This window comes from Cyrtonyx montezumae, unplaced genomic scaffold (assembly GCF_038088225.1).
Source record: "Cyrtonyx montezumae isolate F1298 unplaced genomic scaffold, pur_monq_1.0 scaffold_3, whole genome shotgun sequence".
Lineage (NCBI taxonomy): Eukaryota > Metazoa > Chordata > Aves > Galliformes > Odontophoridae > Cyrtonyx > Cyrtonyx montezumae.
The window spans coordinates 160,706,837-160,942,353 of NW_027072034.1; the positions used below are offsets into that span (position 1 = coordinate 160,706,837).

The following is a 235,517-nucleotide window of genomic DNA, read 5'->3' on the forward strand; positions in this document are numbered from 1 at the left end:
TTCCTTTTTCTTTACAAAAATAGTTCAAAGAACCAAAGCTTCGCTCGGGGTTGGTGCACCCAGATGGCAAAGGCGATGCCGGGATCTGGAAAGGCACTTTGGGATCCCCGCAGCGCAGCCCGATGTGGGGCCGCTGCCTCACCCCACACGGGGGCCGCCACGTCCCGGTGCGTTACAGAGAACAAAGGGAAGAAAACCTGATGATAAAAAACGGTTAACAACCAAAACAAACCTCTTGGGAAGCTCTACGTACCATCTAGCTGCGGGGTGGTCCGTGCGTGGGGGGCAGAGCAGACCTGAAACCCACAGCCTCAGTCACCTCTCGCCGGGTGGGCGCCAGGGACGGTCCCCCCCACAGCCCTAAATCCTCCACTGTTTCTCTCCTCGCAGTGAGCACCCCGAAATCCCCCGCTGTCGGGCCTGGCCCCGGTGTTGGGTGGGATCCGGCGTCCCCTCGGGGCACCTCTGTCCCTCAGTGTCCTGCGGGGCTCAGAAGTCCGAGTCGGCGTCCAGCAGCTCCGCGTTCACCAGGTTGGTCCGGGAGTGGATGGGAGCCAAGCCGGCGCGTCGGCCCCGAGTCCTCGTCGCCCCATTGGCAACAGGAAGGGGTTCAGGGGGCCACCGGGGGCCCCCGTTTTGCTGCCGGTGCCCGACGCTGGGGCCGGGGCTTTCTTCGTCCTCCGGGGAGCCGCTCTCGGGGCAGAAGGGGTTGGTGATGAGGTGGGGGACGTGGGCTCGGCGCCGGCCGTCCCACAGTCCCCCAGCACCATTGGGGAACCCCGGGAGGACGGTGGGGATGAAGGTGTCCCCTCTCCGTCGGGGGACGGCCACCAAGCAGGGATGTTGGGGCAGCTGGGGCAGACGAGGCACAGAGCTGGGGGCCGGGGGGGCCACGGGGAGCCCGGCACGGCGCTCAGGACACACCTCCTCTTTCTTCTTCTTCCTCCTCTTCTTCTTGCGGCCGCGCTTCTGCAGCTCTGGAGAGGCGTCGGCCTCCATCACCCACAGATTGCTCCGCTCCTCCGGTGGCACTGTGGGACACGGGGATGGTGAGAGTGACCACAGCTCGGCTCACGTTGTTTCAGAATCATAAGGATCTGAGGGGAATATCCAGCCCAACCCATCACGTTCCCTAGGGCAGGCAGCCCTCTGCTGGACTCTCTCCAGCAATTCCCTGTCTGCCTCCAATCGGGGTGCCCAGAACCGGACACGCTGCTCCAGCTGTGGTCTCCCCAGCGCAGAGCAGAGGGGAGGAAGAAGAAAGGAAGAAATGAAGCAGTGCTCGACTGCTTGTCATCTACTGATCAACCACGACCCCCACCTGGTCCTTCCCCTCAGAGCTCTATTCCAGAAGCTCAGCCCCAAGTCCGTGTTCCTCCCCAGCTGCAGAACCCTACACTAGCCCTTGGGAAACCTCATCAAGTTGCTCTCCACCCAACTCTTCCCTCTTCACATCCCCGGGGACTTGCCAGGTGTCGCCACCGGCGTGACAGAGACGTCCTGGGGAAGGATAGCCCCTCTCCTGGCCACCATCTTGGTGACGTGCTGAGCCCACGCGGAGGACACATCGGCTGACGGCTCGTTGATGTCGAACGCCAAACCGGCTGCCGAGACAAAGGGGGAGATCCATCCAAAAGGTGGGGGAGAAATCCACCCCAAACGTGGATAGGAAGTGGGCCCGTCCCTCCCCATCACCACACGTACCCACGGGGCCGTCGTGCGAGACGGTGTGCATACTGAAGGACAGCTCCCGGCCCGGGTTGCGCAGCAGCTCCTTGCGCTTGGAGAAGGCTTTGGCAATCATCTTGCTCTTCTTGATCCTCTTGGGTTGGTCATCGCTCTGCCCTGTCAGCCTGGGGACAAGGTGAGGCACAGTGGGGACCTCCCCCATCTGCAAGGGGTGCGCCAGGGGCTGGGGACTGCGCTGGATGGGTGTCCTGTGGGGATGGATGTGCCCTACAACCACAGTAAGCCACCCCGTTCCCCATCCTGCTGTGACCCCACAACTCATCGACCCAATGGCCAAAAACACCTCCCGACGCTGGAGCTGTGCTGACATCCCCAGGGGAAGTTGAATGGGGCACAGAGCTGGGGTGATAACCCCACGGGACACGGGGTGGCCATTGGGGTGACATCCCGGGGTCCCACCTGCACCAGGTGCGCTTCCAGATGAGCAGGGTGGCCTTAGTCCAGACCCAGGTGCTCATGGAGATGCCTGTGCCGAACATGGCAAAGAGGTTGATCTTCTCCACCAGCAGATTCGGACGGTTCTTGATCATGCACTCCGGGATGGGTTTGTTGGTCTGCGTGGCGATGGTCACGTTGGCCTCGCACCTGTGAGGACAGATGTGAGGGAAGGGGGACACCCAGAACTCTGAGCAGGGGACGCGGTGAAGACTCTCAGGGTTCACAACATGTCACTTAACGTGGCCCCTGCCCACTGTCCCCGTCCCACTCACAGGACGTAATCCCGAAAGCTTCTCTCCCACTCCGCTTGGTTGAAGAAGTCGTAGAAGTGACAGCCAAAAGTGATGAAGACAAAGCCAAAGGCCAAGAACCCGAAGATGCCTGGAAGAGAAGTCGGACGTTCCTGGCTGAGTCGGACTCCAACGATGCCATCAACAACACAGCTTTGCTTGCTGGTGCCGAGATGTGGGACAGGGATGTCTGCAACCTCAGGACAAACATCCCCGTTCCCACCCCAACTCCCACAGAGCGCCCTCACCCAGCCGCAGCATGGTCTCATTGATCTTGCTGGCCGCCTTCTCGCTCAGCAGCCCGGGGTGGTTGCTCTTGATGGAGAAGAGCGTCATAACCCCTGTGGTGTAGGGACACATTGATCAGGGGGTGAGGGCACTTGAAGTGTCCCCGTCCCCACAAGTGAGGCCACACCTACCCCGGATGAGGAAATAGCCCCCAACGAGGAGGACTAGCCCGATGGGTGCCAGGACGAAGCCGGCGCGGTAGCGATAGTTCTTGTAACCCACAAAGCAGATGCCACTGACAGAGTCACCATCCACCTGGTGAGACAGGGATGTCAGCTGGCCGTGTTCGCAGTGTCACAGCAGGGATCGGGGGGGCAGGTGGGCTCACAGCCCTGTTACCTGTGCCACAGCCAGGATGGCCACGGTGAGCACAAAAGGGATGGACCAGGTGATGAGGTGGAAGTAGGAGGTCTTGCCCAGCAGCGGTTGGTAGGTGGTGCCCAGTGCCTTGAAGGATGTGTGCCAGGCATAGGTCAGCATGACAAACCAGATGACGCCTGACATCAGCGAGTAGTAGACGATGACAAAGATGATGACGCAGGAGAGCGTCTCGTTGGAGCTACGAGGAGACAGGGGTGTCACTGGCCACTGGGAGGGGACATGGGGGCTCTCCTGTCCTACAAGTGGAGCATCCCCATGTTCCAAGAGCCCCGCAGTTCCCCAGAGCACTGAGGACCTTCCTTGCTCCTGGGGACACCTCTTGCCCTGATGCCCCAAGAACTCTTCCTGCTCCTGGAAACATCTCCTGCCCTGGAGCCTTCAGAACCCTCCTGCAGACACTCCTTGTCCCAGTGGTGGAAGAACCTTCCTAGTTCCTGAAAACAACTCCAGTTCCCAAACCCCAAGACTCCTCCTAGGAACACCTCTGACCCTGGGGACACCTCCTGTCCCCGAGCCCAAAAATATCCCTTGGTGCTAGGGACACATTGTGCCCTAGAACCCCTCCAGACCCAGGGGACACCTCTCAATCCAGAACCCCAAGAACCCTCCCAAGGACACCTCCTGGGTTGGGGACGATGGTGACACGTACGTGGGCTCCCCCAGCCGCATGGTGCCATCGGCACGACACACGATCTCATCACGGGCACCGTCCATGAACTGTGCCAGCCAGCCGATGCTGCCCACGAAGAAGCAGGCGTTGATGTAGAAGAGGATGACAGCAGGGTAGCGGTTGGAGTTCCTCCAGTCAGCAACGAAGGTGGCCTAGGGCGAGGGGGGACAGGGACATCGGTGACCGCTCTCCTTTTGGGGCCGGCCACATGTGGTGTCTCCCAGCAGCACGGCTCACCAGGGTGAAGAAGGTGCAGAAGATGGTGACGGAGCTGAAGGCGGCGATGTAGACGTGCATCTCACGGTGCTCCATCTCGGTGAAGAGCGGATTCTGGCACTGGATTCCGCAGCCCTCCACGTCCTCGTACCAGCTCTTGGGGTTGTCCGTGCGCACCAGCGGCGCTTCGCATTGCCCTGAGCTGTTGAACTTGATGTTCTGCACCTCGTTCTGCAGGGAGAGGGGAAGTCAGGGGGAGAGAAAGGGGAAGGGAAGGAGATGAGGAGGGGAGAGAAGGAGGGAGAAGGAGGGGGGAGGGAGAGGAGAGGCGAGGGAGAGGGCAGGGAGAAGGAGGGGGGAGGGAGAAGGAGGGGGGAGGGAGAAGGGAAGGAGAGGGAGAAGGAAGGGGGAGGGAGAAGGGAAGGGGGAGGGAGAAGGGAAGGAGAGGAAGAAGGGAAGGAGAGGGAGAATGAGGGGGGAGGGAGAAGGAGGGGGGAGGGAGAAGGAGGGGGAGGGAGAAGGAGGGGGAGGGAGAAGGAGGGGGAGGGAGAAGGGAAGGAGAGGGAGAAGGGAAGGAGAGGGAGAATGAGGGAGGAGTGAGAAGGAGGGGGGAGGGAGAAGGAGGGGGAGGGAGAAGGAGGGGGAGGGAGAAGGGAAGGAGAGGGAGAAGGGAAGGAGAGGGAGAAGGGAAGGAGAGGGAGAAGGGAAGGAGAGGGAGAAGGGAAGGAGAGGGAGAAGGGAAGGAGAGGGAGAAGGGAAGGAGAGGGAGAAGGGAAGGAGAGGGAGAAGGGAAGGAGAGGGAGAAGGGAAGGAGAGGGAGAAGGGAAGGAGAGGGAGAAGGGAAGGAGAGGGAGAAGGGAAGGAGAGGGAGAAGGGAAGGAGAGGGAGAAGGGAAGGAGAGGGAGAAGGGAAGGAGAGGGAGAAGGGAAGGAGAGGGAGAAGGGAAGGAGAGGGAGAAGGAGGGGGCAGGGAGAAGGAGGGGGAGGGAGAAGGAGGGGGGAGGGAGAAGGAGGGGGGAGGGAGAAGGAGGGGGGAGGGAGAAGGAGGGGGGAGGGAGAAGGAGGGGGGAGGGAGAAGGAGGGGGGAGGGAGAAGGAGGGGGGAGGGAGAAGGAGGGGGGAGGGAGAAGAAAGGAAGAAATGGAGAAGGAAAAGGAGAAGAGGAAAGACTGAATAAAGAAAAGAGAAAAAGGAGGAGGAAAAGGAGGAAAGAGAGAGGAGAGAGGAGGAATAGGAAAAAAGAGGGGATGGAAAAGGAGAAGCAAGAGGAAGAGGGAGAAGAAGGGGACGAAGGGCTGTAAGAAGAGAGGAGGAAGAGAAGAAAAGGAAAGAAAAAGAGGGGGAAATGAAAGAGACAGGAGGAAGAGAAAATGAAGAGGAAGAAAAGGAGAAAAGAAGGAGGAAGAGGAGCAGGCGAGGCTCCAATGCCAAACCACCAGGATGGACAATGGTCCTGTGGGACAGCCAGATTCTCCCCATCCCTGGGGATGTGCAGGTGTGGCAGCAGGATGCTGATGCCCAGCGTGTCCCTGCCACATCCCCACTGTGCCCCATGTCCTCAATGCGTCCCCAAAGCGTCCCCGTACCGGGCAGCCCTCAGGGAAGCGGTCGAGAGTGCACTTGAGGAAGTCAGGCCAGCCACGCTCACGCTCCACAATGGTGCAGGGCGCACGTGTGGCCTGGCACAGGGTCTGACTGGGCAGCTCCACCTGCCCATCCTCACACTTAGGCATGTAGACGGCACACAGCAGTGGCTGAATCACATCCCAGCAGCGCGGCGCATTGCGCAGGCCTGGGGAGGGATGGTGGGGGCATGGGGCATCCATGAGTGCCAAGCTTGTCCCAGTGACCTTACAGTGATACCCATTCCCATAGCCCCCCATCATCCCACAGCCCTCCATTACCCCATTACCCCCCATCAACCCCATTACTCCTTACTGGACTAGCTTGCTGTGTTGTGACCCTATATTACCCCTAGCCCCCTGTCATCCCATAATACTCAATTACTCACACTTCCACAACACCCCTCACCACCCATTACCCCCTACAGGCCTGTACGGGACCACAGCAGCAGCTCAACATGTCGTGATCCCCAGTATCACCCCCCACCACCCCACCAACCCCCCAGCCCCGTAACTGGACCACAGCAGTAACTCACCATGCAATGACCCCAAATTACACCCACCACCCCATCATGACACTACCCCCCATCATCCCCCTCACCCCCACCCACTCCAGTACTCCCCATCACCATTAACACTCACCACTGACCCATAACCCCTTATCCCCCATCACCCCAACCACCTCATCATCCCCATTACCCCCAGCATCCCATTACCCCCATAATTCCCCACCATCTCATCACCCCTTTAGCCCCCATCATCTCCATCAGCCTCACCACCCTGTTATCCCACATCACCTCACTACCTCCACCACCCCATCACCCTCACCACCTCATTACCCCCCAACCACCCTATTACACCCCATCACCTCCCATCATCCTCATCACCCCATTACTCTCCATCACCCCATCACCCTCCATCATCCCTATCACCTCCACTACTCTATCATCCAATCAACCCCCACACTCCTCATCACCCCTATCATTCCCATCATCCCCATCAACCCCATTACTCCCCACCACCCCATCATCCCCGTTACCCCTCATCACCTCATTACTCCCCATCACCTCCCATCATCCTCATCACCCCATTACCCCACACCACCCTATTACCCCCACCTCCTCATCACCCCCATTAGCCCCAATACCCCATTACCCCCACCATTCCCATCATCCCCTTAACCCCTTACCTCCCATCACCCCATTACTCCCATCACCTCCCATCATCCTCATCACCCAATTACTCCCTACCACCCCATCACACCCCACCACCCCATCACCCCCCACTTCCCCATTACCTCCACCTCCTCATCACCCCCATTAGCCCCAATACCCCATTACCCCCACCATTCCCATCATCCCCTTAACCCCTTACCTCCCATCACCCCATTACTCCCATCACCTCCCATCATCCTCATCACCCAATTACTCCCTACCACCCCATCACACCCCACCACCCCATCACCCCCCACTTCCCCATTACCCCCACCTCCTCATCACCCCCATTAGCCCCAGTACCCCATTACCCCCACCATTCCCATCATCCCCTTAACCCCTTACCTCCCATCACCCCATTACCCCCATCACCTCCCATCATCCTCATCACCCAATTAATTACTCCCTACCACCCCATCACACCCCACCACCCCCCACTTCCCCATTACCCCCACCTCCTCATCACCCCCATTAGCCCCAATACCCCATTACCCCCACCATTCCCATCATCCCCTTAACCCCTTACCTCCCATCACCCCATTACCCCCATCACCTCCCATCATCCTCATCACCCAATTAATTACTCCCTACCACCCCATCACACCCCACCACCCCCCACTTCCCCATTACCCCCACCTCCTCATCACCCCCATTAGCCCCAGTACCCCATTACCCCCACCATTCCCATCATCCCCTTAACCCCTTACCTCCCATCATCCTCATCACCCCATTAACCCACACCATCCCATCACCCCATTGACCCCCACTACCTCCGAACCACCCCATCCCACACACCCCCTTCTCCCCTCCCCGTACCGGACCACAGCAGCAGCTTGCCGTGCGCCTCCTCCTGCGATCCCGAGTCCGCCGCCAGCAGCGTGGAGGTGTGAGCGTAGGGCAGCGCGGAACCCAAGCAGGAGCCGAAGCGCAGCCGCTCGCAGGCCGCGGGCCGCCGGCAGCGCTCGGGAGGAGCGGCCGAAGCGTTGAGCGGCGCCGCGGGGCAGCGACGGGGACCCAGCGCCAGGCCCAGAGCCAGCGCCCACAGCCAGCACGGGCCGCCCCCGCCCCACGGCCCGCACGGAGCCCCCGCGCCCGGCGGAGCGGCCCCGGGGCCCGCCATGGCCCGGCCTGTTGGGGGGGGGGGGGGGTGGGCTGGGGTGGGACGGGGCGGGAATGGAAGGGAGGAGAGAGGCGGGAGAGGGAGGGGAGGAGGGGAGGGAAAGTTTAGCGACGGGAAAGTTGGGAAGGGAAGGATGAAAGTGAGGTTTGGGAGAGGGAAAAAAGTGGATTTTGAGAGGGGGAAAGTTGTGTTCGCGAGGGGAAGAGCGGGTTTTGTGTGGGAAAAGTTGCGCTTGAGAGGGAAAAAGTTAGTTGTGTGAGGGAAGCGTTGGATTTTGAGGAGAAAAAGTGAGGTTTGGGAAAGGAAGGTGGGTTTTGTGAGGAGAAAAAGTTACTTCTGTGAGGGGAAAGTTGGATTTGTGAGGGAAAAAGGTTACTTTTGTGAGGGAAACGTTGGATTTTGAGGAGAAAAAGTGAGATTTATGAAGGGAAAGTTGGTTTTGTGAGAGAGAAAGTTGGAAGTAAAAGTTTTTTGTGAAGGAGAAGTTGGGTTTTGTGAGGGAGAAGTGGATTTTGTGAGGGGAAATTTGGGTTTGAGAGGAGAGAAGTTCGGGTTGAGAGGGAAAAGTGGGGTTTCTGAGTGGAAAAAAGTGAATTTTGTGTGGGAAAAGATGAGATTGTGAGGGGAAAGTGGGTTTTGTGAGAGGAAAGTTGTGTTAGAGAGGGAAAAAGTGGATTTTGTGAGGGGGAAAGTGGGTTTGTTAGAAGAATGTGTTTGTTGTGAGTGTAAAGTTGGGTTTGGGAGGAGAAAAGTGGGTTTTGTGAGGCAAGAAGTGAGATTTAGGGAGGATAAGTGGGTTTTGTGAGGAGAAAAGTTACTTTTATGGGGGAAATGTTGGATTTTGAGGAGAAAAATTTAAGATTTAGGAAGGGAAAGTAGGTTTTGCGAGAGAGAAAGTGGGTTTGTTGGAAGTAAAAGTTTTTTGTGAAGGAGAAGTTGGGTTTTGTGAGGGAGAAGTGGATTTTGTGAGGGGAAATTTGGGTTTGGGAGGAGAGAAGTTCAGGTTGAGAGGGAAAAGTGGGTTTTTGTGGGGGAAATTTGGGTTTGGAGGAGAAAAAGTGAGATTTAGGGAGAATAAGTGGGTTTTGTGAGGGGAAAATTGGGTTTTGTGAGAGAAATGTTGTATTTTGGGGTTAAAAGGTGAGATTTAGTGAGGAAAAGTGGGTTTTGTGAGGAGAAAAAGTTACTTTTGTGAGGGGAAAGTTGGGTCTCGTGAGGGGAAATTTAGATTTGGGAAGAAACAGTAGGTTTTAAAAGAAAGAAGTGGATTTTGTGAGGGGAAAGATGGGGTCTGTGAGGGGAAAGTTGGCTTTTAAGGAGAAAAAAGTGAGATTTAGGAAGTGGAAGTGTGCTTTGTGAGGGAGAAAGTTGGGTTTGTGAGGGACGTGTCAAATTTTGAGGAGAAAGAGTGAAATTTGGGGAGGGAAAGAGGGTTTGAGAAACTGTGAGGGAAAAGTTGGGTTTGAGTTGGAGAAAAGTTTTGTTTGTGAGGTAAATTTTGGATTTTGTAGAGAAAAAGTGAGATTTAGGAAGGAAAAGTTGAGTTTATGAGGGAAAAGTCAGGTTTGGAGGAGAAAAAGTGAATTTTGAGAGGAAGAGATGCTTTTCTGAGGAAAAGAAGTTGGTATTTTGAGGAGAAAAAGTTAATTTCAGGCAGTGAAAGTTGCTTTTTTTGGCAATAAAAGGTTTTTTTGAGGGGAAAAATAGATTGGAGAACTGGATTGTCTTTTTCAGGAAAAAAAATGGCCGTTTTTGAATGGAAAGTTGTTTTGGGGTCCCCAAATGTACGTCATGTATCGTGTTGTTCCCGAGTGTTCCCAGCCTCCCCAATTGTCCCACATTGTCCCCAACATCCTCAAGTGCCTCTGGCTGAAGCAGAGTGGCTCCAGGGCCAGCACCGTGTCACTGTCACCACAAGACCACCATGGGGACATCTGGGTGGCTCCCAGCCCACCACCCGCTCCATGGGGCTGCCACCAAGGTGCCACCCAGCCCCCCAGTACCAATGGACAGCACTGGTATCCCCACCCACGAGCTCCAAGTGTCCCATATGGTGACCCATCACCTCCGCATGTGCCTCATCACACCCACAGGGCCACAGATGAGGATGTGGGCAGGGACAGGAATGGGGTCACCAATGGGAATGGAACAGCGAAAGGGACAGCGGCCGTAATCGGGGCCACGTGCTGTGGAATGTGGGGGGCGGAGCCTGTGCTCAAAGGGCGTGTCCTAAAGGGGGCGTGGTCTGGAGCATGCCTTGAGCGCATTGGCTGCTGGGTGGGGGCGGGGAAGTGGGCGTGGCTTGGGGTGGAGGCGTGTCCGCGGGGTCCGAGATGGATGCAGGCGGTGACAGCAGCGGAGCTTTATTCTTTTGATGGGGACACGCGCAAGGCTCCCGCGGGGCTTAGGCTCCAGGGCTCTTCGGGGCGTCCATGGGCACCACCACACTGCTCTTGCTCCCCTCCAATGCTGCAGGGTCCCGGGCTGTAACCGCAGGGAGATGGAGTCTGCACCACACAGCACCTTTATCCCCATCTCCCCCCATACCCCCACCCCCCCCATCCCAATCCCACCCCATCTCCACTCCACCCTGTCCCCGTGTCCCCACCTGTTCTCTCGCAGCACTGCTTCCAACACCGACACACCACCACTACCACGATGGCCATGGCCACGAAGGCAGCGGTGAAGGCGCACACCAACACTGTGTCCGACACTGACGGTTCAGGGACTCCTACAATATGACTCCAAATGAGGGGGACCTTGTGACCACGTCCCAGCCCTGGGACACCCCAAAGGTGCCCAAGAACCCATAGGAGCCCCATAGCATCCTGGTGGGGACATGGAGGAGGGGATGGGGACACAGCAATGTGACATGGCAGGGGATGGGGATACCCCAAGGATGGGACATGGAGCAGGGGATGGGGACACCCCGAGGATGGGATATGAGGAAGGGATGGGGACACCCCATGAACAGGTGGCGGAGACACCCCAAGGATGGGACATGGTGGATGGGAGGACCCTCATTAGATCCCGGTGGATAATTAATGGTGTCGGGGACCTCGTGACATGGGGACACTCACGTGGCACCGCTGTTGTCACCCCAGAGCCCATGGGGAACACGGAGAAGTTGGTGGCCATGGTGATGAGTGGGGTCAGTGCCCGCAGGGTGCTGTAACGAGGACCGGTGTGGTCCTGCTCTGTGTCTGGGCCGCACAGGGATATCACTGTCCCCAGCCCTGCCCCTACCCTGTCCCCACTGCTGTCCCTGAGCCCCATTGGTGTCACATCGGTGTCCCCAGGGTGGGCTGTGTGGGTGGGTGGGGAGGTGGAATGGGGGGCTGGGGCCAACTATAGGGCAGAATGTGTGAGGTGGCTATAGAGCAAAGGTCCATGGCAACTATGGACAGCTATAGGGTGTGTGTAGGGTGGCTACAGGGGATGCGTAGGGCAGCTATAGGATGGAGCAGAGGGCATCTATAGGACATGCTACAGAGCAGCTATAGGGCAGGAGTCCGCATTGGTTATGGGGCATACTATAGAGCCGCTATAGGGCAGGCTATGGGGCAGGAGGTGCCCAGCGCATCAGAAGCAGCCCGCTCTCCCCAGACCAACCCCCCCCACCCCCACGCCCCTTTGCCGGGCAGCACGAGGTTCCGCCCCCCCCCCCCCTTTGTCCCTATCCCACCCCCTCCCCTCAACCCGGGGGTCCCCGCGTTCCTCACCGTAATGTCGCGGTCGCCGCTCGGAGCAGCGGAACCGCTCCGGCACCGCCCGTTTGGCGCCGGTCCCGGTGATGCCACTGCTGCACCGGGCGGGGCCGTAGAGCGAAGCGGCGCTGCCAGGACCTGCCAGGACCTGCCCCGCCCAGATGTGCCCCGCCCCTCCCTCCGTGCCCCGTCCAGATGTGGCTCACACAGCTGTGCCCGTCCGGATCGGGATGGGGGAAGGGGGGTGTGGGGGGGTGTACACGCAGCGCCCGGCTGGGGGTTGGGGTTGGGGGGCTTTGGTGTCCCCCCCCAGTCCAACCATTCTGTGCTTCTGTCGTCTTCTAGGACCCTTTCAACGCAACGGTTCTTTGAAATTTAAGGACCCTCCCACCCCAACCCAACCATTCAATGGTTCTGTGACCTTTAAGGACCTTCCCAACCCAACCATCCCATACTACTGTCACCTTTAAGGACCCTTCCAACCCAACCCATTAGCAAATGGGATCCCATTGGGATAACGGGATTCAGTTGCGGATAACGGGATCCTCCTGGGTCCAACAGGATCCAAGTGGGATAACAGGATCCCAGTAGGGTCAACAGGATCCCACTTACATAGTGAGATCCCATTGTGTATAATGAGATCACGCTGGAGATAATGGGATCCAACAAGGGATAATCGCGTCACAGTGGAGTTAATGGGATCCAACTTAATGGGATCTCAGCGTGGTTACGGGGTCCCGCTGGGATAATGAGATCCCAGCACGGCTAATGCGATCACAACGAGACAATGAAATCCCCGGGCACAACTGAGCCAACGCTCTACTTCCGGTCCCCGCCACTTCCGGTCCCCGCTCCCGCCGCTCCTCGCCTCGCCCCTCCCCTCGGCCCCGCCTCCGCCTCCCCTCCCCCTTGAGAATCCCAATTTGGGCGCCTCAGAAACCGGGAAAGTCCCTTCGGGCGCGGGGCGGAACCTTTTTGCTCAGCGTTTTTGTGGGGACCGCTTATCGCATCGCACCTTTGAGGCGGAACGTTGTTTCCGGGGGGGGAAGGGGGCGCTATTCGCAACGCACCGCCGAATCGGAAGTCGGCGCGGAACGCATTTCCGAGCGGGGTGGAACTTCCCGTTTCGGAGTTTCCGGGGGGACCGCATTCCGCAACGCACCGCCGCGCTCCGGTACCGGCGCGGAGGCCCTGAAGATGGCGGCGGGCGGTGGAGGGCGGCGTTGAGCGCGGCGGCGCGGCCATGGAGGGCGGCGGGGCCCAGCCCAGCCTGCAGCTGGTGTACCAGGCTGTGCAGGCCCTCTACCACGACCCCGACCCCAGCGGCAAGGAGCGGGCCAGCTGCTGGCTGGGCGAGCTGCAGCGCTCGGTGCGGACCGCGGTGGGGCGGGGGGAGCACGTGGCGGGGGGCGGGGAGTTAGGGCTGGGGAGGCGGCGGTTTTCGAAGGCGAGAGGGGTGGGGTGGGATGGGGAGTGGCTCCGAGACGGTTCCGGTGCACCCCCAGGAATGTCCCGATACCCTCCTAGGAGAGGCTCAGTGCTCTCAGGAGTGTCCCGGAGCTTCCCTACACGTCCCTGGTGTCCCCCAGGAGATCCTCTATACTCCTGGCGTTGCTCTGGTTCTCATCGGAGGCGTCCTAGTGGCCTCCAGTAGTGGCTCGGTGTCCCCTAGGACTTCCCTCATTCTCCTCAGGAGATTTCTGAAGCTCTTGGTACAGCTCTGATGCTCTGAGGAGTATCCAGGTGCCCCCCAAGAGGTCCCATTACCCCCTAAGAGATCCCCAGTGCTCCTGGTATGGTCTTAGTGCTTCCATGGTGTCCCCCAGGAATGTGGTGATCCCAGGAGGTCCCCTGAGCTCCTGGTAGAGCCTCTGTGCCCCCAGGAGAACCCTGATGTTGCTGAAATGGCCCTGGTAGCCCCCAGGATATTCTTGGTTCCCTTCAGTGCCCCCCAAGACACCCCCTCTGCTTTGGGTGTCACCCTGGAGCCTCCCAGGAGTGTCCTGGTGCTCCTGGAACAGCCGCAGTGCCCTCTGGAGGTCTGTGACATACCTGGTGCTTCTGATGTGAACTCTATGCCCCCCATAGCTTCCTCTAGGAGTGACCCAGTGACCCCAGAAGTTCCAGGGACGTTCCAGGAGTACCCCCAGGTGCTCCTGGAATGGCCATAGTATCCCCACAGGGTCAGGTGGCTTTGTCACAGCAAATCCTGGGAGATGTTGTGAAATGCCATCACGAAGGTCTTGTCCTTTTGTTCTCTGTGGGATGAGCAGGGTGCTCAGGTGCACAAGGGCTGGTGGAAATCATGGAGTCAAATCCTTCTGGGTTCGGGTTCTCCTATAAGTGTGTTGCTGTGTGAAATCCACCACACGTTGTTGCATGGAAATAAGACCCATGAACTTTGGGGAGGAGATGGAAAACCTAAATGCCTTTGCTGTTTTCCTGCTCCCTGCTCTATGGACATCCCATGGATGTCACCAAGCTCCAAGCGAGCATTTTGTGGCTGCTGCTGTGTGTAGAGCAGCTATCATGGTTGTTTTTTAGTGATGGTTTGGTGCAGCATGGTTGTGCTTTGAGGTGGATTTTTGGCTTGGTAAGAGATGGGAGCCAGGCATTGCTCATGTCGACAGCTCATTCTGATACAGTGTTCCTTGGCTCTGTTCCTAAAGTTAATTAAATAAGAATAGTGTGGAAGTGGAGGGTAGAAGGTACCTTAAAAAAACCCAGATCTGCCAATCAAAGCATGCTGGAAATAACATCTGGGTACTTCCCCAAGGAGCAGCTGCATCAGATGGCTGTGTTTGGCACTGTGACACAGATCACCCCCGTGGCAAAACCCATCAGGTGCACGGTGATGTGGAGCTGTGCCACCGTGGCGTGGAGCACCATGGGCTGAGCTCCTGCCTGAAACAGGGATACAAAATCATGGGACCATTAAGGTTCTTCTTTAAAGCACGCTTTCAGCTCTGGTATTGGGATTCATCTCTGAAAGTTGGGCACACCAAGATGAACCTCACAGAGCGGTGGTCCTCTTTGTTACGCTGGTAGTCTTCTTGGAGTTGGTGTTCAATTGGCCTTTGGCAGTTGTCTTCATTTTGCAGTGGTCTTTGTTAGGGTAGTGATCTCTGTTGGGTCCTTGGTCTTTGTTGGGACGCCCATCTTCTTTGTTGGGATGTTTGTTGTCACCTTCAACACCCATCTTCAGTGCCATAGTTGGCATTTCAGTTTACACTCCTCTTGCTGTTCAGGTTTTGCAGCCCAAAGTCATTTTTGAGGCCCTGTGTGGGATTGGGAAGTGGAAGAAATCCTCACATAGGTTCCAGGATGAAACGGATCCATGATGGAGTGAAGTCTGGGGAAAGGGAGGAGTGAGCCTTCATTTTCAAGATGGAGTTAGGATTTTAGGGTTAGTGTTAGAGTTAGCATGTTAGGATTGGCACTGGGAGGGTTTGGAGCAACATGGGCTGAAGTCCCCTTCGACCTCAAACCATTGTGGGGCTGTGGGGTTCCCTCCACTCCAAACCATTCCCCAGTTCTCACCACCCTCCAGTCCTGCTTCCCATCAACCAAACCCTTTGTGGCTTTGTCTAATGCCTGCAGCAATGGGAAGTGTGATCCGGGGAACTGTTGGGGCTGAGGGAAACATGGATTTCAAGCTCTTCAGCGAAACAAAAATTAATTTTTAAGCCATTTTACCAAAATGAAAACTGGCACTCCTGTTGGGTGCCACCATCGCCCTCAAGCCGCCATCATCCGGTGTTTGGTAGCCCAATATTCATTGACAAGGTGCTAACGGTGTCGGTGCAGGGGGTGAGGGGGTGTGCTTGTATCTTCAGGAATCCCCCTTTGCCCTCAGGTTCACGCGTGGGAGATCTCAGATCAGCTCCTGCAGATCCGTCAGGATGTGGAGTCGTGCTACTTCGCAGCGCAGACGATGAAGATGAAGATCCAGACCTCGTTCTACGAGCTCCCCACTGACTCGCACGCCTCACTGCGCGACTCGTTGCTGTCCCACATCCAGAACTTGAAGGACCTCTCACCAGTCATCGTCACCCAGGTAGGAGGAGGATCTGGGATTGATTCCAGCGGGTTTAGGGCTTCCCCAAGAGTGGGTGCTGCTGATTTCTCCACCAAACCCCTTTCTGAGGTCTCCTTGGCTGCTTTTCCTCCATCACGGAGCAAGAAGAGTGGAGAACACTGATGCCATGCTGCCAAGCACTATTCTCTGTCTCCATTTGATAACTGTTTAAAGCCAATCAATGCTTTATCCCCGTTCATTTGATTTCTTTATCCCCTGTGGACACTGATGCGTTCTGGGAAACCCCTCCCATCCCATTATCTCAAATCTCCTTGGTGGCACTACACGACCCAGCCAAGGCTTTAAATAACCGAGCATGGGGCACCGAGCCTGCACCAGCCACACGGCCAGGCAATCAGGATGCCAAACCTGAGCTCATTTTTCCCCCAATACTATTGGAACACAGACAGCAAGTGGAAGGAAGGGAGCCCCTAGAGCTCCTCCTGCTGGCTGCCTGGGAATGCCCCTCCAGAGCTGGGATGGAGGTGCTCTGTGGGATGGGACAGCTGGGGAGCGGAGGGGATGTTGGTGTTGCAGCTTTGCCACAAGCACCCCAAAACGAGGGACATTTGAGGGTTTTGCTCCCCCGCTCCAAGCTGTGTTTTCTCTCCTCTGCAGCTCGCTTTAGCAATAGCAGACCTCGCCCTGCAGATGGCTTCTTGGAAGGGCTGCGTGCAGACGTTGGTTGAAAAGTAAGTGGTTTCTGTCTGTTGGTGGGCAGATCTGTGCGGTCCAACAACACACGTGGCAGTGAGTGGGGCAACAGTGGAAGTGTTTGTCACTCACTCAATAATCTGAGGAGCTTCTCAGATCGCCTTCGAGGAGAGATAGAATTCCCATCTGTCTCCCTGCGTGTGACAGCATTTAGGATTCCCATGTTTGCTTTTCTACCCCCTGCCCACACGCTGCCCACGCTTCTCTTGCTTCCAGGTATAGCAATGATGTCACCTCACTGCCCTTCCTGCTGGAAATCCTCACGGTGCTGCCCGAGGAGGTGCACAGCCGCTCGCTGCGCATCGGGGCCAACCGCCGCACGGAGATCATCGAAGACTTGGCCTACTACTCCAGCACTGTTGTCTCCCTGCTGGTGAGGGCGTGCACAATTCTAGTTAGTCCGTGCTCTCCACTGGGTCTCCTCCTGGTGCAGTTTTCCTTCCACCCCAAACAGTTCTGGGATTGGAGGTCCCTTCCACCCCCAACCATTCTAGGATGGAAGGTCCCCTTCACCCTAAACCATTGTGGGATTGAAGGTCCCAAACCATTCCATGATTTGTCTTCTGGCTCTCGGTATTTAAGTATAGATAAACGTCCTTAATCTCGTGGTTGTGGGTCCAGTGATGGGCTGAGCTGAAGTGCAAAATCTGCCTTTGGAATTTATGAGCACAGTGAGGATCTCTGGAAAACCAGCTGTGTCTTTTGGGTGCCTTAGGATCCTAGAGTCGTCAAGCCATAGAATATCCCAAGTTGCAAGGGATCCATGAGGATCTTCAAGTCCAGCCCCCGGCTCTGCAGGGCACCACCCAAAACCCAAACCCTGTGTCCCTTGGGGGAAGTTAAGGTCACCCTGCAGAGACTCCAGGATGGATGTCTATCCTGACCTCATTTTCCCAAATCACAGTTCTCATTCTGCCATAGATGACGTGTGTGGAGAAAGCGGGCAACGATGAGAAGATGCTCATCAAAATCTTCCGGTGCCTGGGGAGCTGGTTCAACCTGGGGGTCCTGGACAGCACCTTCATGGCCAACAGCAAGCTGCTGTCACTCCTTTTTGAGGTGCTGGTGAGTACCCCTGATGCTGCAGTGCTTTTAAATCCATCTGATGCTGCTTCTCTGCCTACAGAAGGTGTGCTGCAGCCCCTGCATTGGGTAGGAACCCTCTGGGCTTTTGTTTTATGGTGATAGCAGCAGCCAGGGGGTGGTGTGGATGAGGAATGGCACTTCCAGCCTGCCTAGGAGGTACCACCATGGCCAAGTCTGCATCTTGGTCATCAGTTTGCCATCATGGGTTGAAGTTTCATGAGTTTTTATGATTTTAGGAGTTGTCCATATTCCTTGGGGAGGGGGGGGGGGGGAGAAGAGATTTTCTTTGTCTGCATTCCTCTTTGAACAAACTACATTTGCTTAGCACTGAAATCAATGCTGAAAATCTTCCAAGTTTTCAGCAGAAGATTTAATTCCTTTGCTGATGCTTTTATCGTTTTGCTCCAAAGGGGTTTTTGCCCTTTTATGCACATGACAGAGCACTGTCAGCAAACAGATTCTGGCGTTTTCTGGAGCTGCAGCCCCACGTTGTGTCACTTCCTCCCCTTGTTAACAGGAAACACATTTACGTCTGTACCGTGGTGCAAATTAAACAGACGACAAATGCAAATGAGAGCTTCTGTTCAGCAGGAGGAGGAGCAGACAACACTTATGTCACAGAAAGCCATGTCCCACAGTGGGCTGCCCTGATTGCCAATGCAACTTACAGATCTGTCTCTTTTTTTTCCTCCTCCTCCTGACAGCAACAAGACAAGACCTCCTCCAACCTGCACGAGGCTGCCTCGGACTGTGTCTGCTCGGCGCTCTACGCCATTGAGAACGTGGAGACCAACCTGCCCCTGGCCCTGCAGCTCTTCCAGGGGGTCCTCACCCTCGAGAGTGCCTACCACATGGCAGTGGCACGGGAGGACCTGGACAAGTGAGTGGTCATGGCTGGAGCAGCAGGAGTTGGCTGCTGCATTCTCTGATGTGGTTATTTGGGGGATTTGTTGAATTTGGGTCATTTCCTCCTTTTTCACCTTTGTGTTCTTCTCGTGGTTCTGTGGTTCCAAAAATTCTTATCCCTCTGAGCTGAGTTCCCATTTGTTAAGATGTTTCTCCAAAACAAGAAGCACCCAAAGCTGCTGGGGATCCCAAACCCACTGGGGATCCCAGTGTAACAAAGAGATCCCAAATCCACTGGGGATCTGAACACAACAAGAAGATCCCAAATTCAATGGGGATTCCAAAGCAATGATAAGCACTCAAAGCTGTTGAGGATCCCAAACTCACTGAGGATCCCAGTGCAATGAGAGGCACTCAGAGCCCCTGGGGAATCCCAAACCAAATGGGATCCCAGCACAACAAGATTATCCCAAACCCATTGGGGATCTCAACCCCATTGGGAGCCCAGTGCAGCAAGAAGCTGTTTGGGATCTGAATACAATGAGAAGCACTTGAAGCCATTGGGGTTCCCAAGCTCATCAGGTATCCCAACACAAGAAGACCCCAAATTCATTGGGGTCCCAACACTGTGAGAGAACAACAAACAATGTGGGGATCCCAGTCCAAGGAGAAGATCCCAAAACCATCAGGGATTCCAACACAACAAGAAGATACCAACCCTTTTTTCTTTTCTTTTTTTTTTTCCTACTCCTTTTTCTCACCTTTCTTTTTTTATCATGGTCCCACGGTTTCCAAACATCACCTCTGGATGTTTTGGGCTCAAAACAGCTCAGCAGGGACAGAGCCAGGTTGCAAAACCAAAATCTCATTCGTAGACTGGTTTGGGGTGGAAGGGAGCTTTCATCTCTGAGTGTCAGGGATTGTGCATTTATGTTTTTTGTCTTTGGGATTGTCGCTCCTTCCTGGGGTATATTGGGTTGATTTGTCGAGGGTTGTGTGGTTATGTTGGGGATGATTACTCCTTCCCCGGGCATTTTTCTTTGGAATCATGGTATACTTTGGGTTGATTTGAGTCTGTAGCTCCTTCCCTGGGCACTTTGGGTTGATTTGTCCATGGGATTATGGAGGATTTGGGATTTTGGGGTCCATTACTCCTTCCTGGTGTACATTGTGTTGGTTGAGTCGAAGGGACGCTCAAACAGTTGGCAGCGTCCCATGATCTGGGATGAGTTCTAGGACATATTGCCCACACAACCCACGCCATGCTCCCCTCAGTTCATCCCCCTGACCCACACCTCACTTTCCCTCCCCAGGGTGCTCAACTACTGCCGTGTGTTCACCGAGCTATGCGAGACCTTCCTGGACAAGATTGTCTGCACGCCGGGCCAGGGGCTGGGTGACCTGCGGACACTGGAGCTGCTGCTGATCTGTGCAGGGCACCCGCAGTATGAGGTGGGCACAGAGTCATCTCCTTGTCCCTCATCTTCCCTGTGGTTGTACTTGTGAGGAGAGCTTCATTCTCCTCGTGGCCACTCTTTAAGTTCTGGAGATGCTGTGATGAACTCACTGAGTCTTGTGAGGATGATAAGACCCAACTCCTTCCATCCTTCCTTAGAGGGTAGATTCATCCTGGCCTTCCTTTTAGGGCAGGTCATTCAGCTTATCCCATCCTTCTTATAGGGCAGGTCACTCCTTCCATCTCATCCTAACCTTCTTGTAGGGCAGGTCACTCCTTCCATCTCATCCTAACCTTCTTGTAGGGTAGGTCACTCCTCCCATCCCATCCAATCTTTCTTGTAGGGGACAAATTTTAGATGACCTCTGGGTTTAAAATCCTTTTTTAATTCACAAGGAGATTGACAAAGCTGCAGGTACCACTCCATGTTTTACTGTGGGTGGAAGAAGCAGTGGTGCCTGATGGACATCCACAACTCTATAAAACCTCAGAGACCCAGTATGGGAAGCCATGCAGGCAGTGTGGACATCAAACCTGGAATTTCTCTCCTTCCTCCCCATCCAGGTGGTTGAAATCTCCTTTAACTTCTGGTACCGCCTGGGGGAGCACCTGTACAAGACAGAGGATGCTGTCATCCATGGTATCTTCAAAGCCTACATCCAACGCCTGCTGCACGCGCTGGCCCGGCACTGCCAGCTCGACTCAGATCATGTAAGGCCACTTTTTTTTGTGGCATTTTCTGTCTTCCTTCTCCTCACTGCATTTCCTGTGGACCCCCTCCCACTCCCCCACAGCATTTCCCAAAATGAGACGCACTCTGTTATGTCCTCCCAGAGGTATTTTTGCTGGGACATGCCTTCTTTGGAAGCTGGCGGCTTTTCCTCCTTTCCCACCCTTCTCCCTCCCCCCATTTTGTTCTTCTCATCCCTTCTATCCCAGGAGGGTGTCCCAGAGGAGACAGATGACTTCGGTGAGTTCCGGATGCGCGTCTCAGACCTGGTCAAGGACCTCATTTTCCTGGTGGGCTCAGTGGAGTGCTTCGCACAGGTGGGACCACGTTACCTCCCTGTGCCCTAAAACATGCAGGCACAGACACAGGGTCCCGAACTCAGTGTAGATGCTGCTGTTTTGGGGTGAGATTGATGATTCTGGGGCTTTTTTATTGACTTGTTTTCTCCCTCTTGCAGCTCTATGCGACGCTGAAGGATGGCAATCCACCCTGGGAGGTGACAGAGGCCGTCCTCTTCATCATGGCCTCCATTGCCAAGAGTGTTGACCAGTGAGTGGCACTGGGGGTCTTTGTAGAGTTCAGCGGTGCTATTTCCAAACTGAAGATCCTCTGTGAGCCCGCTTCTGAAACTTGGAATGTTCTGTAATTCCATTTCCAAACTGGGGAATGTTTTGTGATCCCATTTCCAAAATGGGGATTGTTCTGTAATTCTGTTTCCATTTTGGAGGTTCCGTTTCCAACTCAAGGTGCTCTGTGATTCTGATATTCTGCAATCCTATTCCAAATCCAGGATATATTATTGTGTCATTCCCAAACTGATTCCCTTCCCAAGCTGGGGTGTTCTTTGACTTCCTTCCCAACATAGGCTGCCATGTGATTGTATTCCCACCAGAGATGCTCCACATTTTGATGCCAACTCTGGCTGCCATGTGCAGGCAGATTTTTGTGGAGTCAGGAGGTTGGGACCCTGCTAAAAATCTCTCTGTCTCATCTTAGTCCCACTGCCCCTTCCTAATCCACCCACTTCATCCTGCAGGGAGAACAACCCAACACTGGTGGAGGTGCTGGAGGGAGTGGTGAGGCTCCCTGAGTCGGTGCACACGGCTGTGCGCTACACCAGCATCGAGCTGGTGGGCGAGATGAGCGAGGTGGTGGACAGGAACCCTCAGTTCCTGGGTGAGTCCCTCTCAGAGACCCCCTTCCTTGCTCCCTGCCCCACTCCCTGCACTCACCCTGTTTATTTCACACCTCTCCAGACCCTGTGCTGGGCTACCTGATGAAGGGGCTGTGTGACCGTCGGTTGGCTTCGGCCGCAGCCAAGGCCATCCACAACATCTGCTCGGTGTGCCGTGACCACATGGCACAGCACTTTACTGGGCTGCTGGAGATTGCCCGCTCCCTCGACTCCTTCGCGCTGTCCCCAGAGGCTGCAGTCGGGCTCCTCAAGGGTGAGTGGGGTGGGCCTCAACTGGGGTCTGGATGGGCTGTGTCCAGTTGATCAATGTGGCTGTATTGGGTGGTGCTCAATGGGGCTGTGTCTTGTTGATCAGCGGGGCCACGTTGGGTCGTGGTGAAGGGGGCAGTGTCCTGATGGTTAACGGGGACGTGTTGGGTGGTGGTCAATGGGACTCTGTCCAGTTGGTCAATGGGATCACACTGAGTGGTGGTCAGCTGGGCCATATTGAGTACTGGTCAATGGGGCTGCGTTAGGTGGTGGTCAACAGGTTTGTGTCCAGTTTGTCAACGGGGTTGTGTTGGGTGGTGGTCAATGGCACTTCATCCAGTTGGTCTACACTCGATGGTGGTCAGTGGGGCCACGTTGGGTGGAGTTCAACAGGGTTCTGTTCTGTCGATCAGTGGGACCGTACCCAGTTGGTCACTGGGACCACGTTTGGTGGCAGTCAATGTGGCCACATCCAGTTGGTCAATGGGAATGTGTTGGGTGGTGGTCAATGGGGCTGCATCCAATTGGTTGCGTCCCTCTCCTCCCAAGATGTGAGGGATGGGACATGAGGAAATGACCTCAGGTTGTGCCAAGGGAGGGGTAGGTTGGGTGTATGAAAAAATTCCTTCTCTGGGAGGGTTGTGAAGCACTGGGATGGCAGCCCAGGGCAGGAGCTGAGTCCCCATCCCTGGAGGGACTGAAGGTAATCGTGGACATGGTGCATGGGGATGTGGCCTGGTATTTGGCTGGGCAGTGCCAGGTGAGCAGTGGGATGTGATGTCCTTCAAGGTCTCTTCCAACCCATGTGATCCCACAGTACTGTGGTCTGTAGGAGGTGTCTGTCCAGGTGCCTGGACAGAGGGAGATGTCTGAGAGGAGTGTGTGGCTAAAGAGGCAAAATGGTGCTTTTCTGCTAGTTAGCACTCATATAGCAATACAAACAGTGTTGGCTTTGCTGCCCCACCCCAAAACACTATCCCCTTCCTCATGAGGCTGTTTTAGGGTCAGACCCGTGCCTTTGCCTTGCAGGGACAGCGTTGGTCCTTGCCAGGCTGCCCCTGGAGAAGATTGCTGAGTGCCTGAGTGAGCTGTGCGCTGTGCAAGTGCTCGCCCTGAAGAAGGTACGGCTGTGGCACCAGGCTGGGATCTGTCCCCAAATGGCAGTGACGTTTCTGTGTGGATGTCCTCCCACGTGGGGATGATGCCACTGATCCCCCCCATCCCCCTGTGTCCCCTTTTTGCAGCTGCTCTCACAAGAGCCAAGCAATGGGCTCTCCTCCGACCCCACCGTGCCCCTGGATCGCCTTGCTGTCATCTTCAGGTCCGAGCCGTTGTCATCCCAGTTGTGCCACCATTCTGTTCCTGCTGTGTCCCAGTTGTGTCACAATTGTGTCCCCATTTCATCCTGGTCACGTTTCCATTATGTCCCAGTTGTATCTTGAACGTGTCCCAGTCATGTCCCTGTCTTGTCTCGTTCATGACCCAGTCTTGTCCACATTCTATCCTGGCTATGTCCCTGTCCTGTCCCCATTCCATCCTGATCGTGTTCCCTTCCTGTCCTATCCTGTCCTCATCCTTTCCTATCCTGTTCATATCTCGTCCCCATTCCATCCCAGTTGTGTCCCTGTGTTGTCCCCCTCCTGTCCTCATTGTGTCACCATTCTGTCCCTGTCTTGTCCCCGTCCTGATCTGGTCGTCTCACTATCATGTCCCCATTCTGTCTCACTTGTGTCCTGATCATGTCCTCATGCTATACCCATCCTCTTCCCCATCCATCTCTGTCCTGTCCCCATCATGTCCCCTTCCTATTCCCATTCCATCCCATTTCCTCTCCCATCACACCCCCACTGCTCTGTAGCACTTACCCCACTCTGCTCCTGCAGGCATACAAACCCCATTGTGGAGAACGGGCAGATCCACCCGTGCCAAAAAGTCATCCAGGAGGTGAGCATGGGACAGGACCTGGCAGCACCCCCTGCCACAGTGTGGGGCGGTGGGGGTCACCCTGACCCTCTGCCCCCAGATCTGGCCCGTGCTATCTGAGACCCTGAACAAGCACAGTGCTGATATCCGCATCGTGGAGCGCTGCTGCCGCTGCCTGCGCTTCGCTGTGCGCTGCGTGGGGAAGGGCTCTGCCGCACTGCTGCAGCCCCTGGTCACACAGGTATGGGGAGCAGGGGGAGCAGGGGGGTGTGTGGGACTGCAGCTGGGGCTGGGGTGGGAGGGGTTTGAACTGGGACTGGGGAGGGAGGGGAGAAGCCGATGGGATTGGGATTGGGGAGGGAGGGGTAGAAAATAAGGGGATTGGGAGGGATGGGTGGGAACTGGTATGGGGATTGGGAAGGGATAGGGGAAGCCAGATGGGGTTGGGGAGGGTTGGGCTGGGGGAGGAATGGGGAAAACCTGATGGAATTGGATCGGGATGCATGGAATTGCGTATGGGATGGGAAAAGGATGTGGGAAGATGCAGCTGGGAGTGGGAAGGGATGGGGGAAACCTCAGCTGGGGTTGGGAAGGGATGGGGGAAACCATCTGGGATTGGAAAGGAGCTGCAGCGGTGTGTGCCCCACAGATGGTGAGCGTGTACCGGGCGCACCAGCACTCGTGCTTCCTATACCTGGGCAGCATCCTGGTGGATGAGTACGGGATGGAGGAGGGCTGCCGGCAGGGGCTGCTTGACATGCTGCAGGTGGGGCTTTCCTCGGCCCCCTCCTGCAGTTCCTGAACCCCAATCCCTACCCCAAACCTACAATTCAAGAACCCCAACCTAACCCCACCCCAGTCCTACAATCCCAGCCCCAATCCTACAATCCCAGCCCAAGTCCTGTGAGCCTGTGGCTGGGGGGAGATCAAGAGACCAGCTTTGGGTTGGGGTGACCAGATGACCTAATTGACCAGGACCCCTAACTACCAAGGATGCCCAATTAATTGCCAAGGAGCCTTAATGACTGGTGTACCCCCCCAGGCTCTCTGCATCCCCACCTTCCAGCTCCTCGAGCAGCCCAGTGGCCTCCAGAACCATCCCGACACCGTGGATGACCTCTTCCGCCTTGCAGCCAGGTACCTGCATCCCCCCCGTGTCCCCACATCCCCATGTCCCCATAAACCTGTGTCTTCCGTGTCCCTGAATCCTCACGTCTCCATGTCCTCCATACCTCCATGTCCTCCACATCTGTGTCACCAAGTCCTCCATGTCCCTCTGTCCCTGCATGCCCATGTCCCTAAGTCCTCTGTGTCCCCATGTCCCCAATTGTTCTATGTCCCTCTGTCCCTGCATCTCCTTGTCCTCTCTGTCCCTGTGTACACCTCTCCCTGCTTGCCCATGTCCCCAAGTCCTCTCTGTCTCCGTGTCCCTGCATCCCTATGCCCCCTGTTTCCTGCACCTGTGTCCCCCAGTCCTCCTTGTCCCCATTTGATATCCCCATAACACGCTGTCACCACAATCCCGTCCTCATGTCATATTATATCTCCCTATCCTTGTCCCCAGAACCCATTGTCTCCTGTCCCTATGTACCCGTATCCACCTGTCCTCATTCCTCTGTCCCCACATCATATCCCCCTATCCCCTTGTACCCATATCCCCCATTCCCCTTCTCCCCACATCAGATCCCTCTGTCCCCATGCTCCCCCCATCCTCACACTCCATCCCCATCTCATATCCGCACGTCCCCCCACTCTCCCCATCCCATACCCCCTGCCTCCCCATCCCAATGCCCCCCTGTCCCCCCGCCCCTGTGGCACTGTCTCTGTCCCAGGTTCATCCAGCGCAGCCCAGTGACGCTGCTGCGCAGCCAGGTGATGATCCCCATCCTGCAATGGGCCATTGCTGCCACCACGCTGGACCACCGTGATGCCAACTGCAGCGTCATGAAGTTCCTGCGTGACCTCGTGCACACTGGGGTGGCCAATGATGTGAGTGGGGTGGGATGGGGGGGAAGGAGGCAGGGTGCTGAGATTTAGGGTCGGAGAGAGGGGTGGGATTGAAGGAGAATGTGCGGGAGGACGTGGAGTTGGGAGAGGATCTAGGGTTGGGGTGGTAGGGCTGGGCTGGAAGAGGATGTAGGGTTGGGTTTGGTTGGGAGGGAATGTGGGGTTTGGTTGGGAGAGGATGTAGTGTTGGAAGACAGTATGGGGTTGGGAGAGGATACGGAGTTGAGTTGGAAGAGAGCACGAGGATGGATTGGAAGAGGATGTGGGGTTGGATAAGGATATGGGATGGAGTTGTGGGAGGACGTGGGGTTGGGAGAAAGACAAGGGGTTGAAAGAGAATGTAGGACTGGGAGAGGATGTGAGGTTGGGTGGGGATATAGGGTTGTAGGGTTTGGGTTGCGATGTAGGACTGGGGTCAGAGAGGAATTTGGGGTTGGAAGTGATGCAGGTTGGGGTTAGAATGTTGGAGATTTGGGGTTGGGGTGATGCGGGGATGATGGTGGGTTGGGGTTGGAGATGATGTGGGGATGGAGATCTAGGGCTAGAAATGGGGTGGAGGTTTGGAGTCACAGTTTTAGTGTTAGGGTTAGAATTGTAGGACTGGGCTTATTTTTTCAGGGTCGGCATTAGGGTTTTAGGGTTAAGATAAAGATTTTAGGGTCAGGGTTGGGATTAGGGTTTTATGATTAGGGTTTTAAGGTTACAATTTTGGTGTTAGGGTTAGGATTAGGGTTTTAGGGCCAGGGTTAGAATCGTAGAGTTTGAGTGAGGGATTTAGGGCGAAGCTGACCCTCCACCCCCCCCCTGCAGCACGAGGAGGACTTTGAGCTGCGCACAGAGCTGATCTCGCAGGTGCTGCGGCAGTTGGGGCAGCAGCTTGTCTCACAGCTCCTGCACACCTGCTGCTTCTGCCTGCCACCCTATACACTGCCCGACGTGGCTGAGGTGCTCTGGGAGATCATGCAGAGCGACCGTGCGGTGAGCAGCTGTCATTGTGTCCTCTCAGCCCCCTCACCCCTCCATCCCCTCTGTCCCTACAGCCTCATGTCCCCTCTGTCTTCATGTTCCCAGAGTCCCTGCTTCCCCATGCTCCTTTCTCCCTGTATCACCCACATCTCCATGTTCTCACGTCTTCCGTTTCCTCGTATCTCTCTGTTCCCATCTCCCTATACCTCTAGGTCCTCAGTGTCCCCACACCCCCATGTCCTTGAGATCTCCATGTCCCCATGTGACTATATCCCAATGTTCCCCATATCCTCACATTCTCCCCATCTCGATGACCCTGCAGCCCCATGTCCCCATATCCCCATAGCCCTGTGTCACCTATCCCTGTGCCTCCCTATCTTCCATGTCCTTAACATCCCCATGTCCCCCACATCTCCATGTCCTTGCTTTCCTGTGTCCCTATATCCCTGCTTTCCTATGTCCCTACATTTCTGCTTGTCCGTGTCCTCATCTCCCACATCTGTGTCCCCGCCTCCCTGTGTCCCTACATCACCGTGTCACCCATGTCCCTGTGACGTCCCCATGTCCCCCCCTCACACAGAGTAACCCGGGGGGAGCACAGCACCCACCTCCTGCCCTCTCCCCTCCCCGCAGACCTTCTGTCGATGGCTGGAGAACTCCCTGAAGGCACTGCCAAAGGAGACGTCAGGGGGGGCCATCCAGGTGACACACAAACAGCTGACGGATTTCCACAAGCAGGTGACGAGGTGAGAGCCCAGAGACCCCCAATTAGTGCTGGGAGCCCCAGCCTCAATTAGCAACTGGAGCCCTGTCCTCAATATCTGATGGGATCCCAAATCCCAATTTGTGATCAAAGCCCAGACCCCAATATCTGATGGGACTCCAGACCTCAATTTGGGATCAGAACCCACACCCCAATATCTCATGGCACCCCAGCTCCTGTTGTGTCCCTGTGGACCCCCAGTGAGAGTACACGGGGACATCTGCCCAACCCACACTCCTACCAATCCCCAAATGGGATTTTCCTCTCTGGCACCATTGATGTGCCAAAGCCATCCATGAGTCCCCAGCAGGTCCATCTGTCCCCAGAGCGTCTGTTTGTCCCGTGGTTCTATCTGTCCCCACAGATTAGTGTGTTCCCAATGGATCTGTCTGTTCCAAATCAGTCCGTGTGTCCCAGTGGGTCAGTACATCCCCAACGTCTCCATCCCTCTGTCCCCAAGTGTGGGACAGATCACTGTGTCCCCAAGGGATCCATCCATCCCTAACTGCATTATCCATCCCCAGAGGGTCTGTGTGTCACCTAGGAGTCCATCTGTCCCAAACCACTCGGTGCATCCCTAACCCCTCTGTCCCTCTCCACCTTTCTGTGTGTCCCCCCCACTCCTGTAACACCCCCATCCCCTTGCAGCGCGGAGGAATGTAAGCAGGTCTGCTGGGCTCTGCGGGACTTCACCCGCCTGTTCCGATAGCCTGCGCCCTGCACCCAGCATGGCACCTGCCTCCCAGGTAAGGCACAGGGGTCTGGGGGCCACCGTGGGGGCAGTAGAACCCTCGAGGGCTTTGCCGGGGCTGGGGACATCAAATTATGTTGAGGACATGACACTCTGATGGGTTGGGGGACATTAGGTTCAGCTGGGGACATCGCGTTGGGTTGGGATCGTGGTGCTGGGCTGGGGACATCATGTTGAGTTGGATTGGTGACGTGCTGGGTTGGGCTAGGGACGTTGTGCTGGGTTGTGGACATCACATCAGACTGGGGACATAGTGCTGGGTTGGGGGCATGGCACTGGACTGGGGATGTGATACTGGGTTGGGGACATTGTGCTTTATTGGGGACATTGTTCTGGGTTCAGCTGGGGACATCATGTTGGGTTAGAACTGTTGGGTTGGGGACATTACGTGTTGGGCTGGGGACATGGGGTGGGATTGGGGACATAGTGCTGGGTTTAACTGGAGACATGGTGTTGGGTTGGTCTGGGGACGTGGGGTTGGGTTGGGGACATAGTGCTGGGTTTAACTGGGGACATGGGGTTGGGTTGGTCTGGGGACGTTGGGTTGGGGACATAGTGCTGGGTTTAACTGGGGACATAGTGCTGGGTTGGGGACATAGTGCTGGGTTTAACTGGGGACATGGGGTTGGGTTGGTCTGGGGACGTTGGGTTGGGGACATAGTGCTGGGTTTAACTGAGGACACGGGGTGGGATTGGGGACATAGTGCTGGGTTGGGGGCATGGCACTGGGTTGGGTTGGGGGACATGGGGTTGGATTTTAACACGACGCTGTGCTTGGGCCACGTTGTGGGGTTGAGGACATCGGGTTGGGTTTGTTGGGGACACAACCCCCCCTACAGCCCACCCCTCCCCAGAACATCCATTAATTAACAGAAGACAGAAACGAAGCCACCACGACTTGTCCCACAGCAGCAGCGACCGCTGGGGGCTGCACTCAGTGCCAGAGGAGCGTGCATCCCAACATTACGACCCCCCCCCCCAAAAAAAAACCAACAAAACCAACCCCCCCACACCGGGACTGTGCCCTCAACGAGCGCCGAAAAGTACCAAGAAATAGCACCAAAAGAACCCAGGGAAGAGCTCTGGGGAGGGGGGGGGGCATCTGAGGGGGGGGTCCACGCTCCCGGGGTTGGTGGGGGGGTGGGGACGCGGACTCGGCGCGGGGACGCGGCCGCGTGGGTCGAACTGCTTAAAAATATATATTATATTTTTTTTCTTTTTTTCTTTTTTTTCCAAAATTTGGTTTGTTTTATTGGTTTGGGTTTGGTTTTTTTTTTTTTGTTTTATTTTTTAATCGTTTTGATTTTTTTTTTTTTTGGAGGGGGAGAGCGCAGGGTTTTGGGGTGGGGGGTGGGGGGAGGGGGGGGGGTTGGGAGGTTGGGGGGGTGGGTTTCAGCTGTGTGAGTGCAGGGATGGGGCCGGGGCCGGGCGTGTGGTTCCGTCTGGTGTTGTAGCCATCTCGAGAACAATAAAAGAAAAAGAGAAAACAACAACAACAACAAAAAGCAAAAATGGTAAAAAAAAACCAAAAAATTTAAAACAAAAAATCGGTTATAAAAAAAAAAAAAAAACAAAAAAAAACACAACAAAAAAAAATACCAGCCTGAGGTGGTCCTGTCTGCTTTTTTATTTTGGGAAGGGGAAGGGGCTGGGGGGGGGGGGGGGCTCCGGGTGTTGTGTTCCAGATGTGTCACTCCAGGAGCAGCTGCAGTCCCGGTGTGACGATGTCCTACGGATGGTGGGGTTCCAGATGTGCTCCAGATGTGTTTGTTGTTGATGTCCTCCGGGAGCAGTGAAGGTGCAGGTATGGAGGCGTTCTGGTGCTGCTCCAGATGTGTTCCAGCTGCGCTCCCTGAGCAGCAACAGATCAGGTATGGCCACGTGCTGGGTCAGGTGGTGCTCCAGATGTGTTCCAGATGTGCTCCAGGAGCAGCCATGCTCTGGGCATCGCCATGTACTAGGTCAGGTGGTGCTCCAGATGTGCTCCAGGAGCAGCCGTGGCAGTGTTCTGGGTATGGTGATGCTCCAGGTGTGTTCCAGATGTTCTCTAGGAGCAGCTGTGCTCTGGATATGGCAATGTTTTAGGTCTGGCCGCGCTCCAGATGTGTCCCAGGAGCAGCCATGGCAATGTCCTAGGCATGGTGGTGCTCCAGGTGTCTTCCAGATGTGCTCCAGGAGCAGCCACGCCCTGGGTATGGCCATGTTCTGGGTCAGGTGGTGCTCCAGCTGTCATTCTCCAGTAGCTGCAACATCCCCACATAGTGCTGCCCCTCGGGAAGGACCACAAACCCTATTTCCCCCCCCCCCTTCTCCCTCCCCATGCCGGGGAGGGGTTTCCATCCCTGTATCACAGCGTGGGCTGCGTGCCGACTTCGGGGTGCTGCTGCTGCTGCTGCCAGAGGCGGTGCAGCTCCTTGAACTGCTCCACCAGTGCATCCTTCAGGTCGGGCTGGGAGATCTGCAGCGGCACGCTGTCCGCCGACCACGACAGCTCCCCCGAGAACAGCTCCAGCAGCAGCCGTGCTGCCACCGGCACCACCTGGGAGGAGCATGTGTCACAGGTGTCCCCAACGCGGCCGTGTCCCCATCCCAACCCCCCCCCCCCCACAGAGCATCCCCAATGCGTTCCCCTCGTGTCCCCAGCTCATCCTCGTGGCATCCCCAACGTGTCCCCCCACCTGCACGGTGACGAGCTTCTTCTCCCTGGGTCTGTGGTCGGGCCACTCCTCCCCGAAGCACAGGAAGACCTCGAAGGGTGGTGGTGTTGGGCTCTGCCCCTTCTGGAACAGGATGAGCCCTGGGGGGGGGACATTAGCGTGTTACCTGATGTCACCTCCCCCCCACCACAGTGCTGACCAGTGTCCTCCCATGCTACTCAATGCCCCTAGGAGTGTCCCTCTGTGCTGGCTGATGTTCCCAGTGCCCCCTGCTGGCTCCCTGGTGTCCCCCAATGCCATTTGATGTCACCACATGTCACCAGCTGTCCCCATGGACTCCCTGGTGTCCCCCAATGCCACCTGACATCCTCACGGACTCACTGATATCCCCCAATGCCAGCTGATGTCCCTATTGACTTCTTGATGTTCCCGATGCCACCTGATGTCCCCATGGACTTCTCGATGTCCCCCAGTACCACCTGACATCCCTTCTTGGTGTCCCTCAGTGCCACCTGATGTCCCTTCTTAATGTCCCTCAGTGCCACCTGATGTCCCTATTGACTTCTTGATGTCCCCAGTGCCACCAGATGTCCCCCTGGACATCTCGCTGTCCCCAGTGCCACCTGATGATGTCCCCATGGACTCCCCGGTGTCCCCCAGTGCCACCTGACATCCCCACACACTCCCAGCCCTCTCCCAGTGCCACTCACCATCAAGGAACCTCTGGAGGCTGAACACTTGGACCCTCCTCTCCCTCTCCATGGGGTTGGGCCGAGGCTCGAGGTTTGGGTCCTGGGGTGGGGCACAGGGCCCATCCCAAAACACTTTGCAGCGACAGAGGCGGGTGGCATACAGGTCCTGCCCCCCCAGCTCCAGGAGGAGCCCCCGCTCCATCGCCCCCAGCAGCGTGCGGGTGTAGCGGCGCTGCTTGTCATGCGGGATCCCTTCGGGGTCAGGGAAGGGGACCTGCTGGAGCTCGGGGTGTCCCAGAAGGTCAGGGTGCTGTGGGGTCGGGGGCAGGGACCCCCCGTGGGACAGGCGGCAGCCCAGGGGGTGGCTGACAGTCAGGGCGCTCACCCGCCGCCCGCGGTACTGGAAGCGCAGCTCCAGGTCCGTCACTGCGGGGTCAGTTATGGGATTGGTTATGGGGTTGGTTATATCCCCCTGACCCCATACACCCACCCACCCCATGTCCACGTTCAGCCACCTCTGCCCGTCCACCCCGTGACCATCCCATTCCCTCATCCAACCACCCCATCCCACGGCCACCCCACACCCATGTCCAACCACCCCATATCCATGGCCACCCCATATCCACATTCACCCACCCCACAGCCACCCCCCCCCTCCTGTCCCACTCCGGTGCTTACGAGGCAGCAGGTGGGGGCTGGCCAGCAGGTTGGGGACGCCATGCTCCACGAGTGCTGGGGGGGCCGGGATGGGCAGCTGTGGGGTCAGCTGCGGAGTCAGCTGTGGGGTCAGCTCGGGTGGCAGCTCAGGGGGCACAAAGGGCGCTGTGGGGTCAGTGCCACCAAACAGGGGGTGCTCCTCAGGCCAGGGGGGAACCGTGTCCCTTCCACAGTCTGGGGTACAGTGAGGTGAGGGGGCAGCCAGAGGAGCCCCCATAGGGCATCACCTCCCAGGTCGTCCCCCCCCCCCCCCACTTCTCCTCATAGGGTGCCCCAATCCCATTGTCCCCCATGAGGCATTCCCACCCCACTGACCTCTGTAGGATGCTCCCACCCCATTATTCCCCCACAGGCTGCCCCATATCTCCACTGACCATCAATGCTCAGAGACATCAGTTTCTGCAGCTGCAGGGAGAGAGCAGGCAGTTACAAAGTGCGGGACCCCCAAATGTGGGGCAGGAGACCCCCAAGTGTGGAGTGGGGGACCCCCATGCATGTGGCAGGGGGCAGTACCTCGCCGACATCCTCCTCCTCCTCCTCTTCCTCCCCACCGCAGCTGAAGTCATCCCCAGTCACTGTGTCTGTGAGGAAAGATGGGGGTCCCATGGGACGCTGAGACCCCATAGCGACTTGTGGGGCGCCAGGTCCTTACAGGGTGATGGGACATTGCAGGGTGCTAAGCCCACAGACCCCATGTCCTGACACCGGGCCTCCCTCTACCCCCCCAGCCCCATACCTGCTCCGTCAGCCCCACAGACTTCATACACCTTATAGGGCCGGGGTGGCACGGCACGGGTGCCATCATAGTGCAGGCGAAACTCGCGGCTCTTGTTGAGGGCACAGCGCAGTGTTGCCTTCCACTTGGCAGGATCTGGCTCGTCCCGCCCCGCACGGAACTTCCCCGTCTCTGCTGCCCACGCCTGTGGGGTCACCAGAGTCATTGGGGTCAGTGGTGTCAGAGTTACTGGGGTGGGGTTATTGGTGTCATCAGGTTGGGGTCAGTGGGCTGGGATTCTTGGTATTGGAATCATTGGGTTAGAGTTAGTGAGGTTGGATAGGGGTCATTGGGGTGGGGTCATGATGGTTGGGTTGGAGTCACTGGAGTGGGGTCGTCAGGGTTGGGGTTCGTTGGTGTTGAGGTCACCGTGGTTGGGTTGGGGTCAGTGGTGTCAAGGGCAGTGGGTTAGTGGATTGGGATTACTGGTGTTGGGGTCATTGTGTTATGGCTAGTGGGGTTGCGGTCACCATGGCTGGATAGGGGTCGTTGGGTTGGGATCATCAGGGTTGGGGTCATCAGGGTGAGTTTATTGGGGTCATCAGGGTTGGGTTGGGGTCAGTGGTATCAGGGTCAGAGGGTTAATGGGTTGGGATTACTGGTGTTGGGGTCATTGTGTTGTAGCTAATGGGGTTGTAGTCATCATGGCTGGATAGGGGTCATTGGGTTGGGGTCATGATGGTTGGGATCAGTGAGTTGCAGTTACTGAGGTGCAGTTATTGGGGTTGGGTCATCATGGATGGCACATTTGAGGCATCAGAGTTGGGGTCATTGGGTTGGGGTCAGTGCTATCAGGGTCATTGGGGTGAAGTCACTGGAGTCATCGGGTTGGTGTCAGTGGGGTCATTAGGTTTGGGCCACTAGAGCTGACTAAGGGCCAGTAGGACTGGAGTTTGGGCCACTAGATTTGGGGTTAGGGTCACTAGGGTTGGGATTTGGTTACTAGGGTTGGGTTAGGGACATTAGATTTGAGGTTTGGGTCATTAGGCTTGTGGTTATGGCCACTAGGATTGGGGTTTGGGTTATTCATTTTAGGGTTTGGATCATTAGGATTGGGTTTGCGTCACTAGGGTTGGGTAATGGACAGCAGAATTGGGGATTTGGCCACCAGAGTTGTGTCAGGCTCACTAGGATTAGGATTTGGGCCACTAGGTTAGGCTCAGGGTCACTAGGGTTGAGGTTTGTACCACTAGGGTTGAGTAAGGGCCAGCAGGGTTGGAGATTAGGGCCACTAAGGTTGTTCTAGGGTCATTAGGATTGGGATCTGGGCCACTAGGGTTGGGTTTAGGGTCACCAGGGCTGAGGTTAGGATCTTTACGGTTGAGGTTTGGGCCACCAGGGTTCAGGTTCAGGTCATTCCAACCATTGGGTCATTGGGGATCACCTTGAAGACGGTGTCATCATCGCCGCCGTGCGCTGGGAGATGCCGCGTGGCGTGGTGCCACGGGACCACAAAGAACCGGCGCCGCGCGTCCACCCAACGCAGCCCTGGGAAACGCCCACTGTCCACCTGGGCCACCAACCATGGGCGCAGGCGCACGCGGCGTGGCACCGGGGACGCCATCGAGGACAGGAAGGGACACCGGGAGAGGCGGTGCGGTGACGGGGAGGTGACGCACGCAGGGAACTGTGTGACGCGGTGGTGGAGATGCTGTGGTTAACGATGGGTATTTGTGGTCATCCAACAGGTGCTGTCACCCCCGGTCACCCATCATTCAAGGTCATCTGTCACCTCTGATCACCCACGGTCACTTGTGGTCATCCATCACTTCTGGTCACCCATCGTTCAAGGTTATCTGTCACTTGAGGTCACCTCTGATTCACCCATGGTCACTTGCGGTCGCCCATCACCTCTGTTCACCCAACACTCATGGTCACCTGTCACTTAAAGTCACTCGTGGCCACTTCTGGTCACCTTTGGACACCCATTGCTCATGGTCACCTGTTGACCACGATCACATGTCACCCACAGCCACCAGTGGTCACCCATGGTCATTTGTCACCTATCGTCACCCATGGTCACCTCTGGTCACCCATATCCCATGGTCACCTGTCACTTAGGGTCACCTATTGTCACCCATGGTCACCCACGTCCCATGGTCACCTGTCACTTAGGGTCACCCATGGTCACCTCTGGTCACCTGTGGCCACCATGGGTGACCCATACTCACCTGTCACTTGTGGTCACCCCTGTGGTCGCTCCCATGACAATTTATGGTCACTCTGTCACTGCTGGAGTCCCACCCCCTCTGGAGACCTGTCACCTTTGTTCACCACTGATGTCCCACCCCACCCGGCCACCTCTGCTCACCCCTCACACCCCGTCATCCCATCACATGGTCATATGGTGACATTGGCCATCCCTGGGGACATGGGGTGGAGATGATGACAAAAACGGGGAACGAAAGAGGAACCGGTCCCTGTGCCCCATGGAAAGGAGAAGTGACACTATGGGGTGGGGTGGGGGGCTGGAGGGGGAGGGGAGACATGAGGCCACTGTGTGGTCATCATGAAGACCCCATAAAGCCATCGAGATGCCACCTGGAAGCTCCCACAATCCCACTGTGAAGCCCCCCAAGATGCCACCACCGTGTCACCATGGAGCCCTCCAAGATGTCACCACGAACCCACCACGAAGACCCCCAGATGCTACCACGAACCCACCATGAAGACCCCTAGATGCCACCAAGAAGCCACCATGACCCCGCCACAAAGCCACCCCCAAGAACACTCCATGAAGACGCTTTGAGGTCACCATGAAGCCCCCAGAGATGCCACCACGAAGCCCTCCAGATGCCAGAACCCCACCACGAAGCCCCCCAGACAACCCACCATGAAGACTCCATCACCCACCCCCCCCTCAGCCCCAAAGACCCCCTCGGGAACCCCTCCCCCCACTCTCACCACTCTCCAGAACCGTTCGCTGTTTCTCTCCAAGTACTCTTCCTCCCTCATTAGCATATCATTTGCATACCGCGCACCACGCCCCCGTCCCATGACGAGAAGGGGTGGGGGGGAGCCTTGCCGCTTTAAGGTGGGCCACACCAGCGTGGCCGCTTTAAGAACCGCTCCTCCCGCCCCCTCCCCGCAGCGATTGGCTGTTCTCTCCTCACTCCCGCGCGCCATTGGTTGAGCACAGCGCGGGGGCGGGCTCTTCCTCTGTCAATCGGGTGGCCCGACAACGCGTGCTGATCGATTAGCGCTTAATATCACTTTTATTGCCACCGCTATCATTACTATGAACATTTGTTCCCCTTTTTTAAAGGTCCCATTTGAAGTTCCTCTTTTTGGGGTCCCCTCCTTCAGGTGTTCCATTTGGGGCTCCCCCCTTCGGCAGCCTCTTTCTTTATCCTCCCCCACTTCCGGTCCTCCATTCGGGGCTGTCCCCTCTATCCTACCGCACTCTATGTTCGCCGCTCCCTCCCATCCCTCCCCACTCTATGGTCGGGGCGGTGCTGGGGGAGGAGGGGGGGCGGTGCTTCATCTCTAGCCCCACCTCTTCCGGTGACCCTCCTCCTCCTCCCCGCTGCCCCCCGCCATGGCGCTGCTTCCCGCCCGCTGCCTGCGCCGTTTTCCCGTCCGCCCCCCCCCGCTCCCCCCCCCATCCCGCGGTCTGTCCGGTCCCCGGGGGGGTCCGTCCCCAGCGCTGCCCCTGAGCCGACGCGTGGCCGTGGTGGCGGCGGTGGGGGGCGCGGCGTGCGGGGCCTGGCTGTATCTGCGCTCCCGCAAAGAGCGGGAGCTGCGGGAGCGACGGCAGCGGGAGCTGCGGGCGTTGGCGTTGGGACAGGGCAACTTCCAGCTCGTGGATCACCGCGGGCGGCCCCGCCGCAAAGCCGACTTCCGCGGGCAGTGGGTGCTGCTCTACTTCGGCTTCACTCATTGCCCCGACGTCTGCCCGGATGAGCTGGAGAAGCTGAGCCGGGCGGTGGAGCTGCTGGACAGCGACGCGGCTCTGCCGAAGGTGCAGCCGCTTTTTATCACCGTGGACCCGGAGCGCGACGATGTGGATGCGGTGGCACGCTACGTGCGGGATTTCCACCCGCGGCTGTTGGGGCTCACGGGGAGTCCGGAGCAGGTGCGGGAGGTGAGCAGAGCCTACCGCGTGTACGCCAGCGCCGGGCCGAAGGATGAGGACGGCGATTACATCGTGGATCACACCATCATCATTTACCTGCTGGGACCCGACGGGCTCTTCTTGGATTACTACAACCGCAGCAAAACGGCCGCCAAGATCGCCGAGAGCGTGCGGCGCCACATGGAGACCTACAAGCCCCTCCTCGACTGAGCCCCGCGGGGGTAAACTGGGATGGAGGAGGGGGGCAGCCCCCAGAGGGACTCTCTGCCCCCCATGGGGGACACTTGGTTAACGTTGCCAAAAAAACGAGGCCAGCCTTTACTGAGGTCGGGAGGTTTATTGTTGGGGACAGAGCCCTGGCGCTGCGGGGAGCGTAGGGGAGGGGGGCTGTACAGAGTGGAGTTGGTGGGGGGGAGGGGGGGGTTGTGTAGGGGATGAGGGGCTCATTCGCAGGCTGAGGGGGCCTTGTAAGTGCGGAAGCGCTCGTGTGCTCGCTCCCATGTCAGCAGCCGCAGCCGTACTGTGTCCACTGCCTCCTCCAGCCCCGGGTCCTGTGTCACCTCCACGGTGTAATCATTGGCCTGGGGAGCAGAGAGGAGAAAAGAAGAGAAGGGGCTGGGGGGTACGGCAGTGCCCCTCCCCCCCCCCCCCCATAGTTTTCCCCCAGGCCCCCACACTCACGAGCTGCAGCGAGGCCAGCATGTAGCGGCACACCTCGAAGGGCGGCAGGCCGGCCACCAGGCTGGCAAAGGACTGCCACTCCCCCAGGCTGCCGAAGCGGGCGGCCAGCCTGTCCCCGTAGCTGTGGATGTCGAAGGCCGTGCGCTCCTCCTGCAGGACAGCGGGGGGCAGCAGTGAGCTTCTGCTTCTTCCCCCCAACCCCCCCCAGCCCTCATCGGCAGCGCGGCTGCCCCTCCGCCAGCAGCGTACCTGCTCCTGCAGCGCCGGCCCCATCTTCTCCTCCCAGAGGCGGATGTGCTGCGAGAGCTCCGTCTCCTGTACGTACCTCTGGGAACTGGCGATGAAAAGCTCCTGCAAATATAAAGGGACTCGGGGAGCACGGGGACAGGGACAACACGGGGACGAGGGACGCCCACGGCACTCGTGTTTGTCCCCCTGCCCTGAGCTCGGGCACGGCACCTACCACGTTCTTCCTCACCAGCTCTTCATAGCTCAGCGCGTCCACATCGCAGGGGGCTGGGAGAGGGGAGGAGCGTCACCAGCTTGGCGTGGGGAAAAAGCTGTGTGCCTGACCCTGTGCCACCAGCTGAGGACATTTGTGCCCCACGGGTGGGACAACACACAGCCACGACCCCACAGCTGCTCAGGATGCACTGAAGGGGGGAGATTACCCTCCTCACAGCTCCCCCAGGGCCTCACCCATGGCTCTCTCGACCAGATTCTCCATATCCTCCTCCTGGATGTCCTCGTGCTCCACAAAGTCATCTGCAGGAAGGGCAGACCGAGCTCAGAACCCCCCCTGACCCTCACAGGCTCAGCCCTGGGGGTTCCCAGCAGTACCTGCTGCTTCCCTGCCCTCCTCGTCGCCCCGCTCCTCCTCCAGTGCATCCAGCTCTTCCTCTTCACGCTCTGGTGATAACAACCAGGGCAGCCCCTGGGGGGAAAGCAGCACTGAGCCCCCCCACCCAACAATGGCTCCTCCCACCATCCTCCAACCCCATCTGGCTGCTCACCGTCCTGCTCTGCAGCTTCCTCTGTGTCGCGAGCCGTTCCTTCAGCTGCTTCCAGTACAGCACCTCCAGATCTGCACAGACACAAGCACTGCATCGTGAACATAAACCACAACAAATCCTCTCATCCACGGTCGGCTGCAGGACTGCTTGTTCCTCCCACCTCCCTTCACCCAACCTCACCACAGCGACGTTGCAGCCCGCAGGGTGCCCCCTTCTCCTGGGTGTTATTCTCTGTTTCACCTCCCAGTCACCCCAGTGAGGATTACTGCCTCTTCCCAGTGCAAATCCAACCCCACAAGGGCTTCGCAGTACGGCTGCAGCACGTGGAGCCCCCACACCCCAGCTCACCCCACCCTGCCCCCCTCTCACCAGCGAACGTCGGCCCTTTCCTCCTGGTTTTCCTGCAGTCAGCACCGTTGTTGTCTGAGGAGAACAGGATTGCAGTTAGAAACCCCTACAGGTGCAGCCCAGCGAGGAGAGCAGGTGGGAAGCAGCCCGGCCACAACACTCACAGGCTGCAGAAAACCATTTCAAGAAATCCTGAAGCTTTCTCGGTCCCTTCCTTTTCCTCTTGCTACCAACCACATCATCCAGGCCGCGTGGCACCAGGTAGGGCCTCCCTGCAGGGAGGAAGGAGACAGGGTGCAGGAAAACCCCATCCCACCCCTTGGAGGCCTGCAGCCCTGAGGAAGAGGAGCAGACACTCTTCCAACCTCAAATACCTTTCCTGAAGGGCTTGTCCTCGGAGTCACCAAAGGGATCAAGGCTTTGCCACGGATCCAGCATCTCCTGGTGGAGGAAGGGAGTGTCTATGAGCACCGGCAGAGCACTGTGGGGCACACTGGAGCCGTACAGCTCTGCAAATCCTCCCATGGGCAGTGGGAAATCCTCCCTGCAGTGTCCAGGCTTTAAAAGGACGAGAGGTGAGGACCTTGTGTTGCACCAGAGGAGGGTCGGGGGGGGGGCATCAGGGAAAATAATCCTCCAAATGAGTGGACAGGCACCAGAGTGGGCTGCAACGCTTGGGGACATGATTTATTGTGCACTGTGATGATAGGTTGACAGCTGGACTCATCCTTGAGATCTTCACTTTGCTCTTATAGGATCTGCTTTTGCCCACCCCAGCTCGGCTCCGTGCTTCCCCCTGTACCTTGATGTGGGGCTGCAGGTCCTCAGCAGGAGCTCGCTGCCGCAGCACGTAACCCTTCACCTGGGTCACACTCTAGCAGACACAGAAGGAGCTGTCAGGCAGCAGAGCTGCAGGGCAGCCAGGCTCCAGAGCCCTACCAAGCCCTGCCTGCCCTACCCGCTGTGCCTCAACGTGCTCAGTGGCGGCTGGAGACACTTCCATGTTGTCCTCGGGGTCCACAGGCACGTCATCCCCTCTGTCACAGTCATCATCTGGTCCTGCAGCACCTAGCAGGGCAAGCAAATGGTCAGCAGCTAGGAGATCATCAAGGATCTCCTTTTACCACTCCGCCCAATGAGAGGGGGGAGGTTTCACTTCTCAAACGGGCCAGGCAGGGTCAGGGGACGCAGCAGGAGCACCCCACCCAGCAGCAGCAGCTGCCTGAAGACACAGCCCAGCCCAGCAGCACGGAAGGACAGACCCCTCTGATCCCACACGTCTCACCTCCATCATCAGAGAAGTTCAGTGCCTGGACAGGCATCGCTCCGCTGCTCACACACGGGGATTCCCTCCCAGTGTTGAGGACAGAGGACTGCACTCCTGCCAAGGGACAGAGGTGCAGTCACTGTGCTCTGCCCGCGGGGGTCTCAGCTGCCAGCACAGAGCAGACGTAGTGCTGCTCCTTCCCTCCTCAGTACAGCCCAGGGCACAAACCCCATTCAAGGGGTCAGGGATCTTTGGCTGAAGGAAGGTTGGCAGAGGAAAGGCAGTACCACATCTCCTGTGCCCAAGGAGCAGGGCTGTTCCCATCGTTCTTGATCACATCCCTGCTCTGTGCTGCCCACAGCCCACCCCCTCAAGCTGGGGGGAAACCCAGGTCTTTGCCCCAGCACCGTACCTACTGCTCCACAGGGGTTGTTCTCCTCACGATGCTGGCCCTGCATACACACTGGGGAGAGCCCTGACAGCTCCAGCATAAAGGCTCCACTGTGGTGAGGGGTGCACGTGTTCATCCGAAAATCCTTCCTGCTGGCCAGGATCTCCCCCTTCCGGCTGCACACAAAGGGGGCTGTCAGGACAGGGCTCTGTGCTCCCCCCAGGACAAAGGGAGCAGAGCAGAGACGTTCCCGGGACAAGAGGAATGCAAACTGCCTCCACTCACCACTCTCTGGCTTCCCCAGCCACGCAAAGCCCTACCCACCCACCCCAGAGCAGCCCCTGCTTTGTCACTCCCTCCGTGCCCCAGTGCCCCACACCGGGGTCCAGCTGAAGGCTGGGGAGGGGCTTGCACCTGAACAGAGGGTTGTTTATCTTCTCAGCCTCTTCCAGGGGAACCAAAGACATCGGAGTCAAGGGAACAATGTTCACAGCCTGCAAGAGAACACGAGTGATGGGGCTCAGCTGGGCAGGCAGCAGGGGGGTCAGCGAGGAGAGCCTGACACACAGGGAGGGGAGGACCAGCAGGACGACCACAGCTTCCCTTACACTGGGCTGATGGTCCTTCTTCAAGTCCACGTTGGGCTGGCTGGTGTCACCAATGTCATCCAGAGAGAGGAACTGCAGAGAGAAGATGGTGAGCAACCAGCAGTGGGGACAGGGCTCCCTCCAGCAGTTCCCAGTCTGCCTGGAACCTCACAGTGGCAGAGCAGAGGGGAGCAGCACCTCCCTGCCTTGTTGGCCGTGCTCTGTGCAATGCACCCCAGGGTCCCATTGACCTTCTGGGCCACCAGGGCACACTGCTGGCTCAGGTTCAGGCTGTTTGCTACCAAGTCCTTCCCTGCAGCAGAGCTCCTTTCCAGCTCTTCAGCCCCAACCCCTGTGGTTGTTCCTCCCCAGGCACAGGACTCTACATCGGGTTCATCTCTGCCCAACTCTCAGCCCACCCAGGTCAAAGGAGGGCTGAGGCTCAGGGTGGAAGGGATCTCTAAGTGAAGCAGAGGGAATAAACTCTTCCCAAGCAGGGCTGCAGGGCAGCAGGTCCCTTCCTGAGGTGGCCAGCACGACAGGATTTCACAATAGGAACCTCCCAAAGTGCTCCTGGCCTCGCCTGGGTGCAGGAGCAGGCAGATACAGGGCTGAACACACACAGAGCACATCCACCACGCCCTCACCTCTTCCTTCTCCATGCCAAAGGTTGCATCTGCATCCCTGCCATCTGGTGCCACGGAGCAGGGCTGCCTTTCCCTCCTGAATAAAGAGCAAAAGCACAGCCAGAGCCCAGCAGGGCCCAGTCAGAGCTCAGCAGGGCCCAGTCAGAGCTCAGCAGGGCCCAGTCAGAGCTCAGCAGCAGCAGGTTTCCTCCAGCTGCACTGCACACAGCAAGCAAGCAGCTTCCAGCATCAGCTCACTTCTTTATTATTACTCACTTCTTGTTGGAGATGCAGTCGAGTGCCTGGTAGACCAGTGAGTACAGGTATTCCACCTGCAAAACAGGAGCCAGATTTGGAGGCAGAGAAAACCCCCTCCAGCTGATGGCCACAGCTCTCCTCTTATCCTCAGAGGGCTAGAGCTCAGTTTCTTGATAACAGCTTTATTCCTTTCCCATCCAAGCCATTTTGGAACACGTTTGGACAGCTCCCCAGAGCAGCCCCTGCACAGGGCTACGATGTGGCAGTGCCCTCAGTGCTCACCTTCTTGCTGTAGATGCAGGCAGAGCCCTGGATTAACAGAGCTGCCTCTGTGAAATTCATGGTAGTTTTGCCACCATCAAAGGAAATGCAAATTTGGTCCAGCTGTAAAACACAGGGAAAGGGAAAAAAAAAAGGGAAGAAAATGAAGTGCTGATCTCCAGAATTGATTTGAGAGCAGCACAACGAAATGAAGCCAAGACATTAGCAGTGCACCTAATGTGAAGATCCAGGGACCAGAACTGATAAGGGAATGCAGAATGGGAATGCATCCTGTTCACAGAACCCCAGAGCTGTGGGGGTGGGAAAGGACCTCTGCAGCTCCCCCAGTGCAATCTCCCCCTCCCCCCAGCAGTTCCCTGCAGCAGCTGCACACAGAGCATCCAGGCAGGTTTGGATCTCTGCAGAGAAGACTCCCCCGTCCCTCTGTGCAGCTCTGCCAGGGCTCTGCCATCCTCACAACACACAGTTCTTCCTCACAGTCAGACAAAGCTCCCTGGGCTCCAATCTGTCCCTACTGCCACTTGTCCCAGTGCTGGGCACCACCAAACAGAGCCTGGCCCCCTCCTCCTGACCCCCACCCTTCAGATACTGATCAGTATTCATCCCATCCCCTGCAGCACAAGGAGCTTCTCCACAGCCACGCTGCGTGGAGCACATCCCCAGCACCCTCTGAAAGCACAGAACATTCAGAAGGGACACATGTGTGTGGTTGTGAAACCTAGCAGCATCTCACATCTGCAAAGCAGTGACCAGGCAGCCCTGAGGCAGTCAGGAGCTGTGCTGAGGTGTGAGCAGCAGCCACAGAAATTCCCCTTATGTTCACAGCGTTGCCAAGCTCTCACCTCCTCCAGGTACTCCCCGAGCTGGGCAGCCACATCCACCTCCCAGTTCTTGGTGAGGTCACGGATGGGCTGCAGCAGGTGAGTGAAGCGTGACTCCACATCCTCCATGGTGACAACTGCGGGTTGGGCACAGCCAGGTACCATGAGCAGACTGCCACACTCCCACCACGTCCCAGCTCTCTCAGGCCAGCACCTTTCAGCAGCTAGCTGTTATGGTACCATAGAATCACTCAGGTTTGGAAAAGACCCCAAGTTAGACGGCAAACCCCCCCCCCCCCAACCACATTGCTGAGCCACATCCCCAGTGCTGCCCCGTTGTTTGGCATCCTGTGTGCCACCCCCACCCCCACAATGCCAGCTGCCACCAGTACCAAGCCATCCCAGCCCTGTCAGCCACACAGCTCGCTGCCTCCACAGATCCACTCAGGCTGAAGAAGACCTCTAAGTCCCCGAGTCCAACCACGTCCCAAACACCACACCTGCACGCTTCCAAAGGCGAAAAAGAGGCAGCAGAAGCCTTCAACCCCACAAAAATAAAGGCCTTAAGTAAGCACACCCCACAGAAAACAAACAACTGAGCACAACGACGCAAAAGGTTGGGAGGGACAACCACAGGGTTCGGGCCCTGGGATCGGGGCTCACCGTGAGCACAAAGGCCGCGGTGACACTCACTCACCGAGCAGCGGAAAAACACCACGGGACGGAATAAAGCGGAGCGGAATAAAACGGAGCAGAAGAAAACGGAGCAGAAGAAAATGGAATAAAACGGAGCAGAAGAAAATGGAATAAAACGGAGCAGAACAAAACGCTCCTTCAGCCCCGCCCGGAAATCGGCACTTTTCGTGCCGCCATTTTGTGTTTCCCGCCCAACGCGACGTAGCGTGACGTCAGGCGTGACGCGACGCGGGGCGTGCGTGCTGACGTCACGGGCGGCGCGCGAGGGGACGTGTCGGTGCCGCCGTTCCCGCTATGGGGGAACCGCCGCGGCGGCCGCGGGAGCTGTTCCTGGCCGGGCTGGCTGCGGTCTACCTCGCCGCCTTCGTCTCTCTCTATCTCCAGATCCCCGGTACGGAGCTCCGCGGCGCGGCGGCGGCGGCGGCTGCTGCTGCTGGAGCCTGACCCGCGGGCTCCTCTTTCCCCGTTGCTTGGGGGGACTCTGAGGGGGCCGCGGTTCCCGGCGGGCTGTGGGCGGCTGGGCGGGGGGTGGCAGCGCCTGGGGGGCGGGGATGCTTCTTAAGAGATGTGGAGGGGGCCCCTTCTTGAGGGGGGGTGGAGATGTGGAGGGGGCCCCTTCTTGGGGGGGGGAGTGGAGATGTGGAGGGGGCCTCTTCTTAAGGTTAAGGGGCATGAGGGGCTATGGGGGTCAGTTTTCTTGATCCCATGGGGGTTTTGGTGGGCCTGGTGTCCTCTCTGGGGGTTTGCTCGAGGCCGGTGGCAGAGGGATAGCTGAGGTCCCCAGGGGCTTGGGGCTAGCGTCATACTGGATGAGGTTTGACAAAAGCAAGTGTAGAGTCTTGCATCTGAGGAGGAATAATTGCATGCACCAGTACAGGCTGGAGAGGAGCTCTGCAGAGGGAGCTGGGTGTCCTGCTTGATGACAGTTGGCCATGAGCAGTGTGCCCTCGTGGCCAAGAGGACCAATGGGATCCTGGGGTGCATTAAAAAGAACGTGGCCAGCAGGTCAAGGGAGGTGATCCTCCTCTTCTATTCTGCCCTGGTGAGGCCTCATCTGGAGTACTGTGTCCAGTTCTGGACTCCCCAGTACAAAACAGACAGGGATCTCTTGGAAAGAGTCCAATGCAGGGCCACAAAGATGGTGTAGGGCCTGGAGGATCTCCCCTATGAAGAAAGGCTGAGTGAACTGGGTCTGTTTAGCCTTGAGAAAAGAAGACTGAGAGGGGACCTGATCCAGGTTGACAAATATCTGAGGTGTGGGGGGCAAAGTGGTGAGGCCAGACTCTTTTCAGCAGTGTATGGAGACAGGACAAGGGGAAGCAGCCAGAAACTGCAGCATAGGAAGCTCCTCACGAATGTGCACAGGTACTTCTTTACAGTGAGGGTGATGGAGCACTGGCACAGGCTGCCCAGGGGTGTTGTGTTGTGGGGTCTCTTTCTCAGGAGATATTCAAGACCCACCTGGAAGCCAACCTGTGCTACGTGGTGTAGGGAATCTGCTTTGGCAGGGGAGTTGGACTCGATGATCTCTAGAGATCCCTTCCAACCCCTACGATTCTGTGATCACAGAGGGCTGTTAGCAGCTGCTCAGAGGGCTGGGCTGCACGAAGGACCTGAGGGTTCCTGAAGGGCTCAGGGATAACAGCGGGCAGAGATGGAGCCCCAGAGCTTGGAGGGGTAGTGGGTCCCGACTCCCTCAGCTTCATCCCATGGGGAGCTGCCCCCTGAACCACTCCTTCCTCGCATCCCTTAGGGCTGTACGGGCGCGATGGGATCCTGCCAGCCCGCCGGGTGCTGCGTCTGAGCGGGAAGGGGCTGTGGGAACAGCTGCACGATGTCCCCACGCTGCTGTGGCTCGGCCCACACCTGGGGCTGGACACGGAGCAGGGCATGGAGCTGCTCTGCCTGCTGGGTGCCGTCGCCTCGCTGGGTGCCCTGCTTTGCTCCCCGCTGCGTGACTGCCTGCTCTTCGCCGTCCTGCGGGTGTTCTACCTCTCGCTCTACCAGGTATGAGTGCACGCAGTGAGGATTGGGGGGGACTGACTGAGAGCCTGAGCTCTGTGCCTGCGGTTTTGGTTGGAGGAGTTGGCATGAGTCAGAGCGGTTGTGGCAGGAGGGGGTTCCTCTTTCATTGTGCACAGCCGCAGCCCAACTCTGCCGTGGGTAGCATCAACAGAAGGAGGGAGGGTGGCAAAGCAGGGAGAGGTTTATCCCCCTCTGTTTCCCTCTTGGGAGGGCCCGTGTGGGGCACTGGGTCCAGGTCAGGGCCCACGGTGCAGAGATGTGGGGCTGTGGGATCAGGGCCTGAGGGCACAGGGGTGGTTGCGGGCTGCCAGCACCTCTGTGTGGGGAAAGGCTGAGGGAGGGGTGTGCAGCCTGGGGAAGGGACAGCTGCGGGGTGACCTCACTGTAGCCTTGGTGCCTGAAGGGGCTGGTGCACAGGAGAGCAGCTCTGTATGCGGGAGAGAGCAATAGGAAAAGGGGGAATGACTTTAAACCGAAAGAAGAGAGGCTGAGGTCAGATGCTGGGGAGAAATCCTTCACCCAGAGGTGATGCAGCCCTGGCACTGCTGCCCAGAGATGTGGGTGCCCATGAAAATAGTTGGGGCCCTGGGCAGCCTGAGCTGTGGGGACACCCAGTCTGCAGCGAGGGTGTTGGAACCAGATAGGATTTAAGATCCTTTCCAACCTAAGCTGCTGTATGATTTCCCTCTGAAACCGGGGAATGGGAGAGGAAGCTGCCTGCGTGGGAACTGCTCCTGGTGTGCAGCTGTCTGCACCGAGCCAAAACGGGAGGGGAAGTGTCACAGGGGGCTGCGTGGGGCTGGGACTCCCTGCTTTCCGGAGCCGCCTCTTCCCAGCCCCTGCGTGCCAGGCCCTCATCCTTCCCTTTTAAGGTGATGCTGGAAAGAAATCCATCTCCCTCCTCCCCTCCACGCTGCTTGCAAGCAGGGCTGTTGTGCTGCCGCTCGCCGGCCACGTGGCTGTGCCTGGAGCTCTGGAGCCACTCCTGAGCTGCGGTTCCTCGCAGCGTGGTTCTTGCCAGCACATCTGGCCTGGGAGCATCCTCCTCCCTCCTCCGTCCTGTGCCCTGGGCAGCACTGCCTCGCCTGCTGGGTTTGGCAGAGTACTCAGGGTGGGGGGGCTCTCCGTGGGCTGGGAGTCAGAAAGGAAACCCCCTGCAGCACAGAGCCCCCTTCCCACTGACCGCTGGCTCTCCCCACAGGTGGGACAGGTTTTCCTCTACTTCCAGTGGTAAGTCAGCCCTCGTGCCCCCTCCCCCCTCCCTGGCACTGCAGGGCTCTGCCTGGAGACTCCGTGCCCCCATCCCCCGCTTCCTAAGGGGCTCTGTCCCCCCCTTGTTGTCACCGGGGGGGGGTGGTGACATTCCCCAGGGACAGCCTCCTGCTGGAAGCAGGCTTCCTGGCCGTGCTGGTGGCCCCTCTGCGCCTGCTCAAGTGGCGTTCCCCGGCCTGGCGCCCGCACGACAGCGTCACCTTCTGGCTGCTGCGTTGGCTGCTCTTCCGCCTCATGTTTGCCTCTGGCGTGGTGAAGCTGACCAGCCGCTGCCCCACCTGGTGGGGGCTCACAGGTGAGGGGTGGCACGGGCCTCGAGTCGTGCCCTGGGGGACCTCTGGGGGCTCTTTGCACCTCTCCCTTTGTGAACACGACACCCGTGGCACAGCTGTGTCTGTACCCATCCCCAACTGCCCGGCCCTCTGCTGTCCTCCCAGCTCTCACCTATCACTACGAGACGCAGTGCATCCCCACGCCAGCTGCCTGGTATGCCCACCAGCTGCCCGTGTGGTTCCAGAAGTTCAGTGTGGTGGCCACCTACGTCATCGAGATCGCCGTCCCGCTGCTGTTCTTCATGCCCATCCGCCGCCTCCGGCTCTTCTCCTTCTACTGCCAGGTGAGTGGGGACGCTGCGTGGCTGGCAGCGGGGTGCCCCTCAGGCTCTGTGATGCCCCCCAACCCCACCTCTGCTCATGCTCAGGTCCTGCTGCAGATCCTCATCATCCTCACGGGCAACTACAACTTCTTTAATGCGCTCACCATCGTCCTGGCCTTCTCCCTGCTGGATGAGGAGCACGTGGGGCGCTGGCCAGGGCGCAGCAAGAGGAAGCATGCCAGCTGTGAGTCTCTGTGCTCGTGCACTGTTTTTGGGGGCTGCAGTCCCCTCTGCTGTGTTTGAGGTGGGGAAGGGACGGGCCACTGTCACTGTCTGACCCTGGGAGAAGTTGTTCTGGCCACTGCTGGGCCAGTGTGGTGGGAGCTGGTGCCCCTGAGGTGCTGAGGCTGGGATGCAGTGCATGGGCTCTGGCACTGAGCTCTGCCTTCCCTGCGTGTGGGCTCTCAGTCCCAGGTCCCACCCTGTGCCGTGGGTTGGTCTTGCCAAGCCCTGTGCTCACCGATGCTGAGCTACCCCCCCCTTCCTCCAGCAGCCTGGCCTCCTACCCTCCTCTCCTTCCTCTCCACCCTGCTGGAGCTGGCCACCTACGCCTTGCTGCTCTACTGGAGCGTCCACTACTTCAGCCTGGAGATCGACTGGGAGAAGAAGCTGCTGGAGTCCAAAGTGGGTACGTCACAGGGTCCCTGCAGCCCTGCTGCCCCCTTGGGCACGGCATCTGGCCCTGATGTGCTGTCCCCCCACCCCCAGCCTTCACCTACCACGAGTTCACGCAGTGGCTGCGAGCGGTGACGCTGCCTCTGGTGGGGCTGGGCTTCCTCTCACTCTCCTGGGAAATCCTCTCTGCCATGTACAGGTGAGTGGGGTGGGGGCTGTGCCGTGCAGGGCTGTGGTTTGGTGAGTGAGGGAGCACCAGGGTCCAGCTGGCACCGTGGGCACGGGATGGGGGTGGCTCAGGGAGAAGTTTGCTTTGTTAAAACAGGGCACAACCAGGGTGTCTGGAGCTGCTCCCAGCCCCCATCCACTCCAGAACCTGTGTCTCCATGCTTCCAGCCAGGGGCTGCCCCCCCCCTCCAGGCGGATGCAGCCTGCAGGGCCGTGCAGCTCTGATTTCCCACCACCCTTGCAGGTGTGCCTGCATCCGTGGCTGCTTCTGGAAGCTGTGGGCCACGCTGCAGTGGGCCGTCTTCGCCACAGCTACGGTGGGGATGTTCGCCATCAGCTTGGTGAGCGTGTGGGGGTCCCAGCTGGGGCTGGGGGGGGCTTGCTGTCAAGCAGCAGTGCTCTGGGGACGGAGCACAGCCCCAGCCTCTCTGTCTCCTCTCCCCAGGTGCCCTTCACCTACATCGACTACGAGTCCAACGGCAAGCTGTGGCCTGGCATCCATCAGATGTTCAGCGCGGTCGAGCGCTTCCAGGTGGTGAACTCCTATGGGCTCTTCCGCAGGATGACGGGCGTCGGGGGGCGGCCTGAGGTGGTGCTGGAGGGCAGCTATGACAAGCAGAGCTGGACGGTGAGAGCACCCTGCTTTGTGGCTTCAGGCCCTGCTGGGACACCTGGCCATCCATGTATGGCGTGGGGCTTTGTTCTGTAGCTGGGGTTGGGGGGAGAAGGGCAGAGCAGTGGGGCTGTGGGCCTATCTAAGCCCAGGGCTCCATATCTGCCTTCCAACCCTCAGGAGATTGAGTTCATGTACAAACCAGGGAACCTCAGTGCAGCCCCCGCTGTGGTGGCCCCCCACCAGCCCCGCCTCGACTGGCAGATGTGGTTTGCAGCCCTGGCACACCACAGCAGCAGCCCCTGGTTTGCCAGCTTCGTCTACCGCCTGCTGCAGGGCAAGGAGGATGGTGAGCACGGGTGGGGTGGCCCTGTAGGGATGGGGTGGCCCCCTCCCCTGCCCCCTTTTTACCCCACCCCTGTTCTCCCACGCAGTGATCCGCCTGGTGCAGGTTGATGAGGACAGGTACCCCTTCAGCTCCCAACCACCCGTCTACCTCCGTGCACAGCTCTACAAGTATTGGTTCACTCACAGCACCGAGAGCGGGTGAGCAGTGGGGAGGGGCTGTGGGGCATCGAAGGGGGAGGGGCCGTGGGAATGGAGGGAATGGGATGGGGCTCTGAGCAGCCAGTGGAGCTGCAGGGGTCCCTGCTCACTGCTGGGAGCGAGACCAGGCGGCCTTTCCAGCCACAAACCGTTCTCTGATCCTATGAGGGCACCTTCCAACCCAAATGATTTCGTGATCCTATGAGGGTCCCTTTCAGCCCAAATGATTCTCTGATCCTTTTGAAGGTCCATTTGAACCAGACCCCATTCTCTGATCCCATGAGGGTCCCCCCCTCCCCAACCGATTCCATTCTCTCTGCCATTCAGTTCTCTTGCTGCACTGCTGCCTGTGTTGGGGTTGGGACAGCTCTGGAGATGGGCTCAGAAGCTCTGTGTCCCTATGTTTGGGGGTGTGTGGGGGGGGGTGGTTTGTGGGTTTCCTTGCAGTGCTGCAGGGGTCCTATCCCTGCCCCCCGTCCTGCAGGGCGGGAGCTATGCGGTGGTGGCGGCGGCAGCACGTCCAGGAGTTCTTCCCCACTGTGTCCCTGGGGGATCCCACGCTGGATGCTCTGCTCAACCAGCACGGGCTGAAGGTAGGACCCACTCCCCACACCACACCGAGCCCCGTGGGGCACAGCTCACCGCCCCCCCCCCCCCCCCCCCCCCATATCCCTCCCCCAGGACAAGCTGCCCCTCAAGCGCCCCACAGACGCGTTCCTGCCCCGGCTCCTGAGCTCCGTGCGCCGGCTCAGCCGCCCCTTCTCCCCCCACGTGGTGCTGTGGACCCTCTACCTGGTGGCTGCCACCACCTTCCTGCTGCGTGCAGTACCCCGCCGGCCCCGGGGGGGTGCACCCCCCGCCCGCCACAAAGCCCCCAAACAGCAGCGGGGGGACCCGGGGGAGAAGAACGGGCAGCTGCGCAGGAAGGAGGGCAGGGAGGCGGAGGAGAAGGGCGAGGGTCCCCGTGGCACCAAGAGGAGGAAGTAGCAGCACCGGGTACCCCATCTTCCACGCACTGACTGCTGCCACTGGCCCCCCCCAACCCTGCCCCGGGACCCCAAGCCTTTGCCCCCCTCCCCCCACCCCCTTCCTGGCTCCATCCCTGTGGGGGGGCTTCTGGGGCCCTCTGCAGCCCCAGGGCTGGTGTGCTGTGGTGCCTTCATGCACAGCCGGGTGTCAGCGCGGTGTGGGGCTGCTTCTGTGCCCCCCATCCCCCAGCTGGGGCTGCCCCTGTGCCCACCCCCCCCCTGAGTTGGCTGTACTGGGGGGTGGGGGTGTGCTGGGGGGGGGTGGGGGCCCTGCCCTCATCGCGCTTCCCCTCAGCTCAGTGGCTGGCACAGAGGTTTCCTATAATTTTCTAAATAAAGCCTTCGACATTCCAGCCCCACATCTCTCCCTCAAGCTTGGGGGGAGGGGAGGAAGCGGGGGTCCGCATTGCCCCCCACCCTGGGCACAACTAGTACGTTGGCTGCATGGCAAGCAGGTTTATTGAAGCATGGAGGAGGTGAACAACACAGTGGGGGGAGTGCTGAGTGCTGGAGAAGGGGGGGGGGGGTTATAGCTGGAAAGTCGTGGGGGGGGGGTCCCAGCTCACCAGCAGAGCTCCCCTGGGCAGTACTTATCAATCAGGGCCTGGTAGTACCCCCGCAGCTCCCTCACGTTGGGCAGCTCCTCCTGCTTGGTGTACAGATCAAACTTGCTGTTGGGAGCACAGAGGGGGGGGAGATGATGGGAGGATGGGGGGGGGGGGGGGGGCACTGAGCTTTTCCCCCCCTCCCCATCCCCCCCTCACGCACTTGAGCTCTTTGACCCAGGGCAGCATGCGCAGGTCTTCCTCGTTGCACAGGTGCTTGTAGTCCCCATGAGCGTGCCAGGGGTAGAAGGAGTGGAAGCGGATCATGTAGAAAGCCTGGAGGGGGGGGGGGAGGTGGTATTCAGCTTTTTTGGGGTGCCCCCCCCCCCCATCCTCCTTAGAGCAGCCCTGCCCTTCCCTTACCTCCTTGGGCAAGGCGAAGTTGTTGAACTTCATCACTCTGTACATGTACTCTGCGGAGAAAGCAGGGGGTGGGGGCTGGGCTGCTGCCCCCCCACCCCAATGCTCCGTGTGTGGTGGGGAAGGGGGCTATGGGGGGGGGGGGGGACACTCACCATCGTGTCCCCAGGACATGAGCACGTTCTCCAGGCCGCAGTGGGGTTGGTACATCCCACACTCGGTGCTGTGGGGGGGGGGGAGGGGGTCAGAGTCACACCACGGTGCCCACTCCCCATTGATGGGGGGGGAGGTTGGAGGGGGGGGGGGGTCCACACTCACTTGTACCGGGGGTCCCAGGTGTCAGGGTTGTCATGGAAGGTGGAGTCACTGAAGACCACTGACTTCTGCACTTTACAGCCCACTGGGAAGGTGTCCCCTACCACTGCCCACTGCAGGGGGGGGGGGAGGGGGTGTGACAAACACCCCAAGTGTCCCCATGGGTCCCCCCTGGAGGAGGTGGGGGTCCTGTGGCTGTGCCCCCAAACCCAACCTCACCTGGGGCTCTCCAAACAGCACCAGCACCTTGCCCAGGTCGTGCAGCAGCCCCACGAGGTGGAACCAATCTGGGGAGTGGGTAAGCGTTAGGCCATCACCCCCCCCACCCCCAATCCAAAGCCCAAGGAAGGGAAGGGGGATGGGGAGGGGGGGGGGGGGGGGGTTTCAGGCAGCTGGTCCCCCATCCCCTTCCCCCTCACCACCCCACCTTTGTCGGGGTGGGCGCGCCGGATGCCCTCGGCGGTCTGATAAGCGTGGAAGGAGTTGGGGAAATCGACGTCCGGGTCGGATTCGTCCACCAGTTGGTCCAGTAACTCCAGTGCCTGCATGGCACTCATCCTGCGCAGCGAGCAGCCCCCGTACTCAGCGCTCTGTGGATGTGGGGGTGGTCAGCACCGGCCCTGAGAGACCCCCCCCGTCCCCCCCCACCCCCTTGGGATACACACCTTCCTACGCACGAACTCGACCGTCTGGTGGGTGTGCATCTGCAGGTACGTGTTGTAGACACGGTCCAGCAGCTTCCCCTCCTGCAGTAAAGGGTTGGGGCTGGGGGGGGGAGGTTGGGGGGGGTTTGGCCCCTATAGCCCCAAAGGATCCCCTCCAGCCCTGTGGACCCCCCCCCCAGCCTTATGGGTTCCCTCTAAGCCCACAGACTTCTCTGCCCTATGGACCCCTTCCAGCCCTACAGGACCCTTTCCAGCCCCACGGACCCCTCAGCCCTATGGATCCCCTCTAGTAGCCCCACAGGCCCCCTTCCAGCCCTATGGATCCCCTTCCAGCCCCATGGACCCCCTTCCTGCCTCACAGGCCCCTCAGCCCTATGGATTCCCTCTAGGAGCCCCACAGGACCCTTTCCAGCCCTATGGATTCCCTCTAGGAGCCCCACAGGCCCCCTTCCAGCCCTATGGATCCCCTTCCAGCCCCACAGGGATTCCTTCCAGCCCTGTGGAGTCTGTGAGCCCCACAGACATCTCAGCCTTCTGGACCCCCTTCCAGCCCCATGGACTCCCTCCAGCCCTATGGATTCCCTCTAGTATCCCCACAGGACCTCCTTCCAGCCCCACAGGACCCCCTCTGGCCCCACGGATCCCTCTGGTCTCTCCCCAGCCCCATAGCCACCCCTCACCTTGTAGTTGCGCAGCTCAGCCTTGTCCTTGCCGGGCTGTGGCTCCATGGGGTTGGGGTCCTGGTGGGAGGTTCCAGGTGAGCGTCGGGGGCCAACCCTTAACCCCCCCTCCCCACGGAGCAGAGTGAAGGTTTGGGGACATTATGTTCCCCAAAGGAAACCCCCCCCCCACCCCACAACGTTGGGCAGTGCTACACAGTCAGACCCACATCTTGGGAGTCAGATCCGTGGGGCTTGGACCCACTTGGGGTGGTGTCCCTGAAACCCTGAGACCCCCCCCCCACACACACACACACTGCACAGAGGACATCACAGAGGGTCCCAGAGGGCTTTCCTGCCCTCCCCCCACAGGTGCAGATGCTCTACACCACCCCAAGCTGTGGGGTGGGCTTCCTTGGGGGGGGGGGGGGGGGGGTTGGGGTGGGCTACTCACCGCCTGCAGGACCTTCATTGCTGTCTGGGATTGGGGGCACACGGGCAGGATGGGACCCCCACCTTTATCCCCAGGCACCGGGGCAATTGGTCACCAGTTAACCGGTAACCAGTTACAATCGCTAACCAGTCCTCCGGTTAATGTTTGAGCCCACGGTCCTCTCCCCCCAAGGTGCTGCAGTCACCACTAAAAGGGGGTCCTGAGCGCGCCCCCCCCCCCCCCCCACCCCAAGCTGGGCTGCCCCACACTGCAGCCCGGAGGTGAGGATCTGCCCCTCCCCCCCCCATCCCCACTGCTGAGGGCAGATGGGACCCTCAGGGAGTTGGAAGTGGGGCGGGGGGGGGGGGAGGGGTTGAAGTCTGACCACACTGCTCCTTGCTCAGGGCAAAGGGACGTGGGGGGGCAACAGGGGCACATGGGAGGCACCGGGTGTGGGGGGGGGTCCCTGGTTCTGCTGCTTCCCCCAGTGTGGGAGGGGACATGGGGACCCTGCGGGGGGGAGGGGGAACAGGAGGACCCCGACCCCCATACATACACTGAAAGTGGTTTGTTGTGCAGCCAATCGGGGCGGGGGGGGTGGGGGGGGAACCTGGGGGCCAGATCCTGCACTGCAATGGGGGAGATGGGATGGGGGCACAGATGGATGGAAGGGGGGGGGCTGCCAGGTTGGGTCGGTGGATGGATGGATGGAGGGATGGATATGTGGATGGATGGGATGGAGACCCGGACGGACGGATGGATGGATGGACGGACACACGGATGGAGAAGTGGATGTACGGACAGATGGACAGCCGGGCAGGAAGTCGGACGCAGGGATGGAGTGGACGGACGGAACAACGCGGCCACCAGGCGGCACTGCGGGGCCGCGATCCCCCGGGGTCAGCGCCCACGGGGTTGGTCCCGCGGCCGCACACAGTTGGGCTAAAATCGTGGCGTTTCGCCCCGGAACGTCTTGTTGGGGCCGGGACCCAATGGGGACAGGGGGTGTCCCATGTCCCGGGGGTGTCCCATGTAGCCGCGCATCCCAGGGTTGGCACAGGAAAGGGGCACGTGGACCTCCGACTGTGGGGCAGGCACACTGTTGTGGGGCTGCGGATGTAGGGCCGGCACGCTGCTATGGGGCAGGCACGCTGCTGCCCCACTGGGAGCGCTGCTCGGTTGGACCCACGGTCCATAATCCCACGTAGCCGCGCTCCGTCCTCCCCATCTCACCCCATCCCCTCCATGGGGACGTCCCTGCGGGAGGGGAAGGGGGGATTCCCCGCCACCCCACTGCCCCTTCCCCACGCGGGGGGTCCCGCAGAAAGGCGCACAGGAGCCCGCAGCCGCTGGAAGTCCTTTAGTGTCAGCTCCTACCCGACCCCACGCAGTCCTGAGGAGGATGGGGGGGGGGGTTGGGGGGAAGGATGCTCCTTCACCCATAGCTGTGGGGGCTGTTGGGGTTCACGGGGGACGAGTCCTGGCGGCCCGAGCGGCCCATCAGCTGCCACAGGCGGTGGCTGAGGTTCTGCACCTGGCACGTACCCAGCACGCAGCCCACCCGCAAACGACGCCCGAGGTGACGCCGGCCCCGCCCACCCGAGGAGTGTCGGGGTCTGTGCCGTGGGGTCGGCTCGGGGCCGTGCCATAGGGTTGGGGGACGACGGATGAGCTCTCTGCGTCGGGGGAAGACGTTGGGACGCAGCCCTCGGGGGTCTCCGAGGGGCAGAGGTGGGTGATAGTGGGGTACGTGCAGCACGGCAGGGGGGGGTCTCCGATCCGGGCGTTCCCTGCAAGAGAGCAGCATAGGGGGTAACGGGACGGGGGCAGTGGGATGGGGTGGGCTGCGGACCATCGTACCTCACACCATACCCTCCCCCACCCCCCCCAGGCTGCTCTCCCTTAACCCTCTCCCCCTTCCAGCACTCTGTCCTGATCCTGCACTGGTTCACTGCCCCCGGGAATCCACAGAGGGTGTGTGTGTGGGGTGGGGGGGCCGGGGGGGGGGGGGGTTGTGCACTGGGAATACTGGGCAGAGAGCCGTCCCTGGGACATGACAGCACTGGCAGCCACCCCTTCTGCCCCCCCCCCCCCCCCCCCCCCCCCCCCGCAGCCCCACCTCCCAGCAGGTGTGAGCATGGGGTGACCCCACACACGCAGACACATTCCCCCTTCACCCACCCGTAACCCCTGACCCACAGTGCACACCCGTGTGCCACAGCACGTGCAGCCACGCACGCACACCATCACCCCACGCACACAACCACGCGCGTGTCCGGGCATGTGCACCACCTGACACGCGTGTCCCCGCGTGCAAAGCCATCCCCGCACCTGCATGTGGTGGACGCGGATGGGCGCTGTTCACTCCTGCCCTGTGCTGTATTCTGTGCATTAACCCTATCCCTGTTCCCCATCCCCTATCTCACATTCCCCACATCCCCCATCCTCTGCCCCCATTCCACCCTATCCCTGGTCCCATTCCCCAACTCTGATTATCACCCTTAATCCATTTCCCTATCCCCCATCTCCCATTCCACCCCATCCCCCAGTCCCCATCCCGCCCTATCCCTATTTCCATTCCCCATATCTACATTCCTATCCCCATTCCACTCCATTCCCTGTTCCTATCCCCTACATCTCCCATTCCCCATCTCACCCCATCCCCATTTCTCAGCCCCATTCCCTATCTCTCATTCCTATTTTCTTTCCCCATATCCCCAACCCTATCCCCATTCTCCATTCCACTCCATTCCCTGTTCCTATCCCGTCTCCCATTCTCCAGCCCTCCCCAACCCCATTTCCCAGCCCCATTCCCATTTTCCATTCCACCCCATTCCCTGGTCCCATCCCATCTCCCATTTCCCATCCCATCCCTGTTCCCCATCCCCATTCCTTGTTCCCAGCCCATTTCCCATCCCCCTACCCCCCATTAGATATCTTCTATTCCCCATTTCCCATTCTCCCCTATTTCCCAATCCCCATATCCCCATCCATATTCCCATTCCCCATCCCTATCTACCCTTCCTTTCCCCACCTCATTTCCCATTCCCCACCCCCTATTTCCCACCCCCCATATCCGATTCTCATCCCTATCCCCATCTTTCATTCCCCATTTCACCCAATCCCCATCCTCCCCCCCTGTGCCCCATTCCCTGGTCCCATCCCCTATCTCTACCCCATTCCCCATCGAATATATCCTATTCCCCACCTCCCACTCCCCTCTATTTCCCATTCCCCATATCCCCATCCTTGTCCCCATTCCCCATCCCACTCCCTATCTCCCACCCATCTCCCCACCCCACACCCCCACCCCCCAATTCCCATTCCCCACCCCACTCCGGGACTCCCGCAGCACTTCAGGACCTCCACAGAAGAACCCGGGGGAAACCCCCCCACCCCCACTCCACGCACCCCCGGGGCCGACCCCGCTGCGGAGAGCCCCACGGGGCCTCGTCCGCGGTGCGGGACCACCTCACCTGCGCTTGGGAGCGCTGCCGTGGGGCAGGGCTCGTCCGTGGGTCAGCTGCAGCGCGCACAGCGCGAGGGTGATGCAACCCAGAGCGGCTCTCATGACGGGACCGGGACGGCTGCTGCGGGGAGCAGCTGGGCACGGCACGGCACGGCACGGCACGGCTCGGCTCTACACGGATGGACGTGGCTCGGTTCGGCTCAGCGCTCCGTCCGCCAGCAGCTCCGGGGGGTCCCAGCTCCGGAGCTGCGCTGACAGCAGCGCTGATGTCCCCCACGCTGATGTCCCCCACGCTGATGTCCCCCACCCACCCCGGACCGCCCCTTCCTCACGCTCCCCGTCGGGGCTGCCCGTACCTGCCCGCGGGGCCGCCCGGTACCGGCTCCACTCGGGACCGCTCACTCTGCGCACTGCCGATCCTAAACCGGCCCAGGTTAAATATCGCCGGGCGGGAGGAGCAGCGGGAGGAGCCACGGGGAGCGGGGCGGCACGGCTCTTCGGGATTTGGCACGGCTCGGTTCGGTTCGGCTCCTGTGGGGCTTGGTACGGTTCGGCCCGGCTCGGCCGGGAGCGGGTTTTGGGGTCGCCTCTAACTCGGGGAGCTGTGTTGAGCTGTGCCAAGTCAAACTGAGCCGTGCCGAGCCGTGCCACGTCACGGTGGGGAAGGAATGGAGGTCCCCGTGCCAGGGTCGTGGTGGGGGGCACCCCGTGGCACCCCGTGTCCCCCCGCCTCGGCCCCAAGTGCCGGGAGGTAGAGGTGCCTGCACGAGCCCGGATGGGTCAGCAAGGCTTTGGCTATTTTAGGCTAATTAATGTCTGTCTAATTGCAAAGGGAGGGGGGGCAGCCCCCTCCCTTTGAGAACCGGGGCTGCTGGGAGCAGCCGGGGCAGAGAGGAGCCCCGTCCTCTATTTGGGGCCGGAACGTGGTTTGGGGGCGACGCATATGGGGAGGAGGGGGGCGGGCTCTGTGCTGGGGATGGGGTGAGGATGGGGATGTGGCTGAGGATGAGGATTGGGGTGGGACGGATGGGATGGAGGTGAAGATAGAAGTGGGGATGGGATGGGATTGGGGATGGAAGGAGGCAGGGCAGCGTGGTGTTACGGCAGGCAGGCAGCAACGGAGCCAGGAGCCCAGATCAGCCCTGTACCACCACACGCAGATCTCAGTGGGGTTACAACCTGTGCCACAGCTTCGCTGCTGAGCCCCCCCCCCCTCCATCACAGCTGAGCCCCCCGCATGGTGCCCCTATCACTTCTCAGCTCTCACTGTCCATCCGGGGCAGGGCAGGACCAAGGTAGGAGGACTTCCCAAAACTCTGTCTGGGTGGTTCATCCTGAGGGAGGGTCCTAAACCATAATGAGGTTCGGATGAACTGCCGGGGGGTGGGGAGTGAGGAGGCACGGCGACGCTGCTGGGGGAGCGTCGGGTGGGAGAGCACTAAAACGCTGCACTGTCAGTCACCACCAGGTGAGCTGAAGGGAAAAACTGAGCTATAAGGGGAAAATGTGTCCCTAGCACCCCCAGCATCCTCAGCGTCCTGTGTCCCCGACATTCCCAGTGTTCCCAGTGCCGCCAGTGTTCCCAGCATCCTCAGGGTTCTCACTGCTTCCCCAGCATCTCCAGTATCCTCCTAGTGACCCCGGTGTCCTCGGCATCCCCAGTGTCCCCTGCATCTTTGGTATCTCCAGGGGATCGCAGGGACATAGGGAAATCACAGGGACATGAGGACACAGGGATGCGGGCACATCACAGAGACACGCGGACACAGGGATGCAGTGACGTGGGAACGTGGAGACATAGGGACACACGTGGGGATGTGGCACGTGGTACCCTGCCCGGAACATCCCTGAGCTGTGACACCATCACCAGCTCTGCGGAGTCCTGGGGCACGCCCTGGGGGTGCCAGCCCGGGGGGGCTCCAACCCATGACCCCATACGGGACCACCCCAAAACCCCCTCCTTCCAGCGGGGACCGCTCACTGGCACCGGACCTGATGGACGCGCCTCGCTCCTCAAACCACGCCCATTCACCGCAGACCACGCCCACTCCCACACAAACCACGCCCACCACTCTACATCCACCTCCCCGCTCACACAGAAGCCACGCCCCCTTCCCCCTTAAACCCCGCCCCCCTTCCCGCCCTTCCCCCTTTACCTCAATGGCTGTCCCGTGACCACGCCCCTCCCCTCTGTTTCCGCGCAGGCGCAGTGCGGCCGGGCCGGGCCGGGCGGCGCGCGGGGCCAAGATGGCGGCGGCGGGGGCGGTGCGCGGGCGGGCGGGCAGCGCGGCGGCGGCGGTGGCGGCGGCGGACGGGCGGTGATCGCGGCCCTGCCCGGCCCGGCCCGGCCCGCCGCCATGGCCCGCCTCGCCGACTACTTCGTGCTGGTGGGCTACGACGCGGAGAAGCGCGGTGAGCGGGTTGTGGGGGGGTGCGCAGGCCGCGCCCCACAGACGTGGCGGGGAGGGCCGACGGGTTGCTTGGGGCTGAGGGGCAGCGGGGCCTTCCTCAGTGTGGGGCGAAGGGGTGGGCATGGGGGCGGATCCGGGTGCTGGGACTGGGCCGAGGGCTGCGGGGAGGGGCTCTGGAGGCCCTTGGGGGCTGCAGCCTCTGGGCTGCGGTGGGGAGCGGGGCTGAGGCCTGGCGGCTCCTGACCCCCATCCCTCGTCCTAACCCTGACCCGTATCCCTGACCCTGTCCCGCTGAGCTCGGCTGTCCCCGATGACGTTCAGAATTGCGATGGTATCACCGTCGTGAAGTTTCTCTTAAATAAGGGAATCCTCGCCTAGGGAGCGTTGCTCCTCAAAACTGCACATTCACGGGGCAGGAGGCGGCTGTGGGGTTTGTGGTGGGCCCGCAGTTCTCGTGGGGGAAGGGTACAGCCCCCCAGGTCAGTGCTTGCAGCGAGGGGGAGCTTGACATCGCTGCCCTGGGGAGGACACAGCTGCAGCACTGCACCCAGTGTGGGGCTTCCCAGTTCCAGGCAGACTGGGATCTTCTGGGGAGAGCCCGGCGCAGGGTGCAGGGATGGTGAGGGCCTGGAGCACCAACTGATGGGGACAGGATGAGAGCTCCAGGGCTGTGCACCTGGAGGAGAGACAGCTGAAAGGATTTTGATCAATGCTTGTCAATATATAGTGGGAGGGGGCTGGGCTCTGTTTGGTGGTGCCCAGCGCCAGGACAAGGGACAGCAGGCCCAGACTGGATCCCGGGGAGCTCCATCTGACCATGAGGAAGAACTGTGTGCTGTGAGTGTGGCAGAGCCCTGGTACAGCTGCCCAGAGGGGTGGGGGAAGTCTCCTTCTCTGCAAAGTCCCAAACCTGCTGGGATGCTCTGTGTGCAGCTGCGGGGGGGAGGTGCATGGGGGGATTGCACTGGAGGTCCCTTCTAGCCCTCATAGTTCTGTCACCTGAGTGCTGGTGTTTGTGGTGCTCAGTGCTGTCACGCTGTGGGATCCCCCTGCTAGTTTCAGTCCTGCAATCCCAGCAAGTAAGTAGCAGGAGCTCTGGCTGCACTGCATGGTGCTGCCCCACAGCTCTACTGGACCCAGAACAGAGCATCAGCAAAGCCTTTGGGTTGCAGAGCAAAGGCTGTCCAGGAACCACAGCATCTTCTGAATGACGGTGCGGTGAATTTTGTTGTTGTCTCCCCGGTTCTCTCAACACTGCAGCCTGGGTGAGGATCTGAGGAGCGTGGCCCTGGTGCCCTCAGGCTGTTCCCAGGCTGCAGGTGGGATCCACACTGAACTCTGTCTGCTGGGGCACAGCTGCTCAGTTCTTGATTCCTTTATGTGCTGCCTCGGAGCGCTTTGGATGTTAGGAAATGTTTCCTCTAGGGAAAAAGCAGTCAGGTGCTGGAGCTGGCTGCCCAGGGAAGTGGGGGAGTCCCCATTCCTGGAGATGCTCCTGGATCTCAGAGGTGTGGCACGTGGGGACACAGTAGGATGTGGTTGGGTTTGATGATGTTAGAGATCTTTTCCAATCCGGATGTTGGTTCTGCCCTGGAGTAACAGCTCGTGCAGGCAGCAGTGGCTGTCAGTGACCCTGTGGGACAGGTCCCGAAGCTTCCCCTCCTGTCCTGTCCTTGCCCCAAGTTCTGGACACCCAGAAGGGAAAGAGGAGTGCCGTGATCCTCATAGCATCATTCAGGACACATCTGCAGTGAAGGCATTAACGTTGGAGGGACGTTATAAAGGAGGCCTCACAAGGAATGAGCTGTGTGTTCTGGCTTCAAGGTTTGTGTTTTAAATAGGAAATTTCATCTGGAGGGGACAGAACTGCACGGTGCTCACCTGTGTTTGCTGTAGTTTGGATCTGGGCACAACACCCAGCCCCGACCTGGAGGTCTTGAGCAGGTTTTGGCGGTGTAAGAGGCCGCAAACCCAGAGGTGCAGGTGCTGTGCTATTAGCACAGAGCCATCAGGCTCTGGTCAGATTTTAATTAGTGCCACAGAGCCGCTAGTGCAACGGAGCTGGAGGTGCACAGGGTCTGTGCAGTGTTTGGTTGCATCCTGGGGACAGACTGACAGCTGAACGTGGCAAAGCCGAGGAGCTGCTGCTGCAGAGCCTCCCTGAGCATCCGTCTGCTGCAGAGTGCACACTGTGTGTGCTATCAGACATCGGGGGGGGGGTGGGGTGGGGGGTGTCAGCCCCCATCCTGCACCCTGTCTCCTTTTAGATAATGTTGGGAGGAAGGGTGTGCTGCTCCCCCTCCGCCTCTGACTAATTGCTGTACAGGTTGGGTTGGTCTCAGGGCCACACCTCCCTGCCCTGCATGGCACAACGCTCCTGGGAGGGAGCTGCCCTCCAGCCCTCCCCAGGCAGGGCTGGGAATGGGTTCTGTGTGCTATAGGGTCAGGGAGGGTGCCATCACAGAAACCGAAAGCACCGGAGCTGCTGCAAGGCCACAGAGGGGCAGGAAAGGAAACAGAGTGCATGGGAACCCAGCACACCTTTGATGCCCCACAGGGGGCTGTGGGGCTCTGTGTACCCAGCACCCTATGGATATTTGTCCCATGGAGCCATGGTGGCTCATGGTGTTCTGACAGCAGTTGAGTTTCTCGGTTCCTGTGGTTCTGTCTTCCTGCTGTGGCCAGGGGGCTCCTCTGTTCCCCGTGGAGAGGAGCAGTGTAGGTTGAGAACGTATCCAGCATTACCCAAGAACTCATCGTTGGGTTTCTGTATGGAGCCACGGGGTGATTTCTGGCACTAAAACTTTTGTGGGAGTGGGAGGTGGGAGATGCACATCTCTGAGCAAACCTTTGGGATCGTGCTGCTGCTTCCAGCTGCGTCCAGATCTGCAGCTGTGCTCCTGAGCCTGCTGCCCTTGTGCCCTCCGTGTGCAGCTCTTCTCATCACGTCGCTCCGTGCCTTGTTGTGCTCAGAGCATCAGCAGCCACAGTTTGAAGGCGAAGTTCTGCTTGTGGGGCCTGACAGCGGTGTGGGGGTGGGGGAGGGGGACATCCTCATTTAATTAAATAAGGCTCCGTGCTGGGTGGAGTTGGTAGACAACACACACTTGGTCTTGTCTGTCCTAAGAATTTTTTCATGGTACTCTGAAGCAGCATTAAATCTTTCTTGCACCTCAGACCTGCAGCTCCATCCCAATAAAAGTGCCCCCGGAGTTGGGTGAACGAAGGGATGGGGATGGGGTCAGGTGGGCTCACACTGAGCTGAAGTTGGTATGATGGCAAGTGGGGACCAGGGGGTTGATCCTGTCCCTGCCACGCTGTGGGGCTGCTGCAGCAGCACTGGGATGGCTGTGGGGCTGCTGCAGCAGCACTGGGATGGCTGTGGGGCTGCTGCAGCAGCACTGGGATGGCTGTGGGGCTGCTGCTGTTGTAGGTCAGTGCTGGCAGTGGGATCTCTCTGCGTGCTGCCGTGCTCCAAGTGAGTCATCATTTGACTCAGACGCAGCGGCCGCTCCACGCGCGTGTGGAAGCCCCCATCCATTGAACCACCTCCAGTGGTTGCTGACACCAAAGCTGCATTTGCCACATCCACATTTGGGGAGAGGATGGCTCCGTGTGCGCGCCGTGCCACCCATCTGACTGCAGCTCCTTCATCCCACGCGTTGTGAGCTCTCCCTTCTGCTGTGGTCGGGGTGATGGGGCTGTTGGGTGATGCCCGATACCAGGACCCCAAAACCCACTCCGTCCTGTGGTTCTGTTCCCCTCTCCCCACCCCCAGGGGCCGGGCTGGAGCTGTGTGCTGCCTTCCACGTGTGTCACTGTTTCAGCAGAGTGGGTGAACGTGAGAAGGAAGCACCAATACGAACCATATGTTGTAACCGAATTCCTTCACTGTTAGTAATATTTCATTTTGCAGCCAGTGAGAATGTTGGAGCTTTATTTATTTATTTGTTTTGAATTTTTTTTTCTCTCACTTTCAGCTTGCGTTTTTTTTCCCAGTTGAGGAGGGATCTGCAGATTCAGTTCCCAGTGAGTTTTGTTTTGCAGCGCTGCATGCGATGCTGGCTGGGAAGAAGCAGCTGTGGTGCTGGAAGAGCAAACAAACACAAACAAAGGAGGCTCAGCCCGCATCTGGGACGTGCCCTGCTGGTGTCGTGATGGGAAGGGCTGCAGTTGTGAGGGGTCTGCAGCACAGGGCTGAGGGAGAGGGGTGTGGGCAGCGTGGAGCAGAGGGGGCTCAGGGAGAGCTCAGTGCTCAACCTCCACTGAAAGGAGGTTGGTGGTGATGGGAGAGGTCGGCCTTGCTCCCAGGGGGCAGCGATGAGATGAAGAGGGGATAGCCTCACATTGTGCTGGAGAGGATCAGCTTGGAAACTGGGAGCAGTTTCTTTAAAGAGCAAGTCAGCACTGGCACGGGCTGCCCGTGGTGGTGGGGATTGCCCATCCCTTGAGTTGTACGAAGAGCCACAGGGATGTGGCACTCGAGGACACGTGGGCACGGTGGAGTCGGGCGTGCTGAGGTCTGCATTGCTCATCTGAGAGCTGCAGCCCCCAAGGTGTGCTGGGCACTGCCACAGAGCAAAGGCCCTCTCCTTGTGGGGGTTCCAGTCCCCTTTTGTTTGTGGTGTGGCTCAGAAGCGGCCACGTGTCAGCTTGCAGGGAACAGCCCGCTGCTGGTGCCTTGTATCTGAGATTGGGACAGCAATGCACTTTTGGTTTTATTATGATTATTATTTTTTTTCCAGGATGGTTTTGATCGAAACGATGCAGCGGGGACTTTTGGAGGGGGAGAAAATGGAGCGTGTCGGTTTGTTAGAAGCATCTGTGCTGTGGGTAGCTGTAGGAAGTGGAGCAGAAAACAAGCCGGGCTGCCCACCCCTCTTCGCTACGTCACCTTCCTGCTGATGGCCCAGATAAGCTCTCCTTCTGCTTGTGGTGCACAGAAGGTGCCCTGCCCCAACCTGGGCAGCTCTGAGCTCAGCACCCAGCCCGGGGCATCCGGGAAAGACCTCTGAGATCATGACATTATTCCAAGGAAGGGGCTCATAGGGATCATTGAGTCCAACCCCAGCCCACCCCACACCGTGTCCCCGAGTCCCATGTCTCCATGCTCTTTGAACACCTCTGTAGATGGGGACTGCCCCACTTCTTTGGGCAGCCTGTGCCAGTGCCTGATAGCTCTTTTAGGGAAGAAATTGATCTTATTATCCAATCTTTTAAGGGTAGGAGAAGATTTCTGGTGTCCTCAAGGTCCTGACCTAATGCTGCTTGGTTTAGATACCTGCAGCCAAACATCTAATGTTGAAGAATGGAGATGAGTGTCTGTTAATTGAAACCGTGGGAAGTAAACTGCATGCAGGACTTGGTCAGGGCTTTGGGGGCCCTGAACTTGAACCAGGCTGGGCAGCACATTGCTTGGGGTCAGGACACGGTAGGAGGTCCTGCAGTGTGAGTGCATCCTGCCTCGTGCCACTGCAGGACAGTGGTGTGCCACATCAGTGCTCCTCAGCTCAGTGTCTGTTGGATGTGGGGCAGTTGGAGCAGGACCTGAGGAGGACACAGGGATGGTCAGGGGCTGCAGCAACTCTGTGTAGGGAAAGGCTGAGGGAGGGGTGTGCAGCGTGGAGAAGGGATGGCTGCAGGGAGACCTTAAAGGGGCTGATGCACGGGAGAATGGCTCTGTATGTGGGCAGAGAGTGATGGGGCACAGGGGAATGGTTTCCAGTGGAAAGAGGGGAGTTTGAGGTCAGATGTTGGGGAAAATCCTTCACCCAGGGCGGTGTGACCCTGGCACTGCTGCTCACCCTGGAGGTGCCCAAGGCAATGGATGAGGCCCTGAGCTGGGTGGGCACACAGCTCACAGCAGGAGCGAGGCTGAGGAGTCCCTTCCAACCCAACCATTCTGTGATCTTTCAGATCCCTCCCAACCATTCTGTGCTTCCATGCATCTGTGAACCTCCCCAGGGCAAGCAGGACCCCTAGAAAGGCAGCATCTCACCAACCTTGGCCATTCCCCATCCTGCCCATGCACTGCAGGGATGGGCAGTGGGGACACAGCTGCGGGCAGCGAGCTGACACTCACCCACAGACACAGCATCTCTGTTTAGTGCAGAGCAGGAACACAATCGTTGGCTTCAGCTCCTCCTGGAGCTGGGGTATGGCGAGGGGTTGTGTCATCACATTGATTTAGAAGCGAGAGACACACATGGGGTGGATGTGGGTTGGGACACCACGTTTGGCAGGGCTGGATTCTGTCAGGCAGCCTGGCAGGGTTCCTGCAGGAGAGATAAGCTCCTGGGTGAGTGCAGTGTGAACTTAGCAGACCTATAGGGGAAGGAGGTCGGGCAGCAGCGTGATGTGCTGGGGGTGGGCTGCTCCGGTGCCCGTTGGCAGCACGGTGACATGGAGGGCTGCGTGGGTGCTTTGCAGGTTGGCTCTGGGCTCAGTGTGATGGCTCCTGGGAGTGACGTCTGTCTGAGATGTCAGATGGGATGAGCAAAGCTTGGTCACATTCCTCGGGAGCTGCGGTGCTCTTGGATGCTCTTGGAGCCTGGATTAGCGAGTGGCACGGGAGTGATAACGGAGTCTGCCCTGGGCTCTGTGCACACGTCAGCCTTGATTTTTTTTCCCCTAAAAGACTCCAAGTGATCCCGCAGCCTTCGTGCAGCTGCACGGCTACGGAGACCATCAGGGCCTGGAGCATCTTGACTTTGAACTCCTCAACTTCGCCGTGGCAGAGCCCTGGTGGTGCTGCCCAGAGAGGTGGGAGAGTTTCCTTCTCTGCAGAGACCTAAACCCTCCTGGATGCTCTGTGTGGAGCTGCAGCCCTTCCAGCCCCCACAGCTTGCGATCCTTTGACCTTTGGCAGTGCCCTGTGGGGATTTCTGCTTTGGGGAATCACTCTTCTACTTCTATCCCCTCTGAACTTCAGGCTCACCAAGTTCCTCTGAGCCACGTTCTGTGTTTGTGCATTTTATTCTCCTCGTTGTTGGGTTGGTTTTCAGCCGTTGGAAGGTTCCTTTGCTCGTTTCTCATGGTTATCTGTGTCCTTACACTTTTAACTTGACCTTCATCTCTCACATCCCCAAGTGCTGGTGATTGAGGTCGCTTGCACGGCCCTCAGCGCACAGAAGGAAGCTGATATGTTTCTCCTGCCCTCGGGTTTTGTTGGCCACCATAGATCTGCCTCCCCAAAATGTTAAACCTCTGGGAAGTCCCTCACCTTGAGGATGTCAGCACGAACGTGTCAGATGATTTTTGGTACACTGATGTGAGTACTTGAGGTTTGTCCAGTGCTGTAGGTTTGTGTCTCTTCAGAAGGAGCTGTTCCAGGGAAGGGCTCAGGCTGTGGCTGTGTCTGCCTGTGGCAGAGCTCACACTCAGGCAATTCCTTGGGATGGAAGGGTCCTTACAGATCACAGAATGGTTGGGTTGGAATGTTCCTGGTTGGGACAGCACTGGGTGTCCCAATTATTGGGGCTGTCAGTGGCTTTGGCCCAGTGAGTGTTGCTCAGGGACAGTTCCCTTGTGCAGTTGTTTTCAAAAACAAACAGAAAACCCCAAACCAAGAAACACAGCCCTCCTTCCCCCTGCTGTCACAGCTTTGCCCTGATTTTGTCACCCCCCTCAGGAAGGAGACGTATCCTTGGCTTCATGGGGTAACGATGAGGTTGGGATAGTGGGAGTGCGATGACCTGGAGACCTCCTTCAGACTGAGGATTGGTGTTGGAGAGTTCCCATGTATTGCTCTGTCCTTATGGATGTCTGACAGTGTTCTGTCCTTCGCTCTGTCCTCTTGGTTCCTGACCTCGTGCCCTTCCTTGGGATATTCTCTGTCTCCACGCTGCGTCCAGAGGAGGGCCACAAAAAGAGGCTGAGCTGCTTTTAAGGAGCAATGCGGAGAATGACCTGGGTGTCCTGGTGGCCAACATGTTGACCGTGAGCCAGCAGCGTGCCCTGGTGTCCAAGAAAACCAATGGGACCCTGGGGTGTGTTGCACCGAGCAGGGTAGGCCAGCACACAGTTCTTCCTCACGATGAGAAGGAGCTCCCTGGGCCCTGGTCTGTACCAACACAGTGAGCTCGTGGTGCTTGGAGCAGCAGGACCAGCACAGGTCAGGGCTGCGTGCACAGCTTTGGGATTTGCAGAGCTTCCAGATGGAGTGGCTGCTGGGAGTCCATGTAAATCCTGGGATTTGCTGTTGTTTTCCTGGTGCTGTGCTCAGCAACCTCTTACCAAGCACTCAGTCCCAGTGTGCCATGCAGAGGGCTCAGGAGCCTCTCCAGGTCCAACCCAGGGTGTGCTCCAAAGCTCTGTGCCTTTGGGCTTCCAGGAGGGCAGAGGGGTTGGTGTGGCAGCTGGAGGTGAGGGCATCAGGGACCCCTCATTGCCAGGTCTGTGCTCGTGGTGGTTTTCTCAGGAGCAGAGTGGGTTTTGTTCTGAGCATTTTGCACTGCCGTGGCTTCCTGTGGGTCGTACCCATAGCATCTTCTCCTGCTCCAGCACAGAGCTTTCACAAGCAAAAGGGATGCTTCTGAACAAGGTCCAGTTAGCATCTCTCCTGTGAGGAGGCAGTGAGCTGAGTTGTTTGAATTTCCTGAAGTACAACAAGTTGAGGACGATGGCACTGCATTCTTCTGATGTGGGGAACTGCAGAGCCCAAGCTCATGGGTGCACTGTACCAGCTTGGCTCCTCACGGTGCTAACCCACATCACGTTCCTGGCATTGTTTGCTATTGTCACTCTTCAATAATAAAAAGAAAAAAAAAAGCACGTGGGTTGAAGGGGAGTGAACAGGAAGCTGAGGTTTTCTGCACAGCACGTCTGCTTTCGGCTCTCTGCCCTAATATAGAGGCAGCCCCTGCGTACCTGGGTGGGGTGGGAGGGGTGCTGGGACCACTGGGGGTGAACCCATGGTTCCTCCTGGCCCTGCCCTGCTGCCTGCCTGTGGGGGGAAGCTGTGGGGCTTGTAGAGTCACAGAACCCCAGAATGGTTGGGTTGGAAAGGACCTTGTAGATCACATAGTGATACTGTGGGTGGGTTGGAAGGGTCCTTGACTATCACAGTCATAGGATGGCTTGGGTTGGGTTGGAAGGGACCTTATAGATCCTTATAGATCACAGAGCCGTAGAGTGATTGGGTTGGAAGGGCACCCCACTGCACTCTGCTCTCCTGCAGGGTGGAGATCTTTCTTTGTTACCTCCAGTGCTTATGGATGTGGACATACAGAAGAGCTGTGCTCAAAAGCCTTCAGGTGCATCAGAGGAAGAGGCCAAAGCTTGCTCAATTTATTCCTGGTCAGATGAGTTGTTTCTGTGCTTGTGATGAGATGGGATGAAGGCAACTCAGGGCAGGACAGGTGTGTGTGGTCCAGGAGCTGCTCTCCCTTTGTCATGTGGAGAATTTCCAGCCCCTTCCTCTGAGATCCAGGATGTAGTTTCATTGAATCATAAAACAGTTGGGTTCCAAGGGTCCTTGAAGATCCCAGAACCGTGGAAGGGTTTGGATTGGAAGGGTCCTTGAAGAGCATAGAACTATAGAATGGCTTGGCTTACCTTCCTGGTAAAAGATTCCCCTCCCACCTCCCCCCCCCCATCTCCTCTCTCATTTTAAAACCATTCTCCCTTGTCCTGTCAGGGTCCATTCAGGGATTACAAACCCAGAGGGGAGATCCCACTGTAGGTGAGGGCAGGGATGGACAGCATCGACTTGTGCCTACCTGGTCCATGGGCCTGATGATCATCTGGGGGAAGAAGAGGAAGATTTAGTTTCCTGCTCACAAGAGTGATGTCAAACAGCATTTGTGTGCCTTATCAGTCCCACAGTGCCCGTTGGGTGACCAATGTGCTTTGGCTGGCCTGCAGTTTCCCTCCTAGGGCTGGGTAACATCACTGGCTGCTAGGCAGAGCTCCACGTGGGGCAGTGATCCCCATCCCCTACCTCAGTGTGTAGTGCCACCCGTCCTTCCTCTGAGCTCTGGTGATCACAGGAGACAGCTCTGCCTCTGAAGAGCTTTCTGAATAATCCCTTTGGTGTGGGGGAGGAGGTTGGGCATGTAAGGGCAGAGGAGTCTGAGGGCCCGGCTGAGCCTTATTGCTGCTGTAGTGGGGTCAGGAGTGGGACATAGCAGAGCTTGGTCCCTGGATGCTGCTCTGTTGTGTCTCAGTTTTAGGGCACTGTACAGGAGTGAAGGGTGGGGCTGGAGGGGATCTGAGCAGTGCTGATGGGTATCTGAAGGACATGGGTCAGGAGGAGGGGGCCAATTGTGCCTCTGACAACAAGTCCTGGCTTGTGAGGTGCTGCCCATGTGTGAGCTGACTGGGGATGAGGGTCAGTCCTCTGTCTGCGGCGCTCTCAGTTCCTATGAGCAGCAGCAGCAACCCCTTCCTCCTGCAGCTGTGGCTGCACAGCTCCTTTGGGGATGTTTCTGCAGAGCTGCTCTGCTTCAGTTCCCTCTGTGCCCCTTCTGCTGCTCCTTCTGCTCAGCAGTGGTGGGTCCTCACATGGCATTGGGCCCGAGAGTCTGCAGGGAATCACAGAAGTGCAGAACAGTTGGATGGGATGGGATGAAATGGGAGATGAAATGGGAGTCCAACCAACCCCAAAGCTCTGCTCTGATGAGTGATGGGACCGAGGGGCTGTGGTTTGCAGGGGTGGCAGTGGTTGGTGCTGTGTGACACCTGCGTGCCTCACTGCCAGCACCCTGGGTTTCTGCATGACGTAGCTTTCAGAAATTGCTGGTGGAATGGAATAAAGCAATGAAAGCAGATTTGTTTTCAAATACAAATAACACCAAGAACAAACTAATGACACACCCCATGCTCACGTTGTGCCCAGTGTTTGCACTGCTGTGTCGGAGCTGCCTGCTCCTTGCAATGAGTTTTCCTTCCTGGCAGCTGTGGGCACTGCTCCAGCACTGGGCTGTTCAGTACACTGAGCTGCACAAGTGGGGGCAGCCAACCCACGACCGGGGTTGAATCTGGGTAGGCTGAAAAGTCCCTCCCACCCCATATCATTATGGGATTCTGTGGCTCTATGATCTATAAGATACCTTCCAACCCAACCTAAACCATCCTGTGGCTCTGTGATCTTTAAGGACCCTTCCAACCCAAGCCATCCTATGACTCTATGATATTCAATAACCCCTCTAACCCAAAGTTTGTATTGCTATGTGATCTTTAAGGTCCCTTCCAACCCAACCACTCTATAGCTCTGTGATCTCCATGGACCCTTCCAACCCAAGCTATCCTATGGCTCAGCAGTCTTTAAGGACTCTTCCAACACAACTCAAGCTATCCTATGACTTTGTGATCTTTGAGGACCCCTCCTATACAACCCAAGCCAACCCGTGTCTCTGTTATCTTTAAGGACCCTTCCAACCCAACCCAAGCTATCCTATGGCTCAACAGGCTTTAAGGACCCTTCCAACCCAACCCAAGCTATCCTATGGCTCAACAGGCTTTAAGGACCCTTCCAACCCAACCCAAGCTATCCTATGGCTCAGCAGGCTTTAAGGACCCTTCCAACCCAACCCAAGCTATCCTATGGCTCAACAGGCTTTAAGGACCCTTCCAACCCAACCCAAGCTATCCTATGGCTCAACAGACTTTAAGGACCCTTCCAACCCAACCCAAGCTATCCTATGGCTCAACAGACTTTAAGGACCCTTCTAAAGCAACCCAACCCATCCTACACCTCTGTTATCTTTCAGGACCCTTCCAACCCAACCATTCTCTCTGTGATCCATAAGGTCTCTTCCAATACAACCACTCTATAGCTCTCTGATCTATACAATCCCTTCCAGCCCAACCATTCTGGGCCTCTGTGATTCCTGCCGTGTTGGTGTCCGTGCCTTGGGGCTTTGGTGCTCAGTGAAGCACATGCTGTCCATGGTGCCCAAAACAAGGGGTACTGTGCATGTATGCATTGTGATGCTATTCCTCTGCATGATCCAGGTGCTGAGCCTTCATGAGACCCTTGCAACTTGGGATATCCTTTGGGTTGCCCTTTGAGGAGTAGGCATTGAACTCAGTGATCCTTGAGGGTCACTTGCAACTCTCTGTACTTAATGGTCTTGGGGGGTGTTTTCCAGCTGGGATGGTTTAGTGGTTCTGTGTCCCACAGGTGCCCCACACCCCGTGCTGCAGGCATTGGTGCCTGGCAGGTCCGTGCTGTGTGCTGTCACCAGACTGAGGACTGCTGGCACTGTTTTTAGGCACTGGGTAAACACTGGTGGTGCAGCCCTGTAATTGTCAGGACAGGACCCATTGGAGCTGGCTCGTGGTTCCCTTGGGAAGTGACTGGAATTTGGCATTGGATAAAAATAGAGCAAGCCCCTCCCCAAAGGTTTTTCAGTGGCTTTCCCCGTGCTCTTTGCTCAGTGCCTGCATGCGATGGGCTGGGATTGCCACTTGCTCAGAGCGAGCTTCAGTCTCCGTGCTCCCTCTGTTCAGATCAGAAAGCAGTGCAGCCCTGGCACTGCTGCCCAGAGCTGTGGGCTCCCCATCCTGGACGTGCCTGAGGCTGTGGATTGGGCCCTGGGCAGCTTGGGCTGGGGGTGGGGGACATCTGGGGGGGGCTTTGAGGTTCCCATTCTGTGCTTCTATGCTATGATTCCATGACAAAGTGTCACTTTGCTTGCAGGAAGTCTGAGTGCTGGGGCTGATGCTAACCTGCCTCATGCAATGCCGTGAGAATACGGCCCCACGGACAGCATCCTGAACTCCTTTCTTAGGAAAGGAAACCTAAAGAAGCCACGAAGGGTTTCTTCTGAAAAACCTCCATTAACTGTGGGAGCGTCAGATAGCACTTCAGACCGGGGGTTTCATAAAGCATGCACTGCTATAAATGTGGAAGTGCAGAATTAGGCTGCACGGACTCTTGCTATGACCCAGTACCAGTGAGCATCTGTGTGCACAGGAACTGTGCGTGCGTGCACGGTTGACGACCATTTACACTTCCAGCCTGAAAAGGTTCTCTTTGCTCAGTCTGAATTGGATAGCAGGTCGTACAGAGATTATATTACAGCCAGGTCACCCTGGGCTGCAGCTGTGTCCCCTCCCAACGTCAGCATGCTGCTGAACAGCCCCTCGCTGCCTGTTTTGACTCACACTGCTCCTGTATTACAGCTTAATGGTGATGGCTTCCGCCACCGAGGTGTGGCCTGATAGCACTGACCGTTGTGCAATGGATTGGGTGGAGAGGAACCTGATGGGGTTCACCGAGGGCAAGTGTGGGGAGTCCTGAGCCCCTGAACCTTCTGTAGGGAGTCCTGAGCCCCTGAACCTTCTGTAGGGAGTCCTGAGCCTGGGGAGGAATGCATCGGTGCAGGTTGGGGCTGAGCTGATGGGAAGGAGCTCTGTGGAGGAAGACCTGGGGGTCCTGGTGGATAGTGGATGACCAGCAGTTGACCATGAGCCAGCAGCGTGCCTTGGTGGCCCAGAAGGACAGTGGGAGCCTGGGGTGCACTGCACAGAGCGTGGCCAGCAGGGCAGGGAGGTGCTCCTGCCCTCTGCTCTGCCCTGGGGGAGGGCACAGCTGCAGCACTGCTCCCAGTGCTGGGCTCCCCAGTTCCAGGTAGACTGGAAACTACTGGAGAGAGCCCAGCGGAGGGTGCAGAGATGTTGAGGGTCTGGAGCACCTCCTGATGGGAACAGGCTGAGAGCCGTGGGTCTGGAGAGAGAAGGAGCTGGAGGAGAGAAGGGTGAGGGGGATCTGAGCAGTGCTGGAGGATATCTGAAGGGTGGGGGTCAGGAGGAGGGAGCTGGGCTCTCTTCAGTGGTGCCCAGCACCAGGACAAGGGGCAGCGGGCACAGACTGGAGCCCAGGGAGCCCTGTTGGATCATGAGGAAGAGCAGGTGTTGCTGCACTGTGTGTACTGCAGGGCCTTTGGTGGAGAGCACAGCTCTGTCGAGAGGTATCCCAAATGTTGGCTGCTCCACACTGGGAATCCCTATGATGGTAAATATTTGCAGAAGATAACCTTGTCTCTCTCACAGTGCCTGCCCTCATCTCTCTATGGCCCTGGCTTCTGGAGAGCTGTGAGAAAGGAATCCTGCATGGCTCTGCCCCTCAGCACTGCCTTCCTCGAGGACTCCTCTGCAGCTTCTGGGGGTCCCACTGTTCTCTTGGGTTTTTTGGGGGGGGGTCCTGCCATTCCCTGCAGGCAGCTGTGCATGGGTCGGGGCTGTTTGGGGAGGATTTCCCCTTCCCACGGCTGTGGAGTGTTTCCAGCAGCGGCGGGCAGCTGGGAAACACTTATCTCTGTGGCTGCCAGTAACCCCGTGGGCCCCGAGCAGCACTTCCCTGGGACGAGCCCTTGGAAACAGACGGATGATTTATTTTTTAATTACTTCCTCTTCTGCTTTAAATGTTTCTAAAGACAAATACGACTCTCCTCTTGGCGCGCGCTCAAGGAACAGCGAGGGCAAATCTTTGCGACAGAGCTGAGCTCGGCTTGCGTTGGCAACAGGAGCAGGAGGTGATGGTCCTGGCACTGGTGGGCTGCTCTCTCCCATTCCTCAAAGGAGCTTGTGGGGGAGGGGGGGGACGGCCTCCTGGTGCTCTGGAGGGGCTCAGGTTGAAGATTGGGAACCATCTCTTCTCCAAAGAGCAATCAGCACTGACACAGGCTGCCCAGGGCAGTGGGGAGTCCCCATCCCTGGTGGTGTTCAAGGACCACGGGGATGTGGCACTTGGGGACGTGGTTGGTGGGGATGGTTTGGGATTGGACTGGTGATCTTAGAGATCCAAACACACCAGGGTTCACATTGTGTGTGAATGCTGCAGGGAGCTGCTGTGGGGGGTTGCACTGGGGGAGCTGCTGGGGCTTTCCCAGCGACGAGGAGCTCACTGAGAGCAGTTGGTCCACTGGTCCCATCCTGAACTGTTTATCCTTCTGATCGTTATCGTCCTGTGTTTATGAAGAGTCCAAGTCCTCAGACATAACTATGGCAAACTTTAAACATTGAAACTCATTCATTTTTTCCGTATGTTTTGTTTCAGAGGGGGAATACACCCAGGGCATGAGTTGTTATTTTGGGGCACAGTTTTGGTTCGTTCTACAACGTTATGCTTTAAACACCATAAAAATGGGATGAGAGCTGACTGCGACTGTCCTGCTCTCATCCTTCAGGTTTGCAGCTGGGTTGTGCACTGTTGGTGCTGGGTCAGAACCACCTTGAGTTTGGGGCTGTTTGCAGGAAAGGACTGAGCTTTGTGTTTTCCCAGGTTCCCAGCCCCATGAAACCGCAGTGGAACGTGAAGCAAAGAAGAAAACATGGGTTATTTGTACAGTCATAGAATGGGTTGAGTTGGAAGGGAACTTCTTGGGATCATAGGATGGGTTGAGTTGGAAGGGAGCTTCATAGGATCATAGGATGGGTTGAGTTGGAAGGGAACTTCTTGGGATCATAGAATGGGTTGAGTTGGAAGGGAGCTTCATAGGATCATAAAATAGATTGAATTGGAAGGGAACTTCTTGGGATCATAGAATGGGTTGAGTTGGAAGGGAGCTTCATGGGATCACAGAATGGGTTGAGTTGGAAGGGAACTTCTTGGGATCATAGAATGGGTTGAGTTGGAAGGGAGCTTCATAGGATCATAGAATAGGTTGAGTTGGAAGGGAGCTTCATGGGATCATAGAATAGGTTGAGTTGGAAGGGAGCTTCATGGGATCATAGAATAGGTTGAGTTGGAAGGGAGCTTCATAGGATCATAAAATAGATTGAGTTGGAAGGGAACTTCTTGGGATCATAGAATGGGTTGAGTTGGAAGGGAGCTTCATGGGATCACAGAATGGGTTGAGTTGGAAGGGAGCTTCATAGGATCATAGGATGGGTTGAGTTGGAAGGGACCGTCATAGGATCATAGAATGGGTTGAATTGGAAGGGAGCTACTTCTGTAGAACCATAGAATGGTTTGGGCTGGAAGGGCCCTCTGAAGGCTGTCTGGTCTCAGTGCCTGCACTGAGCAGGGACCCCCACAGCTCCATCAGGTGCTCAGGGCCCCATCCCCTGAGCGTGGCTGTCTGTAGGGATGGGGCAGCACCACCTCTCTCGGCAACCTGTGCAGTGCCTCACAGCTCTCAGTCTGAAGGCTTTGCTCCTTGCATCCAGTCTCAGTCCCCCCTCTTTCCATTCCTGGGCCCTGACTTGTGGACCCTCCTCTGAACGTGCTCCACCAGACAGACAGGACAGCAGCTCAGGACAGCACAGGTCCAGCTGCTGGCCACAGCAGCAAGTAGTTGGCTGGTGGAGCACCGTGCTTGGGGACGTGCCGGGGATGTGGGGCGCGGGCGGGCTTCCCCCCGAGGGGCAGGGCACAGCGGGCAGCTCCAGCACGGCACACAACCCTTTTGTGCTCCCCCATAGAAAAGCCATTCTTCGTGTTTGTGTCATAAATATGTAAGGAGGGAACAGTGGTGCCATTGTCTCGGAGCAGACACTCGCCGTGTTGTCCCAGCACGGCCGTGCCCCGCGGCGCGGTGGCTTTGACAAGGCCGGGTGCATGCTGCCCACGGAGGCCATGGTTGTGATGGGGGGCACAGAGCTCACCCCAGGGACATCCGCTGTGCTGGGACATCCACTGCCAAGTGGGAGGGACAGCAGCGTGTTGCAAAGCTCAGGGTGTGCAGGGTTGGATATCAGGGGTGATTTCATCTCTGAATGTGCGGTCGGACTCTGACATGGGCTGACCAGGATGAGGTGTCTCCAGCCCTGGTGATGTTCAGGAACCGTGGGGATGTGGCATTTGGGGACATGGTTAGTGGGCATAGTGGGGTTGGACTGGTGATCTGAGAGGCCTTCTCCAACCTGAACAAGATTCCATCTTGTTACTGTCCCTCAACAGCTCCTGGCAGCTGGGTGAGCAGGCACTGAGGAAAGAGCAGGGCTTGGGGCAGGATTTGTAAGTCAGAAATAGGATCTTTGAGCTCACTGTCCTACCTGAGCCCACCTCGGACATGATGCTGAGCTGTGCATCCCTGCTCTCTGCCCCATTCTCTTTCTCTCTACAAATCTCCCTGAGCTATTCCCTGCTCTCCTGGAAGGAGGAGCAGACATCCATGGGTCACAACACCCCGTCTGCCTGGTGTGCTGACCCCAGTGAGCCACAGTGCCCATCCCCATCCCGCCCCATCCACCTGGTGTGACAAATTGCCTGTTCTTGTGGGAAACTTGTGAACACCACAACCTGCACATGAAGATTGTGTGACTGGGACAGACCTCAGAGGTGCTTCGTGCTGAAAGGCAGAAATGAGAAGGATGGGGCCAGGGGGAGGTTGTCTGTCTGCAGAACTGCTCCTTTGGGTTGAGGCATGACAGCAAAGCAGGGGAAATGAGAGCCAGTGCTGGCTTGGCACGTGATGGCAGAAAGTAAAAGCAAAATGGCAGCTGTAGGTGGGGGCTGTGCAGTGACGAAGGTATTGTATGCCTTCAGGTCCTGGTGGGTGAGAAGCTAGATGTGAACCATGGGATTCCTTAGTCCTGTGATCTTGAAGAACCTTTCCAACCCAGCCATTCCACAGCCCTGTGATGGGAGCTGTGCTGCTGTGCCATCTGTGCTATGCATGGGTTGAGCTTTGTGCTTTTGCAGCCTTGTGCCGCTTTCCTTCCTGTGCGTGCCCCACCAGCAGGAGCTGGGGAGCTTCTTGCTGCCTCTGTCTCATGGTGGGCTCACGTGTAGCTCAGCTCAGGGTTGTGCCATTCCCTGCAGCACTGCCATGTCCTCTGCTCTTTGCATCATTCCTAACTTCATCACTGCAGCTCAGTGTTGTGGGCTTTTAATCCCAGCCACCTTGTGCACTCTGTTACCAGCTGGCATTAAACGGTCTGCTCTGAGGAGCACCCAGTGCCAGTGGGCAGCACCAGGCTGAGCTGTCCTGGCATTTGACTGCAGCCTCAGTTGATGCAATCACTCACAGTGCTTGCAGGGCGGCTGCCCAAATGCTGCTTACACGGCCCCACGAGGATCTGAGGTCACTGGGAGCAGCACAGAGGGCTCACAGGAGGTGTTGGGTGTGAGCAGTGAGCTCTGTGCACAAGCTCCAGGTCCCTTTCCAGGTTGTCCCAGGGCTTTGTGTCACAGGGGTTAATGATGTGCAGGAAACCACCCACGTAACCGTGCTCAGTGCTGTTGTGAAGTACTCTGTGGTGCTTTCAGACAGCTGAACTTATGGCAGCTCTGAAGTGTGGGGAGCTCCTTGATTCCTGTAATCACCAATCGTAGAGTCATGGGTTGAAGGGGACCTTAAGATCACAGAACTGCAGAGTAATTGCGTTGGAAGGGTCCTTAAAGATCACAGAAGTATAGAATGGTTGGGTTGGGAGAGTCCTTAAAGATCATGGGAATGGTTGGGTTGAATGGGACTTTGAAGGTCACAGAACCATAGGATGTCTTGGGTTGGAAAAGTCCTGGAAGGTGATAGAACCATGGGATTATTGGGCTGGAAGGGTCCTCAAAGATCACCCAGCCACAGAATGGCAGCAGATCCACAGCTCCTCGCCTGCTGCCTTCACCCTGCCCAGCTCCTCTGTCTCCTCTCTGTTGGTTTAAAGCCAATCCCCACATCCCATCACTCTCCTCCTGTGTGTCAGCACCTTCAGGCACTGGGAGCCTCAGTGAGGTCTCCCCAAGTGCTCCCACTTCCCCAGGCAGCACTGTCCCCACTGTCCCTGGTTGTCCCCACTGTCCCCAGCGTGCCAGCACTGCCTGCCTGGGGGGTTAAGGTCACTGCTTGTGGTGCGTCAGCCGAATGTTTTAACTTTTTGCTTATTTAGAGTTTCCTGTACTGTGATAAGATCTCATTGACTTTCCCAATATAGCCTGCCATTAACCCCGGGCTGCCCCGGCCTTGGTGACCAGGTGTCACCATCCATCCCACCGAGGGGCAGGAAGGAAGGAGCAGAGCACACAGAGGGGGGGACGTGCTGGTGGGGCAGCCCCTTAAGAGCAGCAACGCAGTGGGAAGTGGGCACAGAGGTTTCTAAGTAATGAGGCCGAGCTGCTGGAAAGGAGCTCTGCAAAAAAAGCCCTGGTGGCCCAGAAGGACAATGGGACCCTGGGTGCACTGCACAGAGCGTGGCCAGCTGGGCAGGGAGGTGTTTCTGCCCTCTGCTCTGCCCTGGGGTGACACATCTGAAGCACTGCTCCCAGTGTGGGGCTCCCCAGTTCCAGACTGGGAACTGCTGGAGAGAGCCCAGCGGAGGGTGCAGGGATGGTGAGGGCCTGGAGCACCTCCTGAGGGGGACAGGATGAGAGCCCTGGGGCTGTGTACCTGGAGGAGAGAAGGCTGAGGGGGAATCTGAGCGGTGCTGATGGATGTCTGAAGGGTGGGGGTCAAGAGGAGGGGGCCAGGCTCTGGTGGTGCCCAGCACCAGGACAGGGGGCAGCAGGGACAGACTGGAGCCCAGGGAGCTCTGTCTGACCGTGAGGAAGAACGTTATGTTGTGATGGGATGAGAGGGGATGGCTTCGTGTTGTGCTGGGGAGGGTCAGGTTGGAGATTGGGAACAATTTCTTTTCCAAAACGCAGTCAGCAGTGGCACAGGTTGCCCAGGGTAAGTGGGGGGAGGGTCCCTGTCCTTGGGGGTGTTCAAGGACTGGCACCTGGGGACGTGGTCAGTGGGCACGGTGGGAATGAGCTGGGGTTGGACTCGATGCTCTCAGAGGTCTTTTCCAACCTGACTGATGCTGTGATTCTGTGTTCAACAGCAAGCAGACACAGAGCACCTTTCCCCATTGCACTGTGTCCTGGCATTGGCACACGTTCTCCGGGCTCCCTGCATGGCCACTGGAGCTGCCTCTGAGCCCAGGGTTCGACTGACGTGATTCTCAGCGCCGTTTTCCTCCTAATTTGGCACTGACCTTTCCATTTTGGTCCTTTTGGACTAAAAGTGGCATCCCTCCCAATGCTGCATCCTGCTAAATTCAGCTGTGGCCGCCCGGTGGTGAGTGGGGCGGCAGAGCTGGGCCTGGGTGCCCAAAAATATCCAGTCTGTGGCACGCACCCCCCCCACCAGGCTCCTCCTGCAGAGGTTGGGGATGTCCTTACCCCCAGGACAGGGCCTTGCAGCAGTGCACACTCCCTGGCTGCAGCCGTCCCCTCTGCAGGGGGTTGTGCAGGAGGGGTTCTCGTTGCAGGGGCTCTGTACTGCAGCAGTGTGACTTTTAGTTCCATAGCAGAGAGGTCGTGGCCAGCACCCAGTCACTTTGTTGACCTTACAACCAAACCCCCATGAGCACAGTGTGAGTTTACAGGGTTCTCTGCGAGGTTTTGCTGCCCCAGGAGCCACCAGCAGCACTGCTTTTGTCCTCAGCATCCCCATCTCTGTGCCTGAGGGCAGCGTGGACTGGGAGTGATTTGGGGGCAGCTCACTTTGCTGAGGTTTGGCCCAGCCAGGGGAAATGGTGGGCAGTGCCCTTTGGCAGCAGTGTGGGTTTCAGGATGTGAAGCCATGGGGCAGCTGCAAGCCCCAGGGGAGCTCAAAAAATACACCAGGCAGCTTGGTTCCATTGTTCAGCAAAATGTCAAGGGCTAAGCTGGAGATAAGGAGCAGGAGGAAGGAAACTTTCACATTACACTTGGCCAGAGCACTGCCACACTTCTGCTTTGCTGGCTGGGACACCTGCTGAGAGCAAGCGTGCGAGCTGCGTGCTCACTCCATCGCTGTGCCAGGGCGAGTGCATGGGGACGGGGTCAGTCCTGCTGCACACTCTCCAGCCCCTAATGCCCTTCTTGTTCCTACAGGGAGCGGGGATGGCCAGGGACAGATCCTGCAGCGCTTCCCTGAGAAGGACTGGGAGGACAACCCCTTTCCTCAAGGCATCGAGCTGGTGAGTCTTCCCCCCCTGGGGACCCCTGGCTGTGAGCAGGGGGGGTGGGGACCCCCTCGTGCCCACCACAGCCCCCTCTGCAGCTGCATCTCCCCTATGGGGGCTTTCCCTGCTGCAGGCCTGGGTGTGCTTTGCTCACACCTGCATGCTGAGTTGGGGTGGCATCCTTTCCCCACCCTCCAGCCGTATCCTCCTGCTGCTGTACGGCCCTTTGAGGCTGTGCAGAAGGCGACACACCCAGCTCGATTTGGCACTGCACGGGTTCTTTGCAAACCAGCTTTTAACTAATCAAGGATAAGAGGATTGTTCTTCGTTTCTAAGTTTGAACAGAAGTTCTTGGAAAATCTTTCCCTGCTGCATTTCTCCCCGCTCTGGAGGACAGCAGTGTGGGCTCCAACCTGGCGAGCCTCCACACTTCTCTTCCCCTTTGCAGACTTTCCCTGTTTCTGACTGAAACACGGCACAGAATATGAAGACAAGTGGGGTTTCAGAGAGCCTTGTGCTGCCTTATGACCCTGGTAATCCTGGGGCCCATCTGCTTTGTGGTTCCCCTCACTCTGCTCCTCCTGCTTCCAGGGGGACCCATTCCTGCAGCCAACCCTGTGCTGCAGTGCTGGGGGGTGGTGCTGCCACCCCCATGTGGGTTGTCAGTATCTCCAGCAAGGAGACTCCCCCACCTCTCTGGGCAGCTGTGCCAGGGCTCTGCCACCCTCGCAGCACACAGTTCTTGCTCGTGGTCAGATGGGACTCCCTGGGCTCCAGTCTGTGCCTGCTGCCTGTTGTCCTGGAGCTGGGCACCACCAAACAGAGCCCAGCCCCTTCCTCCTGACCCTCTGTGTCAGCCTGACTTCTGTCCTTGGCCACCTTCAACCTTTCATGGCATCCTTGAGAGCTGGCTGCCATCTCCATCGTCTCAGGTGCTGGATTACCTCCACGCTGGCTGTGACAGTGTGAAGCTGACAGGACACCCCATGCGTGCCCTTCAGAGCTCCTGGAATCATAGAACTGTGGAATCATCCAGGTTGGAAAGGACCTGCAAGATGATCCAACCATTGGCCCATCCCACCATGCCCATTGACCATATGTCCCCAAGTGCCACATTCCTTGAAAACCCCCAGGGATGTGGACTCCCCACTGCTCTGGGCACCCCGTGCCAGTGCTGACCTCTGTTTTGGAGAAGAAATGCTTCCTAATATCCAGCCTGACCCTCCCCAGCACATCTTGAGGCCATCACCTCTCCTCCTGCTTACCTGGGAACCACTAGACACTGCTGGCATTTGCAAGAGACAGCTGCCAGCAAGCTCCTGCCAGGAGCAAGCAGCTCCATGAGCAGAATACATCAGAGCTGGACATTTCTCCTGGTCCCTGTCCTCATCCCCTGCCTCATCCGGATGCCGTGTGGCTGCTGCACTGTGTCACACCCAGCGGTGAGCGTGACACACCATCAGAGCAGCAGTGGTGAACCCTTCTGTCTCACACTCACCACAATTCCAGCACAGTTCTGGACTTTGCTATTTACTTTGAGGCAAAAAATAGATATTATTTTTCTGCTTCGTGCTTCCTTGTTGTCTGTAGGGCACTCAGGAACCGTTCCAAGGAAGAGGAAAGCTGTGCTTTTTTTCCCAAGGGTCGAATGGTCCAGCCAAAAAATCCCTGGAATCTGAACAACGGCAGTGTTGTCCCGCTGGGAGCTGCTGGGTGGCTCCAAGGCATTTCTCAGTTGTCAGAGCTGCTTCTGGCTTTGGGAGCATCACTCCTGCCCAGCAGCTGAATACGGCCATCCCTAATCCAGGATGGTGCCAGGGTGTCAGTAAAGCTTTGGGCTGGGACTGAGAATGTTTGCTACTCCCAGAGCTGCACCCAGCGAGGTGTGTGTTGCAGCAACGGGTGCTTCCTCCTGCTCCAGTGTGTGTGTTGGTGCAGTCCCTCTGCTGCCTGTAGCCCTCGTCCTGCAGCAGGATCACGCAGCTCTGCCTTGAACAGTGAGGGGCTCCCCATGTGTGCTCCCTCTCCTGGATGGCTGCTGTGCCCCACTGACCAACACTGGGCACATCCCTACCTCAGGAATGCCAGCATTGCAGCCGGGAAGCCATAGGATCACGGAATGGTTTGGGTTGGAAGGAACCTTCACGGGATCACAGAACGGTTTGAGTTGGTAGGGATCTTCATAGGAACACAAAATGTGTTGAGTTCAAAGGGTCCTTTATAGGATCGTGGGATGGGTTGAGTTGGAAGGGACCTTCATGGAATCACAGAATGGTTTGGGTTGGAAAGGACCTTCATAAAGTCACTGAATGTGACTCAATGGGTTCTGTGAATGCTGCTCTTATCTTCCACAGAGCTGTGCCCATCTTTCAGGAAGGGCACTGAATCATTGTTTATCCTTCCTGAAGTCATGGAGTTGTGTCAGGGGAGGGCCAGGTTGGGGTTAGGGAAAGGTTCAACACCAGGGAGCAGTGGGAACGAAACAGGCTCCCCAGCGCTGTGGGCATGGCCCCAAGATGACAGAGCTCAGGGGGCATTTGGAAAGTGCTTTCAAACATAGGTTTTGGGTTTTGGTTGCTCTCTATGGAGCAAGGAGTTGGACTCAGCAATTCCTGTGTGTCCCTTCCAACTCCAGGGACTCTGTGATGATTTGGCAGAAGGGTCTGGATCGGTGGGATCAATCTGTAGCACTCGATGCCAAATGAAGGCTGTGACATTTGGGCCATAACAACCCCACGCAGTGCTTGCAGGCTTGGTTGCAGAGGGGCTGCCCCGTGCTGCGTGGGAGAGGAGCTTGGGTGTGTGTCCTGGAGCGCATCCACGCACACAGAGCGTGGTTATGGGGCACAGAGAGCGGCCAAAGATTGCAGGACTGCAGTAGCTTGGAAGCTGTTTCACTCAGTTAGGGCTGGAGCTGGCGCTGGGGCTGGCCCGTCCCTGCTGCCCCGTTGTCCCTTGTGCTGAAGTCACCCTGCACTCAGAAACCACTGTGTTTTTCTGCTCTTTTCACGGAGCCCCAAGAATATCGGGGAATTTTCCAGCGCTCTTCAGCCCAGTACGGATGCTGAGAAGGGGAAGGGCAGGAAAATCCCTTGAGGTTTGGAAACCACGTGTGGAGCTCTGGGGCTGCAACTACCCAGAGGCACTCGGGAAGTCCCCAGGAAGCAGTGAAGCACTGCAGGGCCGCGTTGGCAACGCGAGGAGTGCCACCTCCCGGAGCATCGTGCCCTGCTTTGGGCTGCCTTAACTCCACTTCCCGAGGCTGATGTGGGGCTGTGCTTGGGATTGAAGAGAAACAGCATTGCTAACGCACCGATGCTTTAGCCCCCAAAGCCCCCAGCCCCACATTTCTTGCAGCGATGAGGGTGTGCTCAGCCTCGGCCTCACTGCTGACCCCATCCCCTGCCCTGTCTCACAGTTCTGCCAGCCCAGTGGTTGGCAGCTGTTCACCGAGAGGAACCCCCCCACCTTCTTCGTGGCTGTGCTGACTGACATCAACTCAGAGAGGCACTACTGCGCCTGCTTCACCTTCTGGGAGGCCGTGGAGAGCACGCAGGTACAGCGGGCGTGGGGCTGGGGAGGGGCTGGGGGCTGCTCTACGTGTCCCCTTGGTGGAAGAGCCTGGGATTTGGGATTGGGGAGGGTGTCTGTCCCTGAGCTGGGGCTGATCTCTGTGTCTCCACAGCCTCAAAGCCACCCCAGGAATGGAGAGGAGGAGGAAGAGGAGTCGGCATCTCCTGTCCAACCGGCGCAGCTCTTTGCTCCCAAGAGCCTGGTGCTGGTGTCACGGCTGGACCACGCTGAGGTGTTCAGGGTGAGTGCGTGGGGCCAGGGGAGGCAGAGAGCAGCCCCAGCACGGAGCTGGCAGTGCTGGGAGCCCAGCACGGAGCCAACTCTGTGCCCAACACCGCAGAACGGCACCGCCACCCGATTCTGTGAATGCAGCACCCGTGAAGAACAGCCCGTTCCTTTGGGGACCTTTATCTCCACCTCCTTTGTTTTCTTCAAACTCGCTGTGTTATGTGGTTGGGACAGGTGTGGGAGGGCACGGGCTGCTCACAGGTGGCACCAGCTGCCTTGCACCGCTGCTTGCAGTCTGAGGGATCCAAAGGAGGAGTCCGTCTGGCACGTACAGCGGGCTCGCTGCTAACAGCATGTGGAGGAGGACATCTCCATCACTCTTCTCCCCATCCTCCTTGTTTCCCTCCCTCTGTGGGATATTGCTTTCTGGGCTTGGAGCTCTTGCTGTCCTCCTGCCCCAGAATGGGGTGCTCCCTCAGGGTGTTCAGGCACCACTGGGATTGAGAATGACTGTCAGGGAGTAATGTCACCCCATTCTTCATCCTAGAGCTGTTACCAACAAGCAGCAGGCTTTGCAGAATGCCCCAGACTTCAGCCTAAAGCTGCAAACTTTAGGCTTTACAGAATGCCAAGGGGACATCCCATGGGGGGTGAGGGGGCTGCTCCTACCCCAGCTCAGGCACAGGACAGCTGGAGCAGGGGGCCAAGGACCACCTCCAGGTGGGGGTTGGAGATCAGAGAATTGTAGAACCATTCAGGTTGGAAAAGTGCTTCGAGATCACCAAGTCCAACCCCAACCCACCTCCACCGTGCCCACTGACCACGTTCCTAAGTGCCACATCTGCACATTCCTTGATTATCCCCAAGGATGGGGACTCCCTCACTGCCCTGGGAACCCTGTGCCAGTCCCTGACTGCTCTTCTGGGAAGAAATGTTCCCAATACCCGAACTGACCTCCAGGGATGGAGGCTGCTCAGCCTCTGGGCAGCCTGTGCCAGTGCTCCAGCATTGCGTGTGTAGGTGGGATCACAGAATCACAGAACAGTTTGGGTTGGGAGGGCCCTCTGAAGGCCACCAGGTCCCACTGCCTGCACTGAGCAGGGACTCTCACAGCTCCCTCAGGTGCTCAGGGCCCCTGAGCATGGCTCTCTGCAGGACTGTGTTTCATCCTTCTATCCCCCAGCTCATACTGATGGTGGGGGTAACTGGGAGGTGCCTGAGCACGAGTTGGCTCCATGTTGGCTGATAGATGGTTGCAAAGCAGCAAGTGAGAGCAGTGAGATCGACAACAGAACACGTGAGCAGCAGGGAGCACAGGGCACTGTGGGTCAGTGGGCACGGTGGAGGTGGGTTGGGGTCAGACTGGGGGTTCTCAGTGCTTTTTTCAAACCTGAATGGTGTTATGATTCTGTTGTGCTGCTGGGGGCTGGGAGGCAGCTGCTTCCTGCAGCGCTGCTCATCCATATTGTGCTTCCTTCTGCAGAACAGCCTGGGCTTGATCTACACCATCTACGTGGACGGGCTGAGCGTGTCCCTGGAAAATGTCATTGGGAACCTGCTGACGTGCACCATCCCCATCACTGGTGGAGCACAGGTGGGTGCCCCACAACCTCCCGACGCTGTCTTGTCCCCAGCCCTGTGGCATGGGGCAGGGCCCTGCTGCGTGGCTGCATTCTGCTCCTGCCTTCCTGACCCATCTGCAGGCAGCAGCTCGTTGCACAAGCTGCTTTGGGGGCTGCTGGAGGCTCTGCTGCCGGCAGGGCCTGGCTCATGCAGGCAGCACCTTCCTGAGTGCTGCAGAGCAGAACAATGCAGCTCCATCAGCTGGAACAGCTCAGCCCCTGGGGTGGCTGAGAGCACCTCACCGTGGGTCAGCAGCTTTGTCCCGGCCCCCCAGGAGCTGCATAGATCAGTTCATGCTGTGCAAACCCCTGCTGTGGTCTCCCTGTGTCAGAGGGCTGCTCTGCTCAGACCCATCCGAGCACACAGAGCACTGCTCTGGGTTGGCAGGCCCAGGCTGTGTGTGCCAGCTCCAGGGACATGGGACAAGCAGAGCCCATGCTCGTTGATCAGAGAGCTTGCCTGGCCCCCCAGCTCCTGCCAGCTGATATCCCTGTAACAGAGAAATGTAATGGTGTGAAATAGTCCTGAGTAATCTGTGGCTTACGCAGGTTTGTTATCAGTGTTTAAGTAAACCATCTCCTCCGGCGATTGATATTGCTAATTGATCTGAAATTGTGATAAACCTGGTATCTATCCAGCTCCCTTTTGCAAACTAAGTTGAGATCTGAAACCATTCCAAGAGACATAATCAGAACACAGTAGCTTAAAGAGGAGAAATAGTAAATCCACTTCTTGCTTTTGTACAGCAATTCCAAGCATGTCCTAGCTACCTCTTAGGATTTTGCCACTGTTCTGACAGAACCACAGAGTTCTTGAGGTTGGAGAAGACCTCTAAGATCATCTCCTGATCACCAGCCCATCTCTACCGTGCCCCCTGACTGTGTCCCTTTGGAAAACAACACAGAAGTAGAATGCTGACGCTGTAGCTGGGTTCACATCACTCCCCCCAGATCTCAGTGCTCTTTTAAAGCAAATAATGGCAGTTCTGTTCTTCCTCTTATGCCTGTGGTCCTGAGGTTTGAGCACAGTCTTGGATTGGAAGGACACTGGAGCACAGGTAAATGGATGAAACATCGGCCGTGTCTTCTGAGCACTTGAAACCAACGGCGTGTGTTTCAGTGTAGTCCTGAAACAGAGGAGCAGAACCGAGTGAGCTCCCATCCATTATGCTCTTTCACACCCCTCTGTTCAAACTTCCCAAGCTTTCTGAGCATTAAACACTTAAAGCAGCACAGCAGACAAGTTCCCACTTAGATATCAAACCTGGCTCTTGGAAAATAAGGGACGACATGAGGTTGGTAGCTTCTGGTTCTGCTAAGGAAGGTGCTCCCACTCCAGGAGGGTGAGTGATGGAGATGGGAGAAGTGGGCAGCACCCAGGGAGACCCTCTCTCAGGAGATATTTGAAGGCAGCGGCACAGCTTCCCAGAGCTGTTCTACCTCGCTGACACTTGGAAAGCAGCTGCAGATGTGGCACGTGTCCCTGCACTCAGCTAAAGGCAGCACCCAATTCCCCAGCACCTGGGGGAACCTGAGCCCGTGGCCATGCCAGGCTGAGTGCAGGCACCCGACAGCATCCCAGCCCATCTGGTTCCTCCCTGCTGGAGCCCTCCTGCAGCAGGAGGAAGGCAGTGAGCTGTGCTTTGGGCACTGCCATTTGTCACGTCCCCGTTCTGGCAGGATCCTTCTGTGCCCTGGGGACACAGAGCACGCTGAGGACGATGTGTCAGTGGCACTCCCCTCCCTGTGCTTTCCCTCTGCTCCCCCTGTGTCCAAACGCTCTTTCTCAGTGTGGTGGTGGCTGCTTTGTTTTGTCTGTGTGCACCTCTCCTCCTCCGAGAGCGCTGCTCCCCGCTTTGTGCCGTTGTCTCCCCTCGTCCGGCTGCGTTTGTGCCTTTCTAACCGACTGTGCTATCTTTGTCTGTCTCTATCTCAGCCTGACGTGGACGACGAAGCAGTGGTACGCACACCTTTTCTTTCTGGGGTCTGTGTCCTCATTAGCCACCTCTCTTCCTCCTGTCAGAGGGTTCTGCAAGCAGCTCTGGTGCTGCTGCATCCATGGGGCTGGTTCCTGCCCCACGCCATTGCCTCCCCATGGTTAGGAGACCCTGCTTGCTGCTCAGCTGCAGCTCAGGGTGCTGGCTCTGCCTGGCCAGAAGCCTTTTTTTGGGAGCAGCCCTCTGGACCCGAGGGGCTGAGCAGGGAGACGGGGCACGTGGCCAAACCTACTTCAGAGCAGCACAGCCCTGGAAGAGCTCTCATTGAGCCTGTGCTGCCCTCGTGTCTCTGGAGAGAGGCCGGGGACCTGCAGGCATCCCAGTGCTGCAGTTTGGAACAAAAATGCCCTGGAGAAGAAGAGATGAGGCTGTGCCCACTGTGCCCTGTCCCGGGGGCACGCAACAGCTCTTGCTGCACAGGGCTGCTCCTCGGGCACCTGGGTCCATCAGGGCTCATGGTGGCCCCTCTCTGAGTGCCACCCCGTCACCTCCCACATTCTCTTGCAGCGGACGATCTCTCTGGGTGCAGGGGACAGGCAGGTGATCCAGACACCCATCAATGACTCGCTTCCCGTCAGCAGCTGCAGCGTGGCTCTGCTCTTCCGACAGCTCGGTGAGGATTTCTCCCCACGTCTCCTTCCCAACGGGTCCGGTGCCAAAAGCAGCCCAGGGCTGTCAGCTCTGGGCTCAGATCCAACTGCACAGCATTGGAGAGAGCTCCCCTGGCTCTGCCCTCGTGTACGGGGTGGGATGGGAGCAGCAGTGCACCAGCAGTGGTCGTAGAATCACTGAAAGGTTGCAGGGGACGTTATATTGAGTCATGAAATGGTTGGGTTGGAAGGCACCCCTCAGCTGTACCCCTGCCATGGGCTGGGTGTCCTCTGCCCCACAGCTCAGGCTGCCCAGGGCCCCATCCATGGCCTCAAGCACCTCCAGGAATGGGGCAACCCACAGCTCTGGGCAGCACTGCCAGGGCTGCACCGCTGTTGGGTGAAGGAGTGGGCTGGGAGGGTCTGTGCTGGAGCATGGGAGGGGAGCCCCCTTTCTGAATGCTGCTCTCTCCCTTCTCCCCAGGCATCACCAACGTGCTGTATCTCTTCTGCGCAGCTCTCACTGAGCACAAGATCCTGTTTCTCTCCAGCAGCTACCAGCGGCTCACCGATGCCTGCCGGGCTCTCCTTGCACTTATGTTTCCCCTCAAGTACAGGTGAGAGAAGAGCCTCAAGCCCCAGACTGAGCTCTGGAGCACTACTGGGTTGTCTATCACCCCTTTCTCCATAGTTAGCTAGACAGTAATTGTCTGTGCTGTACACTTTGCTGGTGCAGGGCAGTCTCAACAATGTGGGAGCTGTGGAGGGTGTGTGTGGCTGCTTTCAGAGCTCCTTCCCTGGAACCCTTGCTGTGTGCCACTGCACATCTTGCAGAATCATTGAGCTGTAGAGTGGTTGGGTTGGAAGAGACATTATAGATCATAGAGTCACTGAGTGATAGCATGGTTAGGTTGGAAGGATCCTGGAAGAGCACAGAACCGTTGAGTTAGAATTGGTTGGGTTGGAGGGGCGCGTTGGTGACTGTGGGAGCACTGTGGGCACAGTGCTGGGCTGTGCTCCCCCAGGAGGGCAGGGGACAGAGGCTCGGTGCCTGGCAGGGCTCTGCTGGTTGCAGTGATGCTCTTCTCTGGTTGCAGTTTCACATACGTACCCATCCTGCCTGCGCAGCTCCTGGAGGTGCTGAGCACACCGACACCCTTCATTATTGGAGTCCACTCCATCTTCCAGTCGGAGACACAGGAGCTGGTGAGACCCCATGAGCCATACCTTGTGTGCTGGCAGCAGGGGAAGCAGTGGGATCACAGAACCCAGATCTGTGGTGGCTGAAAGGAACCTCTGCAGTTCCCCCAGTGCAGTTCCCCCCCAGCAGTTCCCCGCAGCAGCTGCACACAGAGCATCCAGGCAGGTCTGGATCTCAGCAGAGAAGGAGACTCCCCCACTTCACTGGGAAGCTCTGCCAGAGCTCTGGCACCATCACAGCACACAGTTCTTCCTCACGGTCAGACAGAGCTCCCTGGGCTCCAGTCTGTCCCTGCTGCCCCTTGTCCTGGTGCTGGGCACCACCAAACAGAGCCTGGCCCCCTCTTCCTGACCCCCGCCCTTAAGATATCTGTCAGCATTGCTCAGATTCCCCCTCAGCCTTCTCTCCTCCAGGTGCACAGCCCCAGGGCTCTCATCCTGTCCCCATCAGGAGGTGCTCCAGGCCCTCATCATCCCTGCACCCTTCGCTGGGCTCTCTCCAGCAGTTCCCAGTCTGCCTGAACTGGGGAGCCCCACACTGGGAGCAGTGCTGCAGCTGTGCCCTCCCCAGGGCAGAGCAGAGGGCAGGAGCACCTCCCTGCCCTGCTGCCCACGCTCTGTGCGGTGCACCCAGGGTCCCATTGTCCTTCTGGGCCAACAGGACACACTGCTGGCTCATGGTCAGCCTGCTGGCCACCAGGACCCCCAGGTTTTTCCCTGCAACAGCTCAGCCCCAAGCCTTCCCTGATGTGAGCAGCCACATCCCAAGCCCTGCTTGAGGCAGCAGCCAGGTGCTTGGCTCATGCTCATGGTGCTGTGCTGGCTGCCAACTTGGGCTGTGGTCCAGGAAGCCGCGTGGGGCTGGCTGAGGCCGCTCTGCCTGGGTCAGGTCTCTGTTCTACACCACAGCAGCTGGGTTAACTGAGGATTTGATTTTGAAGCTGAGCTGGCAGCGTCAGTCCAAGAGGCTGTGTTGGCACTTCAGCCTGACAGACTTCAGCCTAGAAAGGGGATGAAATCAAAACATAATGAGCCTGATCTAAACTGAAGCAAGCTTTTGTGCAGCCTTCTGAGCAAAGCGAACAGTGCCGTTCTGCTGAAGCAGGAAGGCGTCTGTGCTGGGGCTGGTGTCAGTGTGTTCCCAGTGAGAGCTCACCCAGCTTGTGGTCTCCACCGCAGGCAGTGATGGGAACCCCTTACCGTTTACGTATTGCAAGTGTTTGTGTTCTTAATGGATAAGTGAAAATAGCTGCTGAGGGCTGGAGCGCTTGAGCTTGCAGTGGGCAGAGACAAACTGGTGTTTCCCCCACGTTCCCCTCTCCTTGGCTGGGTTATTTCCCTGTTAGCTCACCGTAGACACCAGGAGGTGGTGGGCCATGTCTTGGCCTTGTCTCACAGCTGTCTCACCCCTTCCAGCTGGACGTGGTTATCGCAGACCTGGATGGGGGCACAGTGAACGTCCCTGAGTGTGTGCACATCTCCCTGCTCCCTGAGCCTCTCCTACAGCAGACCCGTGAAGCCCTCTCCATGGTAAGTGCCGCATCTGGGCTCTCCCAGCAGTTCCCTGTCTGTGTTGAACTGGGAAGCTCAGCACTGCCCTCCCCAGGGCACAGCAGAAGGGAGGAGCACCTCCCTTCCCTGCTGTCCATGTTCTTTGCAATGCACCCCAGGGTCCCATTGGCCTTCTTGGCTACCAGGGCACACTGCTGACTCATGGTCAACCATTGGTCAACTGTTGGCTACCAGGACACTCAAGTCCTCCACAGAGCTCCTTTTAACCATCTCTCAGTAGCATACTCCAGGGTCCCATTGGCCTTCTTGACCACCAGGGCACAGTACTGGCTCATGGTCAGCTTTTGGTCAACCACTGATCAGCTTTTGGTCAAGTGTTGTTCAACCATGATGCCATTGGCCTTCCTGGCCACCAGGGCATAGTGCTGGCTCACGGTCACCCTGTTGGCCATGATGGTCTCTGGTGTACAGCTGTGCTGTAGGGTTCATCTGCCAAAGGTTTCTGGGAATCAGGTGGCTGGATTCCAGCCCTCAGGCAGGAAGCAGCTGCAGCCCATTCCCAGGCTGCTGGTCCTGCAGAGCGGGTGCTTGGGCAGTGTGGCCAAACAGCAGCTGATGAGAATCAGAATCATAGAATGGTTGGGTGGGAAGGGACTGCAAAGCCCCCCCAGCCTTGGCGTGGGCTGGGTGGCCCCCATCAGTTCAGGCTGCCCAGGGCCCCATCCATGGCCTCAGGCACCTCCAGGGGTCAGGCACCCACGCTGCTCTCAGGGCAGGCTGTGTCAGGGCCTCAGCACACTGTGCCTGGCCGTGCACAGCCACTGGCATGGCAGAAGTCTTTCCCATAGCTACTGATTTCTTTAACGTGTCCCTGGGCCCCTCAGAACTCATCTGTGGGACCTGCTGAGCTTCTGGGGAAGGCAGCTTTGAGTTTCCTCACTGTGAGTGCAGGGCCTGAATGTGCTTTGTGCCTGTCTGCAGGTCTTGGACCCGGAGCTGGAGGTGGCAGATCTGGCGTTCCCCCCTTCTACGATTTCTGCTTCGTCCCTCAAAATGCAGGTGGGTGAAATGGGAGCACACAGGGCCTTGAGGAGCAGAGAGCCTGGGCACGAGGCTGCCATCCCTGCTCTGGGGGCTCCACAAGTGGCTGCAGGGCTACAAGAGCTCCTTCCTGCATGCAGTCTCAGGGATGCTGGGAAGGGGAGAGCACTGGGGATCTATCTCCCACCTCCTCTGTTCCGTGAAAGCTCCCTGTGTTTCCTGCCCTGCTCAGACACGTGATTGTGATCCCTTTGCCCCGTGAGCCCTTTGTCCTCCTGACCACACTGTCCATCCCTTTGTGCAGGACAAGGAGATCCGGGCTGTCTTCCTCCGCTTGTTTGCACAGCTGCTGCAGGGCTATCGTTGGTGTCTGCACATCATTCGCATCCATCCTGAGCCAGTCATCCGCTTCCACAAGGTATGTCGTGGGCACAGGCCTGGCCCTGCTCCCAGCTGTGGTGCTGAGCAGAGGGAGGGGGCCAGCACAGAGCAGGGACACACTCCTGCAGCTTCTCTGCCCCTAGGCCTCGTGGCCACACTGCAGAACAGCTCCTTGTGGCCGTGGGGTGACTCTTTTTGAAGTGGGTCACACTGAGGTCGGGGAGAGTTAATGCATGGAAAAGGTCACACAGATATAGCTGTGTCTGGAAGTAGAGCACTCTGCTTCCAGCAGGTGACTTCTGCACCACTGCCAGGTCCACCTGCATCCCTTGTTTGTCCTCGAGTGTCCCAAGGTCCTGTGGGTCAGATGCCATTTCCCTGTTTATGCCGGAGCACAGCTCAGCTGGGACTGTGTTCCTCCCAGACTGAGCCTTGGCTTTTCCCCATGCCTGGGGACAGGAAACAAGACCCGGGGAGAGGAAGCAGCAGCACCTTGGGGCTGTTGGCAAAGCCAAGGCAGGAGAGGAGCAAAACATGGGAAATGTTGGGGTTCCGTGGAGGAAACCTAATGCAGCAGAAGGCAATGGGAGCTGAGGGACGCGAGCTCAGCACAGCCACAGCATCAGCACTGATGGTGATGCTTCCTTCTTGCAGGCAGCCTTCCTTGGGCAGAGGGGGCTGACAGAGGATGACTTCCTCACCAAGGTGCTGGAGGGCATGGCCTTCGCTGGCTTCGTGACCGAGCGGGGTGCCCCGTACCGGTCCATCGACCTGTTTGATGAGGTGAGTGCTCCTCTGGGGCTGGGGACGAGGCTGGGGGCTGCTGGGGTAGGAGCCAGGGAATCATAGGGTGCTGGATCCCCCCCAGCAAGCAGCTGCTCCTCTCATCCATCTCTTCTTCCAGCTTGTTGCTTATGAAGTGAAGCGCATGCGTGCAGAAGAGGGGAACAAGCAGAAGATATTACGGCACATCAAGGAGCTGGCAGAGAAACTTTACAAAAATGTGAGCGCAGGAGGGGAACCTGCTCGTGTGGGAGGGCTGGGAGAACCTGGCTGAGTGCCCACATCCATCTGTCCTTCCTCCATTCACGTTACCGTAACGAGGTGTTGGAAGCAATCCCACAGTGCTCAGTGCACTGCTGCTGGACCCCGGGGTGTCTGCCAGGCCTCAGCCTTTCCCGTGCTTCCTGAACGGAGCTGTTCCTGATTTTGGTGGTCTGGGCATCAGGCGTTTCCTTCCCTTAGTTCTGAAGCAGCTACTGCTCAGGGTGGGTCATTTGGGGCCTGAGAGCTGAGTAGTGCCTGCCGTGCCCTTATCCATCCCAGCCCTGAGCTCCTGAGGGCTCTTTTCTCTTTGCTGTGCTCTCAGCGTGCTGTCCTTGGGGCTCCTGAGAGCAGAGTGCGACAGTACTGTGAGCGGACAGCCTGTCCTCAGCTCTGCAAGGTTCTGGGGGCTGCAGTGTGCTGCTGGGAGAGGAGAGGAGTAGAGGGAGGACGCGTGACTTCCACGTGGCTGAAAAGAAACTGCCTTTGCTGTGCCAGGAGAACCCTTACCCCGCCGTGACCATGCACAAGGTGCAGAAGCCCACGGAAGGCTGTCACCTGCGGCTGCACCAGAAACCCTTCCCCCGTTTGGATGAGGGAACGGTGCAGTGGATCATCGACCAGGCCACAGCCAAGCTGCAGACAGCCCCTCCAGCTGTGAAGGCGGAGAAGAAGTGCATGGTGCCCTCGGGTCCCCCCATCGGTACGTGTGCGTGGTGCCCTGAGGAGCCCAGCGTGTGCAGGTGGAGCTTTGCTGCAGCATTCCCAGCATCCTGTTCCCATCGGGAGGTGCTCCAGTCTCCCACCATCCCTGCACCCTCTGCTGGGCTATCTCCAGCAGTTCCCAGTCTACCTGGAACTGGGGAGCCCCACAATGGGAGCAGCACTCCAGATGTACCCTCTTCAAGGCAGAACAGAGGGCAGGAGCACCTCCCTGCCCTGCTGCCCACGCTCTGTGCGGTGCACCCCAGGCTCCCATTGTCCTTCTGGGCCACCAGGGCACACTGCTGGCTCATGGTCACCATGTGGTTGACCATTGGTCAGCCTTGTACTTGTGGGTAGTGTCATCATCACAGCAGCGCTGTCCCCATTAACCTCTCCCCTTTCTGGCTGCTCAGAGCTCCGTCAGCCAGCACGAGGGGACAGCTCAAGTCCCTTCAGTGTCCTCCCACTGTGCTGCCCGTGGAGAGCTTTGGGGCACCCATTCCTCAACCCCTGCCCTGCCTGAACCTCGCTTCTCTCTCCAGCTGCCATCATGGAGCGTAATGGCAACGCCCTGGCCAACAGCGCCCGCCGCCTGGAGGTGGTTCGGAACTGCATCTCCTATGTCTTTGAGAACAAGATGTTAGAAGCCAAAAAGGTGAGGAGGGCTCCCAAGAAGCTGACAGCCTCCTGGCTGTGAGGCTTCTCTGCTTCTCCTCCGTGGCATTCCCCACCTGCAGCCAGATCTCTGCCAGGCAGCTCTGTTCCTATGCCCACGTGTTCTCCGAGCGCTGTTGCTCCTTGAGTCCCTGGGCTTGTGGCTGCTCACCCCACTGCAGCAGCATCATCCGTGGGGTCTGTGCTGTAGAGGTGGCTGAGCCCAGAGCTCAGGGGCTGTGCTACATCTGCCCAGATGCTGTGGGACTGTTCTGTGTCTGTTTTTGACAGCACAGTGTCAGCCAATGCAGTGTGCCCCTCCTGCACCTCTCCTTGGGGGCTGACCCCGACTTGAGGTGCTCATCATTCCCTGCAGTTATTCCCTGCTGTGCTGCGTGCCATGAAAGGCCGAGCTGCCCGACACTGCCTGACCCAGGAGCTGAACCTGCACGTGCAGCAGAACCGTGCTGTGCTGGACCACCAGCAGTTCGACTTCATCGTCCGCATGATGAACTGCTGCTTGCAGGTAGGGAAGGAGAGCGTCACCCAGTGTGAGAGACAGCGTGGAGTGGGGGTGGGAGCAGACCTGGACATCCTGTGGTGGATCCTCCTGTAAGCTCTGCTCTTCTCCCCAGGACTGCACGGCCATGGACGAGCATGGGATTGCAGCCGCGCTGCTGCCGCTGGTCACTGCTTTCTGCCGAGTGAGTATCTGCAGTGCCCCGGTGCCTGCTGTGGCCCTTGCAGCCTCAGAACTCCTCGGAGGCCCTTGGGACTGAATTAGGGCTACATTGTCCCCTTGGTGATTCTTGGAGCTTGGAATCCTTCCCAGTATCTTCCAGCCACGCACGAGCTTGGCTGAGCTGAAACAGAGCAGAACAGAACCGGGGATGTGCTCATGTCACAGGTCACCAAGCTGACCTACCAAGTCCTGTCACAAAACCGTGCCCCTTAGTGCCACATCTGCACCTCCCTTAAGTGTCTGCAGGGATGGGGACTCCACTGCAGCCCCGAGCAGCCCATTGCAGTGCTTGATAAGATTCTGCTTCCTAAAAAGCATCTGTAGCATTAGGCCCAGGGTAGGTGCTGAGCAAACCTGAGAAGTGTTTCCAGGGATTGCTTGGAGGAGCTCTGGTGCTGGTGTCCCTCCTGCCAGCAGCAGGAGAGAGCAAGGGTGAGCTGGAGAGGCCAGCACAACAGATACAACTCTTCTTTCTTCTTCTGCTTCCTCAGAAACTGAGCCCAGGCATCACGCAGTTTGCCTACAGCTGCGTGCAGGAGCACGTGGTGTGGACCAACATCCAGTTTTGGGAAGCCATGTTCTACAGCGACGTGCAGAACCACATCCGAGCCTTGTACCTGGACAGCAGTGAGGAGAACCACGCGGACGAGGTGAGGGTGGTGGCAACGGGGTTCCTGCAGAGCAGCTCTCCCCTTAGCTCCGTGGGATGGGTGGGATTTGGGAGGCAGCCCAAGGGACTGCGTCCTGGTATTGGGAGAGCCCTGTGGGAGCAGGATGTGGAGGCTGGCAGCTCTCCTGTCCGTGCAGACCTCTGATATTCCTTCCAACTCCTTCAGGAGAGCACGGAGGAGCCCCAGGAAGCCAGGTCTGCCCTCGAGATAGCATCAGAGCAGCTGAGGTTGTGGCCCACCATGAGCCGAGAGAAGCAGCAGGAGCTGATCCAAAAGGAGGAGAGCACGGTTTTCAGCCAAGCCATACACTACGCCAACCGCATGAGCTACCTGCTGCTGCCTCTTGACACCAGCAAGAACCGCCTGCTGCGCAGCTCCGGGCTGGGGGATGTGGAGAGTGTCAGCAACAGCTTTGTCACCAACAGGTCAGGGGGGGCTGCAGGGGGAGCAGGGCGGCCCGATGTGGGGACGGGGGCTCCTTGGAGCATCCAGATTATTTGGCCTCCAGTCAGGATTGGTGAAGGTTGCACTGCCCGGGGCAGCGAAGAGGAGCACTCTGAATTAACGACTCTCTCTCGCATGGCAGCATTGCAGGCAGCGTGGCTGAGAGCTACGACACGGAGAGTGGATTTGAGGACGCTGAGAGCTCTGATGTGGCCAACTACGTGGTGCGGTTCATCAACCGCTTCGTGGACAAAGTCTGCACGGAGAGCGGCGTCACCAACGAGCACCTCAAGGGGCTGCACGTCATGATCCCCGGTAATGAACCCCGCAGTGGGTGGGGGGGCTGTCCAGGAGGGGTTCTGAAAGAGGCAGTGGGGATGCCAAGAGGTGGAGCCCGGGTGATTTGTGGGGCAGCTCGTGGTCTCTGACTGCATGTTTGTCCACAGACATCGTGCAGATGCACATAGAGACACTGGATGCCGTGCACAGGGAGAGCAAGAGGCTTCCTCCCATCCAGAAGGTACTGAGCTGACGTGCAGTGCGTTGGGGGAAGGTTCTGGTGCTGTTCTTCCAGTCTGCAGGGTTCAAAACTCCTCACTTTACACCCCTGTAGCCAAAGCTGCTGCGCCCCAACCTGTTGGTGGGTGAGGAGTGCGTGATGGAGGGGCTGCGTGTGTACCTCATGCCCGACGGGCGGGAGGAGGCCGCCGGGGGCAGTATTGGTGGTCCACCCCTTCTCCCCGCGGAAGGAGCCATCTTCCTCACCACGTACCGCATCATCTTCAAAGGCACTCCCACAGACCCCCTGGGTAAGGATCGTGCGTGCACCGCATCCTCTGTCTTCATGGGCTGGTGGTGTCCAGGGAGGAGGTGGCCAAAGCTGTCCTGGAGCAGTGGCTGCAGCTCACCTTGCTGCAGGAGTCACCTCTGAGGGCCTTGGGAGTGAGACCATGGCACAGGCTGGGAGCTTTGGGATCCCTTCCAACCCAACCATCCTATGGTTCAGTGATCTGTAAGGTCCCTTCCAACCCAACCATTCTATGGCTCTGTCACCTATAAGGACCCAACCCAACCCAACCCAACCTTTCTGTCATTCTGTGATCTTCGAAGACTCTTCCAGCCCAACCCAGCCCAACCCAACCCAACCCAACCCAACCCAACCCAACCCAACCCAACCCAGCCCAACCATTCTATGGCTCTGTCATCTACAAGGACCCATCCAACCCAACCATTCTGTCATTCTGTGATCTTCAAGGATTCTTCCAACCCAACCCAACCCAACCCAACCCAACCCAACCCAGCCCAACCATTCTATGGCTCTGTCATCTACAAGGACCCATCCAACCCAACCATTCTGTCATTCTGTGATCTTCAAGGATTCTTCCAACTCAACCCAACCATTCTATGGCTCTGTCATCTATAAGGACCCATCCAACCCAACCATTCTGTGATCTTCAAGGATTCTTCCAACCCAACCCAACCCAACCCAACCCAACTCTTCTATGGTTCAGTGATCTGTAAGGTCCCTTCCAACACAAGCATCTCTACCATTCACTGGCTCTAATGATTGATCCAAGCCATTCTTTGATTCTATGATTTTTAAGAACCCTTCCCCCTTCCAATCTAAGCAGTTCTGTTTCTCTGTAGATGATACATTCCTCATGCCCATCACTGTAGATGATACGTTCCTCGTGCCCATCATAGGTAGCATCTCCAGGTCTCCATGGCCTGACTGTAGTGCCTCTAACCTGATTCTGACCCTCTCATCCTATGGGAATGTCTGATGGAGGTGGCTCAGAGTGTCAGTGGTGTGTGACTAACCTGTTCCCATTCTTGTACCCAGTGGGGGAGCAGGTGGTGATCCGATCCTTCCCCATCTCCTCGCTGACCAAAGAGAAGAAGATCAACATCCAGGCCCAGGTGGATCAGTTCATCCAGGAGGGCCTGCAGCTGCGCTCGTGCACATTCCAGGTGAGACCGTCTGGGGTGGTGGAGCTGCTTTTGGGGAGCACATTGATGGTAGGACCCAGCAGGTACGCTTCCACCATCCTTTGGGACAGGTCACTCCCAGCCCAGGCTGGAGTGGTTGGGGGTCATACTGTGGGCTGAGCCCAAAGGCAGCCACAGAGGCAGGTAGGTAAAGGAGCCCAAGGGCCCATTGCAAAGGAGGGCTGCAGAGCTGTTGCAGGACCAGCTGCAGTCCTCTGGTAGTAGGAGCAGCATCTTGCTGCTTAGCTGGGAGCTGCTGTACCCTAGGAACATCACGGCAGCAGCGTGTGGGTGCTGAGTGCTCAGCAGGGACACAGTGTGCTCCTGGGGGACAGTGGGGCAGCCTTCCAACCTGCCCTCTTCCTTTATCCATCACCTCTGGCCAGGATCCGAGCTGCGCCCATTGGGAAGAACTGGAGGAGGATGCTCTGTGTGTTCTCTCGAGCCTGCTCTCTGCTTGTCCCCACAGCTGCTGAAGATTGCCTTCGATGAGGAGGTGGCTTCGGACAGCGCCGAGGTCTTCAGGAAGCACCTGCACAAGCTGCGCTACCCCCAGCATGTGCACGGCACCTTCGCCTTCACCGTGGGCCAGTCTCCCAAGCAAGCCATGCAGCCCAAGGTCAAGGAGAAGAACCCCTCACTCAGGTACACGTGCAGCAGAGAGGGGAGAGTAGCTCATAGGATGTGCTCAGCCCTCGCAGGTGCTGCTGGGATTCTCCTCTCCCTCCTCCAGCAGGGAGGAAGGAGCGAGGGCTCCCAGAGCTTGCATGGGATCCCTGCTCACCTTCAGGTCTTCCCACAGAGGGGAACGTGCTGCACGTTGGGCAGCACTCAGGCTTGGGAAGCATGCTCTGTGCTGCAGCAGCGCTCCCTGCACAGCTGCCTGGGCTGAATCAAAAGGAGGGAGAGAAACTCCAGCAGGCACAGTGTGGTCCCTGCTCTGCCAGAGGACAGGGAGTGCTGCAGGGCCGTGGAAGAGCTCTGTGCGTGGTGCTGCCGTGGGGTCACATCCCGCTCTCGGTGGCCTGGGGATCTGAACTGCTGCTGTGGTGCTGAGCTCTGGGTGCTGCGGTGCTGGCGCTTGGTGTGCCCGCAGTCTGAGCTTCTCTCCGTGTGTTTGTGACTCAGCTCCCAGCAGGTGACCGATATGTTCCAGGGCCTGACAGTGGGGGTCATGTCCCTCGGGCACCTTGGCCATTCGACCACGTAAGATGCTTTCACCTCTGGGCACGAACTTGCCAGGTGGCATTGGCTCAGGCTGTGGCCTTCACTGCAGCTGGGGTTTCTTCTCACCTGCTCTGCATGCTGCCTGGGCTGCGGGTTGGTCACGCCAGGAATGCCTTTCTTCAGGTTGCACGTGTGGTGTCGCAGCACCACAGCCTCAAGGAGCAGCCATCCTCGTGCCTCAGGACGTGCTCAGGGAGCTGTGCTTCTTCCCACTAACCTCTAGAGACCACCAGAGCTGCAAGGCCCAGCTCCTGGCCTGGGCATAGCCCTAGATCTCACTATCAGCTCCATCACCACCCCAGGGTCTACTTCCAGCTGCGCCCCACGCTGGCTGCAGGACTTGTTCCTCTGGTTGCAAAGCACTGCTGTTTGAAACCTGCCTCTGTATGTGGCCATTTGTTCTCAGAACAGCATTACTCCTCAGTCCCAAAGCTTTTCTCCCCTTGATAAGTTTAGGGAGCAGTTGGATTTCTCATGATCTGCTTTGCAAAGCAAAGGAGGACGCCTGCTAGTCTCACTTCAGCCCTGTTTCTATGAGGTGAATCACTGGAGATCTGAGCACCAGCTCAGCTGTTACCGTGGGCTGGAGGTGGCCATTCCTCAGTTGATTTTCTGCTTCTCCTTCACTTGTTCTTCTTGGAGCTCCCTGAGATGATGATGATGTGCCCAAGGTCCTGCACGCACACAGATCATTCTTACCTTTAGGGGGATGTGTTCAGGAGCTCTGTTCCAGCCATGCAGCCTAAGCACCTGCGTGGTTTTGAAGATTTCCCTGCATGCCTTCTGTGTTCTGCCCCTGGCAGACAGAGGGGTTCCCAAGGGCTGAGCCCACCTTGGAATGAAGAAATTCTCCATGTTGGAGGTGATGAGGCACCAGAGCAGGGCGCCCAGGGAAGTTGGGGATACTCCATTGCTAGAAGTGTTGGAGTTGATTGGAAGGGGATACTTTGTCACTGGAAGCATTTGAGTTGGGTTGGAAGGGGATACCCCATAGTTGGAAGTTACAGAATTGAGATGGAAGTGTTAGGATTAGGGTTGAAAGGGAATACTTCATCTCTGGAAGCATTTGAGTTGGGTTGGAAGGGGACACCCCATTGCTGGAAGTATTGGAGTTGGGTTGGATGGGCCTTTAGGCAACCTGGTCTAGAGGCACATGGGCTGGACTGGAGGATCTTTGAAGTCCCTTCCAACACAAACAATGCTGTGGATCTCTGATTCTCTGGGGCAGAGAGATAGGGGTGTTTGAGAGCTCAGACATGGTTGCAGGCATTGGAGTCCAGGATGCTGCTGGGTCCATGGGAGGCTGCTGTGGGCACAGCCCAGCCTGGCTGCCACCATACTCAGCTTTATCTGGGGTTCAGATCCCCATGGAATACACTCCCCTCGTGCCAGGACCTGCAGGTGACATCTCCCCTCTGGTGGCACTGACTGTGGCTGCAGATGGTGGTCGGGGCTCTCCCATCTCTGCTTCGCTCTGGGTGTCACCGCGGGTGTTTCTCTAACCCACCAGGACCTGCTGCAGTGTGTGGGTGTCAGTGGGAGTCAGCTGGCCTCAACCTCTTCTCCTGTTCCAGGACGCTCTCCAAAAACCTGGTGAAAAATGCCAAGAAGACCATCGGCCGCCAATATGTGACACGCAAGAAATACACGCCGCCGGCCTGGGAGCAGCGCAGCAGCCAGCACTTCCCAGAGGACAACGAGGATGAGATCTCAGGTTGGGAGGGAGTGGGTGGGTGGGTGCTGGAGCAGGGAGAGCTCTTGGAGGGAACAGGGGTCAGGACTGGGAGCATCCCTGTGCGGAGCATTGCTGCTGTGGAATAAGGAGGGGTGACTGATGTCACCTGCCTGGAGTTGTGCGAAGCCTTTGAAGTGGTCCCACGCCACTTGTTGGAACAGATGGCCTTTAAAGGTCCCATCCAACTCAAACCATTCTATGATTCTGTGATCATCTGTGCCTGGGCTGACTTAAACCCCTCCCCTCCCCCTGCCCTGATATCTCCGTAGTGTCCGAGGAGATGGATAGGAGCACTTTGACCCCCACCACAACCATCAGACCCTCGGAGAAGATGACCATCAACCACCTGGTGGAGCGTGCCTGCTGCCGTGACTACCAGCGCCTGGGACTGGGCACGCTCAGCAGCAGCCTCACACGATCCAAGAATGAACCCTTCCGCATCTCAACGGTGAACCGCATGTACGCCATTTGTCGGAGGTAAGCCTGACCAGGAGCCAGGAGCATCTGCTGGTGGCCAAGAGGGCCAGCGGTGTCCTGGTTTACCAGCAGTTGACCAAAAGTTGACCAGGAGCCAGCTGTGTGCCCTTGTGGCTGAGAATTCCTGTGGTGTCCTAGTTGACCAACAGTTGACCAACGGTTGACCAAAAGTTGACCAGTAGCTGACTGTGTGCCCTGGTGTCTCGCTTGACCAGTGGTTGACATAAAGTTGACGAGGAGCCAGCTGTGTGCCCTGGTAGCCAAGAAGACCAGTGATGTCCTGGTTGACCAACAGTTGACCAAAAGTTGACCAAGAGTCAGTTGTGTGACCTGGTGGCCAAGAAGGCCAATGCGACCTTGGGGTGCATTGCAAAGAGCTGTTTGGAAGGAGCTCTGTAGAGGACTTAGGTGTCCTGCTGGCTAACAGTTGTCCAATGGTTGACCACACGTTGACCACGAGCCAGCAGTGTACCCTGGTAACTCAGAAGGCCAATGGGACCCCAGGCTGTGCTGCACAGAGCATAGCCAGCAGAGCGAGGAGGTGCTCCTGCCCTCTACTCTGTCCCGGGGAGGGCACAGGTGGGCTCAGCACCATGTCCTTCAGCTCATCTCTCTCCCACAGTTACCCCGGGCTGCTCATCGTGCCACAGAGCATCCAGGACAACACCATCCAGCGCATCTCCCGCTGTTACCGCCAGAACCGCTTCCCCGTGGTGTGCTGGCGCAACTCCCGCACCAAGGCCGTGCTGCTGCGCTCAGGGGGGCTGCACGGGAAGGGCGTCGTGGGCCTCTTCAAATCACAGAACGCTCCCACTGCAGGTACCCGTCCCCTCCCCCCCAGCCCAGAGCTGTGCCCCCATCCCTTCCCGCTGCCCTGGCAGTGCGGTGACGCTGCCTGCTCTCCTTCAGGCCCCTCGCAGACAGACTCCACCAGTCTGGAGCAGGAGAAGTACCTTCAGGCTGTCATCAACTCCATGCCCCACTACGCCGACGCCGGTGGGCGCAACACGCTCAGCGGCTTCACGTCGGCACACATGAGCAGTGCAGGTGAGTGGGGCTGGCTCAGGGGCTGTGGGAGAATCCTGCCCAGGGACCCCCGGGGTCCAGCACGTCCTGGAGCCGCCAGGTCCCACACCCATGGAAGCAGCTCTTGCAGAGCTCCTTAAAGCAGGAGGTGGGGATGGGGTTTGGAGAAGCCAGCGGCCCTACACCTGGGAGCTCCAGGTTGAATCCTGATCCAGGGGGGTGGGCTGGGATGAGGCAGACCCCGAAGCCAAGCTCTTGCACCCAAGCAGCAGCGTGGGGTCTGGCGCAGGATGCTGCGGTAAGTTTGTGTCCTGTGCTGTCTGAGTGGCTCTGGCCAAGCTCCATTGTCATCCATCGCCTGTCCATGCCATCCCACCCCATCACTGCTGCACTGAAGCCAAAGGGATCGTGGGAGCACCCATCCAGGGGCTCCCTGCTGCAGGAAGGAAGGGAATTGCATTCACAGAGGGATGATGCTGGGCTCTGGAGGAGCTCCGGGTGGTGCACTTGGTCCAAAGTGCCCTCACAGTGCTGGAGGCAGAGCTGCTGGTGCCGTGGGCTCTGGGTGCCGTTGTGCTGTGGCTCCTGCTTGATGACCCCTGGCGCAGCCCCGCACTGTCTTGCTTGCTTCTTGCTTCTTTCCGTGCCCCTTCCCCTCCGAACCGAGGGGGAGGCACAGCGGGGAGGGTCCCGCAGCAGCCAGGCTGGGAGCTGACATTCTGTTGGTGCTGCAGATTTCTCCGACAAGAGGCAGCCTAAGCTGGGATCGCTCATGAAGCAGGTGATGGGAGGGAAGGACGAAGGGCCCGGGACTATTAGCCGTGGAGGTGAGGACGTGCGGGCGAGCGCTGCCTTGCAGGCAGCAGCTGTAGAGTAGACACTCTCCCCAAGTGCTCCCCCAGAGCTCTGGGGTGTGGGTCAGCTGCAGGGCGGGCGGGAGGGACCGTCCGCAGCCCCCGTTGGCCATCTCCGTCTTGTTCCTCTGTGCCATCTCCATCCCACCACCCCATTTCACACCCACCCAGCGAGGGAGCGCCGGTCCCGCTCCGCTCCGCCCTCGCTGAGCCCGCTTTCATCCTGTGCCCCCAGGGCTGGGTCACAGAGCCAGGGTCATCACCCTGTCCACCCCCAAGTGCGTGTCACCGAAGGGCCGTGAGACGCCCCGAGGTAGGGTCCCGCCGGGCTCTAACCCCACCGGCCACTAACCCACCCACTGACCCCCACCCCCCCAAACACACACCACTAACACCCAGTAACACCATAACCTCACCTCCGCACCACCGCGGTGCCGCCGGTAAGTACCGCGCCGTCCCACACCGCACGTCTGCTGCAGGCTCTGCGTGCTCCTGCTGGCACTTGGGGTGGCGGTGGGCAGCGGGTGGCTGCAGTGCATGGCAGCATCCAGAGGGGAGAAAGCAAACCTGGACCCTGGCATGTGTTGCATGGGTGCTGGTGTGAGATCAGAGCGCTCCGCCGTTGCGGCCCTGACCCCATCGTGTGACAGCAGCTGTCCTGCAGGCAAATGGGGCAGTATCCGTGCCAGCGGGCGCATGAGCAGCTATGCCCTGAACGTGGAGATCGGCTCACGCCTGGCAGGGAAGGACCTGCTGGGTGCCCAGCACAACGGCACGCCCGCCGAGGCCAGCTTCCTGCGGCAGCACCGCGCCTCGCTCTACATCATCGGGGACAAGTCGCAGCTGAAGGTAGCTGTAGGGTGAACGGCCTGGATGAGTAGCACCCGCGTAACATAAGGGAGAGGGGCAGTGTGGTTTTGGATTGGATTGGTGGAGCCAGACTCCACCCCTTCGGGTCACACGGGTGCATCGCCTTCACCTGTGCTCCCATGGCTGACTCAGTGCTGGCCTCAGGTGCCTCATCAGTGCCCTCAGCAGCGGTTCAGGCCGTGATTACGGTTCCCGTACAGTAGCACAGGGCCAGGTGGAATGGCTGGGGGTGCTCGGGGATGAATGTGGGCCAGGAGGGTGCCCCACGTGGCTGCGAAGGGCAGCAAGGCTGCAGGGTCTGCAGCACGGTGATGTGGGGAGCGGCTGAGGGAGTGGGATGGGGCAGTGTGGGGTGGAGGGGCTCAATGCTTTCTCCCACTCCTGAATGGAGGTTGTGGTGAAGGGGGGGTTGGCCTCTGCTCCCAGGGAGCAGCGATGGGACGAAGGGGGATGGCCTCACAGTACACTGGGGAGGATCAGGTTGGAGATTGGGAACAGTCTCTTCTCCAAAGAGCAATCAGCACTGGCACAGGCTGCCCATGGCAGCAGGGAGTCCCCATCCCTGGGTGTGTTTGAGGACTGTGGGGATGCAGCACTTAGGGTCATGGTCAGTGGACGTGGTGAGGGTGGGTTGGGGTTGGTCGTGGTGATCTTAGAGGTCTTCTCTGACCGTAACAATTCCATGATGCTCTGCACCCACAGGGGGTGAAGCCCGACCCACTGCAGCACTGGGAGGTGGTGCCCATCGAGGTGTTCGACGTGCGGCAGGTGAAGGCCAGCTTCAAGAAGCTGATGAAGGCCTGCGTGCCCGGCTGCCCCTCCACCGACCCCAGCGTTGCCTACCTGCGCTCCCTGGAGGAGTCTGAGTGGCTCTCACAGGTCAGTGGCTCCTGAGGGTTGTGGAGATCCCGATCTGTGCTCAGGGTCAGGGGCTTTTGAACTCCCTTTCAACCTGACCATCCATAGTTCTATGATTTTTACAGATCCTTCCAACCAACCATTCTATAGGTGTGTGGTCTTTAAGGTCCCTTCCAACCCAACCATCCAATGGTCTTTGACCTATAAGGTCCCTTCCAACCCAACCATCCAATGGTCTTTGACCTATAAGGTCCCTTCCAACCCAACCATCCAATGGTCTTTGACTTTTAAGGTCCCTTCCAACCCAACCATTCTATGATCCTATGATCTCTAAAGGCCCTTTCAATCCAACTACTCTATGGCTCTATGATGTATAAGGTCCCTTTCAACTCAACTGCTCCTGTGGGTCTGTGATCTTTAAGGACCCTTCCCACCCAACTAGTTAATGGGTCTTTGACCTTTAAGAACCCTTCCAACCCAACCATTCTATGGCTCTGATGTATAAGGTCCTTTCCAACGCAAACCATCCTGTGGTTCTGCATCTCTGTGATCTTTAAGGACCTTTCCAACCCAACCATTCTGTGATTCTGTGAAGCAAAGGGTGAGAGCAGAGTCTGGGTGTTCCCTGTGGCATCGCTCGGCCCATGGTGAGGGGACACAAAGAGAGCAGGGCCACCAAGAAGAACGAGGATGAAGTGGCCCAGAAAGTGTGTGCGCCAGCAGCTGCTTCAGAACTCTGTTCAGCTTCAGAGCTGGGGGGAGCTCCTTTGCCTCGCATCCAGCAGTTTCCTGCTCCTGAGGAGCTCCTGGTTTTCATCTTGGCAGATCCATAAGATCCTGCAGATTTCAGTGCTGGTGGTGGAGCTTCTGGACACGGGTTCCTCTGTGCTCGTCAGCTTGGAGGATGGCTGGGACATCACCACGCAGGTAGGAGCCCTGCAGCTGCTGGACACCACTGCTGTCCATTTTAAGCTAAAAGAGGGGAGAGTGAGGTCAGATTTTAGGGGGAATTCTTCACCACGAGGGCAGTGAGGCCCTGGCACTGCTGCTCAGAGCTGTGGATGCCCATCACTGGAAGTGCCCGAGGCCGTGGATGGGGCCCTGGGCAACCTGAGCTGGGGGGGCACCAGTTCATGGCAGGGGTGGGGCTGGGGGGGTCACTTCCAACCCAACCATTCTGTGATTCTGTGGCTCTGTGATCCGTAAGATCCCTTCCAACCAAACCATAACGGGATTCTATGGCTCTGTGATCCATAAGATCTCTTCCAACCCAACAATAATGGGATTCAATGGCTCTGTGATCCATGAAGTCCCTTCCAACCCAACTATAATGGGATTCTATGGCTCTGTGATCCATAAGGTCCCTTCTAACCCAACAATAATGGGATTCAATGGCTCTGTGATCCATAAGGTCCCTTCCAACCCAACCATAATGGGATTCTATGGCTCTGTGATCCATAATGTCCCTTCTAACCCAACTATAATGGGATTTTATGGCTCTGTGATCCATAAGATCCCTTCCAACACAACCATTCTGTGATTCTATGGCTCTGTGGTCTGTAAGGACCCTTCCAACCCACACCTGTGACCTGAAGCCCCCCTGTCCCTGCAGGTGGTCTCCTTGGTGCAGCTCCTGTCGGATCCCTACTACCGGACTCTGGAGGGCTTCCGCCTCCTGGTGGAGAAGGAGTGGTTGTCCTTCGGGCACCGTTTCAGCCACCGTGGGGCCCAGACACTGGCTGGCCAGAGCAGTGGCTTTGCTCCCATCTTCCTGCAGTTCCTGGACTGCGTGCACCAGGTGAGCTCTGATCTCAGCTCCCAGCTGTGCCCGATCTCCCCGCTGTCCGGGATCTGAGCCATGCTTCTCCTTGCAGATCCACCTGCAGTTCCCCATGGAGTTCGAGTTCAGCCTGTACTACCTGAAGTTCCTCAGCTACCACTACATCTCCAATCGGTTCCGGACCTTCCTGCTGGACTCCGACTACGAGCGCATCGAGCTGGGTGAGGGCAGCGTGCGGGTTGTGCAGGATGTCATCCTGGAGCCCTGCCCCACGTAATGTCCCCCCCCACGTAATGTCCCCCCCCCCTTGCTCTGCCTCCCCCACCCCCCCAGGCCTCCTGTACGAGGAGAAGGGGGAGCGCAAGTGCCAGCAGGTCTACAAATCCATCTGGGATTACATCGAGCGGCTGAACAAGAAAGCTCCTGTCTTCTTCAACTACATGTATGCCCCCGAGGACGGGGAGGTGAGAGCTCTGCCTGGCCTGGCTGTGGGCTTGGGGTGCATCAGGGCACTGCCAGGAGCCTCGGGCTGGGGAGGGGGGACACCTCTGGGCCCTGTGCTGGCAGCAGCTCTGGCTGCTCTGCTGACAACCTACAGCCCCAGTGGCTCTCGATCACTCAGTGGCCCCCAGTAGCTCTTGGTGGCTCTCTATTGCTCCCAATGGGCTCTTGGTGGCTCTCAGTGCCCTCCCATAGCTCTCAGTGGCTCTCAGTGGACCCCAGTGGTTCCCAGTGGCTCTCAATTGCTCCCAGTGGCTCTCAGTGGCTCCATGATGGCTCTTGGTGGCTCTCAGTGGCTCCGTAATGGCTCTTGATGGCTCTCAGTTGCTCTCAGTGGCTCCCAGTGCCCTCCCATAGCTCTCAGTGGCTCTCCGTGGACCCCAGTGGCTGTCAGTGGTTCCCAGTGGCTCCGTAATGGCTCTTGGTGGCTCTCATTTGCTCTCAGTGGCTGTCAGTGGTTCCTGATGGCTCTTGGTGGCTTTCAGTTGCTCTCAGTGTTTTCCAGTGGTGCCCTGTAGCTGTCAGAGGCTCTCACTGACTTTCAGTAGCTTCCAGTGGCTCTCCATTGCTCTCAGTGTCTTCCAGTGGCTCCCAGTGGCCCTCACTGACTCCCAGTGGCCCACCAAAGCATTCAGTGCCTCTCAGTAGCTTTAGCTGCTGGGGGAATCTTCACATTCAGGGATGAAATTCCAACACTGGGCCGAGAAGTCCAGCGCTGGGAGGGAAAACCACCACCATTAACGCTGGCTGTCCCCTAGGTGCTGCGGCCCTACAGCAACATCTCCAACCTGAAGGTGTGGGACTACTACACGGAGGAGACCCTCTCCGAGGGCCCCTCCTACGACTGGGAGCTGGTGCAGGGGCAGCCCGAGCACGTGGAGGAGGCAGACAGGCAGGACACCAGCGCGCCGCAGACCAAGCGCAAAATCATCTGGCCCTGCTACGACAACCGCAGCCGCATGGAGCCCGACGCCATCTCCAAGCTGCTGGAGGTGAGCTGGGACCCGATGGGCTGAGGGGAGAGGGCTCTGGGGGGGGGGGAGCAACCCCACGGTGACGGTGGGGGCTTGGGAGGAGGCTTTGAGGTCCCTCCCAGATCGTTTTGGGATTCTGTGGCTCTGTGATCTGTGAGGACCCTTCCAACCCAATGTTCTATGGCTCTGTGGTCTTTGAGGACCCTTCCAACCCAATGTTGTATGGCTCTGTGATCTTTGAGGACCCTTCCAACCCAACGTTCTATGGCTCTGTGATCTGTGAGGACCCTTCCAACCCAATGTTCTATGGCTCTGTGATCTTTGAGGACCCTTCCAACCCAACGTTCTATAGCTCTGTGATCTTTGAGGACCCTTCCAACCCAATGTTCTATGGCTCTGTGATCTTTGAGGACCCTTCCAACCCAACGTTCTATGGCTCTGTGATCTTTGAGGACCCTTCCAACCCAATGTTCTATGGCTCTGTGGTCTTTGAGGACCCTTCCAACCCAATGTTCTATGGCTCTGTGGTCTTTGAGGACCCTTCCAACCCAATGTTCTATGGCTCTGTGATCTTTGAGGACCCTTCCAACCCAACGTTCTATAGCTCTGTGATCTTTGAGGACCCTTCCAACCCAATGTTCTATGGCTCTGTGATCTTTGAGGACCCTTCCAACCCAACGTTCTATGGCTCTGTGATCTTTGAGGACCCTTCCAACCCAATGTTCTATGGCTCTGTGATCTTTGAGGACCCTTCCAACCCAATATTCTATGGCTCTGTGATCTTTGAGGACCCTTCCAACCCAATGTTCTATGGCTCTGTGGTCTTTGAGGACCCTTCCAACCCAATGTTCTATGGCTCTGTGATCTTTGAGGACCCTTCCAACCCAATGTCCTATGGCTCTGTGGTCTTTGAGGACCCTTCCAACCCAATGTTCTATGGCTCTGTGGCCTTTGAGGACCCTTCCAACCCAACCTTCTGTGGCTCTGTGATCTGTAAGGACTCTTCCAACCCATCATTCTATGGCTCTGTGACTTCCACCCCCCCATTCTATGGCTCTGTGATCTGTAAGGACCCTTCCAACCCGACCCAAGCCATGCCATGATCTTTAAGGACCTTACCAACCCCATCGTTCTGCGGTTCCATAATTCAGTGGCTCCGTGATGCCCCCTGGCTTGGGTCATGCCCTCCAGGATGATGACAACCTATACTGATGCCTGACTTTTCCCCCTTGCAGGACCTGCACAACCTGGAGATGGAGCTGGGGCAGGTCCCGGAGCGCTGGAAGGACACGTGGGACAAAATCAAAGCCTCCCAGCGCACCGAGGCTCGGCAGGAGGGCAGCCGGGTAGGGGCCACGCTGGGGCTGCTGGAAGGGTGGGGTGGGATGTGGGTGGGAGCTGATGCTGGGTGCACCCCGCACCCCTCCCCCCCCTCTCATTTCTGTGTCCACAGACCCCCAGCTCCCTGCTGATGTCCTCCGGGCTGTCCCACCACCGCCGCTCGCTGGGGGTGTACCTGCAGGAGAGCGGCGTGGGCTCCACCCTCAACCTCAGCCTGGACAGTGACACCAGCAGCACGTCCACCCCGTCCAGCGGGAAGCAGGGAGGCCGCAGGAGCACCAGCACTCTGTACAGCCAGTTCCAGATGTCAGAGAGCGAGAACAGGCAGGCGTGGGGCACTGGGGGGGGTGGGGGTGGGTGTGGGGGATGGAGGAGGGGGGTGGGGGGGGTGCGTGGTGGTGGTGCTGAGGCACTGCTTGGCCCCACAGGTCCTACGAGGGATCGCTGTACAAGAAGGGAGCCTTCATGAAGCCCTGGAAGCCACGCTGGTTTGTGCTGGATAAAACCAAGCATCAGGTACTGATGGAAAAAGGGGAGGGGGGGGTGGGGGGGGATGATGGCCCTGGGGTCCTCCATCCCCGGATGCTGAGCGCTGGTGGTGGTGGTGGGGGGGGGGGGGGGGCTCTCCCCAGCTGCGGTACTACGACAGCCGGATGGACACGGAGTGCAAAGGCGTCATTGACCTGGCCGAGGTGGAGTCCATCACGCCCGGTACCCCCACCATGGGGGCCCCGAAAACGGTGGACGAGAAAGCCTTCTTCGACGTGAGTGTGCCACGGGGTGGGGGAGGGGAAAAGGGAGGGGAGGTAGGGGGGGGGGGGGGGGGGGAGGGGCTCAGCATCGCCCACCGGGCCCGCTCACCTCTCCTCCTCCTCCTCCTCCTCCTCAGCTGAAGACGACGAAACGCGTTTACAATTTCTGCGCCCAGGACGTGCAGTTGGCCCAGCAGTGGATCGACCGCATCCAGAGCTGTTTGTCGGACGCCTGAGGAGCGGCTCAGGGAGCCCCGATCCACACCCCCCCCCCCACACACACCCCCCCCTCCCCCCCCCCCACGCACGCACTCAGTGGTGTCATCATCACCCGCGCCCCCGCGCGACGACACGAGGAGCAGCGCTCGGCCCGGAGCCGTGGGCTGCGGCTGCAGAGGAGGAGGAGGAGGAGGATGAGGAGGAGGAGGAGGAGGAAGAGGAGGAGGAGGAGGAGGAGGAGATGGACCCTCCCCACACAGCACGGCTGTGGTAGTGGCGAACTGTGCCGCGTTGAAGCTGCGGGCTGCGGGGGGCCCGGCCCCGCTCTGCCCGGCTGAGCCCAGTGCTTACCCCCCCCCCCCCCCCTCACCCCATCCCCCACCACCCACCCCATCCCCCCCCCCCTCCCCATCCCCCACCCCATCCCCCACCCCATCCGTTCTCCCAGCGGTGCTGCCCGGCTGCCGTCCCCACGCCTGCATGAGCATCCATCGCAGCGTCGGCCCTCCCCCAACTCCTTCCCTGCCCCCTCCCCACCACCCGGGGGTTGTAAGGGGGGATGGGGGGGGGGGGGGGGATCCGGCCGAGCTGCGGCGGTGTCGGGCGATGACGCAGAGAGGGAGAGAGCGGCACCGCGGGGGTCCCGTCCCCGAGCTCCCCCCCCTCCCCCTCCCCCCCCCCCCCATACATACGCACCCCACACCCCACGGGGGCTGTGCTCAGGTCGTGGCCCCGCAGCGCTGGGGAAAGGTGGGATGGGGGAGGGGGGGTCCCGGCCTCCAGTTTGTGCCCCAGCGCTGCGGGTGCCCCCCCCACCCCCCCCCAGTGTCAGTGCACGGGGGGGGGGGGGGGGGGGGTTCTCGGTACAAAACCCTGCAGCACCTCACCCCCCCCCCCCACACCCACAGCATAAGCGTGGTGGGGATGGACTGGGGGAAGGGAAGGGGGGGGGGTGAGGTCAGCTCATCCCCCCCCCCCAGGGCCGCCCCCCACCCCCCCCGCAGCTCGGCCGCCTCCTCCACCCTTCTCGTTTTTAAGAGTACAATGTTTTATTTCAGTGCAGAGCTCTTTGTACAGTCTTAACCCCCCCCCTCCCCCCCCATGCCCGGGTCTCCCCCCCCTTCCCCTCCCCCCAACTCGGCTCCCATCCCCCGGCGCCCCCCCCAGCCCCTTTTTCCCTTTGTTTTCTCGTCCCACGATGGCCGTGGGGGGCGGGGGGGGGTGGGGGTGGGGGGGGGTGGGGGAGGGGTGGTAGCTGGTGGTGTCACACACACGGAGGTTTTGTAACGTACCGGAGCAGTTGTAGATTATTGAAGTTTCTGTACATTGTGTCAAACTGATACAGAGTCCTTGTATTGTATTTGTGCCTAGAGGAAAAAAAGGTTATTCTATAAAAGAGAAAAAAAAAAAAAGAAAAAAAAAAAAGACTAACGGAGTTTAATAAAAAAGGAAAGAAAAAAGAAATCATCATCAGAAATAACGTCGGTGAGCGCCCAGTGGGGATAAAGGGGGGGGGGAGGGGAGGTGGGGGGGGGGGGGGGGTTGAGCTGAGCCCCCACTGCGCCCATTGGAGGGAGAAAAGGCGGTCGGTGGTGTAACGTGGGAAAAAGGCTCCTCTATGTCCTCGACCCCTCCCCCACTGTGGGGGAGGGGGGGGTGGGGGACACTCGGCCAACCCCCCCTCCTCCCCTCCCCTCCCCCCCCCCACCTCAGGACTCCCTCTGGGCAGTGATTATTGCTGTGCAGAGTGCACCTCCTTTCGGTTTGAGGAGAGGAGGAGGAAGGTGAAGGGAGGTTGGGGTCCTCGGGGAGCTCCGCTGGGACACCACGACCCCTGTGGGGTCAACAATGGGACCGATATAGGGCCAACACCATCGCTGCCCCGGGAGGAGCAGCTGTGGCCCCGTGCCCCATGGGGTCGGCAGTCCCAGGTTCCCTCGGGCGATCCTTTGGGGTCACTCTGAGTGAATGCAGCAATTCGGGTCCTGGCAGGGAGATGGCTGCGGGTGGAGCTCCCTCACACACACACGCACACACACACACACACACACACACACGCACACACACATTGGGATTCCAGATGCTGCCCAAACCCGGATCGGGTACAAAAGGTGAAGACAGAAACAGAAAAACAGCGCTGAGGTGAAGGAAGTCAGAATTTATATCCGTATCCACAGTCCCTGTGTGCACAGCTGGGTGATTGGGGGGAGGGGGAGCTAAGAGACACAGAAGCATTTGGGCACCTCCCACCCCACACGTGAACATGGCCATGAGTGACCCCCCAGCACCACCATCCCCATTCCTGCATCTCCATGCACAGCACTGAGCTACAGCCCAGCATGGCTCCATTCCATCCCAGTACAGCTCCATCCCATCCCAGTATGGCTCTGATCCATCCCAGCACGGCTCCATCCCATCCCAGTACAGCTCCATCCCATCCCAGTATGGCTCTGATCCATCCCAGTACAGCTCCATCCCATCCCAGTATGGCTCCATCCCATCCCAGTACAGCTCCATCCCATCCCAGTATGGCTCCATCCCATCCCAGCACGGCTCCATCCCATCCCAGTACAGCCCCATCCCATCCCAGTATGGCTCTCATCCATCCCAGCACGGCTCCATCCCATCCCAGTACAGCTCCATCCCATCCCAGTACAGCTCCATCCCATCCCAGTATGGCTCTGATCCATCCCAGCATGGCTCCATCCCATCCCAGTACAGCTCCATCCCATCCCAGCCCAGCACAGCTCCATCCCATCCCAGCACAGCTCCATCCCACCCCAGTATGGCTCTGATCCATCCCAGCATGGCTCCATCCCATCCCAGTACGGCTCCATCCCATCCCAGTACAGCTCCATCCCATCCCATCCCAGCACAGCTCCATCCCATCCCATCCCAGCACAGCTCCATCCCATCCCAGTACGGCTCCATCCCACCCCAGTATGGTTCTGATCCATCCCAGCACAGTTCTCTCCCATCTCAGCCCTATCCCATCCCAGTATGGCTCTGTCCCATCCTAGTTCTACCCCAGTACAGAGCACCTCACGGAGCTCCATCCCAGTACAGCCCTATCCCAGTACAGAGCCTCATCCCAGTACAGAGCTCCATCCCAGCACAGCTCCATCCCAGTACAGAGCTCCTCTCCATCCCAGTACAGAGCTCCTCTCCATCCCAGTACAGAGCTCCTCTCCATCCCAGTCCCGTCCCATCATGGAGCTCCATCCCAGCACAGCCGAGCTCTGCTGGCCCCCGGGAGATGGGATCTCAGTGCCCATCACCTCCACGGGGGGCACAGAGTGGGGCAACGTGGGGCACGGGGACGGGGTGAGCGCCCCAGAACGGGTGATGGGGTGAACATCCTGGGGACATGGGGGTGATGTGAGCACCCCAAGGACATGGGGATGGGGTGACTGCTGGGGAGGGAGGCAGAGAAGAGCACGATGAACCCCAGTACCTCCTGCTGGACTCGGGGCAGCTGTAAGGCACTGGGAACTGCAATTTGTTGATGTAAAAGGATCCCGTGAGGTAATTAATGGTTTTCTGTCACCCGCTTTGGGAACAAGGGTGAGGGATTCCCAGCGCTGCTCCGTCAGTGCACCTTAAGGCAAATGGAGCAACATCAGCACTGTCAGCAGCGTGCCAGCTCTGTGAGGACTGGCCCTATGTCACTGGGAGCCACTGGGAGCCACCGAGAGCTATTGGGGGGCCACTGGGAGCCACTGAGAGCCCCTGAGAGCCACCAAGAGCCACCAGGAGCCACCGAGAGTCACTGAGAGCCACCAAGAGCCACCAAGAGCCACCAGGAGCCACTGAGAGCCACCAGGAGCCACCAGGAGCCACTGAGAGTCACTGAGAGCAATTGAGAGTCACTGGAGCCATCAAGAGCTGCAGGGGACCACTGGAAGCCACTGGGAGCAACTGGGAACAATCAAGAGCCACCAGGAGCCACCGAGAGCAACTGAGAGTCACTGAGAGCTACTGAGAGCAATTGAGAGCTACTGAGAGCCACTGGAAGCCACTGAGAGAAACTGAGAGTCACTGAGTGCTATGGGGTGGCCTTGGGAGCCACTGAGAGCAATTGAGAGCCACCAAGATCCATCAGGAGCCACTGAGAGCAAGTGAGAGCCATTGGGGGCCACAGAGCAATTGAGAACCTCTACGGGCCTCTGGAAGACACTGGGAGCAACTGAGAGTCACTGAGAGTCATCAAGAGCTACAGGGGACCACTGGAAGCCACTGAGAGTGAGTGAGAGCCACTGAGAGCAATAGAGAGCCACCAAGAGCCACTGACAGCTATGGAGCAGCAATGGGAGCCACTGGAGCAGCTGAGAGCCAAAAAGAGCCATAGGGAACCACTGAGAGCCATGGGAGCAATTGAGAGCCACTCAGAACCACTGAGAGCCACCAAGAGCTATTGGGGGCTACTGAGAGCAACTGAGAGCCACCAAGAGCCATCAGGAGCCACTGAGAGCAAATGAGAGCCACTGAGAGCCACTGAGAGCCACCAAGAGCCATCAGGAGCCACTGAGAGCAAATGAGAGCCACTGAGAGCCATTGGGAACCACTGAGAGCCACCAAGAGCTATTGGAGGCCACTGAGAGCCACCAAGAGCCATCAGGAGCCACTGAGAACAAATGAGAGCCACTGAGAGCCATTGGAAACCACTGAGAGCAACTGAGAACCACTAAGAGCTATTGGGGGCCACTGAGAGCCACCAAGAGCTATTGGGGGCCACTGAGAGCCACCAAGAGCCATCAGGAGCCACTGAGAGCAAATGAGAGCCACTGAGAGCCATTGAGAGCCACCAAGAGCTACTGGGGGCCACTGGGCGCGACTGGGAGCCACTAGGAGCCACCAAGGGCTCCAGGGAAGCAGTGTGGCTCCACCTGGGATATCCCACCCCACGTCTGACGTAATGCCCTTCCAGTAGCGAGCTCAGTGGGCTCTGGGTGAGATAAGCAAACACGTCGGGGCCCAGCTGCTTATTTTCCCTGCTTCCATCTGTCAGGTTTCTAGGAATGCAGTACGTAGCAAATGCTGCTCCTGGGGCCGTGCCATCAGATGCCACGGAGGGGATCCATCACTCCGAGGTCGCCTTCTCACTCCCTGCCACCAGAAAACTTGAGCCACGTCGGAATGGACAAGGACCGAAAATTGTGTCTTGTGCGTTTCTGGAGGTGCTCACGAAACGGCGCACGACTCTCAGAGCTGAGCTAAGGCACTGCCTGACATCAGCTAACCTACAGCTCAAGAAAAGAAGCGGGACGTTCAACGTCTCCGTAGGAAAACGGCGACGGGAGATGGGTGAAGCCAAGCGCAACCACACGCCTCCACCTTGCTTCATGGACCATCCCACCTGGGCTCTCAATCCAGATTCACACACTCCTGCCGGGTGCAGTTTGAGAGGGACAGATTCCTCTCGTAGAGGAGGAAGGGCAGGGCTGAGCGTTTCCTGACCAAGCAGAGCAGGTGGGGAGGCTTTTCTCATGGGCTCAGCCGGTCCTCACGGTGCCTGGTTTAGCTCCAACATCAGCTGAGCCAGGGGAGGGGATGCTGTCCACCTCTGGGTCTATGAGGAGGACCGTCCTCTGGGAGCAGTGAGAAATCACTCACGAAATGCCCCCCAAAATGCCCCAATGTGGGACAGCCAGGGCTGCTCTGCACCCGAACACGGCCCCGCAGCAGAGCACGCAGGGACAATGGGGCAGAGCTGTGATGTCAGAACCACTGTCGGTGCCTGGAGGTTATGGGACCGAGCCCCACTGCAGGGAGCAGCTTTGACCGACGACGTCCCACAGGATCGTTTTTGGGGGTTCAAAAACGCCCCAGCTTGGTTTTCAGAAAATCTCCAGCACCAATCGTCTGGGAATTGAGACTTCATGAAACACGCTGCCAACGAGGGACCCCAAAGCGGTCATCACTTCTGAAAATCCCAGCGAGGAGTGGGACGGGTCTCGTAAGGAGCAAGCAGGGGAACAAAGCACAGCTCTCCTTCGAGCACAAAGCATCTTCATATTCTCTCTCTTCATTTACGAGGAGGGAAGGGGGAGAGCTCCAGAACAACAGCACTGTGCCACTGCAGCTGCGAGGAGCCCCAGCCATCAGCAGCACACAACCCGAGCTCTCCTCCACTTCATCATCATCATCATCATCATCATCTCCAGCTCTGTAACCGAACCCTCAGAGAGCAAAAATGGAAAGGAGTGACCCGTGGGCACATGACAGCCTCGTGATGGGGGACCCCGACCCAGCAGAGCACAGTGCTCCTCTCCCCCTCCCCCAACACCCACACCCACCTCTCCACACGGTGCCAGAAATCTCATGTGCACGACATACGGATCACAGTTAAAAATAAGAGGTTTTTCGTTCCTCCTGGGAGCCTGGAATCCGGCTTGGATGCCTTTGCTCGTAACCGATCAGAGCGAGGTGCTTGTCATACTCACAGGGTCAAAGTCTCTCGTTATGCACGAGCGAGAACACATCGGGAAAGAAGTGATGCGGCTACCTACACGTGGAGCTTCATGCTCTTTTTTTTTTTTTGTTTTGTTTTTTTTTATTCCAAAGTGAATCATTTTCCCAGCTTAGATCTCGGATTACTGAAAGGAAGCGGCGTCGGGCGCTGACGGGTGGCTTTCAGCACACAGCTTACACACGAGGCAGGCCTGGGGGACTCAGCACGGAGCTGGGCTGGTCCTTAAGAGGAGGGGGTCCTTGTGCCTGCGTGGCGGGTGCTGTGTTTCAGGGGCAAGCACTTGGCTTGAAGTGGCCTTGCTCCCAGGCAGGGCGAGGTGCAGTCCGGTGCTCCGCTCTGTTCTGCACGATTTCCCCCTCCCCAGAGCTCACCACGACCACCTGCCCCTTGGATTTGGGGAGGGGGGGGGGGGGGGGGGAGAAACAGCAGGAGTCCTGGGCCATTTCATCCTCCAACGTTGTCACTAGGTACAAAGTGCAAAAGTGTTGCTGTTCCTGCATCCATTAAAAACTCTTTTTAAAAAAAAAAAAAAAAAAGGAAAAAAAAAAAAGATTTTTCATAATAATCATTTGAAAATACATTAAGTCTCCCCGAAAAAAAAAAAAACCAACAAAGCCAGCCAACACCCGATGAGCTGCTTTGTGCCACTCCCTCGGTCCTGCACGGCAGCAGCACGGCGCATCCTTCTCCTCTTGGCCAGCCGACTCAGAGCTGCTTTTTCTCTGCGCACTCCACGCGGTTCGGGCAGCAGAGAGCAAACTGCTGGCGAGCAGAGGTCCTGCAGTGAAGCGGCCAGCCTCCCCTGGACACAGCATGGAGCAGTTCACCAGGCCTGGCTGCTTCTCCGGACAGTTCAGCGCGGCAGGAGGTGAGCCACCTGGCCTCTGGCTTGGGACGACGTCAACGATTTCCCCCTCCCATCCCACGAAAAAGAAAAAAAAAAGTGAACTAAAATCCCTCCCTGCCTCGTCCCGTTTGAAGTGTTTGCATCTTTTCCTCCTGTGAAATGTTTCTGGTAAGGCTTTATTGCTATACAAAAGCGGTGCAAATGCTGCCCCAAGGACAGCTCCATCGGGAACTTTGGTCACACGACGGTGGGACTCCTGTGCCTTGTCCAAGTCCCAACGTTAGACCTGCTACCTTTCTGAAGAGAAGCTGAATACTGTGTGCAATAACACTAAGAAAATAGGTCTGAACCCCAAATACAAAACAAAACAACAAAAAAAAAAACCAAGGGAGAGAGGGGAAGGGGACAGGAACTGAAATTAGGCAGAAGGCTTGCTTGGGAAGACCCCCATCTTTCCTGTGACGACTCACTGAGCAATGCTACATGTAGACAATGCAAAGTGTCTTTCTTTCAACAGATTGTTGGTGTCGAAACTCCGTGTCTGGTCCTGAACGCCAGCTCTCTCATCAATGCAGCATTTATTAAAAAATAAAATTAAAATTGGAAAAAAAAAAAAAAAGGAAAAAAAAAAAAAACCCCAAAAAATGGACAAATTGCATCACCAGGTAGCAGCCTGGCCTGGATCACACACGTCCCATTGCATCTGTGTCATCAAGCAGGGCCATTTAATGTGGCTTCAGCACAAGGCAAGGCTTCTTCTTTCCTAAGGACAAACCCAAAGAGAGATTGATCAGAGAAACGCAGCCCTGGGTCCTCCTGCTCCTTTCCTAAGGACGAACCCAAAGAGAGGTGTCAGAGAAACGCAGCCCTGGGTCCTCTTGCTCTTAAAGCTTACTTTCTGCATACTCTCCCCTACAGCAGCACCTGAGCCAACCCCCCCCCGCTCCTACTTCTGCTTCTTCAACCTGCTATGGGCTCTCCAAGTCAGAACCTCTCCCAAACCCTTCACGAAACCCTGCAGCAGCACTGCTGATACCCAGGGCAGATGTGAAAGGAGAGGACTTCAGAGGACCGGTGGCACAAAGCTCAGAGCACCGGCCCAAACTCCCTCCTCACACCACGAGCACCAGCAGGAGGTGCAGTAGGGCAGCCCAGCTGCCTGGCTTTGTCACTGGGGCTGTGTGATGTGGGGCCCAGCTGCCTGGCTTTGTCACTGGGGCTGTGTGATGTGGGGCTCTGGCTTTGCCAGCTCACCTGTCTTTCGTGGCCGTTTCCGTGACCGGCGCCGTGTTCTGGTGCTCCTCTGGGTGCTGGGCCAAGTTGTTGAGTGGTTTGGATGCTTTGGTCGTCCCCATGTCCGTGATGGTCAGCTTATCAATAACCATGCAGCCTGCATCGCTGTGTGGGGAGAAGCCAAGGTCACGTTAAAGAGTCAATGAATGGGGCTTAAATTCCACCAGGGAGGAAGGTGCGTTCCTCCTCCTCCTCTCCTGGAGCAGAACTGCCATAAAGAAGTAAAAATAAAGCAGGATTAGAAAGCAGTGTGTGTATACTGGAGGAGGAACTTCCCAAGAAAGGCTCTCTCCGCGTCCTGCAGCAAAATCAGTCCCGTGTGTTCTCACTGCATCCCCATCACGTTTTAACACCCTCTGCAGCTAACTCTGCTGCACTCTCCCAAAGCAGGGCAGAGAAAATGAGCTGCAGAAAGGATGCACGCACAAAGCCACGGCTTGGCAAGGTCGGAGCAGTCAGAAAATCTAAGTTTAGCACTGGGAGAAATAAGCCAACAGCTGCTAGAACGAAACGTTCGTGTCGAAGAGGTTCATATCTCTGATGGGAGAAGTCATTTCTGTGAGCATCACTGCCAGTACAAACTGGGGGATGAAAGGATGGAGGGCAACCCTGAGGAAAAGGATCTGGGGAGCACTGGTGGGTGGGAGGATGGACCGTGCCCTCACAGCTCAGAAATCCATCCGTATCCTGGGCTGCATCAATCTCATCACATCAGGGTGAGGGAGGGGATCTGCCCCTCTCTGCTCTGTGCTGGGAGACCTCACCTGGAGCACCGTGTCCACGTGGGGAGGGCTCAGCACAGCAGGGATGTACACCTGGTGGAGCACATCCAGAGGAGGGCCAGAAAAATGATCCCAGGGGTGGAGCAGCTCTCCTACGGGGGCAGGATGAGAGCTGGGGCTGTGCAGCCTGCAGAGGGGAAGGCTGCAGGGTGACCTGAGAGCTGCCACCGGTATCTAAAGGGGAAAGGAGGGGACAGAGCCTTCAGCGGGGTGTGTGGTGGTAGAAGGAGGATCCCAGTCAGATCCCTGCTGCTCCTGTCCCACCTTCCAGCAGCAGATCCGTGTCTCTTCTCACGAAGGACATGCTCTCTGCTCAGGAGTGCCACCTACAGCCGTGCCCACTGTGTGCCCCAACACTTCTCCTTTCTGCTCACCGAGCTTAACATCGTGCCCAGACAGCAAACCAACCACGCTTGTACACACATCACTGCCTGGGGGTCACCTGTAACAGAACCCCCCCCCCATCTGCACACACTGCAATGCTGCTCACTCTGAGTCAGGGGATCGTATAAGGAGAGCACCAGGGAAGAAATCCCATCTCCCACGCTGCTCCTGAGGCCACGTGCAATGCTTATCATCACCGAGGGACCCGTAAGGGATTCAGGCTGCAATCAGCCACTGCAAAGGCCAATGTGTCTGCAGGAAAGATCCCATCCATGCCCATGGGCACGGATGTTCATCTCTGCTTGGCAACGTTTCCCGGTGAAGTGGGACCTCGGATAAAGTCGCTGCACTTTCACTCTTCTCTCCCAACAGAAGCTCACCGACGTTTCACTGCAGCCATGCTTCATGCCCAGCATGCTCATCCCGCTCCACCCCAGCAGCAAAAGGAGCTGCCAGCAGACAGCTGCACCCCGTGCATGTCATGCACACAGCGTGCAGGACGGGCAGGCAGCAGAGCATGCACCAAGGAAAACACATCCCAGGTGGGAGAGCTCAAAACATCCACTGTGAGCACGTAGCTCGGCTCGCAAGGTCAGCTTGCACTGCTGTGGGAGGGGGTTTCACCCCAGAACTGTGTGTGATCAGAAGCAAGAGGTGATTTTGAGCAGTTTTCCTGTTCCCAGGAGGCTGCAGTGCTCACTGCCCCTGAAGCTGAGCAATGGGGGCTGGCGTGGCACAGACACAAAGGAAGCCTCTGGTTTAACAGACACCATCCAGGTGGAAGTGCAGCCTCCTCTCCCAGCTGGGCCGCTCACCAAAGCCACGCATTCAGCCATTTGCCAACAGAGAACAAGAAAATTAGAAAGGATCAACCAGAAAATCAGCACGAGCAGTTCAGCTGGGGTTACTCAACGGCATGAGAAATGGGAAGTGCGAAGGGATTTGATTTAGTAGTAGTTGGGTAGGGATAGTGATAGGAGGATGGTTGGACTAGATGATCTTGTAGGTCCTTTCCAACCTTAGGAACCTATGAACCTATAAGTGACGCACGCCCACAACGCGCAGCACACTCTGGGCTTTTCTGTTCCCCTTCTTTTGAGGGGCAGCTCATCTTCTAAGGGACAGCTCAGCTGCGAAGCACTCTGGAAGCACCAAATGCAACAGCTGCCCCTCATCTCCACCACTAAGAGCACGCACACACCTGCATCAAGGAGCAGAGCACGGGAGCCAGCCCTTGGGATGCTCGACAGCTTACAGAAGAGCCCCCAAAATGCCCCCAGTTTGTTCCAGTGTTAATCATCGTGTCAGTAAATGTAATAAGCACGGGACAACGTTTTTAAAGCGTTGCGTTTCTCAGAGTTTTGCAAAGCTGCAGCTTCTGGGGGTGGAGGTGATGCTGAGCTGCTGCCCTGAGGGGTCAGCTCCTGCTCAGCACCACCTCTCCTTTCCAGGCACGACAGTGCAGCATTTTCCTCAACTGTGCTCTTCAAGAGAACAGCCTCGAGCAAGAGCTTCCCTCTGCAACAGCACAGCACATTTCCTCTTTGCAGGAAGAGCCTGGAGGGGAGGAATGGCAGAAGCTGGAGGACACGAGCGAGTTAGCAGGCAGGATGGCTGTGAGCACACACAGCACACACATCCTCGTGCTCAGGGCTTGGAAGCACTCTTTCTAGGATCTGTTTGAAGTGATTGGGAAAAGCTGAGGTCTCCCTGTGGTCCTGCAGCTCTGCCTCTGGCCCAGCACGGGGAGGGAAGAGCTACGTGTAACGGTGGATGTTTGTAACCCTGAGCCAGACCACGCCATACGTACCCTCTGCCTGCAGGTCTAAACACTCTGAGCAATGCCCACCACGAGAGAGAGGCGGCGAGAGGCAGGACAGGGAGAGAGGGGAGGAAAGGAGAAAAAGAACGGTGAAGATGGCTGAAAAAACAGACAGAAGAGTTAACTTTGCAATCCTCATCCCGGGAGAACGGGCAGGAATGTCCTGAAGGGTTTCAGAGAGCACACTGCCTCCGAACGCTGCAGTTCCCACACCGTGTTCAGATCCACATCCAAAAAAGCAGAAGACTCAGTACCCCACAGGGAGCATCCTTCTCACGCCTGGCACACAAGCACCTCAGTTATCAGAGATCTGGCAGCACGGGAAGCTCTCTGGTCAGAGAACTTCTGCATGCTAGCTATGTCTGAAATGCTTTCTTTGCCACGTGGTTTTTAAGCTACTGCTACAAACGTCAGCTGCCTTAAGCAGAACTGCCACTGAGCTGCGAAGGGAGATGTAATGGGGTGCCTGGAGTGTAGGGTTTGGGCAGGGAGAGTGCACCAGCAGGTAGCACTGTGGTTGTGCCAAAGTCAAAGCAGGGTCTGAGAAAGCTGTGACAGCACGAGACCACCACGACACGGACCCGTGGTTGGAATTTTGCCTCTAGAAAGCCATCAAGAACCGCATATTCAATCCAGAATATTCTTCAGCTTTTAGCATAGCTCATTGAATTTGGAATCAGCAAGGAGCGTGGTGAGAAAGAAGCATGTCCTCCACTGGCCTCACCCATTGGGGTGCAGCACATCTGCTGCATGGAAAGGCCGACTGGTGTGGGACAGCAGAGGCCACGGGGAGCTTCCACTGCCACCTCCGGACTACAGCAGTTCAGACACCACGAGAAACTCAGCAGAGCTGGAGCAGCTGAAATCACAAGCTGCGCAACGGGTCCTGTCCTCCCACAGCTTCCACTTCTGGTTTTTGGCTGCGGTTACAACGGGGGAAGGTTACAGACACCTTTCAAGTGGAGACTGTGGTTATTCCAGGACGTCATTTCTTTGCCAAAACAGAATTCACTTTTGCAGAACTGCAATCGTGCAAAAGCAGGCAGGTTCTGGATGCCTCACACTTAGTGACAGTGCAGTTCTTTAGAGAGAAAAGCTTTCCAACCGATGCAGGTGCAGCCTGCAGCAGCCGGAACAGAAACAACCATCCCTGCTCCTGCTAGGAAAGAAACCAGAGACCTAAGAACGTGCCAAGTAAAATTCACAGCTACTGTGAATCGAGACAGGGAGCTCTGTGCTAACACAGCTCCAGAGCACCGTGCGGTGAGAGGAGCAACATCTGGAGTGTGGTTTGTTTTAGATACCCGTGCCAACGGGCTTAATTAGGTATAATACAGACTGAAAACTGGGAAAGCAGAGGCTGCTTTTACAAGAGCAGGCAGCACTCTGCTTCTCCTCATCTTCCATTCCTCGTGCTTGGCGGTCATCCCTCAACAAAACAACTCCACTTATCAAAACAGCTGCGATTGCTGTGAGCACAGACATCTCTGCAATCTCACTCGTTTCAAGGACAAAGAATAAAGGCAGACTGAAGCAGAGAACAAAAATTAAAAACGGTGTAATTATTAAGAATGAAATTCAGAGTTGCTTCAGCCTTTGGCTTACTTCCTCCTCCAGAATAGTTCTGCAATCCCACTTCTTCCCTGTGCCACACCCCAGTGCACTGTGACAGGGCCAAGCAGGAGCTGACATATCTTCTGGAGGCACTGCTCATCTTTTATTGTTTATAATATACCACCTTGAAAATGAGGGAACGACAGCTTGAGGCATCTCAACACCCTCCTGCACAACAGCACGCTGATTCCACGTTAGACTCTGCACCAACTCAGCCCTTCCATGGCTCTATGGTCTATAAGGTCCCATCCAACCCAACCACTCTATGGTCTATAAGGTCCCTTCCAATCCAACCACTCTATGGTCTATAAGGTCCCATCCAACCCAACCACTCTATGGTCTATAAGGTCCCTTCCAACCCAACCACTCTATGGTCTATAAGGTCCCATCCAACCCAACCACTCTGTGGTCTATAAGGTGCCTTCCAACGCAACTGTTCTACAGTTCTATGGTCTAGAAGGTCTCATCCAACCCAACCATTCTGTGGCTCTATAAGATCCCTTCCAACCCAATCATTCTATGGCTCTATGGTCTATAAAGTCCCTTTCAACTCAACCCCTCAACAGACTGTAAGGTGCCATCCAACCCAACTGTTCTGTGACTCCGTGGTCTATAAGGACCCTTCCAACCCAACTACTCTGTGGTCTCTAAGGCCCCATGCAACCCAACCATTCTGTAGCTCTATGATCCATAAGGTCCCTTCCAACCCAACCACTCTACAGTCTATAAGGTCTCATCCAAGCCAACCATTCTGTGGCTCTGTGATCCATAAGGTCCCTTCCAACCCAATCAGTCCATAGTGTATGGTCTATAAGGTGCCTTCCAACGCAACCATTCTACAGTTCTATGGTCTATAAGGTCCCTTCCAACCCAATCATTCTACAGCTCTATGGTCTGTAAGGTCCCATCCAGCCCAACCATTCTGAGACTCTGTGGTCTATAAGGACCCTTCCAACCCAACTGCTCTACGGTCTATAAGATCCCATGCAACGCAACCACCCTGCGACTCTGTGGTCTATAAGGACCCTTCCAACCCAACTGCTCTACGGTCTATAAGATCCCATGCAACGCAACCACCCTGCGACTCTGTGGTCTATAAGGACCCTTCCAACCCAACTGCTCTACGGTCTATAAGATCCCATGCAACGCAACCACCCTGTGACTCTGTGGTCTATAAGGTCCCATCCAATGCAACCATTCTATGGCTCTATGATCTATAACATCCTTTCCAACTCCACCATTCTGCGATGCTATGATCCTCACCACCAGCACAGACCTGGAACTCCTTTCTTTCAGGACAGAGGGGTGACATGGGCTATAACGAGCCATGCACATTTCTCACAATAAACCTGTAATAAATATTTTATTAAAGCGGAACCCCCACGACAAGGAAACTGTGAGACATCCTCATTCAGGACATCTGGGCTCTACGAAGAAGACGGCACCAATCCCCACCAACACAAGGGGTTAAGAGTGTGCTGAGCTTCCCCGGGGTGACTCCATTCCCACCTGGTGAAAACGGCCTTCTCGTTCTTCGCATCCATCGTCAGCTTGACGGTCTCCTGGCCCGCACCCGTGCTGATGGTCTCCGTGACGACGTCGCCCTTCTCATCCTCATCCTCGCTGTCTGAGCCGCCCGAGGAGCTGCTGTCTGAGGCCACCAGCGGTGCTTTCCGTGTGACACAGACGTTCCAGACGCAGGGAGAGGCCGTGGTGACTGCAGGGAGCAAACGGGGCACTGTGCAGAACCAAGAGACCCCCAGAACGACCCCCAGGTACGGCCTTGAGGACGCAGAGGGATGCAAAAATGCAGTGTGTGCAGTTACTGAGGTGGTGGATTCTGTGCAGAACCCACGCTGAGAAGGCACACAGTATTAATTTTAAAGGGAAAAATGGAAAGAACAAGCCAGTGTTTTCCATTGAGAAAGTTTTGCCACCTCACGTCTGTATTCAGCACAGGCAGCAGAGTGTTCTTCATTTGGAGTTTGCTTAAAGCACAAAGCTGGGAGGAGTGGCTGCCTTTCAGTGAGAGATGGGCACGCTGAGAGGGGGGCAGAGAGGAACCTGATGGGGTTCAGTGAGGGCACTGTGGGGTCCTGCACCTGGGGAGGAGCAGCTTCAGCACTGGGACAGGCTGGGGGCTGAGCTGCTGCAAAGGAGCTCTGCAGAGAAAGACCTGGAGGTCCTGGTGGCCAGCAGGCTGACCATGAGCCAGCAGTGTGCCCTGGTGGCCCAGAAGGACAATGGGACACTGGGTGCACTGCACAGAGCGTGGCCAGCAGGGCAGGGAGGTGCTCCTGCCCTCTGCTCTGCCCTGGGGAGGGCACAGCTGCAGCACTGCTCCCAGTGTGGGGCTCCCCAGTTCCAGGCAGACTGGGAACTGCTGGAGAGAGCCCAGTGAAGGGTGCAGGGATGGTGAGGGCCTGGAGCACCTCCTGATGGGGACAGGATGAAAGCTCTGGGGCTGTGCACCTGCAGGAGAGAAGGTTGAGGGGGGGGGGGGATCTGAGCAGTGCTGGTGAATATCTGAAGGGTGAGGGTCAGGAGGAGAGGGCCGAGCTCTGTATGGTAGTGCCCAGCACCAGGACAAGGGGCAGCAGGGACAGACTGGAGCCCAGGGAGCTCTGTCTGACCATGAGGAAGAACTGTGTGCTGTGATGGTGGCAGAGCTGCCCAGAGAGGTGTGGAGTCTCCTTCTCTGCAGAGGTCCAAACCTGCCTGGATGCTGTGTGCAGCTGCTGCAGGAAATGTGCTGTGCTATGCACTGCAGTCCCATCCACCAACCACAGACCAAGCTCAGCTCGGTTCCATCAAGGTCTTTCTTTACATTTTATTCCAACTTACTCAGGAAGCAGGAGGGAAGGCAGTCAGGCTGAAGTCAACCAACGGACGTGGCACAACTACTGATAAGTGATGGCATCCTTTCAATTTCTGCTAATTTTACAATTAAAAATAGTTTTCTGTGTTTTTTTGGTTTTTTTGGGGGGGAATCGTTCACTAATAAACCATCTCTGTGCTATGTCAACTCAAAGCTCACCCTCTGCTTGCTGAATCCCAATAAACACTCAGGATTTCTGAGTTACTCTTATCCCTGATTGAAAAAGAGCCTTTGAGTAAGGGAAGGCAGACGGTGTGGGTGAGAAGCTCTCCCCTGGAGGCTCAGCGTGCCACGCCGTGTTTCAAACAGCACAAATAATGCATCTCCTTGGCCCTGCCACATTCTCACTTACGGTTCTTGTCCTGACTCTGCTTCGGGCTGCTGTCCGAATTGCTGCTTGCCGTGTCTGCAGGAGAACTGCATCGTGGGCCGGATTCTGAGCTGAGTGAGGAATGGAAAGGGAAAAAAAACACCCTGAGAATGAAGCAGAGAGACCCTGGAAAAGGCTTTAGGGAGCTGCTCTTTCCTGACATCTTTATAACTGTTAAGAGATTATTAAATTTAATTTTAGCAGCAGTTATGTGTGCTACTCCTGTGCCACAAGGCACGCGTGCTACCCCCCAGTTAGAAGCCAGGAAGATAAAGGAGAAGCACGATCACAGAACACAGGAATACAAAAACAGGGAGGGGAAAGGGAAGGAGAAAAGATTACAATCACCGTAACTTATCTGAGGCATTTTTTCATTCTGAGGTTAAAAAGAAAAGGGAAGAACGGATTCCTCCTTTACCAACAGAAGGGCTGGAAGTCCGTGAACTTGGCCCACCCCTTCTCCTCTGGTGTGGCATTCTCTGGGGCCGCCGAATCCCACACGCTCGACCCAACGTCCATGGCCACGCAGGGGGTGGGGGGTTTGGAGTTGACAGGCTCAAACACTGCGGTCCACCCGGAGCCTGTGGGCACAGAACAGCGCACTGAGGCCGCGTCACCCCAAAATGCATCCCAGAGACTTTATGGGTTTCTTGGTCCTTCGTTTTTCAGCCGAAATCTGCCTCGGTTTCTCGTCAAAACCTCAGCGGTGAGATTCCCAACCATTTCCATCACTCATGGTTCAAGTCTGGCAAGCACAGGTAGGGAACCGATGCAACCTTTAGCATCACAGAAGAGATCTCAAGTAAAATTAGGTACAAAATGTGTTTTGTAAGATCCGGGTCTGCTCTCTGTTCATCAGGCTGCCTTTTATTCCTGCCTTTCATTCCTGTAAAGGCCAGGATGAGGGGAAATGGCTTTAAACTGGAAGAGGGGAGATTTCGAGTAGGTATCAGGAAGAAACAGTTACTGTGAGGGTGGTGAAATGCTGGAACAGGTTGCCCAGAGGGGCTGTGGATGCTCCCACCCTGGAGGTGTTCAAGGCCAGGCTGGATGGGGTTGTGAGCAAGCTGGGCTGGTGGGAGGTGTCCCTGCCTGTAGCAGGGAGCTGGAACGAGATGATCTCAAAGGACCCTTCCCATTCTGTAATCCATTTTCTCAAAAGCATTTTTTCATCCTCTTTTCTCAAGAAAAAAGGAGTGCAGAGGTCTGGATACAAAGCCATGTGCATGGAGCAAAACTCAGAGTGGGAAAGATTCATCAGACCTACGCTCAGACCCAGTGTTTGAACCAAAGCCTCTAAGAGGGAAGCTACACTGATGCACACGAGCCACTGGGCTGCCATTTGTGTCGCTGATATTTGCTCTCCTTGGGAAGAACTGGAAACACCTGACAGCACTGAACGGCCACAGAGAGCTGATTACAAGAGCAAATACTCAGCGTGCTCACCGTCACAGAGATATCACCTAGAAAAAGAAACTTGTTTTTACAGCAGGTGTAAAAGACTGATGGGAAAACATTTCTGTCCCTTCGTTCCCGTTGGCTGGGTTTCTTCTGCTGGTACAGTGTCTCATGAACTTACACAGCACCACATGCATCGTGGTATGGGAAACACTTTTTATTTTCAGCCTTCTGCCAGGCATCCCACACTGGGGCAACAGAGGCAAAAAACCAAAGACTGAATTACATTCTTCTCATCTGCCCAGGTGGAATTAAAGGAGCAGCCACAGAAACCAAGTGATCTGCAAGCTGCCGTCCAGCAGAGATGGTTACAGACGTCACTTCAAATGGGGTGATGCTGTTTTAAACTCTTTACCTTCAGAAGAGTCGGACTCTTTCTGCTCAGCAGCACTGCTCTTGTTGCTGTTGGCTGAGGAAGAAGGCACCTGCTGTTCTGTTTCCTCCTCTGAGTCCACGCTGCCATCGTGATCTCCATTCTCGAGATCACTTTTGGACGAACTCTCTGAGGCCTGAGATGCTCCAAACCTAAATTGCAGAACTCAGAGTCAGTAAAACCCTGGCAGCTCATCCCTCCCCGCCCCAGGGAGAAAGCAGAAGCTTCCTGCTGACCAAGAGAGGCTCAATCCCTTCTACAGAGCTCATTTCCCAAAAAGATGGAAGGCTCAGCTGGGCACTTCTCAGGATATTTCCTCTGAGGGCCCCGAGTGCTTTGCTTGTCAAAACCTGTCTGCAGGGTTGTAAGGGGAAATAAGCTGCAGTGATGTATTGGACTGGAGAGTGATGTGAGCAGAAAAATGGCAAATGAGAGGAGCAGCAGTTTGGGATCATTTGTGTACGTCATCAAGACAATCTGATTTTTAATGCTAGGCAACTGAACATCAGCCTTGACCATTTGTCCTGGCTCATTTGATCATATTTTTGGACGTATGGTTATAGAAGTGACTTCAACTGACTGCAGCAAAGGGATGAGAAACTGTCAGTGACATGCAGTGCCACGGGACGTCGCTCATTCTCATGCAAAACACAGTTTTTCCTCTTTTGACACTTGGAACAAGAATATTCTGCCTGTTTTCCTCAGTCTTACAATGCTTCCCATCTCCTGCTGCCCCAGTATGAGGAAAGGGTTCAGTTCTAAGGACTTCAAACCGAGTGGTTGGTGATTGTGTTTTGTTCTTAACCTTAGATAACAGACTCAGCGATCAGCCACATTCCCTCAGGTTTTATCTTTTCCCATCCGAGACAAACCACTGCCTCTACTTGCAGAAGTGGAGACAAAAAAGGTGAACATGCCCTTAACAGCTTTTAGAGGAAAAAAATAAGATCTCTGGATTTCACTTTACCTCGTCCTTGATTTAACTTGCGTTGCATAGGTTATCTCCTTTTCTTCCCAGATATCTTCTTCTTCCTCGTTGTCATCAAACTGCTGGATCCGTTCATTGCAGCAGGCTTCGAAGAGGGAAGCATTGGGCTGAAACAGTATCATAAACAGATCACATTCCCTTCAGTCTTCAGAGACAGAAACAAGAACTCTAATGATAACCAAGTTTGCACACAAGTAACAGCAATGTCTGCTGTGTGTATTTCACTGTACATCCCATGCTGTGCTGGAATTTCACCATGCACACAACTGCCTTCTCAGGAGCTACAGGCAGCTCCTCGTGGCTGCAGGCGTGGCTGGAAGTGCTGCCAAGAAATCAGATTTTCTGTGCCTATAGAGCAATGCCTATGGCAGCCAGAGGGAGGAGGAACACCTGTGTTACGCATAAGTGAAAAAGGAAGATGAGGACACCTAAGAATTAGCACTGACCAAAACAAGGCTCATCCAGGTGAGCCTGGAAACACCCCTGGAAGCCACTCTCCAGGTTCTGAGGGTATGTAGGCCAATAAAACAGAAGAGGCAAAACACAGCACGGCAATAATGAGACCTATTACAACCCCAACCCTCTATGTGTGATGCTTCCTCATCGTGTATGGAAAAATGACCAAAGTGAGAACTGGGACAGCAGATTCACACTGCAGAGAGAGAGAGAGAGAGTATGATTCTTCCAATATAAAGAGGACTGGTTTCGAAGATCCACACCAAGGCAATAAACCAGAGGGAAATCCTAGGAGGGCATATTTCAAGCCCTGAGATCCTTAACCAAATGCAGCCACCAGGGCCCCTTCCCACTTCCCACAGATGCTTTGAATATCAAAACGCCAATGGCTGATTCAAAGGCGACCTGACTCAACAGAAGGCATCCCCTGAAACAAACATCCCAAAATAGCCACTTACGCTGTCATCGTCTGCATCTATGTTGAAGTTTATCTCGGCGATCCTGTCAAAAGGAGCACTGCAAAAAGAAAGGAAAGAGCCTTCAGAGATGGCAGGGAGCGACCAGCAGCACTGCTGCAGCCCCAGCAGGAGCAAGTGGAAAAGAGGAAACTCGGAGAACCTGAGTGGTTCTGCACCCCTGAGGCATTACTGGGACACATACACGGCCAAAAAACCATCACATAACCCCATTTCCCACTAGGACCTAAGAGTGTCTGCCGTGACAACAGCAGGGGGTGCTGCAGGTCAAGGAACTCCACGCTGCTGTCACAGTGTGAGCCCACACAGTCCTTCTCTGCTATATCTCTATGCTCACACAGTGCTGTTTTCCCTTAAAGACTGCTCAGCAAAAATCCTCGTCACGCACAGGGCCAGGACAGCGAAGCTTGATCCTCAGGCTCTGAAAATATGCAAGTTTGTATCTGACAAAGCACTGTACTGCTGGAATGCAGAGGGTGTGGAGCATCAGCATCCTAAGGCTCTTTGGACAGCAGACCCTAGAGGCTGCAGGCCTGCGAGTATCAACTCTGTATCCCTCTGGAGCACTCCTCTGTCAGTAAATGTAATAGCTTCTGACCCACTGTGGGCAAACAGGACAGCTGCAGTCCCAGTAAATTCCTCTGCACGAGTTTTAAGGTGAGAAAACAACGCTGCAGTTTCAACCACGCTGCAGCAGTTCTTCCTTGAAAGCAGCTCCACCTCTGAGCACTCAATTCAGCAGCCACGGAACATTAAATTCAACCCGATCTGCCCTCTTTGAGCTGTGATTTGCTCCCAGCTTATCTCCGTTTCCTTATTCATATGAGAATAAATGGCTAATTTTCTCCGTGGCTATCATTAGAACACCATTCCTCTACTCCCAGTTTCAATAAGGATTTAATGCCACTGGAGAATCTCTATGTAATTGCCTGGAGTCAGCTCTATCGCTTTGCTTTTTGTACAATTAAATTGATTCCAGAACGTGGCTGGGTAATAGCTACATGTTTTATTCAGAAGATTTCTCTTCAACATGAAGGAGTGCTTCTCCTTGGTCCTACAACCATCGCTGGGTGACTCCTTTTCAAAAGGAACACCATGAAAAAGGCGTTGGGTATTTCCCAAATCACTGATCACGCTCCTGCAGGCGTGAGGCGTAAAGCCAGCTTCATTTTAAAACCAGAAGAGGGAAGAAAGATGAGATGCAGAGAGGTGCAAACACTAGACACAAGCCTCCTGAAAGCTGTATGCACTTACTTGATGTTATCATCCTGGTCAGCAAACTCCTCATCGTTGAAGCCAAACTGATCCACGAAGTTCGCTGTCATCTGCTGGATCTGGTACTCGGAGAAGGCCTGAGTGACAGAACCCAGACAAGCTGCATGAAAGCACTTACTCCAAGAAAACCAACGAGGATCCCAACCATAGCAGCACTCTGTCACGACCCCACGTGGGTGGGGAAGGTTATCTGCAATAGCAGTGCAGCCAGCAGGAGTTATCCGCACACGTAACAGCAAACTGCTTTCATTCCCACTAAATAGGCTGAAACTTCTATTTTCTATCAACACGTCCTTAATGTCAAAAGGGGTGGGGAGGAGCCTGCCTGTGTTCTTCAGCCAGGAAAGCTGCTTCCAAATATTTGCTGGCCCTTCATCAGACTTTGAGGAAGCCGAGGTCTTTGCCAAATGGAAGTGAGCCTTCAATTTCCCCCCATTTCTTCTTAATGCAAGGCTCTTCATTGCTCTTACTGCTCTTTTCTCACATCTTAATATGGCTCTTCCAATTTTTAACAGACATCTTTATACAGCTCAAGAGGAAGCAGAAACCCTCTCCCAGCTCCAGTTCCACTGCAGCCAGGTGACACAAGCCACCTTGCTGGCTGGGAACTACAGCAATGAGCTGCAGCTCATCTACAGCATCTGGACCACTCAACCCACCACTGTACAGAGAACCAGGAAAAGAGAAAGAAATACCCAATGTCTGACAGGGACTAGGGAGACGTCCTGTTTCTGGGACTTGGATGCAGCCTGAGCCAAGTTTATTCCTGGCTGGAGTCTAGATTGAAGTCTGCCTTTTAAGTAACCTTAAAGGAAAGATGCTGAATGGCTGAACACACAGACAGCGGAGCAAATGAAGCTGCTCCATAATAGGAAAGATGAAGGGAGAAGTGGAGAAGCAAGCTCCCCAGGAGCAGTGAGGAATGCATTGTCAGCTCACCTGTTGGAGAGAAAGTTCATTGGGAAAAGCACTCTCAATGTCTTCATCCTCACTGGAAGAGTGCAGATGGTGAGTGCTCACCTGAAAGAAACAGAACAAGCGTAAGGGAGAGCTCAGAAAGCTCAAGGACTTCCATGCAAAAACACAGAAAGACAAATCTCCCCAGAGGGCAGAAAGTGTCCCAGTGATTAACACAGAAACACGGATTAGAGTCTGCCAACACATGTGACAGCTGCTGCATTACTGCAGAACACGTATGTTCAGACACACTGCTTTGGTGAGCCTGCTTCGTAGAGTTAAAGAGGAGAAGAAAACTGGCAGTATCGCCCCGTTTTTTTCCTAAAGACCATCCAGAAGACAGCAGGCCTCTCTGAAATGTGCATCACTGCTCTCACCAAATCCACCGTGTTCCTCCTGTTCGTTTCTGTCAGCGTCTCTTCTACGAAGCTCTCCCACCTCCCTCTGCAGTCCTCGGGCAGCTCTGGGAAACAAAGCCAGCGTAAAGATTACCACAACTCAGTGCCAAAGGCCACAGCATGCACAGCTCTGACCCAGCTGTGGTCGCTTCCTCCTGTGTCCCCCCTCCTCCTGGACAGGAGTACCAACGGGGAGGTGCACAGACAGCACGCCAAGCATCATCCTAGAGCACAGTACAGAAGCATTTGCAGAAGGCACCGATGAACCCAGATGGAAAACAGCACCTTCCCAGAATTAAAGGCACCAAGCCTTTTCCCAGAGGATGACTCCATCCAGGAAGAACCAGGAGAACAGAGAAAGGAGGATGCACCTTTGATGAATTCACTGATCTGGGTGTGCATGGGGCCCTTCTCCATGTTCTGCACCACGGCGTTGGCGATGCGGGTGAGGTGGCCCATGTTGCCTCGCCTCATTCCCCCTTCTGCCCTGCAGAGAGAAGCACAAAGGTAACAACAGACCCCGAGCAGCACGGCCCAGCAGTGCTGAGCTCCTCCTGGCTGTGCTCAGGGTAAAGAAGCAGGTGAGTAGCACAAGGTGAGTGTACCCAGAGCAAATCTGTGTGTTTTCACACGCAGAGAGGGAAGAGATCTTTCACCCCGCTCTGAATGCACGAGGTGCTCTATCACTGGCTTGAATGTTAAGGAAATGCAGTGTTTTGAGTCACTGAGAGACCAGTGCCGTTTCCAGCAAGGAAAACACAGCAGTAAGGGTTCACATTGCAACCACAAATAACACTGAGAGGTGGGAATCAAAGCATAGGAACACAAAGCCCTCACGAGCAGCTTCCAGCTCTCACTGCTATGGCTCCAGCTTAAAGCAAAGCCTTCCTAGCTGTTAACACAGCACAGAACATTTCCATTTTTCCTCAGACACTAACGAGATGGGAATTAATTGTGAGCTCACTGAAGTCCTGTCCTTGCTCTGAGCTCTGCGTGCAGCAGCCAGAGCTAAAGGAAGAGCAAAGCCAAAATAAGGGTCACTGTAACTGCAGTGAGGGACAGCCCTCTAGCACACACGCCAAATTCAGAGAGCAGAACTATTCAAATAAAATTCACACCTGGAAATGAGTTTCCAGAGTGAAGCCACAGCTTTTTGGATGTGGACCTGTGGTTCCACACCCCAAGCCAGCAGACAGCAGCCCCGAGCCCTTGCAGGAACAGCAGCACTCTCCTATTCCTCCGTATAGAAACACACCCTTGCTCAGCAAACCTGCAAAGCTCGACTTTCTCAGAAGTGCACGATGATAAAAGCACTCTCCAGCAATGCTCTGCCTGTCTCCTTCGGTTGCACACTCTGGACCAACAGAGTACTCGTTTCTGAGTTGAGCAGCTCTTAAGAGTGCTGCTGGCAGGTGGGCAGCAACCGCGCAGAGCGAGCTTTTATTTCAACAGTCATCAACATCTATCAGCTGGACCACGCTTGGTGGTTCCTGCACCTCCAGGAACACGAAGGCAGACAAAGATCTGCTGCTTCCTACCCGTGCTGATGAGCAGACCTCACTCATTTCACATTCTGCTTCCCAGAGGACCCACAGAGAGCGTGGAGCAACTACATTGGGACCGCAGCGCACCCTGAAGCTCTCAGAGCTCAAAACAGGGAGGGGAGGACCTCATCTTTCAGATGGGCAAAGAAATGGGAGCCTGGGGAACGCGCTCACTTCAATCTGTGCTGGTTCTGATGTTGTGCTAAAAATTCTTCAGCTCTTCCAGCAATCAGCCCGAGCTCCAGGATTCTGTGCAGTTGGAATATTAAACGTGCCATCTGGGGCGAGGCTGCTGCCTGCTGGCCTATTTCTACACAGTTTCTCACTCTGGGGAAATATAACTGTGCATTTAACAGAGGGAAAAAGAAACCAAGTTAAAAGGCTGGGTAATACTTCTGAGAAAGAAGCGTGCTGTCTATTTGGGCTGAGCTGCTTCCAATAATAAAAGAAACCCACTCGTGCCTTCCCATGCTGCCTATCTGATGGGTTTGTTTCTCAACATGTGAAGAACCCCAATGCCAAGTGATAAACCAAATCCAAATCCGGGCAGCACTGCATTTTAGATAACTGAAATAATGTTTTGTGGGTCTACTCAACGCCTGCAGCCTTAGGACACGGCCTCCTGAGCCCCAAACCCATCACTCACTGTATTTTGTCATTGGCTTCCCAGGCATCCAGTATCCTTTGCACTAGGCAGCACTTCTGGAACAACTGGAGAAAAAAAACCCATAAAGAGATAAGAGTTCAGAAGTTTGCCAAAGAAAGACTCAATGCCTTCAGCAGTTTGTACTGAACTGTAATGACTTCTGTCCACCCCTTTGCTCTGATGGAGCAAGAACTTAAAGTTCAGCACTTATCGTTCTCAAGAGCTCAAGTTTCTTCTTTCTCCCTATTTTTTTTTTTATTCAGAGGATCCAAGGAAAACAGCAAAACCTACCAACAGCTTCAGCCTGTTCTGTTTGAAGAACACTGCTGTCATCTCACCAACACAACAAAAGGTCTTTGTCATTAGGACCACAAGAGATAAATTAAAATGTGGTTAGCTAGCTCGTTACCGTAATATTTTATGCGTGTGTGCAAATTTTATTAAGAGCCTTTAACAAAAAAAGGATTCCAAGCCCACTCTGAGGGATGGGTGGCATGTTTATTCTGTAACTTATGCTAAAAGGCATTCGCAAAAGTAAATGCAGCTCCCACCAGAACTAAAGGATGTCTCAACACTTCTCAACGAAGCCTGTGCAGATCACTGTAAACATTTCCTTCTCAATGCACATTCAGTCTGACATGCCCAGGTGAAGTGATCTGACTCACATGAGTAACCATGATATTCTCAGTGTTGTTTTCTGGAGCTTCTTGGTTCTCTGTGGTCACGTTTCCATTCAGCACCTCTTCTCTGCTTTCTAGGTCATTGGCAGTAGTTCTTCCCTCTTGCACAGAGTGTGAGAGAATAGCTGCTATGGACAATTCCACTTGGAAATGCAAAAAGTTATTCCACGTGTATTTAAAAAATAAGTCCTGGAACAAAATGAGAAACAAACAAACAAACAAAAATCACTCCGGGCACATCTTCCCACTTTTGGCAATCAAATGATGCCAATTACTGCCTCAGTCACTGCTTGGTCACGTTCCTTCTTTCAGCAGGTTGGGGAAACAAACCACCTCGTGCTGAACAGATGAAAGGGAAAGCAAAAACACTCTCAGCCTGAAGCCATTCCCCCCCCCCACCACCACTTTGAGCACCACGCTGCGTTACTCACAAGTAATAAATCCATGGTACTGAGTCTGCATAGTTCCTGATTAATACTGGGAGTGTTTGTGTGGAGCAGAGCAGCGATCAGGCGAGATCCGTGAAGACGAGCGTTCCCCAGTGGCTCCTCCAAGACACCAATTGTAGTCAGGATTGCTGTTTTCTATCAGAGAAACATAGATGGAGAACCTCACTGAAGGTCAAACGCTTCCCCCAGTGCAGATGCACAGCTGTTTGACTACAGCTGCCTCATCTTCTTACATCAATACTCCCTGCAGGCAAACCTACAGCATCTTCCCACCCAGGGAACAGCATCCTGGGAGCACTGTGAGGTCTGCACTTCCCAAACAGAAAACACCCATTGATTCCCAGTTCCCTTCTCTGTGCCACCTCCACGGATTCATTGGTCACATCCCTCTGCTTCTGGCTTCACTCGGATGCACTGCACTGCCTTCCAAATCCCACTGCCTACTTCCTAAGCACCCCGATTTACAAACCTGAAGCCTGAATCCTTCTTGAAAAGATTTAAGGCAGAGTTTGCTTGGACAGCACGTGGTGCTTTCTGAAAACACCCACGAAGCCCACGAGTAAGGAAGAGGAAACCCCCACGTCCAACCAGCAGCTGTTTGCTCCTGAGGAAGGCTGAGCCACGTTACCTTGGGAGGGCTGAGCAGCAGCTGGTGGAAATCTTTTAGCCTCGGTTCAATACCATGTAAGATGCTGCTATTGACAGTGTAAGACCTTTCAAATCCCTGAGTGTATGAGTCCATCAGTCCTTCCACCCTGTAACAAACAAAAAGTCAAGGTTTGATCTGCTCACACCATCCACGTTGGCTATCTTCTCTTGAAAAATAACTCTGAATGTGAAGAATAATAACTGACAGACACTAAAGATAAGCGTGTAATTGTATTATATATGTTATTTGCAAGATGATATTCACATAATCAAAATTGTGAATGAGATGAGTGGGAAGCCAGAGGAGAAGCTGACAAATTACTGCAGTGCTTCCCCGGTTTCTCAAACTTCACAGAGGAGCAAATTGCACCAGTGAGTGTTTCTAAACATTTGTTAAGAAGAGTAACAAGCGTTCCAGAAGTGTGCTGCAGGACACTGACCAACCAGTTAGGTCCACACCTCTGCTGGTAAGCAGGACATCGTGACCATCAGTAGTCCCTTCCAAGAGTTGGGATAAGAGAAATGCTTTCATTTTGGCAGTGCACCGACGTGGGCACCCCTACGTCTGCAACTCCCCAACCCTCAGATATGCAGAGCACAAGACAGAGGAGAAGCAGCATCAACCAGAGCGGGTTGAAAAGGACCTCAAAGATCAGTTTCAACCCTCCTGCAGCAGGTGGGGTTGCCAACCACGAGAGCAGGCTGCCCTATTTCTCCCCCCTACCTCCATGAAAAGAAAGAAGAAGAGGACACCGTGCCAACTCACCCAGAGCGCCTTGTTTCCAGCAACGTTAGAAGAACCTGTGTTCCGTTCACTATGCAATTTTCGGTCTGCTCTCCATCAAACATATTCTTCAGGAGTTGCTCCACACATTCCTGCCTGTTGGTCAGCACAGACACGTTGGCAGTGTTAGTACAATTCACTGTTGAAAATAAGTTTGCACTTAGGAAAGACAAGAACGGTTTAGGAACTCGCTTCGCCATTGCTAAGGCAAGAGCTCCTTAGAGACACTGAGACACCGACCCAAAATACATTACTGACAAAGCAAATCTCTTCTTATGCACTGGAAGACAAGCCAAGCAGGAAGTTTGCTCGTTTAATTTATGAAGGACAATGTGAAGCTATTAGCTCATGGTCTAAAATCATCCACCAGAATCCTAGGAGAAGAGCAAAAACCACTGGGAGCTGACCTGTGTCGTGTGCCACTGGCACAGTGGGATCCGGGACCTGGCAGCAGAGGCCAACAAAAGCAAACTGTAAATAATTTGCTTATTTTTATCAGTCTTAGCTGCTACCCCCCTCAAAATATTCAAAGCCATTCACCGTCTTTTTGAGCCTCTAAAGCAAGGTAAGGCTTCCCAAACCCTGAAAGTGTACAGGACAGGTGAGGGGGAGGACCCCCCACACAGTTGGGAGTCAGAGTGAATGACATCAGTGGACTTTTCCAGCATTTAAATGTGATTTTGACACTGAAAGATCACCTCAGAATTAAAAAACAAGCAGCACAGGGTAACAGCCCACTTTTCTCTCTGCTACCTGCTGCATTCTGGGAAGAGCATGACCTGGACGTGGTTCCTGGTGGTCTTAAGTGATGGTTAATTCACATAGACCAGAAAGGACACTGGTAATGCTCCCTGGGAGGAGGTGTGAGCCACGTGAGAGCCAGGGCTCACGTGCAGGTGTGAGTGGTGCAAAAAGTCACTTCTGCTCAGCATGTTTTTCCTTCGAAATAACGGTGCGGCGTAACGACTTTCAGAAACGCTCTTTGAAAGTGTAAAACCATTTCTCTTTATCTCGTGGAAATGCAGGTGGTGTGTGAAAACGTGACAGCAACAGAAAAAACCACAGGAGAGGGCGACTGGAAGGGAGATGAAGCAGCTGCTGAAGATGCTCTGAGCGCAGGATGACCCAAACCTCTGCAACCCTTGTGCAGCCCAGGACTTCTGATGAGGTTCTACCCCAGAAGCTCTCACCATGGGCAGCAGTGTCCTGCCTCAAGCATAGCTCTGCGTCCACTACTGAGAAAGGAGGTCTAGATGTGAAAGGAGGAGGCCCAGAAGTGAAAGGAGGAGGCCCAGAGCGTGTGCACCACGGCACGCGGTGCAGCCCTGAACTGTCTGTGAACAACCCAGCAGAGAAAGGCTCAGCCCACAGCTGAAGGGGCTCTGAAGCAGTTCAGTCCTGATGAGGTTCAGTCCATGCTGAGGATTTCCAGGATTGGAGATATGTAATTGTGATGGATGGAGCTCAGTCCAGCTGGCAATGGTCACAAATGGTGCTCTCCAGGTGTCGGTCCTGGGACTGACCCCGTTTCGTATCTTCATTGATGGTTTGGATGAGGGGATTGAGAGGACCCTCAGTAAGTTTGCAGATGGCACAGAGTTACCTGGAAGGTGCTACAGAGGGTTTGGACAGATGGGATCGCTGGGCTGAGGCCAATGGGATGAGCTCCAACAGGAGCAAGTGCCAGGTCCTGCACTTCAGTCACACCAACCCCATGCAGTGCTGCAGGAGTGGGGCAGAGGGGCTGAAAGCTGGAAGGAACAGGACCTGGGGGTGCTGGTCAGCAGCTGAACATGAGCCAGCAGCGTGCCCCGGTAGCCAATGGCATCCTGGCTTGTATCAGCAACAGTGTGGGCAGCAGGAGCAGGAGGTGACCGCCCCTCTGTGCTGGCACCAGTGGAGCTGCTGCTCACTGCCACAGAGATACTGAGGCCCTGGAGTGTGTCCAGAGAGGGGAAAGTTTTGTGGGGGTCTGCAGCACAGTGCTGCGGGGAGCAGCTGAGGGAGAGGGATGGGGCAGTGTGGTGAAGAGGGGCTCCCAGGGAGCAGCAATAGGATGTGAGGGGACAGCCTCGCAGCGCTCTGGAGAGGGTCAGCTTTCACCTTGTTCCTGTACCAAGGTGATAACCTTCAGGCCTAAAGGAACCTTGTTCAACGCCACGTTAACGTTCATCTTTAAAACAGCCCCCACTCACCAACAGCTTCCAAATGATCCACTGGATTTCACCCCCACGATCACTGTGCCGACCCATTACCTCCACGTGATTCACACGAGACGACGGTGCAAACGTGCCAAAGCAGCTCACTCACCAAAACAGCTTTTCTGCTTTTTCCTGTCAAACTACCAGGCCTCCACAGAGATGGTATCTCTATTCACAAATCCTGACTGCGAATCAGAAGCCAGGAAATGATGAAGCCAATTATGCATCTCCCCCGTGACACGCCTTCGTTAATTACAGCGGTGCAGGACGCTTCTGAGAGGTGATGGCAGCCCCTGGAGGTCACTGGTGGAGGACTTGGGGGAAGGCAACAACGCCTCTGATGGCTCGAGGTACTCACTGGGATTTTCTGAATGATCAGAGATGTTTTCCAAGTGTGCAGGTTTATTTCCTTCAGGGTTCAACCATACGTGGAGAATAAAAAGAGATGCAGACGGTCTTTGGTGAGGAGTGTCACGCAGCACCTCAGCAGCACTGCACCTCTGTGGGAGGGCATTCAATCCAAAGTCTTTATAGGTGAAGAAATCCCTGGGTGGTGTTTGGTTCAGCAGCAACAGCTCACGTGCCAGAGGGCATCTGGAGTGCGCGAGCTGGCTGACCTCAGAAAGGCTCAGAAGGCAAGCAGACAATGCCCCATACGAAACAATGTGCCAAGAGATAGTGCTACACTGAGAGAACTCTTCCTGCTGTCGCAGTATTTTCTTCCCCATTTTGAAGACCAGCTCTTGGATGAGCTGAAACCTGTCTGTATGGCACAACACGTTTAAGGACAAGGGGAAGCCACTGTCTGGCCAAACGTGACCGAAGCCCTTTGTGTCAAGTCACACCCGAGTGACACCCCAGTGCAGAAGCAACATGTAATGCTTGGGATTAATGTCAGGAGTCAAGCAAAGGCTGGTGGCTACTCCCTGCATGGCTGTGCTCCCATACAGCTAGCAGGAAATGACAGCAGCTGGTTTAGCAATGATCCCCTGAGCAGTACTTACGATTCCAGTGCAGTGAGAAGTGGATCAGGCTCAGGTATATCCTGCAGCTGATTGCTCTGGTCTCTGCTCAATCTTATGATATCACACAGGGTCTGGGAAGCGTTTGATTGCCTCTGTAAGTGACACGGAGCACATGTCAGTGCTAGCTTCTCAACTCGTGATGTAGCTCTCATCCCTAAGATCACATTGCTGAAGGCACACTAACCACCATGTCAGCCCCCATTCTTTCCCTCAGAGGGGGCAACTCTTGCTGCAGTTTGCTGCAGGGGGAACTGTACCCCAAAAGAACCAGGTGCAAAGCAGCTCACTTTGCTGCTGGCACTCACAGGGTAACAAACGCCCTGCGCCCATCTGACCACAGGAGAGCTGATGTTAACTCCTTCCACAATGCATGTGGGCATCACTCACAGAAGGACAGACCTTTTTTTGGGATCTTACAGGACCCACAAACACATAACTCAAGTCTTGCAATACTCACGTCCTCGTCCTGGCTTGAATGGATCAGCTCCACAAGTCTCTGAATAATTCTTGCTTCGTTAAGCCACTGGAGGGAAAAGAAAATCCTTGTTTGGTATCACAGCATTCAAGACAAGAGGATCTTTGAGAAGCTTTGCATAACACAGGCTTTCCAAGAGGGGAGAGCCCCTTCCTTCTATCTGAGAATCAAAAATGTGGGCAATACCTGGTCTCCCCCAGGCACAGGTCACAGAACCACACAGTCACAGCCTGGTCTGGCCTGGAAGGGACTTAAAAAACCATCTCACTGCAAACCCCGTGTCAGACACAGACGTCTTTTAATTACCATCAGAACGTACACCCTGCCAACTGAATTAAAACCTAAACACCTCTGGAAAACACGGTCAGCCACAAACCAGATCAGCCAGAAATGCTCTCTCATCCGAAGCAGCATGAGTGTTCACTCTCAGCACGTCCTTCTGCTGCCATTTCCTCTTCTTGCAGCCACGTTGTTTACACCAAACAGCTTCTCCTACTCTGCCAATGCTGTTATTACAGCTCATCTCCTTGCCCTATCCCACACCACAGACTTCCTCCTATTGACTCAAGCTATCACTTCATCCCAATTCCCTGACCACATGCAAACTAAGCATGCCACCTGCAAGAAACACCTTCCAGTTCTCCTCTTCCCAGCTCCTCAGTCCATCTTCACCCCAGCTCCTCATGGTCTTCACCCCAGGCAAATGGCTGAGTGTGTAACATCAATCACGCCCATCAGCCACATCCTTCAAACTAATAAAACCTTCTGGGTTGCTTTGGAAATGGCTGACCAAATGATAATTAGAAGCAAAATAACTTTGGAGGTTTCTGCCATATTATCTTCTGTCACTCTTCAGATGAATCACGGAGCCTCCCACCTTCACACGAAAGCTCTGAGCATCTCTTCTCCCCCTGGACACTGCTTTTTGTTACCTGGTCACATAACTTCAACCATCACAGAATTAGAGGACCACTCCAGCTGTACTGCATTCAAGACGATACGTTCAGATCTGGCTTCTTCATTTCTTCTTCCTAAAACCGTTTTCCTCACCAGTGTCCCTAAGAACCTCTCCCTTCAGAACTGATCTCTCAGCTCCTCCAGAGCCCATGGAGTCATAGAAACACGAAGGTTGGAAATGACCCTTAAGATCACACAATCCAACCCTCAGCCCAACCCCACCCAGCAGAGCTGATCCCTGCCATGCCTCCAGGTGTTGCTTTACCACCTCCGCTGCACTGATGAGGCATCTGCCCATTCCCTGTTTGCTCACTCAGCCTGCAAGCACCTCTTCTCATCTCCACGTGCTTGAATGCGACTACTGAAATCCTTCTTCCAGATCCTAAGCCTCAATCTTCCCACGACACCTAAGGTAGCTCCCAATTGGCACTTCACCAAAACACTGTCATCGAGGTTAATGAGAATCTCCTCATCTGTAACTTAAAAACAGAACAAAAGCACAAAAAAAGCCCCCAGCCAGCTGCAGCCTATCAGTAATGCCTACAGCACCAACGACCACACTGCTCACCCCTGCGGTAGGTCTGCATGCTTCGTTTTCATCATCACTTACACACCCCATGCCTACGAGCCCATAGATTTTGACTGTGATCTCGAGGTATTCCCACAGCAGAAACACATTGCATAACTTTTGGTAACGAAAACTCACATTCCTTTCGCCTGTGAGTTTCCCTTCTCCGTGCATTACCCACTGCTGATGTGGCACAGTGGTATTTCAGCCTCTTTTTACTGCATGCAGAATCCCTGCCACGCCAATCTCTGTTATCAGATGAATTTTTACCTCTCCAAGTTCTACGTCCTCTTGCAAGTTCCAAAGTCCAGGGGTTGGCTGTAATGGGGGGCAGACAGGGAAAGGGGGCCTGGAGGCACTGCTAGAAACTGCAGGGACTCCCAGATCAGCACAGACACAGTGGCCGTGTGCAGGAGTGATGAGAACATCATGTCATCTCAGAAGGGATGAACAGAATTTAAACAGGTTCATTTGCAGTGTGGAAAGGCTCAGCGTTTCCTGGCCCCTCGTTTTGCATGGAAGAAGGGAGAGTCAGGCTCACTGGAGAAAAGAATCAACCCTGGGGAGCAGTACTGCTAAAGCTGTTAAAATACTTAGAAAACGGAGAAAATAAGACCTTAGTGAGCCCACGAACATACAATCACGGAATGGTTTGGGTTGGAAGAGGGCTTTAAGATCACCTAGAGTTCCACCTCCCACTACACCACGTTGCTCACAGCCCCAGCTCAGGGGGCAGCAGCAGATGTGCTGGAGGGGAAAGCCATCACCCCTAGGAGCCTAAACCAGGAGAAGAGGTCTGGGAGGAACCTCAGGAAGACCAACAAAGGTAAAAATGCACCAAGGATGGAACAACCCCAAACAGCAGGACAGAGTGAGGGTCAGGAATTGCTTGGACTGCTCTGGGAGGTGCCAGGATGGGACAAGCTGTCCAAGGGAAATTCCAACTCGATGCTAAGGAAAGAAATCTCCACTGGGATGTGGTGGAACAGTGGATGAGTGCCCGGATATGTCTCTCCTCTCAGAGATTCTGAAGATTCATATGGACAAAGTCATGAACAATCTGCTCCAGTGGGATCTGCTCAAGAGGTGGAAGTGGACCTCCACGGGGATCTTCCAGCTTGCACTGTGCCACAAGTGAACTCTGCAGATCAGTGCTTAGAAGAGTCCATTACATCAGGACTTCAACAAGACTCCTTCTTCTAAACCTGCTGACAAGGTACCTAATAACAGCATGACTTTGGCTTGGGTATTCCTCCCAAGTCACAGCAAAACTAAGCTCATGCTTTATGATTGGAAGTCAAACCAGGGGCTCTGCAGCAACCAAAAGATGAAGCTGTCCGATTCCTTCGAGGATCACAACGTCAGCAGTCGCTTAACTTTCCTCAGCTGAGGACTGATCCTGCCCCAGGACAACCTGCAGCAGTCTCATGTGGTCCTGAGAGCCGCTGCTTCTGCCCTGCACTGAGGGCTGAGGAGCCTGACTTCTTTTTGCTATTTTGTTGACTGCAAAAACAACAGGAAAAAAAAAAAAAAAGAGCAGGACAGCACACAGCAGCACTGTTTGGATGCTATCATCACTGCCCTCATCAATCCCCGATTGAAAGGCTGCGTGATAGTCCAGATGTAAGAGGTGAGAAGATGGGCACGGAACCAGCAAGGTGTTTCCATGGAAGACCCTCATCCAGGAGAGCTGCAGGCCCTGGCTGCTCCTCACCACTGCCCAAAGAGAAGGGATTCATCAGCAGATTTCCTACCACATCCACCCAGTTACTGTGGAAACCTGCCCTGTTCTGCCCCATCACTCACACCTTCAGATTTGAACTGGGGAAGACAAACTCACTGTCCCCTGTGGAGGTCACAAAGCTGAACTTCTTATCACTCGGGCAAAGACGAGCGTGTAAGAGATAGCCAGAATTACTGGATCTGCTTCATATCAATTCCAAATATATGCCACCAATATCAGACGCAGAAACCAATCCTAGGGACCAGATCTCCTCACATTTTTCTAGGTAAGATTACACTAATTACACAGAGATGGAGGACAGACTCCTTGGATGCCACTTATCTGTTCTGATATGAAAAATGCTTCAAGCAGCAATCTATATTTCAGCCTTCTTGATGCCTCAAGAAGCAACCTAGTTTTGAGCCTTCCTGCTGCCTAAGAAGCAAGTTATTGAAACTATTTCCTTCACAAATCTGGAGACATTCCAGGATCAAATGATGGTGATCAAAGAAAACATGCCATCATCCATGAGTGCAACGCAGGCTTTGCCCAAGGATATTGGCAGGTAAGTGCCTGGAAGACAAGCTACTGGAAGGACCTCTTCAGGGGTCTTTTGATGAAGATTCTTTCAAACATTTCCAGTTGTGAAGGTCCAGACCCGAGGAGGAGACAGGTCTGTGAAGATGCAGTGCAGACAACACATCACCTACACTGCACTTACCCTGAATCTGGAGGCTCCCTTACCCAGCGTGTGCTTCTCACACACTCAGGACAGAAGTAGGAAGGACTGGCACGTGCCAGCCAGGCTTCCTCCTGCTGGCACAGCTCTCCCAAACAACAGAATCTGAACGACACGAACCAAGCACTTCTCTTTCAGGCACGGAAGTGGATAAAGGATTCTCATTTTGCCACGTAAACCATCTGCCCCCAGTTCCCCATGAGGGAAGTGAATAACCACCCTTGAAGCTTTAAGGAGGTATGAGATGGCAGTGCCAACTTCATCCTTGCTGCTGCTGATCCACTGATCTTTTGCTCCCTTGCAACCAAGAAAACAATGCCAGCAAAACCAAGGAAGAGATCTGGCCAAACACAATCGTGGCAAAGAACACAAGCAAGAGAGAGGTGTTCTCAGCTGGATCTGTTCCCAGCTCTGTGTCACCCTGGAGCCACAAGAACATTTCAGCTGGCACAGGCTCAAGAAGAGCTGGATGGGAGGAACACGCATGAAGGGACAGAGGAAGCAAGGCTGCCTCTTTCTGTGGCACTGCCAACCCGAAGTGCTCGTGGGATTGCTGGCCCAGCTCCACTCGGCTCTGGAAGCCAAACACTTCTACTGAAGACAGAGAGAACCTCCACCCTGGCCAACATCATGCAGCAAGGAGCAGCCAGCACACACCTCAGAGGGTCCATCCAGCAGAGTGCAGCCCAAGCACCCCCAGAATCTTTCAAACTGAGGGCAGGGGACGACAGACTCCTCTGCAGTCATCAGGGTATCTCCGACTTACTGAGTTAACGACAGCGTGAACATGAAATCCACAGTGAGAGATGCTGTCAGACTTGTTATGCAGGGTAGCATTTGCTTTAACTTCAGCTGTAAGATGCTATCTCTGTAAATGCGATGCTGTGAAGCACAACGAGCAGTTATGACAACCCAACTCAGGGAAAGCTCTTGCCAGTGCTGCAGCATCAGGTGGAAAAGTGGTCTTCGTGGACACCTGATGTACCCACAAGAGCAGCACTTCCTAATGGGTAACGAAAAGCACCTTTCAAACCTTTCCTGCACAGAATTTCCAGCTCCTCCTAAGTCACACAAATACAGTAAAAGGCATTTTGTTGCACACACGGTGCTCACAGTCCACTTGGGAAGCAGCTGGAGGGCAACGTGGAGACCCTGGTGCAACATCAGACCTCCTCAGGTACTGCCCAGAGCTGTGCAAACCTTAAAGCATTACATGTGATTGCTGGCACGGTGTAAGGAAACAAAAGGGAGAACAGTGCAGGTATGGGGTTGCAGTAATATTTCTCCTTCTGTAAATATGGCAAACAAACTCTGTGGGGTCTTGATTTCCTCCAAGCATCAGCAGAACTGCTGATCCGTGGCTGCTCCAGACATGCAGTCCTCAATCTCAACGTTGCCATGTTACTTTCTGCCCTTCTCAAGCCTCCAAGCCATCAGATTTTCTCTCCTCCATGACGATACTGTACAGTATCTTGAATTTGTTTTCTTTTTTGACCGTGTGAAATCTTTTAGCAGGTGGAATCCAGGTAACAGGAAGGGTTAAAACGCATGTGGCTGTGTGTGGATCTGGAAGCCTGGATATGTGGATGTGGCTGTGGACACACAAGGCCTGGGCAGCAAAGCTTGCCAAACATCCAAATCCTGCAGTGAGATTCAGAGACACAGTACAGGTTTCAACACAGTGCACTGCTGCTCTGCTGCACTGCCAGGGAGACAAAGCGGGCTCCACTCCTCCAACCCTACAAAGCTGCTCTCAACTGAGGGGACGAGGCAGCCTCACCCAGGGAGACAAACCTGCCCTACCTGCAGAGCAAACAGTGACACAGTGCACAAGGGAGCGTGGTAGAGAGGAGAAAAGGGGGTGGGGGGAGAGGAGGCATGGGGTATCACCTCCAGAAGTCACATATGCTCTTGAAAAGAGCACAGGATTAAACCAATTACTGCAATTCGGAACACAGGGAAAGATGACAAATTTCCTCTGTCGAAGCTCTCCAGCAAAAACAAGTGATGTAAATCACTGGTTGCTATATGGAAAAAGGTGCTGAAATCCTTCACCACCGCGGGCTCGGTCGGGCTGCAGGGCCAACGCACCCAGCACACCTACCCCCAGCACTGAGAAAAGCAGCTCTGCTCTCCTAACGACTGACAAACAGAATGACATCCCTTCAACAGACAAACAACCTCGCTCCCCATCTGGAAAAGAAAAAAGAAGCACGTTCTCACGTTCAGCACTTCCTGCCGTAGCGTCGCGGGCTCCACGCAGCTGATGAGACGAAGCAGGAGGTCCATCATGGCTGATGTGTCTATATGCTTTAGCACCAGGCTAATAAATTTGTCTTTTTTCCTTAGAAATGCGATCACCTAAAAACAGAAATATCATCACCAGCTGCCAGAGCAACAAAGAGATGTGGTGCCACCACGTTTCCTATGCTCTGTGCTCTTGCCTCAACCAGGCCTGCTGCCAAGCAGCTCACAGGCTGAGGACCCTCTCAGAGAGCACTGCTGCTTCAGGGCAGGGCAAAATGAAATCTTTTGCCTCTCTTTTTTTCCTTCTCCATTTTAAAAATCAATTCTGAATTGGAACGCATGTCTTCCCCTAAAACACTGCACAGCACATTTCCAGTGTCCCTTTTATGGGCTGAGATGGAGGCTCTGTTTATGTAACAAGGAGATGGTGGGTGGTCATCCACCCCTTGTCAAGAAGTACCGATACACTTCAGTACAAAAATCAGAGCTTCAGTGCCACGGTGCCCAAACGAGTGAGCAATTCCCCAACCCAGGAAGCACCAAGAGCCTCCCAAAGCCCACGTTTCCACTCCAACCTTCAAGACTTGCACCGTTTTTCAGCTCTAAAACACAACGAGGCCACGCAAACAGCGCAAGGGAGTGAATCTGTGAGGCACCTACAGACGTGCAAATGCAACAGGTACCTGCTCTGTTTTCCTTGCGATGAGATTCCCGATGGTCTTACTGAAGAAGCTGGCAAGCAGAGGGTTGAGGGGTGGCTCATGATCCAAGAAGTCGTAGAGGATGTTGAGCAGCGTCTCGTCCCCGCCGAGCTTGTCGTTGATCTGGGGCACGTCCGAGGTCAGCAGCTCGCAGGCGGTGTTGGGGTACCTGCAGGCACACAAAGGGAAACTCTCGAGGAAATGGGCACTTGGGGAGGCCACGAAGCAAGTTTCAACCCCTCCCTCCAGACCTGCATGGGGTAGGAAACACCACGAGAAACGAGGGTGAAATGAGGGTCATGGGCGTGCACGGCGCATCGAAGGGAACGCGGTCCTTACTGTGTCACAAATTGGTATTTTACCATTGAATTATGCATTTCAATTCCTTTCCAGTTACAGCTCGTTCTGTATCAGTTTCAACACACTCAGAATCCCTGAAAGCCTCTTAACAGGAGAGCTAAAAGTCACCTCCAATCCGAAGGCTGACCAGAAGAAAGCGTATTTCAGTGGCACAGACCCAACGCAGCGTGCCACTGTTCAGTGAGTGCCTGAATGCTCACGTGGGAAAAGACCTTCGAGATCATCCAGTCCAACTGCAACCAATACTGCCCTCACTTTAACAATCCACTGCTAAATCACGCCCCTGAGCACCGCATCTGAACCGATTTTAAACACATTCTGGGATGGTGACTCAACCACCACCCCGGGGAGAGAAGGCATCAACCCTGCTCTCACAGCAATCACCTTTCAGATATTGGAAGAGAGCAATGAGGTCTCCCCTCAGCCTCCTGTTCCCCACACTAAACAGCCCCAGCTCCTTCAGTCTCTCCTTGTAGGGCGTATTCTCCAGGCCCTTCACAGCCCTGCTGCCCTTCTTTGGACCTACTCCAGCAGCCCAGTGTCCTCTCTGCATTGAGGTGCCCAAAACTGAACACAGTACTCGAGTTGGGACCTCACCAGTGGTGAGTACACGGGGAGGATTGCCCCCCCTAGTCCTGCTTCACCACACCATTCCTGATCCAGGCCAGGATGCCATTGGCCTTCTGGGCACGCTGCTGGGTCATATTCAGCCCACTGTCCATCAGCACACCACGGTCCCTTTCCATCAGGCAGCTTTCCAGACACTCCTTCCCAGGAGTGGGGAGGGAGGGGGTTCAGTGTGCACAATCCATGAGCCAGATTTGCTGCTTCAGACTTCACACTGCAGCCCCTTAAGGACTCACTTTTATTTTCCACTCAGTTCTGGTGGTTTTCAGGCTGACCAGGCACCTGAATTCCTTTCAATCACACAAGTGAGCACCAGCTTGGCAACTCTTCTAGTGATTTTCTTCCTGAGACTCTTCCACAGATGCTCCAGTATGAGACAGCTCCCTGGACCACTCCTCTAAAGAGAATCACCGCGTGTGGATCCCCTGTGAAGCCACTGAAGTGGGCACCAACCCAACCCAACCCAACCCACACAGTTCCCTTCTCTGCCCCAGCCCCATCCTGCTCTGTGCTCAGACCATCTCTGCACCCTACACGTTCTTCAATGCCCTTCCATGGTTTGATGGAGTACCAAAGCTTTTGCCTTTAGCAAACGTTGCTGGAAACATGTTGTCTGGCCCCAAGCAGACACAGCATCCTTTCCCCACGTCCTTCCTTTTGTGAGGGTGGTCCTTGACCCACAGTGGGTTATCTACCTTAAACCAGCTTCCTACTACTTAAAATATTCTTAAGTACCACCTCTGCATGGATCAGGAGTGACTGAAACGTTTCCCAGGCCAGCTGTGAGCTTCTCAGCCTTCTGCAGCTCCTGACCAGCTGCTCCACATACATGCAGTTTTGATTCTTCCTGTTACAAACAGGGTTATCATCAGCTTGGGATTTGGTTTTGATGCCTTTTTTTGCTCCTAGAAGGATGGTAAATTTGAGTACGTTATGGTTACTATTACAAAATGATTTCGCAGCACACACGTTTCTTAGAGCTCTTAAGAGGAGCAATTTCTCCTTTTCTTCCTGGCTCACTGCTCCATGCAAATGGCATTTATGACTCCTAAGAGCTCGTGCACTGTGCCTCCCTGTGACACACACCCTGCCACCAGGCAGCAAGTGAAACCTCTCATTATTACAGGGTGCTCCACTCTCGCAGCCCTTTCTATCTTCGACTTTCACTGTGCTGCAGGGGACTCTGTGATTCTGTGGTCTCAGGACCGAAGTGTTGTGATGATTGCAGTCCTGCAGCATGCACCACTCCAAAGGGAGCATCCTTCCAAAGCCAGCAAGTTTCTCTCCCCTGTTCCGGTTCAAAAACCTCTCTGACTTATTCTAAGTGCCAAAAACTGGATTCCCTTTGGATTTAGACAGTTTACTCCTCCTGCTTAGGTTTCACCTCCTCTAAAAGCCTCCTCAGTTTTTAACAAGCTCAGGCCCTCCTCCCTCTCTCCGGTGCCTCAGCGAGCTTTGGGAATGGACACATCACCCATCCTCTCCAATAAGAGAATTGGGGTTTGAGTTTGGCTCAGGCTAGATGTGATAAAGAGCTGCATTAAGCTCACCTCCACGGAAAGCCAGTTACCCTGGTCCAGAAATGCAAAAAACCCAAAGACAAATCACAGTACCACCTCCTCTGGGTCTGTCTGTCCCCCGCATCCCCGCAGAGCCCTGAGCTGTGCCAAAGACCACATGGGGTTGGGGACCTCCAAGGAGACCCCGCAGCCTTCAGGTAACAGTGGTGTTCCACATCCCTGCTTTAAAGCAAAGTATAAAACAAACCTCTGCAGGACAACGGTGTAACACTAATCCTTCTGCTAAATCACCTCTCAAGGTGGAAGCATTCACGCACACAGCACTCAGCTTTCCTGCAGAGCCACTCCCTGGCATTCACTCACCTACAAATGCTCACCTACACACACCTGATCAACTGCTTCATCAAACCAGCCCTCCCTGCACGCTGCCAGCAACTGCAGCAATAACCAGCACTGACCCTTCTCACAGCAACCCACTCGGATGCTCTGATTTATTTATCCACCGAGCAGCCTTTTATGTAAACTTAGCAAAGAAAATCAAACTTCCTGAATCCAAAGTGCAAATATTTTCAAGTGTGCACTTGGTCTGAATGTATAAACACGACTTGATATGAGGAATGCATATCAAGGTACTCCTGAGACGGATTAATTTGCGTGCAATGTTCTGAATACACAGCAAGGCACGGGGTTTTCTTTTTTTTTTTGTTTAGACAAACTCAATGAAAAGCCATTAAAAATGAAGAGACAAACCTCTGGCAGCTCACTAGGAATGGAAAAAAAAACGCTGTGAAATCTCTCACAGCGCTGGAAAGCTCTTCTGCAAAACCAGAACTATGACGTGGTCACAAACCAACTCATTTCTCACATCCAGACCTGTCGTCCCGTTCTCTCCATGCAGGACAGAAAAGGAGCACCTACTTGAAGCGGACCTTCTCATCCATGTCCACGGGGGGTTCATGTGTGATGAGGTTGACCAGCTCCTCCATGCAGTGCTGCTGGCAGAGGAAGTCCAGCAGCTTGCGGTTCTGCGCCTTGCACTCCTGTAAGATGTCATCTTCATCCATCAGCTCGTGAAGTGTCACATCTTCTTTATCCAGCAGCTTATCCACGTGCGACGCCGTGTTCAAATCGAACTTCCAGAACATGGTGGTGGGACACACCTCGCTGGAAGGAAGAACGTGAGTCAATTTTCAGATTTCATTATTTATACGTACAAGAGGGGAGATTTAGCTTAGATATCAGGAAGAAATTCTTCATCATGAGGGTAGGGAGGCCCTGGCATTGCTGTCCAGAGCAGTGTGGGTGTCCCAGCCCTGGAGGTGCCTGAGGCTGTGGATAGGGCTTTGGGCAACATGCCCTGGCAGGATGAGCTTTTAGGACCTTCCAGGCCAAGCCACGCTACAGTTCCACCATCAGTAAACCAGAGCTGAACTGCTGATGAATATAAACCTTACAGACCACCAGAGCAGAAACTGTTCACCTCAAAGGTATCATAAACATGTGAAACAAAGTGGTCATCAGTGGGGCAGGGGAGGACCCCGACCCCACCAGAAGAACTCACAGCTCATGGGACTGCCAAGGGCGCCCTTTTAGGGCAGCTGAAATCCGGCTTGAAACGTGATGCCAAGTTCTGCTCCTGACCACCCTGAAACAATGATGCTCAACAACCTGCACACGTGTCAGCACAGGGGATCCACATTTTACAGCTGTTCTAACTGGGTTTTATGGGTGATGACAAATGAAAGATGCCACCGAGCTGGAGCCCAACCCCAGAACCACGCATACCACCTCACGTCAGCGAGGACCACGCTCAGCCCCAGCTGCATTTTCATTTTCTCCTCTTCATTTCTCTTTGTCCTATCTCTCACTGTCCATTGGACTCTAGGACCACCTAGTCCAGTCCCAACCCATTGTGCCCATGGACCATGTCCACACGGTTCTTGAAACGCGCCCTACAGAGAGCAATCCCTGCCCCACCTCAGGTTAAGGGCTCTGCACTCCTGTGCACCTAAGGATATCTAAAAGCAGCAGTGCTACTCACCAAACGGGGGCTGCTTTTCTCAGGACTAGCTCCATTACCCAGGGTATCACCAACAGCTCCACTCTGGGCTCCAAAATTTGTCACGGGGAGAGGATTTCAGAGCTTTTTTTCCATGTCAACAACCCCTGCAGAGCTGTTCTCTGTGATGTGGATGGGGTGATGGGCAAAGACCTTAACGGTGATGCAAGGCCAGATCATAAACAAAATATTTCCACTATCAACTCACAAACTGTGGCCTCCTTACACCCAGAGCTGTCTTCTCCCAGTCCTGCACATCCCATTCACCGGCTGGCTCTGGACTTCAGCATTCTGAAGCAGAGCTTCGACACTGCATGGGAAGCAGAGCCTGAAGAAGGCTCCAAAGAGACCTCACTGCAGCCCTGTGGTACTTAAAGGGAGCTGATAAACAGGAGGGCAGCTCTGCACACGAGCAAAGAGCAATGGCACATGGAGGAATGGCTTTAAACTATAAGAGACTGGGGTCAGATCTGAGGGGAAATCCTTCACCCAGAAGTGGTGCAGCCCTGGCACTGCTGCTCAGGGTTGTGGGGGCCCCATCCCTGGAGGTACCCGAGACCATGAATGGGGTCTTGGGCAGACTGAGCTGGGGGGGCACCCAGCCCAAGGCAGGGGTGGGGTTGGGGGGTCCCTTCCAACCCAACCATACTATGGCTCTGCGATCCATAAGGTCCCTTCCAACCCAACCACTAAATGGCTTTATGACCTATGAGCTCCCTTCCAACCCAACTATTCCACAGTTCTGTCATCTCTAAGGTCCTTTTCAACCCAACCAATCTACAGCTCCGTGATCCTAAAGGCCCCTTCCAACCCAACCATTCTACAGCTCTGTGATCCTAAACATCCCTTCCAACCCAACCATTCTACAGCTCTGTGATTCTTCAGGTCCCTTCCAACCCAACCATTCTACAGCTCTGTGATCCTAAAGGTCCCTTCCAACCCAACCATTCTACAGCTCCGTGATCCTAAAGGTCCTTTCCAACCCAACCATTCTACATCTCTGTGATCCTAAGGGTCCCTTCCAACCCAACCATTCTACAGCTCTGTGATCCTTCAGGTCCCTCCCAACCCAACTATTCCATTGTTCCTTGATCTTTAAGGACCTTTCTAGCCCAAGCCATTCCAAGATCCTACAAGTACACAGCCTGGATCCCATAAGAAAAAAATAGGATCCTTACCATACCTCACAGCTAGAAAACCACGTCACACACAGCAGGCTCCATGTAAACATCCAGAATCAAGCATTTCAGGCCACTCAGACAGCCCATGTGAGTACCAGGCCACGAGTTTTGCATGGAGCCAGCAGGCCACGAGCTGTGCAAACAAAGGTTCAGCCTAGAAACCTGCCCAAGTGTCAGATCAATCAGTGTGGGCTGATCCCAGCCTTTTGGGAACAAATCCCCTGCCAAAAATAGCATAGATTCTGGCAGCCAGAAGCAGTTTCTAATCTGAGCTTTCAATATTCTCGATATTAAAAAAAAAAAAAAAGAAAAACACAGCTAAATTTCAGCATTACAGCAATAAGTGAAGCAAGAGCTTCTGCATCTGCCCATCCAGCTACTGAAAATGCTCTTACATGAATTTCTGAGTTCAGAGCAGCCATCTGAATTTTCAACCTACGTGACACCCTCACAGCAACGCTGCCTGGCCGTATCGTGTGTTCATTACAAACTGTTCTTCAGATATTTTTAACCAACTGTGCTTCACTGTAAAATCATCGAGAGAAAAGCTGAGATAAAAGGCCTCAATCTAAGGAATGTTTGGGTGCGCAGTTAACCTAAATACGGATCTATTCCACCTATAAATGTGGAAAGCTGATTAAAAAAGCATGAAACCCTGACAATTCCGTATGCATGCATGGACATGTAAATCCTACCTTTGAAAGGTAAGCTCTTCACCAATCTGGCTGATCCATGTTTTTTTCCACAGCTTTCCATGGTTCTTTAGGAAAAGCTGCCCAAGCACTGTCCTCAGCCTTTGCTGCACTCTTCTTCCTCACCCTAAAACCACTCCAGAGGAGCTCTGAGCTACAGGCATCCTACTGCTACAGGGACTGAGTCCAGTTCTGGGCTCCCCAGTACCAAAAAGACAGGGATATCCCAGAAGGAGTCCAGCGGAGGGCCACAAAGATGATGAAAGGCCTGGAGCATCTCCTGTATGAAACAACCTGGCACTGTTCAGCCTGGGGAAAAGAAGACTGAGAGGTGATGTGGTAAACGTTTGTGAAGGTCTAATGGGAGGTGGGAGGAAAAAGGATGAGGGCAGGCTCTTCTCGGTGGTGTGTAGCGTCAGGACAAGGAGCAATGGCCTAAACCTTGAACACAGGAAGTCCCATATTAACACGTGGAAGAACTTCTTTATGGTGACAGAGCACTGAAATAGGATGTTTAGAGAGGGGTTAGAGTCATCTCCTATGGAGATATTCAAGGCCCACTGGACACCGACCTGTGCAACCCACACCTGCTTCAGCAGCGGGCCCGTGCTCCATGATCTCTTGAGACTGTAGGAACAGAAGCACTACTAAGAAATGGGATGTCTACTGAGAAAACCTGAGCTTCACTGAGGAACCTCAGCAGCATCCATGCCCGTGCTCTGCTCCTCAGGACCCCCAGGCATCCATCCCATATGGAAGGAATGGGGCGGCCTCGGAGAGGCAAGACACAGAATGAGAAACAAAGCCCATCCCTACTGCTAGGAAGTAAATCCACAGGGCAGGAAACAAAGCTGAGGAACTTCTAAATACCACAATTCTGAGCACTAGGAACCTACTGCTGGAGTTAAGGAACCTGAGGAGGGAACAGTGGAGGGCCACAAAGATGATGAAAGGCACGGAGCATCTCCCATCTCTCCATCAAAGATGGGGAGCCAGCGAGAAACAAGAGAAGCACACCTTGCTCACAGCAAGGAACTCACTCCCTATGAAAGTCAAAGGTGCACAGTTCTAACTGAAGGGGGACAAAAGCAGAAGTGGCCCTTTCTGGAGCCCGAGCTTCTTCCTCACAGGCCAACACACTATTTTCTGCTCAGAGCAGAGGAAGGAACAAACCCACGTGTGCTGAATAATCACATGGTCTGCTTGTTTGTTTCCTCTTGCAGGACTGCCAGATCTTCCTACAGAGCTCAGTTTGGTCTCTGCATCGTTGCAAGAGGGGACTGTTCTACATGGTTATGCTTTGCTGTTGAGGAGGTCCCAATCCTCAGATGAGCAGGACCTCGCTAGCTCCTTGGTGCATCCTGAAGCCTAAATAAGTTTTTCCATTCAACCAGCTTGCTGCTCTGTCTTCAGTACCAAAGATGAGTCCTGGGACTCCAAGGTCCTCACATGGAGAACCATGACTGCACGAATGATAAACCCTCAGAGAGCCTCAAACTTGAGTAGGATTTGCTGCTCCAACTGGATGGATGGAAGTCTACGGGGCCCAATGGGATTTGTTCCAGGGTTCTCAAAGAGCTGTCTGATGTCATCATGAGATCTCTCCCAGTTATTTTACAGCAGTCTTGGGGATTTAGAGAGGTCCCAGTCAACTGGAAGAAACACACAGATGTGGCAGTTAAGGACATGGCTCAGAGGGCATGACGGGGATGCACTGAATGTCGGACTTAATCGTAGAGGTCTTTTCCAACCTTCATCATTCTGTGTCTCCATAGAAGCTGGCAAACATTGCCACAGTTTTCAAGAAGGGCAAGAAAGATGACAGGGATTTGATTTAGTAGTTGGGTAGGGATAGTGATAGGAGGATGGTTGGACTAGATGATCTTGTAGGTCCTTTCCAACCTTATGAACCTATGACCCTGGTAATTAATTACAGACCTGCCTGTCCCACCTCGGTGCCTGGCAAAACTGAAAAACACACTCACAGGTCACAGCCAATACAGGTTCATGAGGGGAAGGTCCTCTTTAGTCTTCTTATATGAAGGGCTGCCCACCTAGCTGGCCACAGAAAAGCCAACAGATGTCATCCTTTTGGATTTCAGCAAAGCTTCACAACATCCTTTTGGACAAGTTGCCCAGCATACAATTAGCCAAAAACATAATGTGTGGGGTGAGCAATTGGCTGACAGGTTGGGATCTGAGTTTTGTAGTCAATAGGGCTTCACCAGGCTGCCAGACCCCACTGCTGCAGTTCTGCAGGGCTCTGTTTTTGGGACAGCTCTCTTCCATGTCTTCATCCACCACCCGGATGCAGGACTTGAAGGCATACACCATGTAAGTTTGAATACAACACTTAACTGGGAGGAGCTGTTTACTCCCTTAAGGGTAGAGAGGCCTTGTAGAGAGATCTTGACAAACTGGAGGGGTGGGCAGTCAGAAACCGTGTGAAGTTTGAGAAGGAAGAGCTGAACTCTGCACATAGGACGGGGGCAGTCCTGGCTCTGTACACACTGGGGGATGAGAGGCTGGAGAGCAGACCCATGGAAAGGGAGCTGTTACAGCTGATGGAAGTGACACCAGGAGGGGGAAGGGACTGTCCAGCTGTGCTCTGTGCAGCCTCCCCTCAAGCACTGGGAACGGGTTGGCTGCCACAGCATCAGTCGGACATAAAACCATCAGAGAGGGACCTGATGAACTGCACAGAGCTGCAGCAGAAGAGGTGGGGGGTCAGGGAAAAGCTCTGCACCAGAGGGCGGTGGGCACAGCCCCAAGATGACAGAGCTCAAGGAGACAATGCTCTCAGATGTAGCACTTGGATTTTGGGTGATGCTGCACGGAGCAAGGAGTTGGACTCAACAATCCCTGCAGTCTCAGGAGGTCCTATGATGGTTTGGCAGAAGGGTCTGAGCAGTCTGGATTGCTGGGCTGCATCCAGCTGTACAGCACGAAACCAGGTCAAACACAGAGTGCTACACAAAGTCACACCAACCCCAAAGCTGAAGGAGGAAAAGCACCTGGAAGTGATGGTGGGCAGCTGAACACAAGCAGTGTGCCTGAGCAGACAAAATGGACAATGGCATCCTGGCTGGCATCAACAACAACGTGTCCAGCAGGACTGGGGAAGGGCTGGCTCTCCTGTAGTTTGGGATGGCCAGATTTGAGAAGGGTCAGATCCACATCTTGTGCTTTTCGACACTTGGAGAGCTCTGGCTACCGAACACAAAACAACGAGGAAGCATTAAGCATGAGACCATCACTGGTTATTCAAGATGAACTCCAACTTCCCGACGTGGTCCCCACGCTTACATTTCCAATTTCCTAAAACTGGGTACATCTTCAGCAGCACGAAGATGTTGTGGAGATGGACAGCTGTGAACCAGCTTAAAATAATCTTTCCTTAACTGGGTTATTTCCTCAGCGAGCTGTTATCCACCACCAGCAGCCTGCCTTTATTTGTAGTAGAGGCAAAGTTCGCCTGAGATACCAAGGGGCCGCTGATAGACACGGACGTATCCAAAACAATCTCTGTTACATTGCTTCTCAAGTTTCACTTTCCTTCCTCAAACAACAAGGAGCACGAACAAAAAGCTAAATCAGAACGAGAACACGACGACGAAGGCGTTAAGAGTTGAGGTTTGCATTCTTGCCACTCGACTCTTGGGGTTTTTTATCTTCTTTAAATGCTCACGTATTGGGGGGGGAGGGGGGAAAGATGGAAATGTACTCATTCAGAGTCATCGTGAAGCTTGGCCAGTCCACAGATCACCCTCAGCAGTGGAAAAGGCAGCAAGAAACAGCATAGAAGTGGGACAGTCCTACAGGTGGCCACTGAGCAAGAGGAGCTCGGGGAGTGCTGCAGCAAGCCACGGGCTGCAAAGGAAGGAGTAGAGAGCTTGTGTGCTCTGCTGCTCCGTGACAGTCACCTGGTGTCGAAATGAACTCCCAGTTCAGTTCTGCCATTTGTTTTTCTCCTGCTCTTTGCTTGGTGTTGCAAAAACACAGCTTCTCGTGCGTGGATGGCCACCACCTGCAGGAAGCTCTGACAAAGCACACTGTAAAAACAAGACCAAATTTCACGCTGTAACTCACGGCAAGAAATGGGTTGGATTCAGAATGAAGAGAATCAGTTTGAATCCTTAAGAGCTTCGAGGAGTTGGGTGCTCTGCAGGCACAGGGAAGAGCATCCTCGCTGGCGGTAGCATAGAGAAACCATGCAGATGGGGGAAGAGGAAAATGAGCAGAACAGAGGTGGCCAAGAGGTGCTCTCTGGTTGGTGTTTCTCAGTGGTAAATGGATTAATGGTTGTGATTTTCCATAAAGTCCTCTCTCAGCCCACAGAGCACTCCAGGCAACGACACGTCCCCTCCTCCTCCCCATAGTTTCTGGGCAAGACGTATGACACGCACACCTCCGAGGAGCCACATCTCCTCAGTCTGGTAATTCTGTACAGGAATAGAGGGCAAAACGTTTCCAGCACGTTTCTGGCCGAGCTAGGGATCACCACCTTTCCACTGGGTCCTTAAAACAAACTTAACAGCGTGGAGCAGATACCTGCAGAGCTGGTAGGCACCAGCACGCTTGGCTCGCAGCGAAGACGAGGGCCTAACATCTGCAGAGCCATCCACGTCACAGGTGCTGGTGTTCACCCTCCACGAGTGGCCCACGTTCCCTCTGAGCTGCCACGCAATGCCATTTCTGAAGATGAGCTGCCTCGTGGGGAGCTCTGCTAAATTTCAGAGCTGTAGAGTTTCAGCTGTCATTCAAACGCTCGCTATTTTGCCAACACGACGCCGCAGGGATTTTTTTTTTTAATGCTTAGAAGGTATGCAGAGGCTGCAGGAACTGGCACAACAACCCGTGACGGCACAGATTCTGGGGTAGATGATTAACAGCATGGAGGGAAAAAAGAGAGCCCTCTAACTGTGTGTGTTTTGAAGTCGTGGAACCATAGAACAGAACCACAGGATCACCTTCAAGGCTGGGAAGGCTTGGGGCATTGCTGCTTTTTGTTGTACTGCTTGCAGGAGCATAAATATATATATATATTCTCCACTGGGGGCATTTGGAGACTGTTTTACCCCTCTTGTCCTCCTTCACCTCATCCTTCTCTGTGTCTGGGATTCCCACCCTGGTGCTCGGCTTCTGTTTCAGTTACTGTGCTGGGGATGGACAGAGTTCTCCTCAGAGCCTTCACCATTCAGTTTGGTACAGGGACCTCAACCTTTGCTAGAGAAGAAACATCCAATCATTGATTGCTCAAATTCATCAACTGGAACAGCGAGACCTGTGTTAGCACCAAGCCTACAGCACCTTGCAGTGCTTGCAGAGCACTCTGTGTCTCTTCCTGCCCCTGAACCTCTCTCGGTCTTCACTCTCTGAAATCCACGTTGGCATTATTCTGTCTGGGATTACTGCTGTACCATTGGCACAGTTGCCCTGAGCTCTGCAATGTGAACACGGGCACACGCACACCACGCCGGTCTCATACCTTCCAGAATGTTCTCTGTACAGTGAGATCAGTGAAAACGACCACTGGGGGACCAGAAACCAACGCTGGCACCTCGTCCTGGAAACTGGGAGGAAATCACCAAGATTTACAGGTTTTTGATTTAAGCTTATTTAAGGCTACTCCCGATAAAAAGACTGTACATTTTCCACTTAGTAACTAAGTGGAAACACGTGGAAGTGCTGAGAGCAGTGCATTATCCCACCTGTTTCCAGAAAGAAAACGTTCCTGAGTTACTTCTGACTTTCCTGCAACGTCTTCCTCGAGTAAAAACACGAAGGACAAACGTCACATCAGCACTGATCCCCCCCAGGTCTCACTTCCTTCAGCCTTTCCAGTTTTACCAGGCAAGGATCCCTGAAATTCATTTTCCTTCTTTTTAATATGGAATTTCCTTCCTTTATTTTTTTTTTTGTTTGTTTGAAAGGAGAGATTTGTAGAATTGATAAAGAAAAGCTCACTTTCCTGCGAGTTGGATGACAACCCATCTCCAGGGCCTGACAGTATCTAAAGAGCTCCACAAGCTTTAAAGTGCAGCTGCTGAACGACGACTGCAGGGAATCAAAGCCACGATTTAACCCGGCGAACTTCAAGCCCAACTTGCCTTCAGAAAGTTTGCTTAAAGCAAACGGTTCTGCAATGTGTCAACACGCAACTGAAAAGGGACAGATGGACAAGGACAGAGGGATCGATGGTTCACCTGAAAACCTTGTACTGAGCCACAGAATGAGAGGCTGGAAGAAAGCACTGCGATCACAGAGTCCAACTCACCCCAACACGTCCCCAAATGTCACATCCCCACGGTCCTGGAATAACCCTAAGAAACAGAGATCCCCCGCTGCCCCAGGGCAGACTGTGCCAGTGCTGATGGATCTTGCACTCTCCAATCTGTGCAACTGCACAGCAAAGAGCGTGCCTGTTTACAAGCCAGGTGACACGTAGAGATGGTATTGCTTTGAGTGAAATTGATTCCACGGGACAAGGACAAGCACCTTGCCTTGCCCACCACGCCTGGTGAAGCAGCTCCCAGGTCCTCAAACATCTCTGCTTTGCCATCAGCTCTGAGCCAGGCTGCCCTTCTGCTCCACACCACCCCAAGCTCCAGCAGCTCTGTGCCCAGGAGGACGTTGGTCACAAGTTGCAGTCCCCTCATCTTGAGACCGGAGCTCATCGATGACTTTATCAGTGACACACACACTGTGACTGAGTGCATCCTTAGCAGTTTGCTGATGGCTGAACACTGAGTTATGAGGTTGATGTGACAGAAGGAAAGCATGGCATCCAGAAGGACCTGGACAGGCTTGAGAAGCAGCGGTACATGCATCCTGGCCAGGGCCCCCGGGCAGAGATATGGGGCTGGGGGAGCAGGGGAAGAAGGGAGCACAGGGATGGGTGGGAGCTGCAGCACCTCCGTGTGCAGAAAGGCTGAGGGAGGTGGGGGAGGTTGGCAGCCCGGAGAAGGGACGGCTGCAGGGAGACCTCCCCTCCTAAAGGAGCTTCGAAACAGGCTGAGAGTGATAGGACAAGGGGGAACAGCAGTGGAGCAGCCTCCCTCTGCCAGGTGTCGTGGTGCTTCCGAAGAAACAAAGCATTCAGCACACAAACCAAACAGATCCCATTTGTTACAGTGCTCGAAGAGGACCTCGGAGTCACTGCTCGAGGATCTCAGTACTGATCAGCAGCCAAGGAGCTCTGAGGAGCACGAGGATGAACATATAAGCAAATAAACCGAAGGCGTGACATCACTCCTGACTATCGTGCGTTCGTATCTCGAGCGCCGGTGTGGTTAGCTTGTGTCAGAAGAGACAGCAGAGCTGGATCGAGTACAGCTGGTCGGAGCAGAGTCTCCTCAAAGTGACTGAGCAGAACTAGAACACGCACAGCTTCCCAGGGAAGATGCATTCAACTCGGCTTGATGGATGAGTTCAGCTCAGCAGAGGCAAAGAAAAGAGCAAACGGTACCGAGGAGGTGAAGAGATGGTTATTTACAGCTTACCACAAACCAAATAACAGAGACACCTCAAAGGTACCAAGCAGCCAATTTTAAAGCAGGCAGAACAAAGGATTAATTAAGATTAGGTTCCACACAGGGAGAAAAAGCCCTGTGAGAAACTTACTGCCATTGGAGGTGGCAGAGGACAAAGGCTCTGCTCTCCTCAAACACGGAGTGAACTCGTTGGAGCAGTTCACAGGAAAGAGGTTTGGAAGAGACTCCTCCTGCCTCCCCAGAAATGCTCTGCAGCCACTCTGGTTCAGAATAAACCACTCCACCGATGGCTGACAAAGTTGGAGTGCCCCCCACTCACCTTTCCCCTCCCACATCATCAGTGGGAGCAGGTACCAGCCCCGAGCCAGCTACCTCTCCGCAACAACTGCGCTCGTCAGTGGGCTGCACTGGGATTTGCCAACTGATTTCTACTTCTCTGCATTTTGCTGGCACAGATGACCACAAATATCTTGTCACCACCCACGTGCTACAGCTCTCAAACGCCTTCTAGAACCGTTTTCTCCTGTTTCAAACCACCAGGTGTGGCAGCACCCAAAACTAGCATAAAACAGATTAGGTTGGAGGGGAGCTCGCTGCCAGCCACCAGGTCAGGCTGCTCAGGATCCCATCCCATTCAGCCCTGAATGCATCCAGGGATGGGACACCCGTGCAACCAGCTCTCAAGCTCACCAGCAGCTTCCCAGCAGCACCACAGCTGCCTCTCAAACGCCTCCAGGTATTCAGGGCAAAGAACAATCTCACATGCAACCAACTCCAGTTAAGAGGAAACGCAGAGGCAGTACCTTCAGTAGAAGTTATTTCAAACGTGAGATCTTCTCCACAGACAGAGAAACATTTGGGTTACGGTTCCTGGAATACACCCAGCTTCAGGTAATTATTTTCATCCAGTGTGAATTCTCTCTCTATCCTGGAAAAAGAAAACATCAAAAAGTTATCGTTAACCAAAGTTATTGTTAACCCTTCACTCAAACAGCACTGGGAGCTGGCCTGTATGTGACTAATACTCTGCAGAAGCCATCGCTGGTCATCCAGATAAACTTGTAATGAACTCCTTTTAATTACCCCTGCCCTTCTGCATTAGGGGTTAACAGCCCCCCTGCTCTGCAGCCCTCAGACTCAGTTGTGAGACTTGTACCTCAGTCAAGAACGCGTCTGTTTTCTTGACATCGCTTCAAAAGAAAGTTATAGGTTGTCAAGGAAACCTAAAGGTCATTTTCACTTGTTCCAAGAATAATTGCAGCAACAGTACACGTTTTTCACATCCAGGCTGGGGCCCCCATCGCTACGGAGGCAGTAAGGCAGTGCAGAAACAGCTCCTGGGGTGCAGGGTTGGGCACAGAGCTGGGCAGCACTCTGCCCATTCAGCCCAGGGTCAGCCCTGCCAAAAAGGCCCTGCGTGGGGGGACAGGTGGGGGCAGCACCACGAGCCAGCACTGTGCCCCCATCCAGAGCTGTACAGCCAAAAAGGGTGAGGGAAGGGATCTGCCCCCTCTGCTCTGTGCTGGGAGACCTCACCTGGAGCACTGTGTCCACGTGGGGAGTGTTCAGCACAGGAGGGACACCGATCTGGTGGGGCAGATCCAGAGGAGTGCCTCAAAAACCTATGATCCTATGAGGACAGGATGAGAGCTGGGGCTGCGCAGCCTGGAGCCTGAACAGTCCTGCACACGTCAGAACCCAGAGCAGGCACGATGGCACAACACACAGCAAGACATTTTCTCATCATCTTATCAGTAATCTTGCAGCTGAAGATATATCCAACCCCAAACTCCACGGGCAGAGGACACAAGACCTGACTGTGCCAGGTCTGTAAATCTGATGTGGTCCCTTCTCCCCAGCATTTGCCCAATGTTAGGGATAAGCTGAGCACAGCAGAGCAGGGGCGAGAAGAAAAGCCCTAAATCATGACTTGAAAACAAGCTTGACAGAGCAATGATTCCTACTTCGAAGCTACTTCATTACAGAAACTCAGAACGTCTGCATTGTTTGGACACTTCTGTGCTCACAGCGGAGATAAATCACCCAGCACCTCTGAACTGCAGAGATTGGAAGGACCCTGTCTCAGCCCTGCAAGCAGCACGGTGTCACCCCAGCTCTGTGATGTCTGCGCTCGAATCCCAGCACCACGGACAGCCCCATACTCCTCCTCAGCCCCAGAGCACAGCAGGGGCCTGCAGACATCACGCAGCCAGCAGCACTGAGCCTGTGAGAGATGGTGCTGTCCCAAATGGGTCATCAGATGTAAAAAAGCACTACGTGGTACAGCAGAAGTGTTTCTTTTCTACCTTCTCTTCTAGAGATGCTCTTGCTCAGTGCTCTCCACGTCACTGAATACCAAACGTTTGCAGATGTCACTGCACTCCAGAGCTCCAAGTTCACTGGGAAAGAAAAGCCTAAAAGCAATCAATAGGAAACTGATTGCTGTGAATGGCAAGCTGATCAACAGAACTCACTGCCAGGCCCCCCGAGCCAAGAGCTTTGGATGTAAGGTTGGATACAAGGTCTTTCACAGCGAGCACTGGAGCAGGTTACATAGTGTTGTGGTGGATGCTCCATCCCTGGAGACTTTCAAGGCGAGGAGGATCAGGCCCTGGACAAAGCTGATGGAGCTGTGGTGCCCGTGTGCACTGCAGCGAGTTGGATGTGATGGCCCTCAGAGGGCCCTTCCAATTCAGAGGATTTTATGATTGTGTTGTGTCCTGGAAAGCTCCCCAAGCCTTTCCCCCCATGCCTTGACAGCTCTGCTGTCAGCTCCAGCACCAGGACAGCACCACACAGCTGTGATCTGCAGGTCTCTCATTGGGAAATCCCTTCACAGAGAGAACTCCTAAGCTCTCAGTCAGAGCTGCAGCACACACACACACACACACACACAAGCATCAAGGACTGGGATCATCACTTCAGACCTCCCGGGTTAACTTTAAACCTTAAAACCCCTCATCTCACTCTCAGGCAGCCCTAAAATCAATCCCACAGCCTTTGCTGTCTTCCAGCACACAGCACGTCCACGCAGCGATCCCTCTGAGGCTCAGTGGTGCCACAGGAAGCTCTGGATTCCCACAGCCACACGCTGAGGCAGTAAACAAACACATCACTAAAGGAAGCTAACAGATACTTTGGGTATTTATTACCACGTACTGAGCATTACGACCAGCACTCCCTCCTCGGTTTAAATCCTGGCTCCCGCTGCCTCTTCGTGCCATTGTCAGAAGGGAATTTCATTCCCTGGGTGTTTTCAGAGCACCCAAAGCTGCCCAAAGAACTGCCCGGGCAATATTTGATCCATGGACAAAACCCGAACTCCTCTATCACCTCCATCATCCTGCTGAACAACACAAAGCCTCCTGCCCCACTGAAGCCCAAACGCTCCCCTTCCTGACCCAGCTTTGGCCTCAGTACCTCCAACACGAGCAGAACAGACAGTGTTTCAGACAACAATTGAAGGTCCTCAACGTAACTCACAGGGCTGACAGCATCTCTGCAGCAGCAGCAGCTGCTTTATCACAGTCCTCTGGTCACAGGACCACAGCCCCTTCCATCAGCAATCCCTCATAACATTTTTATATCTCTCCTGATAAGAGCAGCGTGGGCACAGGCCCTCCCACGGAAGGAACACTTGCTGCTCCTGTGCTCTCACTGCTGACCTCACCCCTGACTGCTGTGTGTCAGCTCTCAGCCGTAACACCCCAACTCCCAGCAGTGAACTTCAGCTTAAACCACGCTCTTCACAAATTCGGGCCGACTGCAAATGTATCTTCCTCTCCATCTGGACATCTGCAAAACGATATGCAAATCACGAGACAGATGAAATGACACGGGTAATTATAGCAGTAACTGAGACCAGCAGCTATTTTAAGCTCCCGGCCAAGCACTGTGCAGTGTTTCAGAGAAGCTTGCCCATGCACCACAGCAGCGTGTTGCAGCAGCAGAGGCTGCAGGGAACCTTCACAAAACTGCTGTGTACAACGCAGGGAGCTCAATGCCATCACGTTTTCTGAGCTGGATGATAACTCCTGCAGCACTCCTGGGGGTGAGGAGCTGCCATAGCTTGGTGTGAGCTACAGATGGCCCAGTGTGCGTGGCAACGAGCAGCCAAGAATCCAGGGCTGTGTTTCATGGCCCAAACGCTGTGGCCTAGCCAGACCTCACTGGAAGCCTCAGCTGTTGTCCCAGTGGCCCCAGACGTTGTCCTGATGCTTCTTTCCCAGCATTCAGGGTGTGACAAGCATCACACCACAGCCTTGTGATTTACAGCAGCCGTCCCCTGCCTTTCCACCCATCTTTCCCACTGCCAACATCACGTCCTTGCTCATTCCCACTCCCAAGCTGACACTTTCAGTCAACTACGATCCATTTTAAGGACCTGCCGAGCTGCTCAGTAACTAACGAGCTGAGGAAAGCTGCCCCTTTAATACATAGCACCACGCTGCTACCTCACAGGCATTTATTTCTCAGCATCTTCATCACCTCTGGACTCCTGAGCTGCTCTTCTGACCCCAACTCCCTGCTTTTCAAAAGGAGCTTCCCATTTGCATGCTGCTTTCCTCGACCTGCACAACTGAGAACGTTGCTCTTTGTGCTAGGGGAGAAAATGCTCTGCAGGGTAAATGGAAAAAGCACCCAGCTCCAAATGCTCCGAGGAGGCTTTGGCTGCTGGGCTTCAGGTCCAGGGGAAGCTTGGAAGGGAAAAGAACAAAAAAGCACTGCTGAGATGTTTGGTACCCATCAGCAGAGCTGCTGCCAGAAGATCCGAGCCCAGCAGGCTCCTCCAGCAACATGCTTTACACCAACAAAAAGCATACAGAGCTTTTTCTTTTTCCACACAGGCCTTCTGTGTCAGCCTAACTAGGGAAGGAGCAACAGTAAGAAAGTCAGGTGCTCCACCACGGTCCCAGCGGGGCCTCCTGGGATGACAGCATGCTTTGGGCTGGAAGGGCCCTCTGAAGACCACAGGGTCCCATGCTCTGCGATGAGCAGGGATACCCACAGCTCCACCAGAGCCCCATCTGCTCCTCAGAAATCTGGCACATCTCCTCCATCACTCACTCACCACTCCCAGCTCCACCCCAGCAGCTTCCAGAGGACTTCTAGGCCCCGTCCTCCTGCTTGCTCCCATTTTTGTTTGCTTCAGCTTGCTTCCGGCCCTCATTCAAGGAAGAATATCTCTCATCCAAGCAAACCTCAAATAAAATCAGCAAGCACTTGGGCTTGCTGATTTTATTTGAGGTTTGCTTGAACTGAAGCAGCCAAAGAAATGCCTTCCAAAACCCAAACCAATGCACGGCTCGTTGGCAAGCTACAGTACCACCAAAGCTGGCTCTGAAAAAGCCAGGAAACAGAAAGCAAAAACACCATCACCCACACTCCAGCACAAGCTCTGATCTCTGCAACTGGCACGCGCCCACGGGGGATGCACAACAAGAATGATTCAGTTTTCCAGCAAACAAGTCTAAAGGGGGGGGGGGGAGGCTATAGGAAAGGAGGGGACTCTTGAGCAGGCTCTGTGGGATAGGACACGAGGAGATGGTTTCCAACTAACAGAGGGAGATTGGGAGTGGGTATAGGGAGTGAGGTCTTTGCGCTTAAGGCTATGAGGCAGTGCACAGGTTGCCCAGGGAGGTGATGCTGCCCCGTCCCTGCAGACGGCCACGCTCAGGGGATGGGGTCCTGAGCACCTGATGGGGGTCCCTGCTCAGTGCAGACAGTGGGATCAGGCAGCCTTTAAAGATCTCCTTCAACCCAAACCATGCTGTGACTGCATGAAAGAGATACAGCTGAGCAGTGTGGGGCACACAACCACCCCGGTGTGGGTAGGGTTAGGGATTCCTGAAGAGTCAAACAGAGCCCAGCCCCCTCCTCCCGACTCCTGCTCACATTCCCCCTCAGCTTTTTCTCCTCCAGGTACACAGCCTCAGAGCTCTCATCCTGCCCCCATCAGGAGGTGCTCCAGGCCCCCACCATCCCTGCACCCTCCGCTGGGCTCTCTCCAGCAGTTCCCAGTCTGCCTGGGCTGGGTCACTGTGCATCCCAGACATGCTTCACTTCATTCTTTCAAAAGCTGTGCTACATTACTTGCCAAAGGACAGGCAAGTGCATCACACAAAAAAGGGAAGAACCAAGCTCGTGGAGGTGCCTGTCGTTTTCCAAGCACTCCACAGACTGAGAAGCCATGTAGACAATTCAAAAGAAGGTTTTTATAAGCTATATATGGAGCATGAATTAGATGTTACCACCTCCTGAATGCATTTCAGCACCTCAAGATCGCTCGTGTTGCTTCCTTCCTTTTGCTGTGCCACGCACGACTTTGGTGTCCCAAGGATTTCACTGCTGTGAGCTCCCAAAGGAAGAACTGCTGCCAACACTCAGACTACTTGCACTGCAGCTCCTTCCAACCTTCTGGTGCTGAAGCACGGTTGCTGCAGTGCCAAACCAGCAGCCTGCTCCTCCCTGGGCTTAAACCCTCAGCATGCCACCTCCAGAAATGAGACACTGCTGCTCAAGGGCTTCGGGAGCTCCTTCTCAGTCCCACTCTGCATTTACACCCAGGATCCTACCTCAGACTCTTAAGGAATGTCCTCTCAGTGCTCGAAGCAACGCTGATAAGAAATCTCACTTATCTTGTTCATCTCATCAGGAGGAGAGCCACAAATCAGGGCCCAGGGATGGAAAGAGGAGGGACTGAGCTGGATATAAGGAGCAAGGTCTTCATGCTGAAGGTGGTGAAGCAGTGCACAGGTTGCCCAGAGAGGTGGTGCTGCTCCATCCCTACAGACAGCCACGCTCAGGGGATGGGGCCCTGAGCACCTGATGGAGCTGTGCTCAGTGCAGGCAGTGGGACCAGGCAGCCTTCAGAGGGCCCCTCCAGCCCCAACCATTCTAAGATCTCACAGCATGGATGTCCAACCACTTGGTTTTGCCTTGGCTGCTTTGAATAAAGAGGAGGAGCTGGAGCTGTGCTGCCAGGGGAACAGGCAGCTCCCCGGGCAGTGCCACGACCTCGCTGCCAGCTGCGCTCAGGAGCTGCCCAGGGAGCCACAGGAAGGCAACATTAAAAAGAAAAAAAAAAAAGCAACACAACAGAAAATTAAAGGCAGGAAGTACACAAGGATCATCTTCTTCACCAAGCTCTGACTTCATTGCAGCCTGCTCAGTCTGTAACTTGGAAGGACTCGGGCTTCCTTAACGTGCTCTTCTCCAAATTCAGCTTGGCACCCTGCCTGCCCTTTGGAGTCATGCTATTTTTGACAGCAAGAGGAAATTCAGCTTATGACGGAGGAGCCCCTTCTCAGCAGACAGCTCTCCATCCAGCCTGACAGCCAAACCTCATCTGACTCTGCCCCCACAACCCCCCCAGGCATCACACCAAGGCAGGCCTCAGTTCTAAGTACGGCCTGTGGCAAGCCATGAAGCCCTAAGCATAAAATAGCAAGATACGAATCTGTCTTCTGCAGGTATGCTGAGGCTTCATCTCCCAAGATCAAACATAGCTCAATATTACCATGAAAGGCTGAGCACAGAGCCATGAGAAAAGGAGGAATCACGTTTTGTTGGAGACTGAAACAAAGCTCAAGCAGCAAACAGAAGCAGGCCTCCCGTGCAAGAACACCATTCTGCAAGCAAAAGCTGCAGTAAAAGAAGGAACTGAGAGCTGACCTCAATACAGGAGCCTAAATGAGCCCAGAGCGGCCTCCTCTCATCCCAAATTAACACTGTACCATCAGCCCATCCCTGCCCAGAACCAGCTGCTGCTTCCCTGACAGTAACACCGAGGGACGTTACCCAGGAAGAGTTCCCCATGAAATCCTGCAAGTCATTGCTGCAGTTCCAGGACGCCCTTCGAAGTTGCACACCATGAATAAAACATTGCTCTGAACGCCAGAATTTCACGTAGACACATTTCTCATTCATCACTATCCCCCTCTCCCCGAGCTCGTGGTGGGATGGAGCCAACGCAGACCCTTACAGCATCCAGGCTCCCACCATACACATTAAAACCTTATAAACAGAATGCTCGTGAACTACAGCCTTGATTCCCTCCTGTAAGTGTGCAGGCAAAAGTACAGGCTGCCTCTAGAGCACTATTAGCTTTGCAGTTAGCAACGGGCTTAATATTAGGGTATGCCCCACCTTTCTCCACCCCCAGCACCAAGGTCAGCCCCCGCTGTGGGCTGCCCAGGGTCCCATCCATGGCCTCAGGCAGCTGCAGGGATGGGGCACCCACAGATCTGGGCAGCAGTGCCAGGGCCTCACTGCCACCGGCCCACAGCTCCTGGCATGGCCTCAGCACTGGGAACACATCCTAGAATCACCAAGGTCGGAAAAGACCTCCAAGAGCAGCAGCCTCTCCTCACTGAGGCCCACGGGCAGCGGTGGAAGCACCCGACGTGGGGATCCTGGAGCACATGAGGAAAACCTGAGTCCACTGTGGGGGTCTCACACCAACCATGGGGGTCTCAGAGCCCATCACAGGGGTCCTGAGTCCATTGTGGGGGTCTCAGAGCCCATCACAGGGGTCCTGAGTCCATTGTGGGGGTCTCAGAGCCCATCACAGGGGTCCTGAGCCCACTGTGGGGGTCTAGGAGCTCACCCTGGGGGTCTCACCCCCAACGTGGGGATCCCAGAGCACACGAGGAAGACCTGAGTCCATTGTGGGAGTCTCAGAGCCCATCACAGGGGTCCTGAGCCCATTGTGGGGGTCCAGGAGCCCAACTTGGGGGTCTCGTCCCCAACGTGGGGATCCCAGAGCACATGAGGAAGACCTGAGTCCATTGTGGGGGTCTCAGAGTCCATCACAGGGGTCCTGAGCCCATTGTGGGGGTCCAGGAGCCCAACTTGGGGGTCTTGCCCCCAATGTGGGGATCCCAGAGCACATGAGGAAGACCTGAGTCCATTGTGGGGGTCTCAGAGCCCATCACAGGGGTCCTGAGCCCACTGGGGGGGGGTCCTTACACTGAGCATGGGGTCTCTAAGCCCACCTTAGGGGTCTCACATTACATTGACTACAAGAGTCTCTCCCCACCCCACTGCTCCTCAGATCCAGGACATCAGTGTGGAGATGAAGGACAACAAGGAGAAAAGAGGGGTCCTGGGGGGGTGGAAGGGGGAACCTCAGACATCTGGGGGTGGGTCCTGGAAGGGTCTTGGGGTCTTAAGGGGATCCTGGGGGGGTGGAAAGGGGAACCTCAGACATCTGGGGGTGGGTCCTGGAAGGGTCTTGGGGTCTTAAGGGGGTGCTAAGAGGAGGGGGTGCACTCGGGGAGCTGCACTGGTCCCTTCCCACCCCCACAGCTCTGGGGGTCCAGGGTTTTATGAGAGGTGGTTCAGCTCCCAGAGACCACCAGGTCTGAGCTGATCCACAGTTACTGAGACACACTTATAATTACTGGACAACAATTATTCTTAACTAAAATAGTATTTCACCTGCTAGCCAAGAGCCCGTTTCTGCTTTCCCCTTCGGAACCAGGGATGTCAATTAATCCCTGCATCAGCTCTTAGCATCTAATTGACGAGCAGAGGACGACCTAGGTTTGGAGCAAGTCACAAACGCCACGAGAAAATCAGGTCCCATCAGCATGGGAAGGGATTGTTCCTTCTTTGAATAAGCTGCTGCAGGCAAGCAACGATGAAGGCCTGCTGTACAAACACACACACAAAATTAAGAGTTACTTCTAACGATTCCACGCTTCTGAAGTTCCCTAATAGAGAGATGCTATCAAGCAGCACTTTGTTTTGATCACTGACATTACCCTCGTCTCGCTATCTCGAGGAGCAGCCTCCTAATTGGCGCCCTGCCCCACGCTAAGGACAACACTTGCACAGCTCTCTCTCTCCTTTAAATGTTACGTTTTTAATTAAATTGAACATACCACCAGAGTGATTTTGGTCCCAGGTCAGCACTGATTCCCATCTCGTCCAGGGCTGCCCGCTCTGCTCACCTGCTCCTGGCTGCTCTGATGCACTCACGCTGTCAGTGTGTTTGAATGCAGCCCAATGGCAGCTCCTGAAGGTGCTCAGGACAGCAACCACTCGATGAGCTGAGAAATAACCTGCTGGCATTTCCTGCAACTTGCCATTGCACACGGTGTGTTAGGCAACGCCGCAAAGGAAGCACTGCGGCGTTTGCAAACTCTTCGTTTCCTGTTGCACTTCTGAGGCCTGGAGGCTTCAGGTGCACCACCAGCACCAGCTTTCAAACAGTCAAAGCACTGTGTCCTACTGTAGTGCCCCTGAACACCAATCAGGCCATCACACACTGATCTGTGCTTTCTCCTCTCAGTCAGAGAGGTATAGCACCCACACGCTCCACACCCACGAACCTTTGGCCTCACTGACACCCCTGACATCCAACAATGGCACGTTGCATTCCTTGACTCACAACTCACACTGCTCCAGGAGCTCCTCGTGTCCCTGCCAGAGCAGCCAGCAAGCACACACCACCACACAATTGTAGGGGTTGGAAGGGAGCTCTAGAGATCATCGAGTCCAACCCCCCTGGCCAAAGCAGCTCCAGGTTGCACACGTAGACATCCAGGTGGGTTTTGGATGTCTCCAGAGAAGGAGACCCCACCACCTCTCTGTGCAGCTCCAGTGCTCCATCACTGCACTGTGAAGAAGATCCCACACACATTTGTGCAGAGCTTGCTATGCTTCACTTTGTGGCCATTTCCCCTCGCCCTATCACCACGCTGAGAAGAATCCGGCCTCATCCCTTTACCTCCTGCTCCTTAGGTGTTTATAGACGTGGATCAGATCCCCTCTGAGCCTTCTTTTTCCAGAACAGCCCCAGCTCTCTCAGCCTTTCCTCGTAAGGGAGGTGCTCCACGCCCTTTATCACCTTTGTAGCCCTCTGCTGGACTCCTTCCAGCAGATCCCTGCCTGTTTTGTACCGGGGAACCCAAAGCTGGACACAGTACTCCAGGTGAGGCCTCACCAGGGCAGAGTAGACGGGGAGCATCACCTCCCTCGACCTGCTGGCCACGCTCTTTTTTAAATGCACCCCAGGATCCCATTGGCTTTCTTGGCCACCAGGGCACACTGCTGACTCATGGCCAACCTGTCATCCACCAGGACACCCAGCTCCCTCTCCTCAGAGCTCCTTACCAGCAGCTCATCCCCCAACCCGGACCAGTACATGCTGTTGGTGAGATCCAAACAGGATTGCTGATATTTACTCTATAGGTGATGAATGTCAATTAATCAGCCCAACTCTTCAGTCAGCTGAAGTGCCAGGGCTCTGTGAGGACGACCTGATTCGCTGCTTGCTGCACTCGGTGCGCTTTAACACAACACAGACTTAGCTCTGCTGCTGCCAACCTGCAGCACCATGGGATCAGCCTTCCAACACGGGCCTGGAACAAAGTAAGAACACGCTGCAAACTCGGATTAATCAAATGAGGACCACACCTTATTTAAATCCACACTGAGAGACCTGCTCTCTTCCTCCTCTCCCTCCTTGCATTCTCCCGTCAGCCCCGGGCACCTCCAGGGATGGGGCACGCACAGCTCTGAGCCTTGGGGTGAAGGACTTCCCCCTCACACCCGACCCCAATCTCCCTTCTATTCGTTTCAAGCCTTTCCCCCTTGCCCTGTTTCCAGCCTGAGAGCTTACGGCCTCAATCTGCCTTGTAAAATCTGCTTCAAGAGAGAAGAACGGCATTAAATGGGATGCCCGAGGATCTCCTGGAGGAATAAAATGGATCAATAAGCAACTCTGGAAGCACAACCTCCCTCACCTGCCCCACGTGGAAGTAAGAGGCTGAAGCAACCCACAGGTTCTGCCAGAAACCAAAAACACCGATGGGAAGCGAAGACGTTGGCCAGAAAACTTCAGGGCACATCCATCAGACGTGCTCTCCTACCCAGGAAAACAAAACAAAGGCTGAAGCTGAAATGCTGCACTCCCTCTCTCCTCACTGCAGGCACCCCCAGCACTCCCAGTGCCACCAACCACAACTGAGGCAGCCCAAGTTTCTCCTCCTGCTCAGGTGAGGAAGCAGCCCACAGCTCTCTGCCTCTTGGCTGAAATACCTCCTCGAACTTAGCTCTTTAACCACAATGATATTTTCTCACGCCTTCCGGTTTCCCCTTCTGTACAGTTCCCAACGTCAGTGTTTCTAATCAGTGATGTCACTTGCTTGCAACCTGCAGACCAGGTCTGACCTCTGCACGTGATGTGTGGCACCCCAATTCTGCAAGGCATCCCAGCTTTCCTAACCTGCTATTTTTCACCTTGGTGATGAAAGCTCGCTTTGTGTTCTGCCCCCCCCACGCCAGAGTTAACACGCAGGTAAAAATAGCCAAGGCATGTAAGAATAATGTCAATATTGGCCGCTGCACTGCTGGCTGCCTCAGCAGATCAAAACAAGGAGTGGGGGGGGGGGGGGGGGAGTGGGAGGAACACGGGGAGGGGAAGGAGGAAGGCACCAATTAAAGAAACAAGCAGCGCAGAATCAGAGCGTGGACCAAAACTAACAATACACTTTTGCTTCTAAAAACACCGAAAGAAGACACACAGCTTCCTTTGTTGGTCACTCAGAGGCCCCGTTCTTACCCCGATGCTCTGCGGATTTCACGTGGAGGTAACAACGGATTCCCAACATCCACAAAACCTAAAGGTGGACAGAAACGTGCCACCCTACCAGCAGAGCTGGGAGCAGCAGGGCTGGGAGCACAACGCTGCTCCTCCAGAGCACAGCTCCCACCCTTCAGGCTCAGTCCCTGTGCTCAGGAAGCACACACTGCTCGATGATATCGTTTTCTGCAACGCACAACCTGCAGCTTTTCCACTCGTGCTTCGCAGGCCTCATTCAGCAGAAGAAAACTAAAAGTCCCCTCTCAGGTGGGACACTTTGTTGTGCTGAAGTCCTGCTCTCACACCCGTGGGAAAGGCAGAGTTTTGCTTTTTCTTTGACACCTCAGCTGACAGGCCATAAACGCCAGCAGCAAACATGGAAGGAAGCGTTCCTTCCACGCAGCACGAGCCTGGGACAATCTCCCTCACGAGGAGAGACAGAAGGAAACGTTCCCACCTCCAGCTCAGGAGTGCTGTGCTACCTGGGGAGTCCATCTGTCCATCCATCCATCTGTCCCAGTCGGGCCCCATCCATCCCAGCAGCGACGGAGACGCGGAGTTCCCTGCGTTGCATTTTCAAAGCTCGCTGCCTGAAGATGCTCAAAGCACCGTGTTTCCAAAGATAGCTCCCTCCCTCGTTCACTTCTATCCCACTGCCTCCGAACGGCTCAACTATGAACTCAGAAATCCAGCCCATCCCCCCCCACAACACAACCGCGGCTCCGGTGCTCCCCTCTCTGCCTTCTCCACGGGTCTGCAGGACGGATGAGGCCCCGAGTGCTGCCCCAGCACCTCCCACCCCACCCCACAGAGCCCACTCGGCCCCACATTTTGCACACAGGACCTCACCCTGTCGCCCCACACCGGCAGAGCAACCCATAAAAGCTGCCCGAGCAACGCTGTGCACAGCAAGCACACGACAAGCAACCTCAAACTATTTCCTCCTCACCCAAACCTTCTGACACCTCCAGCGTTCACTGGGATCACCCACACCGGGCACAGATCACCACGGCCCCATCGCCTGCCCCAAAATCTCACCTGCCTTACCAGGTCGCTATGCCACCACACCAGGGATTACTGCGTTATTATTAGTGGGAATATATATTTCAGCACGGAAGCGTCTGGGCAGACCGCTGCCTTTAAGCACTGAGGGGGGAAAGTCTCCGAGTTTATTACACCCTCACCCCAAAAAGAAGTCCTCAAAGGGCTGAATTATCCCCTCCAGCCGGGGAAGGGTGCTGCTGGGGGGGAGGGGGGGAAGGGTGCTGCTGGGGTGCTGGGGGGGAGGGGGGGAAGGGTGCTGCTGGGGGAGGGGAAGGGTGTCGTGGGAGGGAGGGGTATTACAACCCATAAACCGGAGCCGTTTTAAAGAGCCAAACCATGAAACCGCACCTTTTCTCCTTCCAGACAACCGACGGAACCCCCGCAGCTCCTCAACTCCGCTCCATCCCAACCCAAGCCCGGCTCCGGGTGCCCCCGTTTCACTTCCTACTCGGGACTGAGCGCCGGCACGGCCACCGCTCCCGCACACGGGCCCCGCTCCCGCACACGGGCCCCGCTCCCGCACACGGGCCCCGCTCCCGCACACGGGCCCCGCTCCCGCACACGGGCCCCGCTCCCGCACACGGGCCCCGCTCCCGCACACGGGCCCCGCTCCCGCACACGGGCCCCGCTCCCGCACACGGGCCCCGCTCCCGCACACGGGCCCCGCTCCCGCACACGGGCCCCGCTCCCGCAGCAGAACGGAGCTCCGGGAGCAGCGCACGCAGCCCCGGGTTAACATTCGGGGCGGAGGGGGGAGAGAGGGGGGGGGACCGAGGAGAGGCGAAGCGCGCAGGCCGCGGCCCGGTGACAGCTCGGCTCGGGCCCCGCCGAGGGTCTCTCACCTGCTGCCGGGGGTCCGACGCCGCCCTCCGGCCCGCGGTGAGGCGCTGCCTGCCTGCGACGGCCCCGCGGGCATAGGGCCGCGGCCGACGGCGACGGCCCGGCTGACAGCGGGCGGCGGGAGAGAGGAGGACTCCAAAATGGCGGCGGCCCCGGGGCTGGCCAACGCCGCGCGGGAGGGGGGGGGGGAGGAGGGGAAGGGCGGGAGGGGGCGGGGAGAGGGAGGGAGGGCGGGGAGAGGGATGAATGGGGGGGGGGAATGGGGGGGGGGTTAGAGTGAGGGGATGAGGGATGTGAGGGGATGAGGGATGTGAGGGGATGTGGGGGGGGGGATGAGCTTGAGGGGTGTGAGCTTGAGGGGTGTGAGGGTATGGGGGGATGTGAGGGATTTGGGGGGGCTCAGTCTGAGGAGGGGGGTGAGAGTATAAGGGGATGTGAGGGGCTCAGCTTGAGGGGTGTGAGGGTATGGGGGATGTGAGGGGATTTGGGGGGGTCTCAGCTTGAGGGGTATGAGGGTATGGGGGGATGTGAGGGATTTGGGGGGGGGTCAGTCTGAGGAGGGGGGTGAGAGTATGAGGGGTCGTGACGGGATTTGGGGGGCTCAGCTTGAAGGATTGTGAAGGTAAGGGGGATGTGAGGGGATTTGGGGGGGTACAGCTTGAGGGGTGTGAGAGTATGGGGTAGATGTGAGGGCATTTAGGGGTGCACAACATGAGTGAGAGGGTATAGGGAGGTGTGAGGGGATTTTTGGGGGGGTGCAGCATGAGGGATGGAGGGACGTGAAGGTGGTCACAGCCTAAGGGGGTCAAGAGGAGATTTTGGGGGCTGTGAGTGGACTTGGGGGGGGTACAGCATGAGGGTATAGGGTGATGTGAGGGAATGGGGGGAGGAGGGCTTAAGTGGGGCAGAGGGGGCTCACAAGAGGAAGACAGGGCCCAGGGGATGGTCCTGGACCTGGGGATGGTGCACAGGGATTGGGGACAGGACCTGGGGTTGCCCTGGGATGTCACGGGGGTCTGTGATGTTCTCCCCCATAGCTAAGCACACTAAATTGGGAAAACCCCCAGTGTACGCCTCCATTTTTTCACCATCACTGCTTGAAGGCGATGGGCCCCGGGATGGGAACAAACACTTTCTTGGCCGCTAACAAGGATAAAAACCATCCGAGTGAATCCTGTTACAGGACAACGAGCTTCTACAGCATTCTGATGGCACAGGGATGGCAGCTATCCAGGCGGTCCTGATTCCTCCAGACCCCCGAGGAGGGGATTCAATTGCTGTTGTTTCGTACTAAACCAGCGCAGTTTTCTGTCCACCTGGTCTCACCGCGGAGCATTTGGGATGTCACGAGCAGGAAGAAGGAGTGAGGTACATCGGCACCAGCTCTGCTAGTTATCAAAGACACACAGCTGCTATTCTATCCCGAGACCTCAGAGCTCTCTCTGCTTTGGATTGAGCTTAAGGAACTGCGCCTTCAGAACCTTGGGTCCGGTGAGCACTAGCCTCACTTCTTTCGTTTGTGTTTCACATCTGTGCAAAATGAGGCCGCTGTGAGCATTCACCCCACAGCTCGAAGAGCCGCGACCGCTGAAGGCAAGCGATTTGCACATCGGGAGCTACAGAGCTGTCCTTTGTAGCACCACATCGCACCGGACTTCGTTTGTCTCCTCGTTTGAAGCACTGTTTTGAGGAGGGCTGGGTTTGAGGTTTGATGACAAAGCCCAAGGGATGCAGACTTGCTCCCAGAAGCCCAAAGCTCACAGCAAGGAAGACTTCGGTGGTGTAGGGTTGCTGTTGTCCTCAGAGCTCGTGTCAGGATGGCCGAGCTGCGGCTTGGATGCCATTTCTGAGTCGTGCTGACAGGTGGAGCCACGGATGTCACCTCTGTCCCACCCCAGCACCGCGTTCTTCCCCTCAGCAGAATTTAGGTGCGAAGGAGATCTGGCCGCCTTCTGGGGCAAGCTATAAGGCCCCGTGCAAACAACAGAGCTCACAAGTGTGTGGAATATAAACAGCCATCGAGAGCACTGCACCAACACCTGGGGAACATAACCCCGAGCGGCAGCGCGTGAGAAGGAGCAGACGAATGGAAACAGAACTCAAAAGATCCTGCAAAATCTGGTAGGCCGGCGGCCCTGAGAGCTCTGATGTGAAAGATAATTATAGACCAAAGTGTGGCAAGGAGCTTGCGAAACGTTTTCTGTTTACTCGTGTTGCTTAGGAGCCGTGCATGGAAAAAAAAAAAACCACACCCCACGCGCCGGCCCTGCGCGGTGCAGCGTCTCCACGAGGCCGGGGAGGATCGGCTCTGCTGCGTTCTCAACTTCTGCTCAACCTTCGTTGCCCAAATATGGTCCAGCAGCATCGGGGAGCTTTAAAAGGCCAGAAACGATGGGGCTGGAATTCAGAGCGGCGGCTGCGGACGCTCTGTGATCTCTGTGCTGAGCGTGGCTGAGGCCCGTGATTAGGGCGCAGAGGTGCTGGGCTTGTACAAAGTCTACCTAGACTTCGGTGAACAACGGTCACTCACAGTATTCTCCTGGGGAAACGTGGCCTGGACGGGAATACACTTTGTTGGGTAAGGAAGTGGCAAGAGGGCCGTGCCCAGCGGGTTGAGGTTGATGGAGTTAAGTCCAGCTGGCGACCCTTTACAAGTGCTGTCCCCCAGGGGTCGGTACTGGGGCCCATTTCGTTTGATCGTGATAAGCTGGATCGCTGGGCAGGGGTAAACGGGATGAGGTTCAACAAGGCCAAGTGCACCTCCCTGCCCCACCCCATGCAATGCACCCCAAGTTCCCATCGGCCCTTCAGGCCACGCTGCTGGCTCACGCTCGGACCGCTGACCCCCACCATGTTTCCCTGCAGAGCTCCTCTACAGCAGCTCAGCCCCCAACCCGTCCCGAGCAGACCCCCAAACCGCGCCCCGTGACGTCATCGCCGCCGATTTCGGACCACGTCCGCCCCGCCCTATCCCCTATTCCCAGCCCGGGGAGCGGGGCAGCGCGCCGTCTCTATGGTAACGGCCGCCATGACACCCCGCCGCGGGCCGCTCTGCGCCGCCGGAGCCGTCTCGATGGTTCAGGCGGACGGGCTGGAGTCGGGCGTGAGTCCTCCGGGCCGCGGAGGGGCACTGCGCGGCGGAGCGGGGCATAACCGGCGAGGGGGTGTGGCCGGGCCGGGCGGAGCGGGCGCTGTCATGGACGCGCTGTGCCGGGCCGAGTCCCGGCCCCGCCGGCCCGCAGCCGCCTCGCCGCTGCCCTGGGCCCGCTTCTCCGCCTGGCTCGACTGCGTGTGCGTGGTCACCTTCGACCTGGAGCTGGGCCAGGCCATGGAGGTGCGGGGCTCGAGGGGGGGAGGGGAGAGGCGGGGTCGGCCCACGGGTGGGGAGGGCGAGCGGGAACCGTGGGCCGGAGCGGTGATCCCGTTATCCTTTTTCCCTGCGGCTGTGCGTGGTGCCCGAGGTCTGTGGGGGGGGGAGGAGGAGGAGGAGGAGGAGGAGGAGAAGGAGGGGGTGGGGGTGGGGCAGGCTGAGAGCTGCTGCTCCCCTGAGAACGTGCAGCATCGGAGGAGGGGAGCGGGTGTCAGGCTGAGTGCGGGGAGTTAAGCTCCCTGGCGTTACATAACTGCGGGACTCACGCCCTGCTTGGCCCGAAGAGGTTGGCACCGGTTTCTGAAGGATGGGGACTTCGTGGGTGCTGAATCTTCTGACGGGGCGGGCAGTGGCGGAGGCCGGCTCAGCCCATTGCTGCTCTGCGTGGAAACGCTCGGCTGCGTTTGTTTCCACGGGGCGTGAAAATAAAGGTGTCTGCTGCGGACTGAAGTGCCACGTGCTCTGTGATTCTGTTCCGTGAAGTCAGAAAAAAGAGAAAGAATAGGAATACTAGGATAATAATCATCATAATTATTAGCCTTTACGCTTTAATGCTTCCCCATGAAGGAGCTTTCTTACCCATTATCTCATCTGCCCGCCGCTATGGGTGGGAACTGTTGCCAGTCCTTGTTGTGTTGTTGGTCTTTCTGCTTATCCCATGTCCCTGTTGTTGTTTAGGTCGGGTCTGCCCACACGCAGACAGATTGCTGCAGCGGTGCAGAGGCCGTTGTGTGATTGGGACTTCGGGCTGCACGTTTCTGGGTTCTGTGGTTCTGACCTGTGGGATTTGGTCCTGGCTGAATCTGCAGGGGATGTTTGCAGAGGATGACCCGACCATCTCAGGACTGGAGATGTCACAGAATCATGGAAAGATTGGGCTGGAAAGGCATCCCAGCCCCACAGTGGTGTCCACCCCCAGCTCAGGCTGCCCAGCGCCCCATCTATGACCTTGTGCACCCCCAGGGGTGGGGCTCTCACAGAGCCCCACTGCCTCTGGAGGAAGGATTTCCCTTCACATCTGACCCCAGTCTTCCCTTTTTTAGTTTATAGCCGTTCTCCTGTATCCTATCATTCTTTGCCCCTGTACCAAGCCATTCTCCCATTTATCAGCTCCCATGAGCTGACTTAAGTTCATGTGACTTGTGCTCTGTGCAGTGATCTGTCAGCACAGATAAATCATCAGCCTGAAATGAGCAAGTCCTGGCTCCTGTACGTTGTATTTACAGACCAGCAAGGGTGCATGATAAAAAACCATAGGCTAATGCAGGAATGAAGAACTGGCTGCGGGGTCAAGTCCAGGGAGTGGTGGTCACCCCACCAAGCTGTGGGGTGTTGGTGACATACTGGAGGGACCCGGGCAGGCTGAGCAGTGGGCCCAGGTGAACCTTGTGAGGTTTAACAGATCCAGGTGTGAGATCTGGTGCCTGGGCTGAGGCAAATCCTGCTACCTATGCAAGCTGGGGGATGAAAGGATGAAGTGCAGCCCTGCAGAAAAGGACCTGGGGGCACTGGTGGGTGGGAGGATGGATGTGAGCCAGCACTGTGGCCTCACAGTCCAGAGAGATGACCACTCTGGGCTGCCTCAAACTCAGTACAGGCATCAGGGCAAGGGAGGGGATCTGCCCCTCTCTGCTCTGTGCTGGGAGACCTCACCTGGAGCACCGTGTCCACGTGGGGAGGGCTCAGCACAGGAGGGATGTACACCTGGTGGAGCACATCCAGAGGAGGGCCAGAAAAATGATCCCAGGGGTGGAGCAGCTCTCCTACGGGGGCAGGATGAGAGCTGGGGCTGTGCAGCCTGCAGAGGGGAAGGCTGCAGGGTGACCTGAGAGCTGCCTTCGGTATCTAAAGGGGAAAGGAGGGGACAGAGTCTTCAGCGGGGTGTGTGGTGGTAGAAGGAGGGGAAATGGCTTCAAGCATAAAGAGATTTAGGTTGGATATAAGGAGAAAGTCTTTCACAGCAAGCGTGGTGAGGCACTGGAGCAGGTGCCTAGTGTTGTGGGGGGGGGCCCATCCCCAGGGCAGGATTTTCTTTATGGGAGAAAACCCCGTTTATTTCCCTGGTTGCCATTGGGAGGAGTTTGCTCCAGCATCATTTCAGCTCTCTCCTCTCAGTGGAGCTCCAACCGAAGGCTAATTGCTGTCATTTTTAATTGCTGATTTGTATTCGCTGCGAGCAACATCTCTGACCATCCAGGTGCTCAGAGCCAAGAAACGTGTTACCCTCAGCTCTGATAGATGCTGTGGCTTGTGCCAGGCTTGGGGTGTGAGCGGGGCACATTGTTTTCTGATCTGTGCATAAGAGCTTCATTTTCAGAGCTGTTCTTGCTCCATCCTCCCCATTTGCCTTCTCATTATTGCTCAGAGCACCAGCTTTCCTTGCTCCTTCAAAACAGTTTGGTGTTTGTAGTGAATTGCACGTGAGTTCATAGCAAGAATCAAAAAAAAAAAATCAAAGCAAAAAGTGACCTTCCTGCAAACAACACTTAGAAATAATGCAAAACCCAATGCTTTCTGAACAGGATGTGGTCTGGAGCAATCTGTAGGGTTGTGTGTAGCTGTGAAGCTGGGTGTTAATGCTCTCCGGGCTCAGGGAGCAGTATCCCTCACTGTAAGCAGCAGTGGGGCAGCCCTGTCCTGCTGTGGGAAAGCAGCAGTTTGCATTCAGTGGTTGGTTCTCAGCTGGACCACGGGGCACGGTGTGCACAGAGCGCTCAGCTCGTGCCCGAAGCGAACAGGAGCTGTTCTGCCTGCCTCCAGATTTGCTGCAATAAATACAGTGAAAGGCTCAGTGCACTGGGCACGTCCGGTCAGATTTTACACCTGTAGGTGCACCCACTTCTTGGATACATCCCTTTCTACATGGAAGCAATGCCTATAAACAGAGGCCACAGGGAGCAGTGATTGACTCACTGACTCATCTCTTTTGCAGTTGGTGTATCCTTATGACTTCAGATTAACAGAGAAAGAGGTGAGGACTATTTTTTTTTGTTCCTTCTCTTGTTAAAAGCACTGTGCAGCAGCAACGGAGGTTTGCTCACTCTGTGTTTTTTGCTTATTGCAGAAGACGAGTATCTGCTACTTGTCCTTCCCCGACTCCTACTCAGGTAGGTAGCATCTGCTGGCCTTGCCTGTGGGCACTGCTAGGAAAGAAATGGGTTCATGATGGAAGGAGTGAGTCATCATCTGATGCAGCAGCAACGATGGGCTGTGGCTTCCAGCAGTGTGACACCAAGCAGCACCCAGCCCCGAGGCCTCAACAAGCTTGTTGTCCTTTTGATTGCTCTCTGGGTATAGATCCGTGATCTAATGGGTGGCAAGATGCTTTCCCCAAGTGCTTTCACACTCGTACTTCACCCATGCAAATAATACATAAAAAAAGAGTCAGAAAGGGTCAGTTCTCCTGAGGCTTGCAGCTGCTAACTGTCAGCATCTGTGTGTTCAGCGAAAAGGAGTAGATGGGGAGGGGATGCTTTTGCAGCAGGTATTCCCAAATCTTGCATTTATCAACCCGAGGGGATGCGGTAGGATTTGTGTTAATTCATATGAATACTGGTGTCCTCCAGGCTGGCTCCTGTGCTGTTTGCCCAGCTTAGTTCTGATGGTTTTAGATATCCTTCCACGAGCTTCTGAGAGCTTAGGGAAAACTCGGCGTTCCTTTGATGAAAGCCAGTTATTTTCTACCTTTTATAACAGACACAGCAATCCTTGCAGTTCTGTGGTGGGAAGGAAGCATGCCCCTTAACCCTCTATAGCACCTCGGTCTGTTTCACTTTGGGTTTTGCTCTGAGAGCTCTGGCACGTTGAATTCTTCCCTCATAACCGATCTCTTTGTAAGTGCTTGACCTCAGTTCTCCCACCCATCCTATCTGCTCCCAAGCCTTCATGCCCTTTGTTTCTTTGCTGCTGAGTTCTTGGTGAGCAATGCTGTATAACCTGGGAGGTTCCCAGCTGCAGTTCTCATCTAGCTCATCTGCTAAAACGATTGCGCAAGGAGTTGCTGCTTCAGTCAGCATTGGTGTGCTCCTGAATTAAGGCTGACTGTAGGTTTTTTCAGTGTAAGGTGAGAAGCAGTCACTGCAGCTGCTCGGGATGGCTGTAGGTTTCCCAGCAGTGACTTGGTGAGGTGTGACTTAGTGATGCTGGTTCTTGCATCCAGCTACAAGTTCTTCCTGTCTCACGCTTTGGATTGGAGCAATTCCCATCTTTCTCCTTGCTGAAACTTCTCACTGAGCATCTGCAATCTCCTCTGCCTCAGGTGGCCTGGGAGACACCCAGTTCAGCTTTCGCCTGCGCCAGTCTGGGGGACAGAGGACTGCTCATTACGAGGACGATGGCGAGTACAACAGAGAAGCACCCCTCACACTGCAGGTGGGTTGTGTTTCAGCACTCTCCATAACCCTACAAAGCAAGCAGTGGAGCTGCTGGGTTTAAAATCCAACTGCACCCAGAGGTGGAGCTGAAGCAGGAGGAGCCCAGGTTAAAGCAGTGTGGCTCTGTCTGGGCAGAGAAGGAGAAATGGTGGGACCCAGCTGGCATCCAGCAGGGTGCACGGCTGCCTGTGCACATTAGTGTGAGGCAAGGTGAATGGTTAACAGAATGAATAGCTGAGATACTTGACAGATGGTATAGTTAGATTATCACGCTGGAAAGAGGTGATCAAAATAAAGGAGAACACTCACCCTTGTCCCAGGCTCACAGTAGGAAACTCCAAAGCAGTGATCTCCAGAAAGAGATCCTTCCTCAGTGGTGGTCAGCCCTTAAATTGGGTCTAGAGAGGTAGAGCCAGACTCCACCCCTGCTGGTCACACAGGTGAATTGCCTTCACCTGTGCTCCCGTGGCTGACTCAGTGCTCACCTCAGTGGTTCAGGCCGTGATTCAGTGGTTCCCATACACAAGGCAAGGACATCCTTGTCCATGGAGAGCATGATGTTTACGTGTTTGCTTGAGGCAAGGCAGTAGCTTGCACGGGACCTACACGTGTGGAAGCAGGTGTGTCCCATGTCTGTGCTTTGGCTTGCTGCATGCTGGCTGCGTTATCCCTACCCAAGCACTGATACCTGATCCCTTAGTTATGGGTTTTCCAGCTCTCTGCCTGTTTCATGCAGAGGTAGGGATGCATTCAGCACTGCTGATTCCTTTGCTGAAGCAGATGGCCTTCAGATCAGCTCGTAGGAGTGAGGGTTACTGCCTGGTCAGGGCTGGGGGCAGCCCTGGATGCCAGTATTTGTGCTCTCAATAACTGCACTGCTGTTTCTCTTGCAGCGGGAGTCAGCGCATTACTTTGGTTACGTATACTTCAGGCAAGTCAAGGACAGCTCGATGAAGAGAGGTTATTTTCAGAAGGTGAGCACTGAAACCAGATAGCTTGCTGCTCCCCACTGGTACGTAGCTGTAAAAAGGCACCTATCCATAGCTGTAAAATAGCACCACTTCCTACGTGACACCCACAGCGCTTCTGCAGGAAGCAGCAAAGGTCGCTGAGAAGAGGAATCTGTGGAAAGTGTAACTCCAAACAGACCTGGATGTGGTTGCCATGGTGTGTTAATCACATGAGTGGTGACCTGCTGTCTGAATCACGAGATCCTGAAGTACTGGAATAGTTCCTTCAGTATGTACTCTGGTGTTACAGACAGAGAGGGGACATACTCAGACAGTGCTGTCTGTGATATTAACCCACAAGCCTGCTCTTGTTGTTATTCTTGCTGCATTAATCTTTTTTCTCCCCAGTAGCCATCTGGGATGGTTGCTGCTGGGCTGACTGCTTCTTGCTGCTGGTGGTGATGCTGCTGTTACCTCACAAGCCTCATCTCTCAGCATAAATCCCTTTAACACAGACAATGGAAAAAAACAGTATGAAATTAAACGTGTATTTCAGTATAGGTATGTAGCAAAGCACTTGGAATTATTCAGGCAGATGGGTTTGGTAACTGCATGAGAGACAGAGAGGGAGTTCAGATTCTCCCTAGAGAGGGAAAATATTTCCATCTGAAGGTACACTGTGGATCCATAGAATTGCTCTTTCAGGAGTGATCTTTCACCTCAGAAGAGATGGACTTCGAACAGTGCTTCGTGGCAGATCTGCCTGGTCACCTGCTGGAGAAGGGGTGCTCCATCTGTCCCTGCAGTTACTTGGCCTCTGTGCTTTCTGTCATCTGTAGGCAGCAACACAGAGTTTCTCTTGGAGAGACACTTTAATACAGAAACAAGATTCTTCATCTCCAGTACAGGGATCACGTTAAAAGAACTGGGGAGCCTTCATAACGTGGGCCATAACTTGCTCTCTTGCAGACTTCCAGAAGTAGGGGGGCACATAGGATTCCTCAGTGAAGCATGCTGTCATGGTTGGATAGCTTTTTTTTTCTAACGTTGGGTGGCCAAACTCTGGCTCAGAAGTAAGGCATTCAGATGAGTATTGCAGAAATAGCCACTGCATCCTAAACAATGCATTCTGTAACAATCAGAGGAGGAGAATAATCAGTGTAGCAACAAATAACCCAAAGGGATTGAATTGGGAAAGATGCTTTTGAGGGGAAAAAAAGCAATATGCATATGTGCATCATAAAAAAAAGCAAAAAAAAAATCATTGCTAGAAATAAATTATCATTATTTTGCAACAGCCTCATGTTGTGCCAAAGAGGTTTATATTGGAAATTGGGAAGGATTTCATCCCAGAAAGGCGTCCAAGTATTGGAACGCTGCCTGGGGATGGCACTCCATCCCTGCACGTACTGAAGAAATGTTTGGAAATGGCACTTAAGTACGTGGTTGTATGTTTAACAGATGTATAGTCAACAGAATAAGCAGTTCAAATAGTATGGCAGCCAGGACATACAACAAGAAAGATCACTGCAGTGAAAGGGTATCATCAAAAAGAGATAGAATGCTCACCCACATCCCAGGCTCACAGTGGAAACTCCAAAGGAGTAACCTCCAGGAAGAGATCCTTCTCCAGTGGTGGTCTTAAATGAGGTGTGGGAGAGGTGGAGCCAGACTCCACCCCTTCGGGTCACACAGGTGCATTGCCTTCACCCGTGCTCCCGTGGCTGACTCAGTGCTCACCTCAGGTGATCAATCTGAGTGATTCAACAGTTCCCATGCAGTGGTTTAGCACTGGACTTGCAGTGTCAGGTGGATGGTTGGATTTGATCTTAAAGGTCTTTTCCAACTCAAACGATTCTGCGATTCCCCCTCCCCAGCGTTCCTTTATCTTGTCTGCCTAATTTCGGTTTTGTCTGTCTGCTTCTTGCACTTCTCTGTCTGCTCTGGTTATGTCAGTAGCTTTGAACCTATTGGCGATGTATTTTCTCCTGCAGTTGATTTTTTGCTAGATCACCAACTCACGCCATCTCACTTGCAGCACCTCCCTTCTAGAAGCTGTCAGCTGTGCTTATTCATTAAGAAACTCCTCGGAACCTGAAGGCTCAGCTGGGAGGAGATTCAACCCAGCTCAAAAGTGCTGCTTTTGAGCTCCTTCATGTTGTTGATGCTGGTTCTCAAGCAGAGCCCTCTAGGAAGCAGTACAGGCATACACAGTGCCAGAAATGGCCACAACGCTGGCGCTCTGACTCCTGATATCCATTTTCTTTCCCCAGTCTCTGGTGCTGGTGTCACGCCTTCCCTATGTGAACTTGTTCCAGTCGTTGCTGCAGCTGATTGCTCCGGAATACTTTGACAAACTGGAGCCATGCCTGGAGGCAGGTGAGCAGTGGGATCGAGGAGGGATGGTTCACGTATTGAAATCTTTCCGTGGCGTTAACAGGAGGTTCCTGAAAGACAGCTGAAATTAATCCGTTCTGAAACAAATTCCAGCAGGGAAAAGACTTGGATCCAAATGCCTGGCTTGTCAAAATTACAAACAGCTGCAAAGGGTGCATTAATGGGAAGTGTCTGACAGTCCCAATAGGCGATGCTGTCAGTCACGAGTACGATGTATTCCCAGAGAGGGGGAAAATTTGCTAATGTGACATCTCTGTTTATGCCTTCATTGCACTGTTCAGCTTAATCGTGATTTGCCAACGGTGCAGTGCTGCTGGGTGTGCCCTGGGAGCAGCAGTGCAGGCATAAATCTAGCATCTGATCTAAACCTGAGCAGTTATTTGATGTAGGGTTTGTTTGCAGCTAGCCAGGGGGACGCGTGAGCCCGGGGTGATGGTTCAGAATAATAATTCTAATATATCGGGATAATGTCATATAATCCCCAATAATAAATGGGCAGAACTCGTGTGACCAGCTGAGTTAGCTGCAGTAGCTTTCTGCTTAACCCATTCTCTCTGTCTGCATCCCTGCAGTGTGCAATGAGATCGACCAGTGGCCGCCTCCGGTGCCGGGACAGACACTGAACCTCCCAGTGATGGGGGTTGTCATTCAGGTACGTGCTGCTGATGGATGGTACTCAGCAGCAGACTGGGAAGGGGAACACGTGCTCCCTTTCCTCCTGGATGTTCACGTTGCTGTTGGCTCTAGATTCTATATTTTTTGCTTTCAACCACAGTGCAATTAGAAATGGAAATTGAGAAAGCTTTCCACGAGGGTGGTTTTTAGAGGAGAAAGTATATTGTGCACGCGTGCTCGTTCTGTCTCCCTGATTAAGCTGTCTGTTCTGGACTAGGTGAGAATCCCATCCAGGGTGGATAAGCCAGGGTCAAGCCCAGTGAAGCAGTTCAACCAAGAGGTAAGATGAAGTGTGGCATGACACGAGCCACTGATGGGCTGGATAAGGACTGTTAGGAAAGGAGGGTGTAGAAGAACTGCAACTCTTTGAGCCTTGTCCCATTTGAAACCACGCTGGCGTGGGATCAATTCAGTTTGAGTAACCCAGTTGGTACAAACTGCATTCTCTCATGCCCGTGTCTTTCAAAACAGGACTCTGAGCAGTGCCTCAAGTTATACACGAGCACTGTTTCCACAGCTTTTATTCACTTTCTTTCCTGGGAATGAGTGTGTGAGTAGGTCTTTGTGGCACTTTGCTGTGGTCTTCTGTGTTGTGTTCATAGTGTTTGTGGTTGGAACATCTTTGGTTCGGCTTTGATTTTGGTCCCTGTTCATCTCTTCATTTTTCTCCCCTCTCCTTTGAGTAATGTTATTGTCTGTCTTTTACACAGCTCTGAACTTTTGGTAGCTGTATTTCCAGCACTTATTGCCTGTGTCTGTATCTTGAGCTCTGCCTTCAGCCAGGGGAAGCTCCAGAAAGTAAAGGAGTAGCTATGGAGGAGGGCCTTGAAAAGAAGGGATTCTCAGTTCTCATCTAAGAAAGGAAATCCATTTGAACCTAATCTAGGTCTATTCCTGGCTCATATCTCCAAGCATTGATATAATTCTTTAAATTTTATGCTCATTGTGGAGGGAGCTGTTTTGATGCATCAGTTTAGGTGACATTTCAGTCAGGATGCTTCCATTTAACAACGGTGTCGGACTTCTTTGGTTTTTTTCCTTCTTCATTTAGAATCTCTTACCAGCCCCACTGGTTCTCCCAAGCATTCATGAACTGGATCTCTTCAGGTGAGAGCCACTGTCCCCACGGCCCTCTCTTCTCCATCTGCTTTGTGTCCTCCCTGCTTAGAGTGTCCCGTAGATCATAGTGATGGATGGAGGATCCCTAACGCATCCACTGGTGCTCTTGTTAGAGGAGAGTTTCTTTTCTTGATCTCAGCTGGTGATGAGCTTAAGCACCGAAGCACATACTCTGAACCAAATCTTTCAACACTGTAGGTACTATCCTAATCCATACTTACATATATGCAAGCCCCATGCATTTTATTTTGCTTGGATGAAAAGACGTACTGGAATCAATGTGATCAACAGGTTGCTTTACCTGGCTCAAAGCATTTCCTTTGCACCTATATAAGATGGTTGAGCAAGACTCTTGGCATTCTGTTGTGGGATACGAGAAATCAGTTCTAGATTTCAAATGCCCACGGGCATATCTGCTTATGTGACAATAGCTTCTGGTCTTTTCTGAACTGTTTGTCATTCTTTCTTTCACTAACAGGTGTTTCCAGCCAGTGCTAATTCACATCCAGATGTTATGGGAGCTGATGTTACTGGGAGAGCCCATTGTTGTGATGGCCCCGTCCCCTACAGTTTCTTCCGAACTGGTTCTGGCTCTCACCAGGTAACGCCCTCAGTTTGAGATGCAGATAAAGATAAGAACAATATCTGGCAGTTTTTCAGATGTGCTTTTTCTGGGAGGTCCGTCGCATTAGGTTTGGTGCACCTGTGAAAGCATGTAAGAGAAGAATTAGCACAGCAAAACAGTCCTGTTCGTGTTTTGCCGATAGTAGAGTAAAAGGGAGTCCCTGCTGTTGGGATTGCTGCTGAGGAGCTTTCTCTCCTCAGCTTTGAACTCTAGCAAAAAAAAAACAACCCAAACATGAGTATTCCTCTGAAGTGTTACCTCTGGCAGGACCAAACGCTGCTCCTGGATATGGACTCGTTGTAAACACACGTTCCTCATTGGTGAGGCTGTTCTGTCTGCTGTTACAGCTGCCTTGCTCCCCTGAGGTACTGCTGTGACTACCGTCCCTATTTCACTATCCATGACAGTGAATTTAAGGAATACACCACCAGGACACAAGCTCCGTAAGTAGCTGACAGACCCGTGCTGCCCACTTGCTGCTGTGTGCATGGAGGAAACCCCAAGGGTAACTTAGTTCTGCGCTCTTTCTTTCCCTTCTTTCCAGGCCAAACATTGTCGTGGGAGTCACAAACCCTTTCTTTATCAAAACACTCCAGCACTGGCCACACATCCTTCGAGTTGGGGAGCTCAAAATGTCAGGTAAGGGTGGAACGGAGCTCATATGTGCTGTGGCTGTGAGAGGAGATCAGAACCTGAACGAGTTCTTTCCTGTCCCTCCCCAGGTGACCTGCCCAAGCAAGTCAAGGTGAAGAAGCTAACTAAACTAAAAACTCTAGACACAAAACCAGGTACGTCCTCTTGTCAGCGTGGTTTCATTCTATCTGCCCTTCCACACGGGGGGGGGTTAGTGGCTTTGCAGACACGTGAGCATTACACACATTTGGTGTCACAATAGGTGGACATCTTGGTGTCCTCACACTCCATCTGCTGCGTGGCCCCCTGTAAGGGCATCCCCCAGCTAATAGGGAGAAGCTGCACGTCTCTGTTCCGAGATTGAAAAGGATGATTTGCATTCACTGAGCTAATTATTTCGCTGTTGGGGAGCAGATTCTAGCTTTCTTGCTTTTAAGTATCGCGTCTGCTTTCGTGATGCAGCGGAACTCAAAGGAACTTGCTTAGCTGGATGCAGCTCCTGTCGGTTCACTTGCTGCACGTCTCAGGCCTGGCCAAAGGCCAACCTCAGTGAGTTTAGCTCGCCATAAATGCAGGATAAGAAGGTCCTCGAGGTAATGCAGTGCCCTTGGACGCTGCTGTGCCTCGGCAATCTGGTCGTTTTTTGTCACGAATTGCTTAGGATGTTTGTAATCAACCCTGTGACGCAGTCAGGCAGCGCCGGGGACGTGAGTTCCCTGCACCACGTGCTGGTGCCTCCTCCTGATTCGTGGGCAAGAATTTCTCTCTAACATCACTTTCTTTTCCAACCTAGGAATCTACACGTCTTATAAGACGTTTCTTCACAAAGACAAAACTCTGATAAAAAGATTGCTAAAGGTGAGCAGCTGCAGCCCTGGTTCCGTGTCACGCGTGGGGTTGGTGACAGCTTGGTTTAGCAGACAGAGACAGATTTATCTTCAGTGTGTAATGATTTAGAGTGTGCTTGAAGGCGTTTCTCAGGCCAGCTTTAGGGTTCTTTGCTCGATGAAACACTGTCAGAAACGATAACCTCAGTGAGGACAATCCTCAGTGAACCAAGAGCCTGAAGAAACAGATTCTGTGTAATGAAAACGTGAGCGCTGTCTTCAACCGCCGAGTGCAATGCGTATTTCAGGCGGTGCACTTTCCAGAGTGACTCTGGACTGGCTGCTGACAGCTGCAGAGTTTGCAAACCCAGTGTCTGTCTGCATACCAGAGAACAGCATCTTTGTGAACGCCCTGCTTGTGCTTGCAGGGCATCCAGCGGAAACGCCCGTCTGAAGTCCAGAGCGCCCTTCTGAGGCGGCACCTCCTGGAGCTCACCCAGAGCTTCATTATTCCCCTGGTGAGTTGGGCACAGACTTGTCAGGGAGGTGTGGAGGGGAGGGAGCGGGATGCTTGCTCAAGTGACAAGTTGGCACTTGCCCCTCTTTCGTTCACCTGCATTTGAGCATCATCTGTATGAGGTTCAGGACGTGGCACTACGGAGGTGTTCTGCTCTGAATGTCTCTTGTTGGAAAGTTTCAGTAATTAGCACAAAAATCTGCAGGTTGGGTACACAGCAAGCATCCTGAAGGCAGGCTGTTTGCTCCTGCAATGCAGAAATCATCCCCCCCCGCCCCGTGATTTGATTCCAATGCCAAACCTTGGCTCTTTTCCCCAGGTAGTCAAAGCAGATAAAAAGCGATGAAGAAACGTGAGCCCAAACCTTTCCCCTTCCTCTTAGTGCTAGACTCAAACCTGTGCCAGTGTGAAGATCTCCGTGCTGGGCAGCTCTGCTGTGGAGCTCAGGAGGTTGTCCTCGTGGTGACAGCTCTCCTGAGGCAGACTGTATCCCGTGCTTACTTTCAGGGCCTTCCTGATCCAGTCTCCTTAGAGAGCTGGCAGCCCTTTATTGGTGACCGTCCAGCTGCACGTGTCTGGCTCCTTCACTTTCTCTTCTCCATCATGGTAGGGTGTAGTGAATGAGACAACAGATCACCTTGTAGGATTTTAGGGCTTCCTGCCTGCAGCAGGAGGGGTGGAATTAAGTGATCTTTGAGGTCCTTTCCAACCCCAGCCCTGGTTCTTCCCACCTGACCTTTTCTCGTGTCCTGCATAGGATTCTTGCAGCGTGTGCTTTTGTGGTGGGAAGCAGCCTGGGGTGCTTAGGCTCACGTAAAATGCAACTATAAAGGGAAAGGGGGAGAGCAGGAGGCCAGGGATTGTGACGCAGTGGAGAAGCCCACAGTGCTCAGTGACCGTGCAAGGGGCTCCTTGACTGTTGCAACATCTGTTTGTTTTTAGGAGCACTACATTGCAAGTCTCATGCCTCTGCAGAGGGCCATTACTCCGTGGAAAGTAAGTTCAACCTTCAGTCCCTTCTGCTTTCTTTTGGCTGGGGGGTTGGGTAGGATTCTGCCACATGCTGATGGCGTGCTCTGATACGCCGCGTGAACTTCCCTCGTTAAAGGAAGAGGGTTATTACGCCTTCAAAACAAAAAAAGGTGAAACAAACATGAGGACAGATGCTTCCTGTTTTGCAGTAAGCTCGGCTACTGTTGATCTAACTTGAATTCTGCTGGCAAGGCCAGTTAAGATGCTGATTCCTCCTGAGTTATAGTTCTGAATCTGTCTTGTGCAGCCCCCCGTATTGCAGATACAGACCTCGATTTCCCCTGTTTTCTTCTGGGTGTGGGTAACGTGAGCTTTCTGTTGCACAGAATCCACCACAGATTCGTCCCTTCCGGCAAGATGACTTCATGAAGACCCTTGAGCACGCTGGTCCCCAGCTTACCTGTGTCCTTAAGGGTGACTGGTTAGGTCTCTACAGGTACGAGTTCATTAATGACGTACACCGTCTCCTTAACGGCCAGTGAAGTTTATAACGAACATCAAATGAGTGTGAAAAATCCTGAAATAGGGTATCTGGGTGTTCTGCCTGGTGGCAAACTGGGTCTGAGCCAGCAGCGTGCCCTGGGGTGCCCCAGGTCTGGCACTGCCACTGCATGAGGGAAGGGGGCTGTCTGCTGTGCTCTGTGCAGCTTCACCTGCGGCGCTGGGAGCGGGGTGGGTGCCACAGCATCACAAGGACGTAAAACTATCAGAGAGCATCTAAAGGAGGGCTAAAAGAGAAGGGGGAAGGAGCTGGCTGTCCCAGTCCCAGCAGGGGGCACCGAAACACAGCATCAAAGATATCCCCACCGCTGGTGGAAGAGCTGCGAAGAGCAGCGCTCAGCACTTGGCACCCAGCTCCCTTTTGCCCTCTTCAGCTTGCTTCCTCTGCTGCCACAACCTTTGCCTTCCTGTTAACAGCTTTTCAATCCTATTTTGCTTTTGTTCTGAGGTTCTGTAACGCTCTGAGATGAAGGGAGGAGTAGTGCTGCCCCATCTGCTTCCCTGTGTGAAAACAGGTTTATTGCCTCACCGGGCAGAAACTGCACCCCTTTTGGGTGATCCCTCACTGGGAGAGATGCAAAGACCAATTTTTGGGGGGCACAGGACCATGCCAGCAAGTGGCTGACAGCTTTCAATGTCAGGAAAGTAGGGGAAATTAAGGGAGATACTGCGGAGGAGTGTGAATTCCTTCCTGTGGTTGGGCCATCCTAATTATCCACCAGAGAAGTGGTCCTAGATAAATAAGAAGGGCAAAGAGCAGAGCTTCTCAAATCAGCTCAGGCTTGAGCTGATGAGGCGTGAGACTGGCAGGACTGTCCCTCTGTTGGTGACAATCTGCTAAGGCTGCTGGCTTGCATCATGCTAATGCCTGATGGAAGAGAAGAGATGTGAAAAGAGCTCATTAGCTCATAAGCAGTTGACACCAAATCAAAATGCCCACGTCTGCTGCAGCGGGAAGGGAAATGTGTACTGCTTGGGGATCCCTCTCTGTCCCCTTCTCAACGTCACCTTGCTGTCTGCAGGCGTTTCTTCAGGTCTCCCAACTTTGATGGCTGGTACCGTCAGAGGCACAAGGAAATGACCCAGAAGCTGGAAGCCCTTCATTTGGAGGCCATCTGTGAAGCGGTACGTTCCAGCTGCAGGTGTTCAAACCAGGCCCACAATTCTTAGACGGGAGTGCTCCTCAGATGTTTGCTGATGCCAGAGTGGGGACAGTGCCTCGTGCCTGGGTGCAGAGGTGTTGTTGTCCCCCACGAGTGCTGTTAGTGTTCCCCCCCCCACCGGCTTAGCCAGTGCAAACCCGCTCTGGCTGCTCCTATCAACTATTTCTCATTCATCAGGCCCTTCCCAACCCAAGAGAGTCCCAGATTGGAAACGTCATCTGTTGCTGGTTCCCTTAATGCCTTTTGAAAATAGGTAGGAATTTTAGCAGTGATTGCTGGTGCAATTCCTACAACTGAGCTCCGGGAGCTCTGGCATCCCACCCAGTGCGCCTTCAGCTGCAGTGCTTGCTTCACTGGTTAGCCATGCAGGTCCTCAAGCGTGGTGTGGGAATGCCAAAGCTGTCTCCTTTCTTAACAGGCCTGACTCTGGCAAATAAATGTAAGTTCAGAGCACAGCACGAGATGCAGAGTGCTGACTGGAGGAGGGGGACCCTGCACCATCTGCGTAGGTTCATAAGGTTGGAAAGGACCTACAAGATCATCTAGTCCAACCATCCTCCTATCACTATCCCTACCCAACTACTAAATCAAATCCCTGCATGCATCCCTCCAAATGCAGCGTATTGCTGCATCTTTCCTTGATTCTTCTCTTGCAGGCAAGAGCTTGATGCTGTCGTGGGCAGAAAAGTGGGGAGAGCTCTGTCTTGCTCTTTTAGGCTTAAGTGCTGCGAGCAGAGTTATGAAAGAGGATGAGAATCCTCCTCCTCGCTTTTATTTCAGGCTTTGCTAAGGGTTGTCTTTTACAGAAAAGTTGCTGTAAAAAAGAAATGACCCTGAAGGAAACTGTTCTTCTCTTTCTGTAGAACATCGTGGCCTGGATGAAGGACAAGTCTGAAGTGGAGATCGTAGACCTGGTGCTAAAACTCCGTGAGAAGCTGGTAGGTTTTCCTGCACTCATCCCTTTCTGTATCCCTGTGGCAGGGAGGGACCAAGAGATGAAGGTAGCAGCTGGGGCTCAGAAAGCTGTGCTCTTCCTCCCTCGTTTGGAGGACTGGTAAACAGGACAGTGGCGAATCCCTGGAGGTTGCCTGTGAGAAGATGCAAATTTCTGTCTGATTTTGTCAGCCTGAGGCCCGGGTGGCAGTTTCCTGTCAGTTTTCTCTTAGCAGAGTCAGCGTGAGGCTCGCTCAGCCAACAGCAAAAGCAGAAAAGAGGGCTCGAAGCTGTTTCAGGACTCCTCATTTCCTCTCCTCTCCCTTCCTGTAGGTAAGAGCCAGGTGCCAGCACCTCCCTGTGAAGGAGGAGACCCTGCAGCGCGTGGGCCTTTACATTGAGACCGTCATTGACTCCCTGCCCGAGGATCTGCAGGCGGTGCTGCATCACCACTGAGTGCTGAGGGACTGTTGCAGAAGGAAGGGCCCTCCCATGCTGTGAGCAGCTGCTCAGAAAGGAAACTTCTTCCCTGATCCAGCCACCGTGGCCCCGTCGGGATCTTCTGAGAGGAGCACGTTTGATTTCTGAGCACACAGATCAGAACTGAAGCAGAAATGGGAAGCCACGTGCGCTGTTCTGCCTCGTTCTGCTGCCAGGAGCTGGATTTAGGGGCCTGTAAATGAAAAACAGTTTCCTGCGTGGCTGTTAGTAGGTCAGAAAGCGGCAGCCAGGCTTTCAGCAGCACGTGATAAGCTGTGCAAAACATCTTTTGCCCATGTATGCACATCCATCTTTGTCTAGTGCTTGGGCTCTCAAAATCCCAATGCCGTCATCCTGCCTGGAAGGAGCAGGACCAGCCCTGTACAGGGGAGCTGTTTTCAGGACAGCTAACGAGAGGGATGCTGGTTCCCCGTGTAGAAACGATGTGGAAAGATATAGTTGCTGCCCATTCAGCAGCCTGACTCATAGCAGCGAGAGCTTCAGCTGTGATGGGAGTGGGAGGCTGAGTTGCTGGACGTGGAAAGTTGGTTTATCTCCAAGGCAGAGAGAGAGAGAAAAAGGGGTCGGTGCATCTGCACGGAGCAGAGCTCTCCAGAGAGGGCAGATGCCGTGTGAATGGTGACAGCTATTGCAGCTCGGCAGAGAGGAGCTGGTCTCCAACTGGAATTTATTCTGCTTGGAAAAATCGAGTTACGTGCGCTCCGGTAACGTGCAGAGTTGGAGCTCTGCTTTGGGCAGTGAGGAGTGTCTGACACGGTCGGCCCACTCGCTGCTAAAACACGGTGGAGATTCGGGCAGTCTCACCATCTGCAACTTCAGCCAGCGCCCCGGCGTGCCCACACGATGCTTTTCAGGATGGGCCCCTGTTCTGCAGGCAGCTCTGGAAAACTCCTTCCCACCCGGGAGCAGAGGTGAGCTGCTTTCTTCAGCCTCAGCCCACGGGGTCGGGGCGATGTCAGTAAGTGGTGGAGGTGACAGAATCCATCCTGTGTTCTCCTGCTCCAGGAGCTGCACAGAGGGGCAGTGGGGGCTGCTTGGTTTCCTGCTGCCTCGGGGCCTGGAAGCAGCAGAGGAGCGAGGAGCCTTGGCCACGCTGCCCAGTAGCAATGCATTGCACCGCGCTCCTTAGCAGCAGCCCTCCCTGTACAGTGTATATTGTGTACATAGAGTTGGTGCGTGCGACTGTGGTGGACTGAAGCACTAATGTATAGTAGAAAATAATAGCTAAAGAAAAAAAGAAATCGAGCCAAACTGTTTCTTGGTTTTGGGTCTGAGATGGATTTCTTTAGGAATCTCTGCGGGGATGCTGAGCTCGTGCACGGAGCTCGCGTTGCTTCTGCCCCTCCAGGGGCTGTTTCTGTGCACTTGCCCCGAGTGGAACCAGCACAGCTCTCACCTCCTGCGTGTGTCACCTTCAGCTGCGGAGCTCCAGGTGTGTGAATGGCGATAGCTATTGCAGCTCCAAACGCAATTTGTTCTGCTTGTTCATTGGGACAGTGCGTGAGCACGTTCCTCGTGGTGGGGGAGTCCCAGTGGCCACCAAACAGCTGCTGAGGACCCCCCAGCTCAGGCTGCCCAAGGCCCCACCTGTGGCTTCAGGCACCTCCAGGGATGGGGCTGCAGGGCTGGGGTTGCGGCCCCATAGGGGGGAGTCCTTCACCCAATCTGACCTCAGTCTCCTTTCTTTTAGCTTGCAGCCATTCTCCCCCTTCCCCCCCCATTCTTGTCCCAGCACTCTGCTCACCACCCCGACCACAGGTCCCCAAACAGCAGCCAAGTTAGGCATCAAATACATATTCAAGTTTATTTTGGAGGGTGGTGGCTGAATGGAGAGAAGAAAAAGAGGGAGAAATGTGCAGGAAGGGCCGAGGGATGGAGGGGAGTCAGGAGAAGGGGCTAAAAGAGAGAGCACGGGGAGGAACTGAGCTGTGAGAGCTGCAGGGAGCCCACAGCAGCACGAGGACCCTCCTCTGGCAGCTCATGTGCTGTGGGGCTGCCCCTTTCCCCGTGCAGTGAGGAAGCACTGCCTGAGCTGTCCCCTCTGCTGTTCCCACTGACCCTTCTTGCAGCGCCCACTCACACCCAAAACACACAGACCTGGCTTTGCCCTCGCAACCTGGTGTAAAATGCACGTGCAGATGTCTTCCCACCAAGACAGGGCTGAGCAGCACGGAGCCAGCAGCTCCCGAGCAGAGCTGCAGAGAGCAGGAATGCCAGTACTGGCTGTGCCACAGTGCACCAAGGCTTCCTCCTCCTCCCAGGCTCGCAGGGAATTGCTGCAACAACCTCAGGGTCTATCAGCAGTCCCCCAGCCAGAGGTGATAACCCACGACCACCTCATCTCTTCCCCGACAGCCACCAGCTGCTGTGAGCCGACTGCTTCCTGACAGCCTGCTTCTCCTCTGGGCTGAAGTGCAGAATAGTCAGTATGGCAGTGAGAGTCTGCTGGCGGCCGAGGGAATCCGGCAGCGTCAGAAACCTGTAGACGATGTTCTTGAGGTACTCCAGGTTGGCTCCTTCCCTGCTCTTATCTCTGAAGTTCTTCTGGATTTCGTTCTGAAGTGCCGTCACCTCTTCCCGGTGCCTCTCTTCCTCCACCAAGACTTTCTCCTGGAGCTGGTGAACCTGCATTTCCAGCTTGTGCTTCTGCTTCCTCAGTGCCACGATCTCCACCTCCTTGCGGGCCAGCTGCTCCGCATACAGGATGAAGGTGGGCTCTGCGTTGGTGGAGAGGTGGAGAGCCTGGGGGAGGATCTCTGCGGAGCCGTTAGCCTGGGGGTCACCGCTCACAGAGTCAGACTCCGGAGTCGTGTAGTTCTTGGAGCCCTGGAGCCCGGCGTAAGGCAACATGACGGATCTCAGCTGCTCCAGTTCTTGGTCCTTCTCAGCCAGCACTGCCAGCGCCCGGTCCCTCTGCTTGTGCATCTCTTCCTCCAGCTTCAGAGCCCGCTCCCTGTATTCCAGCTGGCAGCGCTCCAGCTCCTGCTTGTGCAGCTGCTGTAGCTGGGAGAACTCTTGCCTCTTGGCTTCCATGTCCAGCTGGTGCTGCTTCTCCACCTCCTCGGAGGACAGCTGAAGCACCACGTATTTCTCCTTCAGGTCAGCCAGCTGCTCCTGAGCTTCCTCCAGTTCTTTGGCCAGATTGCCGTCTTTGGCTGACTTGTTCTTCAGAACCACTTGTGCCCTCATTTTGTACCTTTCAAACTCTTCCTTCAGCTGCTTCAGCTCCTGCTGATAGTACAAAGCTGTGGCCTTCTCGCCATCCCCGGCCTCGGTGCCCTTTGGCAGTTCCAGCTCACACAGCTTCTCGATGTCCAGCGTGGGCTGACTCTTCTTTGCTGCCGCCTTCAGCAGCTTCTTCAGCTTTTCCATCTTATCCTTGAGAACGTTCACATCCAGATTGGCTTCTTCCACGTTAACGTCAGCAGGGGATCGGCTGGAGGCCGCGATGGCCAGCGTTTTGTTCTCCTGGTCCAGCTGCACGATGCGGTCCTTCAGCTTCTGGATGACCATCTGGTCCTTCTGTTTGGCCTTCTCGTAGGTGCCCAGCAGCCCCGACACCTCGGAGACCTGCCCCTCCAGGTCGGCCACGCGCTGCTCCTCCATCTGGGCGTGCTGCCGGAGCTGCTCCTCCGCCTGAGCGCTCTGCGAGCGAGGAGATGCAGCCAGGTTAGACCACCCCAGCACTCCAGGAGGGAGCTCTGCAGTTCACTCTGCTCTCAACAACTCCAAGCAAGCACAGGGACACCCTTTCCCCTAATCCTCCAAACAATCCCCCACCACCCACTCTCACATGCCCATCTTTATGACAGCAAACTCAATCAGCCACGGGATGCGTGCCCTAACGCTTTCCTACACCTAACTGCAATTTACCTCAACAACGCTACGCTCTGGTGCGCTGATATTAACGTAACTCAGTGGTTCCTGAGTAGTTACAGCAAATACCTGGAGCTCACAGCTACTATTGCCATGGAGATCTGACTGCCTAAAGAGCAAGCGGGATGGCAGCACTGCACCTCAGTCCTCACCTTGAGCCAAAACGCTTCTGGGATCAGCTCATCCTCAGCCCACCTGCCTCACCGCTCACAGTTCCACCTAGGGGGAAGTTATTTCCCTTTCAGAGTGATTGAACTGTACCTTAACTCTTCAGGGAAATGAGAGCGTGCTTGAGGACACAGTGGTTTGGAGCGTGGGCCTCTCTTCCCAAATCCAGCTGCTGCTCAGAACCGAGTGATGCTGCAGAGGTCGCGCACCACGTAACCCCCACAAACAGCTTTTATTTTCCTCGGGGAATATCACTCCATCAAATGATGGAAATCGTATCTGAAATCTGTCAGCCTTTGTGGGATGCAGCAGGGAAGGAGAATTCGGGCTCTTCCAGCCTCAATCTCTGCTCCAGCTGCTGCCACAGTACCCCCTACAGCAGGCTGCTCTAGGGCCCAGCCAGGCAATTACCTTCCTCATCTCCTGCAGCAGCTGCGCTTGGAAGTGGTTCTTAAGGTTGGCCATCTCCTCCTGCAGATCCTGAACCCGGGGGTCTGGTTTCTTCCTCTCCTCCCGAACAGCCTGCAGCTCTCCCTTCAGGTCCTCCACCTCCTGGTTCAGCTGCTTGATCTGCAGCTCATAGCCCTCCACGCGGTCGGCCACGCACACCCGGCCGGCCAGCACCTCCCTGGTCTCCTCCAGCTTCAGCTCGGCGTCCTGTCGCAAAGCCCTCTCGCTCTGCAGCAGCTTCTGCAGCTCTCTCAGCATAACAGCGTGGTCGCTCTGCTCCTGGGCTCGGTCGTGCTGCTGCGTGATCAAGCGGGCTTTGGTCTCGGCGAGCTGCTCCTGGACGCACCTCAGCTCCGTCTCCAACCTGTCGGTCTCACCTTGCGCTTTTTTAACGGCGTCATCCAGCTCTTGCTTCATCTTCTTCTTGTCGGCTTGGTACGAGGCTTCCATGCGGGACTTCTCCTGCGTCACCGTCGACAGAGCGCTGGTTAAAGTGGCCAGCTGTGTCTTCAGCTGCAGCACCCGCTTGTCAGCCTCGCCGGGAGCACAGGGCACGTCTCCGCTCTCCGAACCGTTGGTCTCGTCCGATTTAAGACAGGCCGCTGTGGGTTTATCATCCTCAGCTCCCGGCTCGCCCTTCGTGCCGGCCGTGTCTGCGCTGGCGGCCGTCCCCACGCTGTCCTCGCTGTGAACCGAGCTCTTGTCATCAGCGCAGTCAGTGAAGGAAGAGCTGGAGGCGGGCGCGGGCTGAGCACCGCTCAGGACGACGTCTGCCTCGTGAGACGCGGACAGCACTTTCAAGCTGGCTTCCAACGCTTCCTTCTCGTTGATGAGGCTCTTGTAGGCGACCACAACGTCCTTCAGCCGAGCCTGGTAATTAAGGAGCTGCTTCTTCTGCGATTCAATGGTTTCCAGCAGTTCTTTTTTACTCGGGCCGCCTCCGAAGTTCATGCCGAACTTCTCCATGCCTTTGCCCCAGACGGGAGTTAGGGAAGGCCGCGCTGGGGCCGCAGGCTCCGGGCACCCACTGCGCACGCGCAGATCGCAGCGAACTACTTCCGATGCTCAGCGCGCATGCGCCTTTCAAGCCTCACCCCCCCCCCCGAGGCGGAGGACCCCGTCGGCACTGCGCATGCGCAAAAAGCAAAAGCTCGGAGAAGAGGCTCAGTGCGCACGCGCAGCTTCCGCTCCGACCGCCAATCAGATCGAGACGGTGGGCGGGGCTAACGGCGACGTTGGGGGCGTGACTGGATGTACCTGGCGCTCCGGCCCCGGCTCGCGGTGGGGGGCGGGGCTCGCGGTGGGGGCGGGGCCTTCGGCGCCGCGGAGCGCGGACGCGTTGGGGTCGCAGCGCGGCCGCCCCGGCGCGGCCCTCCCGCCCCTCCCGCCGCCGCCCGCCGCCGCCGCCGCCGCCGCCGCCGCCGCCATGGGCCTCACCGTGTCTGCCATCTTCTCCCGCATCTTCGGCAAGAAGCAGATGCGGATCCTGATGGGTGAGAGCGGGGGTGGGGGCGGGGAGGGGAGTGGAGGTGACAATGGGGATGGGGTGAGGGGGGGGGATGGGGATGAAGGTGATGGTGAGGAGGAAGGTGGGGGTGGGGGTGGGAATGTGAATGGGGGTGGGGATGGAGATGGGATGGGGATGATGATGATGGGGATGTGAATGGAGGAGGGGATGGGGATGAAGGTGGGGTTGAAGATAAGGATGAAGATGGGCTGAGGGTGCAGGTGAAGATGAGGATGGGATGGGGATGAGCATGAAGATGAAATTGAGATGGGGATGGGGTTGAAGATAAGGATGAAGAGGAAGACGAGATGGCAGGTGAAGATGAAGATGATGGGATGAGGATGCAGGTGAAGATGGGATGATGAGGGTGGGAATGGGGATGGGGATGAAGATGGGATGGGATGAGGAGGTTGAAGATAAGGATGAAGAGGAAGACAGGATGAGGAGGCAGGTGAAGATGAAGATGGGATTGGGATGAGGATGAGGATGGGGGTGGGAATGGGGATAGGGATGAAGATGGGATGGGGTTGAGGATGAGATGGGAATGGGGTTGAGGATAAGGATGAAGAGGAAGATGGGCAGAGGATGTGGGTGAAGATGAAGATGGGATTGGGATGAGGATGAGGATGGGATGGAGAGGATGGGATGGAGATGGGGGTGGGAATGGGGATGGGGATGAAGATGGGATGAAGGTGAGATGAGGTGGGGTTGAAGATAAGGGTGAAGAGGTAGATGGGATGAGGACGTGGGTGAAGATGAGATTGGGATAAGGATGGGATGGAGATGAGGATGGGGATGAAGATGGGATGAGGATGGGGTTGGGAATGGGGATGAAGCTGGGATGGGGGAGAGGATGAAGATGGAATGATGATGAGAATGAAGAAAAGATGGGAATGGGGTCGAAGATAAAGGTGAAGACAGGAGGAGGATGCAGGTGAAGATGAAGATGGGAGAGGGATGAGGATGGGGTTGGGAATGGGGATGAAGATGAAAATGAGACGGACGTAGGGTTGAAGATAAGGATGAAGACAGGATGAGGATGTGGGTGAAGTTGAAGATGGGATAGGGATGGAGATAGGATGAGGATGGGATGGAGGTGGGGATGAGGATGGGGCTAAATAGATAAGGGTGAAGAGGTAGACGGGGTGAAGATGGGGTGGGAATGGGGATGAAGATGGGATGAAGATGAGAATGAGAATGAGGATGGGGTAGAAGACGGAGATGAAGTCAGGATGAGGGTGTGGGTGAAGATGAAGATGATTGAAGATGAGGATGGGGATGGGGGCAGTGCCGGTGTTACCACGTCTCCGTTGCAGTGGGGTTGGACGCTGCTGGTAAAACCACCATCCTGTACAAGCTGAAGCTGGGAGAGATTGTCACCACCATCCCCACCATCGGTGAGCACCCGGCACTGTGCACCGACACCCCGAACTGCTGCCAGCTGTCCCCGGCGTTGCGTTGGCACGTGGCGATGCGTTGGGCACAGATCGCTGTGCTGGGACGTGGCTGAGTGCTGGCACTGCTCAGGGGGATGGGGAGGTGGGGGGACATCGTGGGGTCACAGCGTGGGTTCCCGTGGGGCAGTCGGGTGCTGCTGGAGCTGGAGAGCCAGCAGGGTCTGGATGAAGGTGCTGGGTGAGGTTTCAGAGCAGGAGGTGCTCAGAATCCCTCCTGGTGCCTTTTGGAGGCGGCCACCCCAGGGCAGTGGTGGGTGAGGATGCTGCAGGTGGGACGCACCCCCATCACGGTGCTCCCCACACCCCTCCAGGGTTCAACGTGGAGACGGTGGAGTACAAGAACATCTGCTTCACGGTGTGGGACGTGGGTGGCCAGGACAAGATCCGTCCCCTCTGGCGACACTACTTCCAGAACACGCAGGTATGTGTGCACAGCACCGGATCCGACCATCCGGATGGGACCTCAGGGCGTTCCCCGTGGGGAGGAAGGCTCTGAGATGGGGGGGACAGTGGGAGCCTGCTGCGCTTTGGCTTTTCCCGTAGGGTCTGATCTTTGTGGTGGACAGCAACGACCGGGAGAGAGTGCAGGAGTCTGCGGAGGAACTGCAGAAGATGGTGAGAGGGGTGGGGGGACACCCGCTCTGGTGATGGGATCGGGGCCCCCTGGGAGTGGGGCTTGAAGATCAGACTGCAGCCATCAGGAGCAGTTGCAAAGGGGAAAAGCAGCCCAAAAAATGCTGGGGAGCGCCACGCTGTCGTGCTGCTCCATCCCCGTTGTTGGTGGAGGGCTGGGAGCTCAGAGGTCACTGAGCCCCACAACCAAGGGGGAAGCAAGTCGCTGGCAGGGAGTTGCTTAGATTTGATGTGTGAAGCATCACAATGATGGGCACGTGGGTAATGCACCACCCAACACTTCTGGTCACGTTCAGATGGGCTCTCTTAGAAAATGCGGCCCGGAGGGAATGCTCATCCCTAGGGTAGCGAATGGTGCAGGTGATTGAAGCAAAAGGTGATGGATTCTTTGGGATTGCTGTCTGCAATGCACGTGAGGTTGACCAAGAATGTGAATAGCACGGCCCCTCTCACCACGGAGGTGTCCCTGTGGTGGGGGGAGGGGCTCAACCTGTCCACAGGTCTCAGAAGTCGGCAGTGTCGTCCTGACCGATCAGCGATGGCATCTTCCCCAAACTTCCTTCCCTCCAAGGCCATTTTTACACTGTTTTCTTCCTCAGAGGTGGAGCTGGAGCGGCTCCCGTCAAACATACCTTTGTTTTGCAATGTTTTCTCTGAGATGTTTTTTGGCAGAAGGGTGGAAAAGCACTGACACGGGATGACAAGATAGCTTATCAGTTCCAACAGCATTGGCGAGTCCCCAAAAGTCCCTTCCAACCCAAACAATTCTGTGATCTTACAAAGACCTATACCAACCCAAACCATTCTGAGATTTTATGAAGGTCCCTCCCAACCCAAATGATTTGATGACCCTACGAAGATCCCTTCCAACCCAAACCGTTCTACGTCTCCATGAAGGTCCCCTCCGACCAAAACCATCCTATGACGGAGAACGTCTCTTCCAACTCAACCCAAATGATTTGATGACCTTATGAAGGTCCCTCCCAACCCAAACCATTCTGTGACTCTATGAAGGTCCCTTCCAACTCAACCCAAATGATTCTATGACCCTACTAAGGTCCCTTCCAACTCAAACCATGCTGTGACTCTACAACGGTCCACTTCAACCCAAGTGATTCTATGACCCTATGAAGGTCTATTCTAACCCAAAGCATTCTATGACTCCATTAAGGTCTCTTCAAACTCAACCCATCCCAAGATCCTATGGAGGTTCGATCCAACCCAAATAATTCTGTGACCCCATGAAGGTCCCATCCAACCCAAATGTTTCTGTGGTCCTATGAAGGTCCCTTCCAACTCAAACCATGCTGTGATCCTATGAAGGTCCCATCCAACCCAAATGATTCTATGACCCTACTAGGGTCCCTTCCAACTCAAACCATGCTGTGATCCCATGAAGGTCTCATCCAACCCAAACGATTCTATGACCCCATGAAGGTCCCCTCCAACCCAGCCCACCCTGTGATCCTATCAGAACCAAAGCGTGGGGCTCTTGGGCTGCTCCCTCGTTATGGGGTTCAGATGATGGACTCACCATTGAGCCGTCTCAATCCCGATCCGAGGAGGGGAGATTGAGAGGACCCTCCCCAGGGCTCAGCTGCACCCCAAGGCTCACCAGCCCTTCCCCTGCAGCTGCAGGAGGACGAGCTGCGCGACGCCGTGCTGCTGGTCTTCGCCAACAAGCAGGACATGCCCAACGCCATGGCGGTGAGCGAGCTGACCGACAAGCTGGGGCTGCAGGCGCTGCGCAGCCGCACCGTGAGTGCGTGGGGACCCACGCGGGGTGGGAGGAGGGTGGGGTGTCAGGGAGTGGAGCTGCAGGGAGAAGATGGGTGGGAGGACGCTTGCGACGCACGCCGTAGGTCACTCTGAAGGTAATGCCTCCGGGTTTTCCCATGGAAGCTGGTGGTGATTTGAGTCGTCGTTAGGCTGAGCACCTGATCTAGTTGTTGATGTCCCCGTCCACTGCAATATGTGGGAGTGTGTGGCCTTCCAAGGTTCCCAACCCAAATGGTCCTGTGATCCTAGGAAGGTCCTTTCCAACCCAAATGATTCGGTGGCCTTATGAAGGTCCCAACAAAACCAAATGATCTTATGAAGGCCCCTTCAAACTCAACCCATCCCATGATCCTATGAAGGCCCAATCCAACCCAAGCCATTCTATGACCTCATGAAGGTCCCATCCAACCCATCCCATGATCCTATGAAGGTCCAAGCCTACCCAAATGTTTCTATGACTCCATGATGGTCCCATTCAACCCCAAATGATTCTATGATCCTATGAAGCTCCCTTCCAACTCAACCCATTCTATGATCCTATGAAGCTCCCTTCCAACTCAACCCACTTCATAATCCTGTGAATGTCCCTTCCAACCCAAATGATTCTGTGATCCTAAGAAGGTACCTTCCAATTCAACCCATTATATGATATATATATATTCTATAATCCTATAAGTGGGGGTGGGATGATGGTTGGACTTGATCGTAGAGGTCTTCTCCAACCTTAATCATTCTGTGATCCTATAAGTGGGAATGGGATGATGGTTGGACTTGATCGTAGAGGTCTTCTCCAACCTTAATCATTCTGTGATCCTATAAGTGGGAATGGGATGATGGTTGGACTTGGTTGTAGAGGTCTTCTCCAACCTTAATGATTCTGTAATCCTATAAGCGGGGACGGGATGATGGTTGACTCAATGATCATAGGGCTCTTCTCCAACTTGACCAACTCTGTGATCCTATAAGTGGGGTTGGTTGGGATGGGTCAACGACTAGACTTGATTGCAGAGGTCTTCTCCAACCTCAACGATCCTGTAAGAGGGGATGGTGGAGGTGGGATGATCCCACCCCGGGGTTGGTTGGGATGGGCCGACCCGATGGTTTTAGAGGTCTTCCCCAACCTCAGCGATCCTGTGGCTCTGAGATCCGCTCCGCGGGGCATGGTGCTGGTGGTAGGATGTGATGAACACCGAGATCTTTTCCAACCCTAACGACTCCATCGCTGTCTTCTCCCTCCCGTTCCGCAGTGGTACGTGCAGGCGACGTGTGCCACGCAGGGCACAGGGCTGTACGACGGGCTGGACTGGCTGTCACACGAGCTCTCCAAGCGCTAGGACGAGCAGGGACGTCTCCTCCGACTGCTGTTCTCGGGTCATCTTTCTTTTCTACCCTTTTTTGGGGCGGACCCCGCTTTTGAGCCCACACGAAATGTGGGAGGAGCGAAGAACCGCCGCTGTTGTAGGGACGGCCCCGCAACGGGACCTTAATAAAGTGCTGCCTGCACTGCTCCGGGCTGCACGGGAGGTGGGCAGAGCTCTGCGGTGTCCCGATGTGGGGTGCTGCCCAGGGAGAGGTTTGGGATTGTGGGGTGGGCTCTGGACATGCGCTGTCGGAGCGGTAATTGGGCTGCAATTAGTGGGGATGCACAAAACCCGATGGCAGGAGCCCGCCCTGTGCTGGCAGGGGGGAGTGCTGGCTGTCCCTGTGGGGTGCTGGCTGTCCTTGTGGGGTGCTGCTGTCCTCATGGGGTGCTGCAGAGCACAGATAAGGGGCTGAAGTCCCCATCCATCCTGGGGCTCCCGGATTTCAGTGTTCCCGATGACCGTCCCACAACACTCATCACACCCCAACACCCCTCCAGCAGCGCCAGGGAGATGTGGGACTTGCAAGATTTCACAGCACAGCCCCCCCGGCCCCCCCCCCCCCGGCCCCCCATCACACGGGGCTGCTGAGCTCTGCACTATCGGGGGGGCTGAGAGCCGCATTTGGCAGATGAAGATGTTTTACATCCCCTGCATCATCGTCATCATCATCATCATCAATATTATTTATTTATTTATTATTATTTTCAAGCAGTTCCAATTCTAAACACTTTTGAACGCCCCGTGTATGAAAATGCATTCTGGACTCCCCCCCCCCCCCCCCCCCCATGCCAAACACTGCCCCCATTACTGTCCTCATGCGGCCATCCCCATCCCTATCTCCATCCCAACCCCAGTGCCAACCTATCCCATCCCCAATCCCATCCCATCCCATTCTCATCTCATCTCATCCTCATTTCATCCCCATCCCAATCCCAATCTTCATCCCATTCTCATCTCATCCCCATCCCATCCCCATCCTACCCGATCCCAGTCCTCATCCCATCCCATTCTCATCCCCATCCCCATCCCATCTGATCCCAATCTTCATCCCATCGCATTCTCATCCCCATCCCATCTGATCCCAATCCTGATCCCATCCTATCCCCACCCCAATCTCCAGTTCCTGAAGGGAGCTGATAAGCAGGAACGGGGCTGGACGGGGCCCTGGGCATCCTGATCTGCTGATTGGGCACTCAGCCCATGGCAGGGGGTGGTGCTGGGGGGGATTTGGGGTCCTTTCCAACCCAACCATTCTGCAATTTCAAGAACTCATCCAACTCACCAATTCTATGGCTCTCTGATCGTTAAGGACCCTTCCAACCAAAACCCCAATCCAACCCCAAGCCAACCCAATCCCAACCCAACCTTCAACTCCAACCCCAAACCCAACTCAACCCCAAATCCAATCCCAACTCAACCCCAACCCAACCCAGTGCAACTCAACCCCAACCTCAGCACAACCCCAGTTCAATCCCAACCCAACCCCAACTCAACTCCAACCCCAACTCAACTCCAACCCCAACCCAACCGCAACCCAACTCCAAACCCAACCACAACCGAACCCCAGTCCCAACCCAATTCCATCCGCAACCCAACCCAAAGCCAAACCCAAGCCAACTCCAAACCCAACCACAACTGAACCCCAAACCATCCCACCCCAACCCAAACCTAATTCCAACCTATTGCAACTCAACCCACCCCAACCCAAACCTAACTCCAACCTATTACAACTCAACCCAACCCAAAGCCAATCCCAAGCCAACTCCAAACCCAACCCGAATCCCAACCCAAACCCAATTCCAACCTATTGCAACTCAACCCCAATCCAAAGCCAATCCCAAACCAACTCCAAATCCAACCCAACCCAACCACAACTAAACCCCAACCCAACCCCAACCCAAACCCAATTCCAACCTATTGCAACTCAACCCCAAGCCAAAGCCAATCCCAAGCCAACTCCAAACCCAACCCAACCCGAATCCCAACCCAAACCCAATTCCAACCTATTGCAACTCAACCCCAACCCAACCCCAATTCCAACCTATTGCAACTCAACCCCAATCCAAAGCCAATCCCAAACCAACTCCAAACCCAACCCAAATCCCAACCCCAATTCCAACCTATTGCAACTCAACCCCAACCCAAACCCAATTCCAACCTATTGCAACTCAACCCCAATCCAAAGCCAATCCCAAGCCAACTCCAAACCCAACCCAAATCCCAACCCCAATTCCAACCTATTGCAACTCAACCCCAATGCAAAGCCAATCCCAAACCAACTCCAAACCCAACCCAACCACAACTCAACCCCAACCCAACCCCAACCCAAACCCAACCCCAAACCCAATTCCAGTCTATTGCAACTCAACTCAACCCAACCCAACTCCAACCCAATTACAATTGGGTTAAATACCAACCCCAACTGAACCCCAACCCAACCCCAAACCCAACCCAACTCCAACCCCAACCGAACCCCAAACCCAACTCCACCCCAACTCAGCTCCAATCCCACCCCAATCCCAACCATCCCATGGTTCTGTGATCCCAGCACTGCCCTCAGCTGTCGAGGCAACGGGGTGGGAACAGCCCCGACCTTTTTGGGATATCAGGGCCGTGCGCTCCTGGGACGGCGGTTTTCTTTTTACCTTCGAGATCCCCATAGGACAATTTTTGCTCACAAAAAGCACATTTCCGTGCGCACAAAGCTCTGCCCCGTTGTGCTGTTGTCCTTCACACACAGCACAGCTCTGTGTCGGCAGTTTGCCGTGGCTCTGTCCTTCCCATTGCATTTCTACACCAACAAAACCCCAAAACCCTTCGAGCAAAAAACACAGCCGACACCGCGGCATTTTTTGGTGCCACGTGTTCTTGAGGTCCGATGCGGCCTGGGGTGCACGGTCTGGGGGTCCCGTCCTGCAGCCCCCCCCCCCCCCCCCCCCCCACACACACACACCTCACCCCACGTGCTCAGAGCCAGGGGTGGGGGGCGGCGTGGAGGTGAAGCGGGGTGCAGGGGGGCAGCAGGGCCGAGGTGGGGGGGCCCTCCGGGAGCTGCCAGGTTGATGGGAGGGGGCTGCTGCCTGTGGGATGGCACAGGGGTTGGGGGGGGGGGGAGATGGGACAGGCACACACAGCTCCTTGCACCCCCCCACCCCCCTGAGCATCATATGGTGCCCTGAGCCCCATCCTTGGCTGTGCACCCCCCCCCCCCCCAGCCCCGAGCCCACCTTACCACAGCAGCCGTTGTCCCAGGAGTAGGGTCTGGGGGTGCAGAGGGGCAGAGGGGTCAGAGGGCCAGGGGGGGCTCCGAGGGGCTCCAACAAATGGGGGGGAGCGGCTGGGAGGTGCTGGGGGGGAGGGGTAAACAGAGAGCAGAACATCACATCGGGTGCAATGGGGGGGGGGGGGGGTGAGCAGCCTGCAGCCCCCATGGCTGCACGCTCTGCCCCTTTGGGTAACATTTGGGGCGGGGGGGTGTGGGGGGGGGTTGAAATGCTGGGAGGCATTGCAGATTCCACCCACCCCCCCCTCCTCTCCATGGAGGTGGGGGGGTCCGAATCTTCTCATACCTGTGCCAAGGTGGGGGCCGTCGCGGCGGGGGGGGACAGGAGCCACTCACACCAGCAGCCTGCAGGGGGAAGGGGGACCCTGAATTGGGGTGGGGGGGCACGAGGAGTGCTTCTACCCTCCCCTCCTCCAACTCCCGGCCCCTCCTTGGACATAATGTGGGGGTCTTTCCCCCCCCCCCCCCCCCCACCCCGGGGTCTCTCACCTGCCCCTCTGGCCTCCGTCCGCTGCGTGGCCTCGCGCCGCCACTTGGCCCTTCTATTGGAGAACCACACCTGGGGGGGTGGCACGGGGGAGTGCAACACCACGGCCACGAGTGGGGGGGGGATGTGGGGGGGGGGGCACAGTGCCGGGGGGTGCATGCAACACGAAGAGCTGTACCTGGATGGTGGTGTCCGGGAGTCGCGTGGCTGCAGCCAGCCGTCCCCGAGTGCCGCTGTCCGGGTACTGCCCCCTCCGAAACTCTGCAGAGGGGTCGGGGTGCACTCAGCCCCCCCCCCCCCCCAAATAGATAGCACTGAGCACCCCAACCCCCGCTGCAGTGGACCCCCCCCACCCCCCCACCTTTCTCCAGGGCTTCCACCTGCTCCACGGACAGCACCGTCCTGCTGCGTTGCCTGCTGCCGCCCGGGGGGGTCCGGGGGGGGGGTCCGGTGTCCTGAGGCTGCAGGAGGAGAAAGGGGGGCTGGGGGGGGTGGGGTGGATGCTGCAGGGAAAGGGAGAAGGTGTGAGTGTGCATGCACGGTGCATGCCCCCCCTCCCCCCCCCCCCCCCAAAAAAAAAATCCATCCCCCACATTCTCACCCCCCGACGTCACGTCCCCGGGCGCAGTGGGGCACGGTGCGCCCCGCAGAGCCCTCAGCACCCGATTGATGGAGGACACCTGGGGGGAGGAGAGGGGGCTGCAGAGGTTGGGGGGAGAGGAGAAGGGGGGGGGGGTTCCAGCACCGCCCCCCTCCCTCCCGCTCCCCCCCTTCCCCCCCCCCGGCCTGTCTTGAGTGCTGGTGTGCAGTGAGCATCCCTATGCAGCCATCCCAACGAACACGGGACCCCCCACCCTCACATCTGCACACCCCAACCCCTGAAACATGGGACCCCCCACCCTCGCATCCCCATGCACCCCCAATCTCGGGACCCCTACCCTCACATCCCCCCATCCCCCCCAAAAATAGGACCCCTACTCTCACACCCCCCCCCCAACCCCCCAACACGGGACCCCCATCCTCACATCCCCACCCCCCCACCCTCCCCAAAGATGGGACCCCCACTCTCCCATCCCCCCTCTCCCCCCAACACAAGACCCCCCACTCTCACATCCCTCTGCCTCCCCCCCAAAGATGGGATCCCACCCTCACATCCCCCTACCCCCCCCCCACACACAGGACCTCCATCCTCCCATCCCCCACACCCCAAAAATGGGACCCCCACTCTCACAACCCCCCAACCCCCCAACACTAGGACCCCCACTCTCACATCCTGTCCCCCAAAGATGGGACCCCATCCTCACATCCCCACGCACCCCCTCCCCAAAGATGGGACCCCCCCCCCACTCTCACACTCCTCCACCCCCCAAACATACGACCCCCATTCTCCAACCCATCAAGCCCACCCACCCCCACCCCCTCCAAAACCATGACCCCCAAAGATGGGACCCCCACTCTCCCATCCCCCCTCTCCCCTCAACCCAGGACCCCCACTCTCACATCCCTCTGCTTCCCCCCCAAAGATGGGACCCCACCCTCACATCCCCCTACCCCCCCCCACACACAGGACCCCCATCCTCCCATCCCCCACACCCCAAAAATGGGACCCCCACTCTCACAACCCCCCAACCCCCCAACACTAGGACCCCCACTCTCATATCCTGTCCCCCAAAGATGGGACCCCATCCTCACATCCCCACGCACCCCCCCCCCCAAAGATGGGACCCCCCCCCCGCACTCTCACACTCCTCCACCCCCCAAACATACGACCCCCATTCTCCAACCCCACACACCCCCAATCCCAAGACCCCCACCCCCCCACCCCCCCTCCCCCACTCACGCTGGGGGGGCACAGATCCCCTCGTGTCGCAGCCGCCTCCGGATCTCCCACGCGCGGACCACGGGGGGGGGCACCGCGCGTCCTCTGCCGCCCCCCAACGCTTTGGGATCCGCCGAACCCGTCCGGTAATAACGGCTCAGGATTTTACTGACGCAGCCATTGGACACCTGGAGGGATTTTAAGGGGGGGGGGGGGTTGGATGAGTGGGATTTGGGGGGGGGGGGGAGGGTTTGGGGGGGGGGGGGAGGGGGGGAACCTGCGTACCTGGAGGCAGCGGGAGATGTCGGTGCCGCGCACAGCCGCGTGCCGCCAGCTGCACGATGCGCTGCCTCTTGCACGGGGGGAGCGGGCGGCCGTTGGCGTAGACCCCCCCGAGTTGGTTGATACCATTTGGGCCTGGGGGGGGGGGAGTTGTGGGGGGGGGGGGTGGGTTAAGAGGGGGGTGGGTTGGGTTTGGGGGGTCCCCAAGCTGTGCGTGCGATGAGAAGTGCGTCCCGAGATGCAAAGCGAGAGGAGAGGGAGATGGTGGGGGGAGGGGGGAGGGGGGAGTGTGCAAAAGTGGGATGTGGGGGTGTGCAAGGATGTGCGGTGCGATGGGGGGGGGGGAGTGTGCGTGAGAGGGGGGCACGGGGCGTGCAAGGGTGGGCTGCGCAGTGGGCAATGGGGTGGGCAGTTGGGTGTGCAAGGATGTGCCACGGAGTGTGCAACTGAGTGTGCAAGGATGCACCATGGGGTGTGATAAGGAGTGTGCAAAAGAGAGAGCAAGGCTGTGCCACAGAATGAGTGTGCAAGGAAGGACGCCACTGAGTGTGCAAGGGTGTGCCACTGAGTGTGTAAGGATGCGGCACTGAGTATGCAACGGGATGTGCAACTGAGTGTGCAAGGGTGCATCGTGGGGTGTGCCATGGATTGTGCAATGGAGCGTGCAAGGACGTGACATGGAGTGTGCAGTAGGGTGTGCAGCTGAGTGTGCAAGGATGTGCCGTGGGGTGTGATATGAGGAGTGTGCAAAAGGATGTGCCATGGAGTGTGCAAGGATGTGCCATGGAGTGTGCAACTGAGTGTGCAAGGATGCACCATGGGGTGTGATAAGGAGTGTGCAGAGCGGGCAAGGGTGTGCCACAGAATGGGTGTGCAAGGAAGGATGCCACTGAGTGTGCAAGGATGTGGCACTGAGTGTGCAAGGATGTGGCACTGGGTGTGCAAGGACACGTCACTGAGTGTGCAAGGTCGTGGCACTGAGTGTGCAAGGATGTGGCACTGAGTGTGCAAGGATGTGCCATGGGGTGTGCAAGGATGTGCCACTGAGTGTGCAAGGACACGTCGCTGAGTGTGCAAGGGCGTGCCATGGAGCGTGCAAGGATGTGCCACTGAGTGTGCAAGGGCGTGGCACTGAGTGTGTAAGGATGTGGCACTGAGTGTGCAAGGGCGTGGCACTGAGTGTGCAAGGATGTGCCACTGAGTGTGTAAGGATGTGCCACTGAGTGTGCAAGGGTGTGTCACTGAGTGCGCAAGGACACGTCACTGAGTGTGTAAGGATGTGGCGCTGAGTGTGCAAGGGCATCACTGAGTGTGCAAGGATGTGCCACGGGGTGTGCAAGGGCGTGCCACTGAGTGTGCAAGGATGTGCCACTGAGTGTGTAAGGATGTGGCACTGAGTGTGTAAGGATGTGGCAGTGAGTGTGCAAGGACGTGCAACTGAGTGTGCAAGTGCGTGCCACTGAGTGTGCAAGGATGTGGCACTGAGTGTGCAAGGATGTGGCACTGGGTGTGCAAGGACACGTCACTGAGTGTGCAAGGTCGTGCCACTGAGTGTGCAAGGACACGTCACTGAGTGTGCAAGGTCGTGCCACTGAGTGTGCAAGGGCGTGGCACTGAGTGTGTAAGGATGTGGCACTGAGTGTGCAAGGGCGTGCTCACCTGGCATGGCGGCGCCGTGGGGGCTCTGTGGGGTTTTGGCTGTGGCGCTGTTTGTGCAGAGGGGAAATGAACGTCAGCAGCCGCAGCCCCACAGCGCCGCACCCCGAAACGCTGAACCCCACAAAGTATTGAACCCCAAAGCTCCAAACCCCAAAACTCCAAACCCCAAAGCTCTGCACCCCAAAGCACCAAACCTCAAAGCACCGCACCCCAAAGCTCCGCACCCCAAAGCTCCGCACCCCAAAACACCGCACCCCAAATCTCCAAACCCCAAAGCTCCGCACCCCAAAACACCGCACCCCAAAGCTCCGCACCCCAAAGCTCCGCACCCCAAAGCTCTGAACCCCAAAGCACCGCACCCCAAAGCTCTGAACCCCAAAGCACCGAACCCCAAAGCTCCGCACCCCAAAGCTCCGCACCCCAAAGCTTCGCACCCCAAAGCTCTGAACCCCAAAGCACCGAACCCCAAAGCGCCGCACCCCAAAGCTTCGCACCCCAAAGCTCTGAACCCCAAAGCTCCAAACCCCAAAGCACCGAACACCAAAGCACTGCACCCCAAAGCTCCGCACCCCAAAGCGCCGCACCCCAAAGCACCGCACCCCAAAGCTCCGCACCCCAAAGCTCCGCACCCCAACCCTCCCGCGCCCAGCTCACTCTGCGCCCACCCGAGCGTGTGCGTGCACCGACACGCGCGCGTGCACGCAAAGCTCGGCGTGAGCTTCGTGCACACAGACACACCTTTCCCACGCACGCTTTGCTGCGCCCCCGCGCACGCACGCACCTTTCCACGCGTGTTTTGGTGCACGCCTTTGCACCTGAGCGCGCTCTCCCGCGCGGTCGCACCTTTCTGTGCGCACCCGCGCAGCGCTGCCTGCGCGCACCCACCCGACCTCACGCACCGCGCGGCGCGTCCGCGTCCCCACGCGGGACCGGGGGACGGCGTGGGGTTTGGAGGGGGGGAGGGGGGGGGGTCGGTACCTGCGGAGCCGAACGGAGCCGCGCGGAATCCGAGCGGAGCCGGAGGAGAGAGGAGGAGGAGGAGGAGGAGGAGGAGGACGGGAGGAAGGGGCGGCCCCGACGGCTCCGAGCAGCGCATCCCCCCGCGGCGCGGAGCAAACAGAGCCGGGCCGGGCGGCAGATGGTGGGTGTCGGACCCACCAGCAAGTCGTCCCACGCTCGTTTTTTTTATTGCGTGGACGTCCCCGTGGGGTGCGCGTGTGGATTCGCTCGGGTTTGTTGGTTTGAGCAAATAGAAGGAGGCGCGGGGCGATGGGCGCCCAGAGCCGACCCCGGCACAGATGGCCCCTCGGGCCGGGCCCAGATAAAGGCGAGCTGTAAAACCTCCACGCGCAATATTTGGAGAGCAAATAGCGGCGGGGGGGAGCGCGGCCCTCCTCGGCGTCCCCCGCGGGAACGGGGCTGCGCTCCGCGGTGCGCTCCGACCCCGCGCTGCCCGCACGGAGCCGCCTCTCGGTGCCATCTGCTCCCAATTACACATTAACCACGGCGCCCCGGCCCGGCCCCCACCGAACCGCGCCGTGCCCCCCACCCCCACGACGGACCCGGAGCTCCCGACCCCTCCACGGTCCCCCCACGGCCCCCTCCCCACGGTGGTCGCGACGCTTCGGAGAGGATCGGACGGTGCCGATGTTTGGGGCCGCAGCTCTCGAAGCGCTCCGGGTACCCCCCGGACCCCCACGCAGCCCCCGCTGCGGGAACGGCCCCGCGCGTAACGCGGCACCGCGGGGAGAGGTCCGGAACGCGGGGGGGGTCCGTGCGCTCCGGGACGGCCCCGCCGCTCCCCCCCCCTCCGCCGGGCCCTTCCCCCCTCCCTCCGCCGGGCCCTTCCCCCCCCTGCGTGCTTTCCGCCGCCCCCCGCCCCCCCCGTGTCGCGGTCCCCCCCCCGGCTCCGCAAAGGCAGAGCGCACTGAACCGCCGCGCCGCGCGCCCTCAGCCCCACCGCGCTGCGCCCCACGGGTGGGGAGGGAGAGAGGATGGGGAGGGGGGGGAGGGGAGAGGGTGTGGGCGCCGGGGGGGGGTGAGGGGGTTCCCGGGGAGCTGCGGGCTCGGGGGGCTGCGGGGAGAGGGAGGGAAGAGGGGAGGGGAGGCGCGCGCTGTGCGCGCTGAGCGAGGAGAGGGGAGAGGGAGAGGAGGGAGGGGGAGGGAGGAAAGGATGGGGGTAATAGGGGAATGGGGAGAGGTGGGGAGAGGTGGAGGGATGGGGGGGGGAGAGATGGAGAGGTGGGGAGGGGTGGAGAGGGATGGAGAGATGGAAAGAGATGGAGAGGAGGGATGGAGAGGGGTGGAGAGATGGAGACGGATGGAGAGATGGGGAGAGATAAAGAGGGATGGAGAGATGGAGAGGGATGGGGAGATGGAGAGATGGACAAGAGATGGGGAGATGGAGGGGGTGAAGAGGGATGGAGAGGTGGAAAGAGATGGAGAGAGATGGAGAGATGGAGAGGGATGGAGGGATGGGGGGAGATACAGAGGGATGGAGAGATGGAGAGGTGGAGAGGGATGGAGAGGTGGAGAGGGATGGAGAGGTGGAGAGAGGTGGCGAGGTGGGGATGGATGGAGAGATGGAGAGAGACATGGATGGACAGAGATGGAAAGGTGGAGAGAGAGAGGGAGAGGGAGATAGAGATGGGGGCATGGAGACGTGGAGACGTTGGAGAAATGGAGAGGTGGAGAGATGGATGGACAGAGGCGCAGAGGTGGAAAGATGGAGAGGTGGGGACATGGGGAGATGGATGGAGAGCTGGAGAGGCGTAGGGATGGAGGCATGGAGAGATGGAGAGGTGGAAAGAAAGAGGTGGACAGGTGGAGAGATGGAGAGATGGAGGAGCATGGAGAGATGGAGAATGGGGGACAGAGGTTGAGATGGAGAGGTGGAGGTGGAGAGATGGAGAGGTGGAGGTGGAGAGATGGAGAGGTGGAGGTGGAGAGATGGAGAGGTTGGATAGAGATGGAGAGGTGGAGGAGAGATGGAGAGGTGGAGGTGGAGAGATGGAGAGGTGGGGAAGGAGAGATGGAGAGGTGGGGAAGGAGAGATGGAGAGGTGGAGATGGAGAGATGGATGGACATGGAGAGGTGGAGATGGAGATGGGGAGAGGTGGAGGTGAGATGTAGAGGTGGGGATACACGGAGAGATGGAGGCAGAGAGAGGAATGGACGGAGATGGAGGGGGGACCATTTCCAACCCAACCACTGTGTAGTTCTCTGGTTCTGTGATCTTTAAGGACCCTTCTGACTCAATCATTGTGCGTTTCTAAGGCTCTATGATCTGTAAGGACCCTTCCGAACCAACCATTGTGTGGTTCCGTGGTTCTATGATCTGTAAGGACCCTTCTGACCCAACAATAGTATGGTTCTGTGGTCTATAAGGACCCTTCCAACTCAACCATTGTGTGGTTCCGTGGTTCTATGATCTGTAAGGACCCTTCCGACCCAACCATTGTGGGATTCTATGATCTGTAAGGACCCTTCCAACCCAACCATTCTGTGCTTCTGTGGTTCTATGATCTGTAAGGACCTTTTCAACCCAACAATAGTACGGTTCTGTGGTCTATAAGGACTTTTCCAACCCAACCATTGTGGGATTTCATGTTTCTATGATCTGTAAGGACCCTTCCGACCCAACAATAGTACAGTTCTGTGGTCTATAAGGACCCTTCCAACCCAACCATTGAGTGGTTCTGTGGTTCTATGATCTGTAAGGACCCTTCCGACCCAACCATTGTGGGATTCTATGATCTGTAAGGACCCTTCCAACCCAACCATTCTGTGCTTCTGTGGTTCTATGATCTGTAAGGACCCTTCCAACCCAACCATTGTGTGGTTCCGTGGTTCTATGATCTGTAAGGACCCTTCTGACCCAACCATTGTGGGATTCTATGATCTGTAAGGACCCTTCCGACCCAATCATTGTGGGATTCTATGATCTTTAAGGACCCTTCCAACCCAACCATTGTCAGTTCTATGGTTCTATGATCTTTAAGGACCTTTCCAACCCAACCATTATGGGATTCTGTGCTTCTATGGCACTGTGATTCCACAATCCTACAATACCATGGTTCTATAAGTCCATCTCATATCCTATGAGTCTTTGATCCCATGATCCCATGACCCTACAATCCCATGACTCCATGATCCCATGACCCTATAATCCCATGACTCCATGATCCCATGATCCCATGACCCTACAATCCCATGACTCCATGATCCCATGATCCCATGACCCTACAATCCCATGACTCCATGATCCCATGGTCACATGACCCTACAATCCCATGACTCCATGATCCCATGGTCCCATGACCCTACAATCGCATGAGTCTTTGATCCCATGATCCCATGACCCTACAATCCCATGACTCCATGATCCCATGATCCCATGACCCTACAATCCCATGACACCATGATCCCATGATCCCATGACCCTACAATCCCACGACTCCATGATCCCATGATCCCATGACCCTACAATCCCATGACTCCATGATCCCATGGTCCCATGACCCTACAATCCCATGACTCCATGATCCCATGGTCCCATGACCCTACAATCGCATGAGTCTTTGATCCCATGATCCCATGACCCTACAATCCCATGACACCATGATCCCATGATCCCATGACCCTACAATCCCATGACACCATGATCCCATGATCCTATGACCCTACAATCCCATGACACCATGATCCCATGATCCCATGACCCTACAATCGCATGACTCCATGATCCCATGATCCCATGACTCTACAATCCCATGAGTCTTTGATCCCATGACCCTACAATCCCACGACTCCATGATCCCATGATCCCATGACTCTACAATCCCATGAGTCTTTGATCCCATGACTCTATAATCCCACGACTCCGTGATCCCATGATCCCACAGATCCATGATCCCGTGTTGCCGTGATTCTTCGGTTCCACGTGTTCCTACCAATCCATGATCCTACAACTCGACCTCCACGATTCTGTGATCCTATGATCACACGATCCTATGATTGCACTACTGGGGTGGGGTGAGGAGGGGGCAAGCAGTGCGTCCTGCCCCACTGACTGCGGGTGCTGTGGGGCTGCTGGGAAGTGGGGCTGTGCCTGGGGAAGCACGGTGCCGTGCAACCCCACACAACCCCACAGCAACCCCTTGCACCCCATGCAACTCCACGCAACCCCATGCAACCCCACACAACCCCATGCAACCCCACACCACTCCACGCGACCCCACACTACTCCACGCAACCCCACACCACTCCACGCGACCCCACACCACTCCACGTGACCCCACACCACTCCACGCGACCCCACACCACTCCACGCGACCCCACACAACCCCACACCACTCCACGTGACCCCACACAACCCCACACCACTCCACGTGACCCCACACAACCCCATGCACCTCATGGACTCCACGCGACCCCACACACCCCACAGACGGGCTGCATCCCTGCACCCACGCGGGCTCTGCACCTCAGAGCCTCCCCCCTCACCCACGCGCATGGAAACCACCCCCCCCCCCCAGGGGGCTTTTTGGGGAGCTCCCACCCCACGTGCAAACCCACGGGGGGGGGGGGAGGGGTGAGAAGATGATTATCCAGCTGAAAAGCAGTGGGGTGGGGGAGGGGGAGGAGGTGACATTCTGCCCTTCGAGCACCGCAGGGAGGGGGGCTTTGGGGACCCCCAGGATGGGGGGGGGTCCGCCACCCCAGGGGGGGTGAGGGGTGGGGGGACACTCCTTCCCAAAACCGCCTTATGGAAGGGATAGGGGCATTAAATGGGGGGGGGGGGCGCGTGATTGCCCCCTCCCAAAACCCCTCTGGGGAGCAGAGCGTTTCCCAAAGGCCCTATAGAGGATGTGATTGGGGGGGGTGGGGGGGGAGGGGTGCAGTGAGGGGACTTCTCCCCAAACTCTTTTGGTGGGGGTCAGATGGGGATGGATCCCCTCCTCCCATGGGGTTTTGGGGGGGGGGGGGGAGGGGGGCAGCTGCAGGGGCTCCCCATCCCAAAATCCATTCGCGGGGGGGGTGGGGGGGGTGACTGGGGGAGAAACGGGTGTGGACTCCGTCCTCCCAACCCCCACATCGGGGGGGGGGCAATGAAACCCCTTCCTACAGCTCCTATGGAGGGGACATGAGATGCACACCCCTTCCCCTCCCCTCCCGTCCCCTATGGGAGCCGTCCCCTCCCCCTCCCCCTCCTCTGTCGCCTCCCCCTCCCGCTCGGCGCGGGGGTGATGACGTCACGGGAAGTGGGCGTGTCCCACCGCTGGCCCCGCCCCCCACGCCCCGGCGCGGCGCTTGACCACGTGGTCGCCGCTCGCCTCTTTGCCGACGTGTCCCTGGCGCCGCGTGCCCCGGAAGTCCCGCCCTCCACCAAGGGGAGGAGCGTCGGCACTAGGGGCGGGGCTTCGAGTGACGTCACCCCGACGGGCGTGGAAAAGCGCCGAACCGCCTTCCTATTGGCCGGCGACGAGGCGGAGGGGCGGGATCTCGGAGCCGACCACGCCCCTTTCCCCGCCTACCGCTCCGCCCCGCCCCGCTGTCCCTTCCGCGCTCCGGTCCCGCTCGGCCCCGTGCGCGACATGGCCTCGGTGGGGACCCCCGGGCAGGGCGGCTCCGCTCCGCCCCTCACCGTGCAGCGCGGCATCGTCAAGATGGTAAGGGCCGGGAGCCGGCGGGGAGAGGCTCAGCCCCGTGCGTGTGTCCCCACCCCTCCCCGGTATGGCCCCGTCCCGGGCTTATGGCGCTGGGAGGGGGGGGGGGAGGGTCCGTGCACCCCGTACCGGGGTGGGGGGGGCGGCTTCGGGACGCCCCGAGTGTGTGCCGAGTGCCCCCTGGTGGGGGTGGGCTCGTGGGCTTGCCCCCCACCCCCCTCCCTCAACGCTGCCCCTGTGGTGTAGGCTCGTAGTGCCGTAGCAGCGGGATGGCGGTCCCGAGGCGCGGGGACACGTGGTGGCCCCGTGGCACAGGGACACGTGGTGGCATGATGGTGGTGGCCCCGTGGCACAGGGACACGTGGTGGCCCTATGGAGCAATGGTGGTGACCCCACGGCACGAGGGCGTGTGGTGACCCCATGGCACGAGGACACGTGGTGGCCCTATGGCATGGGGACGTGTGGTGGGACAATGTTGGTGGCCCCGTGACTTGTGGTGGCACCGAGCTTGAGCCCTCCGTGGGCACAGGGATCCGTGGTGGCCCATGGCACGATGGTAGTGGCCCCATGGCCCAAGGATGCGTGGTGGCCCCATGGCAGGGGGGCATATGGTGGCCCCGTGGCACTGGGGTGGTGGCCCCGTGGCACTGGGGTGGTGGCCCCATGGCACTGGGGTGGCTGGGGGATGGGCACAGGGCTGGTGGTGGCCCCGTGACACGGAGCTGGGACTTCCACGGATGCAGGGCCACGTGCTGGCCCACTCCTGGGGCTCCGTTAACGAACTCATTTGGGGCTCCGTTAACGAACCCGTCCCCGAGCGCTCCGCTAATTGCCTCCAGCAGCCTCCCCCGTCTGACTCCGGTCCCGCTGCCCTATAAATTAAAGACCACGCTTAATTACAGCAACGTAATCCTCCGAGCCCTTAAGCACTGAGATCTGTGCTGCTGCTGTGGGACTCCGGTGGGGCGAGGGGGGAAATTTTGGGGTGGGGGGGACGGGGGCGACGGGGCACCCCATAGAGCGCTTGGAGGGCTCTGCAGCCCTGTGTGGGGTCGGGGTGTCCCCCGTTTCCCCCCCTTTTCTGTGCTGTGGGGTGGTAATGGGGTCCGGTGCGACTTTGCATCGTGCACGGCAGGTGCTGTCGGGCTGTGCCATCATCGTGCGGGGGCAGCCCCGAGGAGGACCCCCCCCCCGAACGCCAGATCAACCTGAGCAACATCCGAGCAGGCAGCCTGGCACGGCGCGCCGCCGCCGGGCAGCCCGACGCCAAGGATACGCCCGACGAGGTGGGTGCACTCCCGGGTTGTGGGGGGGGGGGGATGGGAAAGGGGGACCCTAAGGGTGGGGAGGCTTCTGGAGGGGCGGGCCTTGGGGTCACTGTGCTTCCCTGGGGAGATTGGAGAACCTGGGACCCCGCTATGGGGCCGTGGAGACCCTGGGGGTGCAGTGGTTTTGGGGATGGGGTGGCTTCTGGGGGGACTTTGGGGTCACTGTGCCTCCCTGGGGAGCTTGGAGACCCTGGGGACCCTGCTATGGGGCCGTGGAGACCCTGGGGGTGCAGTGGCTTTGGGGATGGGGTGGCTTCTGGGGGGACTTTGGGGTCACTGTGCCTCCTTGGGGACCTTGGAGTCCCCACTATGGGGCCGTGGAGACCCTGGGGGTGCAGTGGTTTTGGGGATGGGGTGGCTTCTGGGGGGACTTTGGGGTCACTGTGCCTCCCTGGGGAGCTTGGAGACCCTGGGGACCCAGTATGGGGCCGTGGAGACCCTGGGGGTGCAGTGGCTTTGGGGATGGGGTGGCTTCTGGGGGGACTTTGGGGTCACTGTGCCTCCCTGGGGACCTTGGAGACCCCACTATGGGGCCGTGGAGACCCTGGGGGTGCAGTGGCTTTGGGGATGGGGTGGCTTCTGGGGGGACTTTGGGGTCACTGTGCTTCCCTGGGGAGATTGGAGAACCTGGGACCCCACTATGGGGCCGTGGAGACCCTGGGGGTGCAGTGGCTTTGGGGATGGGGTGGCTTCTGGGGGGACTTTGGGGTCACTGTCCCTCCCTGGGGACCCTGGTGTGGGACCTGGTGCCCCTCAGGGTGTGGGGTCTTTGCTCCCTCCGGGGGTGGGCACCCCATATTATCTCCATGTTGGGGGTGCCCCGATCCCTCTGATGGGGGGGGGTGGGGGGGGGCATAGTGACCCTGGAACCGAGGGACAGTGGGATCTCAGTGCCACCCCCCCAAAGTTGTGGGGATGCTCCTTACTGGGGTGAGGGGCTGGGGGTTAGGGTGGTGCTTTTTTGGGTTGGGGGTGGTGGGGGGGGGGGGGCTGCCTGTCCCCCCCAGCTCTGCACAGCGGATTCGGGAGCGGCATTTGGGGTTGGCAGAGCTGAGCCCGGGGCCACCCCTCCTCCCAAGCCCCGGGGGTGGCACGGGGAGCGCAGTGAATTGCTCTCCCTGGGGAGTTGTGTCTTGGAAGCACAGCCCTTAAATGTCACTCGTTTCAGAAATTAACGCCTGTCAGTTCTTTGCTAATTGTTTATGAGCACGTCGTGTTCTCTCCTCCGGACCCGCTTTTCTCCACCCACCCCAATCGAGGGTGGGGTGGTGGAAGGTGGCTCACGTTGCCCCGGAGAGGGGATGGGGATGTGGGGAGGTGGGGGTCAGGATGGAGTCGTGGGGGTGGGGTGTAGGGTCAGGATGGAGCCGTGGGGATTTGGGGATGGGGATTTGGGGAAGTGGAAGAGGGATGGGGACGTGGGGATGGGATGTAGGGTCAGAATGGAGCTGTGCGGGGGTGGGGATGGGGATGTCGGGGTCAGGGTGGAGCCATGGGGGTGGGATGTAGGGTCAGGATGGAGCCATGGGGGGGTGGGGATGGGGATGGGGATGGGGGGTGGGGATGGGATGGGGAGATGAGAGGGGGATGGGGACATGGGGGTGGGATGCGGATGGGGAGGGATGTAGGGTCAGGATGGAGCCATGGGGAGATGGGGATGTGGATGGGGATGTGGGGGTGGGATGGGGATGGGGAGGGATGCAGAGTCAGGATGGGGACATGGGGATGGGATGTAGGGTCAGGATGGCGACATGGGATGGGATGTAGGGTCAGGATGGAGCCATGGGGAGATGGGGATGTGGGGGTGGGATGGGGATGGGGAGGGATGCAGAGTCAGGATGGGGACATGGGGATGGGATATAGGGTCAGGATGGGGACATGGGATGGGATATAGGGTCAGGATGGGGACATGGGATGGGATATAGGGTCAGGATGGGGACATGGGATGGGATGTAGGGTCAAGATGGAGCCATGGAGATGGGATGTAGGGTAGGATGGAGCCATGGGGAGATGGGGGATGGGGAGGTGAGAGGGGGATGGGGACGTGGGGGTGGGATGGGGATGGGGAGGGATGCAGAGTCAGGATGGGGATATAAGGATGGGGACATAGGGATGGGGATGTGCCAGCCCTGTGCCTTCACCCCAGAGCCGCGGTGGGCACGGTGACACCTTCTGCTTTCCTTCCAGCCCTGGGGCTTCCCGGCCCGTGAGTTCCTGAGGAAGAAGCTGATTGGGAAGGAGGTGTGCTTCACCGTGGAGTACAAGACCCCCCAGGGCCGGGAGTACGGCATGGTGTACCTGGGTAAAGGTGAGCACGCAGCGGGACGCGAGGATCCGCGGTGCAGGGCGTGTGGGTGCAGCCAGCACTACGCGTAGGCAGCGTTTCCCCACGGAGCTCTGTGAAGTTTGGGGCAGCATCGCCTCTTTGGTGCATCGAACCCCGATGTGTGCTTGAGGTTTGGTCCTGACACTCACCAGGGATGTTGTCTCTCCGCATGGGGGTGCGATGCTCGGTGCCAGCGCGTCCCTTGGGGGTGTGGGATCGCAGAATGGATGGGTTGAGGTGTAGGATTGTAGCGTGGCGTGGGTTGGAGGGGACCTCATGGATTATAGAGTTGTAGGGGGGTTGTGTTGGGTTGCGCTGGGTTGGGTTGGGAGGAACCTTATGGATTCCAGAGACAGAGCATGGGTTGGGTTGGAAGGGACTTTGTAGATCACGGGGCCATAGAGAGGTTGAGATGGATTGGAGGGGACCTGGTCAGTCCTAGGTCCATAGAATGGTTGGGCTGGAAGGGCTTTTATTGATCACAGAGACATAGAATGGTTGGATTGGGTTGGAAGGGATCTTGTAGATCATAGAGACGTAGAATGGTTGGGTTGGGGGGGATCTTATGGATTACAGTGCCCGAGGATGGGTTGGGTTGGGTTGGGTTGGGTTGGGTTGGGTTGGGTTGGGTTGGGTTGGGTTGGAAGGGGCCTTGTAGATCATGGAGCCATAGAGTGGTTGAGATGGATTGGAAGGGACCTTGTAGAGCACAGAGCTATACAGTGGTTGGGTTGGAAGGGATCTTATTGATCACAGAGTTGTAGAATGCTTGGATTGGGTTGGAAGGGACCTTGTAGATCATAGATCCATAGAGTGGTTGGGTTGGAAGGGATCTTATGGATTACAGTGCCAGAGGATGGGATGGGTTGGGTTGGGTTGGGTTGGGTTGGGTTGGGTTGGGTTGGATTGGGTTGGAAGGGGCCTTGTAGATCATGGAGCCGTAGAGTGATTGGGTTGGAAGGGACCACGTGGATTACAGAGCCATAGAGTGGTTGGGTTAGAAGGGATCTTATTGGTCATGGAGTCATAGAATGGTTGAGTTGGAAGGGATCTTACGGATTACAGAGCTAGAGCGCGGGTTGGGTTGGTTGGAAGGGGCCTTGGAGATCATGGAGCCATAGCACAGTTGGGTTTTAGGGGACCATGTGGATTTCAGAGCCATACGGTGGTTGAGTTGGGTTGGAAAGGACTATGTGGATTACAGAGCCAGAGCATGGGTTGGGTTGGAAGGGATCTTATTGGTCATGGAGCTGTAGAATGGTTGGATTGGGTTGGAAAGGACCTTGGAGATCATAAATCAATAGAATGGTTGGGTTGGAAGAGATCTATTGATCATGGAGCCATAGAGTGGTTGGGTTGGAGGGGATCTTATGGATTACAGAGCACAGGTTGGGTTGGGTTGGAAGGGACTTTGTAGATCATGGAGCTGTAGAATGGTTGGGTTGGAAGGGACCTTTAGGATCATGGAGCTGTACAATGGTTGGGTTGGGTTGGGTTGGGTTGGAAGGGTCCTTGTAGATAACAGAACTGTACAATAGTTGGGTTGGGTTGGAAGGGTCCTTGTAGATAACGGAACTGTACAATGGTTGGGTTGGAAGGGACATTATAGACCTTAGCATCGTAGAATGGTTGGGTTGGGTTGGGTTGGAAGGGTCCTTGTAGATAACAGAACTGTACAATGGTTGGGTTGGGTTGGAAGGGTCCTTATGGGTCACTGAGCATGCTCTTGGGTGAGCTCCGTGCCAAGCGTGCAGCTCCCTTCCAGACTTTGCAGCCTCCTCGTCTGCCACACGAAAAGTTTTCTGTGTAGGTGTCGTCCTCATTGTTCCATCCCAGCCTGTCACAGTGCTGCGGGGAGAAATGAAGCAGAAAATGCTTCCTAATGAAGTTTGTCAGGGTTTGAGTGCAATTAACGTGAAAGCTCTGTAACAGCTTCCCCACGATCTTCCCCCGCTCCCTGCATGGCCCCCAGCACCACCCAAACCCTTCTGTGCCAAAGGAGGATGTCTTTGTGCAGGGTCTCCTCCTTTCGGGGGTCCCCAGACCCACCTGGGAGTGGGGCTGGGCTGGAAAAGGGGGGAACCAGAGCACCTCAGGGGTCCCTTGCAGCCCTGAGCAGCTGAGGGAAGTCCCTGTTCCCTGGGGACCCCCAATAGTGGGTGGAGCCCGGGCTGCACTCCCACAGAGTTATTCATCTCCTGCTCCAGAGCTGAAATGCACCTTTCCTTGCGTGCTGACTGCTCTCCTGTCCTCTCCCTGCAGACACGAGTGGTGAGAACATCGCCGAGTCGCTGGTGGCAGAGGGGCTGGCGTCGCGCCGGGAAGGGATCCGCGCCAACAAGTACGTACGCATCCATCCCAGCTTGGCAGTGGTGGGGGGGAGATGTGGGTGCCTCATCCATGGAGGTGTCCGAGGACGTGGATGGGGTCCTGGGGAGCCTGAGCTGTTGGGAGGCACCCAGATCCCGTCCAACCCAACCATTCTGTGTCTCTGTAGTCTGTAAGATCCCTTCCAACCCAACCATTCCATGTCTCTCTGATCTATAAGGTCCTTTCCAACCTAACCCAACCATTCCATGTCTCTCTGATCTATAAGGTCCTTTCCAACCTAACCCAACCATTCCATGTCTCTCTGATCTATAAGGTCTTTTCCAACCTAACCCAACCATTCCATGGCTCTCTGATCTATAAGGTCCTTTCCAACCTAACCCAACCATTCCATGTCTCTCTGATCTATAAGGTCCTTTCCAACTTAACCCAACCATTCCGTGTCTCTCTGATCTATAAAGTCCTTTCCAACCTAACCCAACCATTCCATGGCTCTCTGATCTATAAGGTCCTTTCCAACCTAACCCAACCATTCCATGGCTCTCTGATCCAGAAGATTCCTTCTAACCCAACCATTCTGTCTCTCTGCACTTTATAAGGTGCTTTCCAACCCATCCATTTCAAGATTCTCAGCTCTGTGACATCCCTTCCAACCCAACTATGTCTCTGTGATCTATAAGATCCCTTCCAACCCAACCCAACCCAACCATTCTATGTCTCTATGGTCTATAACATCCCTTCCAACCCAACCCAACCCAACCATTCTGGGACTCTGTGATCCTTAAGATCCCTTCCACACCCCCACCCCATTCTGGGACTTTGTGATCCATAAAGTCCCTTCCAACCCAACCCAACCCAGCCCAACCATTCTGGGGCTCTGTGATCCGTAACCCCACCCAACCCAACCCAACCATTCTGGGACTGTGATCCTTAGGTCCCTTCCACTCCTCCACCCCATTCTGGGACTCTGTGATCCTTAAGGTCCCCTCCAACCCCCCACCCATTGCACAGCTCTCCACTACCGCTCCCTGATAACAATGCTCGGGTGCTCCATCCCCCCACTCCATCACTCCGTGCTAGGGGGTGCAGGACATGCCAGCCCCCCCCAATCCGTGCAATACCAGCTCTGTAACACACCCCCACAGCACTCAGCATCCTGCAATTAAACATAGCCCGCAGCGACCCGCGCCTCCGCAACCGCTCTCCTAATTGCAAGGCCGTGTTAATTAGGGGCAGGCAGCGGAGGCCGTGGGCTGCCTGCAGGTGCCGGGCTGAGCCTGGCCTCATCTGGAGCACAGTGTCCCTCAGGTTGCAGCTTTGCCCTCCGCTGAGCTGAAGAAAAACCACAAGCGTGATGATTCTCCCAGGCTCTGTTAAATGGAGTGTGACAGCGTTTTGGCAGCTGTTGGCACCGAGATCTCGCCGTGCTCCCGGGCAGCCCCGAGCAGCATCCTCGGCTGGGATCCTCGCTGCCAACCCGCTGCTGCCCTGCTGTCACCTTCCCCTGGCTCCCTGCCGTCACCGTGCCATCTGTGCACGCAGCAGATGTGCTCCCGGAGGTGGATGTCCTCCCGCTTGGCAGGCTCCGGAGCACTGGGAGGCATCACCCGGTTGTAAAAGCATCCAGGAAAAGCACCTGAACGATGCTGAAGGGAGAGGTGCAGGAGCCGGGCATGGTGCTGAGCCCTCTGTGTCCCTGCAGCTCCGAGCAGAGCCGGCTGGCGGAGCTGGAAGAGCAAGCCAAGAGCTCCAAGAAGGGGATGTGGAGCGAGGGCACGGGCTCGCACACCGTGCGAGACCTCAAGTACACCATCGAGAACCCGCGTCACTTTGTGGACTCCATGCACCAGAAGCCAGTCAATGGTGGGTGAGCCCGACGGGAGCGTGGTGCTGCACTGGGGGGGGGGTGCTCTGCAGCCCCTTCCCCTCCCCCCCCCCCCCCCCCCCCTCCATCCCCAACCCCCCCCCAGCACGGACCTGTGTTCTGGCTATGCAGCCATCATCGAGCACGGTGCGGGATGGCAGCGTGGTCAGAGCCCTCCTGCTCCCCGATTATTACCTGGTCACCGTCATGCTCTCGGGGATCAAGGTGAGGTTCAGCTGTGGGATGCATCTCGAGTTGGGGGGTCCTTGTGGTCTGGGATGCCCCAGGGGGGTCCCTGAGGTCTTGGGATGCCCTACAGAGGTCTTTGAGGTCTTGGGGCGCCCTATAGAGGTCCCTGAGGTCTGGGATGCCTCCAGGGGAATCCTTGAGGTCTGGGATGCCCTACAGAGGTCTTTGAGGTCTTGGGATGCCCCCAGGGGGGGTCCTTGGGGTCTGGAACATCACACAGAGGTCCCTGTGGTCTGAGATGCCCCCGGGAGGGTCCCTGAGGTCTGGGATGCCCTACAGAGGTCTTTGAGGTCTTGGGGTACCCTATAAAGGTCTTTGAGGTCTGGGATGCCCCCAGGGGAATCCTTGAGGTCTTGGGATGCCCACAGGGGGGGGTCCTTGGGGTCTGGGATGCCGTACAGAGGTCTTTGAGGTCTTGGGATGCCCTACAGAGGTCTTTGAAATCTGGGATGCCCTACAGAGGTCTTTGAGGTCTTGGGATGCTCCTGTGGGGGTTCTTGAGGTCTGGGATGCCCTACAGAGGTCTTGGATGCCCACAGGTGGGGGTCCTTGGGGTCTGGAATGTCACACAGAAGTCCCTGAGGTCTGGGATGCCCCACATGGGTCACCAAGATGTAAGATGTCTTACGAGGGGTCCCTGAAATCTGGAGTGCCCCAGATTCCCAAGGTGTGGGGTGCCCCACAAAGATCTCTGAGATGTGTGGTGCCCCAAGAGGGTCCCGGAGATCCGGGATGTCCTACAAGGGTCCCTGGCAGCTGCTGGCCCGTGCTTGTGGGCTTCTGTTGGCTGGAGCATCCCATCCCTGTGCCGTGATCCCACAGTGGCATCCCTGTGTGTTGGCGACCTTCCCCTCCCTTGGATGAGGCTTTTGGGGCCGCCCCGTGCCCTTAACCGTGTTTCCCCCTCCCCACCCCATACCACAGTGCCCCACGTTCAAGCGTGAGGCAGATGCCACGGAGGTCCCTGAACCGTTTGCAGCTGAAGCCAAATTCTTCACGGAGTCGCGGCTGCTGCAGAGGGATGTGCAGATCGTGCTGGAGAGCTGCCACAACCAGAACATCCTGGGCACCATCCTGCACCCGGCAAGTGGGGCTGGATGGGGAGGGGACAGTGGGGTGGGACGAGGAGCTGGGGGGCTGCTGGGCTGCTTCCCCCGATGGAGGTGCTGGAGTTGTGCTGGGAGGGCGCAGCATCTCAGAATCCAAGATAGGGGTTGGAAGAGACCACTGGAGATTTCCCATCCAACCCCGCCCCGAAGCAGTTCCCCTGAGCTCCAGGGTGCACTGCTGGCTCATGGGCAACCATTGGTCAACCGTTGGCCACCAGGACACCCAGGACCTCCACAGAGCTCCTTCCAAGCAGCTCTTTGCAGTGTGCCCTCAGATCCCATTGGCCTACTTGGCCACCAGGGCACGATGCTGGCTCATGGTCAACGTGTGGTCAACTTTTGGTCAGCTATTGGTCAACCAGAACACCGTTGGCCTTCTTGGCCACCAGGGCACACTACTGGGTCATGGTCAACCACTGGTTAACCAGTGGTCAACTGTTGGTCAACCATTGGTCAACCAGAACGCCGTTGGCCTTCTTAGCCACCAAATCACACTGATGGTTCTTGGTCAACCGTTGATAACCATTGGTCACCAGGAGAGCGTTGGCCCTCTTGGCCACCAGGGCACACTGCTGGGTCATGGTCAACCTCTGGTCAACTGTTGGTCAACCATTGGTCAACCAGGACAGCGTTGGCTCTCTTGGCCACCAGGACTCACTGCTGGGCCATGGTCAACCACTGGTCAACAGTTGGTCAACCACTGGTCACCAGGAGAGCGTTGGCCCTCTTGGCCACCAGGGCACACTGCTGGGTCATGGTCAACCTCTGGTCAACAGTTGGTCAACCACTGGTCACCAGGAGTGCGTTGGCCCTCTTGGCCACCAGGGCTCACTGCTGGGTCATGGTCAACCTCTGGTCAACAGTTGGTCAACCATTGGTCAACCAGGAGAGCGTTGGCCCTCTTGGCCACCAGGGCTCACTGCTGGGTCATGGTCAACCTCTGGTCAACAATTGGTCAACCACTGGTCACCAGGACAGCGTTGGCCCTCTTGGCCACCAGGGCTCACTGCTGGGTCATGGTCAACCTCTGGTCAACTGTTGGCCATCTGTTGGCAAACTCTGGGCCTGGAGGGGTCCTCTGGTGGTCCTTTTGGGTACGGCCTCGGTGGACGGCACTCCTTGGAGGCGCTGGAAGGGGCTGAGCCCCCTGCCCACCTCCACAGAACGGCAACATCACGGAGCTGCTGCTGAAGGAGGGCTTCGCCCGCTGCGTGGACTGGTCCATCGCCGTCTACACCCGTGGCGCCGAGAAGCTGCGTGCGGCCGAGAGGTGAGCTGGGGGGGTGTGGAGGCACCGAGCCCCCCCGTCCCTGCCCATGCACCGGGGATGTTCCCAGTGCTGCTGTGCTCAGAGCTGAGCTCGGGTGGGAGTGGGGGGTTGGGAGGAGGGGCAGGGGGGTGTGGGAAGGGAGAGGTAGAGTGGAGGAGGAGCGAGGAGGGGTTGGAGGGGAGCACAGAGGGGAAAGGAGGGGTGGGAGGGGGTCAGAGAGGGTGGGAGAGGAGCTGGGGGGTGTAGGGTGGGAAGGGAGCAGGTTTAGGGTAGGCCGCCAAAGGGATCTGCCTCTGTGCCACCGCTGCGCTGTGTCCGTCCCCACTGAGCGCTCCTGCCCATGGCGTCCCCCCATCCCTGCACCATGGCTGTCTGCCCCCCTCCAGGTTCGCCAAGGAGCGCAAGCTGAGGATCTGGAGGGACTACGTGGCCCCGACGGGCCAACCTGGATCAGAAGGACAAGCAGTTCGTCGCCAAGGTGAGAGCGTGGGGTGGGGGCTGGGCAGAGCGGCGTCGCGGGGGGCGCCGCGTCCCGTCCGCGGGCGGCAGTGCGGCGATCCGCCGCTAGGTGGCGCTGTTGTATATGCGTATATGGGGTTGGGGGCGGTACTGGGACGCGCGCGGGGCTGCTCCCAGTTGGGTACTGAGGTGCTCCAGTTGGGTACTGGAGTGCTCCCAGTTGGGTACTGGGGTGCACACGGGGCTGCCCCCAGTTGCATACTGGGATGCTCCCAGTTGGTATTGGGATGCACACGGGGCTTGCCCCCAGTTGCATACTGGGATGCTCCCAGTTGCATACTGGGATGCTCCCAGTTGGATACTGGGATGCTCCCAGTTGGTATTGGGATGCACACGGGACTGCCCCCAGTTGCATACTGGGATGCCCCCAGTTGGATACTGGGATGCTCCCAGTTGGTATTGGGATGCACACGGGGCTGCCCCCAGTTGCATACTGGGATGCTCCCAGTTGGATACTGGGATGCTCCCAGTTGGTATTGGGATGCACACGGGGCTGCCCCCAGTTGCATACTGGGATGCTCCCAGTTGCATACTGGGATGCACACGGGGCTGCTCCTGTCCTGCAGTGTGTACTGGGATTCCCCCAGTTGGTACTGGGATGCTCCCAGTTGGATACTGGGTGTGCTCCCAGTTGCATACTGGGATGCACACGGGGCTGCTCCTGTCCTGCAGTGTGTACTGGGATGCTCCCAGTTGGATACTGGTGTGCTCCCAGTTGCATACTGGGATGCACACGGGGCTGCTCCTGTCCTGCAGTGTGTACTGGGATGCT

General features: G+C 56.1%; 14 protein-coding genes across 26 annotated transcripts; 7 read left to right on the forward strand and 7 right to left on the reverse strand.

Annotated features, from left to right (window-relative positions):
• Positions 1-487: 487 nt before the first annotated feature.
• Positions 488-7,986, reverse strand: SMO (smoothened, frizzled class receptor). Its single transcript, XM_065743842.1, has 12 exons — positions 7,683-7,986; positions 5,617-5,822; positions 4,054-4,263; positions 3,796-3,968; positions 3,105-3,324; positions 2,897-3,020; positions 2,726-2,818; positions 2,460-2,568; positions 2,149-2,334; positions 1,705-1,853; positions 1,470-1,604; positions 488-1,031 (listed from the first exon to the last, which is right to left on the reverse strand). The coding sequence occupies exons 1-12, from the start codon at positions 7,984-7,986 to the stop codon at positions 490-492; spliced, it is 2,451 nt and encodes an 816-aa protein (XP_065599914.1). The 3' UTR covers positions 488-489.
• Positions 7,987-12,816: 4,830 nt separating this feature from the next.
• TNPO3 (transportin 3) lies at positions 12,817-29,434 on the forward strand. Of its 3 annotated transcripts, none has more exons than XM_065743858.1 (23): positions 12,818-13,062; positions 15,550-15,750; positions 16,390-16,463; positions 16,702-16,858; positions 17,407-17,550; positions 18,276-18,451; positions 19,731-19,869; positions 20,438-20,584; positions 20,813-20,920; positions 21,061-21,152; positions 21,640-21,779; positions 21,860-22,051; positions 23,077-23,168; positions 23,292-23,368; positions 23,931-23,991; positions 24,071-24,211; positions 24,620-24,736; positions 25,013-25,107; positions 25,803-25,959; positions 26,788-26,955; positions 27,577-27,689; positions 28,355-28,452; positions 29,297-29,434. In XM_065743858.1, exons 1-22 carry the CDS (start codon positions 12,937-12,939, stop codon positions 28,413-28,415), a joined length of 2,778 nt encoding a protein of 925 aa, XP_065599930.1. In that variant the 5' UTR covers positions 12,818-12,936; the 3' UTR covers positions 28,416-28,452; positions 29,297-29,434. The 3 variants fall into 3 exon arrangements, with proteins under 3 accessions (XP_065599932.1, XP_065599930.1, XP_065599931.1); XM_065743859.1 differs by having other exon boundaries at positions 12,819-13,062; positions 29,331-29,434; XM_065743860.1 differs by lacking the exon at positions 24,620-24,736 and having other exon boundaries at positions 12,817-13,062.
• Positions 29,435-30,787: 1,353 nt separating this feature from the next.
• IRF5 (interferon regulatory factor 5) lies at positions 30,788-35,199 on the reverse strand. Its single transcript, XM_065743874.1, has 9 exons — positions 35,123-35,199; positions 34,683-35,030; positions 33,260-33,443; positions 33,037-33,104; positions 32,898-32,928; positions 32,485-32,697; positions 31,825-32,232; positions 31,136-31,254; positions 30,788-30,996 (listed from the first exon to the last, which is right to left on the reverse strand). Exons 2-9 carry the CDS (start codon positions 34,860-34,862, stop codon positions 30,805-30,807), a joined length of 1,395 nt encoding a protein of 464 aa, XP_065599946.1. The 5' UTR covers positions 34,863-35,030; positions 35,123-35,199; the 3' UTR covers positions 30,788-30,804.
• Positions 35,200-36,836: 1,637 nt separating this feature from the next.
• LOC136051951 (protein SCO2 homolog, mitochondrial) lies at positions 36,837-37,588 on the forward strand. The gene has a single exon (XM_065741677.1). The coding sequence runs from the start codon at positions 36,837-36,839 to the stop codon at positions 37,581-37,583; it is 747 nt and encodes a 248-aa protein (XP_065597749.1). The 3' UTR covers positions 37,584-37,588.
• Positions 37,589-37,809: 221 nt separating this feature from the next.
• On the reverse strand, positions 37,810-43,875 carry NCAPH2 (non-SMC condensin II complex subunit H2). The gene is given in 20 exon segments (XM_065743879.1): positions 37,810-37,969; positions 37,971-38,204; positions 38,304-38,405; positions 38,518-38,570; positions 38,754-38,819; positions 38,895-38,994; positions 38,996-39,138; positions 39,437-39,490; positions 39,580-39,687; positions 39,790-39,856; positions 40,218-40,289; positions 40,374-40,483; positions 40,701-40,796; positions 41,095-41,249; positions 41,488-41,567; positions 41,682-41,753; positions 42,308-42,383; positions 42,563-42,618; positions 42,827-42,928; positions 43,669-43,875. Coding segments are annotated over 20 exon segments (2,043 nt in total). The 5' UTR covers positions 43,813-43,875; the 3' UTR covers positions 37,810-37,816.
• A 719-nt stretch (positions 43,876-44,594) lies between these two features.
• Positions 44,595-51,371, forward strand: LMF2 (lipase maturation factor 2). Of its 2 annotated transcripts, none has more exons than XM_065743861.1 (14): positions 44,595-44,734; positions 46,097-46,350; positions 47,570-47,598; positions 47,739-47,935; positions 48,078-48,256; positions 48,341-48,479; positions 48,786-48,923; positions 49,004-49,109; positions 49,383-49,479; positions 49,584-49,766; positions 49,932-50,100; positions 50,186-50,297; positions 50,782-50,890; positions 50,979-51,371. In XM_065743861.1, exons 1-14 carry the CDS (start codon positions 44,638-44,640, stop codon positions 51,282-51,284), a joined length of 2,115 nt encoding a protein of 704 aa, XP_065599933.1. In that variant the 5' UTR covers positions 44,595-44,637; the 3' UTR covers positions 51,285-51,371. The 2 variants fall into 2 exon arrangements, with proteins under 2 accessions (XP_065599933.1, XP_065599934.1); XM_065743862.1 differs by having other exon boundaries at positions 44,607-44,734; positions 48,789-48,923.
• Positions 51,372-51,843: 472 nt separating this feature from the next.
• On the reverse strand, positions 51,844-54,476 carry MIOX (myo-inositol oxygenase). The gene is made up of 10 exons (XM_065743876.1): positions 54,384-54,476; positions 53,951-54,010; positions 53,271-53,351; positions 53,033-53,195; positions 52,825-52,892; positions 52,609-52,718; positions 52,446-52,513; positions 52,294-52,343; positions 52,094-52,206; positions 51,844-51,996 (listed from the first exon to the last, which is right to left on the reverse strand). Exons 1-10 carry the CDS (start codon positions 54,399-54,401, stop codon positions 51,888-51,890), a joined length of 840 nt encoding a protein of 279 aa, XP_065599948.1. The 5' UTR covers positions 54,402-54,476; the 3' UTR covers positions 51,844-51,887.
• Positions 54,477-55,773: 1,297 nt separating this feature from the next.
• ADM2 (adrenomedullin 2) lies at positions 55,774-57,944 on the reverse strand. Its single transcript, XM_065741678.1, has 2 exons — positions 57,839-57,944; positions 55,774-56,152 (listed from the first exon to the last, which is right to left on the reverse strand). Exons 1-2 carry the CDS (start codon positions 57,931-57,933, stop codon positions 55,798-55,800), a joined length of 450 nt encoding a protein of 149 aa, XP_065597750.1. The 5' UTR covers positions 57,934-57,944; the 3' UTR covers positions 55,774-55,797.
• Positions 57,945-60,086: 2,142 nt separating this feature from the next.
• On the forward strand, positions 60,087-112,102 carry SBF1 (SET binding factor 1). 7 transcript variants are annotated; one of them, XM_065743847.1, is made up of 43 exons: positions 60,087-60,243; positions 80,989-81,074; positions 84,478-84,615; positions 84,745-84,873; positions 86,344-86,454; positions 88,987-89,092; positions 89,554-89,686; positions 90,167-90,275; positions 91,686-91,799; positions 92,763-92,840; positions 93,127-93,240; positions 93,858-93,986; positions 94,108-94,206; positions 94,746-94,950; positions 95,495-95,607; positions 95,983-96,132; positions 96,242-96,310; positions 96,840-96,998; positions 97,185-97,444; positions 97,606-97,778; positions 97,910-97,983; positions 98,077-98,272; positions 99,307-99,434; positions 99,922-100,097; positions 100,581-100,658; positions 102,254-102,393; positions 102,684-102,891; positions 103,514-103,710; positions 103,801-103,938; positions 104,652-104,744; positions 105,007-105,084; positions 105,436-105,620; positions 106,344-106,520; positions 107,325-107,426; positions 108,112-108,297; positions 108,374-108,500; positions 108,613-108,743; positions 109,539-109,772; positions 110,990-111,100; positions 111,208-111,419; positions 111,524-111,611; positions 111,728-111,859; positions 111,985-112,102. In XM_065743847.1, the coding sequence occupies exons 1-43, from the start codon at positions 60,189-60,191 to the stop codon at positions 112,081-112,083; spliced, it is 5,820 nt and encodes a 1,939-aa protein (XP_065599919.1). In that variant the 5' UTR covers positions 60,087-60,188; the 3' UTR covers positions 112,084-112,102. The 7 variants fall into 7 exon arrangements, with proteins under 7 accessions (XP_065599919.1, XP_065599921.1, XP_065599922.1 ...); XM_065743849.1 differs by lacking the exon at positions 105,007-105,084; XM_065743850.1 differs by lacking the exon at positions 104,652-104,744.
• A 7,844-nt stretch (positions 112,103-119,946) lies between these two features.
• PPP6R2 (protein phosphatase 6 regulatory subunit 2) lies at positions 119,947-178,863 on the reverse strand. Of its 3 annotated transcripts, none has more exons than XM_065743856.1 (24): positions 178,707-178,863; positions 165,032-165,156; positions 153,722-153,963; positions 150,279-150,465; positions 149,572-149,709; positions 143,344-143,409; positions 142,866-142,978; positions 139,643-139,756; positions 138,857-138,983; positions 138,211-138,363; positions 137,765-137,968; positions 137,100-137,164; positions 135,281-135,396; positions 134,889-134,974; positions 134,494-134,574; positions 133,534-133,631; positions 132,262-132,319; positions 131,327-131,454; positions 130,342-130,511; positions 128,947-129,109; positions 128,511-128,599; positions 126,790-126,997; positions 120,640-120,783; positions 119,947-120,148 (listed from the first exon to the last, which is right to left on the reverse strand). In XM_065743856.1, exons 3-24 carry the CDS (start codon positions 153,946-153,948, stop codon positions 120,097-120,099), a joined length of 2,787 nt encoding a protein of 928 aa, XP_065599928.1. In that variant the 5' UTR covers positions 153,949-153,963; positions 165,032-165,156; positions 178,707-178,863; the 3' UTR covers positions 119,947-120,096. The 3 variants fall into 3 exon arrangements, with proteins under 3 accessions (XP_065599928.1, XP_065599926.1, XP_065599929.1); XM_065743854.1 differs by having other exon boundaries at positions 153,722-153,967; XM_065743857.1 differs by lacking the exons at positions 165,032-165,156; positions 178,707-178,863 and having other exon boundaries at positions 153,733-153,752.
• Positions 178,864-181,879: 3,016 nt separating this feature from the next.
• Positions 181,880-199,017, forward strand: DENND6B (DENN domain containing 6B). Of its 2 annotated transcripts, XM_065743843.1 has the most exons (20): positions 181,880-182,038; positions 185,007-185,045; positions 185,139-185,181; positions 186,333-186,445; positions 187,341-187,421; positions 189,671-189,776; positions 190,367-190,446; positions 190,687-190,749; positions 191,521-191,576; positions 192,067-192,189; positions 192,561-192,656; positions 192,758-192,852; positions 192,936-193,001; positions 193,640-193,704; positions 194,102-194,191; positions 195,133-195,186; positions 195,549-195,658; positions 196,746-196,848; positions 197,750-197,824; positions 198,153-199,017. In XM_065743843.1, the coding sequence occupies exons 1-20, from the start codon at positions 181,901-181,903 to the stop codon at positions 198,273-198,275; spliced, it is 1,719 nt and encodes a 572-aa protein (XP_065599915.1). In that variant the 5' UTR covers positions 181,880-181,900; the 3' UTR covers positions 198,276-199,017. The 2 variants fall into 2 exon arrangements, with proteins under 2 accessions (XP_065599915.1, XP_065599916.1); XM_065743844.1 differs by lacking the exons at positions 197,750-197,824; positions 198,153-199,017 and adding an exon at positions 197,305-197,388.
• Positions 199,018-200,262: 1,245 nt separating this feature from the next.
• GCC1 (GRIP and coiled-coil domain containing 1) lies at positions 200,263-203,799 on the reverse strand. Its single transcript, XM_065743846.1, has 2 exons — positions 202,776-203,799; positions 200,263-201,965 (listed from the first exon to the last, which is right to left on the reverse strand). The coding sequence occupies exons 1-2, from the start codon at positions 203,778-203,780 to the stop codon at positions 200,658-200,660; spliced, it is 2,313 nt and encodes a 770-aa protein (XP_065599918.1). The 5' UTR covers positions 203,781-203,799; the 3' UTR covers positions 200,263-200,657.
• A 400-nt stretch (positions 203,800-204,199) lies between these two features.
• Positions 204,200-209,556, forward strand: ARF5 (ADP ribosylation factor 5). Its single transcript, XM_065741681.1, has 6 exons — positions 204,200-204,307; positions 205,638-205,718; positions 206,090-206,199; positions 206,322-206,393; positions 208,044-208,169; positions 209,438-209,556. The coding sequence occupies exons 1-6, from the start codon at positions 204,241-204,243 to the stop codon at positions 209,522-209,524; spliced, it is 543 nt and encodes a 180-aa protein (XP_065597753.1). The 5' UTR covers positions 204,200-204,240; the 3' UTR covers positions 209,525-209,556.
• A 14,089-nt stretch (positions 209,557-223,645) lies between these two features.
• On the forward strand, positions 223,646-234,704 carry SND1 (staphylococcal nuclease and tudor domain containing 1; the record flags this gene model as incomplete). The annotated part of the gene is given in 12 exon segments (XM_065740940.1): positions 223,646-223,755; positions 224,888-224,935; positions 224,937-225,038; positions 227,268-227,388; positions 229,669-229,747; positions 231,437-231,597; positions 231,731-231,744; positions 231,746-231,823; positions 232,772-232,930; positions 234,120-234,226; positions 234,613-234,664; positions 234,666-234,704. Coding segments are annotated over 12 exon segments (1,035 nt in total), but the record flags the coding sequence as incomplete, so codon positions are not given.
• Between the last annotated feature and the right edge of the window lie 813 nt (positions 234,705-235,517).

What these genes read in the sequence shown, in the direction of transcription:
- SMO (XM_065743842.1), bottom strand. Translation starts at nt 7,986, where the DNA reads ATGGCGGGCCCCGGGGCCGCTCCGCCGGGCGCGGGGGCTCCGTGCGGG. An exon ending in GCTTCCCTGAGGGCTGCCCG is followed by an intron (nt 4,264 to 5,616) that starts GTACGGGGACGC and finishes CTCTCCCTGCAG; the next exon opens with AACGAGGTGCAGAACATCAA. An exon ending in TGAGACCATGCTGCGGCTGG is followed by an intron (nt 2,569 to 2,725) that starts GTGAGGGCGCTC and finishes CTTCTCTTCCAG; the next exon opens with GCATCTTCGGGTTCTTGGCC.
- TNPO3 (XM_065743858.1), top strand. Translation starts at nt 12,937, where the DNA reads ATGGAGGGCGGCGGGGCCCAGCCCAGCCTGCAGCTGGTGTACCAGGCT. An exon ending in CAGGGCACCCGCAGTATGAG is followed by an intron (nt 19,870 to 20,437) that starts GTGGGCACAGAG and finishes CTCCCCATCCAG; the next exon opens with GTGGTTGAAATCTCCTTTAA. An exon ending in GCCAGCTCGACTCAGATCAT is followed by an intron (nt 20,585 to 20,812) that starts GTAAGGCCACTT and finishes CTTCTATCCCAG; the next exon opens with GAGGGTGTCCCAGAGGAGAC.
- IRF5 (XM_065743874.1), bottom strand. Translation starts at nt 34,862, where the DNA reads ATGGCGTCCCCGGTGCCACGCCGCGTGCGCCTGCGCCCATGGTTGGTG. An exon ending in ATGATGACACCGTCTTCAAG is followed by an intron (nt 33,444 to 34,682) that starts GTGATCCCCAAT and finishes GTGACCCCACAG; the next exon opens with GCGTGGGCAGCAGAGACGGG. An exon ending in AGGAGGAGGATGTCGGCGAG is followed by an intron (nt 32,929 to 33,036) that starts GTACTGCCCCCT and finishes CTCTCCCTGCAG; the next exon opens with CTGCAGAAACTGATGTCTCT.
- LOC136051951 (XM_065741677.1), top strand. Translation starts at nt 36,837, where the DNA reads ATGGCGCTGCTTCCCGCCCGCTGCCTGCGCCGTTTTCCCGTCCGCCCC.
- LMF2 (XM_065743861.1), top strand. Translation starts at nt 44,638, where the DNA reads ATGGGGGAACCGCCGCGGCGGCCGCGGGAGCTGTTCCTGGCCGGGCTG. An exon ending in TCTCTATCTCCAGATCCCCG is followed by an intron (nt 44,735 to 46,096) that starts GTACGGAGCTCC and finishes CGCATCCCTTAG; the next exon opens with GGCTGTACGGGCGCGATGGG. An exon ending in CAAGAGGAAGCATGCCAGCT is followed by an intron (nt 48,480 to 48,785) that starts GTGAGTCTCTGT and finishes CCCTTCCTCCAG; the next exon opens with CAGCCTGGCCTCCTACCCTC.
- MIOX (XM_065743876.1), bottom strand. An exon ending in CTGAGCTGCGCAACTACAAG is followed by an intron (nt 53,352 to 53,950) that starts GTGAGGGGTGGC and finishes CCTTTACTGCAG; the next exon opens with GAGGGGAAGCTGCTGGACCG. An exon ending in ACCTGGGACCCCCGGTACAA is followed by an intron (nt 52,514 to 52,608) that starts GTGAGTGTGGAC and finishes CCCCCCCCACAG; the next exon opens with CACCGAGTGTGGGATGTACC.
- ADM2 (XM_065741678.1), bottom strand. Translation starts at nt 57,933, where the DNA reads ATGAGAGCCGCTCTGGGTTGCATCACCCTCGCGCTGTGCGCGCTGCAG. An exon ending in GGCAGCGCTCCCAAGCGCAG is followed by an intron (nt 56,153 to 57,838) that starts GTGAGGTGGTCC and finishes GCTCTCTTGCAG; the next exon opens with GGAACGCCCGGATCGGAGAC.
- SBF1 (XM_065743847.1), top strand. Translation starts at nt 60,189, where the DNA reads ATGGCCCGCCTCGCCGACTACTTCGTGCTGGTGGGCTACGACGCGGAG. An exon ending in CCATCACTGGTGGAGCACAG is followed by an intron (nt 86,455 to 88,986) that starts GTGGGTGCCCCA and finishes ATTCTCTTGCAG; the next exon opens with CGGACGATCTCTCTGGGTGC. An exon ending in AACAGCTTTGTCACCAACAG is followed by an intron (nt 97,445 to 97,605) that starts GTCAGGGGGGGC and finishes CTCGCATGGCAG; the next exon opens with CATTGCAGGCAGCGTGGCTG.
- PPP6R2 (XM_065743856.1), bottom strand. Translation starts at nt 153,948, where the DNA reads ATGTTCTGGAAGTTCGATTTGAACACGGCGTCGCACGTGGATAAGCTG. An exon ending in ATTCAAGCCAGGACGAGGAC is followed by an intron (nt 142,979 to 143,343) that starts GTGAGTATTGCA and finishes TGTCACTTACAG; the next exon opens with AGGCAATCAAACGCTTCCCA. An exon ending in GAGAAGGCCGTTTTCACCAG is followed by an intron (nt 120,784 to 126,789) that starts GTGGGAATGGAG and finishes CTCCCCACACAG; the next exon opens with CGATGCAGGCTGCATGGTTA.
- DENND6B (XM_065743843.1), top strand. Translation starts at nt 181,901, where the DNA reads ATGGACGCGCTGTGCCGGGCCGAGTCCCGGCCCCGCCGGCCCGCAGCC. An exon ending in AGCTGGGCCAGGCCATGGAG is followed by an intron (nt 182,039 to 185,006) that starts GTGCGGGGCTCG and finishes TCTCTTTTGCAG; the next exon opens with TTGGTGTATCCTTATGACTT. An exon ending in TGGGGAGCTCAAAATGTCAG is followed by an intron (nt 192,853 to 192,935) that starts GTAAGGGTGGAA and finishes GTCCCTCCCCAG; the next exon opens with GTGACCTGCCCAAGCAAGTC.
- GCC1 (XM_065743846.1), bottom strand. Translation starts at nt 203,780, where the DNA reads ATGGAGAAGTTCGGCATGAACTTCGGAGGCGGCCCGAGTAAAAAAGAA. An exon ending in TGCTGCAGGAGATGAGGAAG is followed by an intron (nt 201,966 to 202,775) that starts GTAATTGCCTGG and finishes CCTCGCTCGCAG; the next exon opens with AGCGCTCAGGCGGAGGAGCA.
- ARF5 (XM_065741681.1), top strand. Translation starts at nt 204,241, where the DNA reads ATGGGCCTCACCGTGTCTGCCATCTTCTCCCGCATCTTCGGCAAGAAG. An exon ending in GCAGATGCGGATCCTGATGG is followed by an intron (nt 204,308 to 205,637) that starts GTGAGAGCGGGG and finishes TCTCCGTTGCAG; the next exon opens with TGGGGTTGGACGCTGCTGGT. An exon ending in AGGCGCTGCGCAGCCGCACC is followed by an intron (nt 208,170 to 209,437) that starts GTGAGTGCGTGG and finishes CCCGTTCCGCAG; the next exon opens with TGGTACGTGCAGGCGACGTG.